Source organism: Zalophus californianus, chromosome 7, assembly GCF_009762305.2.
Source record: "Zalophus californianus isolate mZalCal1 chromosome 7, mZalCal1.pri.v2, whole genome shotgun sequence".
NCBI lineage: Eukaryota > Metazoa > Chordata > Mammalia > Carnivora > Otariidae > Zalophus > Zalophus californianus.
Genome location: NC_045601.1, coordinates 136,481,163 through 136,769,520, shown reverse-complemented (window position 1 = coordinate 136,769,520; position 288,358 = coordinate 136,481,163). Strand labels below are relative to the sequence as shown.

Sequence of the window (288,358 nt, the reverse complement as noted above, 5' to 3'; positions counted from 1 at the left end):
TTAAAGATTTTATTTATTTATTTGACAGAGAAAGAGAGACAGCGAGAGAGGGAACACAAGTAGGGGGAGTGGGAGAGGGAGAAGCAGGCTTCCCGCGGAGCAGGGAGCCCGATGGGGGGCTCGATCCCAGGACCCTGGGATCATGACCTGAGCCGAAGGCAGACACTTAACAACTGAGCCACCCAGGCGCCTCCAAGGTGCCCTTGAAGGCTGTGCTAAAGAGCTTGGGCCTGATCGGCATGGGGAGCTGTAAGACTCTACCATCATAGGACTTGGGCAGTAGCCATAAAGTTAATCTGGGCAGCGAGGTTTCACTGAGCCTTCTTCTTTTTTAAAAAAATCTGAAAACAATTTTTAAAAATTTTTAATTGCCTAAAAAAATTTTTTAAATGGCCAGTTCCGTAGTGTTAAGTGTACTCACACCATGACACAACCAATCTCTCCAGCTTTTTTTATCTTACAGAACTAACATTCTGTGCCCGTGAGACAGCCCCCGTGGCATTCTCTCTCCAGCTCCTGGCACCCACCATCCTACTTTCTGTCTCTGTGAATTCGAACACTCTCGGTAGCTCGTACAAATGGAATCATACAGTATTTGTCTTTTCTGTGACTTATTTCACTTAGCATGCCCTCAAGGTTCATCTACGTAGTAGCGCGGGTCAGAATTTCCTTCCTTTTTAAGGCTGAGTAATATCCATCATATGCTTATATCCTATATGAGCATGCATTTTGTCTATCCATTCATCCACAGATGGATACTTGGGTCGCTTCCATCTCCTGGCTATTGTGAATAACGCTGTTATGAACATGGCAGTGCAAATATCTCTTTGGGATCCTGGTTTCAATTCTTTTGGATATATGCCCAGAAGTGGCATTACTGGGTCCTATGGAAATCCCACTCTTCGTTATTTTAGAAACCACCATACTGGTTGTTTTTTATATTTCTCACCCAAAATGCACAAGGGTTCCAGTTTCTCGACATCCTTACCAATATTTGTCATTTTCTGGCTTTTTTGATAGTAGCCATCCTAACTGGTGTGAGATTTTCTTCTTTTCTTTTTTTTAAGATGTTATTTATTTGACAGAGATACACAGCACGAGGGGAACACAAGCAGGGGGAGTGGGAGAGGGAGAAGCAGGCTTCCCGCTGAGGGGCTCCATCCCAGGACCCTGGGATCAGGACCTGAGCCGAAGGCAGCCGCCCAACGACGGAGCCACCCGGGCGCCCCTCTTCTTTGTTTTTTAATCAAAGTAGTTAATATGCTCTAATTCCTTTGGCCCCTTCTCATTTCAACCATCCCAATCTCTTACACCAAGCTGACTTCCGCTAACCCCTCCTGTTTCTACTTGGCTAGAACACACAGGAGTCCCAACTGGAAAAATTAGGAGCGTCCGAGGTCCTTCCTTCCCCTCACCCCCTCACTGCGTTCCCTTTTACTTGCCAATTCGTATCAGGGGAACCAAGCATAAGCTTTGCTTCTTTGCTAGGTCCTGTGAACATAACGAATTTTTCAGCACCAGATTTAACCACAAAAACACTTTCAGAAATTTTTACCAGATTTAACCACAAAAACACTTTCAGAAATTCAGGAGAGAAAGGCATTTTATCCGTAGTTCCCTTAAAAGTGAAAGTGACCTCTAGTGCCCTTTGCGCGCCCCCCCCCCCCCCCCCCCCAGCAGCCTGGCTGGGAATGTGCTTTTGGCCTCTGTAGTGATCCTCACTTAAACTGCATCCCATTTTTATTGTTTGGCTGTTAAGGTGTGTGTCCAGTTGATTAGATAAGGAATTCTAAGCAAGGGTGGAGGAGGAAGATGATAGCATTAAAAAAGGTTTTTCTCCTTCAGTTCCTGCTTCTGAAGCTCGCCTTCATCCTCTGAACTTCCCTCAAGGAGATCCACTTAGTAACCATGTCCTTGGCAAGTACTGACTCTTGTTTGAAAGTTTTCTGCTTTGAATAAAACGGCTTTGATTTTTTTTCCTTCTGCCCTTTAAAAAAAAAAAAACAAAACTGCTGTAGTCCAATGCCCTGGGCCAAATTCTGCCCTTAGTTACTATCTCTATGGCAATCATATTATACACATAAGCAAACCCAGAGGTTGATTCCATTACAAATTTTAATAACAATTTACGACTGTGGATCATCTTATATTGTGGGAAATGATTGCACATTCATTTGCTTATTTAATACGCACACACGCATACACACACACACACACACACACACACACTGTGCAATAGATAAGGCAGAAATATTTAGTCTTATTTTTACAGGCAAAATAACTGAGATGCAGAGAGGGTAGGGGGCTGGTCCAAGGCCACACAGGCATGGATGGGACTCAGACCCAGATTTTCTGATTCTTAAATCTGTGCTACAGAGCGTTTTGTTTTGCTTTGCTGATGATTATGGAATTATAAATATGCATGCAAAGATAGATTATTATATTATTCCCATACCATGTGTAGGGTTTCCAAAAGATAGGAAGAGTGAAGAAGAAACCATGATGAAGTGAATGTAACCAAATTTGGGAAATACAAGACGTAGGTAAGAACTTGCAGGAACTAAATAGAGAGAAGATGGTAGATTGTAAAAACTGCAAGAGGGAACTGTCTGAGGTTTATTTTTGCCTTTTGGATAACCCTCAACACAGCATCTTGCACTTAGTGAGCACAAAACAAGTGAAGGAATGAGTGAATACAATTTCCCAGAGTCCTAGAGGAAGCTCGCCAAGGGTTTGATGTGGGCTGGGAGAACTTCGTGAACTTTAAATGAAAAAATGAATTTAATAAAATTCATTTGGGCAAAAACAAAACAAAACAAAACAAAAACCTGTGCTAAGAATGTTCTTTTTTTTCTAATCTGTCATCATTTTTTTTTTAAGATTTTTATTTATTTACTTGACAGAGCGCAGGAGCGAGCACAAGCTGGGGGAGCGGCAGAGAGAGAGGGAGAAGCAGGCTCCCCACTGAGCAAGGAGCCCAATGCAGGGCTTGGTCCCAGGACCCTGAGATCATGACCTGAGCAGAAGGCTCAGACGCTTAAAGGCTCAGAGGCTTAATGGACTGAGCCACCCAGGTGCCCCTGTCATCATTGTTTTGATGTATATAGTGGTGTTAATGACCCACCAATGGATCTGAATATCCGTAGTCATTGGGGGCAGTGCCTGGCCCACAGCAGGTGCTCAGTAAAAGCTACTGGAAGAATGGGTAAATGTCCCCGAGCTAACAAGTGGCAGACAAAAGCCTTCTGGCCAACGAGGAGGGCCTGGAGAAGGAGCCACCCTATGTCCTACATACCCTCCCTGCTAACTGCCACTAAAAAGTGGGACCTTTGGTTTGGAGAAGCGGTACTTTTTAGACCATTCACATATAAAGCGATTATTGAAATAGGTGGATTAATTTGTCCCATGATTGTAACTGTTTTCTGTTTGGTGCACCTGTTCTTTGTTTCTTAGCCTCTTTTTCTGCCTTCTCTGGTTTTAATCAAGCATTTTATGTGATTCCATGTTCTCTCTTCTCTTAGCATAGCAATTATACTTCTTTTCCAAAAAAACATTCTTTAGTGGATATCCTAGAATTTGCAATACATATTTGCACCTAACCTAAATCCATTTGCACCTAAATCCACTTTCAAATAACACTCTACAGCTCGTGGATGGTGTAGGTAGCTTTTCATAGAGTATTCCTTTTTTTTTTTTTTAAGATTTTATTTATTTGAGAGAGAGAGAATGAGAGACAGAGAGCACGAGAGGGAAGAGGGTCAGAGGGAGAAGCAGACCCCCCGCTAAACGGGGAGCCCGATGCGGGACTCGATCCCGGGACTCCAGGATCATGACCTGAGCCGAAGGCAGTTGCCCAACCAACTGAGCCACCCAGGCGCCCCTTCATGGAGTATTCCTGATTCTGTCCTCCCATCCTGTATAACACTGCCATCATTGATTTCACTTAGCTGTATGCTATACTCATCTAATAGTTATCTATTAGATAAATTAAAAATCAGAAAAATAAAAGATCTTATTTTACCTTCATTTATTCCTTTTCAACATTCTTCCTTTCCTTATGTAGATCTGGCTTTCTGACCTCTATCCTCTCCTTCTCTCTGAAGAACTACCTCTCCTACAGGCAGCTCTCCTGGTGAGGAATGCCTTCATTTATTTTGTTTGCCTGAGTGAGTCTTTCTTTCTCCTTCACGTTCTTTTTTTTTTTTTTAAGATTTTATTTATTTATTTGAGAGAGAGAGAATGAGAGATAGAGAGCACGAGAGGGAAGAGGGTCAGAGGGAGAAGCAGACTCCCTGCTGAGCAGGGAGCCCGATGCAGGACTCGATCCCGCGACTCCAGGATCATGACCTGAGCCGAAAGCAATCGCTTAACCAACTGAGCCACCCAGGCACCCTCTCCTTCACTTTCGAAAGATCATTTCACTGGATAGGGAATTATAGGTTGGGGGGGGGGTTTCTTCCAACAATTTGAATATTTCATTTCACTCTTCGCGCTTGCATGATTTCTGATGAAAAGTCGGATGTTATTCCTATTTTTGCTCTGCTATAGGTAAGGTGTTTCCCCTCCTCTGGCTTTTCTCAAGATTCTCTTTGTCTTTGGTTTTCTGCAGTCTGAATATCATATAGGTAGGTATAGATTTTTTTGGTATTCAACCTCAGTTCCCTGAGTCTGTGGTTTCACATCTGTCATTAATTTTGCAAAATTCTCAGGGACTATTACTTGAAATACTTCTGCCCCTTCCTCTCCGCTTCTCCTTCTGATATTCATCACACCCATGTTATACCTTTTACAATTTACTCACAATTCTTACATTTTCTGTTCTGTTTTTGTTATTGTCGTTCTTTTTTTCTTTACATTTCAGTTTGGTACATTTTTATTGACATATCTTCATGTTCACTGGTTCTATCCTTGGCCATGGCTAGTTTACTGATGAACCCATCGAAGTCTTTATTTCATTGGTGCTTTTGATTTCTAGCATTTCCTTCCTGTTCTTCTGAAGGTTTCCATCTCTGTGCTTCCATTACCCATCTATTCTTGCATGCTGACTACTCTTTTCATTAAGGCCATTAACATATTAATCAGAGTTGTTTCAAATTTCCTCTCTGATAATTCCAACATCCGTATTCTGATCCTTCGTTTGTCTCTTTAGACTGTGTTTTCTTTGTCTTTTTGCACGGCTTGTCTTTTTTTTTTTTTTTTTTTTGAAAGAGGGACATGATGTTTTGGACAATAGGAGCTGCAGTAAACAAACCCGATGATGAGGTCTTATGTTAATCTGGCTAGGAACTAGACTGTTTTCAGTAGGTGTAGGTGCCAGATATTTCAATTTCCTTTGGTGTCCTTTGGTTTTTTTCTCTCCTATGTTCTTCGGGCTTCCCTAAGAACTTAAACAGAGTCTGTCTTGTCTTTAGTTCTAACCTACTGATATTATGCTGGAGGCCTGTTGGCTTGATGGTAAGGGATCGGGGAGGGGAAGTGCTCCATAATCTTCTAATTGAAGATTAGATCTTTTAGTGGGCTTGGGTCCCTGAGCTGTGACCTTCAGAAATGTTTCTTATCCTTCCTTTCTTCCCCTTAGAGAAAACAGGGATAGAGGAGCTGGAGTTGGCTAATTGCCCTTTCCCAGGTAGATAAGGTTCTGGCAAAGTTGATAAAGTTGTTACCCATAGGGAGTGCTCTAGGTGAATTTCAAAATGGTTACTTTCCTTTCCCTGCCAGAAAGTATGACCGCACTTTTCTCAGATCTTCATCTTGAGAACGTGGTGGGATTCCTGGAGGTAAAACCCATGCGGGGTGGGGAGGTTCCCCTAGACTGTGTCCCCTTGAATTTCTTACTCTCAAACGAGTCCACACTCAGCCTTTAGCAACTCATCCCAACTGCTTTTTTTTTAAATATCCCTGCTAGTTGATGGTTCTAGAAGCTGCTGCTCCAGGTGAGCTGATCTGTAATTCTCTGTATTCACCTGTGTCTCCAGATTTCAGGATGGTAGTGTGCTCTGTGACTTCGTTTCTCTGATAGGTCTCACAAAGATCACTGATTCTCAATATATTCAGCCTTTTCTTTTGTAAGGGCAGGAATGATGAATACTAGGCCTTTGACGTGTCAGAGCTAAAACCACACAACGTGTTTTGCAAGATCTCTACTAAGCTATTCTGCCTTCCTCTGGGTAGAGTGCCGAGAACACCAAGAAAGAAAGTTACCAAGGAGGGTAGGCAAGTGAAGGAATCCAAGCTACATTTTTCTTCCTTCCAAACTCTTGATGCTGTAAACTGTGTGCTTGTCAGAACATTCCTCCCTCCCCTTGACTGGGTTAAGATATAAGAAAATATTACCGGGAAAAGAGATTTGAACAAGTTTTTCTGCTCTGCCAAAGGTTTCATTTAAGCATGAACAAACACGTCGCATAAATCAAGGGCTTCAAAGTCGATGGCAGGGGGGTGCAGTTACCTTGTGGAAAGAGCCATTCACAGAATATATGTAAGTGGAGACAAGGGAGGAGTGGTCACTGGACTAGATCACAAGATCTGACTAAGTTCGCTTTAGATGATGAGGTTCATCTGTTTTCAGACAGAAAAAGTTGCATCCGGCAATTGCCCTAGGAGTCAGCCTTGAGCCCAAGGGCACAGGGTTTGAAAGAGGAACAATGGGAGGAGCTAGAGGGGTTTATCTTTGGCACCCTCACACTTTTCTATTGTTCAGGCTACCTTTCTGGACTCCTATGGTGCTACCCTCTCTTCTGTTTCCCCAAAATATTCAGTACCCATTTTCTGCAAGTCTAGCTCTCAGCGTTGATGGTCAGCCACAGCAATCTTGACTTTCTTGTTACAGTCCCTGACATATCTCAGAACATGCAACATGGATGACCTTTCCAAGGAGTATTTAAATTTTGATAAGGGGTACTTCCTTTTGAATGGAGAAGCTTCCAAGACAGTAACCTAGGATATAGAGAGTCTATTTTTCAGGCGGTCATCCTACCTTAGGGACGTACCTGTACGTCCCATCCTCTCTTTCTTAAGAATGATTTACCCTTTACCCCTTTTATTAGAGGGCAGGGAGAATGATCAATATTAATCTCCTTAGAAGAGAATAGCAATTTGGGGAACACAGGTAAAGTGCTGAAGGAGCACGCTTCTTGAAGAGAAAACAGTCCAGGGGCGCCTGGGTGGCTCCGTTGGATAAGCATCTGCCTTTAGCGCAGGTCATGATCCCAGGGTCCTGGGACTGAGCCCCACATCCGGCTCCCTGCTCAGTGGGGAGCCTGCTTCTCCTTCTGCCTGCTGCCCCCCCTGCATGTGCTCTCTCTCTGACAAATAAATAAAATCTTTTAAAAAGACACAGAAAAAGAAAGAGAGAACAGTCCACAGGTCCCACACTTGTTGAAAAGACTGCCAGATACAATCATTTGGAGCACAAAATTCGGAGGAGAAAAGGGAAACTTGTAAGAGCACTATTTAAAAACCAGCGCAGACCAACTTCCTGGTTTTCACCCTTTTTTCCTTCCTATTTCATTTTTCAAAGCAAAGCTCTTCTGCATGTGGGGCAAAAATTAGAATCCAGCTTACTTTTGTCTATCCTGACTTTATTCTTATCCACTTCCAACATGACTTTGAAGTGAAGCTTCCGAATGTGAATCCTAGACAGAAGCTCATATTGTAGAGGAGAAAAAGAAATCCTTATTTTTTTTCCTTTTTCTAAGTTGGTTTCTTTTTTATTGTTATGTTAATCACCATACATTACATCATTAGTTTTGGATGTAGTGTTCCATGTTTCATTGTTTGTGCACAACACCCAGTGCTCCATGCAGAACGTGCCCTCTTTAATACCCATCACCAGGCTAACCCATCCCCCCACCCCCCAAGAAATCCTTTTTTTTTTTAAGATTTTATTTATTTATTTGAGAGAGAGAGAGAATGAGAGATAGAGAGCATGAGAGGGAAGAGGCTCAGAGGGAGAAGCAGACTCCCTGCTGAGCAGGGAGCCCCATGTGGGACTCGATCCCGGGACTCCAGGATCATGACCTGAGCCGAAGGCAGTCGCTCAACCAACTGAGCCACCCAGGCGCCCGAAATCCTTATTTTTATTGAGAGAATAAATTCCAAGAATTTTTCGTCATTGAGTGGGGAAGACACTGAGATACTTGCCACCCATCTACCTAAGAGCCCAAACCTATAATGCTGTATTTAATCCCAGGCTTTTTTTTTTTTTTTTTCCTAGAAAGATAGCTAGAAAACAAAGGGTAATTCACAGAGGACGATCAATCTAATAAGATTTTAAAGTTAGAGTTAAAGGAATATATTAAAAGACATTTTGGATACCTGGGACTTATTGTTATTTGTTTAGTTGTGTTGTTCAGATGTATCCAGTCGATAATGGCACTGTGGTTAAATTTTTATATGTCCATAGATTCCGAGATGCATATTGAAGTATACAGCGTTGAAACTACATGGTATTGGAATTTTTTTGTAAGGCTTCAGAGGAGAGCAAGAAAACTGATAAAGGAAATGGGACAGAATTGTGATTTTTCAAACTCTGGTATGGGTATGGTGGAATACATTCATTGCCTATAGCTGCCATAGCAAAGGACTCCAAATTTAGCGGCTTAACACAAGAGAAACATTCCCTCACAGTTCTGGAGAGCGAAGTCTGAAATCAAGGTTATCAGCAGGGCCATGCTCTCTCTGGAGGCTCTAGGGGAGGATGCTTCCTCACCTCCTCTAGCTTCTGGCGCTCCAGGTTTTCCTTGGCTTGTGGTAGCCCCACCACAGTCTCTCCCTCCATGGCCACGTGGCCTCTTTCCCTGTGTCCCTGTTTTCTGCTCTTCTGTATCTTACAAGAACACTTGTCATTTGATTTCCAGCCTGCTAGATAACCCAGGATGATCTTATCTCAAGATCCTTCACTTAATTACATCTGCAACTCTGTTGTGTCCCATAAAGCCTGCAGCTTGAAATCAGCCGTCGTGGTGGAGATACTTACACCACAAAAACCAGCCAACACTGCAAATCAGGGCTTTCTCCCAACCTGCTTTGGAACAAGAGAGGGAAGGGTCAAGGCTCACTATCAGGAGTCTGTGTAATTTTGGCTTACCACAGTTGTTCTTACTCCTGTTAATATCCCTAATGCTTAGATATATGTAAGAATGGGGGGCGCCCGGGGTGGCTCAGTCGTTAGGCATCTGCCTTCGGCTCAGGTTGGTCCTGGGATCAAGCCCCGCATCGGGCTCCCCGCTCCGCGGGAAGCCTGCTTCTCCCTCTCCCACTCCCCCTGCTTGTGTTCCCTCTCTCGCTGTGTCTCTCTCTGTCAAATAAATAAATAAATAATCTTAAAAAAAAAAAAAAGAATGGATTAGCTGCCATTCCTTCACTTTTATGAGGCTATTATTAGTCAACACTGAAAACAGTCCCTGCTCAGCGGGGAGTCTGCTTCTCCTTCTGACCCTCCCCCCTCTCCCCCCCCCCCCCGTCTCGTGCTCTCTATCTCATTCTCTCTCAAATAAATAAATAAATAAAATCTTAAAAAAAAAAATCACTTAAATGTTAAAAAAAGAGAGAGAAAACCTAAAGATGTACTCCTATTTGAAGAAAGTAAAATATTTTCATGTAAGTTTCAGAAACTGCTCACTTCTTCCTTTAAAAATATCAAATTATAAGCACGGTGTTCTTTTATTTGGTTATACTTGAATTCAGGATTAAAGATAGCAAAATGTGGGGCACCTGGGTGGCTCAGTTGGTTGGGCATCTGCCTTCAGCTCAGGTCATGATCCCAGGGTCCTGGGATCGAGCCAGAGTCAGGCTCCTTGCTCAGCAGGGAGCCTGCTTCTCCCTCCCCTCTACCCCTCCCCACTGCTTATGTTCTTGCTCTCTCACTCTCTCTCTCTCTCTTTTGCTCAAAGAAATAAAATCTTAAAATAAAATATATTTTTAGATAAAAAAGTCATCTGATAACATGGTGGTGAAAAATGAGAGGAACTTCTTTTATTATAGGAAATCAAGTGTCATTTTCACAGTTCACTATTTTTTTTAATATTTTCTTTTTTTTTTATTTTATTTATTTATTTGAGAGACAGTGAGAGAGAGAGAAAGCACATGAAAGGGGGGAGGGTCAGAGGGAGAAGCAGACTCCCTGCTGAGCAGGGTGCCTGATGCGGGACTCGATTCCGGGACTCCAGGATCATGACCTGAGCCGAAGGCAGTCGCTTAACCGACTGAGCCACCCAGGCGCCCCACAGTTCACTATTGATGGTTATCAGCGGTCTGATGATGAGACGTTTCTCTTGTTAAAATCAAACCCCCAAACATGGGAATGAGCTCACAGAATTGTAAGTGTGGTACTGTTTAGAGCTCCCTTTTTAATAGTACTTTTTCAAATTCACTTTGCACTTGATATGAGTTTATAATCATACTTTCAGAGCTAGGAACCACCTTGGAGATTACTGCGTCCGGGGAAAGCAGGTAGATTTCAGCTCTTCAGAATCCCCTGGTCTGCTGTGGCTGCCTGGAGTCCCACTCCACTCAAGAGGGAAAAGGACCCTGTCCAGTCCCTTTGTATACAGGAGGGAAAAGAGATGTCATGAGTTCAACAGAGTCCTGATCTGGTCCAATCTCTTCATTTTACAGGTTAGAGATTGAACATCTGAGAGATTAAGAGACTTGTGGAAGCCACACAATGAGTCACTAGCATAGCTGGGGTTCCTAGGAACACAGTAAACTCAGTAGGAAATTGTTCTTAAATAAAATTCTCCCCTTGATCCCCAGTACCCTATTGTTCTAAAAGTTTGTTCCCAAATGCCTCCCAAAAACATTTCCTCCACCCCAATTCTATTAATCCTGCCTATTTGTCAAGAGTCCCTAATTTATCTACTATCCTTAATATCTGTCTCCATTTCCACTTTGAATCCAGCCTCTTAGACCTAGAACTTTGCCCAAGAACAATTCTAAAGCACCCATATGTTGGTTTTACTTTAATGCTTAAAAACCCCTCCATGACCCCAGCTCCGAAGGATATTGTCTTTTTATGTCTTTGCTCATTCCTTATACTAAAATTCTACTCATCCAGCAAGCCAGTTAAAACATCACTTCTTCTGTCAAGCTTTCCTGAATTCTCCCGTATTCCCTGAACCATCAGTTCATAAGAGCAGAGACTGTGCCATCCCCATCTGGGTCTGTCTTCCATCTTTCCCAAAGTTTGGCACAGAGTAGACTCTCCTCTGAATATCAGTAACATCTGGTGATGCGCTCATCCAAGTCAGTGCAGTGCCAGGGTGCCACACCACTGGGTAGAAGTTCTAGATGGAGGTTTTTGTTGTTACCTCTTATACTCTTTTAAAAAAAAGAACTCTTTTAAACTCTTTAAAAAAAAAAAAGCTAATACATGTCTGGGAATGTTACCTAAGTAAATAATCTAAAATGCAGGCAATAAAACTTTAGGTACACAGTTGTTGTTGTTGTTGTTTTATCTAAGCATGATTTGTAGCAGTGAAAAGCAAAAACAGAAAATCCAACCGTTAAAGGGATGGTTGGGAAATTCACTGTACATGATAGAGTATGAGATAGCCATTTATAATCATGTTCATGAGAAGTTTTTAATGTCATGGGGAAGTGCTTATAATGTAATGATAAGGGGAGAAAGCAAAGTAAAATATGTGTAAGCAATAATATTTTTTAAAGATTTTATTTATTTATTTGAGAGAGAGAAAGAGCATGAGCAGGGAGGGGCAGAGGGAGAGGGAAAAAAAAAAAAGGAGGGGCACCTGGGTGGCTCAGTCAGTTAAGGGTCCTGGGATCAATCTCAGGGTCCTGGGATCAATCCCCACCTCCAGGCCCTGAATTGGGCTCCCTGCTCAGTGGGGAGTCTGCTTCTCCCTCCGCTTCTGCCCCACTCATACTCTCTCTAATAAATAAATAAAATCTTTAAAAAATATATATTTGCCTACCCAAAAGTATGGAAACATTTCTTGATGGTTTCTCCTGGAAGCTTTAGAGTTTTATTTAGGTCTATGGTTATTTGCTTATTTTTTTAATCATAAGGGGGAAAAGAATTTAAGCTTAATCAAAGAAGTATAAATGGTGGGCTCTTAGTGAGTTTATCCATCATCTACATTGGGGAATGTTGAAATTTTGGCAGTAACACAGTATGACCACCTGGGTGGAAGACTAAGCACTGTGAGTTTATAGAACATTCTGATTCTAACTCTGGCCCCATAGACAAGCTATACCTGGAGTTTCTTATAGTTGAAGTCTGGAAGAAGAATATAAGGAATTTGGGGGGATTGGGAATAAATAGAATTGTAAATAAATAGGCTTGAAATGACTCCCTCTCCAAGGCTAAGACCCATATCATCCCTGCAATTTTTCTGCGCCAATGGAGACTCTGCTAAAAGCCCAGCTGGGCTGACACCCTCTGACACGGACACATCCAGAGCCAGGAGGCACGAAGGAGAGGCAGGGTGGGGTAAGCAAAGGGGAATCCTATCATTATTTATGATGAGTTGGCATGAAAGAGATGTTAGTCATGTCTCCAGCGTAGAAAGATATTGAGAAAGATGGCCAGAATTCGGGGCCGCAAATTCCTAAATCCTCTCCCGTTGCTAAAGAAGAAGGTACCCCCCCATGTGAGTTTCCCAAGGAAAGTATATGCACAGCAGACATGACCAGGTGCAGGAACACTTTATGACCAATGACTCTGGGTCCCAGACCTCATAGACTCAACCTTGTATGTTGCATGATCTTAATCTTGCTCCTCTGGCCTGGAGCTCACACTTTTAAGCACCAGAGTGACTTCGTTGGCCTTCTTCCCTAGCCAGAATGACAAATCTCTCACGTATGCATGGCCACTCCCACTTCTGGGGCTATCGGGAATGTTTTGGTATGCCACGCGGATCCCCTTTCAGGACCCATGCATGCATTCCCTCAGCTGCCACGAGTGTTGGCCACTGGAGGCTCATAATTGCATCTTCCTTGAGAATGGTTTTGGTCAAAGGGAGTTGACTTCCCCAAGGTCACAGCCCTCCAGGGTCAATGGTGGGGAGAGCGTGGGGCGGGGAGGATTAATGCTAAGGCCTGGCACTTTCAGAGCTAGGAATCACCTTGGAGATTTATGCTAAGGCCTGGCACTTTGTCTTATTTGAGACAACCGGGCTCCAGAGATCACCCACGAGGTTGGCTGAGGCCTTCATTGCAACTGCAATGTCTCATCTTGCTTCCCTCACTTCTTACAAGTGTAGTTCTCAAGTATACTCCCCAATAAACCTCCTGCAAGCAATTTTCTGAGTCTCATTCTGTTTCTGCGGAATCCAAAACAGTGGCAATGTCACAATACAGGACCAGTTAATTGTCTCTCTTGCTTTTTCTTGCTGAGCCTGGAGAAATCTTAAAGGTCCCACTCAAAACAGCGCTCTAAGTATCTACAAGAAATTAACTAGACTGATGAACAAGCTGAAACCCATTTATCATCCCGGCTCCAAGCCCTCATTTTATTATCAGTCTTCTAGATCTCAGTGTTCTGATGGCAAGAGGAGACAAGAAGAGGCATGCTTAAGGGAAATGCACCAAGAAAAGAAGAAAGCTCTTGTAATGCAAAGCCTTGAGCAAAGCCAATCTAAAATGTTGCCCCCAATATTCCCCCCAATTCCTCCCTCAGGTGGGAGACGACCCTGGCATGGTCAGCTACGTAGGGGAAACCAATCCAAAAGGGTCCATCTGAGAAGAGGACCCACCACTTACTCTCAACAGTTTTACTGTCTGATTGTCACACCAAATTCCACTCCTTCACACCAAAGTCACAAAATACCCTTGGCCTCAACCATTCATATCAGGATTCTCCAACTTTCCCTTGAGGCCAACGTGGGCGGAAAATCTGGTGACCTGTAGTCTACTCACACTTCCCCAAGAAGCTGCCTATCTTTTGGATAAGACCCCAGGCACTAGCTTGCTCGTCTATAAAATGAAGGAAATGCACCCATAAGATTTCTAAGACTCGCTCTTGGACTAGTATGTGATTCTGCACATGGGAGTCAGGCTGAGTACGGACAAATTTGCTAGTTGAGGCAGCAGCATGTTTATAATAGCAGAGTGGCCTTTGCCTTGTCTCTGTGATCCAATCAGATGCAGAGAAAAACATAACAGAGCCAAAGATGAGAAGGGAAAATTATGGCCAAGTGACAGATGCAAAGATAGTGGGCAGGACAGTCAAGCTGTCTCACAGTTTTCCCGTGCCAGACATTTCTGGCTCTTGGCTCGCCCATAGCAACCTAACTACTTGTCTTGTTATAGAATTTGGTCAAACCCTTCAGGATCCCTGAATATTGTTTCTGAATCTGTCCAACAGAAATAGATTTGCCAGATTCTTTGGTTGTGATGTCAGAAACACAACAGAAGATAATTTACGCAGGCACTCCAAGCTCATAATCTCCTAGTTGAACAACCCCAGGGGGAAACATGCATCTGTCTCTGGGGGAGCCTCTGAGGAGCGAAGCTGGGATCACATGCCCATCCCTAGGATAATCGCTGTGGCTGGGTTGGAGTCCATATACCCTTATAGCCAGGGAGGAGGGGACACCGCTGACATCCCCGTTGGCACTACATAGAACGCAACGGTGGTTTTCTTCAAGGAAAGATACTGGTAAATAAAAACATGTTTACTCTGTAGGTATGATCTAGTTCCTGTACTTCTGAAGCCCCACTGTATTGATTGTCTATTTCTACACAACAAATTGCCACAAACTTCATGGCATAAAAAAGGCAAACTTATTACCTCACAGTTTCTGTATGTCAGGGGTCTGGGTACAGACTGAATTCTCTGCTCAGGGTGTCACCAGGTTAAAATCAAAGTGACATTATCTGAGGCTTAGGGGTCTCTTCTAAGCTCCTGCGGGTTGTTGGCAGAATTCAGTTCCTTGCAGTTATGGGGCTGAGGCCACTAGCGGGGAACCACTCTCAGCATTAGAAGCACCTAACATCCTGACCATGTGGATCCTTCCATATGCAGTTCACAACATGCCAGTTTGCTTTCTTCCAGACCAACAGGAGTGTCTCTCTGATGCCTCGCCTGATTAGGCCAGGCTCACCCAGGATAATCTCCCTTTTGATTAACTAAAAGTCAACTAATTAGCAGCCTAATCATAGCAGTGATATCCTATCATTTTCACTGGCCCCACCCACACTCAGGGAAAGGAAATTACACAAAGTATATATACAGGGGGTGGGAATCTTTTTTTTTTTAAGATTTTATTTATTTATTCATGAGAGACAGAGGAGGAGAGAGAGAGAGGGAGAGAGAGAGAGAGAGAGAGAAGCAGAGGGAGAAGCAGGCTCCCGCGGAGCAGGGAGCCCGATGCGGGACTCGATCCCAGGACCCCGGGATCATGACCTGAGCCGAAGGCAGACGCTTAACCATCTGAGCCACCCAGGCGCCCCAGGGGGTGGGAATCTTGAGTGTCATCTTAGAATTCTGTCATCTGGGGTGCATGGGTGGCTCAGTTAAGAGGCTGCCTTCAGCTCAGATCATGATCTTGGAATCCTGGGATCAAGCCCTGCATCAGGCTCCCTGCTCAGCGGAGAGTCGGCTTCTACCTCTCCCTCTGCCCCTCCCCCACTAATGCACGAGCAGTCTCTCTCTCTCTCTCTCAAATAAATAAAATCTTTAAAAAAAAAGACTTCTGTTATCTACAACCACTCAATGAAAGCTACCAAAAAAAAAAAAAAAAAGACAAATTTTCAAATAGAAAGGCAACAGCGACAACTGGGGATGAGCTATTTCAACCAATTTGTGTGCCTGCAAAGGATGAGCAGTAGGTCCCGTGCTCTAAGGAACTCAGAAAATCTCAGGGGTTAGGAGTGACCTCAGCAAGATGGCCTAACAAGACATTCCTTGCTAGTATTCCTCCTCAACAACAATAACCTGGCATCTATCCATGAACAAAAGGGCTTTTCTGGGAGCTTTGTGATCCAGGTGGGAGACTCTGAAACCCCAGTACATCCAAGAGCAGGAAGAGCTGTTTTGAGAAAGCAGGCTCATGCCAAGACACCTGACCGGCTGACCGTGGTCCTGGCTACAGACCTGGAAACAGCTCCATAATGCTGAGAAGCTCAGCAGCTACTCCATTTGACTGGTTCTGTCAGACAAAGACAAATACTGTATCATCTCACTTACATATGGAATCTAAAAAAGCCGAAGTCATAGAAACAGAGTAGAACTGTGACTGCCAGGCACTGGGGCATGCAGGTAATGGGGAGGCGGTCAAAGGGTACAAAGTTATAAGAAAAATAAATTCTGCGGATCCAATATTCAGCGCATGATGGCTGTAACAGTACTGAGAGTTGCTCAAAGAGTAGATTTTTTAAATGTTCTCATGACACGCAAAAGGTAATTAGGTGACATGATGAATATGTTTACTAGCCTTATTGTGGAAACCATTTCCCAATATACATATACGTGTATCAAATCATCACATTGTGCACCTTAAACTCACACAATGCTGTATGTCACTTATATCTCATAATCCTGGGGTGAAATTATAAAAGAAAAAGAAAAACTTAGGCTTTATTTTTTTTAAGATTTTATTTATTTATTAGAGAAAGAGAGCACAAGTGGGGAGAGGGGCAGAGTGAGAGGGAGAAGCAGACTCCCTGCTGAGCAGGGAGCCCGACATGGGGCTCAATCCCAGGACCCTGGGATTGTGACTTGAGCGGAAGGCAGCCACTTAACCGACTGAGCCACCCAGGTGCCCTGAAAACCTCAGGTGTTAGAAGTGCAAGATACTGTTGAAAGCAGAACTAAAAATACGTGTTGAAAGTCTGTATAAGAAACAGTGAGACCCCCTAACTCCTGGCAGATGGGGAAGTTATGCTCTCCCCATTGTCCCTAGAAATTTATTTTCTGGAGACATGGAACCAGAAAGTCTCTAGACAAGAGTATCTGGCACAAGGGAGCCGTTGGAGGAACAGTAAGAGAATATCTATGTGTTGCCTAGTGGGGCTCTTTGCAAATCTCTTTGTTTGCTTTGTTTCCATAAAGCTTGCGTTCAAGCTCATATTCCTTAGGAGGAAGAGAGGAGGAATCTTCTCTATAGAAAAGGATCCCAGAAAAAGACTTCCAGAAACTGGCATTCCCAATGCTCAGTGTTCCAACGGTTTTCAATGTCCCAATGCAAAAGCTAGTTTGGCCCATGAGCACTGTGTTCTGAGGCCCACTGTTTGACAATCACCACACACACACACACACACACACACACACACACACACACACACACACACACCATTTCCAATCAGCTTCCCCCCTACTATCAAATGGGAATGGTATAGACAAGACTGGCCTTGAGCAGGTCATAAAGCATGGCATCCACACCCCCTACTGCTGTTGTGTTGCTCCCTTCCCTCACTCCATACCTCAGCCTCACCAGAGTTCCTATTAAGTAGCAGATTGAGGGGGAAAAAAATTCAAGGACGGTTTATAGATTGTTTCCCACCATATGCTGGCACTGGCTGAACAGGAGTGGCCGTGGGGAAGGGAAATCCTCTTGCCGGGCAGGGCATCTCAGGATCTCCGGTTGTTCATTTCGTGTGGAAAGAGAGATTTCCAGACAGAAATCTGTATCTCGCCATGGGTAATGGCTACTGATGTGGCTGTGAGGAAGTCCGAAACAGACAAAACAATCCAGAAAAAACAAACACAACAGAAAGGGGACAGAACAAAAACTTTAAGAAACAAAACTAGAGGAGTGCCGGGGTGGCTCAGTTGGTTAAGCGTCTGATTCTTGATTTCGGCTAAGGTCATGAGATCAGGGTTGTGGGACTGAGCCCCACTTAGGGCTCTGTGTTCACTGGGGAGTCTGCTTGAGATCCTCTCTCTCCTTCTCCCTCCCTCTCTGCCCTTCCCCCCAAATTAAAAAAAAACTAGAATTAATACCTTCAAGAACAATTAAGATTTTACTTATTTTTACTTTTGAGAGGGAGAGAGAGCATGAGTGGGGACGAGGGGCAGAGGGAGAGGAAGAAGCAGTCTCCCCAATGAGCAGGGAGCCTGATGCTTCACCAGCTGAGCCACTCAGGCATCGTTGAAGAACAATTTTATTTATTTTTTTAAAGATTTTATTTATTTATTTGACAGAGAGAGAGAGACAGCGAGACAGGGAACACAAGCAAGGGGAGCGGGAGAGGGAGAAGCCGGCCTCCAGCCGAGCAGGGAGCCGGATGCGGGGCTCGATCCCGGGACCCTGGGATCACGACCTGAGCCGAAGGCAGACGCTTGACGACTGAGCCGCCCAGGCGCCCCGCTGTTGAAGAACAATTTTAAAAAACGAGAGCAGGATGCTAAAACGTAAGAGAATAATAAGAGAAACAAGAACAGGATTCTAAGAAAAAAAGAACGAAATTTAAGAAATTGCTCTTGGAAATAAAAAATAAACAGGTTAATGAAAGGAAAAAACGAATCTATGGAGATGATGTATAGCAATGTGAACAGAAATCAACCAGGATGTAGAACAAGACGGAAAATAGAAGTAAAAAAAAAAAAAAAGAAAAAGAAAATTTGAGAATCATTCCAAAAAGCCCAAAACCCAGTTAACAGGTTTTACAGAAAGACACAATGGAGAAAATTATCAATGAAATACTAAAGAAATGTTTCAGAACCTCAAGATAGAGAGTTCCAGATTTAAAGAGACTACAAAAGTCCAACAGAATAATGAAGATGATGGTGATAATGATGAAGCACTAAAGCACATCATCATAAATATTCTGAAAACTGTCACTTAAGGGCAGGGTAATTTTAGACAATCATCTTTAAAGATGTTCCTTGCTAAGGATTAAGATGACGGCATACAGGTTTTAAACATGCAAATAAAACATGCAAATGCTCCTTTCTCTTATCTAAAGCCGTTAGTTTTTTTTCCTTTTGACCTTTGAATTCTGCTCCCCATAAATAATAAGCACCCCCCCCCCTTTTCTTTTGGTGGCAAGAAATTGCCAAAGATTCAGAGGATTCATTCACAGAGCAGAATTCTCAAAGCAAAGCTCTGGAGTCCTGCTGCCCTTTAGGGTTGACTAAAGCAGAAATGAACCTCAAGCCCAGCGATGCTTTTTAAATTCAGAACTCACTCGAAACAGGAAGGTGTCTTTCTTTCGAAAGGCTATTTTTCAAACCCTCTCATGAAAAGGCGAGGGACTATCGCTATCAATTCTTCCTTTCCTCCCCAAGCAAATAGCATTCCTCGGCCTTGAACAGATGGCGCTCTGTGTGATAAAGAGCCCAGTGTTTCGGTCCAGCCGGGGACGGCACTGACATCTTGTCCCCAGTGTTTATAAGCTGGGCTGTCCCTCCGCTTTCATTTCCTTCGACTAGACTGGAGCAGTGTTTAAGACTCGGGCAACCAAACGGCGGTGGGGGGAGGGGGAGTTCCCTTCCAACCACCCTCACATTCCAGCCATTCTTCATGATAACGATGAGAAGGGTGAGCGCCTTCTAGGAAGGGTTCTGGAGAAGGTGGGAGGTATGGAGGAGGGAGGGAGAGCGGAGCCCCTCCCGCCTGGCCCTGCTGCCTTAGTGCTCTCAGATACCGACTGCTCCGGTTAATTACTATTCCCAGAGGATTCAGCTGGGTTTCCGTTTACAGAGGCAGCTATAACAAAAGTGCGCGCGCGCGCACACACGCGCACGCACGCACACACACGCACGCACGCACGCACACACACACGCGCGCACACACACACACACACGCCACTCTACCTACTCCTCCAACCGCCTTCCGACTGGCTCCCTTGGAAGCCCTCGCCCTCCCCATCATTACTATTAAGAATGTCAATCATCCCTGAATCAGAAAATCACCCATCTCTTAAGGAACATCAGACACAGTGTTTGCTGTTCTAATGACTTCATCTCTACTGTATGGAGCTTAGAATGTGATTAACTTTGCATCAAAGTCCCCTTTGTCACGCTTCTGCAGATAAGGGCAGGCTGCCACAGCTGCCTTCCAAACCAGGAGGGATACACTATGCCACAGCAAACGTTCCGAAAGAGCAAATTCATTTTGGAGCAAAGGGACAAGTTTACGTTCCTAAAGCTGCATTTCCTTCCTGTGGTGTTGAATATTCTTCAAGAGTATTGTGGGTTGGTTCAAAATCCATGACATTTGCATATTTCTGAGTAGAAACACCTTCGGGTGCACTTTCCCTTTCTGCTTCTGACTGCTCATTCATTAAAAACTCTGTGTAATGAGGACTAGTTGCCAAGTGTTTCATACACATGGTCTCTAAACAGTCAATCTTCAGAGCACCTGTGTGACTCAGTCATTAAGCATCTGCCTTCGGCTCAGGTCATGATCTCAGGGTCCTGGGATCGAGCCCCACATCGGGCTCCCTGCTCGGCGGGAAGCCCGCTTCTCCCTCTCCCACTCCCCCTGCTTGTGTTCCCTCTCTCACTGTGTCTCTCTGTCAAATAAATAAATTAAAAAAATAAATAAATAGTCAATCTTCAACAGATCTTTGAGCTCCTACTAACTGTCGGATAGGCTCTGAATGTGGGGTGTTGGGGATACTTGCCTTCAGGGAACTTTCAGTCTGGTCACATAACAGACTTCATGAGTGTGGGATCTGAGGTGCATGGGGTCCAAAGTGCATACATTTAGGGGCGTAGGGCTCTTTAAGGAAAGGAATACATATTTACTATGCCAAACATTTATTTTTAATGAATATAGAAATCGCAAAAAATTGCATAGTTGCCTCCAAGAAGGAAATAGGTGACGCAGCTTTTCCCAAACTCATTCCATGTATTTAACAGTTATTTATTGAGTGCCTATTATGTGCCAGGCACCGTTCCAGATGCTGGGGACACAGCAGTGAATGAATGACTTGCCTGCAGAGCCCCTTTCCTCCCAGAATACCATACAAGCCCAGTGTTTCGTGACTCCACCTTGGGACAGACCCAGCCGAATATTTCCAAGTGCCTTCCATCTCTAGCATTCTGCGAACGACAAGCAGCCATGGTCATCCTAACCTTGCATGAGTGTCTTTGCCTACAGTCTCAGCCCTGCCCAGTTCTTGAGCCTTCATGCACGAGGCGCCTATTTCTACAAAATAAAGTCCCCATGTCCTGTGAGTTTTTGGTCTCCGCCCACATTTCCAGTCTCACCTCCTGCCACTCCCTGGGGTGTTCCAGCCACACTAAAGTACTGCATGTTTCCAAATGAACCGTGTTTGTGCCTCTGGACCTTGGCATAGCATGTGAACTCTGTAGAATGTCTCCCTTCACCTTGTGCACCTGCCAACTCTTTATTCATTCTCTATGGAAGTAAAATTCACATGGCACAACTGTTTAAAATTATGCAATTAGGGGCACCTGGGTGGCTCAGTGGGTCAAGCATCTGCCTTCGGCTCAGGTCATGATCTCAAGGTCGTGGGATTGAGCCCCGTGTCAGGCTCTCTGCTCAGCAGGGAGTCTGCTTCTCCCCCTCTCTCTCTCTCAAATAAATAAATAAAATCTTAAAAAAAAAATAAAATAATACCATCAACTGTTTAAATTTATACAATTCGGTGGCATTTAATACATTCACAATGTTGTGCAACCATTATCAGTCTCTCTCCTTCCCGCACTCTTCAGTCCCTCAGAACCAGTCATCTGTTTTCTGTCTTTCCTGGATATTTCATATAAATGGAATCATATAACATGTGACATTTTGTGACTGGCTTCTTTCACTTAGCATAATTGTAAGTCATCCATGCTGTAGCATGCGTTAGTACTTGATTCCTTTTTGTGGCTGAATAATATTCCATTGTATTGATATGCCACATTTTGCTTAGCCATTCATTAGTTTACAGACGTTTCGGTTGACTATGATGAATAATGTTGCTATGTACATGCACGTACAGGTTTTTGTATGACATCTATTTTCAATTCTGTTGGTTGTATACCGAGGAGTTGAATGGCTAGATCATATGATAATTCTGTTGAACTTTCTGAGGAGTTGCCAAACTGTTTTCCAGAGTGGCTGCACCATTTTGCATTCCCACCAGCAGCATATGAGGGTTCCAGTTTCCCTCTTTCCATTGTTTAACACTTAGCTCCAACCTCACCTGCACTGTAAAACTCACCAAAGCATCTTTTGATGCCTTGCACTGATCGCTCTGTACTTATATATCTGTCTCCCACACCAGAGATCTCCTTAAGTTAAGACAATGACTTCCTCACCTTTATATTCCTAGGACCAAGCAAGGAGTCTGGCCTTCAATCAAAAGTTGTATAAGAAATGAATGCATTGGGAGGGGGCGCCTGGGTGGCTCAGTTGGTTAAGTGTCTGCCTTCGGCTCAGGTCGTGAACTCAGGGTCCAGGGATCTGCCCAGAGTGGGGGTCCCTGCTGAGCAGGGAGCCTGCTTCTCCCTCACCCTCTGTCCCTCATGCTCGCTTTCTCTCTCTCTCTCTCTCATAAATAAATAAATAGATAGATAGATAAATAAATAATAAAATCTTTTAAAAATATATTACTTAAAAAAAAAAATGAATGCATGAGGCACCTGGCTGGCTCAGTCAGTAGAGCATGTGACTCTTAATCTTGGGGTCATGAGTTTGAGCCCCACACTGAGGGCTGAATGTACCTAAAAAAATTAAATAAGGGGTGCCTGGGTGGCTCAGATGGTTAAGTGTCTGCCTTCGGGTCATGATCTCAGGGTCCTGGGATCGATTCCCGCGTCAGGCTCCCTGCTCGGCAGGAAGCCTGCTTCTCCCTCTCCCACTCCCCCTGCTTGTGTTCCCTCTCTCGCTGTGTCTCTCTCTGTCAAATAAATAAATAAAATCTTGAAAAAAAAATTAAAATCTCTTCCTTTATGGTAGTATCTTTTATTTCTTTCTTTCTTTAAAGATTTTATTTGTTTGACAGAGAGGGACACAGGGAGAGAGCGAACACAAGCAGGGGGAGTGGGAGAGGGAGCAGCAGGCTTCCCGCCGAGCAGGGAGCCCGACGCGGGGCTCGATCCTAGGACCCCGGGATCATGACCTGAGCCGAAGGCAGACGCTTAACGACTGAGCCACCCAGGCGCCCCTGGTATTATCTTTTAAAAAAATAAAAGAAATGAATGAATGAACTGACAGATGATGCCTAAAATTAGTTTTTCAATGTTTGACCATTGTCTTGTATTAGGCGATGCCTAGGGATCCTCTTACTTGGGACCTAATCGCTCTCCCTGATCCCTGCCTTTGTTATCCAGTCTGAAAACCCAAGGGTTTTTTTTTTTTTTCCCTAGCCTCCTAATTAATTCTTCAGTTTCCTTTTGAGACTGAAGCCTCGCTGAATTCCAGTCCCCCTGTCTGATTCCCGAAACCGTCACAAATGTATCCAGTCACCACCATCTACTCTGGAGGGTGAGCCCTACTTCCAAGCTTCCTGTCCGTGATCCCACTCCAAACCACTTGGGCCACCGGAAAGCAGACCTGTCACTTATAAAAAATCCCCATCACAGCGGCCATACCGGCTCAAGCTTATTCTCCCAACAGCAGATTTACATATCACACTGCATTGAGCTCAAATGTCCACAACTTTTAGAATACCCTCTGCGAGACCGCTAGTGCAGGACTGTCACAAGGAGCAAACCTTGGAAACTGCTTAGCTGCCTCGTCCTCCATCCCATCCCATATCATCATCCTTCTTTCTTCCTTCTCTTCCTCCTCTTCACCTCCTCAGCCTCTGCAACAATTTGGATATCTTATGACCTTGTTACAGAAGTTGGAACAATCTCTAGATTGTGTCATCTTCTGCCGCTAATACAGTCAAGTCTTAATGATGATGAGAGCTATCATCCGTTTCCTCTCTGCCCGAACCATCTCTAATCCCGACGGCCGCTCTCCAAGAGGCTGGGAAAGGATGGGCAACCTGCCAAAGGCCACGTGGTTAAAGCAGTGGATCTGGGATTTCCACTCATCTCTGTCTGGATCCAAAATCCAACCTCCTTACACTCAACTGCCCTGATTCCCCTGATAGGGGTTCTTTTGCTGTTAATACCATAACCTTCTCCCAATCCCAAAGTAAAGCCAATCTTTCTCAAAGAGAATCTGCTAACAAGACTAATACCTCCCACGTGACTTTCTCACTCTCAGAGCCTCCTGAGTTAAGACAGAGCAGCCCTCTTTAAGCCTTTCGCCTGTCCTGTGTGTCTTTCCTTCTTAAGTCTTGCAAACGTGAACTTAAGTCCTGCTAATTTGCTCATTGGCATTTTATTATAATCTTCTTTATATGTGATAGCAACACATCATGAGTTTTTTTAGTATATGTCTTATATATTATTTATACTAGTACTCTTGTAAATCTGTATTGTATTTTGGGGCTGGATTATTTGGCTACCTATCAGGAGTCATTAAGGTATTTATATTTCTTGCTTCATTAGTACCATTCCTGGAAATTGATCACAAAGGGAAAAGCTACATATGGTGATGTTTATAGTGGCATTAACGGGACATTTAAAAATCACGGACCCAGATGAGCCTGGCTGGCTCAGTTGGTTAAGCATCTGCCTTCAGCTCAGGTCGTGATCTCAGGGTCCTGGGATTGAGCCCCACATCGGGCTTCCCTGCTCAGCAGGAGTCTGCTTCTCCCTCTCCCTCTGCTCCTCTCCTCTGCTTGTGCTCTCTCTCTTTCTCAAATAAACAAATAAAATCTTTAAAAAAAAAATCAAAGACCCAAAGAAACCTAGGAGTTCAACAGTTGGGGATGGTCGAGTAGATTACATATGAATGATGGGATATTTTGTAGCTATTAAAAATAATAAATATGATGGTTATGTCATAAAATTGAAACAAATGAAAAAACTAGAACACAGTTCTATATCCGACTATGTGAAAGCTACATGTGTGGACCAATACAGATTGGAATGGATTTCACACTATAGATGCACAAAGCGTTGTGAGGATGGGTGGAGATATCCTATTTTTTTAAAGATTTTATTTATTTATTTGAGAGAGAATGAGAGATAGAGAGCACGAGAGGGAAGAGGGTCAGAGGGAGAAGCAGACTCCCCGCCGAGCAGGGAGCCCGATGTGGGACTCGATCCCGGGACTCCAGGATCATGACCTGAGCCGAAGGCAGTCGCTCAACCAACTGAGCCACCCAGGCGCCCGGGTGGAGATATCTTATTTTTTAAATTAGAATTTCCTTACAACATTTAAAAATTGATGAAATGGTGGATCATCGAAGTTCTGAGGCAGTGTGAAGAGGACTGATCTCTTCATTAATACTCAAGTTCATCTATAGGTGGCAATGGCTCTTCACAGTCTACTCCAGTGAGGAATGCCAGCCTCAGGCATCAAGCCTTGAGTGCTGGCTTGCTCAACAAACCTTATGTCAAGAGTAACCTGCTAGACAACTTAGTTTGGGATGAGTACATCCCATTGACATTGGACCATGAAGGCCAGGTAAAAAGGAAATGGGGTTGAGTTGCACATCATTTCAGCTGGAGTACCAAACTGGGATGGTCTCTAAACAGATAGGAACTTTTGAGGCAAGCCTGGTATGAGTTCAGTCTCTCCCTAAACAAAGTGGATATTGTATAATATTCTCCTCCCTAAATTCTTTCTTAAGATCAACTCCACCCATGTGTTGCTCATATATATCCTTCTCTGCACAGTGAACAAGGTAGGAATTTTTAACGACGAGAGATTTAATGTCTATAACCGACACTAGGATCCAAATATTAAATGTTAATCAGAGCTGTTAAGTAGACCATTTGAAAATTCTCTTTCACACAAATACCTTGTCAGCAATGAAATGGACATGACTGATCTAGCCCGAAAGACATTCAAAGGGAAGACTCACCTGCAGAAGTCATCTAACAGACTTTCCTCAATGATTGTGCATCCTACACGCCACGACATGAAAGGATTTGGTCAGGCTGGAGGTCCACAGCTCTCTGGTGAAAGCACTTCATGCTTGAAAACTAGTAACATTATGCTGGAACTCTGAAAAGGATTAATCATTGAGCTTTAACCTTCAGATAACACTTAGTTTCTCCAGAATATCAAAATCTCTGAAGATGGAAAGAGGAAGGTTTGCAGTTATATCATAGCATTAGAAATAGTGAAATTTAGGAAAGGCTAATTGACTAACCTGAGTGTGTGTCTATTTGTCATTGGGTGGATCAAGATGATGCATCAGTACTACTTCACCTACAGACAAAAGTGTGATCTCAGCCCCCAGGAGCAGCTCTGTACCTGGGTACACCCCTCATGAAGCTCAAGTTGAAATTATGCCTTTGCTTTATTAGTCAGGCACCAGTTATTCTTTTTTTTTTTGTAAGTAGGCTCCACACCCAACATGGGGCTCGAACTTATGACCCCGAGATTAAGAGTCACACACTCTACTGACTGAGCCAGTCAGGCACCCCTAGTCAGGTACCAGTGATTCTTAAGACGAATATTCCATTCATCTTTGCCTTGTGAGCTCTAAAGTTTGAAAGTCCCTACTCACTGACTTAGAGATTAATGACCTTGGACTGCATCTCTGAGGTTAAGAGGCAGGATGCTGTGCTCAACTGAGAAAAAGCTATTGCTAACTCACAGAGAGTGAAGCAGGTGGCCAAGAGCTGAGGACCCAGCATACAAGTACGGTTACGTGGTGTATGTAGGGAAAGCACCAATGAATACGTTGAATGGCTGTGAGGACAAGAAGCCTGTGTCAGTGCAGGTCTTCCAATGAGATGTCAAGTTGGGATTCAGTGGCAAGGATTTGGGTAAGGGAAATGCCTGTGTGAGAGGAAATCAGGAGGAAACTGGGTAAGGCTGGGAGAACCGTCAGACCACCAACCACATGGAAGGTGAGGAGATGTGTCCTTGACTGCCATGCAGTTGAAGGAAGGTTCTACAAGGCTACCAGGTGGTCTAAAAGCTTCAGTCCAGCCTTAAGAGTCTTCCCTGTGCACCAGAACAGCCTGTCTAGCATCCTTGCTTCCTTCGCAGCAGACCTTGGGAGCAGCCCTTGGGAGGCATCTTTCGGCACACACACTTCATTAGACTTCAGAGCATAGCAGCGGGGTCCTTGGTCATTACACTCCCTAAAGTTGGAGGTCTATGAAGCATAGAGTCAGGGCTGTCTCAAAGCTGCCTGCAAACCAAAACCCCACTAGTACTGAGAAAAGAGTGATTTGTGGTAGAGATATAAATTAAGTGTATATGGGCCACCGATGAAGCAAAACAAAATAAAAACCAGATCCACGTTTTGGGAGAAAGAAGATGAGCAGAGAAATGGTAGGACCGATTTCTTACCTAACCATGAGCAGAGTCCACTAACATGCCAACTTGACCCACAAAAACAAACAAAACTGACACTATTTTGCCAGAGAAATGTCAAGATTCATTAACCAACATGGACCGTAGTTATGGTTTGGACTTTAGCCTCAACAGATGAAGAAGATTGGATTTTAGCAGATGTAGGGTTTTAGAATATTTTCCCCAAAGAGCAATTCATCTGTTGAATATATTGCTCTGGATGGAGTTTGAATAAATTTATGCTACAGTCTTGGATATCTGCCTGTTTATGTTTTATAATACTAGACTAATATAATACAGGCCAAAGCATCTCTCAAAGGCAGATTAGTAGAATCCAATGAAACACAGAAAAAGACCCAAGTGCAAATAGAAGTTTACTACATGATAAAGGTGGCATCTCTAATTAGCAGAAAAAGATTGTTTGATAAATTGTGTTGGAACAACTGGAAGCCATCTGGAAAAAAAATAAATTTGGATTCTTACCTCATATGTCATCCGGTAAGAAATTCAGGAAGGATTAAAGACTTAAATGTTAAAAATTTTAAAAAAGTAGGGGCGCCTGGCTGGCTTAGCAGGTAGAGTGTGTGACTCTTGATCTTGGGGTCCTCAGGGGGAGCCCCAAGTTGGGGGTAGATATTACTTAAAAATAAAATCTTAAAAAAAAATAAAGTGAAATAAAAGTACTATTAAGAGAAATTGTAAATCCTCTCTGAGTGACAAAAAACTTTCAAACTGTGAAACAAAACCCAGATGTCATGAAAGAATAGAAAAATAAATTTGACAACAAATAAGTAGTTTTTGCATGGGGGAAGATACCTTAAATGGGTGCAGAAGACATGAACTATAAAAATTATTTTTGCAATTCATATTACAAAAGTCCAGTTTCCCTGAAACATAAGGAGGTTCTAGAAGTCGATGGGAAAGACCATTAACCCCATAGAAAAATGGGCAAAGGAGATGAAGAGATAGCTCATGAAAAAATGTATAAATGGTTTTTAAATATATAAACACGACTGCCTTCACTCATAATCAGAAAAACGTAAGTTAAAATTATACTAAAAAGTAAAAAAACAGAATCTTCTGAGATGCTAGTTTTTGTTTTTGTTTTTACCTATCCTACTATTAAAGAGGGAACCACATGCTATGTCGTTAGCTCAGGGTCTCTGAGGAGCAGGCACCAAGATGGGATAAGTATGCAAGAGATGAATTGGGGGAGGGCGCCTGGGTGGCTCAGTTGGTTAAGCGACTGCCTTCGGCTCGGGTCATGATCCTGGAGTCCCGGGATCGAGTCCCACATCGGGCTCCCTGCTCGGCAGGGAGTCTGCTTCTCCCTCTGACCCTCTTCCCTCTCATGTGCTCTCTCTCTCTCTCATTCTTTCTCTCAAATAAATAAATAAAATCTTTAAAAAAAAAAGAGAGAGATGAATTGGGGGACATTCCCAGGAGGGAAAAGGGGGAGGAAAGCCAGAGGAGGTGAAGAGAGCCTTAGGACCAGGCTGCTGGCCTGTACCCTGTGAAGGGGAGAGGGAAGGAAGCAGGGAGGACGGAAGAGAGGGAGCCTCAGCCTGCAGCACGGTGGTAAGGGGGTTTGGCCGGGCAATGGAGAGTCCCTGAGCCGAGGAACCCTACATCCTGCAGGAACTGGGCCTTCCTTTTGTGTCCGGGGCCTGGGAGCAGCCTGTGGGACGTCTGGCCTGAATGCTCTCACAAGGGGAGATTCTGAGCACATGAGCAACTACGTTTTCTGCAGCAAGAAGTCTGAGCGGTGCGTTTGCAAGGCCATGTCCCAGCCTTTGTTAGCAAAGGTAGAGGGAAACATGCATTCGCCTACGTGGCTGATGGGAGTGTAACTTGGGATAACCTCAATGGAAGGTAGCACCTCTCAACATTTTCAATGGATAAGCTATTTGAGCCAGCAATCCCATTTCCACAAATTTTTCCTAGAGACATATGTATATCCAAGAGTAGTTACTTTGACATTGTTTGTCATAGTAAAAGATTGGTAACCACCTAAATGCACATTCAATAAGGAACTAGTAAAATAAATGATAAGTATCATACTGTGATAAACAAAGAAGGAGGAAGGTCTTTGTACTGACGTGGAACAATCTGTAAGATGCCGTATTAAGTGACAGAGGCAAGGTGAAGAGCAGAGCGAGTGAGATGCTATAAATGAGGTTAAAAATCTTAAAGGAGGGGGGACACCGGGGCGGTGCAGTTGGTGGAGCGTCAGACTCTTGGTTGCAGCTCAGGTTGTGATCTCAGGGTCATGGGATTGAGCCCTGCCTCAGGCTTAAGACTCTCTCTCCCTCTGGCCCTCCTCCCCTCACTAAAATACATAAAAATCGATCTGAGAAAAAAGTTTTAAGGGGAGATTGCACATGTACAAATTTGTTTGTCTATGCAGAGGATGTCTCTGGAAGAGAACATGAGAAACAGGCAACATTGCTCATCCTGAAGACAGGACCTAAGCTCTCGGGAGACAAAAACGGGAGGATTCCAAAAAATCAATACAAATTTCAAAAGAATTGGAGTCTTTCTGACTTGATGCATGTTCTTGCTATCCTAAATAAGTAAAAAGTGGACAGTGTGCATGGAAGGGATATTTACTCAACAGTAATTACCCGGGATTAGCCTCCCAGCTACTGACACGGATACTCTCCCCTCACAAAAAGTATTTAAAAATGTATAAATCAACATAAAAAAAACGAACATAAGCACGTTTGATCATCAGCCTTGACAAATATGCCTTCACAAAGGTCTGCGATGTTGAAATTCAGGATTCTTGCTTTCTCCCAGATTTCAGTCAGGAATGTAATAATGAGGGAAGGGCTGACCCACGGCCTTCCCTCGCCACTTCCCACTCGGTCCTGAATCGTGAGTGGCCTCCACACACACACGGGTGGACCAGCCTGCCTGTTCAAACTCCATTTACACCTCCACGAATGATCATCCCTTGGTCACGCCTCAGGGCTGTGACCACACGGTGACCCAAAGAAAGATGGAACCAGGAAAGAGGTCCCTTCAGATTATGAAGTAGCGCTGAGGTCATCTGGGAATTTGGGGGCATGAGACGCCCTAGAGCAGTCAAGAACAAGGATGATATAACAAGTTGGCCAGGCCGAATTCTGTTTCCCAGAATCCCTTTCCCGTGTTTCTTGAGGGAGATTTGGCGGGGAGTAAGGAAGCCATAGCCAAGTTGTAAGTCCTTCGTATGGTGGGTTCGTCTTCTGGTTCATCTCACGCCCTCAGGGCTGTAGCCTGCAACTGCTCCCCCTGTCGCCGCCCCACCCCCAGGTCCTCCTTCAGCTTCTCTGAATTTTAGGCCAGGGGAGTATGTTTAGCTCTGTGACAAGACAGCCTGGCTCCTGCAAGACACCCGCACCCAGAAGGTCAAAAGTGACACGGGTTTCCATCTGCCCTCATGGGCTCCATCTCATGCTGTGGGTTCTGGCTGGCTCTTAATCTTCCCTCTTTAAGCCCATCCTTTCTTCCCATTCAAGCTCCAACAGAAGACAGAGGCTGATTAGTCCCTCCCACAACTATGCAAGGTCAAATCCCCATAAAAAATCTCTCTCCTCTACGGCCTCTTTATATGGATGCCTCTGTGTGTGTGTGTGTGTGTGTGTGTGTGTAGGTATGGATGCCTGTGTGTGTGTGTGTGTGTGTGTGTGTGTGTGTAGGTACATACATCCCCTAGTGATTCTGCTTCCCAGACTGAACCCTAATTCAAAGATGTGGGCTCTTGGTAGGTAGACCCTTTGGCCTTGTGACCTTCTTGCCCTTTGGAAAGGGCATGGCTGGAGCAGGGCAATCCTTTAAAGCATAGCACCCAGGCCGGGGCCTCAGGTGCCCAGGAGTCGGGAAGCCCTGAACCCAGGGCAAAAGGAGAGAAGGTACCTGGAAGAAAGTAGGGTGGTCGGGGAAGGCCTTTTCAAGGTGGCCTTTAGCTGTGATATGAACGATACAGAGAATTTTCCTATTCCAGAGTTCAGGATAAAAGCTCTGAGTCGAGAAAGCCTGGTGTGTCCTGGCACAGCAAGAAGGCCAGTGTGGTTGATCTGAGGGGCAAGGGGAGGATGCTCAGAGGTTCGGCTAGAGGGCAGGCAGTGTCCAGGCAGTGATGGCCCCATGGGCTCTGCTAAGGAGTTTAGATTAATTCCAGGTGTGAGGAGAAGCTACTGGGAGGTTCTGAACATAGGAATGACACAACCTAAGAAAGATTTCAAAAACACTGCTCTGCGGGCGCCTGGGTGGCTCAGTCGGTGAAGCGTCTGCCTTTGGCTCAGGTCATGAACCCAGGGTCCTGGGATCGAGCCCCGTGTCAGGTTCCCTGCTCAGCGGAGAGTCCATTTCTCCTTCTGCCCCGCCCCTTCTTCCGCGCACGCACGCGCTCTCTCTGTCTCTCTCGGATAAATAAAATCTTAAAAAACAAAACAAAACAAAGCACTGCTTTGACTGCTCCGTGGATGTTGGACAGGTCTCTTCGGTATGTCCCCACACCCACCCTCCACAAGTCCCCTCCTGCTGTCTCAGCTGGGCTCTCCTCCCTCCTGACACCAGCTGCACCAACCTGTGGGGAGCTGTCTGTCCCTCAGGGAGGGAGTATTTACTCCCATGTCCTTCCCTGGGGAGGGCACCATGGACTGCTTGTGTCCCTGCACTAAAGGTCACTGCTCCTCTCAAGGTGGCCTTCTCTTCACAAGTCCTTCCCTCTGCTGACAGTAACCTCTCCTTCCCCTCACACTTCTGTGTGGCAAGACCTCCACTGGTTTTAATCCAGGTTACTAGACTGTTCCTAGAGTCCCTTCACCCTCTAAAAGGTCCCCAAACTCTCCTCAAGTTGTCCTAATTTAAGGGGGGGCTGTCTGTTTCACCTTTGGGATGGCCTGACCCTACCCTGACTTACCGCACAACCCTCTCTAGTTTATTCAGAACCCTCCCCATCATTCAACGACTAAGGCTTTATGCCTCGTTTCTTCTTCTCTCCTTAGAATGAGTTCTGCCCTAGAAGGCTCTTTGGCACTACCTTCAAATCCACACCCTTTGGGCTGGTCCTGGTCGGCTTTCAGAAAACAGTCTGGATGTGCCTGCACCCCAATAAGATGGTGACTTACGCTAAAATCCCACTACTGATAAGTCTACTTGAAGTCCTGTTGAAAACGTGAAGTTGGTCATGGGGAAGCCTTCTCCATTCGCAGCCACCTCAGGGACGACGTGTCCCAACACGCATGGGAATCCACATGGAAATCCTCCTGTCACTGTGTCAGACACAACGGAACAAACTTGCTTTCAATTGGTGGGGCTTAGGACATTTGCTTTTACTTTTCCACTAAGGTAAAGAATCTCTAAATTTGACTCACATATTATAAAAAAAAAATCAACCAATACTAAAGATATTAGCATTACAGTTCACTTACATGGATAGGCACAAGTTTTGTTACGAATTATCAAAGATATACTAAAAAACAAAAACAAAAACCTTCCGGCTTTTTTTAATTAAAAAGTGCATTTTGAGACTAATGTAAATAAAGCATATTTTATGTTATTTTAACCTTCTGATTTCTTGATCCTGGTCAGGCTCCTGTGTTCAATACCATCATTGTGTCTGATTGTGAATTATTGACAAAGTTCATTGAAAAACCAAATTTGCTTTGCACTGTGACAAATGACCTATTTCAGGTTTATTATTATTTCCATTTACAAAATGCCTCTATTTCTTTTGTAAGAAATGAACCGCTTATAGTATTAGAGTCTTTCTTTAGAATTTGTATTTGCATCTATTTTTATTTTCAAACATCATAAGAGAATATTATAATAAATGAAAACATAACAATCACCTGCTTAATAACTGACATTTAGCCACTTTCGCACCATCGGTTATACATATCCCAGACATCATGATATTTGCCTTCCACTACTTCAGTATGCATCTCCTTAAAAGTGACACCTTAAGGGCGCCTGGGTGGCTCAGTCGGTTGAGTGACCAACTCTTGATTTCGGCTCAGGTTGTGATCTCAGGGTCCTGGGCTCCAGCCCCGTGTCAGGCTCTGAGCTCAGCACAGAGTCCGCTTGGGATTCTCTCTCTCTCCCTTTCCCTCTGCCCCTCCCCCTGCTCTCTCTCTCTCTCTCTCAAAATAAATAAAGCAATCATTTTTTTAAGTGACATTTAATTACATAACCAGAATCCTGTTATTGCTTCACAAAAGTAACAAAAATTCTTTAATTATCATCAAATACCCAATCCCTATTGAAATTTTTCGGATTGGCCCCCAATATCTGCCTAAAATAGTCAGTTTGCTTGAATCGAGATCTGGGGCTCCACATGCTACATTTGGTTAAGTTTTGTATTAAAAGCTCTTCAAGGGAAAATTTATTGTCACTCCTCTCTTTGTCCAGAATGTGAGGATATTTGACCTTTTATAATAATGATTTCATAGAGTGTGGAGGCAATACATATATATGTAGCTAAAGCCTTTTTAAGGTCAATGGATGCTTGCACTTAGCTTATCTCATTTGGAGAAAGCATTCACGTAGCCAAAGGGGTTCTCAGTGGCCTAAACAAGTGTTGCCTTATAATCTATTTTTGGAAACACATCTGTCCGCTGCCACTACAGTGCATTACTTCCTCCACAAAAATGTGGCATTTTCTTGTTCAAAAAGGAACATTTTCAGAGCCATATTTCTTCCACTTGTCTTGGTATTTTGGCAAAGTCTTTAGGAAACCCTTTCTAAATTTACCAAGCTGTACCTGCATCACTACCTGGAAAGCAAGCGCGTGAGCAGGAAACCATTGCTCAATAGTGCTTCCTATGGAAACCTAAACTCCCCTAGCTCCCACGAAGGCTTTCCCTGGAGAAAGATTTTGCACATTACTGTTTTCCTTCCATATTACAGACTTTCTGGGAGACCACTACAATCAGCGCAGGCAAAGATCTATATACGTTTTAACGAGGCCCCAGGAGGCTAGGAGTCATGGTTCGAAGGAGTGGATGGGTATCCTGAACCTTCTAGCGAAGCAAAAGGGTCTTTTCACTTCCATGAAGAGGGAAATATTATTTAATTTACAGCTGCCTTTAAGTGACTCCAAACAAAGTAAATTTGTGATTTTCCAATGGAATTTTCACTAGTTGTCTGTCTTGATATTAAAGTGACTAAAAGAAAACTTAAAAAAAAAAAACATATATCGGGGCGCCTGGGTGGCTCAGTCCATTAAGCATCTGACTTTTGATTTTGGCTCAGGTCATGATCTCAGTGTCATGAGATCGAGCCCCGCCTCGGGCTCTATGCTGGGCATGGAGCCTGCTTAAGATTCTCTCTCTCTCCCTCTCCCTCTGCCTCACCCCCGCGCCCCCGTTCGCACACACAGAAAGAAATGAACAACTCCCAAAAAGAGATAAACAACAACAAAAAGCCTTTAAAAAACATATCACTGTTTGTTTATTGACAAGAGCATTGTTTCAAATGAACATCCAAATAAGGCCGGGGATATCAGCGTTGGGACTACAGAATGGACTTGTGTCTTTGATGGCATGAAGCAAAGATGGATCAAGAATTACAGAGACGCTCAACAGAGAATTAAGCCCCAAGGCCCCAAGGCATTCACTGTGTGCACTGAATTAACTTCTCTGCTAGGCATCTAGAGATGGGCTAGTTAGGTACCGACTTTGGGAGAAATGAGAAAACAATCGAATTATTTTTTGTGCTCTGTGGTTTAGAGGAGGAATCTGGCTTGATGAAAGTCTCCAAAGCATCAAGTTAGAAGGGGTAGGCAGAGCACTGGGCAGAGGCCCTGAACAACATCTGGAATTGAGGTCAGGGAAGACATTTAGGCTCTCCAGGTCTGCAACTTCACAGGAAGGGAGTGTTTAATGACAAACCTGTGACCTAGCCAGGGGCTAACATCCAGGGAGCTGCCAGGGGTGGAGCTGTTCACACGCTCCCCTTCAAAGCCAGCTAAGACATGCCAGTGATGACATCTTGGCGCTTTGGGGACGCTTCTCTTGGAATTGCCTTCACTCCCATGAGAGCAAGGCAGCCAACCCTAGTTTATGTTCACTCAGACCTCAATTTGGAAACCAACCAGTATTTCCCAGCTGATTCATCCATTTTATCTCCAGACTTAACTACAAGTGACTTTAAGCTGTTTATGAAAATCAAGCCCATCTTGCTGGCTTTGTTAGTGCCCGACTGTGTGACATTAGTCTCATGTCTAAGGTGCCAATTTATCCGTCTAAGGCAAAGTGATTGGATTAAATGATCCCTAAGATCCCTTTCAGCTTGAAAATCCCAGGACTAGGTGATGAATGAGTGATGACCTGCCAATGTCGAAAATGCTCACAAGAATGCGCCACAGGCTCTGAAGGGAAAAAAATTTAGAAACATCACAATAATCAGTGCATTTCCTTCCATGCTGATTATTGTGAAAAGAACAGAGACCTGGGGCATCTGCCTTCAGCTCAGGTCATGATCTCAGGGTCCTGGGATCGAGCCCCCTGTCAAGTTCCCTGCTCAGCAGAGAGTCTGCTTCTCTGTCTCCCTCTGTCCCTCCCCCTGCTCGTGCTCACTCTCTCTCTCAAATAAATAAATAAAATAAGATAAGATAAAAAAGAAAGAGAAAGAAAGAACAGAGACCCAACTATTCAATTCATTCATCCAAGGGATCTCCAACTGAAAAGATACTAGGTGTTGGGTTCTGTGCCACAGGCCCGCCGATACTCAGATGAGCAAGGCAAGTTTTCTACCATCTTTGACAACAACAACAACAATAAAAATAACTTCCTTTTACTGAGTTCCTTTGATGTGCCCATCACGTTACAGACTCTAATTCCTGCAGGAGTTCATAGTCCGGGAGGGAGACAATCAAACCAATGGATTACGATGCCCCATGATAATGAGAGCTAACACTTACCGAATTCTTACTATGTGAAGGCATAATGCCAGTCACTTTACGTGAATTACCTCATTTAATTCTGACAATAACCCTATGAAGTAGTGTTATTATTGGCAACACTTTGGAGATGAAGACATAGGGAAGTTAGGTAATTTGCCCAAGGTCACAGCTAGTATGTAAAGTTAAACGTGGCTGCTTCTGAGGAATAGGAAAAGGGAGAAAAAGGCTGAAGATTTTATACATTCTCTACACTATCTCATATGTGAAACATGTGAGGGTGTCATAACCTATTGAGGCCACAAGCCAAGAAACAGACAAGTGTCTCTGCAGAAGGAAGCAGGCTAGGGCAGTGGGTTAGCCAAAGTGGCCTGGAGAAAGTAGAAATATGCACAGCACTTAAGACAGGTATTCCGGACCCAGACTTCCCCTTGAGGCATTCATCCGTTCCTTCCATCTCCTTCTAGGACCTTCTACCACCTCTGGGACGGAACATTTTGCTTATGACCCACAGGTGACAAGACAGTTCAAGAGGATCTCCACCCACCATTCCAGGTTTTCCAGACCATTTCTTTATGTGACATAGACTCTGCTTCCATCACACACCCCCTTCCTGGAACCGCCCCCCCAACCCTGACAACCAACACTTGCAGAGTGTGCAGAAGTATGCAACAGCCTCGACTTGATCCCCTCCACATTTGTTCCAGAAGCTCCTCCTTCCTCCTTAGGCTGCTTTCAGTGGTTGATTAGATGTGGGTCACATCTAGAAGAGAAACGGCAGGCAGGATCACAGGTACAGGAATGTGACTGAACGATTTCACACTTAAACACGATGTAGAGGGGGTGCCTGCCTGGCTCCGTTGGAAGAGCATGCTGCTCTTGATGTGGGTCAGGGCTGTGAGTTTGAGCTGCCCATCGGGTATAGGGATTACTTAAATAAATAAATAAACTTAAACGTGGTAGAAAGATAAAATCAGTGTCTATTTTTCTGCCAAATGAAAGAAAAAAACCCCTTCTGGTGGAACCACAGCAGCAGAGAAATCATGGTGGGAATGGGGAAGTTAACTACCAATCCCACCACACACGGGACCAGAAAACTTGAAGTTCCATCCTTAGCGTCCCTCTCCGCTCAGTGCCATGGACCCCCAACCCCCTACTTCACGATTCCGTCCTCTCCCTCCTCCACTCTGCTGGCCACCCATTCCCACCTTGCACACCCAGTTGAACTTCTGCCCAGTTAAGCCTTTCCATCAGTCCATCAACACTTGTGTTTCCTCTGTCTCTATCGGTAGCCCCTCCCCCAACACACACACACACACACACACACACACACACACACACACACACACACACACACTCTGACTTGAACTGGACCCAAATTTACTTAGAAGACAAGCTATTACTTGCAGTTCGGTGTGGTTAGCTGTCATTGGGAAGTAGAAAAGAAGGCCATACACAAAGTGTCGAAGCTGGTCATTTTTCATTATGTGCACAAAGCTCGTCTAGAAAGAGAGAAGACTGAATTAAACAGAGAGAGATGAAAGACCACAGGGCTAAAGGGAACTGAGGCAGTAATTTGAATTCTTGACTTTCCAGACTCTGGCTACAGCCCTTCCTGAGACCTGTGGTACTTACATCCCCAAAGAGACCTGTTCTTCCAACACGCTTCTCTTTTTGCTGCCGTTTGATTTTCTTGCAGCCCAATGACTTCTGATTAAGATATTCTCTTCCCGGCTGGGCTTACTACCCCTGAGCCATTAGGACCCAGCTCAAATGTCCTCTTGAGTGCGAAGCCTCCCTCAGGATAGAAATTGCTGTCTCCCACCCAACCGGTTCACACAGCCATGAGAGAGCGTGGCCCACTTTAGAAGACTTCTGGCTATTCTTCCACCCTTGCCTGGAGCTCCTTGTGTCTGAGTCCCCGGCAGAGATGATATCTGTTTCCGAATCCCCAGCAATTCCCACAAGGACTTCCTGTACCAGCTGGTCAGTAAGCATTTCATAAATGAGTGGATTCATTAGTGAGTGGGGCAGCGGTGGGGGAGCTTCTCCATTTTCTATCAGTGATCTCTATAGGATTAAAACCAAAGTGCTCTGGTTCCCCTATACTTACCCACACGACTTCCAACCTGAAGTCTTTGCAGAGGGTTAGATTCCTTGGGGAAGGCTGATGTTTTGTTTTGGGCTTCTCACCTCGTTTTGTTTGTTTTGGGTTTGGCTAGTTCCAAGTCATTCCTGAGCCCACGTTGGGGAACTAAGGCTCTACAACAGCCGGGATAATCCCTTTACCCTCACACTGTGGGCTGCAGCCTGTGGGACTTGCCAAGCTATGGCCAAGCCATTCCTAAATGCCAGTCCAGGCATGTGCTCTTCCAGAATCAGCCCAGCCCTGACCTCCTGAATCTCTGTGTGAGAGAAGACTCAGGAATCCCTGTTTCCAAGAATGTTCAGCCAGGTTTGGGACCCTTGGCTAGGTCACTGTGCTTATGTGGTGAGTTATGGGTCTGTGCATCAAGAGAGACCTCAGGGGCCCCCCTGGGTGGCTCAATCAGTTGAGTGTCTGACTCTTGATTTTGGCCCAGGTCATGATCTCAGGGTCATGAGATCAAGCCCCACGTGGGGCTCTGCACTCAGCGGGGAGTCTGCTTGAAGTTCTCTCTCTCCCTCTCTCTCTGCCCCTCACCCAGCTTGCATTTTCTCTTTCTTTCTCTCAAATAAATAAGTAAATCTTTAAAGAGAGAGAGAGAGAGAGCCCTCAGATTCTATTCTGATCAGCTATGGGTCCTGCTCAGAAGAGGGCAAGGCAAGAGGGTTCCCCCAATCTGACCTGAAGTATATACATAAAGACTTCCAACTGCTATGTCTCCCAACCCCTCTCTTCCTCACTATTGTTCCTGCTCATCTATTTCAAGTAAAAATGTAGAGTTTGCACAGTCCATTCCCAGGTCATTTTCACCAGCTGATTTCTCCCAGGGCGGACTCTCTAGCACACATTGCCCCAGTAGCTTCCACCGCTCTCCTGCCCCCGTGTTCCTGCTGTCCTGCGCTCCACCTAGACTGCACGTTCCCAAATACTCACATCACACCCCTAGCCTTCCCTCGATAACAGCAGCAGCAGGTGTAGTAACAATCACAGTTACCATTGGCTGAATGCTCTGGAGATTGTATTTATTTATCTTGGGGGGGGGCAGACGGAGAGGGAGAGAGAGAATCCTCAAGCAGACTCCCTGATGAGCACGGAACTCGATCTCATGACCCCGAGACCATGACCTGAGCCAAAATCAAGAGTTGGACACTTAACCGACTGTGCCACCCCGGCGCCCCTGAACGTTTCTTTTGTATATGCCGGTCACTAAGCCAGGCATACTACACACATTATCTCATTTCAGCCTCACAACAACCCCGCGAAACCGATATTATGTAGCCACTTTACATGCAAGCTTTCCTGCTTGAATATACAACGTAAACACAGCAAGTAAGTTCCAGAAGTGGAAAACAGACCACACTCAGTCTGACACCAAAGTCTGTTTTTCCTACTCTGCACAGTGAGCCCAACATTCTCCGCAGATTCTACCCCCTGCATCCTAGACCACTGCCACGAAAAAAAAAATGATTTTCTCTTTTATCTACTATAGGATTCTGTGACTCTTCTGTGGAAGCTACTTTATTCTTTAAACTGTGAGGCATAATTCCAACACTGTTATTTATACTACTTCTCTTTTATGTCAAAAAAATATAGATGAATCAGGGCAAACCCATTATCACCTTTAGAAAAACCATTCACATGCGTGTTCTAATTTGTATGTGCTTTCAAATCCCAAGGCGTGTGACCTTGAACAGTTACCTAAACTTTATTTTTTATTGATCAGTATAGTGAAGGGTAATAGTAATAGTGTAAAAATTATTATTTTTAATAATATAATAGGGTTATTGTGAGGATTAAATAATAGAATTGTGCCTGGTAAGTAGTGTTTAATAAATGTGTGCTGCTATTAACTCTGGCAAAATATCAATGTTATTGTGGCAGATGGCTTAGAGCCCTTCACTAGAGGAAAAAATTCACTGTGTTTTCTGTCTACTGACTATTCACTGAATACTTTTGTACTCCAAATATGTGGAGGGCTTTCTCCTCACCAAGTAATTCTTCACTTTCCACGGCACACCAATTGGATATCTTACAATTCAACTCAATTTTGACACTATCCATCTGGAGTTCATGTCAGATGGCACAGGTAAGGGCTCAGTCCTACAAGACTGCCCTCCAGGGGCGCCTGGGTGGCTCAGTCAGTTAAGCATCTGCCTTTGGCTCAGGTCAGGATCCTGGGGTCCTGGGATCAGCCCTATATTGGGCTCCCTGCTCAGTAGGGGAGTCTGCTTCTCCCTCTCTCTCTGCCCCTGCTCATGCTCACTCACTCTATCTCAAATGAATAAATAAAATCTTAAAAAAAAAAAGACTGCCCTCCACCACCTCAGACACCAGTCACAAGTCCAGTGTTCCCGTGACTCGCTCCTTCATTCCATCATTTGCTTGAGCAGCTCATAGAACTCGGGAAAGCAGTTTACACTTGAAGTTTTTTTTTTTTTTTTAGATTTTATTTATTTGGGAGAGAGAGAGAAAGCACCACGGGGGGGGAGGGGCAGAGGGAGAGGGAGAAGCAGGCTCCCTGCTCAGCAGGAAGCCAACGACGCGGGGCTCAATCCCAGGATCCCAGGGTCATGACCTGAGCCGAAGGCAGATGCTTAACCCACTGAGCCACCCAGGCGCCCCTACATTTGACCCTTGAACAACACAGTTGTGAATTGCATGGGTCCACTTATATGTGGATTTTTTTCAATAAATACAGTACAAGACTGTAAATGTGTTTTCTCTTCCTTATGATTTTCTCAATAACATTTTCTTTTCTCTAGCTTACTTTATTGTAAGAATACAATATATAATACATATACAAAATATGTATTAATCACTATATGTGTTATCAGTAAGGCTCTGGTCAGCAGTGGCTATTAATAATTAAGTTTTTTGGGGAGTCAAAAGTTATATGTGAATATTTGACTAGGCAGGGGGTCTAGCACCCCTACTTGACCCATTGTTCAAGGGTCAACTGGGCTTACTAGATTGCTGATTGATTATACAACTTAGGAACGGTCAGATGGAAGAGATGCATAGGGCAAGGTATGTGGGAAAACGTGTGGAGCATCCATGCTCTCTCTGGTGTACGAACCTCCTGGGACCTCCACGTGTTCACCAATCCAGAAGCTTCCTAAACCCCGTCCTTTTAATTTTTTTAAATGGAGGCTTCACTGTGTAGGCATGATTGAATAAATCATTGGCCATTGGTGATTGATTCAACCTCCAGCCCCTCTCTCCTCCCCCCAAGTTAGCAGTGAGAGGAAGTGGAGCTGAAAGTTCCAATCCAATCACATGGTTGGTTCCCCTGGCAACCAGTCACATCCTGTGGCTTTTCAAAAATCACCTCAACTCACTGTTAATGCTCTGGAGCTATTTCAGGAACGAAGGACAAAAACCCCTATATTGTAAAGAAAGATGCTCCTATGCTCTAATCACTTAGGTAATTATGAGCTGTGAGCCAGGAACCATGGATGGACATCAAAATACATATTTATCATATGACAACACAACACCTTTCCTGGGGGAGAATTACGCCTTCCTGTGGCACTGATGTGAGGCTAGACCATGTGACTTGCTTTGTCCGATGAGAATTGAGAAGTGTTATATGCCGTTTCTGAACCAAAGTTTGAAGAGCCTTTGTGCGGTTTGCCACCTTTTCCTTTCCTTCTTCTTCTTTTTTTTTTTTTAAGATTTTATTTATTTGACAGAGAGAGACACAGCAAGAGAGGGAACACAAGCAAGGGGAGTGGGAGAGGGAGAGCAGGCTTCCTGCAGAGCAGGGAGTCTGTTGTGGGGCTCGATCCCAGGACCCTGGGATCATGACCTGAGCCGAAGGCAGACGCTTAATGGCTGAGCCACCCAGGCGCCCCTTTTCCTTTCCTTCTGTCACAGATCTGGCATTGTCCTGGCTAGGGACTCTTTCATCAGCCTAGAACGCAGAATGCAAATGATAGCTGCAGAATCACCACCAGACTGTGATGGACAGGTCACATAAGTGGGACATAAAGCCCTGTTCTTATAAGCCACTAAGATTTGAAGTTTGTTGGTCACCATGATGCCACTTAGCCTAGGCTGACAGATACAGTTGTTAAACAAGATTTATATAAAGCTTCTTATTTAAGTATTTGCTCCATCATTACTCTTTGACCCTCTGTAGACCTGAGCCATGAGCAGTTTTCCCATCAGCCCAGTAGCCCACTTCCAACTGGAATACATCAGATGTTTCCAGAGTCCCTGGTATATTTGTTATCGGGTGTCTGCCAGTTCTTCAGAACCCATGGCATTTCCAGTTTCTAAAGTAAAGCGCTATCAACAAGCTCCTCCTAACAAAGAGTATATGCATACAGGGGCACCTGGGTGGATCAGTCAATGAAGCATCTGCCTTTGGCTCAGGTCATGATCCCAGGGTCCGGGGATCAAGTCCCACATCAGGCTCCCTGCTCAGTGGCAAGTCTGCTTCTCCCTCTCCCTCTCCCTCTGACGCTGCCCCGACTCATGCTCTAAAATATGCACCCAGTGCATATACTGGGGCACACAACAGCTGTATTAGTTAGCTAAGCTAGTCTTTGGGGATTGTAGAGATGGTCGAAAAGAACATCTGGGCCAGGTTGTGCTGTCAGGGAAGCTCCACCCTTTCCATAGCTCAGCCCCAATCCAGGGTTCTTCTCCGGCTAAGCCAGCTCTCCAATGAGCCTTTACTTCTCCGCAGCAGGGTCATGACCTCAGCAAACTGCCTTCTGAGCCCTAAGCTGTTTTTTCCTGACTTCCAAGTGGGACATTGTCTGTAAGGCTTTCAGAACTTTTTTTGACGTTGCCGAAGAAAAGCACCTGCATGCTTTTATTATCCTTTTTTGTTGCTTTCTTCAACTACATAGGCAGGAATAAGAAAAACACCAAGCATAGGTGCCTTAGAAAGTTCCAGATTCTTTTAAGAAGTCCAACCAGTTGAAATCCCTGGTGTAGTTTATGACTCTTGTTAGATGGATAACCACTTGGGTTTCTTCCTGCCAAATATCTAAGTTTGGGGTTCCCACAATCTCCCTTACAGACCTTTGGGAACTTCTTCCTGTGGAAGAATCCTGCGAAAGCTCTCACCCCATCATTTTCTAGCCTGAAGAACCAATTGTGGCAGGAAAACAGGTTCCCTCTGTGGCCTCGAGTGGGTAATTGGTACTTTTGAGGGACTCCCAGGAGGGCTGATGGGCACTGATGTTGAGGGCTTACCCTGTTGGGAACTGTTCTAAGGACCGCTTTTCATTTCATACTGTGAAACCCCAGACACTTAGGGAATGTGGTAGGGTCACATCTACTGAGTAATATTGAGTAACCTAGGCTGGGGGAGTCCTGATCTATAAATAATAGTGATGGTAATGGTAACAACAAGACCTGATGCTTATTTTACCCTTACCCTGTTCAGACCCTGCCCTAAGGGTGCCCTGCACAATAGGTAAGCGCCATCATCATCACCATTTAGAGGTGAGGCAATGGAAGCAGAGACAGGAGAAATGACTGGAATAAGATCACACAGCTTGCAAGCGGCAGAGCTGGGATTTGAACCTGGGTTGCTTGACCCAGAAGTGCATGGTTTCACTCCTCGCGCTAAGCTGCCTTTCTTTCTTTCACGTGCTTATCATCTGTGTATCCAACTGTAAATATTCCCCTAATGAAGGGACTTATGGATGGGAGGGGGATGTCTGCAATATTTTATGTAATTTATTGACATTCTCCATGCTGACAGAATGGATTAGCTAGTGTTCATTGAGCATCTTCTTGTCTTCTCAGTCACATGGGTGCTTTTCCCAGGTTAATTCTACCCTCACTGTAGGATCTAGGAGCAGGAATGTAGCTCAGCCTGGATAGAGCCTAGAAGGTTTTAGAAACCCCAAGGGTCTCTGTTCCCTAAGTGTCCTGCACAATGGCTTCATGATTATTCTTCTTCAGAGCAGCGTTCTGGTCCTCTTGTAACTATGAAAAATACAGCACTCTGCAGCCCTCAGGTTGACTGCTGGGAGGTGCCAACCTCCATTCACAATGCTGTGATGAGAACGTCACAGGTATTAACTCATTTTATCTTCATAACGACCCTATGAAGTAGGTACTTTTCCTATCATCAATCACCATCATCCTATTTTACAAATAAGGAAACTGAGGCCCAAAAAAGTTAGTACAGATTTTCTTGCTCAGAAAGGGAAGGTTCGGAATTCAAACCAGACAGTCTGATTCCAAAGGTCACACCCTCAGTCACAACCCTTGGAACTCAAAGCCCAGATTTGCAGGGGGAAGAACCTGATAGACTCAGTTTGTGGCAGGAATAGCCAGGAATACCGGTCCAATGAACTCTACCAGGCAGGTGGGGTTATATAGTACAAACATGGAAGCTGAAGCCTAGGAGCCAAAGGTGAAGCATAGGGGGAGAAGGAACTGGAAATGTAGAACATTGCATGCCAGGCATTTACTCAAAAAGGCATCTACTACATCCTGTGTGGTAGAAGTTCAGATTCCCCATTATGCAACCCATTGAAGATTAGTGGGGGTTAAACAACTTGTTCCAGGGGCGCCTGGGTGGCCCAGTTGGTTAAGCGACTGCCTTCGGCTCAGGTCATGATCCTGGAGTCCCGGGATCGAGTCCCGCATCGGGCTCCCTGCTCAGTAGGGAGTCTGCTTCTCCCTCTGACCCTCCCCCCCTCATGTCCTCTCTCTCTCTCATTCTCTCTCTCAAATAAATAAATAAAATCTTTAAAAAAAAAGAACTTGTTCCAAGCTACATGTAAATGAGAGAAGATTCAAACACAGCCCGTCTTAATCCTAAACCTTACTTTATTCCAACACACTTTCAGAGGAGGAAGGCCAGGAAGACAGTTGAGAGAAGGTGTTACTAGGCAGATTGCATTCTCCATAAAGGGCTGCAAATATCACCCACCTTACATGACCTTCTTAAAATATTAACTTTGACATTTCCCCCATTGAGATAAGGGAACGACAGTCCTCACCTTGGATTTGGGAGGGCTGTGTGACTCTGGCAGAAGTGACACCAGGGGACTTCTAAGGTAAGGTCATATAAGAGCTGATAGAGCATGTGCTGGAACTCTTGAAATGCTCACTCTTGGAACCTAGCCACCATGCTGTGAGCAAGCTCAAGCCTACCCATGCAGAAAGACCATATGGAGACAGAGCCTTGAGACTACTTAGAGTCAGAGAAAAGCCTGGCCTGTTCCAGCTGTTCCAACCCCCTCATGGTTCCCGCTCTAGCTACCATCTGACTGCAATCTTGTGATAGAACCAGAGCCAGAACTGCCCAGGTAAGCCCTTCTCAAATTGTTTCAAGTTGCTAGATGGCGGGGGGGGGGGGGGGGTGTTATACAAAAGCAATAACCACAACAGCACTTTCCGAGGACCAGAAGTCTTGACACAGACGTGAGAGCTGCCTTCAAGTATCTGAAGGGCTGTCATGTACGAGAGGAGTTTGACTTCGAGAGTGAAGCTCTAGGAGACAGCACTCATGTCAACAGTTGGGATTTACAGAGAGGCAAATTTGATTCTTCATGGAGATCTTCTCTAACGATATAACGTTGGAATAGAGTCACCCAGCAATTAGCACTCTGCCACCAAACATACTCAAGCAGAGGGATGGCCACTTTGGGGGATGTTGTAGAAGGGTCTAGAAGACTCCAAAAAGGCACTTTCTCACTTTAAAAAGATATGATTCCAAGCGAATTAAGGCTAGACTGTTTTGAAGAATAAATGTTTAGTAAACCCTTCTTAGAAGAGGCAAGGACTAAAATGGACGTTTAAAGTTGGAGAAGGTTGGGAAAGGAAAGCAGAAGGAAGGACCACTCAGCAAAGAGCCACTGAGAGCTGTTTAAGTAGCAGCACCTTGTTAATCATTCCCCCTCTTGCCTCAAGACTTCTTCTCATCCATTTGTGGTGGGTTGTGGGCCATCATTTTTCTAGACCTAGTCACCAACTAGCCTTCTGCCTCCCCCAGTCCTCACATCCCACTGATTGCTAAGTCATTCATTCCACTCTCGACAATACGCCCTGCATCTGTTCCTCCTGTTCTAGCCATCACCACTTGTCATCGAGATGACTGCATCAGCCCTCTGAGTCATTCCTCAGGATGCTCTGAACCTGTCAGTCCCCAGCTTCCAAACCAAAAACCTTCAGTCAATTCCCACTGCCTTTAGAATAGAGTTGAGGGGCACCTGGGTGCCTCAGTCATCAAGCATCTGCCTTCGGCTCAGGTCATGATCCCAGGGTACCAGGATTGAGCCCCACAGTGGGCTCCCTGCTCAGCGGGAAGCCTGCTTCTCCCTCTCCCACTCCCCCTGCTCGTGTTCCCTCTCTTGCTGTGTCTCTGTCAAATAAATAAATAAATAAATAAATAAATAAATAAATAAATAAATAAAATCTTAAAAAAATAGAGTTGAAACTTTTTTTAATCAAGATTTTATTTGAGAGAGAGAGCAGGAGTGGGGGGGGGCAGAGAGAGAAGCAGACTCCCCGCTGAGCAGGGAGCCCAAATGGGGCTCGATCCTGGGACTCTGGGATCATGACCTGAACCAAAGGCAGACGCTTAACTGACTAAGCCACCCAGGCACCCCTGGAGTTGAAACTTCTTAGTCAGGCATTCAAGGCTTTCATGATATGGCAGAGAATTAAGATGAGAGGAGGAAGCACATAAAATGAGAGGGTTGGTGGGGGAGAGGGAAAGAAACACTAATCCCTCTATTAGTTTCTTAGGGCTGCTGTAACAAATTACCACAAACTGTGTGGTTTAATACAACAGAAATTTGTTCTGTCATAGTTTTGGAGGCTACAAGTCCAAAATCAAGGTGTTGGAAGAGCTATGCTCCCTCTGAAGGCTCTAGAAAAGAATCCTTCCTTGCCTCTTTCTACCTTCTCAGAGCTACTGGAAATTCATGGCATTTCTTGGCTTCTGGATCCCATCACTCTGATCTCTGCCTCCATCTTCACATGGTCATCTTCTCTGTGTGTGGGGTTCCAAATCTCCTGGTTCTTTCTCTTATAAAGATATCAGCCATTGGATTTAAGGCTTATCCCAGTATGACCTCATTTTAACTTGATTATGCCTGCAAAGCCCTGTTTCCAAATAAGGTCATATTCACAGATACTAGAGGTTAGGGCTTGAACGTATCTTTGGGAGGCACAATTCAACCCTCTATAATGCACACTGATGAAAACTACAGAACAATGGCTTAGCATGGGGATGGAATCTTGCTTGTGAAAAGGTTCTGGATGATGTGAAGCACTTCAGGAACAGGGAAGGTAATATTAAATAGGGTACTAGATTATCAGAAGGGTTTTTGTTTTTTTTTAAAGCAATGGAATAGCATGCATGATCAAAGGATGCAATTTTTTTTTTAAAGATTTTAGTTATTTATTTGACAGAGAGAGACACAGTGAGAGAGGGAACACAAGCAGGGGGAGTGGGAGAGGAAGAAGCAGGTTTCCCACTGTGCAGGGAGCCCGATGTGGGGCTCGATCCCAGGACCCTGGGATCATGACCTGAGCCAAAGGCAGACGCTTAATGACTGAGCCACCCAGGCACCCGCAAAGGATACAATTTTAAACAAGAAAAAAATCAGTCTGGAAGCTGAATATAGGGGAGATTACAGAAGGTAAAACCAGGAAGTTAAGAGAATGCCTGAGTAGCCTGAAGGTGAGGAGAAAGGCACAGAACTAGCCGGTTAGCCCCGGGAGGTTGTTAATCTTGCTTCTTTTGTTCAGCATTGTATTCCAAGAGCCTAGAACAGTGTCTGTCACATAGTAGATCCTTGGGACACATTTGTTGGATAGATGAATGGGTGAATAAAGTAGGTTTTCGCTAGTAGGAATGGAAAAGAAAGATGCTACAAGCCTTTCAGAGGTGAGCTGAATTAGTGGACCCTGGAACAAGACAGGAGTTAAGGAGGAGCATTATTCAAAGGCAAGCCCACAACGTGGCACCTGTTGGGAGACAGAATTGAACCTCTCTCTCACCACCTGCCCACACAGTAGCATTATACCTGACTCCCGTGCTATCCCCCCCCCCCAAGAATGAGAGTCTGGGGTACAGGATGCCTAACTTTATTCATGTCTGCATGTACCCTTTACAGCACCCTGCACACAGTAGGCCCCCAATTCAACTTTCAGTGAACTTTAGGAATGATTGAATTTCCACATTTAAGCAACATCGAAATATGTCCCCCAGATTTAAACTCTGAATTTTATACTTTTGTATCCTTCAAAATGCCTGGCACACAGTAAGCTCCCGATAAGCACTTGTTGAACCGTTGAACCAAACGGAATAAATCAGATTCACCCAGTTCCGCCCTGGCAGCGAGGTCTGCGTTTGGCAGGACGACGGAACCCATTGCTTTTAAATTCTTACGTAAGAGTGAATGACCCTCCCAGCCTACTTGACGTCTCTCACACAGGAGACGTGGAAGGCCAAGGGAAGGGAAGGCCAGGGGAGCGAGAGCGGTGTTGAGAAACACACACTCTTTTCGGTGGTAGATGCACAGATTCATTTCTAGCCTCGGTCCCCCACATCGATCTGAAAAGACCGCTGCACGCTGGTGTGGGGCGGGCGGAGGGGGCGGCGTGCTGGCATTTCGGTCGAGGCGTGTTTCATTCCGTGGGTAAGGCCTGCCCACCCGGCACGCCCCGGGGCTCCGGGTCTGCGGGTGACAGCGGCCCCACTGCGGGGACTCAGTTCCAGGCTGTGCCCCCGGGGTCCCCGCGGGCGCGGGCACGCCGCAGACTTAGCCCGGCCCCCGCCCCCCACCCCCGAGGCGTCCGGCCCCCGCGGCCCCAGGCCCCGCGCGGCTCGCCGTTCCCGCCCGGGCCCCCGCCGCGCTCCGGGAGGCGCCGCGCGCCCGCCCCGGGTCCGGCCTTCCCCGCGCCCAGGGGCCCCGGCGGGCGGGGCGCGGAAGATGGCGGCGCGGCCGGGCCCGGGGCGGGCGCGAGGGGCCGCGGCGCGGCGCGCTCGCCTGGGCCGGCGCGGCTAGAGCGGCGCCTGGGCCCGGCGGCGCGGCCTCCTCCCGCCCGCGGCGCCGCCGCCGCCGCCGCCGCCGCCGCCGCCGCCGCCGCCGCGCCCCGCCCCGCGCGCCCGCCCGCCCCTCCCCGGGCCCGGCCGTGCCCCGCGTCGCGCTCCCCCGGGATGGCCCGCGCGCCTCGGCGCTGCCTCGCGGAGCACACGGCGGAGCGGCGGCGGCCGCGCTCGGGGGGCGCGCGGCGGCGGCGGCGGCGGCGGCGGCGGCGCGGCGCGTGAGGGGCCGCCTCGGACCGAGCGGGCGCCGCCAACATGTCGGATACCAAGGTAAAAGTTGCCGTCCGGGTCCGGCCCATGAACCGGCGAGGTGAGGAGCTTTCCGCTCGTTTTTATCTGTGGTCGGGCCGAGGGCGGGGGCAACTTTGCAAAGTGCGGGGCCGCGGGGCCGGGGCGGCGAGAACGCGGCGGGGCCGCGGGGCCCGGGCGGAGGCGGCGCCGCACTAGCTGCGGAGCCCCCGGCGCGCGGCTCCCGGCTCGGCCGCCGCCCCCCCCCCCCCCCGGGTGAGCCCCGCGCCCAAGGGGCTGGGGGCGCGGATGCTCGGCTCGGCAACGGCCCTCTTCCCTTCTGCTTTCAGAACTGGAACTGAACACCAAGTGCGTGGTGGAGATGGAAGGGAATCAAACGGTCCTGCACCCTCCTCCTTCTAACACCAAACAGGGAGAAAGGTAAAGCGGGCGCCGAGAGGGCGGGCAGGAGGAGCCCACCCCGCAGTCCCCGGCAAGTTTGAGCCCGGAAAATGGGAGTGCTCTTCCCTATTGTTAGGAGGACGGCTTCAAGTTTGTCGCACGCTCCTCTCTGAAGCTGTGGCAAGTCCAAGTTCCTCTCCTCCCGCTGCCCCCCCTCCTTGTCCCCTCCCATCTAGAGCGGCATCAGCCCGGGCACTGGGGCCACAGCCGGCACCAGTCCGCCGCGTAAAACCTGGCCGGCTTCGGGGCACCCGGAGAGAGGGGGCCGGATGGGACCCCAGAGACGAGCAGTCCCACATTTTACAGATAAGAAAACTGAGGCCTGAGGCGGGCAAGGGACCATGCCAAGGCCTTGTTTTCGTGGAACTCAGTGCCCCTCTTTTTTTCCTACCACTGCACAGTTTGCTTTATTTGGCGGAATTGTTTAGGGACTTTGTAAAATGGGGGGGGAACCCTCATAATAAAGCAGAACAGTATTGTATGATGCAGGCTCAGGCGTGGACCATTTAAAATCTATTATTTTGTTGGTGCTGGGTCGAGATAATGCCTGAATGTAATGCGCGAATTTTGATTTTCAGGGAAACAAAAGTGGTGCCCTGAGCTGTGTAGACACTGGGGGGATGTTTAAAAAGGGTCTGCATTTACTAGATGGCAACATATTTGCATTTGAAAAGTGGTAACTCTTGGATCCTTATTAATTCTGCTCTCTTCCACGCAGCAGTATGGGAAAATGCCTTAAAATAATTTGAATATTTGGCATTTTTCTGGTAAGCCCCTGAGAAGAAAATGGTTGGAATTCATTCAGTATAGCAATGCAGTAGCTTGTAAAAATAGAAAAGAAAAAAAAAAAAAAACCCGGCAGATTTGACAGAATTAATTCCTCTGGGACATGAGTATGAGTGTGTTTCTAAAAGTCACCTGTTGATTGATGCACTACAATTTAGTGATTTTTTGCTCTTGGGAGATTTTTTTCACTGAATAGAGACTGAAGTAGTGTTATTTTATTGCTAAAGGACGCAGCTGCCTCTATTCTATAATCATGTGGTGTTCAGGCACAATTTTGCTAAATTTGGGGGAAGAAGTTGTCAGGAGGTAAGATTGGGAGTTATTTGCTTTTTGTGCAGAGGGTGGAAATTTTTATTTAGTTTGCAAACATTCTGCTACCTATAGCAGATAGGGTGATAGTAAATAGCTAAAGTTATATTTAAAATGTTGTGTGTTAAATGCTTCTCAGTAATAGATGTATCCTTGGATAATATTTTTAGATACATTTTAAAGAGTTACAGTATTTTAGATAGATTCCTAGTGGTGTAGTTGTATATTTCATGGTGCTAGTGAGCTGAGTAAATTTCAGTATTTACAGATTAAATTAGAGGTCCACATCATCAACAGTTTTTCTGAAACTGGTTTTTTTTTATTGTTTCCTCTGCAAATTCTGCTGGGCCAGATTCTTCAAAGCAGCCTGGGAAACAGGTAGAATATGAGCTCCTGTTAATGTAGCCACTGCTTCTGTTTTTCCTTGCTGGTTTGGCACCTGCTCCTTGTCACTCTTAACCATAGGGAGTGCTGCAGTTAGCTTACTGTTTAATGAAGTGAAGCTTTCCGATTTGTGGAGAGAAACATTTAATTTTGTGGAACCTGGATAGAAATGGTAACTATAGATAGGTGGTTAGAAATGCTACATAATTAGTTGACATTTTTAGGGCCACCACTGCAGTTACGAATCAGGATCTTTTAAGTAAAGACTTGTAGGGTGACTTGGGGATTTATCCATCTGCTGGCTTATTGGAATAGCCCCTTATCTGAAACTAAGAATAGCATTGAAGCATGGGAGTTCTCTTGTTTTGTCCCCCTGACAGATAGGATTCTTTCGTGGAGGGACCCTTTCTGTGGGCTTCTACCTGGGTACTGGTCACTCAGTTTACAGAAAACTTGAGTGGAGTCTATCCAGCAGTGCTGCTTGTAGGTTAGGATTACTGTCTTTGCAAGGATGGAGACACCAAATGCCTTTTGAGTTTCATTATGTAGCCTGGTTTCATATTTCTCCACCAGGTTTTTCCCTTAAAGCAGCAGTGTATTTAAAAATAGAAATGATTCCTCCCTTGGGCTCTGGGTTGATTAATTACAACAATGCTTCATGTTATGTTGGCAATTCATTTCTATCATTTATTTTGGGATAGAGCTCAGGGAAAGGTGAGAATATTTTTTTTCTTACCTAGAAGTTCAAGGCTTGAACTCTAAGAAGTCTTTAAATAATATTGGCAAACCTGTGTCAAAGTGAGAATTATTATTTTCCTGAAAATTGCAAGAAATTACTAATGTATTAACTATGAATAGAAATTTTAAATTAGTGGGTGAAAGTTTTCAGTCTTACCAGTAAAAACAAGCAAGGATACTTTGATTTCCAGGGGAAGAAACAGGTAGGCTTAGCTTTCATGATTTCCCCCCTTTATGGAATAAAAGCCAAGACTACATGTTAAGGACTGAAAGATCATAGGGCTTCTGAGGTTAAAGATATTTGTTTTGAAATTCTAAGATTATAATACACCACAGGGGTCCAGGTTAATAGTTGGCATATATATCAATCACCATTTTGAAACATTAAGACATATGAACATGTTTCTTAAAATACTGTTGATTTACTATTCAGGAGATATTTATGAAGTTTACATCATATGGGATCCTTTCTCAGCACAGGATCCAAAGATCACTGTGGGCCTAGCGCCTATGTCAGAGGTTTGCACCTTTGAGAGATGTGGGAAGAGAGAGGGGAAAAATAGTTGAAATACAATGCAGTAGGTTATGTTAGATTATACTTCTGCCATTATATGTACCATATTATTTGGAAATGACCTGTTTCCTCTTCTGTTTTCCTCTGAGGTTGCAAGCTCCCTGAAGGCAGGTACCTTATCCTACCTACTTTTGTGTCCCATGCCCGGAATAGCAGCTCGTCTGTATATAGCAGGCGCTCAGCAAATGTCTGCACTCAGTAGGTTCCGTAGTGTGATGAGGGTACCAAGTAGGGGTTGTGGAAGTGCATGGGATGGGATGCAGAAGCAAGGCAATTCAGGCGGGGGGACGAGAATGAGAACCCCTGATTTGCCCAAATAGGTAACAGTTCAAAAACCACAGTATGAACAGATATATAAAGTCCTCTTTTGCCCTCTTGTCTCTCCCTATTCTTCCCATTCCCTCATCTTTCCAAAAACAACGTATATTTTCAGAAACACACAAACACACATACATGCACATGAATATAGTGTTTATGTGTATTTCAGCAAATACCTTTTCTGTCTTTAAATACCCATATATTAATATTCATTCTTTTTTTACATCTACTTTGGATGGTAGTGGTGGTTTTAAAAATATAGATGGATGGCTTATGAATTTGATTTTTATAACTTTTAGGAAGTGAAGCTTTATCATGAAGAGAATATAATGGAACTTGTTTCTATAGAAGTTCTTGTTATTTTATGTAAAATGAATTGTTGGGTAAGCATTTAAAGCAATGTGCATATGTACCTTAGCTAGGTTAAAAGAAAAATGGGCTTAATTTAGGCTCTTAGTAAAAGAGCATCAAAATTTTAGCTTCTTGCCCAATTTTTCCACACTGCAGTGTAGCTTGTAAAGTGTATCCTCGAAGGTCAGTGGAAGAAAGCTACCTCTCCAGGTCCACTATGTATATATTTTCTTGTTTACGTATTTTATGTTGCAACTTTTTTTCCATGTTGGCTTCACCTGCTATTCCAAAGGTGCCTGGGACGGCTCCTTCTGTTCAGATATCTTTGTAGACCAGAAATTTAGAAATTAGCGGAAGTTATGTGAAATTTAAAAAATAGATCACCTAAGAATCAGTAATATTCCACATTATAAAATTATTTGGGTGACTTTGAATTCTCTTCTGTTTTCCGGTTTGTTATATTTCTCTCTAGCCCAAATATTATAGTCGGTTGTAAGAAAGCAGAGCATTTAGATTTCATTAATATAAGAGTGATCATTCTTCATGCATGATAATAGTGGTATTTTAAAGAGTATTTTAATGGAATACTTTCATTAGCTGTCAGCGTTTGCCATGCCTTTGTTTTAAAATAAAGGTGGATTGGAATCTCTTACTTTTTTTAAAACCAAAACTAAAAGTAATTATAATGCAGTGTAGATTAGCGATTTAAAAATTATTTTGTTCCCATTCCACAGTTAAAAATACACATCATGGACGCTGTGTGTGTGTGTGTGCATGAATGGAGGAGGTTCATGAAAAATTTTACTATGTGCAGTGCATCTATTACTTCCTATCCCTCTCTGTTCTACTTTATTTTATTTTATTTATTTTTTAAAGATTTTATATATTTATTTGACAGAGACACAGAGAGAAGGAACACAAGCAGGGGGAGTGTGAGAGGGAGAAGCAGGCTTCCCGCTGAGCAGGGAGCCTGATGTGGGGCTTGATCCCAGGACCCTGGGATCATGACCTGAGCCGAAGGCAGACGCTTAACGACTGAGCCACCCAGGCGCCCCTGTTTTAATTCATTTTAGAAGTCATGGTTGACTTACTGAAATTAATTTCACAACCCACTAATGGGTTATAAATTTATAATTTGAAAAACACAAGTTTAGTGGGTAAGAGGTTGGGTTCTGAATATGTGTGTGTGTGCGCACGTGCATGTATATATATATGTGTGTGTGTATGTAAAATCAGTGTACTCTATTTATTAAAATTTTAAAATTTTAAGTAATCTCTTCCGATTAAGTAATCAGAAGAGATTACTTAAAATAAGGGGGTTTGAAGTCATGACCCCAGGATCTTCTGACTGAGCCAGCCGTACATAATTTAGTGTACATAATTTAAGGTGTGAAGTAGTTTTATAATTTATAAAATCTATGATAAAAAAGAAGGAATCCTTGGGCACCTGGGTGGCTCAGATGGTTAAGCGTCTGCCTTCGGCTCAGGTCATGATCCCAGGGTCTTGGGATCGAGTCCTGTATCGGGCTCCCTGCTCCTTGGGAGCCTGCTTCTCCCTCTGCCTCTCTCTCTCTCTCTCTCTCTCTGTCCCTCATGAATAAATAAATAAAATCTTAAAAAAAAAAAAAAGGAATCCTCTTTTTCATTTCTTTCCACAGAGACAGCCACATATAGCAGTTTTAGCTCATTCTTTTGGAATTTCCCTCCATATTTCTGAATAACTTGCTGGTAGTGCTAGGTTTTATTTGTTCTGTGTTCTCTTTCTATACCCTGTCCCCACCCCACCCCCAAATTCTTCCCATCCCCCATTTCCCCAATATACTTTTGATTTTATCAGTATTTAGTGTTTATGTGATTATGTAATATAGTCAACTACAGTTGAGCCATGTGCTCTTCTATGATTTCTTTTCCCGTCATACAAAATTTTTTGTTTTTCCTGGAGTTAACAGTTGTTTTTATTTTTTCCTTTTTCTTTAATTTGCTTCTTTTTCTATGTACTTATCCTTAATTCAACATTTAAATTTTCTGCCTCTTGCCTAAATCTCCTTTCAAGACATTTAAACATATTAGGGACTTTCTTGATTTCATCTTCTTAAAGACATTTCTCCTTAAGCCTTCCAACATGCTCCTTTATGAACTCGTTGTCTTCTTTGCCTGACAAAGTTGTCATCCTGGGGTTGCCTGTCACATCATTCTGAGGATTCCCTTTACCTCTCTTCTGTGTGGATCTCTTGTTTTTCTGTTTCCTTTTTCTTTCTTGGTTTACTGCCTTAATTTTGTGTAGAGCATATACTTAGTAGCTTCCTTAGAAAGGGTGTTTGGAAGGTAAAGTTTTTTGAAACCATCAAGATATTTGAAACCACTCACCTTATTGATAGTTTAGGTGGGTATCAAATTTCATTTTAAAGACATTTGGTTGTCCTGTTGTCTTTTACTTTCCTGTGTTTCTGTTGAAAAGTCCGAAGCTATTTGGGTTTCTTTTTTGTTTTTTCTTAATTTTGTAAATTAAAAAAAATTTTTAAAAAAGATTTTATATATTTATTTGACACACACACACAGAGAGAGAGAGAGAGCACAAGAAGGGGGTAGTGGCAGAGGGAGAGGGAGAAACAGGCTCCCTGCTGAGCATGGAGCCTGACAACAGGGCTAAATCCCAGGACCCTAGGATCATGATCTGAGCTCAAGCAGACGTTTAACCACCTAAGCCACCCAGGCGCCCCACTATTTGGGTTTCTAATCCTTTAGATGTGACATAGATTTTCATTCTCTAGAATCTTGTAGAATATTCTTTTCTTCCCCACTTTGGAGATAATCACAACAGGCCTTTTTGACCTGGAAATGTGTGTCCTTCTTGTCTTTTTGTTGTGCCTTCTGGAAGGTTTCCTCCAGTTTATCTTATAGCCCTTAATGTTCAATTTTTCTTTTACCCTATCATATTTTTAATTTCCAAGAGCTCATTTTTTGGCCTCTGACTTTTTTTTTAAATAATATCCTATTTTTGTATTTTCTGTCTCTTTTTGAGGACATTAATGATGGTTTTCTATATATGGTCTACTTTTTACTTTTAAGTGTGTTGTTTGTTAAAATGTAAGGTAGTTTTATAAGAGCTGGTTTAAAATGAAGGCAGCCTGATCTCTGTCTTCTGTGTTAAGGACCTTGCTCGGATGTAGCTGAATGCAGCTAGACTCTCATTTCTCCAGGGCAAGGATGATATATGATTCATCTTTGTAATCTCGTGCGTAGATTCAAGAATGCCCAACACACAGGAAGCATTTTGTAAGTTCTCTTCACTGCTAAAGAAGAAAAAAAAGTTTATTAAAACCTCCTGTCCAATCTCTTTTATATTTAACTTCCAACAATGGAAATAAAAATAATGATTTCCTTTTCCATAAGAGCATATGTAAATGCTATAATTGAAGGTAGTAGCTGCCCTAGACAATGCTTAATTACCAGCATTCATGAAGATAATTAGCTACAGTCAGTACAAAAAAGCTGTAAAAAGTAGAAAGATCCTATTTTTTGCATCACTAAAATTTTAGTTGAGAGTTTTTTTTGGAATTACTTTTAATTTAAAAATATGGATGCTTGTTGGGGTGGGAAAATTTTTCTACATGATACCAAACTGGCCAGTTTATCACCCCACCAGTTAACTTGGCTGCTTCTGGCAAAGTCTAGTTAGAGATAAGTGGATAACTTGGATTGTTTCTGATTTTTAACAAAAATTACACACGCCATGCACTCATATTTTTAAGGAATTTTCAGGAATGAGTTTCCCCAAATAGGAGGCTTCTTGAAGACTTCAAGGTTTCTCAGAGTTATTCAGCCACACTTACCCTTTCTCAAATCTTCCCTGTAGCTAGGGTAGAGAAGGTGTTTATGCATTTAGAATTTAAAGGAGTTTGGAGAACATTACCAGCATAGGAAACAGAATAGCAGAGAAACCAACACAGAAACACCCAGAAAGATTACATTGTGCCTTGATAATGTAAGAAATTGTTTACTAACAACAGAGCTGTCAGTAAAGGAAGTAAGGCTAAAATTTATCTGAAAACATATATTAAAACAACCAACAGTTGATTTATGTGGGATTCAGGAGCTACCTTTTTTTTTTTAAGATTTATTTATTTGAGAGAGAGAGAGAGAGAGACAGAGGGTGCACGCACCTGTGTGAGCAGGGGGAGAGGCAGAAGGAGAGGGAGAGAGAGCTTCAAGCAGACTCCCTGCTGAGCACGGAGCCTGTCAAGGGCTTGAAATCAGGACCCTGAGATCATGACCTGAGCCAAAATCAAGAGGTGGCCACCCATCAGTTGGTTAAGCGACTGCCTTCGGCTCAGGTCATGATCCTGGAGTCCCGGGATCGAGTCCCACATCGGGCTCCCTGCTCAGCAGGGAGTCTGCTTCTCCCTCGACCCTCTTCCCTCTCGTGCTCTCTATCTCTCATTCTCTCTCTCTCAAATAAATAAATAAAAAATCTTAAAAAAAAAAAAAGAGTCGGCCACCCAACTGTTTGAGCCACCCAGGCACCCCAGGAGCTATCTTTACAAAGAGAGTCACTCTACAAAATATTTCTGGGACTTTAGACTTGGAAATGTAAGAAGAAAATGTGAAAAGTTCCTCCTTGGAAATTAGTTTATTGGACATTTTATCACCCAACAGTTATGTGGAAACTAAATAAACAAAGAAGTCAAGTTTTCACATCTTTAAAATTTTATTTATAAAAATCCGTAATTCCGATATTTGATTGTTGGACCTAAGGTTAAACAGAAAAGAAGAGAGAAGAAGTTCTTGTAGACTCAGGAATAGGACAACCCATCTAAGCCTCATTATTTGCTTGAGTCCTGTCTGGATTTCCTGTTTCTCTGAGATGAACAATTCACTGAATCACTGACAAAGTGACAGAACTGTTTTACCAGATTGTTCTTGCAATGGACTTTTCACATCAAAGCACAATTGTATCTTTTTTAAAAAATTGCTTCCTTAGATAATTCTAAAATGTTTTTTCATAGGTATCTATAAGATATAAGGCAGAAAGAAAAAGGGGTAGGATCACTGTCTGGCCAAGCCTAAGCAGGTCTTTTTCCTCTACCTTCATTTTGTCCTTGTCCAAGTAATAGACAAATTTGCAGTTACAATTTTGTGTTTTGCTTTTCTCCCATTTATATTTTGTTATGCTATATCATTTTCACAATTATAATTTTAATAATTGAATAGTCTGTTGAGTTTCATAATTTTTAACCATTTAAATATTTATGGGGGATGCCTGGGTGGCTCAGATGGTTAAGCGTCTGGCTTTGGCTCAGGTCATGATGCCAGGGTCCTGGGATCGAGTCCCGCATCGGGCTCCTTGCTCAGCGAGAAGTCTGCTTCTCCCTCTGCCTGCTCTGTCTGCTTGTGCTCTCTCTCTGACAAATAAATAAATACAGTCTTTAAAAAATAAAAATAAAAAAATATTTTTGGACCTTAAGATTGTTTCTTAATGATTATACATAGCTGAGAGCATCTTCATGAAACTTTTTAGAATCCTTTGCTAACTGAAAGGCATTTCTTCTCAAACATGCTTGCCAACACAAAAATACACCTTTGAAATTGTATGCCAACATGAACTATTTTCTTAATTATAATGGAATTAAAAGTTGATAATTTGCAGATTTAAGTATGAGATAGGTGATGGGGAAAATGATTTGGTTTGGGCAGTAACAAGACCAGGAGTTCTCACCCTTAAGTGTGCATCAGAGTTTTAGAGAGCCCCACCCCAAAAAGTTCTGATCCAGTAGGTCTGTGATGTGGCTTGAGAATTTGCATTTCTAACAGATTCCCAGGTGATGCTGATGCTGTTGGCTCAGGACCAAACTTTGACAACTACTGGTTTAGACTAGTACTGTCCAATAGAATTTTCTGGGATGATGGAAATGTTCTCTATATCTACATCCAATATGGTAGCCACCAGCCGTATATGAATACTGAGCTCTTGATAAATGGGTAGTGCAACAAAAATGAATTTTAAATTTTACTTAATTTTCATTAATTTAAATTTAAACAGCTACATATGGCAAGTGGCTACTGTCTTGGACAGCAGAGGTCTAGACACGATTGAACATTAGAATCACCTGGATGCTTTAAACATCGATGCCTGGGTCCTACCTTCAGAGCTTCTGGCTGAATTCGGCTGTAGTACACCTTAGGCACTGGGATTTTTGAATGCTCTTCAGATGTCCTAGTTACAATTCAACAAAATGCCCCCAAATTTAGTGGTCTAAAACAACCATTTTCTTAGGCTCATGGATTCTTTGGGCCAGGAATTCAGACGGAGCAAAGTAGGTATGACTTGTCCCACAAAGTCTGGAACCTCCTCTTTGAAGACTAGAAGTCTGAGGATGTAGACATCTGAAGGCTTGACCAGGTTGAATGTCCAAGGTGGTTAACTCACATGGTTGGCAGTTGATTCTCATGTGTAGTCAAGGCTGAGAATCTTGGGTCCAGTTTAATAAACCAGGTTTTAAAGCCCAGTGTCACACCTTGTCCTTTGGTCTATTTTGCCATTTTGATTGTGATCATGTACTCATAACCATTAACTTTCTTCAAATTAATGTAGGAAAGCCTCATAAAATCAGCCTAAATTTTTACCTTATTAAGGTAATTTATGGAACTTTCATAGGGCCTTCCCGCGCCAAGGGTATGTATTACTGCGAACATAGAGCCTCACAAAGCTAAATAAATTCTCTCCCATTAAGGAAGAAAGAAAAAGGGGCGCCTGGGTGGCTCAGATGGTTAAGCGTCTGGCTTCGGCTCAGGTCATGATGCCAGGGTCCTGGGATCGAGTCCCGCATCGGGCTCCCTGCTCCTTGGGAGCCTGCTTCTCCCTCTGCCTCTCTCTCTCTCTCTCTTTCATGAATAAATAAGTAAAATCTTTAAAAAAAAGAAAAAGGCCTCCTACTCCCTAGTCAGGTGTGTTTAATAAAAATGCCTCTCCTGATTTGTTTTTACTTGAATTGCGGCAGCAGGGGAAGGAAATACCTAAAATTATCTAGATGCAGAGTACTTGCCTCTTGCCTGTCCTTTGCCTGGATACTGACCTCTTGGGAAGCACAGGTCCCTCAGCTTTAGAGTGGCCTGTGGGCCACCGTTCTCTGCTGCGGGCTCTGTAAGGATGCAGCCCTCCCAGCTTCAGCTTCTGTATGGCCACAGAGCCTGGGGACCCCGTGTATGTGGAGGGTCAGCATGGCGGGATGAACTGGAGGGTGGGGTGCTGCCTGCTTCTGCCACTCACTTGCTCTATGTCCTTGAGCTAGCCGTCAGCCCTTTTCCATCTGACTTTCTACATCTATAAAATTGAGGGCTAGACTAGGTAATCTGTAAAGTTTTTTAAGGCCTAAATTTCAGATTTATCCCACGTGTACTTAACATGTAGCGTGGAGTCCAGCAGAGTAAGTAGGTAACGTTAATAGGAGCCAAAACGGGTAGCATTGTAACTTGCTTCCCAGAGTGTTAGGTAAACGCCGGAGGACAGGGCCACTGTTCTTGACAGGCTCTGTTTGCCTGCACTAGCTGAGGCAAGAATTGAAGGTGTCTGGTGAAGTAAGACAGCCGCGAACTCCAGCTATCTGAAGGCTACAGCTAGCGGAGGAGCCTGGGTCCCTTACAGACCGTCTACGCGCCTCCTGCCTCGGCTAGGGCCGCAGCTTCTGTATGCACCTACAGGGGATTGTAAATCATCTGACTGGGACCTGACGGTTAGTTTTCATCTTGCACGGTTGTGCTTTTTTGGGGGAAGCGGTGATTTTAAGCTCTTCCTGCAGTCAGGCCGCTGTTTGATGCAATAAGTGTGTGTGGATGGCAGTGGAGAAATGACATTTCCAGAGCTGTTTGCTTCAAGAGTCCTTGGGCAGCTTATTTTGTTTCTGAGGGTTCGGTTACAACCCTCCCAAAGTGTGGTATTTCCTATCTTCCATTGTGGGGCCAGCTCTGGTTAGAGTGTGTGTGTGTGTGTGTGTGTGTGTGTGTGTGTGTGTGTGCGCGTGTGTGTGCGTGTGCGCGCGCGCGCACGTATTTCCCTTCTGGTTTGTGCTCTCTCGGTCTTTCTTTTGAAAGCAGAGTGGAGTTACTTGATTCTGGGCAGCCCTGCAGTGTCTGGTCTGGAGGTGTGATGAGCTTTGCTACTGTGAGAAGGAGTGTGAGGAAAGCATCTGTGTGTCATTCCCTTGGGGGAAGAAGTTGGGAGTCTTGGGGTTTTTTTTAGAAGACAGGGAACAGGAAGGAAGCCTTTGAGGAAAGGGAAGCTTTACTTTTTGCCGTTAGCTCTTTGTGTTGTCTTGAGGAGACCCTCCCTAGATTGATCCACCACCAAGGACCACAAATATTCCTGTATCTCCAGCTGGGAGCCTCAGAGGAAAACCAGCAGGGGCAAACAATGGTGACAGACACAGACATTGCATTACCAGTACCAAGTCGTTTTATCCCACATTTTGGAAGGCCACAGTCAACCCACATATAGTTTGTTGAACAGATTAATAAACCTTTTAATTAGACTTAAGTTCTGTGGCTTAATAAAGCACGCCTTCAGAATTGATAGTTTGGGGCGCCTGGGTGGCTCAGTTGGTTAAGCGACTGCCTTCGGCTCAGGTCATGATCCTGGAGTCCTGGGATCGAGCCCCACATCGGGCTCTCTGCTCAGCAGGGAGTCTGCTTCTCCCTCTGACCCTCTTCCCTCTCGTGCTCTCTATCTCTCATTCTCTCTCTCTCAAATAAATAAATAAAAAGTCTTTAAAAAAAAAAAGAATTGATAGTTTGTGTGCCCACCTATCTATTATCCCAGCTAAACAGAGAATGTGTAAAGATTTTTAGGCTGAACCTGCAGTTGTAATTGCCCTTTTTAAAAAATTGAATAACACACTCTTAGGGTTTTTTGTTTTGTTTTGTCCTTTTGTTCTCTAACTACTTCTCTTTATATAGTTAATTAAAGTTTAGAATCCACTATACAAATTGTAACAGGGAATAGTTACATTATTACATTGAGATCCTTAAAATTACTTGTTTCAAGGGTAATGTTTTGAGTAAGTAGGGAGTAGTGTGGTTGGGAAAGCTTATCAAGATAATGGTGTTAAATTTGAGCAACCCTATCCAGTTTGAAACATCTGCTTTTTTGATCTAGAGTTACAGTACAAATAGGTAACATTAGCATGGCAACATAACTAAGTATTTTTGAAGCCTTGAAGTATTGCTGGCTTTGATAGAATGATATTCCTCTCTTGAGGATGACAGCTTAGTCTGAGCTTTTATGATGAATTATGCAGTGGAAATAATTTTCCAAAATTGCTGGTCTACTGTATTCCTAAGGGACTCTTTTTTTTTTTTTTTTTTTAAAGTTCTCTAGCCAGGTTCTTATTTAACTAGCTTTTTCCAAGAGTGACTTCTAGCTGTCCTTGCTCATTGGTTCCCAGACTTGAGAACCAGTTTTAAAAAAACAACAGAAATAGGGGCGCCTGGCTGGCTTAGTCGGTAGATCATAGGACTCTTGATATTGGGGTCATGAGTTCAAGCCCCACGTTGGGCATAGAGCTTACTTAAAAAACAACAACAAAAACCAACCCAATAGAAATAAAAATTTGGATAAACAGAGTTTCTAACTTCTTTTAAATGTGCCAAGCAAGCACTCTAAAACAAAAACACCACTGTATCTTGATACTTCATTTAATAAAATAAACCTCTTAACAACAGAAGGAAGGACATAATTAGAATTTAAACATTGGGTAAATTTAGTTTTGTAAAGTACTCACCACATTGTTAACTTTCACCATTCCTGGGAATTGCTGGAAATGTCACCACAGGTCACCCGTAGACTCTGACATGCAGTTAGTTGACTGTCCCTGGTGTCTGTGATGTCTAGTGGTACATCACCTATGACCTTTGTGAGCAGCTTCAGCACTTTTGGTCCTTCAGGCCAAAGCACATACTATAAATGTTAAAGGATTTTTTTCTTTTAAAATTTGAACAAAATGGGGCGCCTGGGTGGCTCAGTTGGTTAAGCCTCTGACTCTTGGTTTCGGCTCAGGTCAGGATCTCAGGGTCCTTGGATCCAGCCCGAGTCGGGTTCTGCACTCTGCAGGGAGTCTGCTTGAGATTCTCTCTCTCCCTCTCAGTCTGACCCTCCCCCTGCTTGCTTGCTCTCTCTCTCTAATAAATAAATCTTTAAAAAAAATGAACAAAGCATCCTCTTTATTTGTATATATTGTTGAATTTTTGGAATGGTACAGGATACGTCTTTGCTTTTGGAGTTTGATGTGTTGAAATAAACTCACCAATCTAGGTAAAAACCTAAACAGAGTTTAAAATTTCATAAGTATAGTAAATTACCTCATATCTGAGCCAAAGATTTTACTCTCAAGGAAGGGAAATCTTTTTTTTTTGCCTTCTGCAGTGTTTCTGTGGCTATTAGTTGGGTATAAATAATTAAGCTTTGTGACAGAACAGTATAGTGGCCAAGAGCCACTGTGAACTTTGGGAACCAACTGCTTATGTGTGAATCACTTATTGGCTGTGAAATGTTGGGCAAGTCCCTTAACCCTTAGTGCCTTGGTTTCCTCATTTATAAAATGGAAATAGAGTTACAGACATTGTAGGGCTTGTGGGAATTAGCATGGTGCTTGGCACATTGCACGCACTAAGTGTTGATAATTTTATTATTTTTATTATCATGGGACACTTAATGCTCATTGCTCTGGGTTTTGTTTTTTTTTTTTAAGATTTATTTATTTATTTATTTATTTTAGGGTGGGAAGGGCAGAGGGAGAGAATCTCAAGCGAGCTCTGCGCTCAGTAGAGCACAGTCTCACCACCCTGAGATCATGACCTGAGCTGAAACCAAGAGTCAGATGCTTAACCGACTGAGCCACCCAGGTGCCCCCAATCTGGGTTTTGTTTTTAATATTGTTTCTTATTCATTTCAAGTTTAATAAATGAAGTTCTTTTTAACATTCAAAAAGAGCAATTAAAGTAGGAAGCCTTACAATTCCTTTTTTTTTTCAAGACTTTATTTTTTTATTTAGAGAGCTGCAGGGAGGGACAGAGGGAGAGGGAGAGAATCATCAGCAGGCTCCATGCCCAGCTTGGAGCTTGACATGGGGCTCGATCTCATGACCCTGAGATCATGACCTGGGCCGAAATCAAGTGTTGGATGCTTAACCAGCTGAGCCACCCAGGTGCCCCGGAGACCTTACAGTTCTTTTAAGTAATATGGAGTTTCTGATTACTTTTGATGAAAGTGTCCACATTTGGGAGACTTTTTTGTCTTTGCAGTGACTGGACTTTCAGGTCTGCATTCTACTTATTGGGTACTGGTCCTTGTTACCTTAGACACAGTACGTTCTCGGAAAGTGTGTGTTGTACTCAACTGTGTTCTGTTCATTGGATGTAATTAATGGTTAGTAGGCTTTATTTAGTGTAGGGGATTCATAGACAGTTAGTACTCCCTAGCCATAAACTGATTTCTGAGGAAATCACCGTCTGAAGGTGCTGAGACATCGTGTTCAGTAATACTGGGTTTCTGTGCTTCTGTTTTTCTTCCTGAGGCAACTGACTTCATTGCCCTAGTCCCCAGGGCGGTGACTCTTGTTCCGATGGTTTATACTGGAGACAGGGACTCAAGACCTTGCTGTTAAAAATTCAAAATAAGGAAGTGTTTTTACTTATATATCTGGTTCTCTGGCACCTGTTAAGTGAGTATATTTTATTCTTGGACTTATTTATTTATCATAATCTTTTTGGTTTGGCATTTTTTTATTGACACTCTAAAATTGGGAAAATATATTTGGGTTATTTCCTAGAACCACCTGTACAGTAGTTTCCTTTGAATTCACCAGTTGTTTTCTTAAAATATGTTTTTTAAAGACTTATTTATTTTAGAGAGAGAGAGCGAGTGCACGAGCAGGAGGGGCAGAGGAAGAGGGAGAAAGAGAATCTCAAGCGGACTCCACACTGAGCCCAGAGCCCCACCTTGGTCTTAATCTCAGGACCCTGAGATCACGACCTGAGCTGAAACCAGGAGTCGGACTCTTAACCGACTGTGCCACCCAGGCACCCCGTTTCTTAAAATACTTTTTCAAAAAAATGTATCATGCAGGCGTATATGCATGCATATTTGTGGCCCTTTTCTTTTTAATAAGGGAGTGATGCGTGCCCTCAGAAATTTTGATTAGGTTATCCAGTTGTTGTGTGCAGAAATACCCAAAAACTAAAGAGGAGCATAACGAAAAGTTTTGATGTTCTAAGTACTTTGTACATTTACATGAATGAACATGAAGTGTGTGCTTGCTTTTCTCTTTGTTCCCAGTGTGGGTAAAACATCTGAGCCATCATTCTGGGCTTGGGAAGTGGGGAGGAGTGCAAGCAATGTTTCTTTCTCTAGCCTCTCCCTACCCTCAGGGTGCTCCCTTTGCTCCACCCCTGGAAGCAAAGAACAGGATGGGGTGGGGAAGCAAGGGGAACAGAGAAGGCACTAGGCGTGGCCCCGAGTGCCAACTTCTGGATGGCCTTGACTTTTCAGCCTCTCCCCCAAAGCCATCTCAATGATCTGGAGACTGCAATAGGCCATGTTGGGGAGCAGAGAGCCAGCCACGTGTGTCTCATTCTGTTGCTGGAATGTTTAAAAGTGTCTGAGGGACTTATTAGATAAGCTGCAATTTTTAAATTGGAAAGACAAAGCCTTTTACTTGATTAGTCAGCCCTGGTGATTAAACAGCTATTAAGCAGCATGTATCAGATGCTGTCAGAAAGTATTCCTGGTGTGACGCTGAGTGCAGAGGAACTGTTCTTATTTCAGGATTCGGAGAGAGGAGATCTAATGACAGTGTAAAAGTAAATAGATTTCAGATCGGTTACATGCTTGCAGATCTTTGCCTGCTTCCATTACCAGGTTGTTTATTTGTTTTAATTAACTTAAACGCAGTCTTTGACTTAAATGTCTGGATCCTGGATAGACTTGGCTGTAGGTGGTAGTGACAGGAATCTCCTCCCTAAGCCTTTCTCTTATTTAGTGAGTTCTTTCTAGGGATGTTGGTGACCCTGGTATGATTGCTGAGCAGAAAAATAAAAGCAAAAAGCATTGAATCCATTCTCGGGATCATTCTGGTGTCCTTCCTTCATCCATGTGGCCACAGCCTGTTGCCCTGAATAATGGGGAAAAGAAATGTTGCAGAGGGCCAGCTTGTTCACATGTGTTTGCCGAAGAGGGGCTGCTGTGGAAACGCAAGCGGACTGGTTCTTGATCTGCTGGAGAATTGGAGAGGCAGGCGCATGGGAAGGGGAGGGGAGACTGAAAACTCTTGTTGGAATCTGACCAAGTAGAAACTTAAATCAAACCAAAGCTACCTGCTCCTGGCATCTCCTGCATTGCACCAAGCCCCTGGGTAGAATGAGGCTATTGGAGAGTACTTTTGTTTCCCTCGCGTGCTTGTAGTGCAGGGTGCTTGCTGGCTGGAGCCTTGCGGTGCTGAGCACGAAGCCCCCCTCACTGCTCGTCCCACCGGTGCTCCTGTGTCCTCAGGACCACGCCAGCTGCCCTTCCGGGAGTGAAGAGGAATCGAGAAAGGCTGTACTCTAGGAAGTGATGTGCATTTCGCAGCCTGTAAATTGGGGAAAAATAATGACACTGCCCTTCCGGGAGTGAAGTGGAATCGAGAAAGGCTGTACTCTAGGAAGTGATGTGCATTTCACGGCCTGTAAATTGGGGGAAAATAATGCTACATCTCTGATTTTCTAAAAAGCTGTTTTTCATGAAAGCTCTTCAGTTGCTTGTGGGTTCTCGCTTGCAGAATATGGCCCTTTAATAAAGACTTCTAATTTTGCAGCGGGGTATTACGTCAGCGCCCACGGCCACATGGCACTAGGGTCATAACTCTGAACGTCCTTGTGTGAGCACTGTTAGTGAGGGCAGAGGCCATGGCCAGTGTCTGGTGCTGCCTATGCTGGGGGCTGTTGCGTGGAGGCCAGTCCTCAAGTGGAAACTGCCTGGCATCTCATACGCTTGGACTAGGTTGGCAGACAAATGCAAACAGGGCTCCATGCCACTTGCACCATCTTAGCAAATGATCATCGGGGTATCTCCTCTTCAGAACTTGGAGCACCCGTTTCTCACTGTGGCCAGGCGTCAGCCATAGCACTGCTCTGGAGTTTTGGGAGGGAGCTTGGCATTTTATTTTTTCATTAACTGTCCAACCTTCTTTTTCCCCATTGGTAGTTGAGGAGCTCTGTGGAAGGTGGAGAGGAGATAGAGCACAAATAGGAATCCTATGGTTACCTTTGTCCAAGTACACCTCGCACTTGCCACCTCTACCCCAGAGGTCGGCTGGATCCCCTTGGGAGGTGAGCACAGCTGGACAGGCGTGCTTTGAAGAGGGTGCCTAGGGACTTCTGGTCACACAGCTCGGGAACCATGGGTCTGTGAAGAGCTGTTCCCAAGCTTCTGGTCCTTCTACACTAGTTTCTAGAGTATTTTACAGGTTTGAGGCACAGCTTACTGGTTTTGTTAGTGTGTGCATGCATGCTTATGTGCTTGCTTGCTTATTTACTTATTGATGTTACTAACAAGTAAAATGATAGTTGCAAAGTGCCCTGTGTTCATTTACTGTCAGTTCATTATAGCTCTGTGAGTTCAGTCATGGAGTGCTGAGTCAATTTTCTGAACACTTGAGTGGAGGATAATAACCAGCTCCATGTTCCTGAAGAATTTGTGCAAATGGCTTATTGTCCCTTCTAGACTGTAAACTTGAGGGCAGAGCCCCTTGTCTTACTCTCTGTTTCTTCCCTCTTTCTTTGCCCCAGTAGCAAGCGTATGCCTTGTACAAAGTCGGTGTCCTCTAGGTGTTTTATGCCTGGATGCCATGAAAAATGTGGATATGCATTTTACGGGAAGAGCTGTGCTTTGGTACATGAATGAATCTGTGGGTGGAATGGTTTTAGTTCATCCTCAGGCTATGTCTGTCACATCACTTGTGGTTCTCCTGCTTCTAGTCTGGGCCCTACGAGACCTTTAATTTCTGCATTGGATTATTACATAATGATAGGCTCTGCACTGTTGCGTGGCTTTTTGGGATGATGGCAGTACAAATGTGATACCAGACCCTTACAACTTTGACTCTTACTGCCTTGGGCTGACAAGCAGAGGCCATAGCTGTTAGTACTACTTAAGCAAAGGTTGATCCAGCCAAGGAGTCATGCAGACTTTGACCAAGTTCATCTGTTTAATGTCCTCTGCCCCACCTGTGTAGTGGCCTCAGCAGCAAGTTCTACGTAGGTAACTAATGGAAGAGAGTGCTGTCCTAGGCAAAGTGATGACTTCCTAGAGTGCCAGAGCCACTGTCTGCTCCCCGGGGTGGACCCCTGTAGCATCCTGATTTAGCGAGTCAGATTATTGAGAAGTTTTTCCTGCACTTGTCATGGAGAGAGAAGGGGAAGATATTGGAAGGGTGGCCACACACCTTCCTCCAGCCTCACCTGGGGTCTGGTACCCTCGAGAGGCAGGTGGGTTAAGGGCACCTCTCATTCTCTGGTTGCTGAGTGGCCCTTGGATTGATCCTGCATCTTCTGCTTGCCCACATGGCTGTTGGCATGTTGTTGTAGTTGTTGCTGTTTTTAAATTTGGAAGCGCTCATGTCCAATGAATGCTTCGAGGTAAGTCAGAACCCCAGGGGTTGCAAGGGTTGTGGGCAGCTCGTGGCATGCACACGGTGTCCAAAACTGCACGTTGGAACGGAAGTCACACGAGAATGGCATTCTACGGGGACAGCTTTGAATCTGTTTATATTTTTAAGTAAGCTATTACAGACTTTATTAATAAGCCTTTATTCAGACTATACAGACTTTATGAAATAAGCCATTACAGACTTTATTTAATGAGCACCTCATTAACAAGTTTCTTTTGATATATCTTCCAACAATTATGAAACATTAATGAGTCATAGCTCCATGGCTGGGCCTCGTTGGTTCCGAAATCAGAGCAGGAAGGCAGAAGCCCAGCAGCTGGTCCCCTGAGACGAGGAGAAAACCCCCTGCACTCTCACCTGCTGGGAGTGAAGGGGGCGGGGCTGCTCCCCGGAAGTTGTTATCTGTAGCAGCCGCGGGCTGCGGGGGTAGTTCCTGACTGGGATTACCGGGCACCTTGGCTCCACAACTGGCAGGCTTCCAGAAAGGCTGCGGGTAGTTTTCTCTGCCTCAGACAAGTTTGGCTTTCCAGTCTTTGCGCAGTTGAGTGTTAAGATGGCTCCTGCTAGCTTTCCTTCTTCAAAGCACTTGTACATTGACAAAATAACCAACAAAACGGTTCTACTTTTATTATGATTATTTATAATCCAAGCGTCTGTGTGGCTGACTTTTTAGGGACTCCCAGCTGACTTTTGCATGGCTCAGGCTTTCTTCCTGCAAGGCAAGTGAGAGGCATATAGCCTTCCTTTTCTTTGGGAGATCTCGAGTAACCTTTTAATGTAGATTTTTAATTAGAAAAGCGGTGCTCATTCACTGTTAGACAACTTAGAAAATACAGGATATTAGAGATAAAGTAAAATTTTGCTCATCGTTCTGTGACCATCTTGATGCATTTCCCTTTTTCTGTGGGTGATATTTCATACCACTGAGGTGAAGAACTTATTTCTTAAGATTATGAAAACCCAGCAATTGCATGCTGACTTTTGGCTGTACCACTGTCTAAAAGCAGAGAATACTGGGGCACCTGGGTGGGTCAGTCGGTTAAGCATCTGCCTTTGGCTCAGGTCATGATCTGGGGGTCCTGGGATCAAGTCCCACATCAGGCTCCCTGCTCAGCGGGGAGCCTGCTTCTCCCTCTCCCTCTGCCTGCCCCTCCTCCTGCTTGTGCACGCGCTCTCTCTCTCTCTCTCTCTCTCCAATAAATAAAATCTTAAAAAAATTCAAAAAAAATTGAGAATACCTAAGCACAGCTATGCATCACCCCAAGTCAGAGTTCTGGCTCATTGAGAGTTTTATCTTATGTTTAGTATCTCCCTTCATCGATGTTTTTCCTTCCTAAGACTACTTTTCCCTTGAGAAAGTGTGCTCAGTACCAAAAAGGAACAGAATGCCAAGCCAAGTTAGATGCCAGTGGAATATTTGGAATTTTCCTTCCCTAATTGATGAAGCAGCATCAGAAGAACTAGTTCTGCAGTCTGGGGTCCCCTGGGCGTGAATCTTGGCACCTGCACTTCGTAGCGTGGTGATCCTGAGCAAGCTGCTTAACCTCGCTGTGCCTTAATTTCCAGCTTTGTGTAAAATCGATAAAGCCATTTAGAATTATTTCTGGTGCTTGGTAAATAATAAATGTTAGCTATTTTAATTAGTGCATTATTTTTATTATTATTATTAAAGCAGTAGTAAGAACCACAAGGCAGAGGGAGAATGCTCAGGTAGCGTGCTGCATAATGGTGATGTGAACAACCATACGGATGATTTCTCAAAATGCTCTGATGGGAAGGGTGCATGCAGTCAAGTGCATCCATGCCTGATCTGTGTTGAAACAATCAAGCTTTGTGTTGTATTTGAATTAGCTCTAGTAGATACTTTTTATCCACACTCCTTTTTCCTACATGCTCAAATTGTCAGGTCTTGGCCAGGTGTGCATCTTCTTAATTGTGGTCTTTCAGCTACTCTTCAGAACTTTTGAAGTGTACTTGTTCACTGGCAAAAATATGTTCCAGAATAATGAGTACTTACTGTTTCAGGATATAACTCTGTTTAGTGGAAAAGAACGTTAGAGACAAATGCTAATGGGTGCACTGAGGCATTTCTGATGAGTACTAAAGTTAAGCCACTTTGGAGGTAGAATTAAAGATACAGACACAGTTTTTTTGTGTTGACATTGATCATTTTCATTTTAACCTGATCTTTATCCTATTTGAAAAATTTTAGCCCCAGTATTGTACTTCGTTTAAATTTTGATGAGCCATGTGGTTATTCCTTAATCTAAAATTATGACTAAAGCTAGTATGTTATCTATCACCACAAAGATAAATCTAAAGGCAGGCAACAAGGGTAATACCAACCATGGTAATAAAGGTGCTGGATTAAGTCACAAGATTTAACATCACAGATGTCTTCAGTGGCTGTGCTCTGAAAACTTCTCACTAATGAAGCACAGTCACATTACTTTGTTTTGAGTCACTTGTAATCATTTTGTTTTCCTTCCTGCTTCTAAAAAGAGAATGGAACTTTTGACTCAGTGAAATCAGTGTGAAATTTTGTAAGGACCAGAGAACCAGCTTCTATGTCTGAACTCCGAGTTTCTCTCCGTAATTGTTGGAATAGGGTCTTAAGGAGATTTGGATCAAATAGAACAAAAGTCTTACTCTTCCCCATCTAAGATGTTAAATATTTGAATTCTCTTCTCAGAGCTGCAAGGTTTGGATGGTTTGTATGGCTAGGCTTCCTGGAAACATTTATCACCTAATTAAATTTGCAGACACACCATATCTAGAGGTGTGACCGAAACTAAGAACTATTAGAGGGAATTGGTCAGTGGAGACATGTGAACTACCTTTGATTTTTTTCATACCTTTCAGAATTCTGAAAACTTTTACCTGGGATAAAATCAAGCCAACTTTGAAGCCTCATAGATGCCAGTAACCTAAGTCCATGAAGAAAAACTTGCCAGACTAGTATAATTTTTGTCCAGTTTTACATGTTATTAAAAAAGAAAAACCCATAAACCTCTGGGTTTCTTTTCAAGAAAACAGCATTGGTAGGTAATTTGACAGCATTCCACTTACATTTTCACTCCTTGGTATAACTGAAATTTTCCGCTGTTTTTTATGAATTTGATTTGTTTGTCTTTTATCTAACGATTGCATTCAGTACTTTTTCTTTTCTTTGCTTTTTCTACGTTTGAGGTAATAGGGAATAAGGTTTCCTGATGTCAACTTTTAAGAACCAAAGACAAGATTTATTAAAACATCTTTTTAGGCCAGTGGATGATCATAGCTTCTAAACAGGAGACACATTGATTTATGTGGATATCATTTGCATTTTGTCTACCATTCTGCACGTGTGGTTTTGAGATTTAAGTGCAGTGGCTTTAATATGAATATGCAGTGGTTACAATAAAGAGAAGGAAGAGAGTTAAGGGAGCTGATTTTACCCCAAACTGATTGGTTCCTAGGTGATATTCTTCACAATCAGCCTTATTGAGATATAATATACCTACAACAAAATGCACCCAAGGCAGTGCTAGTCAAAGTTGTTCATTTTGGAATGAATGTAGAGGTTTAATAAATGTGATTGAAAATGATCCATCCTGCCTAAAGTTGCTATGTTATGTCTTCTCTGTTTCAGGCAGGATAGATCTCTACTTGCTGGGGAGAAAGCAATCAATACAGAAGGTGTTGAGATCCATGTTATTTTGGGGTTGTTTGCAGTGACTGTTTATAGCCAGTTCATTTTTCTTAAGAGTTTCTTTCCTGCGGGCGCCTGGGTGGCTTAGTCAGTTAAGCATTCGACTCTTGGTTTTGGCTCAGGTCATGGTCTCAAGGTCCTGAGGTCGGGCTCTGCGCTCAGTGGAGAGTCTGCTTGGGATTCTCTCTCTTCCTCTCCTACTCCCCACCATGCGCTCGTACTCTCTCTCTCTCAAGTAAATAATAAATCTTTAAGAAAAAAAGCTTCTTTCCTGCTTTCCAACTTTTAACTCATATGTGTTCATTCAGAGAAACATCTGGTATTCCAAGACTTTTATTTTTGGTGGCAACTGGGTATTTTATGAACTCTTTTTGCATTGCAGCCCCCAAACATGATGTAGCTCAATTAATAAAGAGCCATTTGCAAATATACACAAAATACATGTTTTTTTTATGGGTACGGCTGAGTTTTCCATGCAGGCTCTATAAACATAAATTAGAATGTCTCTTGAAGATATAGAAGTTCTCATGAAGCTTCAGACATCATGTCAGTTTTGCTTGTCATTGTATACCTAGCATGAAGGCTTACAGTAAACACTGAAAGTCTGATCAGATATATGTCACTCCTTAAACTGTGACTTGTATATAACTTACCAATATAGCAATTTTTTATTTAGAAATAAATGAGGGAGACAAACCATAAGAGACTCTTTTTTTTTTTTTTAAGATTTTATTTATTTGTCAGAGACACAGCGAGAGAGGGAACACAAGCAGGGGGAGCGGCAGAGGGAGAAACAGGCTTCCCGCCGAGCAGGGAGCCTGATGTGGGGCTCGATCCCTGGATTCTGGAACCATGACCTGAGCTGAAGGCAGACGCTTAACGGCTGAGCCACCCAGGCGCCCTGCTGGGGTCTTTTGAATTCAGACTTTATGAAGAGACTCTTAATCATAGGAAACAAACTGAGGGTTGCTGGAGGAGAGGTGGTTGGGGGGTGGGGTAACTGGATGATGGACATTAAGGAGGGCATGTAATGTAACGAGCGCTGGGTGTTATATGCAAATGATGAATCACTGAACTCTACGTCTGAAACTAATGATACACTATATGTTAGCTAATTGAATTTAAATAAAATAAGTTAAAAAAAAGAAACGACAAATGTTAGCATTGCCCAAATAATTTTATGATTTGTTTTTTGTACATTCATGAAAATAGTGGATGAAAGTAAATTTCGTGTTCAGATGAATAAAAGAGTGGATTAGACAGAATAAATGAAATTAAAGTACAAGAATAAATTATATACCAGGCTTGGGGTGCCTGGGTGGCTCAGTTGGTTGGGCGTCCAACTCTTGATTTTGGCTTAGGTCATGATCTCAGGGTCCTGGGATTGAGCTCTGCGTCAGGCTCTGTGCTCAGTGTGGAGTCTCTTGCCCCCTCCCTTACTCCTCCCCCCATCCTTTGCTCTCTCTCTCTCTCTCTGTGTCTCAAATAAATAAATAAAATTAAAAAAAACCCAAGTTATATACTAGGCTTAATTAAGAGTATCACATTATACATTCAAGGTGAAAAAGAAGAAATTGAGCAAAATTTTCCAATTTGAAATCTAAGGATAGTTGGTGGGAAAAAGTAAATTGCTGTTTGAATTACCCAATTGTAGTCTTTGCCTCTTAAAATTCAAATAACAGCTGTACTACATTTATAGAGAATAGTCTTTACTATTTATAGCTTGAGAACCAATGTTATAAGCAACAAACTATGTATTGGGATATTTATAGACATTTTATTTCACAATTTCAGATACTCAGAAGTCTGATGCATCTGGTTTTCACCAGATACAGAGTTAGATATGGGCTATGCAGGACACCTCATGCAAATGTAGGTATTCTTCAAGAGCAATTGCAAGAAACATTTCTGCTAAGAGGAACGGTGGGCCAGAGATAAAAGTTTTCAGGGAAGAGTTTTTGCAAGCTGCTTCAGTATCTTTTGAGGAATTTTTAAGTTAATTTGATGATCATCTGGAGATAGTAGGTGAAATTAATGTCACTAAAGACAATTACAATTAATTAGGAGGGCTAGTGATTTTTCTTTAGTAAAATCCCTCGTTATGCATAAGATATGATTGCAACAAGATTAACAGCTTGTAGAGGCTGGTGTCTATTCCTGTGTCAGGTTATCGGACAGAAGGCTGCTTCAGTAGGGCGGTTGGTGACAGTTGTTAGAGACAGTTCACTGTTAAAAATGTTCTCTGTGGATGGTTCTTAGAGGAAGACTGGCCCGAGACCCCAGAATGTTCTTTGAAAGCTTTTTGAAAAAGTGTCTGAAGCCATCGAGATGCCGAGCTTCAAGACAGTGTGAACAGGAAGAACTCATCTAGCTGTCAGATACTCCACACACGTCATGTCTGCCGATGCTGTGATAGCCCCTAACGCTACCCTCACTATTTCATTTAGGTGTAACTTGCCTCCCTAATTAGATAGTAAATTTTTTGCATATAGTATGAGATCCTGTCTTAAATTTCATGTTTCCAACTTGGCTGTTCTTATAGCGCTAGGCACAAAGTAGGTAATGGATAAGACTTTGCTAATTAATTTGGAAAGGGAGGACCCCGAACCGGTGACATGGACAGCTGTGTGGGTGATAGTCTCTGAAAGAGTGTGCATGTGCTCGGTTTTCTGGGCTTTATTCGCAGTGGACCCATCTTGAAGGGGAGCATAGAGCAGTGGATAAAGGCACAGACTCTGAGCTCAAATCCCAACTTTCTCACATCTTGCTGTGTGACCCTGCACAAGTTACCCGTCATCTTCATGCCCAGTTTTCTCATTCTTAAACGAGGGTACTAGTAGCTATTTCAGGTGGATGTAAGCATGGGTTCATGTGTGAAGAGTGCTTAGGACAGTGCCTGGCACCGAACCTAAGACAGCTTGCCTTGCTTGCCATTCCTCCTCAAACTGCTAGACCATAAGATTTAAAGCAATGCCTGCTTTTTAAAAAAAATGTGTTTATGATCTGGAAAATACGGCAGTCTTTTCAGGCAAACCTGTATATAGGTATGGTAATCATGATCATTGGCATCATCTTTAAATATAAAAGGGGTTGGTGTGATGAATAAATTTCCATGTGCTTAAGCAATAATGTAGATATGTGAACACCAAGTTGGCATAAATTAGCTTCTACAGGTTATGGTATAGAAAGAACCTGCATTGAATTGGTATAACTCAATCCTGAGACTTCGCAAGGAGTCATAAAAAATAGGGAATTGCTAGCTTATACACCTAACACACATCTTTTTTTTTTTTTTTTTTTTAATTTGAGTAGGCTCCATGCCCAGTGTGGAGCCCAATGCAGGATTCAAACTCATGACCCTGGGATCAAGACATGGACTGATACCAAGAGTTGGACACTTAACCAGCTGAGCCACCCAGGTGCCCCTAACACACGTCTTCTTTGACTTAATAGACCATGACTTGTTTTTAGCTCTTATCACATCCAAATAGCAAATCATTAAGATAGTCGCATTGGCACATACAGGAGTAGGGTAAATTTCAACCTAGAAATGGCTACTTCTTGTGTTACAAGCAAGGTAGTGAATGCATATTGTTATGGAGTGCCCAAGAAAAGCACTTGTTCACGTATATTTGTGGCAATTACAGGGCAGATTTTACTTACAGATACCCAGATTGGTGGGAGGGGGAGAAAATCCCCATGACACTTTGCCCCATCAGTTACTCAGCTGAGTGCTTCAGAAATGAAAGAAAGCAGAGTGGCCATTCAGTGAATTGGTAGAATAGATTCGTTGTTGTCATGTTTAAGGACTCACAGGTGGCACCCTGGTTCTGGGTTCCAGTCCTGGCTCTGCCACTAATTGAAGGATCCTGGGCAAGTAACTCAACATCTGCAGAAACAGCCCCCATTTGTAAATTGAGGAGGTTGGACTAGATCCTCTCTAAGAGGGCTTGTAGCTCTCATGTTCAGTGAGTCAATTTAAAGAACTGTACACAGGTCCTTGTAAAAATGTACGCAGTAGGCAAGCGAGCTTTGATCATAGAGTCAATATAATTCTACCTGTTGTAAAAATGTCTTAAGTATAATATAGAGGAAGATACAATAATGAAAAGAATGCAAAATCAGGTAATTAGTGTATCCAGGGAGAGAATATGGGTGTATATTCAGGCACCTGTCTATATATGTATATGCATGTAATTGTACAGACATAAAACCATCTATGTGAACTGTTCTTTAGGCTGTCTTTTTTTTAGAGAGTGAGAAGGGAGGCGAGGGAGAGGGAGAGAGAGAATTTCAAGCAGACTCTGCTGAGCGCAGAGCCCAACTCAGGGCTCGATCTCATAACCTGAGCCAAACCAAGAGTTGGTCGCTTAACTGACTGAGCCACCCAGGAGCCCCTAGGCTGCTTTTTCATTTAGGATAATGCCTTCCTTTCCCTGCGAATGTGGCTACCTCATTCTTTCTAAGTGTATTTCATTATATAGATTAATGATTATTCACTCAGTCCCCTATTGATGGATATACATGGGTAATTTTTCGCTATTAACATTACTTCAGTGAGCATCATTATATATTCATCTTTGCCTTATAACTGTTTCTTTAATATAGATTTTTTTGAAGTGGAAGCCTAGGTAAAAGGACAGGGACATTTAAATTTCTATTTTTAAGTAATCTCTACGCTTAACATGGGACTTGAGCTCACAATCCCGAGATCAAGAGTTGCATGCTCTATCCACTGAGCCAGCTAGGTACCCCTAAACTTTTATTTTTTTTATTTTATTATTTTTTTATTAACATATATTATTTGTTTCAGGGGTACAGATCTGTGATTCAGCAGTCTTGCACAATTCACAGTGCTCACCATAGCACATACCCTCCCCAGTGTCCATCACCCAGCCACCCCATCCCTCCCACCCCTCTCTGCTCCAGCAACCCTCAGTTTGTTTCCTGAGATTAAGAGTCTCTTAAGGTTTGTCTCCGTCTCTGGTTTCTTCTTGTTTCATTTTTTCCTCTCTTCCCCTATGAACTTCTGCCTTGTTTCTCAAATTCCACGTATCAGTGAGATCGTATGATACTTGTCTTTTTCTGATTGACTTATTTTGCTTAGCATAATACCTTCTAGTTACATCCACATTGTTGCAAATGGCAAGATTTCATTTTTGATGGCTGAGTAATATTCCAGTGTGTGTGTGTGTGTGTACACACACACACACACACACACACATATATATTTTCTTTATCCATTCATCTGTCGATGGACATCTTGGCTCTCTCCATAGTTTGGCTATTGTGGACATTGGTGCTATAAACATTGGGGTGCACATGCCCCTTCAGATCCCTACATTTGTATCTTTGGGGTAAATACCCAGTAGTGCAATTGCTGGGTTGTAGGGTAGCTGGTACCCCTAAACTTTTAAATACAAACTGCCAGATTGCTTCTAGAAAAGTTGTACATAAAATATTTTTGGAAGTCAAAAAATTTTTCTGAGAGAAGATTTGATGAAAATGAGGCCCCAGATATTTAAACAACCACTGATGAATGGATAAATAAGATGTGGCATATCTGCACAATGGAATGTCATTTGGCAATGAAAAGGAATGAAGTACTGATGCAGGCTACCACATGGATGGACCTTGAAAACATGGTGTGAAGTGAGAGAAGCCAGTCGTCAGAGACCACTTCTGCGTGATTCCATCATATGGAATGTACAGAACAGACACAGCCACAGAGAAAGAAGGCAGGTGGTTGCCTAGGCTCAGGGGGTGGGGCGGGAGAATGGACAGCGACTATAAATGGGGTTGGGGTTTCCTTTTGGCGTGTCGAGAATGTTCTGCAGTTAATCGGGGTGATAACGGTACAACTCTGTGAATATACCAAAAACCATTGAATCGTACCCTTTAAATGGGGGGGCATTATCTGGTATATGGGTTATATAACATTTCCATAAAACCATTCTAAGAAATAAAATGAAGGAGGGTAAATCGCATCAGAGCAGACTTGGGAATGGTTGCCCAAGTGCAGCTCCTCAAGAGTGGGTTCGTGATATGCCACATGTTTTATTCACAGCCAACAGTATCTTTTAAGGAATTCTTGTAAGAAGTTTAAAATTAAACTTTTTTTCTGTATATTTTTTAAAGATTTTATTATTTGAGAGAGAGAATGAGTGGGAGAGAGAGAGAAAGAGTATGAGCCAGAGGAAGGGCAGAGAAGCAGACTGCCTGCTGAGCAGGGAGCCCGACACAGGACTCCATCCCAGGACCCTGGAATCATGACCTGAGCCTAAGGCAGATGCTTAACCAACTGAGCCACTCCAGGCGCCCTAAAATTAAGAAACTTTTAAAAGTCCTTCAGGAATTAGAGGTTTTTCTCGTGAGTTGGTTAAGGGGTGTTTCTAATCTTTTAATTATTTTTTAAAAGTTTCATTTAAATTTGTTTAGGCATGATTGAAAGTATATTTGAGGATTATTAGAGAAATAAAGGTAAATTCCTAAGCTTGAGAGATAGTTGTTGCTTTGTAATTTTGTCAGATGCTCAGCTGATGAATAAATAATGCTTTTGTTAAAATTCCCTGGGGCGCTCATCCAGAAAATAGTGTAGAAGAAAGGAATGTATGTTTGTGTACTTATGTTCCATTATCTGTTGGTCCTGAAGAGGGTAAGAAGGTAAATTTGACCAGGGAAATCCATAATTACAGTGCTTTATTGGGTAATCCATTAATAAGTTATTTTATAATAGCACATGTATTTGGGTAATTATATTTTAATCTTCTGTATCAGAAATAGAATTTGCGCTCAGATTTCTTCAAATCCCCTCTGGTTTGTTAGAATTGAATCAGATTGCTCTCAGCTCTTCTCCTTATATGTTGGGAAGCAGGGATTTGTAATTTTGTATTTACAGAGATTAACGGAAAAAAATCAGATGCCCCCACACTTTGAGACTCTGCCAGATGTAATTTACATTTAAACAAGGATTTGCAAAAGAACAAAGATTAAGTTAAACAATTAGAGCAGTATGCCACAGACTATACCCTAGGAAAACTATTTGGGTCAATAGTTTTTGTTTTCAGCAGACTCTTGCATTGTGACTGCCCAGCAAATTGGTTGTAATTAATAATTGTCCAAGTGCAAGTCTTTGTTTAGGAAGAAAGAAGCTACTAACGTAAGTTTGTGACTGCATTTTGTAGGAATGTATGATGTTAGGTAATCAGTGAATTTTATTAATATAAAACCCATTTAATTATTATTTTTAAAGTAGTATGTCATCTCTTGACTGTGTTTTGGACTCTTAGTTTGTCATTCTTTAGACATAAAAGCTTGTGACACTTTTTTCCTCCTAATACGAAGTATTATGACCATCTGTGTGTGCAGAGCATTTTAAACTGGGGTCAGTGAACCCCCTGAAATTAAATCTAAAATGATGTGTTTGTGGATGCATGTGCAGTTTCCAAGGGCGAGAGTTCGTATCTTTGATCAAAATTTCAAAGGTCTCCACAACTCTAGAAAATTAAGAACACTGGTGTCAGGTATATTTTATGGTTGTATTTAGAAGCATTTTTTTTTTTTTTTCTAACTGCTTTCCCCTTTTTAGGAGACCTGCATTAACAACTAAGTACATTTAGGGACCTGCATATAGCCAAGGTCTCCAGACTGTCACCGTTGTTTATACTGAAGTGCGGAAATACATCAGCAGCTGCCCATTATTTCTCTACTCACTCAGTCGACAGAATTAAAATGTTGTGGGTGGTTTTAATTCATAGTGGGAAGGCTTTTGTGGTTACTATAATAAATATTAAGCAGAACCTTCCCCAAAGCCATTGGTCACATGTTTTGTCTCACCAGTAATTAACTTATCAACTGTGGTGACTTTTTTGTAAAAGACTTATACAGTGGCAAACCAGGGCACGAAAGACTTTTCTACACAAAGTGCCATTTTGACCCAGAGGAGGCTAATGTAAATTTCTAACGAGCTATGCTGTATGGTGGTAGGTGAGTTTCAGCATCTCCTTTGAGATGGCATATACGCTCATGTCATCTGCTCTTGTGTTTTTCCTGGATCATGCTGTATATTGTACATTTGACTTGTGTGTTCATATTGAATATAATATCATAAAGCAAGAGGCTGTTCATCATTAAAGGATCTATTAGAGTGTGGATTTTGCTTTATTTTTTTAAAGGTTTATTTGTTTTGGGGGGAGGCTAGGGTAGGGGCAAAGGGAGAGGGAGAGAGAGAGCAGATTCCATGCTGAGCATGGAGCCCGATGTGGGGCTCGATCTCACAACCCTGAGATCATGACCTGAGCCAAAAACCAAGAGTCGGATGCTTAACCAACTGAGCCACCCGGGCATCCCATGGATTTTGCTTTCAAAGAGTTGGATATTCGCCCTCTCTTGGGCAGCCCCTCCGTAAAATATATTATTAAATATGTGTCAAGTTTGGGAACAAAACATTTCCCTTCAGTGTTTGTGCAGCATAACTTACTTGCTTTTAGAAAACCCACAATGTTGAGGGAATGAATCAATTTCTGTCGTTGTTTTCTGAAGTTGGGAGACGTTTGGCTCTTTGTAATTCTTTCCCAACGAAAACAATATTCTGTTTAGACAGAAATGTGTGACTCTACAGTGTCCTGTCTCAAAGTGCCACCACTTTTGGGGCTGTAGGAAACCACCACTCAGGGACAATTCATTTTAGTAATGAAGTCAAGCATGCTCTGGGGCCTTCACTGTGGTTATTCCCATGCCTCTTGGTCTGAGGCCAGTGGTGGGGAGCGGGTAACTCCGCTATGTGATGCATTATAATTAAGAAAAATGATCAGAATAGGATAAAGGCATGAAAAGTGTGTTCTCCATATCAAATAGTGTTTCCTATGCTGCATTTTTAATTTCTCCCTGGGCAACCGTTTTAATTTCTTTTTAATTTTGAAAAAATGTGAAATTGTAAGAATAGCAGACTTCCACATTTTAAATCTTTGCTACATTTGCTTTATCATTATTATGATATACGTACAGACACACAACAATTTATTTTTTGAATTGCTTGAGAGTAGGTTGCATACATCACAGCCCTTTAGCCCTTTATACTTAAGGGCATATTTTCCATGAATATGTAACAAAATTTAGTAAACTTAACAAAATTTTGAAGTTAGGGAAGAACCTAAAAGCAAAACAAAATAGCTAGCCTTATTATTTGTTTAAAATTTTGCTAAAATAGGGTGCCTGGGTGGCTCAGTTGGTTAAGTGACTGCCTTCGGCTCAGGTCATGATCCTGGAGTCCCAGGATCGAGTCCCGCATCGGGCTCCGTGCTCAGCAGGGAGTCTGCTTCTCCCTCTGACCTTCTTCCCTCTCATGCTCTCTCTACCATTCTCTCTCTCTCTCTCTCTCTCAAATAATCTTTAAAAAAAAATAAAAATAAAATTTTGCTAAAATAAATTTGTTCTCTTTCAGTTGATCTCTCTAAAATAGAACTATTTGAGAGAGAGCGAGAGAGAGAGAGAGAGAGAGAGAGAGAGAGAGAGCACACGCCGGGGGAGGGGCAGGCAGAGGGAGAAGCAGACTCCCTGCTGAGCAGGGAGCCCAGTGCAGGACTCTATCCAAGGACCCTGGGTTCATGACCTGAGCTGAAGGCAGATCCTTAACCAACTGAGCCACCCAGGCATCCCTAAAATAGAACAATTTAATTTTAAATAGAACTATTTAAATTTCCTTTATTTAAATTTTTTTTAAACTGTTTATGTAATAAAGGAGTTTGTTAGGTTTTAGTAGTTACGAACAAGTTAGGTACCCTATATCACCGCCCAGTTTGTACTTTTGAAGCTCCTTGTATGACTTTTTTTTTTTAAGATTTTATTTATTTGAGAGAGAGAATGTGTGCATGAGAAGGGGGAGGAGAGGGAGAGGGACAAGGAGATTCTGTGCTGAGCGTGGAGCCAGACATGGGGCTCAATCCCATGACCCTGAGATCACAGACCATGTTGAAATCATGAAGCGAAAGCTCAACCAACTGAGTCCCCCAGGCGGCTCTCCTCGTATGACTTTCTTAATTCCATTCCTTTTCATTGCCCTGAAAAGAAGTTACAATTCTGTATTTGTATATTTCTTTCCCTTAATTTTTTTCATAATTTAACTGCATTTAATTTTATGTTTGCCTGGTTTTGATCTTTTTTGTAAACGGAATGATCCTCTTTACACATTTTCCCCCACTTTATTTGCCCAACTTTTGGGCAGATAGCTTTATTAAAGTGCAATTTACATATAATACAGTTGACGCATTTTAAGTGTACGGTTTGATGGGATTTGGTAAATGTGCCACCAGCGCCACAGTTAACTTTGTTTTTTTTTAGTTGTGGAAATTATTTTATTTTTTGCTTTAGACATTGTTAAAAAACAAGGATAAATTCAATAAACCCACAGTTCTCCTTTCTCAGGTATGTTTTCTTAGGCTTTATGATGCAGTAAGAAAACATCAATACGTTCCAGGGTATTAACTTTGTTTTTGAGACTCATTCGTCCATGTTGATCCCCGGAGCTGTGAGTTTATTCACTTTTGCTGTTGTATGGCATTCCACTGTTTGACTCTACTACAGTTTATCCTTCCGTTGTTGATGGACATTTGGGTAGTTTCCAGGTTTGGGCTTTCATGAGCAATGCTACCGTGCACTCTGGGATTGCGGGATGTAGGGTAGTTGCATGTTAAACTTTACTATGTATCTGTAAAATTGTTTCGCAAGATGGTTCCATCACCACCAAGTATATGATAATGGTACTACTTATGGTAATGATACTACTAATCATTATCAGACTTTAAAATTTTTATCAATTTGGAGCTTGTGAAATGCTATCTCAGTTGTGATTTTAATTTGCATCTCACTCATAACTAATAAGAATTGAACATATTTTCATATATTTATTGGTCATTAATTTGCTTTCTTTTTAAAAGTACCTGCTCATTTTCCCCCATATTGCTCATTTTTTGCGTTTTTCTAATTGATTCCTAGGAGTTATTTACATACTGTAGACATTACTCTTTTGTCATATGCAGGTATCTTTTCTCAGCTGTGGTTTCTCTTCTCGCTTGATTTTTATTTCTTTTGATTATCACAAGTTATAGGTTATAAAAATACTCAAATCTAGGGGTGCCTCGCTGGCTTAGTTAGAAGAGTATGCAACTCTTGATCTCAAGGTCATGAGTTCGAGCCCCATGTTGGGTTTAGAGATTACTAAAAGAATGAACTTTAAGAAAATACTATAATCTACCCCTTACCTTTATAGAAGGTTAATGTTTGGAGTCTTGTTTTAAACAGTTTTTTTACTACCCAAAGATCCTAAAAGTACTCTTCTCATGTTTTCTTCTATACATTTTAAAGTTTCACATTTTGCATTTAAGTCCTTGAAATTGATTTTTAAAAATATGGTATGAGGTAGGAATTCATTCTCCCTCTATGCAGATAATCTATTGCCCGAGCACTGTTTATTGATAGCACAGCCTTTCCTGCTGATCTGCGATACGAGGTCTGTCATATCCGTTTTCCAGGTAACTGAGGATCATTTTCTGAGCTCTTGACTCTCTGTCAGTGTTCGGTTTTTCTGTCCCTGACGCAGTACCATTTCCTCCACATTACTGGTAACTGTAGGACCAGCTTCTCCACTTGGTTCTGCTTCTTGGATAGCTGCGTCCTTCTTGCAGATTTCCGTTTAGGACCTATCTTATTACTTTGGATGTATAGCTCAATGTGGAAAGAACTGACTTCATAGTACTGAATTTTCTAATCCAAGAATATGGTATATCCTTCATTTTTTTTTTCTTTAGTAGTAGAAATTTTAAATTTAGAAAGTCTTCGTAAAGTTTTTACACAGCTTTGGTTAGATTTGTAGTTAGGTACTTACTGTTTTTCTCATTATCGTAAGTGGTGTCTTAAAAAAAACTTTTTATTGAAGTATATAGTATGATATGTGTATTTTTAGGTATAAATGTACAGTTTGCTGTATTTTGAAACTAAACACCAGAACCCGGATCAAAAACCAGAACATTAGCAGCTTCCTAGAAGCCCTCTTCATGTTCCCTCGCATTACTGCCTTTCCCCAGGGGCTGGCACTGTCCTAACTTCCGAAAGCGGGGGTGAGTGAGCTGTAGCAAATGTTTTCTTCTGTATCTGGCTTCCTCTGCTCAGTGTTGCTTTTTGCAGTGTCTAATTTGTTGTAGAATGTTCATTCTCATTGCCGTGTAGTAGTCAGTCGTGTGAATACACACAGGGAATCATTTTAAGTTGCATTTTCTGAGTCTTTTTTGTGGTAGCTTAGAAATGCTGTTGACTTTGGTATATCCTGATTTTTATTGGCAGTTAACTTTGCTAAATTCTCATTAATTCTAGTATCTCTTTGTAGATTGTTTTGGACTTTCTTTGTGGTTGGTCTTATTGTTTGTTGATATTCTGGTTTTATTTTTTCCTGGTCCTTATTGCTTTCATATCTTTTGATTGAGATAAGAAACAAGCATAAAGCAAGTCAGATGCAAAAATCATGGGATATGTATTTTATGAACAAGTTAGACAGGTTTTCTTTAGTTTTTGGAAGTGAAGTTGAGCTGGAATTTCTAGTGTACTTTTTATAGCTCTGGGGTTCTGCTGCCTTCCAGTGCCTATGGGGTTTGAAAAGAGTTAGACCAGGTGTACTGGCTACTTTGTCCTTGACCTTCAGTTCATGAGTGAGAATCTCTTTCATATGGTCTTGACAGGCTGTCACGATTGGTTAATCTCTGTTTGGTCTATCTGTGCACTTGGATATCCAAAGGAGGTAGGGTGGTAATTTGTGTACTAGCATATATGTTTGTTGCTTAATTGAATGAAATTAAGTTTGAGGTGTACTGAACCCAGAAAGGCAAAAGTCAGTCCCACTCTTTTGGATCTACATCTGAAGGACTCTAGTGTATATGCATCAATTTGAAACTCCTAGAAAACAGGGTGAGATTTTAAGAGAAAGTTGAAGTCACAGAAAGTCTTGAATCACAAATCACTATGTGATTTCTCAGAAGATGACAGTGATAAAGGCAGTAAAGCTCATCATTTTTTTTATACCTACAAATTAAAGCACAATCAATCACCCTGTATACTAATGTAGTTATAGCCTGGGATGCCAAGTAGTGAGAAAAATCTTTAATAAGTATGTGATGATTCAAAAAGCATATATTTCCAGTTCATGATTCTTTTGTCCTCTGTGTTGAAGGTGGATGCAGGAAAGTGATAAACATCAACTTAGTATAGTTGAAGTTTTCTGAACTGGTGTCCATTTTACCAAACTCACTGTGTTAACTGGTGGTCTCTGCCTTTCTGTAACACGGTGGCCACAGTGGGTCGAGTGTCCAAGACATCGCAGTTGGATGCTCAAGCACTTCTACCCCTCCCTGTGGGGTAGTAAGCCACCAGGCATCAGCAATATTTGTTTTTAAAGTATGGGATTCAGTGAAATATTATGTAAATTGATGAAATATAATGCAGAAAGATGCACTTCCTATGAAAGAATCCATGAAGGTGAGTTCTCAAAGTATGGTTTCCAGATCCGCAACATCAGTACCCTCTGAGACCTTGTTAAAAATGCAGAGTCCTGGGCCCCACCTGCTGAATCAGAAACTCTGGGGGGATGCGCCAGAAATCTGTGTTTCCAGGTGATTGCAAAACGTGTACGTTTGAGAACCACTGTGCTAACAAATTCTGCGGCGGAATTAAGTACAGGAAGGAGGGGATTATAAAAGTAGAGGAGGCTTCTGCACCTGGTTTGTCAAAGATCTTTTAGTTCTTGATGCTCTTTAAAGAAACAGAAACCAAAAACTGATGCTGCACCACGGTGTGGTTTACACAGAACTCCATTCAGCAGATCGTTCTCAAAGCAATGGTCTTTGCCTCACATCTACAGATTGGAGAATGAGTGAACTTTTGTATGATTGATTGACTTTTAAAGGTTTGTTTTTTATTTATTTTATTTATTTTATTTATTTGTCTGAGAGAGAGAGAGAGCACAAGCAGGGGGAGCGGCAGGCAGAGGGCTGAGCAAGGAGCCCGATGTGGGACTCGATCCCAGGACCCTGGGATCATGACCTGAGTCGAAGGCAGGTGTCTAACGGACTGAGCCACCCAGGCTCCCCCTTTTATACGATTTAAAGGAACATCAACATGTTTAAAAATACAAGTGTCCATTTTTATGATTCCCTGCCTTACTCTGCTTCGTTCATGTACTGTTCAGCTGCTGGAGCCAGTCCATAACAGAGAAGGGCTTTGATTGTGTTTGATTCATCTCAGAACTGGGACTGTGAGGCGTCCAGTATGTGCTGGAGGAACTGGTCAGCCAGTGTCTGGTCTGAAATATCTCATTTAATCCTGACAACAATTTTTATGAGATGAGTACCCATTTTAGAGATGGGGTGGGGCTCAAATTTGAAGATTGTACAGATAATTAAACAGCACCAAAATGTATGTTGGTAGAGAATATTGTTGAGTATGAAGAGAACAAGTAATTTGGTATTTGTGGGGAGGCCTTCTAGTTCTGACCATTGGCGTCCCCATGCCCCAGTGTTTCCAATAATAATGTACATAATGAATAGCATGTACAGCCCTTTTTCTGAATCATATGTAGAGCGAGTTTCTGCTGTATTTCACTCTTTATTGAGAATCAAAGCAAAAAGCTCAAGTATTTGTTTGCTAGGACTGCCGTAATAAAATATCATAGACATGGGGTTTAAATAACAGAACTTTTTTTCTTACAGTCCTAGAAGTCTGAACTTCAGGCGTGGGTAGGGTCATTCCTCTGTGCATGTCTGTGTCCTAATCTCTTTGTTATAAGGATACCAGCATGTTGGATTAGGGTCCATCCTAATGACTTCATTTTCATGTCATTACCTCTTTAAAGACCCCTGTCTCCAAATCTAGTCATGTTCTGAGGCACAGGGGTTTGGGATGTCAGCATATGAATTTAGTAGTGCTGGTGAGGCACAGTTAAGCCTTTAATAAACAGCTGAGATGTTGTTAGGTAATTAATTTCACCAGAAGGTCAAGATGTTTGATTTGAGATATGAATGTCCTTGACTTCTCTTTCATTAATATAATGAGACCAGAGTTCATGGAACCAAGGCTATTCCAAATCTAAATGAGAGCAAACCAACTTCTTAATGGGTTTTAGGAGAGTAATATATTTGGGTAGCATAATGCATTCCATCCTTCACAGACCAATTAAAGCTTCTTTGATGATTTAGAATCACATATGTTAATCCTAACCAATTAAAAAAGTTTGTCATAAAAAACTGCTAACTTCAGGAATTCTTGTTATAGGGAAAAAACTTACAGGACTTGAAATGCAAATACTCCTGTTTTTACATCAAGTTAATTACGCAGCCATCACTCCCAAGTCCTGCCTTCAGCTGTAGTTTCCATACGCCCCTCTGGTGAGAGCTGCTCCTGAAAACCCATCAGTTGTGTCTGGTAAGGGGCTTTGGAAGTTCTTGCTTAATTCTGCTGGTGCATCTTGGAAGAGGAGAGAAACAGTGATTGCAGACAAAGCATGCTTTTCTTGGGATGGATTTTTGACCCCTCGTTAGGTTGAATCTGTAGGTTCACTCACAGTATTTTCCTCCCATATGTAAAGTCAGTGAAACAGTAACTCTTTATCCTTAATGAATAATTTGCATGCTAATTCCCTGTTACTCAGTGTGGTTTGTGGACCACCAGCAGAAGCATTCCCTCGGAGCTTGTTAGAAATGCAGAATCCCAGTCCCCTCCCAAGATTTAGTGGATTGAAATCTGTATTTTAAGAAGATTCCCAGGTAATCTGCATAAATATTCATGTGTCAGGAGCACTGCTCCAGATGGTGCTAGTAACAGGACTTTGAACTTTTTACTAAAAAATACTCAACAGCGCATTTCCTCTCTGTTTTTTGTTCCAGTGTTCACTCCAGTTGGTCTAGGCAAAATGCTGAAGACCTCTCCCTGGTTCATCACGTACCAACTACATAACCTCTTCAATTTCCTCATTTACGAATGAGAATATAAGACCTTAGAGCTGAAAGATGAAAGGAGTAAACCATGTAGTGTTCTTAGAACAGTGCTGGGCACACTGAGTTCAGTCATGTGGATTTTTGTTATTATTGTCCTTATTAATTATTACCACTGCTGTTACTGCTACTGTACCACAGCCAAGCCAAACAGCAGTTACTCAGTCTAGGAGAATGCCTACTACGGAAGCGAATAATAAATGTCGCTATTACTTTATGATGAGCGGTTCTCACCATGAATACATATGTCACACCAACCCACCAGATAATTCACCTGAACTTAAAAAAAAAAAATTTTTTTTTTAACTTTTAAGTAAGTTCTATGGCCAACGTGGGCCTGTACTTAGGACCTGGAGATCAAGAGTTGTGCTCTCTACTGAGTGAGGTGCCCCAATTTTTAACCCCTTTTATTTTTTTATTTTTATTTTATTCATTTTTCTTAGGGGTGGGTGGGAGAGGGAGAAGGAGACAGAGAATCTTAAGCAGGCTCCACACCCAGTGTGGAGCCTGATGTGGGGCTTGATCTCACGTCCCTGAGATCATAACCTGAGCCAAAACCAAGAGTCGGATGCTTAACCAACAAGCTACCCAGACGCCCCTCTTAAACCCCTATTTGAAATAAACACAAAACTGTAACAAAATATTTGAAAGCATAGAGGAACAACTGTGACCATGAGCCATGTATTTTTTTTTTCCTTGCCTGTCCTCCATGAAGAAACTAAAAAAACTCAAGCTCTGTGTTTTAGTCAGGAGTTCTTTGTTGAACAGAAATCACTGTGGGGGGCGCCTGGGTGGCTCAGTCAGTTAGGTGTCTGCCTTCGGCTCAGGTCATGATCTCAGGGTCCTGGGATCGAGCCCCTCATTGGGCTCTCCACTCAACAGTGAGTCTGCTTCTCCCTCTCCCTCTCCCTCTCCCTCTGTGATCTCTTTCGCTCTCTCTCTCAAATAAATAAATAAAATCTTAAAGAAAGAAAGAAATCACTGTGTCCCCTGCAGGAAAGCTCTGGTTGGGAATAGTCATTGTATGCGTGTGTATGTGTTACAGTTGGAAAGCCCGTTTGCTATTGACTAGCCATTATGACCTGGACGAGTTACATACATGAGAAGTGAGATTGGACTGGATCATTGCAGTACTCTGTGATCCTGTGAGTGTATATAGCCTTCCAGTACAGCCTTTGTGAGACTTCATTTCCATTTCAAATGGTTAGACTCTTAGCCTCTAAAGAAGATTGTGTTCAGTGACAGTAAGAGGGCTGAAAAGTAAGCTTGAGCTGGAATGGCCTTGAGGAGCTATTATAAATAAAAACAAATCAGATATAACTTAATGTTTCTTTGTTATATTACAATGAAGTATATCATTGCTTTGCTGGATATTGGATTTCAGATATACTAAAACATCTGTTACTAAGATATGCACCAGAATGTCTTCTGTCTTCCTTGCAGGAAATATTGTTTATAGATGTGTTCTGTTGTTTTAGTGTTGTTAATATGTAGCAGATGCTCGGGAAGGGGGGGAAGGGAGATCCCGGAGCACCTTAGAGTTTTTCCAAGATTTAAATTGGCTTCTCTTTGAATTTTTATTCTATTGGCACAAATAAAGAAGAAGGAATTTGCGCCAACTTGCTTGCATAGCAGTTGCATATATAATAGAGTTAAATGACTCTTATTTTTATCATCATGGGGTTTTTGACATGCAGGGCTATAAAAATTTCATGAGAGTGATTGACTACACTGAACTGTTTTTTATTTGTTTTCTTTTTAACAGAATGGGCAAATAAAAATTAACCGAGTATATCCCATGTATAAAAACACTACCCTTTCTTTGCTGGGTAAGGTTAGCCTCCAAGGGAGTTAAGTTCTAAGGACTTTTAAGTTTCAAGATAATGACTCAAGGAAAACCTACATATGGTAAAAGGTTGGAGGAAAGAGATTTTTTTCCTTAAAGAACCATACTGAATCCATTATAGCTCAGAAAACTGAGATACTAGTTTGGGACATTTCATTGAGATTTAGTTGCCAAATTTCCAGGGGGAAAGGATACTTAAAAGTTAATGTTTCTTTATTCTTTGCATGAAGTTTGTTTTAGATCAAGTCACAAGCATGTGTTTCAAGGCTGCCATAATATAATAAACTATTTTTCATTAGGTGAAAGGGTAGACTGACAAATTTCCTCATCTTTCAGGACCAGCATATATAGACCCTCTTCTTGAAGACTTGTGTGATTTCTTACTACTCTGGGAGCAGTGACTGCACCCTCCAGAATCCAGGAGCACTTCCTGCCGTATTGCATCGATCGCATTTTGTGTTACTTTTCCATGTTTGTATGCTTGCTTCATTATCATTCCTTCCTTCCCTCCTTCATTCAACAGGTCTTTGTTGAACACCTACTATGTGTCAGGCACTGTGCTTTCTAATTTTTAATTGGATTGTAGTCTGTGTAAAAGCAGATTGTCCGTTCTCACATTGCACAACTAATGGATGAATATTGACACTTGAGGTGCCGATGTCCATCTCTTGAATTCTACGATTTCACTTTATCAGAAGCCTGACCAAGTCACTCCAGTTCTTTCTCCATTAAAAGGCACCTTTGGGGGGGGGCGCCTGGGTGGCTCAGTCGTTTAGCATCTGCCTTTGGCTCAGGTCATGATCCCAGGGTCCTGGGATCGAGGCCCACATCGGGCTCCCTGCTTGGCCGGGAGCCTGCTTCTCTCTCTCTCCTTCTCCTGCTCCCCCTGCTTGTGCTCTCTCACTTTCTCTGTCAAATAAATAAATAAAATCTTTTTAAAAAAATTTATTTGAGAGAGAGGGAGAGCATGGGGGGGCGGGGGGGCAGAGGGAGAGGAAGAAGCAGACTCCCCGCTGAGCAGGGGACCCAGTGTGGGATCGATCCCGGGACTCCGGGATCATGACCTGAGCTGAAGGCAGACGCTTAACCGACTGAGCCACCCAGGCGCCCTTGAAGATATCTTTTGTCACTTTTTCCAAACAACACAATTAGACATACTGTGTCTTCAGGGCTATGGCATAACCTCTTGTAAGTAATGCTCAACAGTTACAAAGAAAAATATCTATAGGGGATAAAGGAGTGAAATAGAGGTCACTGCTCACGTCCCTAAGGTCACAATGTAATCCGTATTGATAGTATGCTTTCTCTTGGATTTAGGACCAGCCAGTAATAATAGCTCTTGGAATTACCAGAGCCTTCCAGTTCCTGTTCTCCACTATCGGTTGTTGGTAGCCAAGGCTGAATTCAGACTCCCTTTTCCTTTCCTCTAGAAAGTTGGAATTTTCTGGTTGCCACTGCCCATTTTTTTTCTGAGGGGATGCAAACACATAAACACACACGTAACTCTGTTTCCTAGAAATCCCATTATGCTGGTCAAAATGAATGATAGACTTTTGCAAATAATGTGTTAACATTATAATTTTACTTGTGATACAGACAGTTCAGATTGTTGATTGCTGACTTTGGGGATGTTTGTTCACTTCCCTGAGCCTCATCTATGAACTAGGGTAATAGTAGCTACATTATAGGATTACTGTGAGTAAATGAAACAATCTGTGTCAAGTATTCAGCACTAGGCATGGCAAATAGTGCCTGCAACTCCTTGTACTTCCTTTTTCTTCTTACAACACTGCTTGGGACTAAGGCGCATAGGATGTTGCATACGTTATCTCAAAGATAGGAGGCTTGTGGGGCGTGGGGGAGGGGGAGTTGAGGGCAGAGAGAGACACCTCAACTGCCTTACTGCAAGTTTAGGGCAATGTTGGAAATAAGTAATTTATCTTGGGGTGCCTGAGTGGCTCAGTCGGTTAAGCGTCCGACTCTTGGTTTTGGCGCAGGTCATGATCTCAGGGTCCTGGGATCAAGCCCCGAGTGGGGCTCCAGGGCTCCGTGCTCAGCAGGGAGTCTGCTGGAGATTCTCTCTCTCCCTTTCCTCCTCCCCTGCTGGGACTGTCTCTCTCTGCCTAAAAATAAATAAATAAATAAATAAATAAATAAATGTTAAAAAAATGAGTAATTTACCTTTTTTAAAGCCTCATGTATACTAATCAGCGTTGTAATCAGCGTCGTTTAAATCGGCTTTTGAATTTTTGCAGTGAACCTGCTTTTTTATACACACCTGTATAAATCTAAGAAGATACAAATTTTTGTTTACAAGATACAGTCTTCTAAAACTGTCAAGGGTGGTCTTCTGCCTCTCCTCCCTTCCCCTCCATGACATTTACAGATGAGGGGGAGAGCCTCTAATTTTGAGAGAGTTGAAATTCCCTTTCCTTTGGGCAATTGGTGAGTAGAGGTTCATGGACCTGCTAGGGTAGTAATTCTCAACACCAGCTACATGTTGAAAATCACATGGGTGCTTTAAAAGAAATACTGTACACAGGCCTGACCCCCGAATTCTGAGCTTCTGATCGCTTGGTGAGGACAGAATACTAGATGCATTTCTTTCTTTCCTCAGGGCTGCAGAGAGGACCCAGCTCAGCAGCCTGCAGGATGGTCTGCTCAGGTTTTTCTGCACCCCCTTCCCCGCCTACAGAGTTGGAGCTGAGCCGGGGTCAGTGGCACTGAATTCCCCTCACCAAGCCCCTGGGGGCTTGAGGCTTTTCTGCATCCTACTGCCTTGGGCCTCAAGCTGGCTATCCTTAGCAGGAATTTTATCTGCCAAGGACAGAAGGAGGTTATGCAGGGACCATTTATTTTCTCAAAAGAATAAATGTTTCTTTAGAATCTGTGATGTGCTTTCAGGAGAGGGACCAATTTAAAAGAAAAGATTACTAAGGCATTAAAATGGGGTTCATTGTAGAAAATTTGAGAACCATAGAAAAGCACAGACAAAAAAATTACAAATGTTTCTTTTTTTTTAATTTTTTTAAAATATTTTATTTATTTATTTGAGAGAAAGAATGAGCTAGAGCATGAGAGGGGGGAGGGTCAGAGGGAGAAGCAGACTCCCTGCTGAGCAGGGAGCCCGATGCGGGACTCAATCCCGGGACTCCAGGATCATGACCTGAGCCGAAGGCAGTCGCTTAACCAACTGAGCCACCCAGGCGCCCCAAATGTTTTTTTTTTTTTAAGATTATTTAGGAGAGAGAGAGAAGGAGAGAGAGTGAGCAGGGGGAGGGGCAGAGGGAGAGGGAGAAGCAGGCCTCCACTCTGAGCAGGGAGCCTGAGGATGTGGGGCTGGATCCCAGGACCCCGGGATCATGACCTGAGCTGAAGACAGACACCCAACTGACTGAGCCACCCAGGCGCCCCTATATATATTTCAATAATATGCAGAAAAGAGAAGATAGCCGCAGCCCCGCCTCCCAGAGAGAGAACCACCTTGTTGGTCTCTTAACGCCCTCTGTCTCCCACCAGGTAAATGGTAAAGGTGACAGTCAAGTCGCTGGTACCCTTAGAGTATTAAGAAGCCTGAAGGTCCAGGTGTAAAGAAACTTGCTTCCCATGTTGCAGCTAATAAGCCAATATGGGATCTACCTGCCTGCAAGGTGAGGGATCCTAATCCTCATCCTAATCCATATTGAGACCACTGTTTAAATTTGTGTTTTGCTTAAAAAAAAAAGTCAGTCACATTCTCCATTGGACAGCAGCCATATTTGTGACCTGCAGTTAGCGCAGGAGTATTATTTTTAGGGGCGCCTGGCTGGCTCAGTTGGTAGAGCATGTGGTTCTTGATCTTGGGGTTGTAAGTTCGAACCCTACCTTGGGGGTAGAGTTAACTTAAAGAGAGTATCATTTTTATTTTATTTTTTTTAAGATTTTATTTATATATTTGACAGAGAGAGACACAGCGAGAGAGGGAACGCAAGCAGGGGGAGTGGGAGAGGGAGCAGCAGGCTTCCCGCCGAGCAGGGAGCCCGATGCGGGGCTCGATCCCAGGACCCTGGGACCATGACCTGAGCCGAAGGCAGACGCTTAACGACTGAGCCACCCAGGCGTGCCAAGAGAGTATTATTTTTAGACGTTGTCTTTTTATTATGACCTTACTGGGGAGCCTGTGTTTATGATATTAGAATACACCTGCCAGAAGATTTCGTTTGGCTTTCTAGCTGTGGAAGTGTGTGGTTCAGGGAGAGTTCAAAGTTCCCAACTAAGGAGTGTTGGGCCTTTTTAGTCTCCGATGAGCAGCTAGTGTAGGTTTCTCCCAGGCCCACCGGCAAGCCAGCGGGCGCTGTAAGCCTGGGCCCTCGGCTCTGGACCTGACCCCACTAGGGGTGCTTCAGGATTTGGGTAAGTCCAGTGCCCTCTGGCCATCAGGCAGCGGTGACCGAAATATGGCCTCCTTTGTAATTGCAAAGAAAATCTGCCCTGGATTTTATAGAAATGTTTCTGCTCTTTTTATTCTTTTCCTTTTAAATGCTAAAAAAATAAAATAAAATCGACCCTAAATGACACAATTTACATGGACTTGAGTTATAAAAAGCAGCTCTCTTTGTTTATAAGAGAAAGTGTAACTCTAAATCTTATGTTTCCATAGTTACATTGCATTGTAATAAGATAAAAGTCCAACTAAAGCATAGATCTGAAAGGCACCCCAGGAGCTGACTGAGATAAATGGTTATAAAGCCGCTGCGCTGGGTTTTTAGTCAGGAGCTGGGCAGGTTGAACTGGTTGAAAATTCCCGTTGGATTGAAGAAAGGCGTTTTTAATGCTTTGTGTTGAAGGTAAAAATGGATCAAGGAAACTCTGTTGCTTCTGTGTTGGGAGTTTATATTTCACCAGTACCTACAAACACAATTTTCTAAAGTCATTCCCTCTGGAAATGTGCACAGTATTCCCCCCCACCCCCATGCAAGAAAACAGTAAACTTTAAAATATAAATCGCTGGTTTGGTCATTCTGATTTCTGCTCCATTTTTGCTCCCATTTATTTCATTATTTTCTTTATTCCAAGAATCCTGGAGAATTTAGGCTGAGTGTGTATTTTGCTTGGCCCCAACTTTTTATTTCTTTTATTTTGCTTATTTAAACTATATTAATAAAAAAAAAATGAACAGTTACTTAAGGTGCTTTCGTGGTTAGATTACTTGCCGGGCACTAGAGTGGGGGAGGGGCGCAGAACAGGTACGTGGTAACCAGAAAGCCAACAATAATGCTGTTTATTTGAAGGGTTCATTGTGGTTTTCATCAGTGAAACCAGGCAGCGTGAAGCTGCCCAGATGGTTTTATTTTTGTTTTGTTTTCTAAATTTGATGTGGTCTGAAGAAAAGGTAGAATGAAGATTTGGCATAAAAATTTCAAGTAGTGATTCATCGTGTCCACGTAGAGTTGTTACGGATTGGGTATCAACCTCTTGTCTTACTTTTAACTTGCTCCTCCTTGGTGAATCAGTGTAAATACACCAACCACTCTTTAGTATAGTCATTGATGCACGTTTGCACGGCTCTCAATAAAGCTAATATAGATTAGCTAATGCTCCTTTCTGGGGATGGACCTAAAGTTTCATAGACTCTCTCCTGTTTGACCGTATCATAGCGCACATCCTGCTGTGTTCTCCTGTGTGAGGTATGAGAACATAAATACCACTGAAGATGTTTTTGGAACTTGAAGCAGAATTTTAAGCAGGTCGTTGGTGAGGTTTTACCATTTGTGAAGCTGTTGATTTCATTGATTGTCATTTCCTTAGAAGTCTGCTTTGTAGGAGAAGAGTTAGCTAGATTGCAAGAAACCTGAAGGTATTTCCTGTGGGGTTAAAAAAACTACCCATTTCCCCCTAACCAGGGGGAAGATACAATTCATTATCCACATCATCAAGTTAAAAGGGCATATTAAAAAATAAAATAAAATCGGGGCACCCGGGTCGCTCATTCAGTTCAGTGTCTGTCTCTGGCTCAGGTCATGATCCCAGGGTCCTGGGATCGAGTCCCACATCAGGCTCCCTGCTCAGCGGGAAGCCTGCTCTCTTCTCCTCCCTGCTTGTGCTTGCTCTCTCTCTCTCAAATGGAAAAAAACCCAAATCTTTAAAAAATAAAATAAAATATCCAGGGGTAAGACACCAGGTTGGAAAACCTGACTGAATTACTGTCTTAAGAAGAAGAGTCTAAATTTCTTCTCTTCCTTTTTTTTTCCTGTGATTAGTTCCAGGAAGTATCTGCTCTGAGTCGAAAGCAGAACTCTTCATCGTTTTCACATAAAACGGATTATAAACATGGTTTTACTTTCAGAGCAAGGGCCCAGGATGACGGTTCCATCCCTTCCTTCAGCTTTGTGTCATTCTTTTGAAGCAGTCCTCCCTGTGGCCCGTCATCATTCTTCCACCCAAGTGTTGCACTTGCATTACGAGGGGTTGCTACTGGAGACTGCAGACGACGTTCATCTAGGGCAGTAACAGCAGCCACGGAAAAATAAGCTTTTATTGAAGAGTCAGATAACAGAGCTTCCTGTGAATGAAACTCATCATTGTGTTGCAACCCCTCATGGTAGGAAGAACAGCCAAATTATGGATGGGGAAAACGTTCATGAGGAAAGGTGTATGTCCTGTGGTATTTTCCTAGCGACTTGTTAGGGGAGGTGATGCTGTCATTAATTTGGGCCCGGCACACAGATTCTCATATTATTAAATTGTTGTTACTATTAATACGGGTGAGATGGTTGCTTTCTAAGGAAACAGAGTCTGCAATTAAGACAAAAACTTTAAGAGAAGAAACAAAGCCGTTTTCATAACCCACCCACACACAATACTTTGTGGCACAGTGTTTGTTTGTTTAAAGATTTTTTTTTTTTTTAAATTTATTTGACAGAGACACAGCGAGAGGGGGAACACAAGCAGGGGGCGTGGGAGAGGGAGAAGCAGGCTTCCCGCGGAGCAAGGAGCCCGATGTGGGGCTCGATCCCAGGACCCTGGGACCATGACCTGAGCCGAAGGCAGACACTTAATGACTGAGCCACCCAGGCGCCCCTATAGTGTTTGTTTTCAAGGAGGATAGCTTCTGAGCAAAGCTGTGAGTTCTGTGGTTTGGCCTGGGTCTGGTGAGCACCTCTGTCCATCCCCTGGGTCATCTCTCCATTTCCAGGCTGCTTTCCCCCTCCTGGTACACACTCCCCACTTCCTGCATCAAAGTAGAAAAATGTTGGAGGATCTGATTGTTTGTCTTCCTTCAGCCGACATCATGCCTTAACTGGAGCTTTTATTTGAAGTATTTAAATGCTTTTTAAGACTTAACCATTATTACTGACTTCTGTTGATCACTTGTTATGTGGCTCTTTCTTGTGCTAGGTTTATAGCAGTCTTGTAGGGTAGATAAAGCACATCATTTCATGACAAGAGGGCCGTAAATCTCAGCCTAAGTAATTTGTTGGAAGCTATATAGCTCAGAAGTGGAGGTATTCCAGCTTGAACCCAGATCCTCTCCTGACCCATAGCCTTGAGTCTTTCCTCAGAGCTACTTTGCCTTTGACTTCTAGTTGTGGGTTCAAAAGTTGCCCCTTGAAAGGTAACTGCCGCCGTCAGAAGTATGGCAGGTAGTCTCTGCTAGGATTTAGGACTAGCATGCCCACTTGACGGACTCAATCTGTTGTCTGCCTCTTGGCGACCCCCAGGTCAGGCAGGTGTCTCCAGACCATAGCCACCTCTTATGCTCCTGCCTCTTTAGTAGAGCATTCCATATTACTATTCGTATTATTATTAATAGCTACAACGTATAGACAAAACTTGTTCTCTGTGCTTTACTTAATCATCATAAAGCCCTGTGAATCGCATTTTCTAGATGGGATTGAGGCTCAGCGGAGTTAGGTAGTTTGCTTGAGTCCCCTAGCTGGGAAGTGGCGAGATCAGCGGCGCTCGGGCCGGCCGCGCAGGCTCCCATCTGCACCCGAACTCTTTCCCCCATGGTGCCTTTCATCCTGTGCCTGCTCTGCGGTGTCTAGCTCTGCTTGTGAAGTTTCTAACAAAGAAGAATGCAGCTGGAATGTACTCTTGTCTTTGTTGTTGAGAGGAGAGATCGCTAGTCAATAAATCCTTTACAGATGCTGTAAAATCTTATTGTACCTGTACTTTCTGGGGTTTCCTTGGCTGTCACGTAAAGCCATCTTCTGCAGTCATGTCACTCATAGAAGACCCAGAAAAGTTCACCAGCGTGCCCAAGGTCACAAAGCTTTTCTCTTGTATAAAGGAACAATGGTATATTTGAGATATTGTTATTTTACCATGAATTGATTTTTTCCCCCAGTTAAGCTTTTTGGATAACCTTGAGCAAATAAAAAGCCCGACTTTTTCCTCTGATTTATGCTGTTGTGGTTTCCCTGGGGCTGGCAAGGATTTTCAAAAGGTATGTATTCCAGAGCTGGAGAAATAATTGGTCAACGTTAAGCGCCCTCTCCATGGGATGTCGGTGCTGCTATTCACGCTAGTTTTCTTCTCTTTCTGTCCTCATGGACTTCCTCCTTGCTTGGACTCCGTTATCAGAGTCAAGGCCCCTGGCCTGTATGCAGGCTTCCAGGCAGAGCTTGCGTTGCTTGTCTGAGATGTGTGCAGAAGTGGTCTGCTGTGGTGGGGCGGGGGTGGCACGTGCAGGAGCGTTTGGGTGAGTGCCCCAGTGTGTGCAGTTCGGTCAGGAAGCCGTTTGCTGGCACCGGCATGTTGGATAGCAAAAGCAAGCGTCTAAGTAACCCCCCAAATAGATTCATGGACAAGATAGAGAAGCTAAGGTGGATGGTCCCTGTTTTTTTTTTTTTCGAAGAAGATCTAAAAACCTTATGTAACCACTCAGGGATTTCTAGATACGGATTTTGTTAGGTCCCCACATTGCTAAATGACTTATTTATTCAGCCATCAATGTTTTAATCTGGCTGACTCTGGTGTTTAATTGCCTTTGTTATATGGAGCATTTTGTGATACTCTTCTCCCTGGCGAAGGTATTCAGGCATATTGTATTCATGCAATATTTAGGTAATTTCCAAAATGTAAGCTTGGTGCCCAATATGAATTTATAATTTTATACAGTATGTACACCGTGACCCCATTTTTGGAAGGGGGGAAGGTATGTAGTGTGTATAGAATATGTTAGTGGTTCTCAAACTTTGCACACATGAGAATCATCTGGAAGGCTTGTTAAAATGCAGATTGCCAGTCCCACCCATAGAATTTCTTTTTCAGTAGGTCTGGGTTGGGGTCTGAGAATTTGCTTTTCTAACAGGTTACCAGAGACTGATGATATTAGTCTGGGGACCACATTTTGAGAAACATTCTGGGGAAGAGAAGCATAGGAAAAAGTCTGTGAGAATAATTCAACATAATGGTAATAGCAGTTATCTCATACCTGGGTAATGGGATTATAGGGGCTCTCTATTTTTTCTTTATACTTTCCTGTTTTTGCTTTTTTTTTTAACAAGTGAGTATTACTTTTATTATCAGAAGAAACAGCATTTAAAATTGTTTTTAGTTTCTAGTACTTCTGTTCTCATGAACACATGTAGTTTCTTTCTTTTTTTTTCTTTTTTAAAGTAGGGTCTATACCCAATGTGGGGCTTGAATTCACGACCCCAAGATCAAGAGCTGCATGTTCTACCGACTGAGCCAGCCAGGCGCCCCCACATATAGTTTCTATTGTCTCACCTTATACTACTGCCATTATAGGAACAGATCTTCAATAAATCAGTGTTTTGTGTTCCTTGTTTTTATTTTGTCTTCCCATGATGTTGAGCTTTTAGAAGGGCATATTTGTCACATAGAGTTACTTCCATCATGAACACATGGTGGGTGTTCAGTGGGTTCTCAACAGTGCAATTAGTTAAAATATCAGATTCTTTTATGCCACATCACTTAAGGCCCCAAGAGATCTTATTTCGTTAATACTAGTTGTATTTGATATCCCTTTGGAAGAGGAAGGTCTCCTCAGAATCTCAAAGAAGAGTAAAGAATTTAAGACAACAAAATAAGTCAGGAACTAAATGAGAGTCCAGCTCTCCTGGCCTTAGAATTAATCAGCCAGCCAACCACGAACCAGAAAAACCCCAAAAAACAAAAAAAGACCTGGCACTGAACTAGCACTTTATCACGTAATAGGCTCTCCATAGTTTGGCCCTTCTAGTTTTAGGGATAATCTGTGCGTAACACCAGACACGAAAAACGAAGCCTCAAGAATGCAGGGTTTTCCTCTGAAAGAATGCTAAGAGTATTGTGCATATATGCAGTTTCATTGATATTTTAGGAAGGTCCCCTCTTCATTGGAAGTGAATTCAGATGTTGGCTAGTTGAGAAAACATAGGACATAGAATCCAGAGAACTGGTTTCTAGGTCTAATTCTGTCCAAGTTTAGGCAAGTTACTTAGACCCTTGGATTAAGCTCTGGTGTGCAAATGGGAGCATCGGCCCCATGGAGGCCTTGAGTGTCACAGTGATCAAGTGAGCCAACCCTCCGTAAAGCAGGTTGGAAACATATTAAAATAAACCCTATTAAAACTCTAAGGCAGGAGCGCTGGGTGGCTCAGTCGGTTAAGCCATGATCTCAGAGTCGTGAGATTGAGCCCTGTGCCAGGCACCATGCTCAGGATGGAGTCTGCTTCACATTCTTTCCCTCTTCTCCTCTGCCCTAACCCTCAAATAAATAAATCTTTAAAAAAATAAAATAAAAGCCTCTAAGACAGTGTTGTGATGTGAACAGTGGGATTACTGCTGTCTCTTTCTTTTTCCGAGCCTTCTGGGGTGTGTGGACGTTTAGGGAACTCCTGGTCCTTCTGCATTAGTGAAGGTCATGGCAAAGTTTGGTAGAGCCAGACTCGCGTTGGCCTTTCCTCCTGCCCACACAGTTTGGTAGTAATGCCTCTGTATGAACTCTGAAGTCAGACAACTTCAGGAAAAGCAAGATAGTTTCTGAACAGTGTTTTTCCTGATGACACCAACATTCCTTTCCAAGTACGGTGTCTCCAGGAAATTAAAGATGTTATGGTCTCTATGGAAGTGCATGAATCTGTTGGATAAAAGAATGATCTCTCACCTTAGGAATTTGTCACTTCATTGTTCCCTGCCTCTGTTAGGAAGCGCAGGAATTAGGCCTTTGTGACTTCTCCCTTGTAAGTTCTTAAGAACCTCACAGTTCCAGCTAAACTGACACTTTGTTCACCAACTTCCTAAGTCCGTACTCCATAATGGTTTGATTGATGTATATTGATGAATGTTTCGAAGTAAAGTCTGACTTTTTCCAGGGAAGGGATAACTTTGCTCTGCTTTCTAGATAACTTTCCCCATAGCACCTGTCCAAGGTTTGGCCCCCCGTTAATTCATTTTATCCGTCATGGAGCCAAAGATAAATACGTTTCACAAATGGTATCATCTTTTTAAGTATTACAGGGAGATGGTAACCCCATTTTTAGTTCCTTTCCTTTGACTGAATGTTTTGTGAGTCTCATGTAACAGTCCCTCTACTTGTCAGCTGTCCTTCAGCTGAGAGCTGTCTTGAACCTTGGCTGAGGTTCACACGCTTCCTTCCTGCTGGAGAAGAAGCTCAGAAAGGTACAACCAGCCAGCCAGAATTCAGTTTTTAGCCTAAAATGTACTTTATTGTAATCTTTGCAAAGCAGTTAATGATTCAGAAAATTAATCATGAGAGTCTTGTACCTTTTTCTTGAAGGGCTGCTTTGTTTGTTGGAGAAATTCTTTTCTTTTGAGTTACTGCTTGTGCCATGAGCTTGTTCTGGAATGCTCACACGATCAGATTGTTTGTAATCTTGTGTTTAGCTTTTATGTTATTTATAGTGTCTGTGATTTTTACATTAAATTCTTCCCAACATTTTCATTATAATCCGGTCTTTCTAAATTCACCTTTGAAATATTAGTGTGACCCAAATTATTCTGAAGTTGAACTTTAGGGTTTGATGTGACCTCTATTGATGTGTTTCTGATAATGTCATTTTTAACATAATACCTTTTTGGATGGGTATCTCATGATAATATATAGCATTGTGAGGGAGGAAAAATAATTTTCTCTCCTTTTGAGTTCTTGCCTGAGACCCCTGTAATAAAAGACAGGTTAACAAGAGAAAAACCAAGTTCATTAACATGTATACATGGAAAATATACATGGAGAATGAGGAGCTCCTTGAGGTGGCCTAAGCTGCCACCATAAATGCTATCTTCAGCTAAAAAGAAAAGAAAGGGGGGGGGTGGCGCCTGGGTAGCTCAGTTGGTTAAGCATCCGACTCTTGATTTCAGCTTGGGTCATGATCTCAGGGTTGTAGGATTGACCCCCATGTCCCCATGTTGGGCTCCAGGCTCAGCGGGGAGTCTGCTTGAGATTCTTTCCCTCTACCCCATGCCCCCCCCCATGTGTGTGCTTGCTCTCAGTCTCTCCCTCTCCAAAATAAATCTTAAAAAAAAGAAAAGAAGGGGTGTGTGCGCCTGTGTGTGTTTGTGCATGTTTGTGAGTGTGTATCCACTGCGCCGTTAAGGGAAGTTACCAGGAAAAGCACCCATATAAACAGGAGTCAGTTTGTTATGCAGACTTAAGTCCCTGCCCTCTCCATTAAGAGTTTCTCGTGATTTTAGAATCCTCCTTCTCTTCCTGGGGCATAGACAGGATACTCTTAAAAATGGATATTTCCTTTATAAATGTAAATGTCCTTTAAAAGGAGGTAACATTCCCTGTTTATGAGCTTCTCTTGCATCTGCTGTTTCTCAAAGTAACCCTAATGCCAAAGGGGCATATTTTGGGTGGGCCCTTGAACACTCAGGAGCTTGCTCCAAGCAGGGAAAAATAATTTCTTGTTTTGTGCTGTTCTAATAGTAAGATGTCTTGGATGGCATGATACAGAGTGGCAAAGAGAAGGTATTTATAGTGAGGCTTTTCACTGCTTTATAGTCTACTTGTAGCATAACAGATATAGCAGAATAAAATGAGCTCTGAATTTCCTTTTCCCTTGCTCCCTAAGTACCACTTTGGTCCGTGAAGTAGAACCAATTTGTGGCTTCTGTTTCCTAAAGTGCCCCTTTGGTCGGGTCCTCTGATGTGGTGAGCAAACCGGTCTTTCCAGGCAATGCTCTTTTTACCAAATCCCCAGGTTTTTAGTGGCCTGGACCTGCCTTCAGCCTGCACTGCAGTCCTCCTGACAGTGTCCCGATTCCCTACGGTTATCTGCTCTGACTGGCATGAAGACATTTCTTCAAACTTCATCCGAGACTGCTTTGAACTACTTCAAACATTTTGGGGAAGAAGAAACTCCAAGAATATGTTCACACAAAGAACTGTAGAGAAGCACATACATACATGAGTCTTCCCTTTGGTCCATCAAACCAGACTATCCACAGCCTGCTAGAGCTGAGCTGATCTGGCCAGCTTATTAGCTCACTGACCTTGGCTTCAACCAGCCTGGGAAGTACAGACCTGAACTTCTGCAGGCGATTTACAGCTTTCAATCAGTGCATTTCCTCACTGTCCGTACTTCTGCACATTATCCTTGGGAGGCTGGTTCTCGGCTGCCTTGCTCCCGAGTCTGTCTGTCACGAATCACCTGGCTGATGATGACGCTTAATCAAAATGTTGTCGCTGCTTGCCGGCGTCTGCCTCTGGGGTGCTTGGAGCTGGGGCTCCGGGGCTGCAGGGGCTCCCACTGCATGTTTATACCGTGACTCTTCTCGCCTGGGCCAGCCTCCCCTGTGTCCTCACCGTCCTGCTCCCTCTTGGAGAGAGGAGAAATCCTGCTCCCATCCATACTTGGTGTCATTGCCCAGCGATTATGGAAACGAGGGCTTGTCTGTACTCTGATCAGATGGTTTATCATGGTGAAATATACATAACATTAAGTTGACCATTTTAGCCATTTTTAAATGTACAGTTCGATGGTTTTACATCCACAGCATTGTGTACTCTCAGTGTTTTCCATGCTCAGAACATTTTCATCATCCCAAGCAGAAGCTCCGTACCCATTAAATAACTTCCCTTCACCCCCTCTCCTCAGCCCTGTATTCTATTCTAGCTTCTCCTCTACTTTCTGTTTCTGTGAATTTTTAAAAAAGATTATTTATTTGAGAGAGAGAGCAAGCGGGGGAGGGGCAGAGGGCAAGTCTTCAGTAGACTTCATGCTGAGCACAGAGCCCGACCCGGGGCTTGATCTCAGGACCCTGAAATCATGACCTGAGCCAAAACCAAGAGTCGGATGCTTAACCGACTGAGCCACCCAGGCACCCCTGTCACTATGAATTTGATATCTCTATCTGATATACTTGGAATCACACAATATTTGTCCTTTTTTGTCTGGCTTATTTCACCTAGCATGATGTCTTCAAGGTTCATCCATGTCGGAGCACGTGTCAGGTTTTTCTCTTTAAGGCTGAATCATGTTCTGTTGCGTGGATAGACCACATTTTCTTTACCCACTCATCTACCGATAGACATTTGGGTTACCTCCACATTTTGGCTATTATCAGTAACGTACATAGGTGTACAAATATTTCTCTGAGTCCCTGCTGTCAATTCTTTTGTGTTTACCTAGAAGTGGAATTGCTGGAGTCTGATTACATTTTAAGCACCCCTTTCAGATCTGGCTGTAAGGTAGGTTCTCCACCTGAATATATCCTGGTTTACTTAACCCTTCTCCCAATTATTACACATTTCAATTATAAGTAATTTTTGCATAAAAGGAAGCTCGTCGTCTTACTGGTCCTCTGCTTTCCCAGCAAGTGTATAACTGGTGGTAATGCCTTCTAGCCAAGAGGCAGCTAGCGAAACTTTGTTTTGAGTACCAAAAAGACCATCTAAATATGTCAAAGAAATGCATCAGGAAATAGGTGAACATTGGAACTCATGGAACTTTACAAGAACCGAATTTCTTGGCAACCTTATATTTTATCAAAAACTAAAGAATGTATTTCTTTTCAGAATTAATAGGAACTTGGACATAATGACAACTTCAATTACACGTTTGATTGTGACATCTTCACTGTAAGATGAACAGTTTACACAGGGATACCATAGGTATGGCTACCTCGCCTGGTGCTGTGGGCAGAGCAGATTGTTGTAAGAGTGGGGTTAGGGGAAAGGTAGAAATAACTGACATCTTTAACAAATGTCACTATTTGTGCTACTAAATGGATTTTCCTTCTGATTTGCCTCTCTCCTTTCTCTTAGCCAGGTATCCTCTTCATTAGTAAGTAATTTCCAGAGCCATGTGACATCTGAGTGTCTTTTACTCATGTATTGAACCCTTCAAAGAGATGACACTGTTGGCCTTTGTCGTTATTCTGGCGCCTGGCCTCCTCTCAGTGACTGCAGTTAATCTAACATATTCCTTAATTAAGCATTGAGGTGACGACCTTTGTTTAAATGCTCCGCACACATGTGCACACACCGTGGATCATCTGCCCCTACCCATAGGAATGTGTTGTTTATGCTGTCTCCTAAGTGCACAGGGAATATTCTGCTTTCTTTTGTGAAACTCCCAAGAGACTGTGTCTTCAAAGCGATGGAGAAATGGGTTATTTACTTCACGCAGTCTAAGAGATGGGTCTGCTCTGCACAAGACACCATATAATCTCATCCAGGCACATAGCTTTAAGCATCATCTTTATTCTGGCCTCCTGTGTTTCTAGACTGCCCGCTTGCTTTCTCCAAGTAGGTGTCTAGTTGGCATCTCAAAGTTAGCATGTAAAAAAACAAACTCCTGATTTCCCCCCCACCACCAACCTTGCTCTTCCCGCGGTCTCCCCATTTTTGCAAAAGACAGCCCCAGTCTTCCTTTTGCTCAGGTGTAAAATGTCGGTTTTCTCACTGATGGCTCTCTTATCCCCACACCTCACATCAGTTCATCAGCACATCCTTCAGCTCTGACTGCAGACTATGTGCTGAGTAAGACTGCTTGTTCACCTCTCTGTCCCTAAGCATGCACTTTGCCTTGGGGTGCAGGTCCTCCTACCTTGAATATCCTTCTCTCAGATATCTGCTGGATGGATTTGAAGCATTTGTGGGTTTTGTTTTTTTTTTTTCCTTTTTGGAAAGTATGTTTGGAGGGAGGGGTGGACTTAATTTGATTCTAATATGGAGACCATGTGTGAAGAAAATACATCAGAAGGTATGGGGGAAATCATGTAACCAGGTCTTGTAGGAACTTGCTGCTATCACTTCTGATCCAGCTAAGTGTTCACTTCATACCCAACTACAACTAGCAATAAGAGAAAAAATTGTGCATGGAATATAATAATAATTATGCTGCTTCCATCCACTTCCATCCACATATGGGAGACTTTGCTTCTTAACAGACTTTTTATAAGTTTCTTTTTTGTCTTGTCTTGCCCTTTCAGAACCCGCTTCTTCTCACATCAGAATGCTGTCCTTCCTATAACTGTTTGCTCTAGTTCTCTTGTGTTTGTAAGAGAGACAAATTTTTTCTTTGGGCAAGGAAAGGTATTTAGTCCAGTGTAAACACAAACTTTATTTAAGAGGGGCTGCCCTTGGTAGAAGTTTTGTTTATTGCTTATAGACTTTTCATTTTACCTGCTAAGTCCTATTACTTGAGTGACTATAAAATCTGTAGAGTTTATTTATAAAAGAACTTTTATTGATTAATCCAAGGAGAAACCTAAACTTTTATATCAGACAAAAGGAGAACAAAGCACACTGATACATTGAACTTTAAATTAACAGCATTGAGCGCACCCAGTGGGCCCGTAGCATAACTTATTTCACATCTAAGCCCAGAAGTTGTACAGAAAATCCAAAAAATGTCTGTTGTAAGCAGCAGTCACAAGTATTGTAATTAGTGGCAGGAAACCATTCCAAGTCAAGGATGGGTCTTGCTGGAACCTGTGTATGGGACTTTTCTAAGCATGTTAATAAATGGCATCTCAAATATGTAATTAAAAATATAGTCTCTGCTCATGATGGTCTCTTTCATTTATTCAATGATCCTGAGGTTTTTTTTCAAAAGTTTTAAATAAAAATAATTTTTAAACTGTAGAATCATGTATTTTTTATTTTTAAAGATATCTATTAGAGCGCAAGCACGAGAGAGAACACAAGCGGGGGGCAGGGGAAGGGAAGAGGGAGAAGCGGGGAGTCCCAAGTGGGGTGCAGTTCCAGATCATGGCGTAGTCAAAGGCGCTAGGTCGCTAGACCCTTCACTGACTTACTTATTTTAAAGTAAAAGATTTTTGAGTACCTCTATGTGTTCGTTATTGAGTCCTGGTGCAGAAGATACTACGGGATTGAGACATGGCTGAACCCAAAAGAGCTTACCGTGTGAATACTGGTTGTTACCCTGCAGGGGCCCCCACTGCTTGTTTACACCAAGACTCTTGGTCTTAAGGCTGAGGCTCCTGCGCTGGATGAATTTTAGGCACAGAGTTTTGGGAGTTGTGCCCGCCTTGACATCTGAGATCAGAACTGAAGACTGCTCACACAGTCCCAGCTCAGACATTGGTCAGATGATGATTGGAGACTGGGAGGGAGTTGGGACAGGGGTCAAGGCCTTTTATATGACTCTCCAGGTGCAGCTTGCAAAGGATTTGGCATGCTGTCTTTTCTCTGTCCCTTGTCATTTGTCTGAGTGGTTCACTGAAACTTGGGCTCCTTCACTCAGCAATTGTCAGGAAGGGTCACTCTGAAGTCCTGTACATTGGCTCTTCACAAACATGAAAAACTCTAGACTACCAACCGCCAAAAAAACCCACCAGGGACTTGCTTCTGGCAACCTCCAGGTCTCTGGAACAGGGAAGATGTCACAAATTTCCTGCTTTAATTGCAAAGATGTATTGAATTCCAAGGACATTCTTGACCATGGTTGAGGATTCTCTTCTGACTCATCTGGTCTATTTTCTAAATTTGGTTTTTTAAGGACTTGAGGAGAATGACTGGTTATTGTTTTATAGCCAGTATATAAAACATATGTGTAACATGTGTAATTAAAGATGAGTAATAATAAAAATGGACCCTTACATACCCTCCATGCAGCTGAAGAAACAGATTACCTGTATTTAAGAAGAACAGACAGAAAAAGGAGCATTGCCCTAAAAATAATCTCACTTTCCTGATTTCTGTGGTCATTATCCCTTGGCTTTCTTTTTTTTTTTTTTAAAGGTTTATATTTAGGTACGTACCCCCAAACAGTATGTTGTTTAGTTTTGCCCTTATTGGGGGAACTTTATATAAATGGACTCATACTGAATATATTATTCAGGGCTTCTTTCTTTTAACGTGTTTTCTGAGATTCAGCTACATTGCTGTGTGTAACTGTAGGTTCACCTTCTTGCACTGCTGTGAAGAGTATTGGATTGTGTGGATCTCCACACTCTTTTTCTGTCCTCCAGCACCGGCATTTGGAAAACAGGGTGAACCCCAAGTTCAGCAAATCCGCTTTTTTTAACGCTTCAAGGATTGACCCCTTTCTGGGCAAATCCCCTGAGTCGGGGTTGGGAATTTCCAAGTGGTTTGCTTTCATTAGTGGGAATACTGGATGTCCTCACTTCTGGAGTCCTTCAGGAGAATGGGCTGGTTTTAACTTCTCTGGGGGTCGTTAGCTCTTGACCCCCGATTCTCCTACATCTGGAATCAAAGAATTGTTTCTGCAGGATCTTGTGGATGAGCCCTTACCTGTGATCACCTTGCTCCTTTTAGGGCTAATCTGGTTTTTGGTTTTGTTTGTTTGTTTGTTTTCTTGCTGTTGTTGTTGTTTTGAGCTCTAGGTAGATTGGGGCTCGTTAGGAACCCAAGTGCTTTAACTGGAACCAGGCTAGTCTTCAGAACACAGGAAGACACTAAGAACTTTTCTCCTTTCTGCACTTGGCCGTCCAGAGGCATTCTTCTCCCTTCCTCTCCCTCCCCACCTTGTTTCTCCTCCGTTACTGGCAGATGTCCTGTTCCATTGTGCCTCCCACCAAGGGAGTCACAGAAGGGGCATTCCCATTGTTTAGTTTGTAAATACCCCTGTGGAAATGACCAGAGCTCTAATAAAAAGCTCAGCTGGTTGCATTTATTTTCAAATTTAGAAAAATTTTCTGGAAAGTTTGTTCGAAGGGCTTACTGGTATCACTGTTGTAGTCCTGTGACGCTTTGGAAAGTAGGTCTCTGAGTATGTTTTTCCTCCTCCATAAAGTGAAGAGCATGACTGTGTTTTTCTATATTAGCTAGTTATTGTTTCTTGAGATTGGTTTCAGCTTTCCTTGAAGTGTGTTCCCTTGAGCTGACGTTAACTGATGTAGTTTTGGAATGTAGGTGAGATTTGGTGGGGTGACGACCAAGAAGAAATTCTTTGGTGCAAAATGGTGGTTTTTTGTTTTTGTTTTTTAAAGATTTTACTTATTTATTTGACAGAGACACAGTGAGAGAGGGAACACAAGCAGGGGGAGTGGGAGAGGGAGAAGCAGGCCTCCCACAGAGCAGGGAGCCGGATGTGGGGCTCGATCCCAGGACCCTGGGATCATGACCTGAGCAGAAGGCAGATGCTTAACGACTGAGTCACCCAGGTGCCCCAGAATAGTGGTTTTATTAAAGCTCCAGGTCAGGACCCGTGGGCAGAAAGCTGCTGCCCCACGTTGTGCGGGGTGACTAATTACATACTTCGGAGCTGGGGAGGTGAGGAAAAGGGAGGTTTCAAAAGGACTTTCATATGTTAAAGACTCACAGGATACTGGAGACCTTGCCATTGTCACGTTAAGGTAGTTTTTCCCCTCTAGCAAAGCATTAACATTAAGACAGTTGGGAGCTTCCTGGAGGAATGTCATGCATATCCCACCCGGGAGTGGGGATGGGGAGGGGTTTGTGGGGTGTCAGCTGGTGCTTTGTCCTCAGCTAACCTTCTGCTCCCTCACCGTTAATGGTTGCCACATAGGGAAGAATGATTCTGCCATAAAATAAAGTTAAATCAGTTTCTTTGCTGCACGACTCCTTAGAACCTCTGACACATTGTCCTGCTTCGTGAATATTTAAATGGGGAGCTAGGAGTTCAAAAACACATTTGATTATAGAATTCTCCCCTTCCCCTAGTGGATCTTGCAGTAATAATCCTTCTCTGAATACTCTTTGGGAAAGGCATCTTTTATATTCTGTGCTGTTTACATTGGTTCCGTCTACTTAGATCTTAGGATTGCTGTGGAATTTTCTGGTAGCTTAAGATACGTCCATTAACCTGAGTGAGGATGTGACCTTTTAAGGGCAAACTTATTTTCATTTAACTTTAGATTTAGAATATATAGGCCAAATAGTTTTGTGTTTGTGTGTGAATGAGAGTAGGGTGAAGGAGTTTTGTAAATTGACAGGGAGAATAAGGTCTCAGGTTTTAAAGGATATTCATTGCCCTTGGTACTATATTCCACAAAAGTAGGAGAGTAACAAAAAGGGCCCAGACCAGGATAATCTTTTTGTGAATGCCTCCAGGCAGAGAAAGACTGTGTATAAAAATAGCAATGAAAATGATTTTTCTCGGGTGCCTAGGTGGCTCAGTTGGGTAAGCATCTGCCTTCGGCTCAGGTCATGATCTCAGGGTCCTGGGATAGAGTTCCCTCATCAGGTCCTGTGCTCGGTGGGGGAGCCTGCTTCTCCCTCTCCCTCTGCCCCTCCCCCCACCAGGCTCTCTGTCTCTCTCTCCAATAAATAAATAAAATCTTAAAAAAAAATTGCTCATCCCAGTGATTGCAGAACAAACAAGTAACCCTCCTTCTTTCTCCATCCCTCGCTTCCTTTTTTGTTAAGTGGAGAGAAGTAAAGAGGAAGGTGTGAAGGACACTGATTTATCTTTTTTTTTTTTAAGAAGATGTGTTTTATGACAGGCGTAAGGCCTGCTGATGTGAGCATGTTAGATAGTTTGCAGGTTGTGCCCTGCAGGGAGTATGTTTTCTGTTGGTCACTGGTCTGTGATGTCTGAGCCTTGAATATTTAATACAGACAGAGACTGAATGAAACTACATGTAATTACACCTTTTCTACCAAAATACTGAAACAAAACCTGGGGAAACTCAATCCCAAACAACTGAAAATTGGCTAGAATCTGAACCCAACGATTTTTTTCAGTTCTCTCTGCTGGTGGTGTTTTCCCATGAGTTTTAATTTTAATGTAAGTTAATTTTTCAGATAGTTGGAGCTTATTCTTTCAGACACCAGAGCTTAACTACTTTGCCCCATTCCACCCCCCCGTGGCTCCCCCCCAGCCCCGCGTTTCTCAAGCAGAGCCTGGAGGCTGCTGGGCGTGACCATGAACATCCATTGTCTTCCATGTGGTGAAAGGAGCTTGGGCTGCTCCCAGCTTCCTGTCTCTTGTCACGGTGTTGGGCTGTCAGGAGGCCCTGTCCTGCTGCTACCCTCTCTTCACAGCCTGGCATGTTGGCTGTCCTGTCTGCCGTTTGCTGGAAACTCGCTAATGGAGGTGACATCGGAGTGAGTAAAGCAGCCACAGGACGATGCATCAGGAGTGGAGGTGTGGCCGACCCCTTGGGACTGTGGAACATCTATTTCTGGTGCTCATAGGATTTCTTCTGGATACAGGAGGGTGAAGGCCCTTGGATAAGGGAGAGCCTCCTATTCTCAGTACCGTGTAAAATGTAGTGAGCCCTTTGGACATTTGTAATCTACTGATTGCTTTTCCAGACTGAGTATGAATCTACCTTGGCTTGGACGTTAATATGACTTTCGAAATTCTCTAATAGCCGTATCTCAGGACTGGCCACATACTGATAATTGTTGACGATGGGCACGGTGTGTTACGTTGTTACATGACGAGACGAGGTGTGATGTTATGTGATGTTGTATTATTCCGTTCCCTCTCCCTTTGTGTGTGTTTGAAATTTTCCCCAGGAAAGCACTTGTGAAGACACAGCACTGTGTCCAGATCTGGTTGGTACTTAAACACCAATGAGTAGAGTCATTCAGGGAAACATCACCATTGTCCAAGATGTTTCTAGTAATGTGATGTGAGCAAGGACCTCATATATTCATCACTTATTCCCTTACTAGATATATATTAACTGGTTTCGTGCCTCACACTGGTCTGGGCACTGGGAGCATAACAGGGAACGAGATAGACAAAGCCACTATTTCCATAGATCTTAGAACCAACAGATGCAGGGAAAGCGGATGTGTAGATGAGTAAGCAAGTAGATTCATGAGATGGTTTCAAATGGTCAGTGGTGCTGGGAAGGCATAGAGCAGATACTCCAGACAGAGTGAGAGGCCGAGTGAGTGGAGGTGGTGCAGGACGGTAGCCACACTCATGTGGAGGGTTAGGAAGACTCCCTGAGTGGGGAGGGAGCTTCTGGTGCAGTGTCCTGGGATGTGAATGCTTTCTTCTCTGAGTGATGCCTCTCCCGTTTAGGAAAGCAGCCCCTGAGAACAGCAGTCCAGCCAGTACATCTGACACTTGTGCCCACTGAGGCCCAGAGTTGGGAATTCGCTTTTCTACTCAGTACCTGCTATTGTTGGAGCTATCGAGTAACCCAATAAATAAGCCAGTAAACACATCCTTATTAAGAGGACTTTCAAATTGGTGGTTAGCCAAATAAAACAATCGCTTTTCTTCAGTAGTAAAATAAAAGTACCCAGTTACTCCTATAAAACTAAGCCATGCTCTAAGTGTAGCTGTCATAAATGGCCTTATGGGCATCTACATTCTTTCTTGGTAGAGAGTCCATTTTTTTCTGCCTGTGTTTGTTTCTTCGGTAAACCTTTATGCTCTCCTGCTTATCAAGCACGAGGCCGACCAGGCAGGAAAGAACCAGGAGAGTGTGACCCAGCCTTTGCCTGGGGGCACTCGGAGTGGGCAGGAGATGGTGTCTCTAACCAGACCCAACAACGCCCAGCCCGTGGCAGGCATGGGGTGGATGGTGGTGAGGCTCAGGTGCAGCCCCGTCATAGCTTACCTTGAAGTGGATGGGTGCCCTGAGGAGGACCGATCGTGAGTACCAGGGGAGTTTGAGATGGGCAGGTCAGGGACAGCCTCTCTGGGGAGGGGACATTTGTGTCACATGTGAACAAGAACATCCCTGGCACAGAGAGTGACAGCTCTGAGGCAGGAGGGAGTTTTATGAGTTCTCAGTGGGCAGAAAGAGGGAAGTTGAAGCTGTGCAAAGTGAACGGAGGCTGTATCCTACAGATGACAGTAAGGAATTTGGTATTTCTTCCAAGTACAATAGGAGTATTTGTAGGATGTTAAACCAGAAGAATGGTAGGGAATCTATTCTGTTCTGTTCTATTCTATTCTATTCTATTCTATTCTATTCTGTTTTCAAGATTTATTTATTTGAGAGCAGGAGTTGGAGCGGCAGAGGGAGAGAGAGAATCTGAAGCAGACTCTGCGCTGAGCTCAGAGCCTCACATGGGGCTCAATCCCATGACCGTGAGGTCATGACCTAAGCTGAAAACAGGAGTTGGTATCCGACTGAGCCACCCTGGCACCCCAGGAAATTTATTTCCTAAAGATCATTCTGGTTGAAGGTTAGATGTAGGGTTAAAGGAATCTACCAAAAAAGATCCAGAACTAGGTCTTAATCCTAGCTTTGCCATTTACTTAGTCTTGTGGACAGTTTACTCCTGTGAGTATGGGGCTAATCAGTTCAACCTCACGTTGTGGTGAGGATTGAGCGAATCCAATAAGGTGTTGAGAACCGTGTGTAATGGACAGATGCACAGTAACATTAGTTCCTTTCTCCACATAAAAATACGTGAGTAAAGTATTCTGGAATCCGTCTCTGGTGGCCTTGAGGACATCCTTACCAAGCCCAGTGGCAGCCCCACGAAGTGGTGGGTATAGTGTCCAGCTGTAGAAAATTGTGTGTTTCTATTTGAGATTGGTCTGGCCCATTCAAGGGTTGGATTAATAATGGTGGCTTTATTAAAAACTCGTTAAGACTGAGATTATGAGTTTAGTCTATGTAACAGATGAACAGATTTCCCCCTTTTTTCTTGATGCCTTTTGAAGGCGAGAACTAAGTTGCTAATGCAGTACTGTTGTTGCTCATTTACTCATCATTCTCAGCATTATATTAGGGGGAGAATCTGCTAAACTTAATGCCTCTTGTTCATATCTTGGAATCTCATTTAGACTAAAGACATTTTCTGCACCTGTCAGACTTACTCAGACTTACCGACTGTTTCATATCTGTGCTGCCGAAGCGAGCACTTTCCTGTTGTTTTGAATCCCTCAGCATCTTCCACAAATAATCCGATTTCCTTTTTAATTTTGAGGAGAGCATTTAATTCTCAATAATTCCACTGTAATGTTGTTCATGAGGTCCATGATGTGACTTTGCCTAACGGGTAAAAGATTTGTTTTCAACCATGTAAATAGTACGTGCAAAGAATATGCTGTTTAGTAGTAGGGAGGTAATAAAAATGATTCACACGGGGCAGCTCTCCTCAGGGACTTTGTAGCATGATTGCAACCTTATTTTAGCAATCTGAAACCGTGCATCAGTCTCAGACTTTGCCTGTAGCCACATCTGCCCTGGGATGGTGACAGGCATTTTATACAGGGAGGTTACACGTGCAGTGTGGTTAGGTGTTTGTTTTGGCTTAGGTAAAAAAAAAAAAAAAAAATTTTTAATCAGAAAAATTTTAAGAGCTATTTTTAGGTTCACAGCAAAATTGAGAGGAAGGCAGAGATTTCCCATATACCCCTTGCCTCCCCTCATGCACAGCCCCCACCCCCGCATCAACATCCTGCCCCAGAGCGGTACATTTGTTACAACTGATGAACCTATACATCGTAATCACCCGGAGTGTGTAGTTAATATTAGGTAAGGTTCACTCTTGGTGTTGTACACTATGGGTTTGGACTGATGTATAATGACATATATCCATCATCCTATCATTCGGAATATTGTCACTGCCCTAGAAATCTTGTGCTCTATTTGCCCCCTCTCCCCCACCCAGCAACCCGTGACAACCAGTGATCTTTTCACTGTCTCCATAGCTTTGCCTTTTCCAGAATGTCATTGAGTTGAAATCATTTAGTATGTAGCCTTTTGAGATTGGATTCTTTCTCCTAGTAATGTGCATCTGAGTTTCCTCCATGTATTTTTGTGGCTTGATAGCTTATTTCTTTGTAGTGCCGAGGTTGAATATAATTTAAAATCAGTCCATGGATCCTGCCTGAAATGATATTAGATACATACGGGCTTTAGTTTACTGTCCATGATGAAGGGTGAAAAAAACCCCTCATGCTTCCTAATAGAATCACATTGCCCTGAATGTTTGCCACTGGTATGGCTTTTGTCACAAACACATTATTGCCAGGGGCTCATAAGCAGCTCCCATGTCTATATTGTAGATAGGGATGAGGGATGCCATCCTGCCTCCTAAAACCTCTTCCGTATCAGAGATGGGAGTTACTGGAATTGTAATTTTCCTGCCTTCATGCTTTGACCCAGTGTGACTTTGAAATTCAGTGGTCCTGCACAGACGTCTGACAGTGTATGTGGGCTACTGAGTCACCGGTGTCTTGGCCCCACAGCCCTGAAGGCGGTGGGTCCTTTAGGCTCTCGAAGTCCACCAGCATCTGTTGTCAGCAGCAGCAGCTATTTCTATGGCAAGTGGAGAGAAGGAGATTATAGGTACAACCAACGGCTGAAGGTGGGAGATTTGTGAATCACCTGTGTAACCCTCATATCTCTAAGGGCTTCACGTATATTAATTCATTTAACCCCCACATCCAAGGTCCCATCAGGAGAAAGTGGTGAGGACAAAGCATGGGAGCCCTGCTTCTGGATCCCTGCTGTGCACGACTCATAACATGCCGTTGTCTGTCCTACTAGGATTATTCAGCTGATATCCCTGCTTTTGTGAAGCTGTCGCGTATAGCATGATGTTTGGCTCTGACCCCCTAATGTAGAAAATTTTGGTGATCATAAGCAAACTATCATAAGTGTATGCGCTCACGGTACAAACTCACATGCATGGAGACTTAATCTTGGAAATAAAAGTAAAACCAGATAGTTAAATGGATGTTTCTTTCAAGCCGCGTCTTGAAAGATCAAGTCTATTAGTAGCAGATAGACTGAGAATTAGCCCGAGAATGGCCTCACAGAGGTGCTTAATTCTTGATTTTAAATTAAGAATTGGTGCTTTGTGCTGCTTTTTTTTTTTTTTTTAAAGCCTCACTGCATGATACTTTTGAAGACACAGTGAGAAAATTGCCCAAGAGCCATGTTTTCTCTGCTTGGTTTTGTTTTGGTTAACCCAGTGTGCCAGGTTTTGCCCGGCTGGGAATTGCAGCTGTGGTGATGAGGGTGGGGCATGAGCTCGGTGAAGTTTTCCACAGAGGCGCCCCTGCCCAGGGGTTTCTTGGAGACCTTAGCCCCCACAGCTGTAGTTGGGCCACATTTTGTTAGGAGGAACAACTCAGGTGGCCTCTCCTTGACAATATTAGAAAAAAAGGCAGGGAAGCTGTTATTGATGATAGTGATGACCTGCGATCATGTATCACTTATACAACTTTCCATTGCTTTGTGCACCCGTTTTCATTTTGGAGATATATATAGACCATAGGAGCATCATTGTATTGGGTTAATAACTACTGTCAATATACTTGTGTATTCACCTCAAGGTTTGCACTTTATTGTAGTCTTTTTTTTATTAACCAGTTGATTATTTAGAAATGATACTTTCCTCTGAAATTTCTACTTGGCTTCTGGGCAGCAATTAAAAAAAAAAAAAAAAGAACTTCCAAAGGAACCATTTCTTTTTGCTTTTTAACTCCAATCCATCAGAGACAAATACCTTTGTAAGTGTTGGAGGAGCGACGGCATCGTGGCATTTTACTTCTAAAGGAGGTGGAGAACGGCCAGGACCTTGGAGGAGATTCTTAACTCCTCCAGGACTGGTAAGAGTTCATGGACTGCCACCCACCCTCTGACTGCACTGTGAGGAGCACGGGGCTGGGAGATATTTCCAGATTGGCCCAGGTAGTAACCACAAGAAAGGGAACAACTGTGTTTTGCTACTCCATTCTCAATACTTCTGGCCACCAAATGTGGCGGTGTTTCCCCACGCCAACCAGTTGTCTGTTCTCTGTTGGCACTAGCTCGGTGTCCTACAGTCCCGTTCAGTTCTGACACCTGTCTACCTGGAGTCATTGTCAGATCCCACAGGCTAGGGGCTCCATCCTACAAGACTGCCCCCCTCCTCCTCCGTCCGCACTGCAGATACCAGTGTGAGTCCTAGGTTGTCACCTGCGCATTTGACTGATGGAGCGTCCCACAGCCCCCTCCTCAGGTGTGATAATTCGCTACAGAAGCTCACAGAACTCAGGAAAACAATCTGTTTACTAGGTTATCAGTTTATTATGTTTATTATTATTATCCTGATACAGCTCAAACAGCCAAATGGAAGAGATTCATGGGGCAAAGTGCATGGGAAGGGGCGCACGGCTTCTGTGTCCTCTCTGGATATGCCACCCTCCCAGCACCTCCAGCTGTTGAGCAACCTGGACGCTCTCTGAACCCCACCTGTTAGGATGTTATGAAGGCTCATTATGATTGATGAGGGCAGGATTAATTAATCCCTGGCCATTGGTGATTGGTTCAACCTCTAGCCCTCTCCCCTCCTCTGAGGTTGGGTTTTGTAGATTGTAGACTCAACTTGAATGCCTTTAATTTTGTTTGTTAAAAAAATAATCTTAACCAGCCAAATTTTTATTAGAAGCATATTTACAGTTACTAGTGTTATAGCAGAGATGAACCTAGTATTAGGAGAGGTTGGTAACCCATTGGCTGGTCGATTGGGTCCTTTGACCAGACTGCACGGAATACAAATTGTTTGCCAGCCATTTGATGCACACCAATGGGCTTTAGTCAGTTCCAAGTAGAGAGTCCCCACTGCATGTCTTCCTGCTGAGTGGAAATGGTATGGCCCTATATCGTTAAAAGTCGTATCTTGCTAGGTGGCAGACAGAAGATTATACACAATCGTGCAGAAAGAAAACAATGATTTAAAAATTTAGCATTTTATTATATCATATCTGCACACTCTTATAACCCTAAAACATTTTTTGGAATCATCAGAATTTTAAAATACTACCACTAATTTTATAAGACCTGAATTGATAGGAAAGCTCCTGTGGTAGTTGTAAGGTTTTGCTATTACCCTCTTTCAGAAGTTTATTGCTTCTGTTATTAAGTTGATCATCTTTATTGCAGAAGATGTTTTTGACAATGACTAACAGAATGGCAGTTTTTGTTTTGTTTTGTTTTGCTTTAAAATCCCCCTTCTCATTATTTCAGTGGATGCCATAGTGAACCATAAATATTCATCCTGGCCTCCAGGGCGCATCTCACTGGTACTCACTTGAAAATTCAAACTGCCACTTTAGGACAGGGAGCCAAATCTGTTTGCCCCCCTGGGTTCCCGTTCTCCTGCTGACCTCTGCCCTTTTACTGCCAATTTCCTAGTCCTTCAACAGTACTTCCAGGATCTTGGGCAAGTGGCATGGTGAAGAGCCATTACTTAACAGACTGAGAAAATAAATGACAAGTTTTTAAATACGAGGTCATTTTTTAATAAAGACTCTCTTAAAAATTTACCTCATTATTCCGGTGACCACTTTGCCATCTGTCATGGGAGTTTTACTCACCCTGTAGTTGAGGGCAGCAGAACCGGGACAGGCGTCGGGGTGATCAGCTTGATGAAGTGGGCTCCAGGGTTGACGCTCATGCACCTGCTCTTGATTCTTTTCTAGAAAATTAATATAGTTTAGTTCTTAGGAAAGTGTCCAACTTTATACATGTTTATCTAATTATTTCCAAGGGGTTTTCTTTCTATTCTTTCCCTTCCTTTATTATACATGTTTAAGAAAAAAAAACAACACTTTTTTTTTTCCTTAAGGGATAAAATCCTGTTTTAGAAGTGTTATCATAGGCACAAATCACTGTGGCATTGGTGGTATGCCTCCCTTGGGGTCCACCATCACTGAAGTAAACAGAGCGGCAGGGCACCTTGGAGAGTCTGGGGTCCCCTCCCACCTGGCCTTGATGGTGCTGGTCCTCATTGCTGCCGACCCTCCCAGGCATTCTTCTCTCACCAGCAAAGATGTCTAGGACTCAGTACATGTTGTATTCAATTTAATGCTTAAGGATTCTTTTTTCTCTAAAACTAATTTCTGAACACTGAAAACCTTTTGAACTTTTTTAAGAGAGTATAATGACATCCATATATCTGTCAGTTGTGTTCTAACAGTTACCAGCATTCTGCTCTCCCTGTTTGAAGAACATTATTTTTAACATGAATTTTCTCTATCACCAAAAAAAAAAAAGTGCGCTCATTCTTCAGCTCTCAGTAACTTTTTCCTAGATGAAACGGAGTTTGAGCTATGTTGGCATTTTGCGTGTATCATCCCAGAGGGCTGCTTGTTGTAACAACAGCACTAGCATCTAACATTTATTGAGTGATGACGGTGCGCTAATGGGTAATGTTAGCCTTTGGCCTGCATGTCATCCTTCGTCCTGAAGGAGTGCTCTTCCATCCGCTTTTTATAGACACAGAAACTGAGGCTCAGAGGGGTTGAATAAACTTGCCCAACGTCAGCATAGACAGATGGTGGCAGAGCTAGAGTTGTCTGGCTCCCAAGCCTGACCCTTCACCGCTATCCTATTTTACTTACAGAAATTCCAGGGGCGCCTGGCTGGCTTAGTCAGTGAGCGTGTGACTCTTGATCTCAGGGTTGTAAGTTCGAGCCCTGCATTGGTTGTAGAGATTACTTAAAAAAAAAAAATTTAAAAAAGAAAGAAATTCCACGTAGTCATGCCATAAGGATGTAGTGCAAATATAGCAAAAAGGAAAAAAAAATCAAACCACAAGTCTTTCCATTCCAGTGTAAAACGAATTGGTTTTGTTTCTTTTTTTTTTTTTTTGAGTTTTATGGCAAATGAAAGCAGGTTAAGTGGACCAATACTTTTTTAAAAGGTGTTTTCTGTAAAGGAATATTCAGATTATTGGGATTTTATTACACATGTGTTTGGAATTAGAATTTTAAACTCACAACATATTAAACTTTAAGATAATTAGAGCCGTTTTAGCCTCCATCCTTCTCCTGAGGTTAGCCTTAAGGTCTGGATGAAGTACTGTGTGTGATCACCCTACAGCACCCAGCAGTGGCTCCATCCTTGCAGTCATGGCGGGGAGGCTGGGCGGGTGGGGCATGCCAGTCAGCGGGTCTTACCAAGTCCTCCTTCAAAACTTCTTTTGCTATCTCTTTTCCCTTCTACTGTTTCTCTTGCCTTTGCAGTGGTGCCAACTTATGCTATGGTTGGTGCCCCTTAAGGAGTCATCAGTACGTACCTCTCTGCTGACCTCTCTGATGGGGTCTCCCTCACCCCCTCCTAAAACACATCTAGCCGTGTTATTCTCATTGCACAAACCATCCATCGCAGTTGCTTCTGGAAAAAGTCAACGTCAGCATGGCCCCCAGTGCTCTGTGCACTTGGGTTGCTGTGTGTTATTTCTCCTTTATTGCTCTCCATTACCTTGGTCTCCCTGCTACTCCCTGAACTTATCCTGTGCTCTCCAACTTTGTTTCAGCTGTTCCCTGCCTAAGATTTGCTCCCAGTGCATCTAGGTGCTCAGTTTCCTGCCTTCCCGAGGGAAGTGGTAGTTTGCAGCTTCCTCATGCCACACTGCCACGCCATCCCTTTCCTGCCCATAACAGTCATTTCTCCTTTGAGATTCTCCTCTATGTTTATGAAAGACCTTGGCACAGACATGGCTCTGATTGATACCATTAACCATATGGCTTGAACTCACAATCCCAAGATCAAGAGCATGCTCTATGGACTGAGCCAGCCAGGCGCCCCAATAAGGGCCATTCCGTCTCACAGGTGTACTGCTATGACCAGGTCAGAGTTTCACACCCTGAAACACACTCTACCCCCCATACTACATCTCGCTCATTGACTGTCGCATCTTCTCTTCCCACCCTCCAGCATCTTTGCTCTTTACCTTTATCCAGACCACACGTTTCTCACTGCTCTGTTTTCTCCCAGTCTGTCATTCTCCTCCCGACTTTACGTCCTTCCCTACTCAACCTGGGCCCTGTTGGGTCATTTCAAGGAACCATAGCAGCCTCTCACCAACTGCCAGGATTTGTGTTCCTGAAAAGCACCACATTTAGCAAAATCCATAGGTGGCAAGATCAAAGTCTTATAGGAATAGGGGATTAAGAGAAACACAACTGAAAAATGATATTAAACATATATCTTAAACCCAAGAGATTCTAGAAGACGTGCTCTTCCAAAGCAAACCAGATACATTGTTGTTAAAAGTCTGCTGTGATTGGTAACATGTCCCTTGAATGGGTCGGCTTCTTTGCATGTTCCGAAAATTTTGCTGTAGCTTCCTGTGACCTTATTTTTTTTTATTTTTTTTAAAGATTTCATTTATTTATTTTGACAGAGAGAGAGAGAGACAGTGAGAGAGGGAACACAAGCAGGGGGAGTGGGAGAGGGAGAAGCAGGCTTCCCGCCGAGCAGGGAGCCCGATGCAGGGCTTGATCCCAGGACCCTGGGATTATGACCTGTGCCGAAGGCAGACGCTTAACTATTGAGCCACCCAGGCGCCCCTCCTGTGAGCTTTTTAATCTGCTAACTCGTTTTTAAAGCTTTCAAACCGGCCTTTGTCATGGAATTTAATGTTTTTGACATTCGCATTCTTCTTGTGATAGGTTTCAAAGGCTCTTCACGATGGGTATGTAGCCCCTTCTGCTTTTATAATTCATAGACTTGCTTCTTATATGTTTTAAATGTATGGATATATTAACTTGTTGGTACACAGGCATATAAACTTTTCTTCAAGCTGTAGGCAATAAATCCTGGTTGAAGAGGAACCTTTATACCCACCTGTTTGACAAGACCCCAGTCCCGTAGCACCCTGTGTCCCAGCATCTCAGTTTGTGTGGCCAAACCACTCAGCTTGGCAACAGAACAAGCCTACAATTCTCTGGTCTTCAAGTGGGCTGTGTTCTCTGATGCTTTTTGCACAGAGAGTTCCCCCATTGGGATGCCATTGCTTTGCCTTGTCAGGTTGGTGACTCTCTTTAGCCTTCTCAATTATCCTTCAGAGCTTTCTCTTCTGAGAACCTTCCCCTGTTTTTCAACTGATCTTGCTGTGCACGTCACATTGTATTATGGTATGTGTATATAAGTTCCATTTATTATTTGAAAGACAACATATCTAACTGATTTTTGTACTATAACAAAGTAGTACACAGTGGGTGTTAAATATTTGTTGACTGAATAGAGCTTTGTTCCTATCGGTGCAGGGACACTTAATTAGAGTCCACTTAGAGTCAGTTATACATGTATGTATCTGTCTCTCTCACAAGATGTTAACCCTCTTGAGATCAGAGAGCATGCCTCCTTACCCTGAATATCCCTCAAAGCACCTATACTTTGCAGCATAGGAATCAATACTCAATAAATACTTGCTGGTGAACAGAGTACTTGGACAATTGAGGCGACTCAGTGTTTTGTTCTCTGTGAGAGTGGAAGGGGTAATCAGGGACTTCGTGAAATACATGTCCTTGGACTCATTTTCAGGAGTCAGGTATCATCTAGCTGTGTATCTTTCAGATATAGGTTGTGGCAATTTCCGACATTCAATCAGTAAAGTAGTTAACACATGGAAGAGAAATTCCTCTTTCAGAAGAAGACCCTGATCTGTCATGTCTCCTGAAGCGCTGACTCATGTTAGGGCTCATGCACATTGGGGTCTTTGGCCATCTAACTTCTGAGTAGCTAACTTAGTTGATAGGGTGCGAATAATGGACAAAAGGCGCCTTGTCCCTTAAATCTTCCAACTTGAGGTATAAGGAAAGAACTATAGCTATATAGGGTTATTGTGGTAATACGCGACTTACACTGCTTTATTTCACTTGTTTGTTAAACTTCCCATGTCTGGACTACCTACTAAATTAAGGACCAGCTCCTCATTTCAAGACCTGGCCCAGTATAGATCCACCTCATCTTTACAGTCCTGTTTCCTTGTGTGTATCTCCTTTAGTCTTATCAAACTGCCTTTCTGAACTTAGTTGACATCCAAAGCTTTTGAGGGTTTGACCCTTGTTAACATCCGATTGAACTTCTCTATATGAAATGCTGGTCTAGAGAAATAGCTATTTTTAAATAAGTCACTGGAAACAGGTGACATTTTCTAACAATCTCTGAAGTCCTCACTACTATTAAATGCAAGCAGTCTTGCCCCCAAATTTTGGGATTGTGGTGGTACTCTGAAGAAAATCTTCACATCTGGATTATGTTTAACTCAATAATGTAAAAAATTAGTTCAGAGTTGTAATGCCTTCAGTTCTGCATGAGTATGTGGGATTGGGAGCAGAGGTCATGGAAGTAGCATGTGGCATGACCTCTGCTTTGAGGGAGTTAAAATTTTAAGGATACATGAGATTAAAAGATAGAATTCCTGAGAGCTACAGAACTTGATGTGTGCCAGGAAGTGCTAAGCTGTTTTGTTGACCATAGAGATCCTGGGGTATCCTATCAGTGGTAGTGAAGGCCAAAGTGGTCTCAAACAATGCTTGAGGAATTGAGATAGTTGAATTGAGCTTTGAGCCGTGTCTTGGAGAGTGGGGAAATTTGTTTGGGCAAACCGGGGAGACAGAAATGGCATCAAGGCATGGAAATGACAGGGACTGTGTGGTAAATGTACCTGGTGTGAGTGATCTTGAAGGGATCCATTGACTTGCTTATCCTGAGAAAGGCAGCTTTGGTGTTTTGCAGAATAGAGCTACTATCCATGTACAACTGCACCTCCTTTCTTTCTTTCTTTCTTCTTCTTTTTTTTTTTTTTTGGAAGTGGAGAGAAGTCAAAATTTATTTTCACATATAATAAATGTTAGAGAAGTTTGTGAAAGGATACACTTATTGAAAATAGTACATTTGATTTAAAAATCACTTCCTTCTTCATGGACCATACAAAATTATGAAATGGCTCAAATAATTCCCACCAGGGTTTCTAACATTATATATTACTGTGAAACAGTTCCTGAGCAGGAAGAGATTGGGGACATTCTAGTCCAACCCCCTCATTCTATTTTATTTCATTCTGTAAGTTTTGCATCTGATCCTCAGGTGACTTGGCACACAGAGACCATATACAGAATGGCAAACATTTATTGAGGGTGAATTGAGTGCCAGCCCAGCATGCACCTCCTTCTTTTCTCTCCAAATCCTGGGATCTAGAAACACAACCTTGTTGGCTTCTGAAATGTCAAATTGTGTTCAGTTTATTTCTTTGGAATACACACTCAAAAAAATCTCATGATAACTTACAGAGGATCACATGATTAGAAACAAGGACTTCTTTTGAAGATGAATGAGAAGGTGGGCAATGGAGAGTTGTGGTTGGTACACAGACCTTCTCTGAGTGTCCATGGACTGTTCCACTTTCTGATGAGTTAGCAGCCAAGCCTGTGCCTGGGGGTCAGTGAGGTCTGTCTGAAGGGGTGTTCTTTGTGGTTGGTTGAATGTTTGCTTGGCCCAGGGTATTGCCTCTCTCCGAGCCGGTGTCTGCGATAAGCTGGACCTTACTAAGGGTCAGAGGAAACTCTTTGATAAAGTCAACAAAGGCGTTAATTTTTTAAAAATATTAATATTGATTATGTTTCTGATAGATGGTTTATATTATTCATCCTCTTTCATATATATGTATGAAAAGTTTTATCTCTACACTGTAGTATCGTATTAGTTTTTTTCAAGGGATAGCAAACTATATTTAGTTATAGTATAAGTATTACTTACATTGGAAAATTTTTTCTTCACAACTACCAGAGAATGTCATGTAGCCCCTGGGGATTGGGGTAGTAAATCATGGTTCTGAATTAGGATGACTTAGTTCCTGGACTCTTAATTCACATCTCAGGAAAGGTTTACCAATTAACAAAGTATAGTTGTAGTACACTAAGTGACTTGCTTTTCCTTCTGTAGTAAGGATCTTTGTTCTAAACTAAATGATGAGTAAATTTGGATAGCATCAGGTCCATTTAGTGACTTCCCTTTTCCCCATTCTCCCCAGTCTCCATTCTTTTTTCCTTTTTATTTTTTTTTTTTTAAGAGAGGGAGAAGAGGGGAGGAGGGAGCAGAGGGAGAGGGAGAGAATCTTAGGCAGGTTCCACACCCAGCGCAGGGCCCGACACAGGGCTCCATCTCACGACCCTGAGATCAAGACCTGAGCTGAAAACAAGAGTCGGATGCTTAACTGACTGAGCCATCCAGGCGCCTCTCCATTTATTCTTAAACAATCCTGAGAAACACAGAAAAAGGTAGCAGAACCATATTGCCATTCCCATATGTGCTGTCTTTCTAAGTGAAAGGGATATATTTTTAAAAATATTTATAATGCTGAAATAAGATCGGTTTCCTAAGAAGAATAGGGAAAACCACATTGGAATGCCAGTGAAGATAGGACAGCTTTATTGTTAGCTCGGGAGGTAAATACACTACCAGTTACAGACCAGCACCTGTTCTTTGCTGCTGCTGCTGATTATTATACGGTTGTGGCCTAAAGGAGGCACACGAAAACCCCGGAGAGATCCCTAGGATTCCTGTTAGCACATTCTACCCCCATTAGGTTGCATGGCTCATCGTACCCTTAATGTGGGATGTTTATTTTATTAACTTGGTCCATGCTGTTTCGTATAATTGCCTTATTATAACCCCAGTGACTTGTCTGTCCGTTGTTAAAGCAGTGATTTAAATGGCTTTTAAAAAGTAAAGCAAATAAAATACGAGAAGGTTTAGTCAAAAGTACTGTGCATGATGTTTTCGTTATGGTTCTACCTGCTCAGAACAGATGCCTTCCAGAGCAGTGTTCCATTTAAGAAAGATTTCTTGGCAGAAGCCTCAAAAGTTTAAGCACTGAGCAAAGATCCCATTGCTTTCTTAGATTAAAAGCACTCGTGCATTTTTCTTATAACATTCATAAATGTTTATCCTGTTTGAAAGGGTAGACAGAATGCTGAGACTTACTTGATGGCAGAGATACCAGTTTTTCTAGATAGGGTTCCCCTCTAAAACCTGAAGACCAAAAACCACATTCCCATTGTGCCTGACTGTCTGAGGTGAGGGTCTAAGGGATCCTTTCAGCTCAGTCTTGGAATTCCAAGATGATTTTCCAGCTTCATCATTATAGGAATGTCATGATTTTCTTTCCCTAGATTTAGAACTGTAGAGTTGTCTACCTGATTTTGGAATCCATGGACATTCTTCTCTTGGAGCTCCGGGTTTTATCTAGGGCCCTCAGAGCTCTGTGCGGAGCGGTGGGCCCAATGCTGGAGAAAGGTCACTGTGCTATTTTTGCCTGTACCTTTTGATTTCCATGCCCTCTGCGCTTGAAAATCCGTTTTGTTATCCTCCAGATTTTATTCTTTGTGAAGAAGGAATAAAGCCACGGGAAAAATTCCCTTATTTCTACTTCACAATAATTTCACAGTTTATGAATGGATGATATTGGAGGTTGATTAAAAACGACTACATCAGGAAAGCTACAAACTGTCAAAGGATCGCATTGCATAATCATAGTTCAGCTTTTTAATTTTGTATACATGGAAAACATTCGCAGAGCAAGTCAGTCTACTGGTTTGTTACTTTAAAAACTGTTTGCTTTTCAGAGTTTTCTCCAGGTGGTAATTTCAGTCATTTTTGAGAAATGGAAAAATTAAAGATTAAAAAAGTGCATCTGTGGCTGGTAGTGGGAAAAGGCTATAACTTGCTCTGAAATTTCTCTTCGGTGTTGAAATATGTGAAAATTGTTGAGAACCGTGGCTTTTATTTATTTATTTTAAAGACTTATTTATTCATTTGGGCGGGGGGAGCAGGGGTAGAGGGAGAGAGAGAATCTCAAGCAGACTCCCCTCCAAGCCCAGAGCCCATTGTGGGGCTTGATCCCATGACCCTGAAATCATGACCTGAGCCGAAACCAACAGTCGGACGCCTAACCGACTGAGCCACCCAGGTACCCCATTAAACAAATAAAATAGTCTATCACTGCAGGCCATAAAGTGAATTTGTCTTCTCACCTTTGTAAAATAGAGTACCTTTCAGATCATGTTATCAAGATGCTGAGTTTCTCTTATGTTTTTTTCTCTTTCATTGCTTCCCTCTGATGTGGCTGCTGTGTTGACAACCCTTTCTACCTGCTGCTGAATTTTTGTTTCCATCATTAAGGAAACCTCCCAAGGTAAGCAGTGATGCGGAATTTGGCATGCATACTAAGTGTGCAAATATCCAAGACTTCATCCATCACAGTAACCCATGTGGAACACCTCTCCCATTGAGAAAAAAATTGGCATTCTAATTAAAACTTAAACCATGAAAAGAACACTTATGTCAGTAATGACATAAAATTAGAATGCTCCTCTACATTTGCAAAGCACTTTCATACATTATTTCATTCTTGGAATTAATGCTCTGGTCCTCAGAGCAAAGCTGTCAGCTTCCTGTTTCTGTTTGATTGATGATGAAATGAGGCTCAGAGAGTGAAATGGTGTGTCTTATTTTACACATTGGGTAAGTGGAGAAGCTGGGTCAGTAGAGTATCACCACCTAGAAAATGGAAAGACAAAACTGGTAACATCATGGAATGATTGTTGACTGGAGAGATGAACTACCAAGAATAGTTGATGATATCAGGGAAATTCTCCAGACGTTCAGATAGTGTTTTAGCTGCCCACCAGCTCCTTGTGTTCTGTTACAGTTTCTAGCGCCTCACAAAGTCCACTGACTGGAGTTGTTCTCCTTGCTCTGGCCAGCCTTCAATGGCATGTTTACCAGGGGAGTAACCCATAAGTTAGAGAGTAGGTGGGGAAAAAGAATATGAGAAGGAGGGGATCTGGATGATCAACTCCTGAATAATTGAAGGCTGATTTTGTTACCGGTGAGTATTTTATTGGGTATCAAAGGGACACTTAGTGCCAAAAGGAAGGAAAAATTCAACCAGTCCCTGACTAATAATGCTGGTCATAACTTTGGTCTCTGAGATGGAATCAAGACAGGCTAATCACCCCCACCCCCCATTACATGGTCAGAATCTAAGACATGCTGGTGAGGGTGTAAGGCATCTAGAGTAGATTTGGCTTACTTGCCTCTCAGGCAATAAAGGAAAATCTAGCTTAGCTCTTAGAAGTGGAAACCCACCAAAATGTTAAATGTTAGCCTTTATGTTTACTGAAGGCAATATAGGAATTGTCCTTGGCACTAAAAGTTTCAACTCCAGCAAGGAAGGTACATATTGAATAAATAGTATGAGATCTTTTAAGAAAGAGGAAATATATGATGTTATAGAAATGTAAGCACTGGCATCTGGCCAACCCTGAGGAATTAGAAGGTTCTCCCTGAGCACTTACTGATGTGGACATAGTCCCAAAAAGCTGCAACCAGAAAAGTGTCTGTGCTACTCAGAAAGATGTGAGTTCCCCTAAGTAGCTTTTCCTTCCCTTGCTTTTGGTCCTGAAAGTTTCAGAACAGACTGTCAACCTTGTGATGCATTTAATTCTTTCCCCACAGAAAAAGGCAATGAAATCCTAGGCAATTTGATATATGGCTCCTTAGTGAAGGAAAAGCACTGAAATAGGGGCACAAAAATACATTTAAAAAAAATCACTAATTTCTTTATACATATAGATTTTCTGGGTTATTTTCTATTCAGTATATAGAGTTTGGTGGTTTCCTTAAGTGTTCTGTTGATAGTTCCTAAGAAGTAGCATGAAATTTTCAAAATAAAATCAATGTGAAGTCACCACATTTAAATATATGTATCTATGCATGTCATACGGCACATCTGAGAAGTATAAAGATGGTCTTGAAATAAGTGATACGATAGAGTGTTATTTTGAAAAAAAGACTTTAAAATAAATAAGGTCTTTTCTTGCAGAAACTAAACATTGACAGCAGACAGGAAAGGGAAAAGTGTTTTTAATGATGATTACATAAACGAAATTTCATTGATTTTAAACAATGTGATTTTTTTTGCAAATTACATATCTGATAAAGGGTTAATATCCAAAATCTATAAAAAAACTTATCAAACTCAACACCCAGAAAACAAATAATCTAGTTTAAAAAAGGGCAGAAGACATGACCAGACATTTTTCCAAAGAAGACATCCAGATGGCTAACAGACACATGAAAAGATGCTCAACATCACTCACCATCAGGGAAATACAAATCAAAACCATGATGAGATACCACCTCACACCTGTCAGAATGGCTAAATTAACAACACAGGAAACAACAGATGTTGATGAGGATGCGGAGAAAGGGGAATCCTCCTACACTGTTGGTGGGAATGCAAGCTGGTGCAGCCACTCTGGAGAACAGTATGGAGGTTCCTCAGAAAGTTAGAAATAGAACTGCCCTGCAACCCAGCAGTTGCACTACTAGGTATTTACCCAGAGGATACAAAAATAGATTTGAAGGGGTATATGCACCCTGATGTTTATAACAGCATTAGCAACTTCAGCCAAACTATGGAAAGACTCCAAGTGTCCATTGACAGGTGAATGGATAAAGAAGATGTGGGGATATATACAATAGAATATTACTCAGCCGTCAAAAGGAATGAAATCTGACCATTTGCAACGACTTGGATGGAGCTAGAGAGTATTATGCTAAGTGAAATAAGTCCAAGAAAGACAAGTACCATGTGATGTCACTCATATGTGGAATTTAGGAAACAAAACAGATGAACATATGGGAAGGGGGAAAAAAAGAGAGAGGGAAGCAAACCGTAAGACACTGAATAATAGAGAATAAGCCTGAGGGTTGATGGAGGGAGGTGAGTGGGGGAGGGGATAATTGGGTGACGGACGTTAAGGAGGGCACTTTTTATGATGAGCACTGGGTGTTATATGTAAGTGATGAATCACTAAATTCTCCTGAAAACAGGAGAATTCTCCTGGGGTAGAGAACATAGGCACAATTTAGTATAAAATCAGTTGTGTTAAAAGCCACAAGAGGCAAAATATTTGTGGAAATCATAGGATGAAGGGTCTCATTCTGACTTCTGCAGATCTGAGGACAGCTAGGACTGAAACTAGTATTAAAAACCTGTGCTTGAAGGCACTGGAGAAATTCCAGGTTAGTAAAGAATTACCAAATCAGGATCCAAGAAATGGTGGAAATTTAGAGAGGTGAGCCCGGTTTTTGAGTGTATGCCATTCAGATAGAGCAGCTTAAAGGCAGAGCAGTGTTTCTGACAGCCTCATGGGATCTGGGGAGCCTAGGAGGACAAAAATGTTGGAGTTCAGAATTTACCGGAGGTGGAATCCTTGGTAAACTTTTTATACTTTGGGTTGGCAGGGTAGATTGAGATGCAGCCTTGGGTGAGGTATAAAGATGGAAACAGAAGTAAACCTACCCTCACATGGATTACCGTGTGGTTATAAGTTCTTTGTGTGATCCAGGAAGTCTCAAGCACCAAAACTGGATCAAAGTGATCCTAGAATGGAGGTTCCCATAGGCACCTGGCAGAAGCAAATGTAATCCCAAGCCTCTAAAGATTCCACAGACCATTTTAAAAATACAGTGTCTGGCACACAATCAAAGATAAAGAGGTGTATTACAAGATAAGGCAACATGGACAGGAAATAGCAAAAATAATAAAAAGTAGAAATAGACCCATAGATACTTCAGATGTTCAAATTGTTAAGCATGAACTTTAAAGTATATTTAAAGTGATAAAAGATAAAACCTTAAAATGTTGGGGAGGACAGAAATTATAAAAAATGACAAAACAGATTTGGAAAATAAACCAGTAGAAATTCTTACCCTGACAATCTCAAAACTAAAATTAAGTTCAGTGTTAGGGTTTAGCAGAAGACTAGATCCAGCCGAAGAGAGAATTAAATAACTAGAAGATAGGTTAGCAGAAATAACAAAATGAAATACAGAGACAAATTGTGCTGAGACAACTGGACATTAGCATGCACAGAAATGAATTTAGATACAGACTTTATATCCTTCATAAGAATTAACTCAGTGTGGATCATAGACCTAAATATGAGATGCAAAACTGTAAAACTTCTAGAAGATAGTGTGGGAAAAATCTAAGAGATCTTGGTGTTGCTGATGACCTTTTAGATGCAACATCAAAAGTGTGACCTGTAAAAATAAAATTGATTAGTAGAATTCATTAAAAGTACAAACTTCTGCAAAGGCACTGTGAAGAGAATGGAAAGAAAGCCACAGACTGGGAGAAAATATTTGCAAAATACATCTGATAAAGGACTCTTACCCAACATATTAAAAAAAAAATCTTAAAATTCAACAGTATGAAAATGAACTACCCAATTAAAAGATGGGCAGAAGACCTGAACAGACACCTCACCAAAGAAGGTATACACATGGCAAACACACACACATGAAAAATGGTTAATTTCACATTAAAACAACAAGATGCCACTGCACCCCTGTTAGAACAACTAAAATCCGGACACATCTGACAACACCTAAAGCTGGTAAGGATGTGGAGCACCAGGAACTGTCATTCATTGCTGGTGAGAATGAAAAGTGGCCACTTTGGAAGGCAGCTTGGAAGTTTCTTACAATGCTAGACATATTCTTATCATATAGCTATGTAATAATGCTTCTAGGTTTTTACCCAAATGAGTTGAAAATTTTTGTCCGTACAAAACCTATGTGTGAATGTTTTCAGCAGCTCCATTTATAATTGCCAAAAACTGGAAGCAACCAAGATGTTCTTCAGTAAGTAAATGGATAAACAAACTGTGGTATATCCATACAATGGAATACTGTATGAATTATCAAACCATGGAAAAAACATGAAGGAACTTTAAACGCATATTGCATAGTGACAGAAGCCAATCTGAAAAGGCTGCATACTGTATGATTCCAACTATATGACATTCTGGAAAAAGCAAAACTACAGACATTACAAAAATTATCATGTACCTGGGATAGTACCCATAGCATGTGGAAGCTACAGAATGACTGTTGGATGCGTGAGGAAAGGAAAGAAAGAAAGAGAGATCTGCTGGAGCGGGAGGACACTCACCAGTTTAGCACAAAAAAAGGTTGGAGTCCAGCTAAATTTTTACTTCCCTTCACTGATGGTCAGAGCCACTTTGCTAGAGATTAAGCCAGAGAACACTGTCTGCCCTGGTTCCATTCTCAAGAAAGATCCAAATATCTGGCTAGTCCATTATCCAGATACTTGTTTCTGGCCTGAACCCAGAGTTCCCATGAGATCTTACAAACTGCACGAGAGACATGGATTCTCTTGTCATTGATTTGTGTTTTAAGGAATATTTTTTTGTGTAGTTTGTCTGGGCAGTTGTTGAAATTTTGTCTAATTATGTGATGATGGTAAATAATGATAGTCACCTACCTACAAGACACTGTTTCTACTATGTATAAGGATTTTGAATATTTGGTTGAGTTAGCACTGTTCCTACCCAACTGTTGTGCAGGAAAGTCTCATATTCTTTATATTCATCCCTGCTACTATACTCTGAGAATCCCATTTCCAATGTTACTATTAATAGTATCTATCTTTAACTCAGTACTTACAATATGCCACATTCACTTTAAATCTAAATTAAATTCAGTGAAAACTTGGTTGCCTTCAAAGAGGAAAAAAAAAATCAGTGGTTGCCGGGGGAGTGGGAGGAGAGAAGGGAGGAACAGGGGAAGCATAATTTGTTAGGGCATTGAAACCATTTTGTATAATACTATAATAGGGGATATATGACATTATGCATTTATCAAAACTCATAGAACTGTATAGCTGAAAAGAGTGAACCCTAATGTAAATTGTGGGGGTTAGTAATTATCAGTATTGGTTCATCAATTATAACAAATATTACACACTAATCAAGTTATTAATAGATGAAACTGATGGGGGGTACCCAAAAAAGAGGGGGTATATGGGACCTTTGCACCATCTGCTCAGTTTTTCTGTACACCTAAAACTGCTTTAAAAATAGTCTATTAATTATAAAAAAATAAATGTAAATTTATCATACCAACAAAATAAAAAAGGAAAACCATGTGATCATCTCAGTAGATGCAGGAAAAGAACATTTGACAAAATTCAACACTTATTTATGATACAGACTTGAAGCAAGCTAGAGAGACACAGAAACTTAATGTGGTAAATGGCATCCATTCAAAATCTACAGCTGTAATCATACTTAATGGTGAAGGACTGACCACTTTACACCTAAGATAGGGAATAAGGCAAGGATACTATTTTAGCCACTTCCATTTAGCATTGCCTGCATGTCCTGGCCAGTGCAATAAAGCAAGAAAAAGAAATTAAAGATATTCAGATCAGAAAGGAGGAAGCAAAAGCGTCTTTATTTATAGGCAATATAGTCACATACTTGGAAACATTAAGAAATCTCCAAACAGGGGCGCCTGGGTGGCTCAGTTGGTTAATCGACTGCCTTCGGCTCAGGTCATGATCCTGGAGTCCCGGGATCGAGTCCCACATCGGGCTTCCTGCTGAGCAGGGAGTCTGCTTCTCCCTCTGAACCTCTTGCCTCTCATGCTCTCTATCTCTCATTCTCTCTCTCTCTCAAATAAATAAATAAAATCTTTAAAAAAAAAAAAAAAAGAAATCTCCAAACAAGTTCCTAGAACTTAAAAATGGCAAGGTGGCAAGAAAAAGGTCAAAATACAAATTGTATTTTTCTATACTCAACGATAAACAATTAGAAAATAAAATTTAACAGAAGCCCAATAATTTACAGTAGCTTCAGAAACATTCTGTACTTAGGGATATACTTAATGAAAAGTACACAAAACCTTTTTATTAAAGCCTCACATATATTTGGTCATTTGATTGTAGATGGATCTGCCAAGAGAAGAGTGTCAACTGTGTTCATGGAATGATAAGGCACAAAGTTCGACATGAAGGGGAGTCTTGGGTGGCTCATCTAGAAAGAGGTTGAATGCAAATCCAGCTCTGGAAGGCCTTGATGCCAGGGATGGCCCTTGATACCTTCAGTGTCTCTCTGCCACCTATTTTGACCAAAGCAGTGGGCTAGTTGAGGCTCTGTTTCAGTAGGTTTATGTGAAAGCAGAGCGTAAAATAAATTGGTTTTGGTTGGAGGAGGCGGGCAGCTGGAGATGGCATTCCATAAAATGTGCCAGAAAAGAGGTAATAAGGGCCGGGGCTGATGCAGTGCCAGGGGACTGGAGAAGAGGAAGGGTCACATTATCAAAATTTTCAGAAATAGAGTATCCAGGACTTGGATCCTGAGAGCATATAGGAGACAATATAACAAAGAGAGTCGGAGTGGACTTTGGAGTTTGAAACAGAGTGACTGACAATCCAGCAGGAACTCGAGAAGAAAGAGCTGGTTTGGTGCAGGGAGAAGTTGGTGGGTTGGGTTTTAGAGTGGGTTGAATTGGGAAGGATTGGCAAAGCATCTGATATTGATGCCTAGCGATTATGCAAGGTTTGCAGTCTCTGCCCTAGGAAGGTCGGGGAAAATCTGGTAGGGAGGAGAGAAGAGGTGGAAGGAAGGGATATCTATTAGGTTGTCAAGGAAGAGAGGATTAAGAAGAACAGAGGACATGAGAGAATAGAAACTGGGCCTTGGGACTCATCCTGCTCTGGAGAATGGGGAGAGGAGGAAGAACCAATAAAAATAAAGGGAAACCAGACACTCACTGTGGCCCGGCTGGTGGGGGTGGCATCTGGGAGGATACTTAGACACTGGTTCTTTTCAAATTAGGTTTCTTTTGTTCTAAAAGTTATTTTTTCTAGTGTTAAGGCAAGGAAAAGATGAAGCTATTTCTCTGGTTGACTTTTAAAAGTTAGATGGAATTTTTTTTTTTTTTATAGCGTGTGTATGTTGCATGTTAGAATGGAAAGGGAAATTTATATTTGTATAAATTGTCTTGTGCTATGTATTTGGACTTTTCTCTTTGGCAAGTGTTAAATTTTGTAAGTGTGTACTCCTGAACAGAGAGACATTAATTTTAGCATAGTCCAAGCACATACCTTTAATCCTCTTGCCAGTAGCTCTTATGCAATGTTTATAGGAGTGTGTCCTATTTCCCTTAAAAAGAAAAGCTTTTAGACAAACATTGAGACACCTGCTTTATGCCTCCTTGTTAAAACAAAACAAAATGAAAAACAAAGAGGCTTTGCCTCCTAATTTTCAGTGTGGAGGTAGGTGTGTTTTTCCTTATCAGTGTGACTAGTTTTGTGTCCAAACTTTTGTCTTAGATGTATCAATTGCTAGTTGGTTCAGCCACCTTCTCATAAACTTTGGATTTTGGCAGGAGGTGGTACAGAGGGGGAAGACACCTGTGTGTGGAGAATCACTATCTAATTATGCCAGTATGCATGCTCTGTCGCTGAAGAACAGGGAAATGTCCTCAGTCCCAGTAGCTTTGCCTTTAGAAAGGAGCCAGTTCCAGTTCTCCCTGTTGGCCCTCAGAATGTCTGGCACGTTCTAGGAACCTTCACTTCTCCTGCTTTGTCATGTCTGGCACAAGTGTCTTACTTTCCTGAGGAGCTACATTGAAACACACAGAAAAACAAGTGAATTCTTCCTCCTTTTCCTGTTTTCTGCTCTCTCAGTGTTTATTGAACACCTTCCGTGCGCCAAGTGAGCACTGCAGGGCTAGAGTAAGTTTCTGACCTCAGACCATTCAGACCCTCTTATTCATAGAGGAGATTGATGGGAAGGAGTGAATTTGGCCAGAACCATCCAGTGACAGAGCTTGGCTCCAATCCAAGGCCTTCTGATCGCCTGTACTTTCTGTTACACCACGTGGGTGTAAAGCAGGTTTTCTGTTTGTTGGGTTTTAGGGAGCAAAGATAGGAGGAAGCAGTAAGAAGGAAGAGTTTGGGGAAGATGTAAATGTCTGCAAGATCACTTCCTTTTTTACTCAGTTTCCTTTTTTTTTTCTTTAACTCTTCATCATTGTGTTTAATACCTCAGAAATTGGTGTATGATTTATTTGAACAATTTGATGTTAATTAAACTCACTTCACATGTTTTTTTATTTTATTTATAAGTGTGGTTAGGAACTACTGAACTTCAAGGTGTTCGATCCCTCCTATATTTCCATAATTTTGTTGGCAAAATCGTGAGCAGGAGAAAATGACATTACAGTGCAAGTGTAGTAGAATCCTTGGAAGAGTCACACCAGTGTACCAAAAATCTGACTTTGTAGAAATTGCTCAGAATAAAGGAGGGGACAGTCTTATGATGCACAGCTTATGCCATCTCATTCACTTTTTACAGTTTATGACTACGGTCATTTTCTGTTGCCTCTCCCACTTCACTTGGTGAATTTCTGAAAACCAAGGGTTGGCCTCAGCTGAGAGGAGTTCTAGAATGAGAGAGAGAGAGAGAGCGAGCACAAGCAGGGGGATTGGCTGTCCAAGATAGCCACCGTGCAGCCCATGTGGCTTTTGAGCATGCGCTGTGTGGCTGCTCAGGACTGAGATGTGTTACACATGCAGAAGGTACATCAGACATCGGAGACTTAGTATGAGAAAAAATACATAAGGTAAATATTTTGGATAGACCAGGTCAAATAAAAAATATTAAAATTTGATTTTATCTCTTTTTTTAATGTGTGTCTGAAAACATTTTTAAATTACGTATGTGGCTCACATTATATTTCTATTGGACAGCACGGTTTGCGGCCAAACACATGGCTGAGGATGGAACATCTTTTCAGCATCCGTCCTGAGCCTTGTGCTAGCTGCGTCAGGTCAGATGGCTCTGTAACCACCCCTTACATTTCTGCCTTTATAGCTGTGTCTCAGAGTGGTGTACTGCACAGACTCCGTGTTAGCATCACCTTCCTGCTGTGTGTTCTTCCTAGGAATCTTTTTTTTTTCTTACGCATTCAAAAGTCATTTAGTAGACAACTATTAATTGAGAATATTGGTGAAAAGTCTTGTATGAGGAGGTTGTAGGGTTCACGAGGTGATTAAACCCATGGTCCCTGCCCTCTACAAATCCAAATGTAGAAAGGAGGATTAAACCTTCAGCCCCAGGATGCCTGGGTGACTCAGTTGGTTAAGCATCTGCTTCGGCTCAGGTCATGATCCCAGGGTCCTGGGATCGAGTCCTGTGTTGGGCTCCCTGTTCAGCGAGGAGCCTGCTTCTCCCTCTGCCTGCTACTCCCCCTGCTTGTGCTCGCTCCCTCTCTCTCTCTCTCATTCTGAGAAATAAATACAATTTTTAAAAACAAATAAATAAACCTTCAGCCCTGTAGGTAACAGAAAATAGATTATGATAAACATCATTCACTGGTTCAGTATTTTATGAGTTCCGAGGAAGAAAGGCTTCATAACTACAAGTGGGGCTCGAGGAGGACCTTCACGTATGGGTATGATTTCAAAAGGCAGAGATACGGGATAGCAATCAAGATGTATTTGAGGAACAGAAACAAAGTAATTGATGTTAAAGGAAAATTGTTTCTCTAGTCACAACACTGATCCACACTTGTGGCATTTCCACAATAAATGATTCTCTAATTCTCTTTGGATAACAAGTGGATATCCAATAAGGCAGTTCAGCTTTGACACTAGCCGTCCAAGTTAGCCCAGATGGCACAGGTTAAGGGCTCAGTCCCAGAAGACTGCCCTCACTTCAGGCACAATAATCACAAGTAGTGTGTCCCCAGATTACCCGTACTTCCCTCTGACTTTGCTACAAATCAGGGCTTCCCAGGGCATCCTCCTCAGGTTCAGTAATTTGCTAGAATGGCTTATTACAAGATTCAGGGAAACATTTACTTAGGTTTACTGGTTTTATTATAAAGGGTACAGTTGAGCACCCAGATGAAGAGGTATGTAGGGCTAGGTCTGGAAGGGTCCCAAGCACAGGAACTTCTGTTCCTCTGGAGTTGGGGTGTGTCACCCTTCTGGCACATGGATGCATTCACCAAAGCTGGAAGCTCTCTGAATCTTGCTATTTAGCAGTTTTAATGGAGGTTTAATAATGCAGGTATGATCAATTATTAACTAATCCCCAACGCTCTCCTTTATCCAGAGAATTGAGGGCTGTGGGGGCTGAAAGTTCCAAGCTTCTGATCAAGGCTTGGTCTTTCTGGCAGGCATCCCCCCTTGTGAAGCTACCTAGGAGCCTACCAGGAGTTGCCTCATTTAGAACAACAGAGGCTTCTATCACTAGGGAAATTCCAAGGGATTTAGGAGTTCTGTGTCAGGAATAAAGGCCCTTGTGTCACTCACAAAATTCCAAGGGACTTAGGAGCTCTGTATCAAGAACCAGAGAGGAGGGGCACCTGGGTGGCTCAGTCTTTAAGCGTCTGCCTTAGGCTCAGGTCATGATCCCGGGGTCCTGGGTTTGAGCCCCGCATCAGGCTCCCTGCTCCACGGGGGGCCTGCTTCTCCCTCTCCCACTCCCCCTGCTTGTGTTCCCTCTCTCGCTGTGTCTCTCACTGTCGGATAAATAAAAATCTTTAAAAAAAAAAAAAAAAGAGAGGAAAACCAGGAATATATTTACCACCATATCACAGCTGCCTTGAGAAGTGCAAACTCTGGTTAGATTGTGGAAAGAAGTTGCACATTAAAATACTGGGAAAGGAGACACCTGGGTGGCTCAGTTGGTCAAGCATCTAACTCTTGATTTTGGCTCAGGTCATGATCTCAGGGTCGTGAGATCAAGCCCCATGTCGGGCTGCGAGCTCAGCGTGGAGTCTGCTTGAGATTCTCTCCCTGTCCCGGTGGCTCCCCCCCCCATGCGTATGCTTGAGTACGTGCGCACACCCACACACACACACACGCGCGCTCTCTCTCTCAAAAAATAAAGTAAAAAAACTTGGAAATTAGGTAGCTTATAGAGGGTTTGGGAGTCTGGTGTCAGTCTGGTAGCCTCTGAAGAATCATTTAGGACTTTTGAATAAAAAAGTTACGTGGTCACACTATCATCAGGGAAATGCAAATGAAAAGCACAATGAGATACCACCTCACACCCGTCAAGATGGCTAAAATCTTTTGATAACACAAGAAACAACAAGTGTTGGTGAGGATGTAGAGAAAAAGGAACCTTTTTGCACTGTTGGTGGGAAAGCAAATGGATGCAGCCACTGTGGAAAACAGTATGGAGGGTCCTCAAAGAATGAAGAATAGAACTACCCTATGATCCAGTGATTCCACTACTGGGTATTTACCTAAAGAGTATGAAAACACTAACTCAAAGGGGTATGGGCACCTTATGTTTATAGCAGCAGTATCTACAATAGCCAAATTATGGAAGTAGCCCAAGTGCTCATCGATAGATGAATGGATAAAGAAGATGTGGTCTGTATACACAATGGAATATTACTCAGCTGTAAAAAAGAATGAAATCTTGCCATTTGCACCAACATGGGTGGATCTAGAGAATTTTTTTTTCGGGAGACAATTCTGTTTATTGTCAACGGAGAAACAGAGGGTGGAGGGGCTCTATACAAGTGGTGGTGAGATACAAAAGAGGGGTGGGGTTGAGAGGAGACACAATAATACACAGCATTATTCTGAACCAGCTCCAGCTCTTCACTCTGACACTTGAATCAAGGAGAGCCAGCCACCCTTTTTCACTAAGGCTACAGAAGAATGGAAACCGGACTCAGTTTATCAGCTCCTACAAGGCAGGCTGAGCAAGAGGCTATTCTAAGCTGATGGAAGAGGCCACTTGTGGTCTGGGGGGAGCCCCCACCCCAAGCGCAGAATGGATGCTGAAGCTGGTGGTGGCTGGTCCCGGCCCCCTAGGTCCTAGGCTTCTCTTGATTCTCAATGATAAGCTTGTCAGTCGAATACATTTGGCCGATGTGCACTTGTCGATGAATTATTCCAAGGTCTCTTCTGGCTTTATTCACTAGGGCTTGAATTTCTACAGGATGCTTTACATTCTTATTTTCTCTGAAGGCATCTCTTATCCTCCTGACAGCGTAAGTTCTGTAATTGTAGGCGCTGAAATACTTGCTCTCTCTCAGCATCGCCCGGTACAGATCTAACACTTGTGCACGGCTGGAGGCTGCCATTTTGGAAAGAAAAAAAAATAAATGGGTCCTCTTCGAGAAGGTCCCGAGCTTAACCTAACCCACGAAACCTCAGTCTATGCAAAACCACGAACGAAATAAAATAAAATGCGGTGGGGCTCGGTCTTGCCAGCGGCCTGGGCCTAGGCCTGGGTGAGCACCGGCCCGTGCCTGGGGTCGCTGGGCGTCGCACGCCACTTCGGATCTAGAGAATATTATGCTAAGTGAAGTATGTCAGAGAAAGAAAAACACCATATGATTTCACTCACATATGACAGACAAAACAATGGAAAAAGAGACAAACCAAAAACAGACATTTAATTGTAGAGAACAAACTGGTGGTTGCCAGAAGGGAGGTGGGTGGATGGGGGGCGGGGTATGAAACAGGTGGAGAGGATTAAGGAATGCACTTACCACGATGAGCAGAGTCCTGTACAGAATTGTTGAATCACTATATTGTACACCTGAAACTAATATAACCCTGTTTGTTAACTACACTGGAATTTTAAAAACTTTTTAAAAGTTACGTGATCAGAACATGAAAGAAATTAATTTGGCTGCAGGAGGGAGGATATATTGTGAGTGGAGAGTACCGGATGGTAGCAGTCTTGGTTCACTTCATAATGACGTCTTCGTGTGTGGGTCAGCTTATGCCGCGTGAGGCAGCGGCAGCGGCCTCGAAAGTTCGGTGGCTTGAAACAACCAAGGTTTCGTTCTCAGATTCTCAGTGTCCGCGGACGTCCGCGGCGGCTCTGCACCACGTGACTCCAGCCTGGCCCCCGGGCTGAAGGAACAACCCCTGGCTGGGATGTGCTCTTCCTGTGGCGGAGGAGAGCGGAAGAGAGCCCTGCGGTGGTCTCCTCCCTGGCTCGGGACCCGCAGCATCTCCTCGTCCACGGTTCAAAGCGAGTCTCGGGGCCGAGCCCGCCGGCCGAAGGTCGGGAGTCCGGTTCCTCGTACCAGAGGCGCTGCGGTCACGTGGCAGTCGGCGGGGCTGTGGAATCTTTTTACCAGGAGGATAGCAATAACCTGGGAGAGTAGGACAGTCCACTACACTGTGTCGTTCCAGGTCACATTTGCAAAAAAAAAAAAAAAAAATCCCAGGAAACAAAAAATCCTCAGAAACACGGTGCTATGTGTTTCTGTATTGAAATTTTTTTTTTTTAAGATTTTATTCATTTATTTGAGAGAGAGCACAAGCAGGGGGAGAGGGAGAAGCAGACTCCCCGCTGAGCAGGGAGCGCGGTGCGGGGCTCGATCGCGGGACCCCGGGATCATGACCTGAGCTGAAGGCAGACGCTTAACGACTGAGCCACCCAGGCGCCCCTGTACTGAAATTTCTATAGGCTCTGCCTCTCCCCTCTTTCCTTCTCCCTGGCTTTGTTCAGAGCTAGATGTGCACACTGTAGTTGTGTGCTTCTCCAGATGCCCAAAGATACAGCTGACCAGGTACCAGATGCACAGACTACAGGTGCCAGGATAAAGAGATCCATCTCCCTTGCTTCTTGGCACTGATCCATCTCCAAATCCAGAACAGTCAAAACCTACTGGACCAGGCAGACTCTCAGGCATCTCTCCCACCTCCGGGCCTGGGTCATCCCCGACAGAGTGAACTCTGCCAAGCTTCCCAGTTTGATCTGACTGCACAATAAATGTTTACAATCCCTGGAGTACCTTGGGTCTTCCATCTCTGGAAGGGGCCTTGGAGTCCACCCCGCCGCCTCCTCTGTGTGCTGGACAGAGCAGGGGTGATAGACAAAGGAGATGAGCTACTGGCAGTTTTAAGCCAGACCCAGAGATTGCTCATGGTAGGCGATGTCTGGGTGACTCAAATTCAATCTGGGTTTTATTACTTCTTTTCCTTTCTAATGAGCAACGACCATCATTTATTAGAGACGGCGGGTAGGATCATGCATTTATTTAGTTTATCTTTTGGGCTGTTTTTGTGGTTGAAGAAATACTCTTGTGTTAAAAACACCTGAATCACCCTGTGAATGTGCTGTTGGTGAAGTTATCCGCGTGGCTAGTTTATTTGAGGTGGAGCAATCAGAGCATGAAAGAACCAGAAAGAAAGTAGCCCAGATTGTACATCTGTGACACCTCCCCCTCCATCCCTCAGCCTCTTGTGAAGCAGATTTTTAGAACTGAATGCTAAAGGGATTAAACACGAGAATGGAGTATCGCAATGAGTTGGAATTCAATTAGTACTGCATTGCTTATGCACCCCTGGTTTGTACGTTTACGGTGTAAAATGGGAAGCTCTGTGCTCTGTTATGATATTGGTGTGAGATTGGGAAAACTCACTCCTACTTTCAAATTTATTGAAACTCTGGATGGTTTTCGCTCTTGGTACCTTTTCCCACAGGCTCTTAATATTCACACCCTTCCTTCAGTCCTGTATTCAAGGGTGACCCAGCCTAGTTACTTCTTCCTTTACCATCTCGCACGTTTTTTTCTTCTGCTAGTAGTTTGGAGTCCATCAGCTGGAAGTGACCGGAACTCAAGCTAGATGGATAGTAAGATTAGAATGAGTCTGAGATGTCTGGACTCAAGGACAGGAAGTGGCTGGAGTTCACATGCAGTCACTTCTCCCTGCCTCCCCATCTCCTGTCTCCATTCCCACGTGGGCCCCTTCATTTCTCCCTCTCACTGCTGTCCAGCCTCTGGTTCATGTGGTTAGAAACATGGCCTCAACATGTCCCAGATTTTACAACTCCAGTCATGTCAGAGAGACTGGTTTGGCTTCCTTTGTCCCAAATCCAAAAATCCCAAGCAAGACACTCACTGTAGGACCAGTTAACTATGGCCAAGAGATTAGGGTGGTCCACTTTGAGCCCCTGTGTGCTTCATCCTGCCTCCTCCCCCGAGCAAACATATATTGAATATATGATCATATATGCCCCATAAGAACATGGCAGTACCTCCTGGCAACCAAGTGGCTGGAGTGGTAGTTGTACAGTTCTCCAAAGAAAAGGTGCTATTCCTCAAATAAATAAGGTACAGGGTTCTGCCCCAGCCCCAAAAGGTAACTTTCACTACAGTTTCTTTCCATCTCCGTTGAGGCTGAGAATTAAAACTTTTTACCTTCATCATAATGATTTGCTAAGTGGCCTCTTGACCCCTTGTTTTCTACCCATTCATTCCATCATCCACATTGCTGCCACAGTGGTCCTTCCAGAGTGAGAATGTGGCCCCTTCATGGGCCAGCACGCTAAAGCCCAGGCTTCTCTGTGAGGCGCACAGAGTCTCCCACGGCTGGCTCGCCCGTGTTCTTCAGTTTTGCTCCTCTGCCCACTGCTCTTGCAAACTACTCCAGTCACGCTCACCTTTTCTCCATTGCTTGCCGGCTTCCCCTTTACCTAGAATGCCTTTCCTACTTGTCTTTTTAATGATGATCTGTCAAAGTTCAGCCCCAGCTTTGCCTTCTCTAGAAACCTGAGCCTTGCCCCAATTCCTCCACCCCCACCCCACAGTGTGTTCATCCTTGTAGGTGGGCACTGCCTTCTGCATACCATACTCTTCCCTTTTCTTGGTGACTTCCCTCTATTCGAGTGTGAGGGCTTGACAAGTGGGAGGCTCCATAGATGCTTATGACAAAGACAAACCAGGTCTTTGAAGAGTCACCTCCCCAGGCACTCTTAGAAATTCCGACTGCTGTGCAGAGTGGGACTTGCCTACAGCAGATCACGAATTCCCTGAGATTGGGAGCATTGGCTCGTTGGCCTGTTGGTGTGCAGCAGATGCTATTGTCTTGCGCTGAGCCTTTAGGATGCTTGACCTCTTCACAGTCGGGCCGTACTGACTGTAACTTAAGACGTTGTTTGCCGTGCTCCTCCAGGCATAAGTAAAGAAGAGGATTCATCACACTGCAGAAAGACAGCGGTTCGGTGGGAAAGGGGGTGTCTTTTGGTAGAACTCACCAGGAGTCAGGGCGACCGTGATGGTGCTTCTCCCTTGGTGAGCAGGAGGAGATATGCTCAAGTACAGCGCTGGCAAAGCTGCTCTTGCAATCGCAGTGGTTGGAGAAGGTTCGGGGGATCAGACAGGCTTCAGTGACCCGCTCTCCTTTCCATTTCAGCCCAGCTTCTTCAAGGTGCATGACAGACAACCCTTCTTCTTCTTTTTTTTTTTAATGACTCTTCACATCTCTGACTTAGGAGAAAGAGATGAAAGGGAAAAGTGTTGAAGCTTGGCACTAAAAGGAAAATTTCAACATGCCATGAAATACAGTAATTTTTTTTTTTTTTTGGTCTGATTCAATTCAAGTCAGTGTGGTGAAATGTGAACCAATTTCGCCCTTGTCTTTCATATTAATTGTGGTCTTCCAACTTCACAGAATTGAACATTTGCAAGGCAGCATTTATAAAACTGGAGAAATGGGGGTTTGCAAAGAGATCTCGGGCTTAGTTTCAAACTAGATAGTTGCCAGCACAGGCTGTTGATAGCAGCTGGGTCTGCAGATGTGAACAGTGGATGAATTGTGCAAAGAGAGGAGGGTGGCCGTATAGAAAGAGGGGAGAGGAACACACTCCTTCATGCAAAGCAAAGCACATCCATGCAGGGTGGGAAGCCCTTCCCATTCTGGATTTGGGAGGTAGGGGTGGTGTGCTTTGCATTGATACTTTTGCTACAGAGCGCAGGAACTATAGGATCTCTTCCACTCATGGCCATGTGCACTTTCGCTGCCTTTTTACTTTTCTCTCTTTACTTGATTAAGCAAATCAAGCCATCTACTGCATCTCTACTTGTAGGAAGGAAAGAAATGAATCAGCACAGTCCCTGGCTTGGGACTCAGCTGGATGAGACTCTAAAACACTGAGAATGGTACCTGGTACATAATATACAATCCACAAGTAGTAACTCTGCTGCTATCTGGGGAGAGGAGTCCACTAGTAGATGCTGTTAATGCTGATCATAGTAGCTGCCAACACTGAGTTACTATTATACACCAAGCATCGTATTGGCAGGTATTTTGTTTAAATTCCCACAATCCCAACTGAATGTAAAATGGGTAGTTATTTTGGTAGAGGTTGTATCAGAGAGCTAACGCTTTTGACTAAGACAGCCCAGAGGAGGGAAGTTGAGGAAACATTAGAGGACGCAACCTTTGGGCAGGACTTGAAGAATGAGCTGTAGGCCCCTGGGCAGGGAGGTGAGGAGAGGGAGATAGTTACAGGAAGGAGGGATTCCTTCATAGGTCTGCATTCTCTTTTCTTCCCTTTGCCCCCCAGACTTCCCACTGTCTTTAATACGCCCAGAGGATTTCTTGGTCATTGGTGGAAACTCTCAGAGCTGAAGATCTGGCTGACTCTGGACATAATAGATGAATAGGAGAGCATGCCCCTGTCTTCTCAGGACAGGGGTGGGAATCCAGTAAACACACCTCATGTCTCTAAGGTGACACTAGTCCTGTCACTTCCACAGTTGAATGAAAACAGAGACTTTGACAAGGTACCATTGTGGTGTGTTATATGGTACAGTACAGCTGAAGGATCCCACCAACCAGTGTGCGCTGTTTTCAGCAGCCATCATACGTGAAAACACAGATTTACAAGATCATTTAATTAAAAGGAAATTTGCCAAGAAGTTGCTTTACAGAGTAAATTCTCAGATTTTTTTTTTTTTTTTTTTTTGGTTTGGTGGAATTACGGACAATAAAACATTAGGAAAACCAAAATCTTGGCCTCTGAGAATTAATAATGTAGCAGAACAAAGGGAATGAATCTCTGTTTCTCTCTCACACACACGCCCCCACCACACATACACGAATTCTGGTTAGACAAATAAATTCAGAGTAGTAAGTATCCTTAAGAGAGTTTTCATAAAGAAGTGACATCTTAGGGGGGGCCTGGGTGGCTCAGTCTCTAAGCATCTGCCTTTGGCTCAGGTCTTGATCCCACAGTCCTGGGATCGAGCCCCACATCGGGCTCCCTGCTCCTCGAGAAGCCTGCTTCTCCCTCTCTCACTCCCCCTGCTTGTGTTCCCTTTCTCACTGTGTCTCTCTCTGTCAAATAAATAAATAAAATCTTTAAAAAAATAAAAAAGTGGCATATGAGATGTCATTGAAAGATTTTAATTTGGAGAAATTGAAAGGGAGTGGGCTTTTACTCACTGTGCCAAAAATCTGATGTATATGTGGAGAAATATTTCTTTTTTTGAGATATTTTATTTATTTGAGAGAGAGAGAGACCATGAGTGGTAGGGAGGGGCAGAGGGAGAAGCAGACCTCCTCGCTGAGCAAGGAGCCCGATGCGGGGCTCAAACCCAGGACCTTGAGATCATGATCTGAGCCGAAGGCAGATGCCTAACTGACTGAGCCACCCAGGCACGCCTAGAAATATTTCTTTACATAAAATTAAATTATCTTGGTATAATTTGGGGTTAATCACTTTCTGCCTGGAAAAGGGGGTATGAGACATATTAAAATAATTGTTTTATGTTATTTTTAGCTAGACTATAAACAACTAGAGTACAAACAGCATGCCTAATACATATTTGAGTTCCCTATAGTACCTAAAATTGAGAGGGGTGGCAAACAGGTATTTGTTGATTGCTTTGTGGATTAGCCATTGTACGACTGAGAACTTCCTGGCGAATGCACACAACTAGGAAGGATGAATGGAAGGTGGTTGGAATTGCAAGTTCCTGCATGTTTGGCTTTTATGGGTCAGAAAATGATTACAGATCACGTTTCTTAGAACGTGGATGCCTTCTGGTTCTTCAGGGAAACAAAGAAAATTCTTTCTTGCATTTAAAAAATTGTATTTTGTTGAAATGCCACCAGACATAGGACATTTAGATGGGAGCAGAGTTTGACTATGTTGCATCCTACTTCCAAGTCCTGGGACTCCTTTGCTTCAGAATATGTATCACTCACCACATCTACCTTATTAAGAACAGCTTGTTGTAACTACTAGATGTTCAGTTCACAAAGATGCAAAGCTAACATTTTTAAGAGAGCGTTGAAGGTGAGCAGACGTGAGCAGCAAGCTGCAGGGAATTAAATGCTGGTAGGAGTTTTACAAGTTGCAAACTAAGAGGAAGGAGTAGGAGTTTGAGAAGGTAGAGTAAAATTTTCTTGGAAACAATGAAGATAATGGCTTTCAGATTTTAAAAACAAAGGGAGAGTATCTGTCCTTTTGACTCTATCTAATTGAAGGCTCTTGGAAGGTATGTGTGCCTTTACAAAAAATGTTCACAATGTGGATTGGCATTGACAAAATAGGAAATTAATTTTTGGTTTCCAAATTTGATTTACTTTTTTAGTCAGTTTTATGCATTTAAGAAGTCCCCCATTCCCATGCTCCGGTTGGGATGCTAGTAACTTCATAATGAATAGATGAAATATGCATTTAGGAATTTTAATGAAATGAGCTTGAAGTCTTAAATAACATACTTCTTTAATATAATGTGATGGCTTTGAAAAAAATGATTTTTTTTTAATTTGAGGTAGTCATTTTCTAAGGAATAGCTCTCAAGAAAATGGTTTTATTATCTCTTGACATGTCAGTGGATTTTGTATTGGAAGAGCAAAACTTCCCTAAGACCAAAGAAAATCATGTCCCCTTTTGTTACAAACCTTTTGTGATTAAACTATAATTAAATTTGGCCATGAAAAGAAGGATAATAGTTTGTGAATAATGTATAGGGCTAACAAGATTGCAAGAGAAATGATTGGACTCCATAAGACAAATTATTTTGAACACCCTTGAAACTGTTTTAATAACAATCATAAGAACTGATTGTTCTAACAGCAAATAAGTGTTCTAATCTTTGTGCAAGCTACAAATTACACATGATGTGGCCATACTTGTTATCCACCTGAGCCATGGAATAACGGTGCCAAAGTGGACCCTAGTGCTCATCTCATGACCAGATTTGTACTTGACCATTGAAGGAACCAAGTTCTCTCAAAAACATGCATATGAGGGCTGCCTGGGTGGCTCAGTTGGTTAAGCTTCCAACTCTCGATTTCAACTCAGGTCATGATCTCAGGGTCGTGGGATCAACGTTGGGCTCTGCACTCAGTGGGCAGTCTGCTGGAGATTTTCTCTCTCCCTCTCCCTCTGCCCCTCCCCCCCCACTTGTGCACTAAAAAAGAAAAAAGAAACATGCATATGAAAGTAATGAAACATCTAAAAATATATCTTACAGTTGAACTTCTGCTTTTTTAAAAAATAATTTTATTTGTTTAAGAGAGAGAGAGAGAGCACAAGCAGGGTGAGGGGCAGAGAGAGAAGCAGACACCCCGCTGAGCAGGGAGCCCAATGTGGGGCTCGATCCTGGAACTCCGGAATCAGGACCTGAGCCAAAGGCAAGACGCTCAACCGACTGAGCCACCCAGGGGCCCCGAACTTCTGCTTCTTCATACCAGTTTTTACATCTGTTCTGTGCTCGTGTCTGTGTTCCAACTCCTTCTGCTGGTATGATGTTTGTTTATTGAGAAAATGCTACTTACAGTGGTTGCTCTGTATGAGATCCTGACCCAGGCATGATGAGGTTCATGAAACATAGTCCCTGTGTGCAAGGAGCTCACCGTTGCAGTGGAGGGAAGACCCACGCACAAGAACTGAGGCATCCAAAAGAACCACATGTGAACTCATGCCACAGGAGCTCCGAAGTCAGTAGAATTTCATGGAAGGGAGGATCACTTGTAGCCTGCATTAAAGGAAAAATAACAATTTTTCTGTTCACTTGCCTTGAGTTTTAGGGAAATCCCTCAGACGTCTGGGCTTTAGCCTTCTGCATGGCAAATATGTAATAAAATAATAACCTATACTCCATGGTTTGAGGAATGGCCATTCTAAAATGCCTGTGATCAAAGGTGGTGAAATTCGAGACATAATTCAGGTCAAGGAGAGTTCAGTAGCAAGCCAAAACCAGTCATATTCACCAGTACTATCATGGGCCTTTTCTCCTCTGTGGAATTTTTGTTTTGTTTTGTTTTTGTTTGTTTGTTTGTTTCTTTTTAAAACTCTGCAGGGTTTTAACATTTGTCTGAATTTTAGGAGGCACATGCTTAAAATGAAAATTTTGTTTTCTCCCTTTTTATGAGCAAAACCGACTTTATTAGCTGCTAGAAATGGACGTTAGCACAGAATAGGGAATGATTGTTACTGAGAGGTAGACCCCCAAAATTTGGGGAGGATTCCATTTTATTTCAAGTAGCATAACTGTGACTGTACCTCCCTAGGTTTCTCGCCCTGTATGCAGAGTAGCAAATGGTTCAAAGAAAGTTTTAGGTATGAAACATCAACATATGGGGAATAAATGATATTTCACTGTATATAGCAACTACTCAGAGGAATTCATTGAGACTCTAGAGGAAAACAAGATAATAGAAAAATGGAAAATAGCCTCTTTTGGCCATTTAAAGTAAGGAGAGTTGACTTAGGTCAAAAGGAAGGGAAAAATGTCCTGAGAATGGAACTTAAGTGTTGTAAGATGCCATTAAAGCTAGGTTGTGGAATCTCCTTATCTGGAAACGTTTGAAAACAAGTCAAATCATCATGTCTCAGGAGAAGTTCAGTGCTGCCTAGCGGCAGGAAGATTAACTGGATTTCGCCTGTGTGGTCTCTCGAGTCACCAGAAAAGCCCTGAAGTGCAGTAAATATCCCACACTCTTGTTGGCTGAAACTACTGTTCGTTGTAACCTTGGTTACTATAAGACCAGAGTGAATAAATGTGTATAAGTAGCAAAATTGTTTGGATTTGAGATTGATGATACAAGCCGTGTACGTTGTATATACCTGCATGGGTTGTTAACAGTGTGCATGCAGGGCTGAAACTCTTCAGAACATAACTTAGTCTTTTTAGGATTTAGAAAGTACCTGCTTTCTTGCAGGGTCTCAAGTACCATTAATCATTCAATAAGTAACTAAACTACTGTGAACACTGTAGGATATAAATAGGAATTGGGTATGGTTCCTGCCTTCAAGGAACTTCGTCTACCAGTGGAGGTAAAACGTATGCATGGATCACCTACCTGATAAATCACTGGTATAGAGTGTCAAGAAAAAGGATTAAATAGCATTGTAAGATTTCAGGGAAGAGAGATGATTCCTTTGATTTAACTGAGAAGTGTTTCCTGGGGGAAAATTGCGTCCAACCAGGCCTTAAGAAATAGGAAACATTTTGAAGGGTGTAAATGAAGAGGAGGACAGGGAGGGGGTGGAATCGTTCCTCCCATTTCCAAGGTACAGACAAGTTCAGTGGAAGCATAAGGAAGCTGGGGGACAGGGGCTGGAATTGCCTCGTTGTGGCCAGTCTCAAATGCCAGGTCAAAGAGTTTGGGTTCTGTTTGCTCAGTGCTTATAGTCCCTAGGAAATGATTAAGCATTAGAGGGTTCCTGTCTGTGGGAGGTCTGTAATTTGCTGTTTGGACTGCCAGGGGAAAAGGCTGTAACAGGGAGCCCAGGAAAGTGGCTGCTGAGTCCTCTGAGCCAGAGTTTGCCAGGGGGGTACACCGAGAAACAGTAGTTTCAAGGCATGTTAATAGGTGTTACTCAGGAAAGGGTCTCTTCACTAAAATGAACTGCAGAAATAAAAAATTAAGCATTTAAATGAGTTTCTTTGCTGGATAAATTTTCAGAACCTTTCATATTGAGAATTGCATTGAGGATCTCAAACGGTAAAATGTACACCATTGGCAACACAGTTTAATCGTTTTTCATGGAATATCTCCTGAAACTACTGTTTCTTGGAGCACACTTTGGGGAGCATTGCCCTGCACATCTGCAAATGATGGCTGGAACATGAGTGGTGGTCATATGCGTGGAAGCAGTGATTGGATGAGAATCCCAATGCAGGAGACATCAGCGTTTCCCAATATGTAGTGGTCATTCCGTAACCACAGAAAACGAATGCACCCAAGAGTGAGTTATTGGTTTGTTAACAAGACTTGGCCTAAGATGGTATGCTGAAACAACGAGAGGATGGAGTCCAAGGTGGGAATGTGGGGAGTTTGGAACTTTGGCTATAAATGGTAGCTCACAGAAAGCTAGAAGGAGGTGATTAAAATGCAAGTTGATCACTTTCATGTTACTAGCAAAGCCGTGGGAATCCAGCCAAGGGCTTCAGCAGATGTGGGAACTGTGGATTTGGGTGAGAAGTCATTGTTTGGTTGGTTTTTTTCTTCCTAAATGTAGCATTAAATATTTTTTTGGTTAAGATGTCTCGTTGTTCACATTCTGGATAAATAGCAATTTTCGTATGCAACTCACTCTAATATAGTAAGATAACCAACAGTTTAGTCCAAAAGAAGCTTTAGGATTAATAAAGCATTAAATCTATAGTGGTTTTTTTTTCTAATCAGGCAGTAGCAAGAACCCTCGTGTTTATCAGCAAATCTTTTTTTTTATAGTCTGATTTACTCATAGAAGTTAATTAATCTTTAATAATTTGTTCTTTCATTCAGGTGTTTGCCTTTGATTATTGCTTTTGGTCCATGGATGAATCTAATACTACAAAATATGCTGGTAAGTTGGCTCTCTCTCTTCACTTGATTTTTGGGCCTCAGTTCTCTTCATCTGTTTTGTTTATTCGGCAGTTCTGTTTTTCCCCATAAAATTCACATTCATTCTTTCCAATTCTAGCATGTGGGCTTTGAAGTCAACAAGATTTGATTTCAGGATCTGGCTGTGCCACTAATTTGCTAAGAAGTCATGGACGGGTTTTTTTATTTTTAAGCACCAGGCTCTTTCCCTGTAAAAGGGGGTATTAGTATCTTCAGAGGTGTTCCAACAATTAGAAATACTGGGGCACCATCTCCAGCCAGAAATGGTAGCTGTTGTGATTATCACATGAAGAAGAGGTTTAATGTGCCATGTCTTCCTTGTCGCTGTTTTGGAAATTCACTGTCCATTGATATAAGCAAAGCACAGATGCTGTTGGTTTCCACAACCCACTCACATCCTGAATATTCTAATAGTCACTGGTGATACAAACTACACATTCACAGGGAATGTGCCCTGAGCTAGCCCCACGTTTTGCTAGTGTTCCTTCCTTGAGGCATTGCATCCCTATTCCATTGAACACAGATAACTACTGATTTATTATTTGGTGGGTCTTGGTCCTTCCAAGGAGTTTATCACAATTGCTTTAGCTCAGGAGGGAAGCATTTGTGGTCGTGGAGGAAGTTTGATTACTACTCTTTTGATTGTGTCCCCATTTCCTTAGGTGTTTAGTCTTTTTTTTTTTTTAAGATTTTATTTATTTATTTGACAGAGACACAGCGAGAGAGGGAACACAAATGCGGAGTGGGAGAGGGAGAAGCAGGCTTCCCTTGGAGCCAGGAGCCTGATGCAGGACTTGATCCCAGGACCCTAGGATCATGACCTGAGTCGAAGGCAGATGCTTAATGACTGAGCCACTCAGGTGCCCCATTAGGTATTTAGTCTTTTTTTTTTTTTAAAGATTTTATTTATTTATTCATAAGAGCCAGAGAGAGAGAGAGGCAGAGGGAGAAACGGGCTCCCCACTGAGCAGGGAGCCCAATGGGGGACTTGATCCCAGGACCCTGGTATGATTACCTGAGCCGAAGGCAGACGCTTAACCATCTGAGCCACCTAGGCACCCTAGGTATTTAGTCTTAATGAATGTTTTCTCCTCATTTCTACTTAGAAGAACATCAGCTGAATGACTTTCTCATTTGCTTTTTAAAAAGAATAGTGAGGGATGGATGGAGAGGATGCAGGTCTTACAACACTAGAAAGCAAAAGGAGATCACTTGCTTGTAGGGAATTTTGTTTCCTGACAACGCTTTCCTTGCCACATAAAGCAAACTTGTTGAGAAATTATTTCATATATAATTTTTTCAAAAGTTAATCTGAAACTAGGAAAATTTCTTCCATTGCTCACAGTGAGTAAATGAGCCTTTCTTTCCAAACATCATTCCTACACCTTTAGCAAGTGTATTTCATTGAAGTGAATAAGTACTTCTTAATGTTGGTTGTAGTTAATTTGTCTTTTTATTGGCCCATTAGCACTTTAGACAATAAATTCTACAGAGTCTAGAACAGTCTGCTTTGAATGTTAGCCCACTGTGTATTTTGGTGTTGGGTTGGGTGTGTGCTTTTGGATTTAAATAAACTACAAAAGTAAACGATTTCCTATTGTAACAGAAACAAGTGCTGTGGCTGGTACAAAGCTCACTCTTTGTTCAGCTGATGTTATTCAAGATATAACCAGAGAGATGTTCCTGAAGTAGAACTCTCCTCATGCAATTCTCAAATACTCTGAAGGACTCCTCACCACTTAGAGAGAAAATCTATTCTCCTTGGACTACATGTAGGGTCCTTTATTATATATCCTCAGTCTACCTTCCTCACCCTCTACTCCGTGACTCCCACCTGGCCCAGGGCTGTTCCTCTTCTATAACCCAGGGAACCAGCGGGTCTCAGAATAGTTCCTGAAGGATCCATGAAACCCCTGCTGTGTGTGCAGCCTCAGAAAGCCCTTGAGAAATGAAAAAGTTGGGTGGAAAGCGAAAGTGTGCATAACAAACAACAGTAAACATTTTGAGATAATATTGAGTTAAACTGTTTTATAGATTTTGAGTGCTATAGAAAACCCAAGGAAAGGCAAAATCTGGAAGGGCTGAACAGAATTCTGCAGTCTAAACTGAGCTTAGTGTAAACATTATTGGTTGACTAATACGGTACAGAACAGGGGCTACTGCAGTGATGTGGTTAAATAGTGCTTCAGGGGGTTTGTTTTTCTTTGTCGTGTCTTCTAGAATCACATTCTCCCTTATTGCCCACAGAGACCATTCTGGTCTTCTGCACTGTATCAACACATATCCCCGAATATAGGACAAACTTTTTTTTTTTAAGATTTTATTTATTTATTTGAGAGAGAGAGCACAGAGGGAGAGGGAGAAGCAGACTTCCCGTTGAGCAGGGATCCCAGTGCAGGACTCATCCCAGGACTTCAAGATCATGACTTGAGCCAAGGGCAGACACTTAGCCAACTGAGCTACCCAGGTGCTCCAGAACAAACTTTTTTTTTTTTAATGGGAAGTAACTATTAAGTACAGATGATAAAATTGACATGTGAAACTAAAGATTTCTGGAGCTCTGCATTACAAATTAGTATGTTCAGAAATATTTAAAAAGATAAAAATGATTTTTAAAGTTATTGAGAGCCTAATAAATTTACTACTTTTAATTTGCATGATCACATCAAATAGCATGTTCCATTCAGCCCTGAAATACAGCACTCTCGGCTCATAGAGCAATGTCTGTTTCTGAAACGTGGGGAGAAATTCTTATTCTTTAGACAGCCCTATTATTGTGCAAATCCAGTGACCACCTTAGCAAAAAGTAAAATTCTTGCTAGCTATTCTCAGGTTTGTTTGTATCCATTGTAAATAATCTGCCTACGAAGTATATTACTGGTAGATTTGTTGATTGGTTTCATACTAACTTGATTTCCTTTCTCTTCATTAAAAAAGAAGTAGCAATTCCTTCTTAATGGTGAATAGAAACATTAAGATAGAAGCCTTCATTCTCTGATGGGACATAGAGGAAATGGAAAAGGGGGAACATGGATTTCCTGAAGCCGACCTATTTGTCAGGCTCAATGAATAATGGCATCATTGATAGTGACGAAGAGCTCTCGAGGCGGCTCTCAAAACTTGGGGGGCAGAGAGAAGGAGGGGTAGCGGAGGGAGAAAGACTTGGAAGCACAGGGATTGAGGGAGCCACGAGAGGCAGGGCACTGAGTTTCACGCAGTGTGTCAGAATGTTTTGTTTGACTATTTGTTAAGAGTGACCGCAGCACCCTTCACTCTCAGGCTGTCCCGCGTAGAAATACCCAAGTCTCTAGCGTGTTGGATGGCGTGGCAGCGGGCTGTTGGAGTGCTGGGAGGGAGAATGTGGGCTCCTACGTCAGACCGCCCGGGGAGCCACTGAGTCTCACTGCCCCTCTGTTTCCTCACATGTTAAATGAGGATGGTAATCATTCTCATCTCCTAGGGTTGATTTGAGGACCAAATGACCTGTCCACGGAAAGTACGTAAGCCACTTAGAATTTACCGTCTTTGTCGTGGTCACGTTGTCAAGTCCTGAGGGTAATAGCGTCAGCTCTGTGGAAAGAGAATGCACTGGAATTGACGAGACTTGGTTTTGCCACCAGCTGCTCACCTTTGGGGATCTGTTTCGTCATCTGTGGGAGGAGGAGACGTGGCCCAGGGTGATCTCAGACCCCCCTCTCGCTCTCTGATAAAGCATGAATCAGACATTTTATGTTGGCCACACAGCTGTTGTAATGGACTTTTCAGAGGCAAGTCAAAGACTTGTTTGTTAAGCGGTTTGAATTGCCCTGAATCAGGCTCTGAGACATTTTACATTTTAACTGTATTTATTTCTTATTATAACCTTTGGGTTAGGTAGGCATAATAATGCTTGTCTGGCAGGTAATTCTGAGTCTTTAAAGCAAAAACGCTTGTGCCAGGATGAAGAAAACAAACAAAACAAGTAACCTGCAAAAATGAGGCACTCAAAGCTTGGCATATTTCTACATAAACTCTTTATCTTCCCTGTATGGATCTTCGTACATACAGACATAGATCCACGTTTAGGACTATAAAGCTATTGTAGTGAATACTGACAACACTTGAAAGTGTCATGCAGATAATAGGCCTTTGTAAATGGTTAAATCACTACCGATTGTAATTGAGGCCTTCTTGATAATGAATCAGTCCGTGATTCATCACTGCCTAAAATGTGCCATGTTGGTAAATAACAGTGACTTCCAGTCCCCTTGGTTTCAGTTTTCTTCCTAGTGGGGGAATATTTTTCACAAACCTATTTTTCTACAGATCTTCATGCCAAAAATTAAAACCAATCTGGTGAGGGGCGCCTGGCTGGCTCTGTCAGTAGAACACGTGAATCTTGATCTTGGGGTTGTAAGTTCGAACCCCATGTTGGGCATAGAGATTACTAAAAAAAAATCTGTAACCGACTGAGCCACCCAGGCACCCCAAAAATAAAATCTTAAAAAAAAAAAACAAACCTGTCTGGGGGTGGCATATCTTGGGATCAATGTGGACCTGAACATTTCCAGGCCCAGAGCTTCTAAACTATTGACTTAGAAATTATATAACAATTGTCACCATATGGCATGTTGCTCAAACTTGCTGAAGCCGTGTGTTTTGGGGCATTGTTAATGCCCTGCAGTTCAGGAGAAAGGTTATATATATGTCTGATTCTTACTCTGCTAGCATAGCTTTGTGCTGTGTGCATCCGAGCCGTGAGCTGTTGCCCTGTTTGATTCTGTTCCCATGATGGGACATTTTATGTGCCCAGAGGTAGAAATAATTTCTCTTTCACGCTGTTTAATGGAAGCAAGATTAGGAACAAGATAAGACATTTGTGTGATTATTGCTAATTGAAAATTTATATTCTAAAAGCCAGCACTAGCCAAAATAGAACGAATATTTTATCAAAGTTCCAAAATACTTGTTTTAGCAAAGTTGGTTCATTCTTTCATTATTCAAGTATATAAGAAACACTCAGCAAGTGCTTTGCACAGAATAATTGTTAGCTGTTAGGTTTATCAAAACCATAGATGTTTTCCCTATAGTTACGAGAAGCAGTAGCAGTTGATTCTTTGAAAAGTTCGATGAAATGGAGATTCCTTATAAATGATGCATGCCATCTTAAAAGACACAAAACAGTCTAAATGCAGAGTTCTTCTAGATTTTTCTTTCTCTTTTATAGTCTTTTGCAAATTGTTGTACCCATCCCAAATTTAACAATTCTTTTAGTGACTAAGCCTTATCAGGTTGTTCCCTAAGCATCCAACTTCGTTTTCTTAGAACCAGCAACTGTCTTTTTACATTTATTAATGAAATTATGTAATTACAGAGAAGTACAATTGACATAAACCAGTTTAGGAGCAAACACAGCTGACCCTTTGTGAGAGCAAAGCTCAGCTGGTGGGAGTCCAGAGCACAGCCTCCCAGCTGGGGTGATGTAGGGTTCAGTGGGCGCACCTCCATGTACTATTTTATAGATGGAAGAGAATGTTGGCGAATTCAGAAATTTGGGTAAAAGTAGAGGTCAGTGAAGAAAAACTTTTCTTCTTTTTTTCTGTTTTTGTATCACAAGAATCTTTGATGTTTACTTTCAAGTTTACTCATGGTGGGATTGTATTTGTGTTGGGTAAAATGTGCCAAGTGCCCACACTGAGACCGTTTGAGTTCACATCCCTGCACTCCTCATGGACATTTCCTTGCCCAGTGAGGTCATGGGCGGGGGGGGGGCTTGACTTTTCTCTGGGTTAGGCCAGCTTTACTAGTGAGAAAAACTTTCCTGAAATAAATAAGCTTAGCTAATATTGTTAGATTTTTTTGAGAAGAGAGTGCGTGCGTGTGTGCGTATGTGTGTGTAAATGTGAGTGTGTATATAAGTATGCATGTGTGTGTATGTATGTATGTTGTGAGCATGTATATTTGACTATAAGTGTGTGTGTGTGTGTGGTGAGTATGGGTGTGTGTAAATGTGAGTTAGTGCATGTGTATATGTTTATGTGTGAGTGTGTGTGTGCTTCTCTTTTCTCTTACTTCTCCTGATTTTTTTAAAAGTAGGCTTCATGCCCAACGTGGGGCTTGAACTCATGACCCTGAGATCAAGAGCCCCATGCTCTACCAGTGGAGCCATCCAGGCGCTCCTCTACTCCTATTTTTTTAATCCCACACAGCCCCACCTTCTTACAGGGTTTCCTTTCTTCATCCCCATCTATTCCTTATTTATTGGCACCCAGAGACATCATGTAACTTACTGAAGGGTATGTAGAGAGGTGGGTAAGAATCACAGTAGACAATAGACTTGGGAGCACTAGGTTCTCAGCACTGTGCTCATCCCTTCACCTGCAGTGGGTCATTTAATTGTCAGAACACCCTATCACGTAGAAACAATTATTGTCCCCATTTTACAGATGAGGAAACTGCTCTGTGGGAGAGAGCTGAAAAGCAGTCGTAAATGTGAGTTTTAGACAGTGACAAGTATGTATGAAAATGTTATGGATTCTCCTGTAGTCCCAGGCTGTCCTCTCTTCTCTGCCACCCCAAAAGAGCGGCTGTGTTCGGCAATCACGTTGCAGTGCTCTGGCTTGGAAGCCAGCCAGGAATCGTTCTGGTAGCATTCTCCCTCCTGTCAGATGTTTTCTGGAGTCCCCAGTGCCTATATTTGGTTTGGGCTTTGTTTTAATCTCCCCTCGAGTGCTGTGAATACTGTGCTCCCCGAAGTCCAGAAGGAATGTTGGGGCTGGCGTGTTCCTGTACCACCGAGAACATATTAGACAGAAATGAAGAACACTTACTTTCCCAGCAGATGCTTTATGTGAAAACACCCTACGGAATAGCTCAAAAGACATTCTCTATCAGAGTCATCACAGGCCAGGTGGCTTCTTTGCTTCTTCCATTCTGGGCACCAATATCTGATCCTCTCCTCAGTGAGTCAGCCACCTGACTTGCCAACAAAAAAGGAGCCAAGGTTCACTGCCAGTTCATGACTCGTCCCAGCGCTGTTGCTGGGGTGGAAACGTCCATCTGGGTGAGTCACCCTGTGCCATGCTGCAAGCAAGACTCCTAAACACCGCGATGCTGATCGCCCTTAGACACCACTGTGGAAAGTGGCCCCGCGCTCTCCCTTTACCCGCATGGCCCAGTTTCTCAGGATTCTTTTTTTTTTTTTTTAAGATTTTTATTTATTTATTGAGAGAGAGAGAGAATGGTAGAGAGAGAGCATGAGAGGGAAGAGGGTCAGAGGGAGAAGCAGACTCCCTGCTGAGCAGGGAGCCCAATGCGGGACTCAATCCTGGGACTCCAGGATCATGACCTGAGCCGAAGGCAGTCGCTTAACCAACTGAGCTACCCAGGTGCCCACTCTCAGGATTCTTTTACCAAGCCCCTTAGTGGCAAACTTCTGTAGTTGATTAAAACGTAAATCTAGTGTCACCAGGTCCATCCTGAAAGGCTTCATTTTTGTATCCAAACTCAGTAGTTTTTGGTCATTTAGTTTAACCGAGGTTTAACTTCCCTACATGGGACAGTTTCTGAGTTGCCCTATTTGGGAGAGGGATTTGCTGAAGCCTGGTCCACATTAGGCATTTCTCCTCACTGCATGTGTATGTGGAGAACCTGTCTGGTCTTGCACTGTCCAGGTGCTCTGATTTGGACCTGGGCCACCTGCCAAGCCCAGACTCATCAAAATCACTGAGGCTGTCAGCCCTGCTTAGAGGTGGAAAAACATCCTCACCCAACAAGCAGACCCAGGAATCCCACATCACAAATACTGAGTTCAGACATTTTTTTCCCCACTCTAACTCCAAAGAGAAAAGACAGGAAAACAGGAGATTGTATTTACAGTGATAAAAAGTATTGATCGTGTTGAAATCTTGAATGCTTTTCCATGTTCCTGCTTTAGAAAAATGAGAAATATTCCACGCATATGTCCTGTCTGACCTTGTATTGCCATGCTTACTGTTTTATTCAGCCATGATCTCTATGTGACTGCCTTGTTTAATGCAGATTTTAAATAAGACAAGGGTTATGCCTTCCCATTTTGTTCTCCCGTTTCTTAGAACACAGCCCCCTGTAACTGACCCTGTGCCTCTTCAGTAGTCGGTGTTAGGCATATGAATGGTACGTGCATTTTCTCTTCCATCCCTGGTTGGTCTTCTGCTCGGGGCCCTGCTATAGAGAGAGAATTACCTTGGTTACTCAGTTGTCAATGCACACACGTAACAGCTCTGAAACAGCTTTGAATACGTTGCTGCGGTCCCCAACAGGGACAAGTGATGCACGAGTGTAGAGACTCAGATCTGTATTATATATGTGACTTAGGGTTGGGTGGGTCAGGTGTATAACCTTGGTTGCAGAAATTCCATGCAGGGGTCCTCTCTGCTGTTGTGATACGGTATTCCAGATTGCTTTGGACATGCCTATGTGTTAAGACTTATGCATATAGTTATATATATATAACTGTATATTTACAGTTATATACGTATTGTATACATATATATGTATACATATAACATATATAACTATATATTTTATAGTTTTAAGCATAAACCCCACAGGGGAAATTGGCATCTTCTTGGTCATGGTTATTAACAAGTGAGGTCAGGTTTGCCCTGTGGATTCCCTGCACCAGACACATGGAGCTGCCATGTGTAGAAGGATCACCTGCTGAAAAGCCACAAGCCTCTTGGGCGTGACAGTGCTGTGGCTTTGCTTGGTTTTTCTGGGATAGAAGCAAATACTCGTAGATCCTCCTGCTTCCCACGCGACTTTTGAACTTTCCCTCTCGGGCTCGTGTGCATGCCCCTAGACAGACAGCTTCTTTCTCTTTGAGGGGAGGTATGGGCAGGAAACATGTAGGTGAAAATATTGCATCTTTTATGGGCTCCCTGATTCCCACCATCCAACATAAACAGCCCCATTGTTTTGCATAGTGAGCTTCGAAAAGCAGTTGGCAAGTCGTTTTTTTTTCCTATGCTGAGAAAGGAGACCTCTGTGTTTAAAAAATAGAAACAAGCAGGAAACCTTCAGTCTTTTGGATCAACCAGACTCTCCTTAACAGACCATGAAAGGGTCTTTGATATTTAATGTCTTCTCTCTATCACAGAGTGAAGTGTACCCCATTTGTGTGTCATGGAGAGCCTGTTGTGTTGGGGAAGACAGGAGGCTGTATAGAGTCCACAGGGCATTTTTGGGCTTTGGTTGACAGTCTGACCCTTTTACAGTGGTTTCCTACCATCCCAGTGATGCCCTTGAAAGTTCCCAAACCGAAGCATTGATTAACTATAACCCCAGCCAAGGAGTTCTACAGCTCAAAGGGCACCAGTTAGAAAAATCAGGGGAAATGTATAGAGGGTGTTTCTATTCACAGTTTTATTGATAGGATTTATTATGTTGGTTTTTGCCCCCTATACCCTTCCAAGATAATGTTATGAAAGAAAAGTAAATATTTTTCCTCCACTGGACAGTATAGGTTGGCATATCTTGTCCCAAATAATACTGTTCTTTTTTCCTCTCCTCACAAGCCCCAACATAACACACATACACATATGTAGACATACATGTACCCCCAACACACATACATACCCCACACAACCCAGCACACATGCACCACACATACACCCCCAACACACACACATATGCACGTATGCCCAGCACATATATAACCCCATATACACTCAACACCCATACACACACGTACACACACACACACACACCAATACATACAAAACATAACACCCATCACCATATTATACCATTATATTTGGCCAGTAGAATTTTAGAAGTGGGAACTAGAGAAACAGCAGTAAGTGATTCCTTTAAAATCTTTTTCCTAAGAATAGATGTCTTTTATCTTTGAAATTGGATTACCTGACAGAATTGTTGCAAAGGTAAAGAAACTACATTAAGGAAAAATAATTAGATGTTGATCTCCTTCTCTATACCAAAATTAATTATAGTTGATTAAAGATTTGAGGGATGATGTTGATAATGGATATTAACTAAAATATACTATAGACTTATACTGGCCAGGCACTGTGGTAAGTGCTTTACCTGTCTTGCCTTGTTAAATCATACCAGCGACCCAGTAAGGTAACAACTATTATTCCTGATTTACTAATGAAGAAACCCAGAACTTGCCCAAGATCACACAGCTGGTAAGGAGCAGAGTTCAGGTTGGAAAATAAAACTGTAAAAAAATAAAAACAACAGAACTAGAAGAAAATACAGGTGAATCCCTATATAATTTGGGGTAATAATAATACAAAAGGATTTTGGAAGCATAAACATATACCGTAGGGAAAAATCACAAAGGAAAAGATGAAAGATTTGAATATGGACAACCAAAAGCTTTTGTATGACAAAAACCAACATGAGACTAAAAAGTAAATGACAGACTAGGAAACAATATTTACAATGTATAATAGACCAAAGGTTAATATCCTTAATATATGATGAGCATTTTGGGGGCACCTGGCTGGCTCAGTCGGAAGAGCATGTGACTCTTGATCTCGGGAGTATGAGTTCGAGCCCCATGTTGGGTGTAGAGATTACTTAAATAAGTAAATAAACATATAAATGTATGTATGATGAGCATTTTTAAGTAAAAAAAAAATCAATGATTAAAGCAATCAATTTGTAAAAAGAAACATAGGACCCAAATAATCAGTTTACTAAGGAATAAATACAAAGTGGGCAATCAACAAAGGAAAGGAAAATTGTAGTTTAGACAAAACCGGGAAGAATGATAATAGCCGTGTTGTTGAGGGTGCATTGCTACAGGACACAGTAATTTGAGTTTTTGGAGTTTTGCCTGAAACTAGAAAACAGAAAAGTGCTCAGAGATAAATATGTAAGGATAAATATTACAGAAAAAAGAAAAAGGAAATAATCTACATATCCATAATAGGGAACTGATTGCATCAGGTAAGCATACAGTGGAAAGCTGAGCAGCTATAAAAAATATTAATGTTGGTATAACTTTGTAGAGGTGGCAAAGTGTTCATTATTTCTTATCTTGAAAGAGAATGAATTTCCCTTGAGACATTAAGCCATAGTGATAAAATGTATTGCATTCTCTCTAGAATCCAGTCTTGCTTAGAATTGTAAAGATACATGAACTTAACAATAGTTCTTTGTGTTTATCCTTTTATAAATTGTGCTTCGAGGTAGTTATTTAAGGATGGAAAGGAGATGAATTCTTTCCAGAAACACAGTATAATTGTTTGCTACTTTTTCATATTCTATTTTGTATTTCTCAGAATTTTTTCCTTTCCTACTTATAACTAAAATTTGATTAAATATGATAAATCTGAAGTATATTCTGTCAAGCATAACTGTAAATGTCTAAGAGAACTTGACTTTTTGAAAAGCATATGCATATATTTAATGGAAATCAGAGAGACTAGTTTGGTTTTTTTCTGTCACATATATTTCGTTTTAATGTCTGGGCGGTTACTGTGGGTGCTGGGAAAAGTATAATCTGTCATTTTTATCAAAATTATTCAATTAGTAGATACATATTTCATTAACAAATCTATTCACGTCTATCCCCAGACCTTATGTAACCAAGGGTACTCTAGTCTTTAGGGGCTCATTAAAATTTCAAAAACAGTCATACTTTGTGTTTTTTTTTTTAAACATTTGATTTTTATTTATTTGACAGAGAGAGAGACAGCGAGAAAGGGAACACAAGCAGGGGGAGTGGGAGAGGGAGAAGCAGGCTTCCCGCTGAGCAGGGATCCCAGTGTGGGGCTCGATCCCAAGACTCTGGGATCATGACCTGAGCCGAAGGCAGACGTTTAACGACTGAGCCACCCAGGCGCCCCAAAACAGTCATACTTTGACCAAAGTATAAACTCTAATGCAATTAAACCTTTTTTTTTTTAATTTTTATTTTGAAGTGATCTCCACGCGCAATGTGGGGCTCAAACTCAAAACCCTAAGATCAAGAGTTGCATGCTCTACCAGCTGAGCCAGCCAGATACCCCAAATGTTTCTTTTTAAGTTCAACAAACAATATTTTGATGCCTCAGTCCTCACCAATGAGGAAAGGGGCCCCCAGTTAAATCCACTTTAGTCTGAGGACAGCTATGTCAACATACAGGAATAACTCAGGAAGTAAAAGTGCCTACTGTTTGCCAGGTAGTCTGCTAAGATTCAGCAACATTTTTAAAGCTCACAGGACATCGGGGAGTCTCAGTCAGTTGGGCATCTGACTCTTGATTTCAGCTTAGGTCATGATCTCAGAGTCGTGAGATCGAGCCCCGCATCAGGCTCCGTGCTAAGTATAGAGTCTGCTTGAGATTCTCTCTCTCCCTCTCCTGTTGCCCCTCCCCCCTCAAATGAATAAATAAATAAAATCTTTCAAAAAAAGAAACTCGCAATCCAGTGGTAGAGAAAAAAATGGAAAAAAATAGTGAAGCATAATAAGACCTAGAGTTTGTAAAAACAAACAAACGCACAAAACCACGAAGACCAGAGGTGGGAGTAACTGACTCCTGGTGTCGTGCACTCTGAGTCACCGATGATGGGTGAGCATCTCCTTTAACATTTAAGAGGCAGTACAGACAGACCCAGGCCCTGCCACTCACTGTCTGTGTGATCTTGGACAAATGACTCCCCTTTAGAACCCCAGCCCCCTTACAGATCCTACTGGCCCTGGGGTCTGCAAGGATTCAATGATACAAAATATGTAAAGTGCATTGCTATTGGGGCAGTTGATAAAAATTAATTCTCTTCTTCCTAGTTGCACAAATAATAAAAGTATACAAGTTTAAAAGGTTAATTTATCAGGGTACCTGGGTGGCTTAGTCAGTTAAGCGTCTGACTTCCACTCAGGTCATGATTACAGGGTTCTGAGATCGAGCCCCGTATCAGGCTCCCTGCTCAGAGGGGAGCCTGCTTCTCCCTCTCCCTCTGCCCCTCTGCACCCCACCCCCACTTGTACTCACTCTCTTGCTCACTCTCTCAAATAAATAAAATCTTAAAAAAAATAAAATAAATTCATATCCTCTTTAGTATTTGTAGTAATTTAGACATAGGCAAAACCAATTTATTCATGTGTTTTTATATGCTGGAGAATTCTTTAATCATTTGGTTTATTTTTTTGTGCAATTTTAGTGTATATATCCTATCCTGGAAGGTTTTGTGTTTTTTTTTCGCTTGACATGTCATAAACCTATTTCATGTAGCTCTGTAGCATTCATTCTTGGTTTTTTTGACTAATGCTCTTTAGTTTAAAAAACCATTCGTACCAAGGGAAAAAAAAACATTGCAATTTTCCTTTAAGAGAACATGGAGAGGTTCCTGGGTGGCTCAGTCAGTTGAGCATCTGACTCTTGGTTTCGGCTCAGGTCGTGATCTCTGAGGGTCGTGAGATCAAGCCTCGCTTTGGGCTCCACGCTCAGCAGGGAGTCTGCTTAGAGATTCTCTCCCTCTGTCCCTCCCCCCACTCACTTTCTCTCTCTAAAATAAATCTTTAAAAAAAATAAAAATAAAAGAATATAGAGAAAATAATTCCTCATACTTCCATGCTACTCAACCTCAGGAGGAAAAGCTAGAAGTATTGCATCTCACCCCCTAACATAGGAAGAGAGAGGTTCCTGACTAAGTGACCACAGGCCCTTGCATGGCGTCGTCGAGCTCTGACCACAGGCTTCCTGCAGTCGAGTCCTTCAGTCAACTCAAGTTCTTGCTTTTTTTCAAGTTACTAAATATGAGTTGAAATCAAGAGTTACGGGCAGGATGTTTGACCTGGCCAGGTCTTAAAGCATGTTGTCCCCACCCCCTTCCTGAGGGGGACTGGTTAACCAGGGTGGAAGATGCCACGAGATGGCTCCGTTTGTCTCCTTGCACCAAGAAAGCAGTGCCTTCAGAGCCTGCGGGTGGCACCTGGGTCTGGCTAAGGACCACGGTCGGTTCTCACAAGCCTGAGTGCAGGCCGGGTTTAATCCCTAAATTCTACACTGCAGGGCTTTGCTCCAGATTTAAGGCCTGCCTTTTGGCATGGGCCTTGGGGGGAGTACATGTGGAATAAGGAAGATCCTTTGAGAAAACATACAGGAAAAAGGTATTGATGTAGTAGATAAAAATTTTAACATTGCCTTATTCTTTTCAGTGTGTGTGCACACATCTATAGCTAGTCTTCACAACAAACCTGTGCATTTAGGAGTAGTTACACCCTTTTTAAAAATCCACATATTACGCCAACATGTTTTGAATACCCCTTAGGTACCAGGCTCTGTGCTAGATGTTAGAAGTCAGAATTAGAGAAATAAGGTTATGTAAATCTGTTATTTTTCTTCCACTTCATTTTTTTCAACTTTAGTGCCCATCAATTGATGTTTCACACTATTTGACATAAGTTTTTTACATTATATGTATACGTTAAAGGTATTGGAACATGACTTTTGTTAAACTCAGCAATGTTTTTGAATTTTAGCATTGTTTACACCCACAGATGTGTTCTATTTGTTTTTTTTTTTACATGGTTTGTAATATTCTAACATACAAAATAGTCTCATTTTCCTTCTCTACTCCCTTACTAATGGGCATTTAACTTGTGATTCCAACTTAGAAAGTCTAAATAATGCTGCTGTGAGCATTCTGTTACAGGAGTCCCTTGTGGAATGTCTCGAGGGTGGTTGCCTCACATTGGCTCCGAGTAGAGGCATATTCTCTCTCTTCTAGGTGCTGTCAGGTTTTCTTCAAGTGGCTGCATTATTTATTCTCTTCCCAGTGGATTATGAAAATGCCTGTATTTCCTCAGTCCAGCTGTATTGTTGCCACGGTTTTATGTTTTGCCAACCTAATGGTTGGAAACATTACTTGTTTCGCACTTACACATCTCTGAGAGTCCCACTGTGCAGCCGCATGTCCCAGTGTAACAAGAGACTGCCAGAATTAGGTCCAGCTTTGCATAAAGGAAACAGTACACCTGAAAGCTTATGTTATGTTGCGTTATTTCCAAATGTAAAAGGAATTGTCGTGTAAGATTAAAAAATAAAAAGTTCATTGGACTCATTTTTTCAACATTTATTAAGCATTTTGTGCCAGGCCCAAGGATTACAAGATAAACAGATTATAGTCTCTGACATCAATCAGGGTCTTCTCATTCCAGTGGCGGGAAGAGGTACTTAAACCAGTAGGTTTGGCAAATACCGTAATTGTGAAAGTTGGGGGCTATGAGAACACAGAGGAAGGAGAATACCATTTTAATTCTCTTAATGATGGGGAATGAATGTTAGAAAGTCAGAAATTTCAAAGGGTAGTAAATGCCACCTTAACTGTTTAAAAAGATTTTTATACCTGGGGCGCCTGCGTGGCTCCGTTGTTTGGCTGTCCAACTCTTGATCTCCGTTCAGGTCTTGATCTCAGGATTGTGGGTTCGGGCCCCATATTGGGTGTGGAACCTACTTAAAAAAAAAAAAAATTTTCACAGCTTTACTCTTTAGCCAGAAGCTACTGGCTATATAGTACATGACCGAAGACCCCCACAAGCTGCCGTGAGCTGTAGACAGGCTCACAGAAGAGAACTTGTCCTTGAACCCAGCATGGGAACCAGGGTAAAGGTGCCTATGCTCCACACATCACCTCCTCCAGCAGTGAACAGTTTCTCAGCATTTGGCATGCACTTAGCGTTGTGCTAGGTGCTTACATGTACCAAGATGTGTCTGACAACGTTCCTGCTCATTGCAAACTCAGAATCCAGATGGGGAGATAAGACCATTTATGTTTAATGGTATTTTAATACCAGCTCATGAGAAGAAGCTAAACAGAATTTAAACGATCCTTTTGTATGGCCCACTGACTATGGAAAGGAAAACTTTTATGAAAAGGAAACTTTTATGCCTAGAGAAGTGTCTGAGAGGGAAAGAATGAGTAGAATCATGACCTGATCCAGGAACTGAGCTCTTAACACATAGCCCTACACATAGTAGGCACACAGTACACTTTTAACATCTTTGGATTGAGAGAATGTTGTTACTAACTGGGACTCAGTTATTAATCCAAACATAATCAAGAAAAATCATTCTTTTCTTTTGTAATTTTTTATTTTTTGTTTTGGTTTTTAGGTCAAGAAGTGGTTTTCAAGTGCCTTGGGGAAGGAATTCTTGAAAAAGCCTTTCAGGGGTATAATGCTTGTATTTTTGCGTATGGACAGACAGGTAAGTAGCTGCTTTTATTTATAGCCAATGACGTTAAATATGCATTTCTTAAAGTCTAGAAATAGAAAACACTCTGGGAAGTGTCGGAAACATGCTTCTGACTTTGTGGGGTTTGCTGAATTAGATGATCAAAAGTAACCCTCTTTTTGAAGATTCAACAGTTTTGATAATTGAGTAATTGAGCAAAGCTAGTTTCAAACTATTAAATGTCATTTTCCTAAATTATAGTTTTAACCTGTATTTGAACTAGAAAAATAATTACCAGTTTCTCAGTATAAAGGTTATAGTAAAAAGCTGTAGAACAACTCTTGGTATCATCCTATGCGGAGGACCTTCCCTGGGACACAGGAGTGCTAATGGATTATTAAACCGAGACTGTGGGGCAGGTGCTTGGAACATGCAGAGCAGAAGTTCGCTAGGGGCTCAGCCGTTAACACTGCTTCAGCAAGAAAGTTAGAATCTAAGTCCCACTAATACTGCCTGAGGCCCCATCACAGGACAGCTACGAGACTCAGACAAGAGAACACGTATCAAAGCATTTTCACAAACATAAAATATTTTGGGGGTAAAGTACTGTCTGTGTTACTCAATAATGTATTTAGTTGACATTCACTATACATACTTTTCAAGATTACATATTCATAGTGGTTCTATTTGTAGGCGTCCCTCCATCAAGCTGGAGGTTGTGAGCGTTACAGAAAGAATAGTAGTCTTGCTGTCCAGGGGCATGGGCGTGAGGCTGCGTTTGCCGCTTCTGCTCTGTGACCCTGGCAGATAAATGTAGAAACCTCATCATGCGGAAGCATTATGTTTCACTCCCTCTGTGGTCCTCCTTCCTTTCTGCTTTCTCTTCTTCAGGTTCGGGAAAATCTTTCTCCATGATGGGCAGTGCTGAGCAGCTGGGCCTTATTCCAAGGCTCTGCTGTGCTTTATTTAAAAGGATCTCTCTAGAGCAAAATGAGTCACAGACCTTTAAAGTCGAAGTATCCTATATGGAAATTTATAATGAGAAAGTTCGGGATCTTTTAGACCCCAAAGGGTAAGTTAGTGGTTGAAATTAAGCTTGTCATGGGAATAATAATTGTAAATGATCCTTAAGTTAAAACTGCAAGTGAATATATTTATTTGGTCACTACTGTGGTTTCAGTTCATTCACTGAGAAATCATCTGCTTCTCAAAGCCTACTGGTATACCCAGTATACATGGTTCATCCTGTATTCATGTGTGAAGTTGCTTACATATGCCATTTAAAAAGATGTTTTTACTGTTGGTATTATTTTTGCTACCATGGCTTGTTCATAAAAATTGAGTTAAGAATGACTCAGTGGTCCTCCAATTCATGTTGGAAGGCAGCAGCTCTACATTGGAGGTAAGTGCTGGAACCAGCCTGGACAAGCATTCTCTTCCTGGGCTGTGCTCTGGAATCATGTTGGGGGGCTTTTGAAGCATACGCTGGCCTGAGCCCCACCCATTGAGACCATGATTCAGTGGCCCCAAGGGGAATCCCAAGCATGGGTATTTTTTAAAAACTAGGTGATAAAAACCAGATGAGTTTGATTCATAAAAAAATTTTTTTGCTGATTTAAAAATACATACTCATAGAAAATTTAGAAAATAGGCAAAGTGTAAGAAGAAATAAAAATGACCTATAATCCCACCACTCAAAAATAACCATTGTTAATACTTTGGTGTATTTTGATCCTGTGTTTGATCCAAGTCTCCAGCAGGCGGGGGGAGTATTGAGCTCATTCTCTAAATTCAATTCAGTTATCCTGAATTATTTTTAAATGCTTTTAGCAGCTGTGTAATCAAGGGTATCATCATAAGATCAGACTTGTAGGTGATAAGGAAGTGAACCAATCATAGGAAATGTTTATATTGACTTTAAAGTTATTAACTATTTGCATATGAAAGAACATTTATAATACATGTAAGATATAAAGAATAATAAAATTGACCATCCTACTTACCATTTGGCTTAATCATGACCAATATTTTTGAACCCCTTTATGATTCTCTTGGATTCCATTCCATTCCCTACCCTTCTCCAAGGTAACCACAATGATGAATTTTACATTTCTCATTATCTTCATCCTCCTTAGAGTTTACACAGAATTTTGCACAATTTTAAACTTTGTGTAAGGGACATCATAGCATATATGTCCCTTGTTGACTTGCTGTTTTCTTCTTAATGATTCATTCATTCTGATACATGAAGTAATAATGCGTTCACTTTTACTGCTCCTTGGTGTTTCATTATATGATTATACCATAGTCTGTCTCATCTACTATCACTTGTGTGGTTTCCACTTTTTACTGCTTCAGTGCTACTCTGAGCATTCTTGCACAGTTTTCTGGGTGTGCAAATGTAAGAGTTCCTAGGGAATACATCTGGGGTGGACTTGTGGGCAACAGGACACTGAATCTTTGGCGTTAGGAGGTCCTGCCTAATTGTCTTTCAAAGGACTCGTACCAGTTCACAGCCCACCAGCAGTGTACAAGAATGCCCTGTGTTAGACACCATCACAAGCACTTGATACGGTGCTAGGTTACTTTTTCTGGCTCCAGAATAGCATTCAAGAATCTCTGGTTGCGCAAGGCAAGTGAGTAGAGTCTCAGAGCCGTGTGCATCCCGCTAGCTCTCTTGAAGATGTGCATTTGATCTGCCCCCATTTAGAGTACACAGAATTGCTCGTTGTCACATTGAATTCTTCATCAGTAAAGGCAGTAAAACCTACTTTGTAGGTTACTGTAAGATTAAATGGGATAACTAAAAAGTTCTTAGGGAACAGTGCCATGACTTTGGGAAGCACTCAGTGATTCTTAGTTCCGTTTTTCTGCACTTAAGTGATGCCAAACATCGACACTTGATTTGAAAGGGGATCAGTATCTGATGCAATGGAAAAGGTGACAAATGCAATATACTCATAATATATATAGATTTGCTTTTAATCTCAATTATGTGTTGATAAGCTTTAAATGGGTCCCAAACCAGGTTGGTCATTTAAAATTTTTAAAAAGTCTTAAAGTCTTCACCAGCAGAGCCAATTCTAAATATAGCATAAATATCAGTAACTGCAAACAACTGCTTTCCTGCTCTATCACTTTCTGTATAAAATTGTTAGCATAGAAGCAGCATAAATCAGTTCAGCCTTAAAGAAGCAAATTAAAATACTTTAATATTGTTCACTACTTGATCAAAACTTTTAGACGTGATTTACTGAAACTGGGAGTGTGCTTGTGTATGAAATAATCTTAAGGTTAAATTTAATTCTGCATGTTCTTTCCTTTGTTTTCTTTCCTTTTTTTTTTCCTCCTGTGTAGAACTGAAGTTCATCGACTAAAGCAAGCAAGTTAGCTTACCCTCAAATTCTGTGTGCTGGCTATTTAGTTTAGGAGTAGAGATAGAATTTTTTAAATAGTAAGTTACTTAAAATAGAAATCAGTATAAAAGACATTCCTCAAAAGGAATGCTGTTTTCCTAATCCAAATAAAGTAGCTTTTAGAATATTTCTTGATCATTAAAAAAATTGCAACCTTAGTTTTTGAGTAGCTAAAAAGAAAGAAAAGCTTCCCAGTTTGGTCTGATTCATTCATTCCTATTTCCTTCCTCCCAAAGGAATAGACAGTCTCTTAAAGTTCGAGAGCATAAAGTTTTGGGACCATATGTAGACGGTTTATCCCAGCTGGCTGTCACTAGTTTTGAGGTAAGTGTCATTAAAAAAAAAAAATCAGTAAATTGAAATGTGTAGGTAATGTTGAGTGTATTTTTATGTGAGTGCTTTGTAGCATATTGGTACCATGCGTGGTCTCAGAAACCCGGTAGCAACACACCCTACACGGAAAGAAAGGGCTTCAACATGCTTTGTTGTGAAGGCGTGACAGTGCGGCCAAGAGGCTCACCAGTGTGAAGTGCTGAGTATTTTCTTTCATGCCGCCTTGTTGAAACTCTTCTCCCCAAGGTTGTCAGTGATGTCCTTCTAGAGAAACCTGGACGCATGTAAGCAGCGTTGGGTAATCCGTTCATTCCCTTCCTGCTGACAGGATCTTCTGTGCTCATTTCCATTACTTTTCAGTCTTCTGATTCTATTTTTCTGAATCGCTCCTCTCTCCATTGACGGACCTGTCTCCTTTTTCTGCTCCTTGACTTGTATGCCTTTTTACATCCCGACTTGATGTTTTAGCCTTACTTCTATTGTCACTGCTTCAGAAACCCCCCAAAACAGCCCGCTCTGTGTTGCTGGAGAATGCCGACCCACGGGTGCGTGAAGGTGTCCTCTGCCTAGTCATGCTCTGCCTAGACGGCTTGTGGCTGTCCCACCGTCCGCTTGACTCAGTATGACGAAAATTAATCTGTGAGCTAACTCCCCCCAGCCAATTAGATGAAGACATTTTTAGTATCGCTCAAATGAGAAACAGTACAGCCATCACTTTAAAAGCACCTAGATTCTGAAATGAAGGGAAACCTCTCTGGCGTCAAGGTGCTAAAAGTCAGCACCTTTGCTCAGGTGCGTGGTTCACAGCTCAGTGTGGTCAGGGTCCGTGTTCATCTCACCCTGTCACTTATTAGTAAGAGCTTGTGATTTGCATCCCCGCTCTGCCTCTTACTAGATGTGGGAAAAGTTACTTGAGCTCTGTGAACGTCGGTGTTCTGTGGGTAACATCAGGGGAATACTTGTTTATTATAAAGTTCATGCATCTAATGTGTAAGAGCCCGTGGGTTCTAGGTGTTCAAAGATGAATAAGGAGCATTCCCTGCTGAGGCGGCGACATAAACAAGCCGTGGGTAGCTCTGTAGAGTCGTTAAGCACAAGAGAGTTACCGTCACATAAGGTCACTACCTTATAGTGAGTATCTGGAGTGTTCCATAAACATTAGCTCCTTTCTCCCCCAGGAACTTGCAAAGGGAAAAAAGAGGCGCCAGACAGAGAAAGGGGACAATTGCGGGATGGCCAAAATGGGGGGAACATTTCATATTCCAGAAGGCGGTGAGAGAGGCGGAGGCTCAGCCCCTTCGCCGCGGAAGGCAGACGGGGAGGGTCCTTACGGAAGGGCGGGGCCAAGCACGTCCCCGGGCTTGTAATTAATCCGTGCACCTGGTGGGCAGGACTGCATTCCTGTGTTTGCGCTTATCCTGTGTTCCTTCTGCTTTGCCTCTAGGATATTGAGTCATTGATGTCTGAGGGAAATAAGTCTCGGACGGTAGCTGCGACTAACATGAATGAGGAAAGCAGCCGCTCCCATGCTGTGTTCAACATCGTAATCACACAGACGCTTTATGACCTGCAGTCTGGGGTGAGGGCCTGGGGAGAGCCTTCAGTGCAGGAAAAGAACGCAAATATCCTGCAGGGGTGAAGGGTTTCATGGGTGGATTCGGTTGCTGAGAATTTTATGCTGGCTTTGGTGCTTACTAAATAAGCTACTTTACTTAAATCATTCAATTTATCAGGTCTTCCTTTATATATAACTTTTTTTAAAAATTGGGTTTCTTGTGTAAACTCCCTGAACGGCATGATGATGTCACCATACAGCTTTTAATATGTATCCTTTCACCCGAAATTCCCCTAAAAACAATGGGAGTCTACCTCACAGCCATTAAGGGCTATTAAGGAGGAAACCACAACATTTAGCCTAAAGAACACTTTTTCAAAAGAAGAGGAATTTGACCTGAATATGCAGGAATCCTCATGTGTTTCCTCAAAGGCACAGAAAATCTCCGGCTCTCTGACCGCATCCTGGAAAGCTGAGTGGGCTTGCTCCCCAGCTACAAAGCAAGCGCGCACCAGTTCAAATTTGACTGTGATGGGGCGCCTGGCTGACCCAGGTAGATGAGCATGTGACTCTTAATCTCGGGGTCGTGAGTTTGAGCCCCACGTTGGGTGTAGAGATGACTTGAATGAATAAAACTTTTAAAAAAGTAAAAATTAAAAAAATAAATTTGACCATGAAATCGCGAGTCCACATAGCTCCTCCCCTGCCCTGTTGTGGGGGCAGGGGTACTCCAGCTGCCCTCAGTTACCGTGCAGACATCGGCATGGACGTGTGCATTTGCACTCACGTGTGTTGTTTCTCTCTTGTTCCCTGCACCCAGAACTCAGGAGAGAAGGTCAGTAAGGTCAGCCTGGTGGACCTGGCGGGTAGTGAAAGAGTGTCCAAGACAGGAGCTGCAGGAGAGCGACTCAAAGAAGGCAGCAACATTAACAAGTAAGGTGTCTGGTGGAATTCAGGTGTCACACTGCAGCCTCACACCCAGCTTCCCCTGTGTCCGGGGGTGGGGAGTGGGGCTTGTGGCACTAGAAGAGAGTGGATGGTTCTGGTGGCAGGTGCTTCTGAGTCCGTGTAGCTTTAGTAAATGGAGTTGAAGAAAACCAACAGCCCTACCTCTCCTGAAATGCATGGGTTTATTTGTGTGAAGCTACGCGTTGCAGCCCTGTGCATGTCATCATCATGTCTAATGTAATCTCAGGTAAATGCCAGTCACAGCTTTGTCACTCAAGTCATATCTTAAATTAACCTGAGAAGCTTACTCTGAAAAGAAAACCTGCTTTGAATCCCTTTGTTAGCTGATACTGTTTAAACATCAGTGCTTAACAGAATTTAACAGTTGCTGAATAGCTGCCACACTGAAATCTCACTTTTTGCTTGGGAGCCTACGGTGTGCCCAGTGCTATCCTGGGGGCTGGAAGAGAGCAGGGTGGTACGGGATGTGTAGGAGTTTGCCAGGCAGACAAAGGACATGCCGGCATTGGGCACAGAGGGCACAGCAAACGCACAGCCCAGTGGAGGGCTTGTTCTTTTCAGTAATGCAGTATCCCAGGATGGCTCCTGCCGTGCAAGAGGGGTGTTTGCTTTCCTGCTCAAGAGGGAGCAGAGTTTGCGTTTAAGAGTATGAAGTGTCAAGTGAGACTGCCGGAGTTTCGTCCTTCCCTTCGCCTCTCTGTGCTTTCTTTTTCTCATCTGTAAATGGGGATCATAACAGTCCCTACTTCATAGACTTGTTGGAGCTTACATGCCCAGGATGCGCTTCGAACAATGCCTGGCACATACTGTGCACTGAATCAATATTAATTGCTGTAGCTAATATTTTTATAATCTGTACAAATAGTGTAATCATTATCATTATTCCAAGCTCAGCAGAAAGCAGTTGAGTTTGTACTTGTAACATCTCTCTGTTGAGACATAATAACTTGGGTTTCGTTTAGGACAGAAGGTGACAAGAGGCAATCTATGCAGGAACATGTTTGTGCAGCTTGCATTTAAAATGACGTGAGCACATTATAATTTTAGTGTGCTGAAGTTTAAAATTAGAAGGGAAATATCACCCCCTCTATCAGCTGGACACAGCAGCACTCACTGCAGAGACTGCTGCTTTAGGGAGTTAATCTTCCAGTCATCCTGTCTCCTGCTCTAATAACAAAGGGCTTGGCTATATTTCATGACCAAGCACTGTAGGAGTGCAGGCCGGCACCGCAGCTCGGCCTTCCACAGTGAGCTCAAGGGCAGGGATGGGAAAGCAGAAATGGGGGTCTGAGGGAGCAGGTATCAACGAAAAGATTGTCACCTGTCCGGGAGATGTGTTTACTGGTGCTAAGCCATGCCAGCCCTTTGCCTTCTGGCTGGGCTTGTGGGAAAACAGTAGGCGTTCTGTGCCGAGGATTTGTGAGAATGTAGAGTATGGCTGGCTTTGCTGTATAATGATCGCTAACTTCTACTGACCTCCTAGTGTGTTCTGGGTGCTCTACTGAATGCTCCATATGCAATCACTCATCTGATCCTCACACCAGCACTGGCAGGGCGGGGGGGTCTGTTATCCCTCTTTTACAGAAGAGGAAACCAAGACAGAGAGGGGTTAAATAATGTGCCCCAGGTCTCAAAGCTCTAAGCGTGGATCTGGATTTGGCTGCAGGCAATCTGGCGCCCGAGCCCCGTGTAGTATGTGGGGTGACCATGTGTTTTGTTTGCCTGCAAGAGTCCTAGCTGATACTTTCATCCCAGAGTAAACATTAATAGTGCCCTCTTAAATTTGGGCACTGAATTACGTACTGTCCCAAACCGGACTATCTCGAAGCCACATAATAACATGATTTAGATCCCCCGGCGACTGACTCTCTTCCATAATGCCTTACTGAATTTCATCAAATGCTCTTAGCATCCTGCTGTCTTTCCTTATTAATATACTAGCTCTTTCACAAATGGATGTGTGGATTTCCTACTAGTAGTCAGTGAGATCTGATCTTCATTTTGGGGGTTCTTTATAGTTATCAGAGCACTTTCATATGCATTATTTCATGTGAGGCTCCTATTAGGTATTTTTATTTCTGTTTATAGATGAGGGAACTAATGCTTGGAGACATTTAAGTAATATGAATAAAAGCTGAGCCGACATTTATTAAGTCTCTGCTATGTGCCTGGCGCTGCATTAGATGCTGGCGATGCAAAAGAAATTTAGATATTCTTGTAGACACTACTGCCTCCCCACCCACCCCCCAAATATGCCCTGATCCTAATTCCCAAAACTTGTGCATATGTGACAGTGCAAGGCAGCGAACTTGCCAGATGTGATTAACTTAAGATTTTGAGATGAGGAGATTATCCAGGTGAGCCTGCTATAAAAACAAAGCTCCTGAAAAGTGAAAGAGGGAGGTAGGAGGGCCAGAGCCGGTCAGAGTGATGTGGGGTGAGAAAATCTTCACCTTCCATTTCCCGTTTGACGGTGAAGGAAGGGACCACGAGCCAAGGAACACAGGCGGCCTGTGGGAGCTGGAGCAGGCAGGGCAACAGTCTGTCCCAACGGCTTCCAGAAGGAGCGCAGCCCTGCTGACACCTTCTTAGCCCAGTGAGACACATTTTGGACTTCTGGCCTTCCAGAACTATAAGATAATAGCTGTAATAGCTTCGTGTTCTGTTAAGCCACCGTGTTTATGGTTATTTGTCACAGCATGATGGCTGCCCTTGAGGAGCACACAGTTGAGGACAACAGGAGGTCACTTCATTTGAAAAAATGAAAGGAGGGAGGATTTTTTTTTTCTTTTTTTTTGGACCAGACAACGCTGCAAAATCCTACATAAGCCAACACTGAAGCATGGAACTATTTTTTTTTTTTTTTTTACACCTTTACCAGCCTGTGGATGTTTGCCAAGTTGGTCTTGTGCTTTTCCCAAAATAACTGGCTCGGAGGGACTAGAGTTGCCTCTGAATCTTTTCTCCTATGCCTTAGTCCAGGGCTGTTTTCTTAACCCCACACACCTCTCTGGTCTCCCCGAGTAGGTGCATATGCCCCAAGAGCCCACTCCAGACCCAGGTCTCCAGTAGGTGTCCTCCAGGTTCTCATTGTGGTCATGGGGACGTAGCATGGACGGGACATCTTGACGTTACACGGTGCCCTGACGTCTGCAGAGCTGTCTGGGAGACCTTCATGGAAATGGGCCCTCCATCCTTACCTGCCATTCAAAATCCGTAATGCTCTGAACACCAAGCGCTTTTCTTTTTTTCTTCACAGCTTACCTGATGGCAGAGCCTCACCGGAAGTCTTGTGAGGCTGTCTCTGGTTGTTACCTGCGTTTATAGTGTTTGTTTACTCATTTAGCATGGCCATTTGTAAGTTTAGCCATAGAAATGCCAATGGGTTTTATTACGGCCTGCTGTCCCAGATCTGTCCGTGGTGGTCATGTATAATGCACGCACTGAACTTCCTAAAATTCAAAATATTCTGCATTTCCATACCCAGGTGGCCCCAAGGATTTCAAACGAGAGGTGCTCACCTGCCCCTTTTTGATCCATGGAGCCAGTATGTGTTGGGCACTAGTGGTGCGTGAGGCACGGGGAGGAGTAGCTGGGGCTCTGGCCTCGGGAAGGTCAGGATCCGACGGGAAAGGACTGAGGGCTAGTATGACCACATTCAGTGCCATGGGTGCAGTGGGAACCAGGGACAACCCAGCTGGAAGGTTCAGGGAGGGTGGAATTTCTAGCCAAGTGACCCCTGTGTGCCTCAGTTTTGTCAGCTGTAAAACATGGCTGAGGAAACAGCCCTGTGAGCAGGGCTATTACGGGGATTAAATTAGTTACTATTAGTAAGTGCTTCTTAGAACAGAGCCCAGCATGTAGTAAGTTCTGTGTCAGTAGAGACACAAGTAAAATAAATAATAAATTGAAAGGGCTGCCTGATAGCTCCACAGATGGCTTTTTAAGCCTTAAGACCAGTGCCCCGTTGAGTGCTAAAATTAAAGAAATCTCTGACATGTTTCCTAAGCTTTCTCTGGGCCTCCTGTTTGGGCTTCTTTTGATGGAACATTAGTAATCCTCTTAAGCAGACCTGTCAGGGACTTCACAGAGACATTAGTGTCCTTAATGGGCTATGGATTTAGGAGCTTCATCTCTCCTTAAGCTCTTAAGAGCTTTAAAGCACACATTATTCCTTCATTTGCAGAGCTAAGGCACGGTGTGGCTGCACCGCCATGGTCTGTGCAGGGTGTGGGAGGAATAGGTCTGTAGACCATCCTCACAGGGGAATACATCTGAAAACTCAAGTCTGTTGCTCCACCTGTCTGTTGAGGGTAGAGTGAGGAAGTCTGTCCCTGCTACCCGAGTGGCAGGCTAGCTTCTTGGAGCGCTCATTCAGATCATGGGGCGCTCGCTAAAACCCCTGGGAATGTCATTGAAAATGGTTCCATATTAATCTCAGTGATGGCCAGTCTTTAAGTTCAAGCAATGTTCATCAAATGAGTATCATTCCCGGTCTCAGTTCGTTTCAGTCACTGTGGTTGATAATAAAGTATGTATGAAACATTTCCCTAAATGGGTTCTACTCAACATTTGTTCTAGGGATACAAATATATGTTATTCTTAAGATTCTGTCAAATAATTTGTTACAATGTAATAAATTATAAGCACAGTATTTCTAATGTGTCATGTGACTCAATCCTCTTTTTTTCTTGAGTACTTTGCATGACTCTTAATCATTTCTTCTCGGAAGTCTCACTTAAGTGGGTATTGCCTGCATAACCGAACATGAACTCGTACCTGGGGAGAGTAAAAAATGGCCTGGTTCTGTCCATTATTCAAGGGCTGGTGGGGTTCCTCATCAATTTACGACTTATGCATTGCAGGGTCCAATCTGAGTAAACATCTTTGCATTTAATATGAGAGACCCACAAAGGACAGATCAAAAATCTCCTTGAGAGGCAGTAGCCACATGTTTTGGGGCACGTGACATTGTGACTTCAGTGTTTCTCAAAGCATTTTTGGGAAATACTAGTTCCTCGAGTGGCTCTGGGAAGAAAAGGATCCTTGGACAAATAATTTTGAGAAAGGCTGCTTAAAAAAATCTCCCTTCAGAGATTCACGAATCCCATATAGCTGTAACTTAGTCGCTGAACTTTTTTGATGACAGAATTCTAGGTATTACATCTATTAAAATCTCCAGAACAAATAATCAAAAGAACTCATTTTTGGAGATGTTCGTGGGTACTTGATTTCACCACGGCACTTGAAACGGAGATGAGACTGGGCATGGTTCTTGTTAGACGCACTTTGCTCGATTTGAATGACTCGAATCGGCCACTGGAAACCAGTGGGGGGTGGAACGAGGCCTGTTCTGCATGATCACGGCTTTCCTTCCTCTCCTGCCATGAGATGGGATTTTCCTTGCCCCTGTTTTGCCAAACGTACTCTTTGCATTTTGCCTTTACTGTTAAGAGTGGAGACTTAACTGGGGAAAAGTACTAACTCAAGTCCACTAACTTCATCCTCTTTCAACTGATTCTTTAAAAGGCAAGGATTGCATTCTGCTGTAAGCAGCAGCTATGGTGATGATCAAATGATGGATTCCTTTTCCTCACTTTTAATTAGAAGTCCAGAGGCTGGTATAGCACCTCAAAAATGCTGTCAGGCACCCAGCTCGACAAACCTTAGTGTGTGTTCACGTTGTCCTCATGACCTCAAGATGACTCTGTCATTCCAGGCATTGTAGCCTTATCTGTGTTCCACACAAGAAGGGGAAAGGAAGGGCAAAGGACCACTGGCTTCTGGCTTATGTCTACGGAATATGTACCTTTTCTACCAGAACAATAGCTTTCTTGGAAGCCCCACCCAGTAATGTCACCCTGCATCTCATTGGCCAGAGCTGTGTTTCATGGCTTTCCAGAGGTGCAGAGGACTCTGAAAAGTGGAGTTTTTAGCCCAGCATTCGCTTCCCAGCAAATTCAGGGCTCTGTTAGCAAGTAAGAAAGGCAGAAGGGATATTGGGCCAATATCCACAGAGAGTACCAAAGCCAGCATTGAATCAGTCCTTTTTAGAAAGAGGTCCATGTTCTGTTCTTCAGTGTATGTAGACTGTTTTACTCAGCAGAGTTATTGACTGATTTTTGTAAGCCAGGCGCAGTAATGGTATGATGTAGAATGGTCTCTGCTCTCAAAGCAGTCACAGCCTTAAGTAGAAAGAGAGAGAGAAATACATATGCGGGTAACTGTAGCAAAGTTTAATAACTACTGCACTTATGACCTTAGAAAAAGATCATTAGAAAAATAGGTAAAATAATATATTTGAAATCCATCCTGGAGAGTATAGATAACTCACATCATATCTACTCCTAAGGGAAGGAATCTGGTGGTTAGGGTTTCAAGAAACTATGGGGGTTGGAGGAAGGTGCAGAAAAGGAAAAAAAAAACAAAAGCTGAATTATGACCACGTTCTTCTCACTGATTTTATTTATTGGAGCTTTTATTTTGTTTTTGATCCTCCTAGTTTTATTTACTTTATTCTTAATCTCAGATTCTCCATTGTTATAGTAGATAGGTAGATTTTTAAAATTTCTATCTCGAAAACATGGCTACCCGTTCACAAATCGTTATCCCGTAGCCTAATCCTTCTGCCCTCCTCACTCAGCCTCTCCTCATTTACTGTGCCCACTGCCGCAGCCCAAGAACGTGTGGAAAGGTTAGGAATTTCCTTACTATCTCCATCTCCCTTGGGTTCAGGGAAGGAGCTGTACTTTGGTAGAATTAGAAAGATTCCTGGAGCAATTTTTTCAGCCCCTCAAATTGGCAAACAGCTCCACCCTGTCTTGGAAACCTGTGAGCTGCCCATTTGCCTCCAGAATAAGACAGTGCTAGCAGGGTCCATAATTTGTGATTTCATTATATTCTTAAACTCCCTAGGAATAAAGTTACTGTTAGAATACGTAAACCCACTGTTCACTTTTTACACATAGTTTTTGAGGTTCCACAAGCCCCTGCATCATTGCTCCCAGGTGGAAGGTAGCAAGGAGGGGTGGCGTGGCCCCCTGGTCGCCGGGCGACCTGGTTACCTCTTATCCAGGGAGTCCTCTCACCCTGCAGTTTTTTTCTTTTTGCGCCAAAGGGACAGTAGGTTGAGATGGAGTTCTTGTTTTGAATGTGTGCACGCTATCAGGTAAAAGCCTTCTACTAGTGATAAGCCTCCCTTACTGGATAAGTTATAGAGCTAAGTACACACGAAAGGGAGTCGGGAGACCATTAGCCGTCCCGCCCCAGAGTCACGTGATCGTGTCTGCCCCGCCCCTCCCCTCCGCTGAGGCCGCTCACGTGCTGTACGTGCTGACGGGACGTACTGACGCAGCGTGCACGTGGTGCCGTGGGCGGTGCTGACGCTGTGCCACCGGTTCCCCTTTTCTCTCAAAGCGCTCGTTTGATTTTTGTGTCCTTGTTTAGGAGTGCCAGGAACTTCCCTTTTTACTCCTGACACTATCAAATTAGAAAATAGGACCAGTTGCCACCAGACCGCATCACATCTCTCAGTGAGGAAAAACACATGACAACCCCAGAACGCGTTTGCATATGAAGGGCACTGTTCACGTAATACTGACCTTGGAGTCGCCGAGCTCTTTATAGTCTGTATGAATTAAAGTACTTTCTAATGTATTTAAGTATTAAAAACTGATATAGTTCAAAGAATTGTTTTCAACTGAAACTTTTATTCCAGTAGTTGCAAAATGTGAAAGATGCCCTATATTCTTTATTAAAGCAGAAATGTGGTTTTGCCTTATATTGAATTCCTGTTTTCTTCTATGTCATATATATCACATGCCATTTTCTTTCTTTTTAAATTTAATTTTATTTCATCATGATAAGTATAATCTTTCATTCCCATTCCCCCTTCTCTCTGGTGGGGACCATCAGTTTGTTCTCTAGAGTTAAGAGTTTGTTAATTGGTTTGTCTGTCTCTCTTTTCCTTTGCTCCTCATGTTTCTTAAATTCTACATATGAGTGAAATCATATGGTATTCATCTTTCTTGAACTGACTTATGTCGCTTAGCATTCTAGCTCTATCCACACTGTTGGAAGTGGCAGAATTTCATTCCTTTTTATGACTGAGTAATATTCCATTGTGTATATATTCTCTTTATCCATTCATCTGTTGATGGACACTTGGGCTGCTTCCAAAATTTGGCTATTGTAAATAACACTGCAGTAAACCTAGGGGTGCATGTATCCCTTTGAATTAATATTTTTGGGATAAATAACCATTAGTGTGATTACTGGATAGTAGGGTAGTTCTATTTTTAATTTTTTGAGGAACCTCCATACTGTTTTCCACAGTGGTTGCACGAGTTTGCATTCCCACCAGCTATGCAAGAAGGTTCCTTTTTCTCCATATCCTCACCAACACTTGTTTCTTGATTTTTAGCCATTCTGACAGGTGTGAGGTGGTACCTCATTGTATTTTGATTTGCATTACCTTGATGATGACTGATGGTTGAGCATCTTTTCATGTGTCTGTTGGCCATCTGGATGTCTTTGGAGAAATGTCTTTCAATGTCTTCTGCCCATTTTTAAATTGGATTATTTGTCTTTGGGTGTTGAGTTCAATTCCTTATTGGATGTGTCATTTGCAACTATCTTCTCATATTCAGTAGGTTGCCTTTTAGTTTTGTTGATTCTTTCCTTTGTGCAGAAACTTTTTATTTTGATGTAGTCTGAATAATTTATTTTTGCCATTTTCTTTCTTAAATTTGTTACCTTTGGGAGGAGTGATGGAGTGTTTGAACTTGAATTTTTTTTTTAAGTTTTTATTTATTTGACAGAGAGAGGGAACACAAGCAGGGGGAATGTGAGAGAGAGAAGCAGGCTTCCTGCTGAGCAGGGAGCCCGATGTGGGGCTCGATCCCAGGACCCCGGAATCATGACCTGAGCCGAAGGCAGACACTTAACGGCTGAGCCACCCAGGCGCCCCTGAACTTGAATTTTTTTTAAACAACTGTGTTGGGAAATAGTTCACATACGCATGCTTTACCATTTTTTGAAAATTTTATTATGTTAATCACCATACATTACATCATTAGTTTTTGATGTAGTGTTCCATGATTCATTGTTTGCGTAGAACACCCAGTGCTCCATGCAGAACGTGCCCTCCTTAAAACCCATCACCGGACTAGCCCCTACCCCCACCCCCCTCCCCTCTAGAACCCTCATTTTGTTTCTCAGAGTCCATCGTCTCTCATGGTTCCTCTCCCATTTAAAATACACAATTTAGCAGCTTTATTATTTTCAGAATGTATAACCATCATCACAATCTAATTTGAAAACATTTTCATCATTCCCAAAGTAACCTTGTGTCCAAGTCATTCCCCATTTATACCACCTCCAGCCCTGGACAATCACTACCTTCATCTCTTTTCTGGGTATTCACCTATTCTGGGTATTTCGTATAAATGGAATCGATATGTGGCTGTATTAGTTTCCCAGTGTTATAACAGGTTACCACAGACTGGGTGACTTACAACAATAGAAATTTATTTCCTTATAGTTCTGGAAGCCAGAAATCCAGATCATGGGATTGGCAGGGTTTGTTCCTTCTTGGGGCTCAGAGGGAAAATCTGTTTCTTGCCTCTCTCCTACCTTCTCGTGGTCACTGAAGCTCCTTGACCTTCCTTGGCTTGTAGATGCATTGCTCCCATCTGTGCCTCTGTTTTCACACGGCCCCTCCCCTGTTCCCTGGGTGTCTTCACGTGGCCTTCTTATAAGGCACCAGTCACTGGATTACAGCCCTCTGTAAGCCAATATGATCTCGTCTTAACTAATTACATCTTCAGGGACCCTATTTCCAAATAAGAATCCATCTGAGGTTCTGGTGAACATGAATTTTGGGTAGACACTGTTCAACCCAGGACGTTGGCCTTTGGTGTTTGGCTTCTTCCACTTATCATAATTTTTCAGGGTTTATCCATGTTGTAGGTTATATCAGAATCCTCTCTTGTGGCTGAATAATATTCCATTGTGAGGACACCACATTTTATCCATCCCTTCATCATTTGACGGACAGACACTTGGGTGGTTTCTACATTCTGGCTGTTGTGAATAATGCTGCTATGAAAATTCATGGACGCGTTTTTGTGTGGGCATATGTTTTCATTTCTTTTGGGGTGGATTTAACTGAATCTTTCAATTATACTGTACATATTTATGTAACTTTGCAGGAATGGCTGTTATTAAATTCTGGCTCATTTTCTGCCTCTTGAATTTGCCTTTGTATTTCAGTGACTTTTCAAATGACTCACCTTTGAGCGATTATGTTTTGCAAGAAACATGCTTTCAACTCATTTCATGGAAGTCTGTTGTTAACATTAGAAAGAAAGCTATCTAGTCTTTCATGCTAAACTCTGGTTATATGCTGATATGTGCTCTTTTTTGTTTTTATAGATAAGTAATAACATTTAATTTTTTAACCATTCACAGAGTATTTTCTCTTTATGTTGTCCTGTAAGCTTCCTTGTACTCCTGAGAGATCTCCTGAGGCTGCTCTTTTCTGGCTGCTAAACTTGGGATCCAGTTGATTTCCTTTTAAAAGCGCACTGGGTACTAACTGTGACACAGGACGATGTCCTTCAGTTTCACAAATCTGTTGCTTCTATGGTGCTCTTTTCTCCAGGTGCAGGGAACATGTATTAACTACCAGGGAACATTCATGAGCTTAGACCAGTGGTTCTCGAACTCCAGCCTGCACCAGAATCACGTGGAGGGCTGGTTAAAGCAGAGTGGTGGGTCCCACTACAAGTGTCTGAGTCTGTAGGTCTGGGGTGTAGTGTGGCCTGAGAGTGTGCATTTGTAACAAGGTCCCAAGTCTTGCTGGTGCTGCTGGTCCCAGCACCACGTTTTGAGAATCTTTTTGTCAAGAAGCTCAGAAAAAGGGTGCCTGGGTGGCTCAGTTGGTTGGGCGACTGCCTTCGGCTCAGGTCATGATCCTGGAGTCTTAAAATTTAATGTGCCTATGAATTACCTGGAAGTATCTTTAACCTGTTCTGACTCAGTAGGCCTGGGGAGGCTTCCAAGAGTCTGTGTTTCTAAGCAGCTCTCAGGAGACCCCAGTGCTGCTTTGTGTAGCAGGTGTTGAAAGAGTAGCCGTATGCTGTCCTCTGCTTGGGTAGGTCTTTGTTCTGTACAACTGTACAAATTCCACACTGAGTTGTGAAATCAGCTTGCTCGCTTTAACAGATGAACAGAATATACCTTGTAACGTGCAGGGAAAGCTTCTCTTCAAGTTACGTGGTTATGGTGGAACACAGAATGAGAGGCCTAGATGGTCCAGATTAGCCCCAAAGAGTAAATGGTTCAGACTTTCAACGTAATATTTGGAGTCAATTAAAATTCTCTGGAGTGATCTTTTAAACGTATGTTTCCAGGTTCTGAAATGTCTGTCTCACAGTCACAGGTCCTGTGACTGAACAGAATAGATGCTTACAGGGATTCTAAATTCATTCTTTTAAATGAATGAAGTTACTTTTTTTGTTTTTCTTTTTCTGAGCTTTTTTTTTTTAAAGATTTCATTTATTTATTTGAGAGAGAGAGAATGAGAGACAGAGAGCACGAGAGGGAAGAGGGTCAGAGGGAGAAGTAGACCCCCTGCTGAGCAGGGAGCCCGATGCGGGACTCGATCCCGGGACTCCAGGATCGTGACCTGAGCCGAAGGCAGTCGCCCAACCAACTGAGCCACCCAGGCACCCTTTTTCTGAGCTTCTTGACAAATTAATGTACACTTGATTGTATCAATGTTAGGGCCTTGTTGTTCTGCATATTTTGTACTTATTCCCTGGAATGATTATTATTTTATAGAAACAATATAAATATTCTCTAAAGCTAATTAAAAAAAATTTTTTTTTGTCTCGGCAGATCACTTACAACCTTGGGGTTGGTGATATCATCGCTGGCTGACCAGGCAGCTGGCAAGGGTAAAAACAAATTTGTGCCTTACCGAGATTCAGTCCTCACTTGGCTTCTTAAGGTAATTCATTGTTCATGGTGTTCCTTTCCAACTAGAACTTGCCAGTTTCAGAGCTGGTAGCTGAGAGGTGTGTGCAGAGCTAACCAAATACACAGCAATCCCCGACAGTACTGTCATCCTGATTCCCAGGAACGTAGAATGAAAACTCTCTTCTGTTGCCCTTCTTACCCTATGGTAGTGCTGTTTCACAGGCATCATTGTTGTGACTAGAGAGAAACCACATCTCGGCATAAAATTATTTGTGAGGTGCAGACCCATTTCCACCACACGTTTCTTTCTTCACAGAGAATGTCACACGTGCACATTCTCAGCTTTCATCCTACGTGTTGTGCACAGAATGGGGCTCATTTCCTAAGATGCTACTGGAAATATTTTGCAGGACAATTTGGGAGGCAACAGCCAGACCTCTATGATAGCCACCATTAGCCCAGCAGCAGACAACTACGAAGAGACCCTCTCCACCTTGCGATATGCAGATCGAGCCAAAAGGATCGTTAACCACGCCATCGTGAATGAGGACCCCAACGCCAAAGTCATCCGGGAACTGCGTGAGGAAGTAGAGAAACTGAAGGAGCAGCTCTCGCAGGCTGAGGTAAGATCAGCCCGGAGCTCCCTGTTCCTGAAGGTCCCTGGCTGGTGGTATCAGAGTAGGGAAGGGTGTCCTTGCCTGCAGTTTTAGGTCATCTCCCTAATGCCATTCAGCATTTCTATGTTGATTGGCATTTTCTGCGTGCTAAGCATGGTGAAGACAGCATGAGTGGTACCAGACTTCTGTCCCAGGAACTCAACCTCCAGCTGAGGACGCAGACAAGTAAGAGTCAGTGGTTGCTACTGCCTCATTGTTTGCTTCAGTCAGTTGGCCCTTGACCGCAAATCTCTTCCAGTATGAAACTTGAAGAACCAAATGTGGTTTTTTAAATTTAATTTAATTTTTTTATTTTTTTAAAGATTTGTTTATTCATTTTAGAGAGAGAGAGAGAAAGGGGAGGAGCAGAGGCAGAGGGAGAGAGAGAATCTCAAGCGGACTCCCTGTTGAGCACTGTACCTGACACAGGGACCCTGAGGTCATGACCTGAGCCAAAATCTAGAGTCGGATGCTTAACCAACTGAGCCATCCAGGCGCCCCAAATGTGTTGTTTTTATTAACATTGTAAACTATGTGCCCATAAGGCCTTGCAGTTTTCAGATTAGTTGGTTATATATCATCTCTTCCTCAAGTCAGGGCAGACAGATAAACGTTAGGAACAATTCAGAAATCTCATTTTATTTTTTTAATGTATATCAGCTCCTGGCAGGAAACAAAATTGGTCATTTCTCATTGTTACCATCTTTCCTTGGCTTTACCCAGCTTGAATAAACACACCCTCTTCTAAGTAACTTGCTTGTTGCAAGCTACTGGGTGAGGCCCTGTCTCATTTGAAATAGGTAATAGGACTGAAATGAAGGCCAAGTGCCTGAGCTTTAGTCACATGCTTGGCCATGCCTCACTTGGGTGTGGACCTAGGGCTGCTAAGGTCACATTCCTTCATACCACTCGCTGCTGAACCCTCTTTAGTGGGGAGAATATTAAGCTGTAGGGGGGAAAAGCGTAATAGATACTGTTTTTTGAGCACTTTTGTACCAGCCTATGTATCTATCAGTGTATCTAGTCAAAAAAGTAATCAGTAAGAGATTGAGATAAACAGGCAGAAAGGAGTCAAACCAGGGATCTGAACTGCCTCTTCATTGGTGATGGTGGAGTTGCACTGTAACAATGTGTTTACAAGTCTTTCTCTTCTTCTAGCTATGGGCTTCTCAAGCAGGAAGCCTTGTTTTATTAATTATCTTCATCCCTAACCCCTAGGGCAACATTGATACTGGAAGGCACTTAGCATAATGCCTGGCAACATTGTGAGTACTCAATAAATGTTGCTATTTTTTTGTTATTATCATGATCATAATCATTCAGTGCATCGAGCATCATTTTTTATTGATGCCAAGAAGGGTAGCGAAACACCTGAAAAGTCAAAATACTGATAAACTTTGAAGAGAGTCATTCATGATCCTAGGAGGAAAGTATAGCTGTTCTGAAATTCGTGTAGAGGTGGATGAGCTACTTCTCTCCTCTTGTCTCTGAATCTGCTTTTCCACCTTGACCATGTAATCTAGGCCAGATGGTTAGAACCATGCCCGGCCGAAGGGAACAGAAGAGGGGCCCCGGAAGGTTCTCCGAGATAGAGTTTTCCTGGGTGTCTCCTTATCCCCAGCACTGAATGTCACTCTCAGCTTCTGTTACCACTGTGAGACTCTGAAACCTCAGTGACCGTATACATCATCACCACTTGGATTTCTTGTCTGAGTCTGCCATCTTTCCTGTTCATGGACTTATTCTTTGTAGAGGCTCCTGTTGCTATAGGGCGTCAAAGCATGTTGTTGTGCCAAGTAAAGGCCCCCGGAGTGTTTAAGCTGCATGTATGTATCTGTACTTAGATCCCTTAGTTACTCTTACTGAGCTAACTCACAGGGAACTTGCTGCCTGTTTACCCAGATGGTCCTGTTTCCAAGGGAATGATGAATATGTAAAGTTTATTACCACCAATAAGAAAAGTAGTTTTAAATGATTGAGAGTCAAATTTTAAAATGAATGAGAAGAATCTTCACCTTTCCTGGTAGGTTATCCCTGGGATGTGTTTATTGGTGATGTGTGTTGATCTCTGTCTTACTGAATAAGAAATCTGCTTAAGTTACCTTTTTACCTAAGTTTCTACAAACTTTAGCATCTTTGAGGTCTTCAAATGTGAAGTGCGCCTGGCTGGCTCAGTTGGTAGAGCATGTGACTCTTAATCTCAGAATTATGAGTTCAAGCCCCATGTTGGGCGTGGAGCCTACTTAAAAAAAAAAAAAAGGCTTTAAATGTGAAATTTAAGTAGGAGGGATAAAATTATTCTGTAATGATTTGTATCAGTTTAATTCAGGACACTGGTTTCATTTTCTCCTTTAAAGAGTAGCAGTCATTTATTCTTATATTTCTTTTGATTAATAAAGATCTAAACCCCACCTTGACAGTGTATGACTTAATTGCTTCCAACAGACTGCTGATAGCCACTTACGAAGGACAGTAAGGGATTGTTTTATAAATAATGGTGGGAAAAATTAGAAAATCAGCTATCTCTGGTTTCCTCTTCAAGGCTATGAAGGCCCCTGAACTGAAAGAGAAGCTCGAGGAGTCTGAAAAGCTGATCAAAGAGCTAACAGTGACTTGGGAAGAGAAGCTGAGGAAAACAGAAGAAATCGCACAGGTAGCTTGATAATTCAGGCCTAAAATCTTGTGATTCTTTTTCATTTGCTGTCTTTTCTGTGTAGCCACTCATCATCCTCAAAAAGTCATGTAAGGACCTCTTTCTGGTAAACGAGACCACAAAGATCAGGGTTAGAGGCTGACTTTGTCGTCTTTCATCAACTATCATTTGCTCCACGTGTTTGCTAGAAGTGCTGGAGAGCACGGAGTTGGAGCAGGCATGCTCTAAGACCACACTGTGCATGTTTCCTGCTTTTCCATTTTGTGATTTTGGATCACCTGGCAAAGCATGCTACCTGACTGGCAGAGAATTTATAACCGACAGCACATCATGGTTTTTTTCATTGTAATTGCTTCTTTGGGCTTGTGAGAAAATGCTACATGAACTTTACTTGAGATCTAATATAAGGCAAGGACTAATGCTGCACTTGTGTGTGAGTGTGTGCGTTTTATGAATCTACACTATGCATTTTGTGAATATTTTAATCTCACTGACCACTTGGAAATACTGGACTGTCCCAGTGAGGTATCTTGAAAGCAGTAACTGGGACCTAGTCGAGCCTTCTCTTAGATATTATTCACACACGCGCAGATGCACACTCACGCCCCCCCCCCACACCCCTAACTCCCTATGTCTTGTACCTTGCTTTGTGTTTCTTCACAGCACTTATCACCATTGGCAATTCTTTATTTTACATGTCTGTTTTTTCATGGTCTGTTTCTTTCCACTAGAATATAAGTTTTCACAAATGAAGGGACTTTGCTGTTGTATTCCTAGCCCTAGATCAGTACCTAACACTTAAATATCTCATGAATGAATGAATGAATGAGTGAATTCAAAGCCCTCTGCAGTAAGGAACCAACTGGCTCTTCCAGCCCCATCTCTCCCATGACTTTCCCACATTGACTAGGGTTCTTGCCCCCTGGCATCATGCAGTATGCCCAGAACCTCTACTGTGCCTTCTGGTGCCTTCCGTTAGGACACCCTGCTCCTACCTTACCACTGCCCCATTTCTTGGAAATTCTTCTTATACTTCAAGAAACGTCTTAAGTGTACCCTTTTCCCGAAGTCTTTCTTGGTCTCTGAACCCATCACAATCTCCCTCCTTGGAAGCCCCGCAGTACACTGTTCCTCTCCAGTGATCCAGGGCTCTCCTCTTCAGATTTAGGTATGTTGTCTTATCCCCTCTCCTAGACCGCAGACCCCTTCAAGGGAAGATGGTGTCTGGTTCACCCGAAGCACCCTGATAACATTGACTCAAGATGTCACACATTTTAGACACTCTGTAAACTTGGTTGTAATGTGTCATTTCGTTGGCATTGTCCCCAGAAATAGTGACTGAAACTTTCCATGGATACCTCTTGTGTCTAGAGCAACAAATAGAGTTCCCTGTTTTTGTGCCCAGGAGAGACAACGACAACTCGAAAGTATGGGGATTTCCCTGGAGACGTCGGGTATCAAGGTCGGGGACGACAAGTGCTACTTAGTCAACCTGAACGCAGACCCTGCTCTCAATGAACTTCTGGTTTATTATTTAAAGGTAAGAAAGCATATAAAGAGACAGTTGCAATCCCGATTCATTTATGTACAACTCCTGTTGGAATCTGGATGTCTGTACCCATGATTTGGTTTTTGTATCCAGCTTAGTGCTCATTAAAAGTAAGTGACACCCCCCCCACAAAATAAAATAAATAAATAAATTGCTTTTGCACCATTTAAAAAAAAAAAAGTAAGAGGATGGATGGTGTGATGTGGTTACCATTGAGAGTGAAACCTCCCCTCTGGCGACCATCAGTTTGTTCTCTATATTTATGGGTCTGTTTCTACTTTTTCTTTGTTTGCTGGTTTGTCTTTTTTAGATCCCACATAAAGCAAAATCATATGGTATTTACCTTTCTCTGTCAGACCACACTTTTGGAAATCCTGGCTTATTTTGTTAGGTGAGAAATAAGACATCTGTTTGAAGTGAGGCACCTGATAGACACTGATATGGGGCACCCCAAAAGACATAGGGTTCCTCAGTTACGGTAGTATAGAAATATATGTGGCAGTATTTAAATAACTCTCAAGGATTGGAGACCTGGGGACTTGAAGGCAGCTTATCTAACTGTCCACACACCTAAATCTCTAAATGCCAGAGATGTTACCCACTTGCCAGAAGTTAAACAGGTGCCTAGTTAAGGATTCTCATCTGCCTTGATTTAATATAAAACTGCAATGGAAAATAAGCTAGAATTGAAGAAAGGAGGCTCAGTTTTCCAATACCCTTTTTATTCTCCTTTTTCCAGAGACATAAATCTGGTGCAAATAGCTTCTGATTTACTGAGAGTTCACCAGTAGACTTAACTGTTCATTTGGGACATAATTAAGGCATAGGAATTGTGTGCAAAATCCTAATTTTGAAAGACCAAGCCTTTCTGTCAAACAGGGAAATATTACTGTCATGGTGACTCAATAATTTTTAGAGCAATAGAAAACACAAAGTGATGAACTGTGGACCGCATCACGGGAGTGACAGTCCTCATATGTCTGAAATCATGCTCATCTGTACATTCTGTAACCCAAAGGCTACAGTACTCTGTAATATTGGTATTCGAAACTCAACTACTTTATTTTTATTTTTTTAAGATTCTATTTATTTGAGAGCAAGAGAGAGAATATGAGAAGGGGAGGAGCAGAGGGAGAGGGAGAAGCAGGGAGCCCGACGCGGGTCTTTTTTTTTTGGCATAGCACAAACAAATTTATTTACTAACCAAAGGGATGATCCTAATTAAATCAACACTTTGAAATAGATGCATGTAAAATGTTTGTGATAAAGATAATTGAACACAGTAATGAAAAAAAAGCAGTATGGAGATTTGCTCATTGAACTGAGCTTGTTTATTCTCACAGCTACTTCCTGTCCACAATGATGATGGAATTTTTACTCTACTTTTCCATAGACCCGAGTACAGGTGACATTATTCATGACGCATTCCACCACTAATTTCCCATTTTCCAATTTTCTTTTGATTGTGCTTTCCTTCCCATCCCATTCCTGATGTTTAACCAACGCGCCGTCTGTGAAGTTGCATACAGTCTGTTTTTTGCCATCAGCTGTAGTTTCTTCAAACTTCTCTCCCAGGTTACATGAAAACTGTGTTGTTTTCAGTGTGCTCTCAGTTTTTTTGGTGAGGTTTTTGCCATCAGAAGAGATGATACAACCTGGTTTGGCCATTGCACCCACTTTCCGCACAGCCATTCCCACTCCTACTTCCTTCACGTATTCGTCAAAGCCTTTGCTTTCCACTAAGCGCCATCCTCCTACCAGCTGCTGAATGGTGGCTATGGTGGGCGCGGGCCGGCAGGCCCAGCGAGCAGAGCAGAGTGGGGCATTGGGAGCATGGCTTCCCTTTTTTTTTTTTTTTTTTTTTGGTAAAGATTTTATTTATTTATTTGACAGAGACACAGGGAGAGAAGGAACACAGCAGGGGGACTGGGAGAGGGAGAAGCAGGCTTCCCGCTGAGCAGGGAGCCCGATGCGGGGCTCAATCCCAGGACCCTGGGATCATGACCTGAGCCCAAGGCAGATGCTTAATGACTGAGCCACCCAGGCACCCTGCTTTTATTTTAAAATTTATATATTTGAAAATACCATTTTCCATGAAATTCCTGTTAGTGATTCTTGAATTTATATAGTTATTGTCAAAGCATTTTCATTGCCAACTCAGGTGATCCTTGAAAGAATCCTACTAAGTAGTTCAAATTGATGATATTGTCCTAGTTTTGCAAAAAAAAAAAAAAAGAAAAGAAAAAAGAAACCAAGGCTCAGACTGTGAAGTAGCTTGCCCATGGTCACATAAATGGTAAGGTGTCAAGTTAACATGGGAACTCAAGATAGTCTCCTGTCAAGTCTGATTTCCTTATATTGTTGTTTTATTTTTTTTTTAAGGTTTTATTTATTCATTTGACAGAGATGGATACAGCAAGAGAGGGAACACAAGCAGGGGGAGTGGGAGAGGGAGAAGCAGGCTTCCCGCCGAGCAGGGAGCCTGATGTAGGGCTCGATCACAGGATTCCGGGGTCATGACCTGAGCCAAAGGCAGATGCTTAACAACTGAGCCACCCAGGCGCTCCCCCCGCCATTTCCTTATATTGTAAAACAATATCTAATCACTGTTGGTTGGTGTTGTTTTCTTCATGGTGTTTAAATATTTTTAAAATGTAGTGTATTAAGGTAAGCTTTGGACCTATAATGTTCCAGATACCTTGCATCTCCCATCTGATTGTTCAATATTGTCATGCAGATGCCGTTGGGTTATTCAAGTTGATGGTGATAAATTTGTGTTGAGTTACTTGTAAGAGTAGGTTTTTTCCTTTCTTTCACAATCTGTTACTAGGACCATACCAGGGTGGGTGCAGATACATCACAGGACATCCAGCTCTTTGGGATAGGAATTCAGCCGGAGCACTGTGAGATAGATATTGCATCTGATGGCGATGTTACTCTGACTCCGAAAGAAAATGCAAGGTAAGAGAAATAAATGTCCACTTCACGTATCTGTGAGCCTGATTTTCAGGAATAGACTGCCCCTTTCTGTCTGTTGGCTCAGTTCTAGCAAAGTTAAGACTTCACTGGGTTCTTGGGATACTTCCGATTGTAGGGAGCTGTATAGCAACATTTAGAGCACTGGCTTTGGGGTGGCTGATTCTGCCTGGACTGGCCGGGTTATCTTAGATAACACACTTTTGTCTAAACTTCTACTTCCTCATGTGAAACATAGGGCTAAAAGTAGGCAAAACAGAAATCACTTGGCTCAGTGCCTGATATATACAAATATTTTATTTTTATTTTTTTAAAGATTTTATTTATTTATTTGACAGAGAGACAGTGAGAGATGGAACACAAGCAGGGGGAGTGGGAGAGGGAGAAGCAGGCTTCCGCCTGGCAGGGAGCCCAATGTGGGGTTCGATCCCTGGACCCTGGGATCGTGACCTGAGCTGAAGGCAGATGCTTAACAACTGAGCCACCCAGGCGCCCCACAGATATTTTATTTTTAAGATTTTATTTATTTATTTGAGAGAGAGAGAGAGATAGCACAAGCAGGGAGAGGGGCAGAGGGAGAAGCAGGCTCCACACTGAGGGGGAGCCCAATGCAGGGCTCGATCCCAGGACCCAGAGATCATGACCTGAGCCGAAGCCAGACACTTACCTGACTGAGCCACCCAGGCGCCCCTGACACATACACATAATGAATAAAATTAGTTGTTACTCAGTGTAATACATTGCATAAAAAGCAGTTAATCAGATAACTCCATTGTATGAAAAATTCCTAAACTAGGCTATAATATATAAGAATTTGAGAATTGACATGATAGTGTATTAACTTTGGGATTTCTACTAAATACTGTCTTGAACTACTTTACAATCAAGTACAAAGTTTATATGAAGTCCTATCACAATATTCACTAACACACAAACATTGTGATCAGAATGCTCATTTTTAGGGAAAGGAAAACCTTACACTCATTTCAAATTATTCGATTAATATTGGCCATATCAATTTCTAAGTGATGACAAACTGAGACTAACAAGGATGGCATAGATGATTCATGAAAGTTTGTAGGTCTTGTGTTACAGTGATACAATTGTTAAAGATATCTAATGGTGAAATGATGCTGTTCCTTAATTTTTACTTATTCCAAGTTCAAGTAGCCCTCTGCCTTATGCTGTATTATGCCATATTAGAAACTCTGGATTTTTTTAATACTCTGGTTTTTAATTGACAAAATTGCATATATTTAAAGTGTACAATATGATTAGACCATACTCTCTTTTAACACTGTATCTAAAAATAATTTTAATCAGCAAATTTCCTCATACCCAATTCCAGTGCCATGTTTTTGTTCCTGCTCTTTGCCCCCCCTCACCCTGCCCAGTCTCCTCCTTTCCTACCCTGGGGTAGCAGTGCATTCATTCAGGAGTCTTTGCTACAGGCTCTGTGCAGGGAATGCCCAAGTAAAGGGACTCAAAACCTGGTGGAAGAGAACGTATAGAGGCAACAGTGATTATACAGGATGATAAGTACTTCTTCCTGCAGGTCTGATCACTATGGAAATGTGGGGTTGTAGGACCGGAGGTGGGGAGATCTGTTAGGATATTATTATGATATTGTCATGGGAACACAGCAAGTGGCAGAAGAAGTGAAGAACAAAATGTATTTGAGAATAATTTGAGAGTCAGCCAGCTTTTGTGATGTGCTTGGGGACAGGATGGAGAGTCAGTAAAAGAAGGTGAAGTCAGCAATGGTTACAGGGTTCTGTCTTGGGAGACTAGACAAACAGTGGAGATCCTGAGCCGAAATAAGCACTACAAAAGGTAGGACAGGCTTGGAGGATGATGGGTAGTGAGTGGTAATGGATTCAGGTTGGGATCCTGTGAATTTGAGGTGTCCTTGGGACATCCGTGTGGATGTATCCAGTTGGACATTGGATTTAAACATGTAGAGTTATACTCAGGATATACAGTCAGCCATTAATGGTGTCATCTGTCTTCAAAGTGGATCCCAAGTGTGTAGTGGAAGGAGTAAACCAATGTTTTAGGGATGGTCTGAGAGCCCAGAGATAAGGGAGTCAGAGAGGCAAAGATACAGTGATGGAAGCCAAGGGAAGAGAACATTGTAAGGAAGTAGAGGTCAAAATAGAGGTTAACAAGCTCCTTTTTTTTTTTTTTTAAGATTTTATTTATTTATTTGACAGAGACACAGTGAGAGAGGGAACACAAGCAGGGGGAGTGGGAGAGGGAGAAGCAGGCTTCCCGCGGAGCAGGGAGCCCGATGCGGGGCTCCATTTCAGGACCCCGAGATCGTGACCTGAGCTGAAGGCAGACGCTCAACGACTGAGTCCCCCAGGCGCCCCGAGGTTAACAAGCTTCTGTTGGATGTAGCAGTTAGGAGGACACTAGCAACCTTGGGACGTTTAGGAACCATGTAGTTGTGGGTATAGAAGGAACCAATACAAGGAGGAGAGAATGGGGGGTGAGGAGGTGGGCTGAGAGTCATGGTTGTGAAGATGGACATGGGATTAGAGACAGAGCCAGGGAGGGACGTTGGGTTAGTGGGGAGTCACTGTGTCTTCAAATCTGTCTTCAAGTCACGCATTCTCTCTCTAGTCACATCTTACCTGCTGCTTAACCATTGTATTGAGTTTGTAATTACAGGGTCTCTGTTTTTCATTTATAGAAGTCTAGAAAGTCCTTTTTTTGGTAAGCCTGGTCTATATTTCTAGAGTCGTATTTGTACTCCACTGTATGCCTTTTTTTTTTTAAGATTCACTGTATGCCTTTAATAATTAGATTTTTACTTCTTTTATGGTCTTTGTTTGAAAATTCTATTTCTGACATTATTGGGGCTTCAGCCCGCCTGTTGGTCGTATCTGCTGATAACTGCTTCCTAGAGCAGCGTGTGATTCCTCAGATGGGCTCACCTTCAGCAGGAGGTTCTCTGTAGAAGTCTCATGGCCTGCGAGGGGACATAAATTGTTGCAAACACATTTTGTATTGGCTTCTTCTTTTTTTTTCTTTTATTTGAGAGAGAGAGCAAGCGAGCACATGAAGGGGGGAAGAGGGACGAGCAGGCTCCCCACTGAGCAGGGAGCCTGATGCGGGGCTCTATCCCAGGACCCTGAGATCATGACCCGAGCCAAAGGTAGACACCCAACCGACTGAGCCACCCAGGCGCCCCTTGTATTTGCTTCTTAACAAGAACCCCAGGCATATGTCCCCTTAGAAATCACTTTTTATGTTATTAATTTCTTGGCTTGGGTACAGTACCAAAGCAGGCAATTTCCATAACTATTTCTGTATATTATTGTAATAAGAGCATACTATAAATGGCAGCGATGTTTTATGTATGTGTTCAGAAGTTGTGTGTGTGCCCATGTGTGTATGCATGCACACACATACCTATAGAGGGGTCCCTTAAAGATACAGATGATCACAAAAGTTAGCAATAAATAAAAAGGCAAAGCTTATTATATTTCTCTGTCATTTTCTTTGGAACTGTTTTTAGTTTTATTCTAGAATAACACTATCCAATAGAAGTTTCTGAGATAATGGGAAGGTTCTATACCTGCAAAGACCATTTCGGTAGCCACTAGTGAGATGGTGCTCTTGAGTATCGACATATGGCTAATGAAAGTGAGGAACTGAATTTTTTAATTATAATTCATTGTTTAAAGTAATAAAGGACATTGACACATCTCTTCCTCATACTGCTATTCTTAGATATAAAATCTAATTTAGATATGTCTAGATACCCATCTATCTATATACCTAGATACGTTATTTAGATACCTTAATAAACTGGGCAAATATTTTCCTTGAAAACTGACTAATGAATGTTTGTTTTTTAGGTAGAAGAGGTGAGTACTCTATTAAAAAATTTCCCCCAAAAAAACAACTTTTCATCATTCTTTTGGCTAAAATATGTATATTTGTACAGATATACATATACATATATATTCTGATCTCATTTTCCACTTTTTGCAGATGGATAAATTAGTCCATCATTCCGAATAGATGGACACAGACCTCTGAAGCTTGAGTTAGCGTTGAGAGTCATTTTCATTGGCAAGAATAAAGGGAGCATGTTAGTGTAAAAGATACACAGCAAAGTTTTATCATGTTTATGTATGATAGATGAAAAACATTTGAGATGGTATTGCCACGGTATTTTTATCAATAAAAACTTAGTCCCTAAGCTTGAAATATTACTACCAAGGAAGGCTTATTTTCATGTGTGAGTTCTCCTTACTCCGTAACTCTGAGCTGGAGAGTCCTGTAAAGATAAGGAGCCAGGAAATGAGATTCTGTGAGAAAAGTAACTTATTGAAAAACTAAAACTCAAAAGAATAATCATTATTTTTCTCCATCATACTTCACCTGACAGTTTTTAGCAAGTTAAACTTTAATTAGTTAATTATCCTCCTGATTGTTTTAATACCAGCAAAATCTTTTTTTTAATGAAGGAAACATTTGTAAGAAGACTAGTTATCAGCGCTAAAAATGGGGGGGGGGGGACTTTTCCTCTCCCCCTAAGAAAAGTCACAGTGGCAAGGCTTTAACTTTGTTAAAGAATCTGTTGATGAGATCTAGATTGGCAGGAAGTCCTATGAGATCTGTTATCGTGAGTTATTCACAGCCCCTGGATTCATAGACCCTTGTAGCCGGTAAGCTGTAACAAAGCTGCAATGCAAGGAAGACTTGGGGCTTCAGGATTTGCTTGAGACAAATCGCAGATGCATAGGTCAGCACAAACCTGGAGACATGGTGCACACCATCTACTGCACGCTAGGTGCAGGGTAGCAGAGACTCAGAGTTGTTTCCCCCATCTCCGATTGTTTGTCTTGTTTTTACAGTTTGTTTGGTAGCTATTTAGGATTTAAACCTGGTTGCTCTTTTTGAGTTTTCCCCAAGTTTTTATTATGGAAAATTTCGAGTGTACGAAATAGAAAGAAGTGTATAATGAACCCCCAAATTTCCATCATCCAGCTTCAAAAATGAACACTTACGGTTTTGTTTTTATTTATTCGCCCTCCACATCTCCTCCTCCCTCCCCTCTGCGTTATTTTAAAGCAAGTTCCAGATATAACTTTGTATCTAAATATATCAGCTTGTATCTCTAAAAGACAAGTATTCTTGAACATAGCTTCAATACCATCACACCTAAAGTAATTACAAATAATTCCTTACTAATCTTCATATATTGAGCCAGTGTTCAGATTTCCCCAGTGGTATCATAAATGTTCTTTTTCAGCTGTTTCTTGAAATCAGGATCAAATAAGATTCAACCATTGTCATTGGCTGTTATGTCTCTCTTAACAGGTCCCTCCTCCCTCTGTTCCATCCCCCTTTCCCCGCCTTTTCCTTGCATTTTATTTATTGAAGACACCTGGTTGTTTCCCAGAGTCAGCATTTTGCTCATTGCATCCCATGACATCATGTAGCATCTTCCACCACTTTGTGCATTTCCTAAATCGGTATTTAGCTAATAAAGGCTTGATCAGGTTCAGCCCATATTTGGACAAGATATTCCATAGGCATTCTTGTGTCTATCTCCATTAGGAGCACGTCATGCCTGGTTGTCTGTCTTTGAGGGATATTGGCAGCCCTAGATCATCATTACTTAGATCACGTGTTTTGATAGTGGTTATAATTCTATTGTTCCTTCTTTAGGAATTAGTAGAATACCTCTGTTAAGAGAAACTTCCCCATTTATCTCTTTGGCTACTGGGGCTGGGTTTTGTGCTCTTTCCCATAGAGCTGACATATTCCCTGGTGTTCCTTCAGGTCCTGTGTAAATGGCACCCTTGTGTGCAACACCACCCAGCTGTGGCACGGTGATCGAATCCTGTGGGGAAATAACCACTTTTTTAGGTAACATCTTTGTGTTCCCTAATATTTTCATAAACTTCTTTTTCTGTTATTGGAATATAAAACAAGTCAATTTTCTCTAATGATGGAAAACTCCACAGAATTAATTTACCTAAGAGGAAACGGCGAGATTGGTTGAAAGACTTTGAAAAGGAGGCAGGCCCGCCAGAGCATGACCTGGATGCAGCCAGTGAAGCTTCCTCAGAACCAGACTATAACTATGAATTTGCACAGATGGAAGTTATCATGAAAACCCTGAATAGTAATGGTAAGACCTTACCTCCGGATTCCTCCGTTTTTGGCAGTTCCTGTCTCAGCAGTTCAGTAAGGGATGATGCACTTAAGTAAAGTGGAGGTGTCATTCGGAAATTAAGACACACAAACTTGTTAATTTCTTTTTTTTTTTAAGATTTTATTTATTTGTGTGAGAGAGAGCATGAGCGGGGTGGGGGGTGGCGCAGAAGGAGAAGCAGGCTCCCTGCTGAGTAGGGACACGGGGCTCCATCCCAGGACCCCAGGATCACGACCTGAGCCAAAGGCAGATGCTTAACAGACTGAGCCACCCAGGTGCCCCCAAATTGCTAATTTCTTATAGAGGCCCGGGGGGAGGGACTAATGAAACTATTCCAGGGCCTGGTCTACTCCCTCAAGTATAACTAAGAAGTCCCTGTTTTGAGACCCCTTGTTCCCAAGTCAGTTATGGTAACATTTCCACAGTCCTAGAGTACAGAATGGTAGTGGTGGAATTCCTTTTCAAATTTCCCGTTACTGAGTTCGTCATTTCTGAATCCTTCAGAGCACAAAAATCCCAGCAGAGGATGAACCCAGGAATTTCAAATGGAATCTAATGGAGAGATAAAGGTCACAATATTTTGCTAAAAACTCAGTTGGAAATTATAACCAAAGAGGCTTATTTAGTAAGCCCAGGTGGCTTTTACAAAAATGATCCTACAATGAGGGGCTTTTATAGGCTCTTTGCTTGACTTACACGCCAGCCTGTTTCAGATTTTTAAGGAAGATTTTCCTTAAAACCTTGTTTCTAGATCCCTCTTTTCAGAAAGTTTTCAGTGTTTGTATTAAAATTCTTCCCCTCTATATCTAAAAGGTAAGCCTTTATCTCTTCATACACACTTCCGTGCATTCAATAAAATCCACACCACATTCTTTCCTTGATGGCTGTTTTATAAATCTGCGGCTTCTCTTCCATCTCTCAGTCTCTTGTCATCAGGCTTTTGCCTGGGGACTAGAAGCAGGACAGGAAAGTTCCTCTCCTACCAAGCACGAGGCAGCATTTCCGTGACCAGAACTATTTGACAGGGAAATATAAGGAGCACCTGAGAAAGTTTGTTTTTGGACTTTGTCTCCTTTCACTTTCCCAATCAGGAGTTCTTTGAATACCTAAGGATCCCTACCTCGAACCAAGGAGGACCTCCGGGAGCCTCTGCCTGACATGGTACAGGGAGAGCATCACAGTTTCCCGGTGGGGCTCTCCCCTGAAACCCTGACTTTTGCACTCTATCTGTGAGTCGACCTGAGAAGAATGTGAGCGTGGCTGGAGAATGTCAGTCGGAACTCTGGCATATCAAATTGGGGATTCTGCGCGCCCTCCCCCCCCTCCCCGCTCATGCTCTCTCTCACACACGAATTGGGAATAAAGACGTTGACGTTTTTAATCTCTCCGGATTTTTAGCCCCAAGGACCCCCCTCTTTTCCATTATAAAAATGAAGTATGAAGAAAAGGCTAGATGGAAAAACAAGTATGGTGTATTTAATATGAAGAATAGAGACCACCACCAAAAAAGAACATCAGTGAGATTAGGGATGCAGATTAGCTGCTGGAGTTTTGGACGCTTCACCACAGACTGGACCATAGCTAGAAATCAGGCTGCAGTCCACTCTGCTACTTGCTCACCCAGTTGGGAGGAATCACAAAAGACATTCCAAAGTGATGTTCAGACATCAGAATCACATTAATGGGCCATTTTCCGACATGCCCGAGCAACAAGTCTCCTCTGAGTAATTTTTGGGAGCCCGAATAGATACAGGGTGTGACAGGAGGGTGCGGGCCCCAAACCCCAGGTGCAGAACGCCTGTTGGGAGAACCTTCTTTCTTTACATGATATTACAGAATTCTGGATGTCTCTGTTGTCTAACAGCAACGTATCCAGGTGCTACCAATTTAATCATTTATGTCCCACATCACACATTTCTAATTTTATTCAGTCACTACATTCTTATCATATTTATATTAAAGCCCTGAATAACTGATGAGTATTTGGTGAGTGTTTGTTAATTCCTCCAATCCTCTTAGCCAAACCAATTAGTCACCGGTGGCCTGGCTTATGGTATTAACATGAGTTACCCTTTTGTCTTCCAGAACAAGCCTTGTTCCCCAGTGTTGATTTTGTCTGTTTCAGAGTAGTGTTTCCCCAATTCCCCGCATAAGTGGGGCTTCCCTCTGGTGTGCTCTGACTCAGTGACGAAACGTGGGGGGCCCGCTAGTGTTCATGGAATTCACCTCTACCACTAGGTGGCTTCCCGATCCTAAGCCTGTCTGCCTGGTGGTCGTCCCCCTGGTGGTCCTATTTGAAGATTCTCTTCCCTCTCATGTGGTTTCAGACGAAGCTCCTCCACAAACACTGGGATAAAGGTTTTAACTGATTGGCATTAGCATGGGGGAGCTTGACTGGTTGTTAGCAGGGCTGCTGACTGATGCTTGTGCTTCTGCTTCGGCAAAATCGAACTAACATGATTGGGAAGAAGTGGAAGTTTTCTGCCTGACAGAAGCACTCTGTATTCCTGATTGAGGCGTGTGCCCTTCTAAGTCGTGACCCCTACCTCCCCGTGTCCCAGCTCCATTGCCTTCCCCTTGGTTAAACTCTGGTAGCTGTCCTTTCCCTGTACTTCCACCAGCACAGACATTGTTACTGCACTATTGCTCCTGTTACTAAAGGCTGGATGACCGTTGGGAGCTCAGCAGTTCAGGCCTCTGTTCTTGCAGATATCGATTGACCTGCATCATCCCAGTAAGAGACGAGGATGATGTATTTTCAAGTCTCTAAATCATGATCGAAAACCCCATTCATTGGAATTAAGAGTAGAAGCAAACCCAGTGTCTGTGGACGATAATGTGTTCGTCCCGAAGGTTCAGAATAAGAATGAGGCACTCATCTGTTTTCCTAGAGTCAGTGGTAGCTCTGAAGTAAAGAGCAATGAAGGGGCTGGTGAAGAGTCATTGAGTTTATTCCATCTGGGATTAAGAGTTGTTTTTTCGTTTTTTCCCAAAGGATTTACTTCCCTTCAGTTTAGCGCATTGGGCACCTGGGTGTGAGTGAATACTGTTGGTTATCACATCAGTGTCCCCCAGCCTAGCCTCTACTGGTAGCACCCTCTCTTCTCCATTCTCGGGACCTATAAATAAGTCTGAGCACATTGCACAGTTACATACCGAGATAAAGAATAAACTAACGAAGAGAGAACATTCTATACCATAATAAATGTGGTCCTTTCTCTCTTCCTAGAACACTTCCCTCTTTGGTATCTTGGCTTTAGGCTCCAGGCTCACTGAGTTTTGAAACCCTTCATTCAAGAGGAAGAAAATGATAGGGAGAAAAAAAAAACTGGACAATTTTTTGATGACTGGTTGGTTGAGAATAGGCTATAAATAGTCTTTGGCTTCTGTCCTAAGCCATATCATAGAGTCAGATTGACCTGCTGAGTAGGATGATCTATTTATAAATATGCTGTATAATGATAAAGGCTTGAAACTGGCTCATTGAAAAGACAATATCATCAAATATGTCTAAGAGAAAGACTTGTGTTGAGATAGGAGGTTCAAAAAGGGAAAGATGGACAGACATACAGAGGGAAATCTTAGCCTCTGTATCTCTACCCAGGCTCTGTGTAGTGAGGTCTGTCCCAGGGCCCCGGGGCAGGGCTTACCGGGCTACGGTGGCAGGCTCAGGGGAGGGATGCTTTGAGTTGTTGCCTCTTCTATAACTGCTTCTTGGGTTTGTGGCCACTGATGAAGCCTGGTGAATAGTTATGTCAGGGTGTTAGGTCATGGCATCTGCCAAAGCAGTTTAAAGCAACTTTGGTCACGTTGCCTCTGCATTATCATGGAACCTCGGGGTGAAATCCTCTCAGCCATTTGGGATCATGTGTGTTTCCACACACCATGGACCAACAAGCAGAAATAAGGATTAAATGTCTTACCTGGTGTCTTTTAGCAAAAATCTTAGAATATTAATTTTTATCAAACGGTGTATCCTCCAGTTTTCTCTCTCTGGAAAAGATTTACGAACACTAAGGTAGGGCTCTTGAAAACCAGGCTCCCTGGAAGGATAAATGGACGGAGAAGACCCTAACCCTTCCTTTTTTAAACCTAGAGCCTAAAAGGGAAAAGGTACGTATTGTTTGAGAAATGCACTTTTAAAGTAATTCTGAGACAACTTTTCTTCTCTAGCCCTTACATTTAAAATTTCTTCAGACTCCTTCATCATATTATTCATATATTTTTTCATAAATTTACAGGGCAAGATCAGAAGTTCTAATTCTTTAGAGTATATAGATGTCTTATGTACGAAAAGCTCTTCCCTCTCCATGGTCTGTCTTTGTTTAAGAGCTTGGTAACTTTTAGTTCATTTTCCATCAGATTTTCAGGTGGTATATTTTAGGGACTCCCTGTCAGGACTCTGTGAAGAAAACTATTTCTGCTTTGGAAAAATGCTGAGTTTTAGAATTTTATATCTGCAAAGAACAGTATTTTTTTCAAATATCTACTCTTTAACAGAGTACTAATTCTGAGCAAAACATTGGAGATAAGAATACTGTATCAGTTTATTAGTGAATTGATGTCCAACCTCAGATGGTTAGCTCTGATCTGAGTTCAGAACCCGGCTCTGTTGCTTACTAGCTCTGTGATCTTAGGTCAGCATCCTTAAAATGGGAATATATCCACCCTCAGGTATGGTGCAAGGCTTTCATGAGATGATGCATGGAAAGGGTGCAGTGCTTCTACCTGAGTGGTGGTCAGTAGCTAGTAGAATTCTTATTGCCATGTGGTTGTCATTTTTTATTAAAACAACTCACCTGTACTCTGTGTAGATCTCTGGTGATTTCTTAAATTGCTTTCTACTTTTTGTTTTGTATAATTTAACCTTATTTTTTAAGCTAACATACTGTCTCTTTCTCTTATTGCTTACATAGAAGATAAGTATAATTTACATGGTTAATCCACAAATTGATCAGTAGGGTCTTCTGGAAAGGTCAGTCAGGAACCATCATTGGATGATAGAAAAATTCGTCTTGTCTTCATTTCCCACTCTGTCCTGGAAATTAAACTGAGAGTCAGTCTGTGGGAACAACACAGATAGCACTATTTGAATCACAGGCAAAGGTGTGAGTTGCAGGCCAGTCTGAGAATATGAATGCATGTCCTCCCCATCTCATGTGCTTCCAGGAGGAAATACTGGGATGGTGGTTTTCTTATTTGCCATCCAGATAGTCTGACATATTGTTTCCCTGCAGTCTACTCACTTAGAGATGCCGGTAACTTTCTCCTTTGGACATATAGTCAGTACCTCCTTTCTCCACAGCATCCAGATCAGTGGTCATTGCCAAGCTAATGTCCAGCCTCAGCCAGTGACCGCTACCTACACCACAACCACTGCTGGCCATGGCCATGGCCCCTTCGAACAACGTATTTCTATACTTGTTCACCACATGTATGTTGCTGATCTCTTGGTCTGCAAAAGCATTAAGTCAAAAACAGCCTTTTGTTTTTACAAGTGAATTCCTCCTTCCTCCTTTTTTCTGCTTTTCTTTTCTTTTTGCATGTGAATTGCCCTCCTGGATATCAGCACCTGAGAAATTGCCAGACCATACACTCAATATTTTCAAGCATATGCTGTGATCTAGAAGTTTCCTCCCCATGATAGAAATTCAGGAGTAATGAGATAGGTGGTTGAAATCAGAAATATAAACCCTTCACCATATACTAAAACTGATGCTAAATGGGCATAGAAATTGACTACCATAAAAATGAAATCTGTGTGGCTCTGTCTTTGAAGCTGTCTTCGATTTCATGAAGTTTTTTCTCAATGGGTAGAAGCACATCCCCTCTAGCGTCTTCTTGTAGTGAATTACTGATCCATCTAAACAGGAGGATGAGCTCATCAAATTGAAGCACAGTAGATGTGGGGAATGTTTACATGTAAGGCAGTTATCTGAAATGTTAGCAAAAAGGCCGTTGGGAGGATCTCATCTGGAGGGGCCCCTCGGCCGCTCAGAGAAGGCATCTGGAAAGGCTAGATTCTGAGCAGGGAGATGATTCTTGCTGGAAGAAGCACCGGCTGGCTGCCCTGTCGTGCCCAGCACCGAAGTCACCTTGCCTTGTCTCTTGGCTCCCCAGACCCAGTGCAAAACGTGGTTCAGGTGCTGGAGAAACAGTACCTGGAGGAGAAGAGGAGTGCCCTCGAGGAGCAGCGGCTCATGTATGAGCGGGAGCTGGAGCAGCTCCGTCAGCAGCTGTCCCCGGAGCGGCGGCCCCCGAGCAGCGGCCCCGACCGCCTGGCCTACAGCGGCCAGACAGCTCAGCAGAAGGTGACCCAGTGGGCAGAGGAGAGGTAAGAACGGGGCCTGGGGAACCCAGGGTCACCAGGGGCATCAGCCTAGCAAGGAAGGAAATCTTCGTCCCAGATCTGGGTCGTTAGCAGTTGCCTCTTCCTTTGAGAGATACTGTCCACCCGCAGGATGTTTACTGCAATGTTAGTTGTTAAAGACCACCCCTCGCCCCCTTACCCTTCAGTAAAAATGGCACCATGTGACAGCACCACCGGGAGGTACTGAAAGAAAGTTGGAATGCTCCTGTAGCATCAAAGCATTCCTCATCTTTAAATTTCTCTTACTTTGGATTCTCTCTAAATACAACTGTAACATTAAGAGATCTACTAAATGTGAATTTTCCGAATTTATGGCTTTTAAATATTTATCTCAACTGAGGTGCCGGTGGGAGAAGCATCGGCCGTGAGGAGAGTACGTCACTTGTGGATTCTGTCGTGTTCTTACTGCAGTCTAGGCGCGGTGCTGACCTAACAGTCCCGCAGACTGTGCCAGAGGGGCGGTTCTGTCCGTCCCGTAGATAGCGTGCTCACTTTACGTGTCCTCAGTCACCCGCCTGGCCGGTGAGAAGGCCAGCGTGTGAACCCAGATCTGCCTGTAGTCCCTTTACTAAGAGCAGTCACAAAAGTAGCATTTGGTGTTTACAGAGCATGGTCCAGGCACCAAGTGCTTTACATATATTCATCTCATCTTCACAACTGCCGCTCTGTTTGGTCATTTGTACCCCATTTCACACATGAGCAAACAGGCTGCGAGGGGTTGAATGATTCCCCTAAAATCATTTTTTTTAGTATAAACATTCACACATATATTTTGCAATATTCTTTTTGCACTTAACACTTATTTGTGAACATTTTCATTGTTTTAAACAACCAATACTATATTATATTAGAGGCCGAATTCCTTTGTATGACACAGAATAATTTTTGAATTAGTTTCACATTGTTGGATATTTAGTTCTTACTAAAATTTTTGCTTTCGTAAATAATGCTGCAAAGAACAACCATGTGCACAAATTACTGTGAACATCATTATTTATCTTCTTTTTTTTAAAGAGTTTATTTATTTATTTGAGAGAGACAGAGACAGCGAGAGAGATCATGGGCAGGAAGGAGAGGGAGAAGCAGGCTCCCCACTGAGCAAGGAGCCCGATGGGGGACTCGATCCCACGACCCCAGGATCATGACCTGAGCACAAGGCAGACGCTTAATGACTGAGGCACCCAGAGGCACCCAGGCACCCCATTATTTAGCTTCTTATTACAGAGTCCTAGAAGTAGAATTGCCAGGTCAAAGTGTAGGGAAAATATTAAGACTTTGGATGCAAACTGACAAGCTGCCTCCTAGAGTCCCTTAGCTGGCATGTTGGGGCAGTGAGATCAAAGCCATGGCCGTCTGACGCCAGGATCAGTCTCTGATTCTTGCAGCCACACTGCATCTCTCATGAGCAGTGAGACACTTAAACTAGAGCCACATCCAGGGAAAATGACCCCTAAGAGGAGCAGAGGGAGAAAAGGAGCCCAGCCCTGCACACCAGGCTTGCCACGATAATGCACTTGATTGTTCTAAGTTCAGAGAAAAGAGTCAGTGGCATTTTCCCCAGGAGTTGCCCACTCATCTGTCTGGATACTGAAGTGTGAAGATTTATCCTACTTGTAACACATTCTCTTTTAATGTGCCTGGGTAAAAGAGGCAAAGGTTACCAGATGGTGCTTTTTCTGAAGAGCTGCCTTCTCTGCCTTTACTGCGAGCTGGTGGCTTCCTTCTCAGCGACAGCGGGCTTGAAAGTAATTGTGATTGGACCCACTGATGCCTTTCTGTTCAGTCTCCCTAATTACTTCTCTGTGTCCTGAAGATGGTAAAAGACAAAAAAGATGCAACAGAAAAAGTGGATTGTTTTTAATGATAGTGTTTTTCAGTCAGGTGTTAAAATTTTTTTTCCCCACTTGAGTCCAAATTGATTTTCTTTGAGGCTCAAGTTCTTAAAAATAAGGAGAGTAGCAAGGATGATACTTTGGGGACGTCATCCAAGGAGAGGAGAATGGTTACAGTATCGATTTCACCAGAGTCACTGGATAAAATTAAGATGTCATTAACGATGGATTGTTATATTAGAAGCTGGGACTCTGACCTAAATAAATGTGGATGGCTTGTGAAATACTGAGGGACTCATACCTACGTAAATGTTGAGGGGCTGAAAATCAAGTATATTTAAGAGCTAGTGAGAATTACAAAGAAAACCAGAGATGCTGATTCTTCTTTCTGGACACTTATAATGGAGTGTAGAGCAAGATACAAATATGTGAAAAGTACATCCTAATAGTAAATTAAAAAAACAGTTTCATCCAACAATAGGAAGTGTTGCAATTGCATAATTATCCCTTTGTCATTGATCCCTGAGCTGAAGAATAACTTCCAGGGGCAGGGGATCTGTGATAAACAGGTGGGTGCCTGGGCAGGGAGTGCCGGAGGAGCTGTGGTGGTTACCGCAGGGTGGGACCCCGTTCTCTGGAGCTTTCTGCAGCAAGTTCATGGAGAAGGAAGGATTTCAAGCGAGTTTGAAGGGTGGCGACTGGACGGGCGGACAGGACGTGGGAGGCATTTTGAACGGGCAGGTTGGCACAAACAAATGGGAAGCCATGGAGAAGAGGAAGGTGTGTTTAGGGGATTACATGAGAGCTGTTTTGTTTGGTCTAAAAGGTGACTTACAGAGGAGGATGGAAAGCTAAGTCCAAAGCTGTTCTGTAGGGCGCAGAGGAGGCTTTGAACTGAGGACTGACCTGAGACAGGCAGGGGTTTATGTGACTGGGAGGGAAGGGGAAGAGTGGGGGGGGGCTGTGAGGTTATGGGGGGCAGGGATGGGAGCCAGGAACCAGGGGCTATGAAAACAATAGAGAGAGAGGAGATTTAGGAGATATTTCAAAGGGAGAATCAAGAAGGCTTTTTTTCTGGATGTTGTGGAAAAGAGAAAAGACGGAGCTGGCCAGGAGAAGTCAAGTTTGGGTAACTGAAAAAAAGATGGTAATACCACTTAGAAAACCCAGGCAGATGGGATGCATGTGTCATATGGTTTAGGTTAACTTTATATTAACATCTTGCAGTCGGCCTCCTGTATCACTTCTAAGGTGATGAGAAAGGAGTAGAGATTGGGTGTTCCAAGCTCCTCATTGTCCCACGAAGTAAGGGCAGGTGTGTAAATGGTAGAAGAGAGAAGCTACATGAGGCTAGATAAGCAGTCTGTTAGTCTGGGTTACCTCTGAGTCCAGACTCACAGGTAGAACCCAAAAGTACCATTCCTTTCACTCACTGGGTAGTTTGGGGGTATCCCACGCACTTGTCCAGGAACTAGCTGTAATGACAGACCAAAAAAGACCTGGTTCTTGCCCCAGTGTGCCTGAAGCTCAGATAATTATACAAATAAATGAGAGTCTAACTAGGACAAATGCTACTGAGACAGAGCACGTGGGGCTGGGAGAGCAGGTAAGGGTTTTGACCTGTATTCAGCATCAGAACATTAGGGAAGGTCTCACCACAAAGCGCTATTGTGTGGAGTTGAAAAGTTGAATTCCTGCTGCCACAGAAAACCCCCGCTTCTCGCCTTTTACCAGCTGAAGAAATCGTGTGAAACGCTTTCTCCTTATGGACCCCAGATTCCTCTCCCCTTCCCCCCAGCCCCAGAAGCACACAAATCATAATCAGTTCTTTTCCCTCCGGAATTCCTTGATTGGTTTTTTGGCAGCAACATATCAAAATCTAGCAGTTTTCAAATGTTAGAGGATTTAAAATACGGTTTTTAGTTAAGTCTCTTCACCTATTTTGCTCCTCATCAGTGGTGACCAATAGGGAGCCCACAGTACCCTTGTGGGAGGAAGGAAACATTAAAAAAACAAAACAAAACAAAAAACAAAAAAACACTTTTTTTTTTTTTTGGACAAAAACAGTTGAAAATTATCTCCTGAAAGGAGTTTTCTACCACTTTCTAATACTATGACTCACTTAGAACCAGGATTACAGTTTCCTTTTCTTTCAGATGTTCTCATTTCCTTTTTTGCTACCCCGCAGGGATGAGCTCTTCCGTCAAAGCCTGGCAAAGCTGCGCGAGCAGCTCGTGAAAGCTAACACCTTGGTAAGGGAGGCGAACTTCTTAGCTGAGGAAATGAGCAAGCTCACTGACTACCAAGTGACTCTGCAGATCCCTGCCGCAAACCTCAGCGCCAATAGGAAGGTAAGAGTGTTTTTAAAGAAAATGAGAGCAAAATGCACAACTTAATGTACTGTAAGATAGAATACACACCTGACGTCCAAAAGAACATCCATGAGGAGATCTTGATGTGAGCCAGTGTATTTATTCTTTTTAAGACTTCCTCTATATTGGGGCACCTGGGTGGCTCAGTCGGTTAAACGTCTGCCTTCGGCTCAGGTCATAATCCTGGGGTCCTGGGATCGAGCCCCTCATCCGGCTCCCTGCTCAGGGGGGAGTCTGCTTCTCCGTCTCCCTCTCCTGCTCCCCCTGCTTATGCTCTCTGTCAAATAAATAAATAAAATCTTTAAAAAAAAGAGGGGCGCCTCGGTGGCTCAGTCATTAAGCATCTGCCTTCGGCTCAGGTCATGATCCCAGGGTCCTGGGATCGAGCCCCACATCGGGCTCCCTGCTCCGCGGGAAGCCTGCTTCTCCCTCTCCCACTCCCCCTGCTTGTGTTCCCTCTCTCGCTGTGTCCCTCTCTGTCAAATAAATAAATAAAAATCTTTTTTTTTTTTTTTTTTTTTTTTTTTAAAGATTTTATTTATTTATTCATGAGAGACAGAGAGAGAGAGAGAGAGAGGCAGAGGGAGAAGCAGGCTCCCAAGGAGCAGGGAGCCCGATGCGGGACTCGATCCCAGGACCCTGGGATCATGACCTGAGCCGAAGGCAGACGCTCAACCATCTGAGCCACCCAGGCGCCCATAAATAAAAATCTTTAAAAAAAAAAAAAAAGACTTCCTCCATATTAATATAACATTGTTTGCCAACTAGGCTTCAACAGTAAAAATTAAAAATAAAAAAAAAGATTTCCTCTGTAGACCCCCCCCCAGAGTATATGTGCCCTCAGATATGTTAAAATTAGAAATATATATAAGTAATTCCTCTTGCTTTTCTCTTTCCTATGAATGATCCTTTCTGGAATGAGAAGTATATGTTTTGTTATAGTACCATTTTTAAGAGTGGATTCTACAGGAAAGGAAGACTTGTATAAGACTTTTTTTGTACACAGAACAACTTTTTGCAGTCACTGGGAAGTTTACCATCATTTCAACTTGAAGGATTTTTTTTTTTCCTTTAAGAAGAAGCCTCAAAAGAAAATAATTTTTCATCCGTTTGTTTGCCTCCAGCAAGCAAACTAGAAATGAGTCAGGGAGTATTTCATTAATCTTTCTGTATTTTAGTTCTTTGACCAAGCAGTTCTTTGAGAAATTTATCTTAAGTCCACGGTCATAGAAGTGTTCATAAAGATCACGTGCTTTTTGTAGAAGGATGCTTATCATAATGGCCTTTATAGTAGCAAAAATTTGAAATAGCCGTGATGTTGAACAATATAATAATTTGTCAGATGAGTGGTATATACAAATAATAGATTTCTCTGTTGCCATTAAAAATCACATCTATGAGGGGCGCCTGGGTGGCTCAGTCGTTAAGCGTCTGCCTTTGGCTCAGGTCATGATCCCAGGGTCCTGGGATCGAGCCTCTGCGTCCGGCTGCCTGCTCCTCCCTCTGCCCCCTGCTCATGCTCTCTTTCTTTCCCTCTTTCTCTCAAATAAATAAATAAAATCTTTTTTAAAAGAAAAAAATCATGTCTGTGAGGAATATTTAACAACACAAGAAGATGACCGTAATATAAAAACTGTGGAGAGAGGATCAGGATAGGAGATTCACAGTTTTGTTTGGTTCTGCTTATGATAAAAGTAAAAAGCATGTGCATGGGTGTACACAGAAGATTTCATTAATCTTTTTGCATCTTAGTTGAAAATAAGCCAGAATGTTCCTTAGGTGGTAGAATTTCATCTTCTGTCTGTATACATTACTGAGTCTTTTTCAAACTTGCTACTTGACAATAACATATTTATTTAACCATCCAAAAAGCCATAACAAGGCTCATTTGGTTTGTTGTGTGTTTTTGTTTTCCTTCACTCTGCAGAGAGGAGCCATCGTGAGTGAGCCAGCTATTCAAGTGAGGAGGAAAGGAAAGGGCACCCAAGTTTGGACCATTGAGAAGCTGGAGAATAAATTAATTGATATGAGAGACCTTTATCAAGAATGGAAGGAAAAAATTCCTGAGGTAAAAGAGATAAATGTCAAGGAGATTTGACCATGTTGAAAGCGCAGAATGTAAGTGATCATCACCGTCAGAACACACACACGCGTGGTGGTGACTATCTGCGGTCGTACTTTGGACATTGATATTAGAAAAGTAACGTAGAAGTGACCTTGGAAGGGGTGCTAAGTTGAATCAGTCATAGAACATGCGATCCCCACATGGACAGGAACTGAATGAAGAGAACACGTGACATATTCTTAGTTGGCAGGAGTTTTTGCTACATTTCAAGTGAAATGAAATAGAACAAAGCGAATCTGTGCTGTTTGGTCAGTGTTGTGACAAATCCACATGGATGGAGCCAGCATGGATTTCGTATTCGTTAGCATGTGTTCATGCTCCCCCAGCTGTGATCGTGGCTGGGGAGATTACAAATAATTTTAGAAAGCACAATCCATCTTTTTGGATACTAGTAATGGAAAAGAAACCTCGGTGAAAGAAATGAGGCAAAGCACAGGGAATGCAGTGAAAAGGGCTGCATGGGGGGTGTGATAGGGAAGAGAGGCAGTAACTAAGGAAGAGCTCTCCCCGCAGACATCATGTAGTCCCCCAGCTGTCGAGTCCCTCCCATGTGCTACTTTTGTTTTATTTTTGCGACATGATTGTACTACTACTTTTTAAATTTCTTTGGATAAATGCTTTCTTTTTCAAGAAACATTTTTTAAGTGCTAGTTTTAAATAATATTATCCAAGTTGGTGTTTTGTTTCCTACTCGCCTCCCCCACGCCCCCCTCATTAGGCAAAGCGTCTCTGTGGAAAACGAGGTGACCCTTTCTATGAAGCCCAAGAGAATCACAACCTAATTGGCGTCGCTAATGTGTTCTTGGAGTGTCTCTTCTATGACGTGAAACTTCAGTATGCAGTTCCTATCATCAGCCAGCAGGGGGAGGTAAGGACAAGCTATCCTTGAAGGAAACAGTTAAAGGGTGTTTATCTGTCTGTGTGAATCCAATGTAAGTTATTCTCTTGAGGTATATCAGGAAACTAGGGTGAATAGTCAGGATCACTTTCTTCGCTCGTATCAATAGAAACTATCAAAATTAAATCAGGGTTTTTTAAGATTATAAGATTAAAACCATATAAGATTATTATAACATGTTTATTTATGGTTCATGAGTTTTTTTCTTTGTTTTAATCAAATTAGAAATCTTTTGGAAACCAGATTCAGCTCTATCCGCCTATTTATCTCCCTTTAATCTCTTATGTTTGTAATATACTCAAAATTCCTTCCCGGCCCCTGTGCGGTCTTCACAAGATACAACTTGGTAGCATTATTTTGAAATCTAAAGTATTCAAGGAAAACAAGCTTAACCCCTTTTAAAAAACAAAAGAAAACAAAATACTTCACATTTCAGTTACTTATAAGTATTGACCTTATTATGTAGGCCTAAGACATTTTAGAAAATACTCAAGTTCAAACTGTTTGATTTTTATCCATTTCATCAACTGATGTTTTTATTTTAAATTTAGTAACATCGTTATTCTGTAGCTTGCCCTTCCATAACGTGCAGACTTGAAATACTTAGTTATCTCTTGTGATCCTTGAGGCAGGCTGTGAGCAGGATGCCATTCTGCCCAGAGTGAACCAGGAAGCAGAGCCCAGGTTCCCAGCTGTGGCGTGTACGTGCACAGCTCACATTCTGCGTGTGGCAGCCCCCCTGGGGACATTCTGCTCTAGAAGCCCAGTGGGCTGGAATTGCTTTTTCCCATGTGAAAAATGGGCACAGCTCCTGTGGCAAAGGAATCCAGTGACTCAGTTCTTAAGCCAGGGTCTGGGCTGGGCTTTAAGTGTTCCATTCATCCCTCTGAAATTATATTAAAAATGTATTAATTCTCAAAGACCATTGAAAAAAACCTTGAGAACTATTGTCTTCAAACTGATTTCTGTCATTCCCCCTCCTCTGATTCCTCCATATCGGTCTCACTCGTCCAAGACCATTGACGAATTTCTCAAGTCTCTGCTGCCAATGGCAGTTGGGTCTGACTCCCTTTAAAAATGGGCCTTACTATTTAAGACAACAGCAACACTGCCAGGACGTGTCACCTTCACAGCTCCAGCCACTGCAACCTTAACCCATGTTATGAAAGATAACTTGGCCAGTTATAGCGCTCTGAGGGTGCCAAGTGCGGGATAATTCTTGTCCTTCAGTTCAGTTCTGGGCACCCAGCTGGAAGAGGGGCACTGCTAACCTAACTCCTGTCCAGAGGACCACCAGGATGTTGACATGTTAAGCCTTTTGTGGAGGGGGGAACAGCTTTAAAGGAACTGTTTCCTTATAACTTTGTCCTTGTGTTTGCCGTTCCTCCTGGGATGGGTCTCCTTCCGCCGTGGAGCCTGCCTCCACCCTGCTCCCAGCCCGAGTGTGAGTCACATACCCATTCTCTGCTCCCAAGAGAGTAGACTCTCCAGGAGCCTGGTGACCGTGTCTTTTGGTTTACTGTTGTAAATGCAATGTTTCGTGCAGTTCCTGGCACTGGGCTGATTCCTGGATCAGTTTAACCCATCACAACCTGCACGTAGCTCTACTATTTGTCTCGGTAGTCCCATGAGGCAGGTGTTTGGTCAGCAGACTAAATGAAGGAATACATATGAAGTGGAAAATAAACCACTCCAGGTAGAATACGAGAGCTGCCTTTACTCTGTTCATGGGCTGCCGGTAAAGAAGGATGAGAAGGAAGATGACTCCAGAAGGCAAGTGGCAGAGAGGCAGGTTTGGCTCCAAGTCAGGCAGGGTGATTGCAGGGGCAGGTGATGGAAGGACTGACTGTGGAAGACGTGAGTTTCCCATCGCCGGAGCATACCCAGTAGCAGCCCGGGGCCCTGGCGGCGTGCTCTCCATCTCAGGTCAGGCTTGTGCACACGATGCCTGTAACCCACAGGCCTTTGGTCCCTGCCGCAGGTTGCTGGGCGTCTCCACGTGGAAGTGATGCGAGTGACAGGGGCTGTCCCGGAGCGCGTGGTGGAGGATGACTCCTCGGAGAACTCCAGCGAAGGCGGGAGCCTTGAAGTCGTGGACAACAGCGGGGAGGTCGTTCACCGGGTCAGGAAACTGACATGCCGGGTGAGAGGACAGGGTGGGCGGGCGCCGATAAACCACCGTGTTCAGCCAGAGCAGTTCGACAGAAGATCTTGGGAGTTTTTTGTAGAGCGTAGTAAACGATAAGCTTTCTGACCACAAATACCATGGCGGGCAGTACTTTTTCCAGAAGTAGAGCACACTTTCTGATGCCAGTTGATGAAATTTTAAAAAGCCCACGTGCTTTTGGCGGCAGGAAGTATACATTGTTCAAGGAATCGTGCTTTTCTAGTAAAGGTTGCTTCTGTGTCGGAAGCTCAGCCACTAGGAAAATTTGAGAGGATGTGTATGTTTGTTGCCAGGCTCGCGTGCTGCAGTGGTGGTCCTGGTACAGACTGATTATAAGTGGAACCCTTCATGTGCCAGATGTTTTCACATGTCAAACGGATAACTGATTTACGTATTTCAACGCTGACTCTTAAAATAGAAGTTTTGGAAGTAAGCATGCGTAGGTTAATGTTTTTTCTATCAGAATTACATTGCATTTTTTTTCTTTTAATCTCTTTAGGTAAAAATTAAAGAGGCAACTGGGCTGCCCTTAAACCTCTCAAATTTTGTCTTCTGTCAATACACATTCTGGGACCAGTGTGAATCTACGGTGGCGGCCCCGGTGGTGGACCCCGAGGTGCCTTCGCCTCAGTCCAGGGACGCCCAATACACCGTCACCTTCTCTCATTGTAAGGTATGGGCACCATTACAAGATGAGTTACACGGGAGGCAATGGACCTGGGTGCCATTCAAAACTCTCCTTGTAACTTACAAGTTCCCCCCATAAGAATGTTTAATAAAGGTAATATGTGTGTTGCACTTTTTAACCTCAAAATGTACTTCAGTACAAATTCAGTTGTTTTGTTTTTTAAAGATTTTATTTATTTATTTGACAGAGAGACACAGCGAGAGAGGGAACACAAGCAGGGGGAGTGGGAGAGGGAGAAGCAGGCCTCCTGCCGAGCAGGGAGCCCGATGCGGGGCTCGATCCCAGGACCCCGGGATCATGACCTGAACCGAAGGCAGATGGTTAACAACTGAGCCACCCAAGCGCCCCTCAGATGGGAAGTTTTAAAATAAAATCTGGGGGTGCCTGGGTGGCTCGGTCATTAAGGATCTGCCTTCGGCTCAGGTCGTGATCCCAGGGTCCTGGGATCGAGCCCCACATCCAGACTCCCTGCTCAGCGGGAAGCCTTGTTTCTCCCTCTCCCACTCCCCCTGCTTGTGTTCCCTCTCTTGCTGGGTCTCTCTGTCAAATAAATAAATAAAATCTTTAAAAATAAATAAATAAAATAAAATAAAATCTGAAAGCCCTTTCCCTGAAGTCTTAGGCCCTAGAGGTGTAATGGCTAGTGACATTTGTATACATTTTCATAAACTATTTTCTGTGCCCTCCAACTTTTATCTGTGTGTGGTCAATATATGTTCACACAGCAATGGGCATAGATACAGTCTCTTACCATCATGCATGGCATAACGTCTTTAGAAATTTTTTGTTTTATAAAAAATGTGGTCACGTTATGTATATTGCAGAATTAGACCCTTTAATATAGGTGAACCTCTTTCCAATCTTTGGAATATGGTATAACACTCCAAGCATCGTATTCTAATGTGCCAAATGAGTTTTTAAAGAAAATGTCAGTGGACAAGGTGAATTTTTGGTGACTGTTGCTTGGCCTTGTCGTGTGACCATCAGCCACCCTTCCTGGTTTTCACGTCAGACTGCCCACAGGTTGTTTCTGACTGACAGACAGACACTACGTTCTGTTGTAATTTTGTTTTTCCTTGCACAATTCTTAACAGATACTCCAAATCCTTTCCTTTGGAAATTGTGCTTTTTCTCTCTGGCTCTACACCTATCAAATTTCACATAGGTAAAAGACTGTCAAGTCTTTCTTTTTCTGAAAACAAATAGTCCACTCTTTTTTTTCTTTCACCTATATTCACCAAGTCTGTTTCTCAAAATCCTTGTGAGTTACTTTTTGGTTATTGTTGTCTGAATACTCTCTTAACTAGTCCCTGTCTTTCTTTGGATCCACAAAGCTGTTCCTGTAGAAGGATGAAGCCTAAATTTTAAGTACATTCTGGTTAGCAACTATTTTCATAAACGCTAGTCACAGAGACCTTGGATTCACTGTGTGACCTTGGATTCACTGTGTGAACTTGGGGTTTTTTTCATCAATAAGATGTATAGATTGTACTAATTGATCATTAGTTTGTTTTCCTTCTAAAATTCTGGCTCTGTCTCCAAATACAATAAGTAAGAAGGTAAGTAGTAGAATGTTAAATCAACACAGCACAGGTCTTTCCAGAATTGAGAGCTGTGGAGTTGTCTTCACCAGAGACTTCACTAAGATGCTGCTGGGAAGATGCTCGGCTTGGCCCCTTGCCTGCCACTTTGTTCAGGGTGATTTCCATACTCCGCGGTCCACTGGGCGTTCATTTCCTCACACTCCTCTGTCTGCGTTTCATGATGAGGAGCTGGAGCAGGGGAGTTTCAGAGCAAGAGCACAGAATCATGAAGATAATCATAGGAAATTTAATTCTGTTCACAGTCTCCCAAGCCGTAGCAAGGAGCAATCAGATGTTCTTTTTTTGTGATGTGCTGATTAGCCTATGGTGGCGGGAGTTCTGAGTGGTCCTGCAGAACCACGAAGGAAGCAGGTGTGAGGTGCGGATTCACTCACAAGCACCGTGATGCAGGACAGGACGCTTCCTTCAGTGTCCGCCCTGATTAAAGAAGGGAGTTGCACTCAATCCCTCCTTCCTTGCTAGTATAAGAGCTAGTATTCCGGGTTTTTAAAACAGCACAGGTGGTTTTCAGGTTGGGATCAGACTAACCCACCTCCAAAGTGGATCTCTACACGATGGAAAGGTAAAAACGGAAATTGCACAGATTGCTCGGTGCGTGATTCTCGTTGCTCTTCCCTTGCTCCCACTTGCCCCAGGACTACGTGGTGACAGTGACAGAGGAGCTCCTGGAGTTCCTGTCCGATGGAGCCCTGGCCATTGAGGTGTGGGGCCACCGCTGTGCTGGGAACGGCAGCTCTGTCTGGGAAGTCGACTCCCTTCATGCGAAGACGAGAACGTTGCATGACAGGTGTGTACTTGGCTGAGCTGATGCAGGCTCAAGACTGGCACTAGGCCAGAGGGTGAGAGTAGGGGTCCCCGGTCCTGCCTCCTCCTTGGTGAAATGGGAACAATAAAAGGAACTAGCAGGCATCAAGGACATCAGATGGGGGAAGGAAAGCCTTTTCAACAAACAGTACTGAAACAACCGCGTATCTGCTGGGTCAAACCCAACCTGGATCTTGGCTTCACATGATACACAAAACTTATTTTGAGATGGATCAGAACGTTTCATGGGAAAGATAAAACTGTAAAGCTTGTAGAAAAAATAAAAACAAAAACCAGGAGGATATTTTCCTTTTTTTTTTTTTCTCTTTTTGGAAGCTTTTATAAAAGTCTGTATAGAGCAATATTTAGACTCCAGATTCGGCTGCCAAGGAGCACCTGTTGTGCTGTGGGAACTGGCCGGGGTGTGGCAGGCTGCTCCAGCTTCCCATGTTCCACAATGGAGGTGCTAGGCAGTATCTCACCTTTGGGGTCCCCAGTGCTCACATGGTGAGGCACAGACCTCTTAGGGCCTGTCTCATCACAAGGGTCCCAGGGAAGCACAATCTTCACTTTGTTGCCCAGCACATCCTGTCTGAGCAGCAGTTGACAGGGTCCCCACTGGTAAGCATCAGGCCAGCCACAAACTTGCTGGATTTGGCCCTCTGTCCTCAGAGTTTCCTGGACACCAGGACCTCATTGTTCTTTGACCCCACTCTCCACGATGAACCACTGCACGCCATGGCAGACCCGCCACACAGCAAGGCGTCCTAGGAGCTGGTCACGCAGAGACTTGGCCTGGGTGATAGCACACGGACCTCCCATGGCCACCTTTTTAGCATAAAGCTCTCCACTGCCCTCGGGGAAGCCAAACCTCTACTGAACCGCTGCGGTCAGTTCTCAGGTCCACCAGCCCTTTTCCCCAAAAACTGCGCATCCTGGTAGCCGAGATCATGATTTCTGTCCCGGTTCCTGTTACTCGTACCTCAGCTCCAGAGTAGCCATCCTCAGCCACCTCCTCAGTGAGAAGCTCATTCACTTGAGCTTTGAAGATGCCATCGGCCACGAGCTTCCCCTTTTGGAAATTTGCCCCGTCATCTTGCACAGGAGGATATCTTCTTGGAAATTTGATCCTTTGCCTTTTCTGTGACCTAGCAATCTACTCCTGGGTATTTCCCCAAGAAAAATGAGAATGTAAGTCTGTAAACAGACTTGTTCACAAATGTTCATGGCAGTTCTTCTTATCCCCCAAACGCCAACAACCCAAATGTGTGAGAACGTTTGATAAACAAATTATACTACTAGTCATGTAACGAGTATTATCCAGCTCTGTTAACAAGGAGAAGGACAATGGATACCCATCTGAATGAATCGCAAAAACGTTACGCTAAACCAAGAAAGCCAGACCTAAAAGGGTACGCATAAATGATTCCCTTTTTATGAAATTCTAGAACAAGCAGAACTAATTTATAGTTACATGGCCGCTGCGGGATGCTGTGGGTATTGAACACGAAGGGGCGTGAGCAAACTTGCAGAGGCACACGATGGGGTAGTGACAGAGGTGTCTGCATTTTCTTTTTCTTTTTTTTTTTTTTTTAAGATTTTATTTATTTGAGAGAGAGAGAGAGCCTGAGAGGGGGGAGGGTCAGAGGGAGAAGCAGACTCCCCGCTGAGCAGGGAGCCCGATGCGGGACTCGATCCCGGGACTCCAGGATCATGACCTGAGCCGAAGGCAGACGCTTAACCAATGGACAGCACGATGTCCAGCCCATAGTAAGAGCTCGGGGTGGTGGCTCCTTCCTGTTGCTCGTGATGTCCCTGGGCATTGACGTTGCTGTCCACGGGCACGTGTTTGCACAGGTGGAATGAGGTAACACGGAGAATAGAGATGTGGCTCTCCATACTGGAACTGAACGAGCTAGGAGAATACACCGCAGTGGAACTTCACCAGGCAAAAGATGTCAACACGGGAGGCATCTTCCAACTCAGACAGGTACTAGGCTTGGTTTTCTTTGTTTTTGTTTTCTCTTTGTCCCACTCTTACACACCGTTTCTGGGAATTTTCTAATTGTGGGCTTCTGTATTCCCTGATTCTCTTCTCTTCCTTTGTCCTGTTCCCCCATTCCTTGCCCTTCCCACTCCTGGCACCCTCTGCCCCCACCCCCCGCCCTCTGCAGGGTCACTCCCGGAGGGTGCAAGTCACGGTGAAACCCGTGCAGCATTCCGGGACGCTGCCACTCATGGTCGAAGCCATCCTGTCTGTCTCCATTGGTTGCGTCACTGCCAGGTCCACCAAGCTGCAGAGAGGGCTGGACAGTTACCAGGTAAGACCAGCACATTGGAAGTAGTCTGCAGCGAGGACCAGCGAATGCATAGAAAGGTAGTCAGTGATCTGGGCTCGAGACCTTTGGGGAATATGACCGAACTCCTTGTCCTGACCTTATGTGTAGCCCTCCCTTCACATTTCCATCCATTGCCTTTTTTACGAGATTTGTGAAATACTATACCAGCTTAGTGTTGATTAGTAATAATTTTATTTGTAAACACACATATGAATGATATGTTACTCATTTACTTCAGGCAGATTTCATTTTCTGTCTGGCTCCAGTTAGGTTATGTTGGATATTTGGCATGGCTGCCTGGCCCAGTCCACTTTTATTAATATAAAATTGCCCCCGTACACTGGCATAATTTTTTTTTTAAAGATTTTATTTATTTATTTGACAGAGACACAGCGAGAGAGGGAACACCAGCAGGGGGCAGGGGGAGTGGGAGAGGGAGAAGCAGGCTTCCCGCTGAGCAGGGAGCCCGATGCGGGGCTCGATCCCAGGACCCTGGGATCATGACGTGAGCTGAAGGCAGACGCTTAACGACTGAGCCACCCAGGCGCCCTGCGCTGGCATAATTAAGCAGTTCTTTGAAAGCTTTCCTTTTTTTTTTTTTTTCCCAATTAAAAGTTGTCTTCATGATCATTTTTGTCCATTAAATCCTCCTTTACTAAATCTTCTGTTCTCATTTTAAAATTAAAAGATTGGGGGGCACCTGGATGGCTCAGTTGGAAGAACATGCGAATCTTGATCTTGGGGTCGTGAGTTCCATATTGGGTGCAGACTTTATTTTTTAAATAAATAAGTAAATATTGGGCGCCTGGGTGGCTCAGATGGTTAAGCGTCTGCCTTCGGCTCAGGTCATGATCCCAGGGTCCTGGGATCGAGTCCCGCGTCGGGCTCCCTGCTCCTTGGGAGCCTGTTTCTCCCTCTGCCTCTCTCTCTTTCTCTCTCTCTGTCTCTCATGAATGAATAAATAAAATCTTAAAAATAAATAAATAAATAAATAAATAAATAAGTAAGTAAATATTTATAAAAAGTGAAAGATGAAAACATCAAAGAATGAATCTTCATGTTACCAACCCCATCTCTTCATCACTCCGTGAGAATGAACTTTGAGATTAGGAACTTGCCCTCAGTGGCCTGAAAGAAGGCATGTGCTTTCGCTCAGTCCCCAGTTTACTGTCAGGTATGAATTAGGGGAGGAATCAGCCCGTTGAACTCTGGCTGCCTCACTACCACAGGAGAGAGGGAGCACGCCCTGTTGTGACGTTTCTCTGTGGCGTCTGGGCAGAGGCCCAGCCTGTCTTGAAAATGATTCATCTTCAGTCTCAGTTTCCTTGCACTCCCTGGCATTCAGGCAAAGACTTTCTGAAAGCCAGAAGGAACACTGGCTTGGCCTATGAGGCCTTAGGAAGGCATAGTTTTGTCAAACGCTGCCTTCCCTGTCCCAGGCCAAAATTGCCCCTGGTTCTCAGAGCCGGAGAGAGTATGAAGGAAGGCCTGAGGACAGTCTTGTCTTCTAGGGTAGGCTTCTCCCCCAGACTTTTCCTCATGTCTGGAGTAGGAGACTGGGTTATATGGATTCTCATCCCAGCTCAGTCCCTCACTCAGCCATCAACTTTGGGGGGTGCTGCCGGGCCTGGTAGAGAGGTCGCCAGCCTGGAGCCAGGGGACCTGGATTCTTCAGTCTAGCACGGCCTTCCTGGTTACCTTGTTGGGATAATGCAAACCTCTCGTTCCCCTTCTCTCTTCTCCAGAATGATGAAGGAGACTTAATAATTCCCTGAGATCCCAGTCTATACTAAGATTTTGTGGCTTAGTAAATCTCTCACCTTAGATAGAACTCTGAATTTACATCCTAAATCAAGACCTATAAAACAGGGATCACCAACTGGCTCATGTTCCCATTTGAAGAACCTTATAAAGATTGATTATTTGCACTTCTAAAACTGCTCTACCTCCTAAGTTAAAACTCGTTTTTGTCAAAATTCGAGCTTTCCCCAGTGCTAAATGCTCTTTAAAGAACTTAGTGCCAGTCATGCAGATTTAAACTGTGACGATTTCGGGGCGCCTGAGTGGCTCAGTCATTGAGCGGCCAACTCTTCATCTCAGCTCAGGTCTCGATCTCAGGGTTGTGAGTTCTCAAGCCCCCTGTTGGGCTCCACGCTGGGCATGGAGCCTGCTTAAAAAATCAATCAATAAACTGTGGCTAATTTTTTTATAAAGATTTTTTAAATTTTATTTATTTTGGAGAGAGAGGACAGAGGGAGAGGGAGAAAGAAGTAGACTCCCCGCTGAGCACAGAGCCCGGTGTGGGGCTCGATCCCATGACCCTGAGATCATGACCTGAGCCGAAATTAAAGAGTCGGATGCTTAACTGACTGAGCCACCCAGGCGCCCCTAGACTGTGACTATTTTAAAGCTCTTATTTTTCTTTGCAGCCATGCTCAAAGTCACATCCAGAACTTATTTTGTTGACGTAGTACTTTAGAAATATTCTGATGCAGTAGCTCAAGCCAGTCCAGAATATGCTGATTTCACAAGTTATACATCATGAAAGCTCAGGCTAGTTCTCAGTTAATAGAAGAATCTCCCTAGTCTAGAAAATAGTAATGATAAACTCAAGCTACTTGTACTTTATTCAGTAATATGGGGAATTAAGTCAAGAAAAATTACTTCAGTGGGTATCTGGCTGGCTCAGTTAGTAGAGCATGGGACCCTTGACCTCAGGGTTTTGAGTTTGAGCCCCACATTGGATATAGATATTACTTAAAAAATAAAATCTTGAAGAAAAAAGAAAAAGTACTTCAGTATTAGGCATGCATTTAGTAAGTTAGTTACTCAAATGATAACGGTGGGTTCCAAACTTAAAAAAAAAAAGTGGATTTTGAAATCTATGCAGAGAATGTTTAACTGTATTTTTAAAGCACTTTTAAAAAGCAGTATATATTGAAGCATACTTACATATGAGAGTAATGTAATTATATTTTTAAAGCACTTAAAAAAAAAAAGTTTGTCTTTTTATGACTAGACCACTTCACTGCCTGTTTGAATATTAACCCTCCAGTAACTAGAAAAAAGCCAAAGATGATCATTACATGGGCCAGGGTTCATATTGAGTAGAACCTGCCTCCCTGTAGATGGTTATTTTCCTACAAATGGGAGTTTCCTTATTCTTCTGTCTAAGGAAACCTGTCTCAACTAAATCCTTTTATTCTCAACATGGTGGTTTTGTTTTGTCAAATGTTTTTGCCAGAATCGTTACTTTATACAATTATTGTAAACTCTTGCCGTGGGTTTAGGACAGTTCTGATTTTTCTCAACTGATTGGTATGATGCTAACATAACCAGTAATGGACAACAGTGGATCCAGTATTCAGCATGGCGGGCTGTGTTCTTGAGACCGTTGTACGCTGAGGAAGCCTGTCTGTGAATAGCCTGAGGCTCCCGGTGGGCTTTCACCTGTGAGGATTTCCTCAGTGCATGTGGTGTGGTGCAGGGGGAAAGGACACTGAGTGGGGTGACTAGCAGCCTGGCACCCCATCCTGACCCTGCCACCATTTGTGTGATCCTTGGGTTAAAACATTTCATCCTCCGGGGCCCCTTCTGCCTCACAGCTAAACTAAGAGATTGAGCAGGAGAGTCTAGTTCTACCATTTTGTCCTTCTGAGTCCGTTCCAAATCTCAGATAGCCCACCCAGAAATGCATATGCGCCATTCGCATAATGACAGGGTAAGGCCTGGCCCAGTGAGGGTGATTCCTAGTCCCATCGAAGAGAGTTCTTGTTTTTTTTTTTTCTTAAATGGTTGCTTTCTTTATTAAAAACATAACAAAACAAAACTCAAATTCTTAGAGGCGAGTGAATTAAATCCACTAAACCTTGCAATTCATTTAAATGTTTTATTATGCTGGGTGTTCCGTGTGCTGTCCATTGTAATGTGTGTGTTACGCTTAAAGAATTACCTGTGTGCTGTTTGAGAAACAAAAATGCATGTCCTTTGTGTTTGTTTTTTTCCTCCCAGAGAGATGATGAGGATGGTGATGATATGGATAGTTATCAGGTATCATCGTTGCTCTCGTTCTGTGGCATGGGGCACAGCTACTGCTAATGGCTAGCATCTGCAAAGCACAGGGCAGGGAGGAGGAAGGAGGATCATGGAGCAAGAATATGTAGACGCTCACTCGCTTTGGATTTGCTTTAAACATAATCAGGGATACAATACTAGTGCCATAGATTTCTCCGTTCAGACTGTACGATCGGATACTGCATTGCTGCTCTGCTATCTTGAATTAGCTTGTAAAGACTTTCGAAGCAAGACCATTATCACTGTATTAAGTTAATGATTTTAAAAACCGTGGAATCGTCCATCCACAATCTTTCAGTTGAACCTTGTGTTTTCTATGCAAAACTGCACTTCGTGCCTCACGTCCAAGAGAGTAGGACTGTTCTAATACGCAGTTTTAGTTTAAAAGTCTCTTGCTGGATAGGAAATTGAAAACATGTCATGCACATAGTTTAGTTTGGGTTAGCCAGCTTCTTTCTGTCATTAGGACCCAGCTTAATTATACATAACTTGGAGAATTTAAATCTCAGCTTTTTCTTTTTGGAAATTCAGGAAAAAAAAAAAAAAAAGGCACCTGTGAACTCATCCCTAGTCGGCACTGGCCAGCCTCCTGTCACGGAATGTGGGGTGACAGGAATAGGCAAGGCAGCAAATCAAGGTGAAGTTTTCTGGGTTTGGTTCCCAGTCTTTATACTCATTCTCCACAGTTTTCCCGGGGTGCCTTCCTGTATGTGAACTGTGGGTACATTGCAGATAGAGCCTCAGAAGTCCCCTGCCGTCCGCTCTTAATGCCACGTCTTAAGGGTTAGACTGGAATGAGGCAAGTCAGAGAGCATTTTGAGTAGAATTGATGGGTTTCTTTCCCTCATAACTTTACTAAGAAAGAAAACAAGCAAACGAAAACCAGCTTCAAGGGTGAAATCCCAGTCTCCCCTTGGATCTCAGCAATGCTATTAACTAACGTCCTGCTGCTGTCTGTGCGCTTCCGGCCACGTTGTTCACGGCCAAGTCCCAGCGGCTGCTTCTGGGAGTTCTTAAAGCATGGCTGGCTGCATGTTGGCTGTTTGCATGGGAGATTTTTGGTGAGCCTTATGGTAGTGGTTGGAGGTAAAATCTTGGCAGCAAGTTTGAAAGGTTCTCTGCTGATCTGTTCTTTGCATTTCGGAAAATACATGTTTCGAAGCCATTGAACGATGAACTATGAAAATGCCTGTTTTCTCTTTTTCCGTTCCATTCGCTGTTCCATGATTTGGGCTCTGTTCATGGTGTCCTTCTGCTTGGAATCACACATCCTTTAAATGAATAGCTCTGATTTAAACACACACACACACACACACACACACACACACACACACACACACACAAGAATCATCCCCACAGCTGGTGTAGTTTGAGCTTCTCTTGCTTTTAAGTATAATTATCCTTTTGGCAATCCAGGGGCTCTGATTTCTGAGTAATGGGTTCCTTGATCAGCATGCTGTGTTTCTGAGGCCTCTTTGCTTTCTTGCATATTAATCACACAGCGGTGTTCAATGGCCTTTCCGAATGAAAACTTTCCTGATCCATGTAAACATCTTTGCTTAAAAAAAAAAAAAAGAGTCGTCTATGTATTCTACAGGAAAATGTTTTCCCTCCCCAACATCAGGAAGAAGACTTAAACTGTGTGAGAGAGAGGTGGTCTGACGCACTCATCAAACGACGAGAGTACTTAGATGAGCAGATTAAAAAAGTCAGCAATAAAAAAGGTATGTGAGATTAAACTCTTTCCCGGGAGTGGCCTTTTCCCTTCTAGACAGTGGTCGGAACAATATGTTCTTAGTGTTCTGACCTCATAACAATTATAGACAGTAGTGACTCCTTTGGCATGGTATCGGATTGGAAAGTAATAAACGTTCATAAGCCTCTGAGTGAACTGTGACGTTAAACGTTAAACTCGCATTTAGTTCTGAAGAATGCAAATGCCATCAGAACCCACGTGTCCTTATGAGGCGTTCCGGGCTCCAGACCTGGGACTTGACAGCAGCTCTCGGGTCACACGTGGCAGGTCAGCACCCAGCTCCTGTCGGGCGGCAGCGATGCGCTCAGCTGGTACAGGTGGGCCTCCTGGCCACTCAGCTCCAGGGACGCAGTTTGCTTTTGCTGGTGGCAGCCATGTGGGCTCCAGGGTAGAGCTATGTTCTTAAAACCCTCAGTTTCTCACCCCAACTTGATGGTCCATGCATTGTGGTGGGTTTTGCATCAAAGGACACATTATGAGTGTTCATCCATTTCAGGTAGAAGTTAGCAAAAGCTCCCCGCTCAGTAGAACATCTTGGCTCAGCGTTCTTGATGTCAGTTTGTAGCAGCTCACGCTGCTGATGGAAACTCGCTTTGACTCTACCCAGATAGCTCCAGGGTGGAATTATGAATCAGAGGGTTTCAAAATATGTTCTGTAAAGTCCCTTTAGTAAGGAACATAAAGGACAGTAAAGTTAGTCTTACAGAGTGTGGTGTGTTTTAATCCTCTGTACAGTAGTGTATAGTTTTATAATGCAGTGTCACATCCATTATGTCACTGGCTCTTCCCAACAAGAGTGTAAAGTAGACGTGACTTGTGTGAGCCCTATTTGATGGGTTAGGAAGCCCAGACTTGTCTGTCGAGTAACTTCCACAGAGTGCAGACCCAGGAAACATAACCCGTGTTCTCATCCTGATGCTCTCTCCATTTCCCTACCCGGAGGTCCATCAAGTGAGAATCCTAGCCTCTCTGAGCTTGTCTGGGTGCTCAGGCTGGAACTTCAAAGCCTCCCATCCTCTTTTGGAACATCATGGATGTTCCAGCCACTTGGGTATGTCACCAAGTGAAAACCTGTTTGTTTTAAGTCTGGAAATTGTCTTTTCCCCCGCCTTGGTGCTCATCCCCTCATTTTGTCCTGCAGAGAAGACGGAGGACGACGTGGAGCGGGAAGCCCGGCTTGTGGAGCAGTGGGTGGGCCTGACCGAGGAGAGAAACGCCGTGCTGGTGCCTGCCCCCGGCAGCGGGGTCCCTGGGGCGCCCGCCCACTGGTGAGTGGCCTGACAGGGTGGGGCAGACGGCCTGCACCAGAGTCGTGCGAGTGACTTTCCAGGACTGTCACGGTCCATGCTGAGTGCCATGAGCTGCTCAGGGAAGGACCACCCATGTCTCGTGCCGCCTTCCCTTTTTCCTTCCCCACGGCAGCCAGCTTCCTCTCCCAGGAAGCCGGGGAGTGTCTGTTGATTACCTGGCCAGGAAGCAAATACCACACTTCTCAGTTTCTCCACATGAGCAACTTGGACAGGGTTTCCTCATCCCCAGAAATTCTCTTATTTCGGCTTAAAAGAAGGGTGTATCCAGAGTCTGCTTGAAGAGGGGAGAAGATACATGTTCTTCCTGGCCTTCGTGCCTGCTCAGTTTGGTCCCTAGCAGAGAGTCAGGTCCTGAGCCCTAAGTAACCATGGTCAGTCAGTTGATTAATCAGTCCATCCCAGTGCTCATCAGAAACAGCATGTTATCCTAGGCTCTGGAGTCAGATAGATCTGGATTGAGTTTCCAGCTGCAATGTTAAATGTCGTTAACTTCTCTGAGGCCTTGTTCTTTTTTTTTCAAGATTTTATTTATTTGAGAGAAAGAGAGAGAGAGAGAGCAAGAGCAGTGGGGAGGAGCAGAGGCAGAGGGAGAAGCAGGCTCCCCGCTGAGCAAGGAACCCGATGTGGGACTCGATTCCAGGACCCCGAGATCATGACCTGAGCTGAAGGCAGACACGTTACCGACTGAGCCACCCAGGCGCCCCAAGGCTTTATTCTTAATCTATGAATGGAGCCCCGTTTTTGGTACTGTTGGAAGGATTAGAGATAATGTATTAAAAACACCTTGTTGGTGCCCATTTGTTAAGTGGTAACTACTCCTGCTGCTGCTTATTCTCATTCTTATTACAAGAGTATGTCCTAGGCATTTAGGAGAAATCAGACTCCTTTTGAACAGAGGGCGTGTATGCCCACATGGTCTCTTTAGGGTAGGCGCAGAAACATCAGTGGTGTTATTTGCGTCTATAATGATAAAGGGAAGTATAATGGAGTTGATAGTATTATGAAACCAGCAAACCTGAATTTTCTGGCACATAATTTGTGACCTGATGTTTCTCCCTGCAGTCCCAGAGTCCTGCGGGGCACACGCGCCGTCTGTCTGCCAGCCACGTGGCTGCAGACGGCCACCTCATCCCCAGTCTTGGTCCCCTCCCTGAGGCCCTGTCTAGACAGCCCTTCTCCTTAGCCCCGTGACTTTCGTTTGAGCCATTTCCAAACTTCAGGTCATCTTGACTGTAAAATGGGGAGTCCTGGGTCCTGTCTCTCGTTATTTTGATTTACAAGAGGAAGGATGGGCCCAGGACTTTTCATTTTCAGAGCCTTCCCCCCGCCCCGGGTGACTCAGATGCATACGGGCCAGTTTTTGATAAAACACTGCTTTGGTCTTTTTCGTAGACAACCCTTCCTCCCTTAATAGGTCTTTCATTCTCTCCTGCTTTACGCTTTTACAGTGTTGTCTTTTTTGTTTCCTTCCTCTGGGTTCTGATCCTGCCCCCTGTCTCTACTCTTAACAGCATCCCTTCCCTTTTTCCCATCACTAGGGCTATTTCTAGAAAGCCGTCAAATAATCTTTGTTTCAATTAATTACATCTGATTTATATAACTGGTGGTTCTTTATGGAAGTCACATAATTCTCATGATGTGTGTTCACAGGGACATCAAGAGATGTGCAAATAGGGCGCCTGGGTGGCTCAGTCGGTTGAGCGTCTGCCTTCGGCTCAGGTCATGGTCCCGGGGTCCTGGGATCAAGCCCCGCGTCGGGCTCCCTGCTCGGCGGGAAGCCTGCTTCTCCCTCTGCCTGCCATCCCCTCCTGCTTGTGCTTGCTCTCGCTCTCTCTCAAATAAAATCTTAAAAAAAAGAAAAAAGTGCAAATATTTCACGAATAGAATCTCTGTCCCCATAGTGGTTCTTTTCCGCTTCCATGCCTCTGTGGTGTTTGATTATCTAACACAATGTAAAACACGTATTTGTTGTGATTAAATTTTGTTGTTAAATTTAGGGTCCCACCACCTGGAATGGAAACTCACATACCAGTTCTCTTCCTTGATCTGAACGGTAAGCAGATCCGTGTTCGAGGGGCCCTCGCATTTCATTTAGGTTTGTAATCTCTTCAGACCCACCTGATTTTGATTCCCTAAATTAAATGACTTTTCTAATCACTCATATGCTGTATCTAGGTGACATTTTTAGTCCAACCAAATGTATAAACCTTGACGTGTAGCATCACTGGAAGAGAGACGTGGATATTTAGTCTTAAAAAGAGTTATGAGAGATAACTCTCTCCCATAGAGTTATGAGAGAGGTGTCATAACTCAAAAAATGTCACACAAAAAATGTCAAAACAGTGACAGTTGAGAGACATCAATGGACACAGGAATTACCTGAGAAAGTAATCACCCTCAGAGATTCTGAACCTTTAGGCTTTGCGGGGCCCTAGGAATCTGCATTTCTGATTAGTGCCATTTGCCCCCCACCCCCCATAGTGCCAATGCCAGAATATGATTATAGTGTAAACCCTGCATTAAGGGTTGTTCTTTACTGTAGCAATTGGATCGAACCTGCGTGAACCAAGAATGATGGTCCTCAATGTATTTTAGCAGGAAAATCCATTTTCAGAATGAAATCTTAAATGGAAGCCTGTATGTAGACTACAAAGGCAGAGTTGCCAAGTGGGGTGATAGGTAGGCTCAGGCAAGCTCTTCCGCACGTGGCCCCTGGAATCTCAAAACATAGCCTGGAAACCAGTCTTTTGGTGGAAGGGCCTGGGGAGGGTGACTTTGGCTCTTCCTAGGAAGAATTGTTTAAGATCCTGGAAGTAGGATGTGTGCCTCATGAAGTGGTGGGCTCCCTGTTATTGGAGGGATACGCACAATGGTTGGATGACCACGTATAGAAATTTATGAAGGGTGAATCCCACATGGCTTAGGGCATTGGAAGAAGATGATCTTTGTATTTCTCCCAAGTGCTTGGAACTTTGATTCCAGATTGATCATTTAGCTGTTCAAATCTCTAATCATGTGTAAGTTGTATAAGTAGGACGCAAGCGTGACACCAGGTTACACGAGGATTTGACCTCAGAAAGCAGCACAGTCTCAGCTGTGTTTTTGTAGAGAAAATCTCTGCTCCTAGGATTGCATATGGAATATATCTGTCCCTTTTGTTAGAGACTCATGGGGTACGTTTTTGGCTCTCATAGTTGTTTCTGGAAAGGATAAGACCTATTGTGAGGAATTAGCATCTCTATTTCCACTGTGGGATAAGGAAGGAAAGAAAAAAATGAAAGTGCAAAAAGTCATCTGTGGAAAGCATATTTAAAAATTTTCAGTGCTGGGGCGCCTGGGTGGCTCAGTCAGTGAAGCATCTGCCTTCGGCTCAGGTCACGATCCTGGAGTCCTGGAATCAAGCCCCGCATTGGGCTCCCTGTTCAGTGGGAAGCCTGCTTCTCCCTCTCCCACTCCCCCTGCTTGTGTTCCCTCTCTTGCTGTCTCTCTCTGTCAAACGAATAAATAAAATCTTTAAAAAGTAATAATAATAAAATTAAATTAAAAAAATAAAAATTTTCAGTGCTTGCTTAAAAAGTGACTTCCTTCCACTTCTGTTTCTGTGCCCTGGACGTGGTCAGCCGATGACCTCAGTGCCAACGAGCAGCTCGTGGGCCCCCACGCGTCGGGCGTGAACTCCATCCTGCCCAAGGAGCACGGCAGCCAGTTTTTCTACCTGCCCATCATAAAGCACAGTGATGAGGAGGTAATTGACCCCTACGGTTCTCTTCCTGGGCTTCAGATGAGTGCACCTGCCTACAGGCCTGTCTTCCCGTTAAACTGCTGTGGTCTGCTTTGGGGGAGAGGACTGGGGGCTTTAAAAAGTTGAATGTGTGTTGTCACTCAGAAGTGAGGAGAAACATGTATGATTCAGTGGGGTTGCGTTTCTCTTCTCGCTCTCACGTGTGATGTCGAACCTCAGCCCCTGAGCTGGGTCTTTTCCATGTCCCCAACCCTTCTCCTGTTCTTAGGTTTCAGCCACAGCCTCTTGGGACTCCTCAGTGCATGATTCCATTCACCTGAATAGGGTCACGCCCCAGAACGAAAGGATTTACCTGATAGTGAAAACCACGGTCCAGCTCAGCCACCCGGCTGCTATGGAGTTAGTATTACGGAAACGGATTGCAGCCAATATTTACAACAAACAGGTAGTAACAGGGCCTGATTCTGCTGTTGCCTACATGAGCTCAACGTTTCTTTCTTCCCTCTATCATAAAGTCGTGTTTTGTGGTGCTGATAAGTGGATGTGCAAATTGTCACCACACTAGCCAAGTTACAGCCTGATTCTTATTGACCCCAGATGACGGGGCATGAGGACAGCACAGGTGGATGTCACCCACCAAAGGACATTCCCCCTTGGCCCGTTTGAGACCCATAATCCTAAGAGGCAGTGGAGCTATGACATGTCACTGTTTGAAAAAGGCTAAGTGCCAAGGCCAAGCAGGTTAGTGACAAAACAGGACAAGGGGTAGGCCCAAAATAAATCCTTGCTGTTTCCCAGATCTCATCCCACAGGTATTGCCAACAAAATGGATCCTCTCCAGTTTTCTTCTATACGAGGATTGATTAAACCCTATCAAGATCATGGGGCGCCTGGGTGGTGCAGGCAATTGAGCGTCCAACTCTGCTTGAGATTCTCTCTCCTCCTGTCCCTCCTGCCTGTGCGCTCTCTCTAAAATAAATAGGTGGCTCAGTCATTAAGCATCTGCCTTTGGCTTAGGTCATGGTCCCGGGGTCCTGGGATTGAGTCCTGCATCAGGCTCCCTGCTCCTCGGACAGTCTGCTTCTCCCTCTCCTGCCCCTCCCCACCACTAGGGCTTTCTCTCTCTTCCTCTCTCAAATAAATAAGTAAAATCTTTTTTAATTTAATTTAATTTTATTATGTTAGTCACCATACAATACATCATTAGTTTTTGATGTAGTGATCCATGATTCATTTTTTTCGTGTAACACCCAGTGCTCCATGCACTACGTGCCCTCCTTAATACCCATCACCGGGCTAACCCATCCCCCCACCCCCCTCCCCTCTAGAACCCTCAGTTTGTTTCTTGGAGTCCATAGTCTCAACAAAACAAAGAGGCAACCCACAGAATGGGAGAAGATATTTGCAAATGACACTACAGACAAAGCGCTGATTTCCAAGGTCTATAAAGAACTTCTCAAACTCAACACCCAAAAAACAAATAATCAAGTCAGAAAATGGGCAGAAGACATGAACAGACACTTCTCCAAAGAAGACATACAAATGGCTAACAGACACATGAAAAAATGTTCATCATCATTAGCCGTCAGGGAAATTCAAATCAAAACCACATTCAGATACCACCTTACACCATTTAGAATGGCAAAAATTGACAAGGCAAGAAATAAAATCTTTTAAAAAAAATCTTTAAAATAAATAAATAACCCTATCAAGATCAAAAGGAAAGCTGCCAATGAGAAAGAAGCACAACCCCCAAAATCCCTGAATGGACTACAAATTCTATAAACCCCAAATGAAGGACACTGTTGTACTTCAGGGTCAGAGACAAGGGTTTTTCAGTTCCATTTTTCTGAGTTGTTGTAGGTGTATCAAAAACATAGTACTTGATAATGCTTCTACAGTTTGTAAAATGCCAAATAACTTACGTATTTCACATCGCTTAATTCAGCTTTCCTTTCCTAACAGAGCTTCACCCAGAGTCTGAAGAGGAGAATATCATTGAAGAATATATTTTATTCCTGTGGTGTAACCTATGAAATAGTATCCAATATACCAAAGGTAAATATACGTATTACTTTTTAAAAATATCAAAATTGAAGTGTTAGAGAATGTGTTGATTCTTAGAACTTCTAAATCATTTTCTCACCACAGTTTAGATAAAAATATTGTTCACATGAAAGTATTGTAATTAAAAGAAAAAAAGAAAGTTAATTGTCTTATTGTCCCTTCAGGCAACAGAGGAGATTGAGGACCGGGAAACACTGGCTCTCATGGCAGCAAGGAGTGAAAATGAAGGCACTTCAGATGGGGAGACCTACATAGAGAAATACACGCGTGGCGTGCTGCAGGTGGAGAACATTCTGAGCCTTGAACGGCTCCGGCAGGCAAGTAGAAGCAGTGTCCGGACCAGAGGGCAAGAGCACTAGCCTCCCCCCAACCAAGTGGACAAAGACGAATTTATTTACCAAACACCTTCCCTCTGCATCTATCAGAGAAGGAAAACTTGAGTAGCAATCTCTTCGGACAAAGTAGCAAAAATGAAAATAATGTCTGCATTCTATTCAGTACCTTCTACTTAAGCACTGTGCCCAAGTAATTTAGATACATTCTTTCATTTAATCTTCAAGATGGCCCTGCTAGGGAAATAGACACTGTCAGAATCCCCTTTTCTTTTCTTTTTTTTTTTTTTTCAAGATTTTATTTATTTATTTGAGAGAGAGAATGAGAGAGAGCACAAGAAAGGGGAGGGTCAGAGGGAGAAGCAGAGTCCCTCCCAAGCAGGGAGCCCGATGCGGGACTCGATCCCGGGACTCCAGGATCATGACCTGAGCCAAAGGCAGTTGCTTAACCAACTGAGCCACCCAGGTGCCCCAGAATCCCCTTTTCTAAGTGAGAAAATTGAGGCCCGCAGAAGTTAGCTAGCCTGCCCAAGGCTACACCGCTAAGTTGGTACAAAGTTGGTTGTAAACCAGGAGGGCTTGACTCCGGAGTCCATGTGCTTAGCCACATGCTGTTACTGTTTCCCTAATTTTGGGGGGGTCTAGGTTAACTTCTGCAGCAATAGCAGGACATTGACATGAAACTAACCCACTAGGCAGTGGAACTCTGAGACAGGAATTGTCATCCATAGAAGCAGCAGTTGAAGTTCATGGAAAGTGCATTGTGAGCAACAAGAGGACTAAGATTGGCATCTGTCAGAAAAATCTGCCTTTAGTGGAAATCCCCCCAAAACTGCTGCATGAATAAAACACAAACAGCATAAAAGTTGATGGTCGTTTTGCAAATGAGATCTGTCGTTAGGGGTATTTCTTCTCCGTTTTCTCTGTCTACCTCTGTAAAAAATCTACCACATAAATGTCCTCATTTCAGCAGTTGTCCTGGTTTTATGTATGGAAAGCATTTTTGGTAGATTAAGGAAAGAGAAATTAGGGGGGACCATAAGAGTCCAGCTTTTGCAACTATGGGAGGGAGTGTGGCATTGAAATGATGTGTCTTTCTATTATTTTCTAAACCTTCCACAACAAACATATATTATTTGTCATCAGAGGGGGAAAAACAAATGTTACCTTGACCTTTGCAGGCGGTCACGGTCAAAGAAGCTCTGTCCACCAAAGCTCGGCACCTGAGGAGGAGTCTCAGCACACCAAACGTTCATAATGTGAGCACCCCTGCAGAGGGTCTGTTGCTTCGGTGACGTGTCTCAGGGTTTGGGAAGGGCATGTGGGTCCTGGCGTGGGCATCCCGTACAGCCAAGCCTCTCCGCTCTCCCAGGGAAACACACCGGAGAGTGCAGTTAGAATCCCATGCCCGCGCCTTTAGTGGAATCTTTCGGATTTCTCTTCAGAAAGTTACGTCCTTGAAAGGCGTCTCTTGAGACCTAAATTGAATGTAGTTGGTTTAAGGGTGGTAGCTATAGCACCTGGAGGGTGCTGCTCTGTCCTCGTCGCCTGGGTGGATTTTCCTGTGCTGCCCATCAGTGTGGTAGGGCGCTGGGTACCTCCGTGTCCACACTCCCCTGGTCTGTGGTCTCTCCATTGACCATTCGATTCTCATTCTTAACCAGTTCATCTAGAAAATCCAATTGACAGGAACTGCTTAGTGGAGGGGACGCGGTCATGGGACAAACTAGTGCACGGACAATTTCAAAGCAGTCTCTTCTCCAGAAGCAGCAGAATAAAAGATCCTCCCAAGGAAGGGCACAATATCATTACCTTGCTCCTCTCCAGAATTGCCAGGAAATGATTAAAAACATGGTAAACATGTATAAAAGTTGTCTTAGAGCAGGCTACAGAGCTGATCCCAGCACATCCCTATAGTGGTGTACATACAGGTTACTTCTGACCACAGTGCGATTATTTAGAAACTGATAATAAGAGACTCATACAGTGTAAATTGAAAAATAGAAACTGGTACACACATCAGTACTTGTGGGATGCAGGTGAAGTACTTAGAGGGAAACTAGGCTCTGAGTTCCCTATTTTTCCGTTTCTACCACTGAATACTAGACAGTAGAGAAAAATGAAAGAACAAGAGCGACTCTTAGGGATGTATGGCTCTTGTATTAAAAAGAAGAGTAAAAAACATGGAGGGAAACATCTGTGCTAAAAGGTAAAGACAGATTCTAAAGGAGTATTCTCTCTCCACCCTTAGCCCCCTAGAAAATGAACCTACATCTGATCAAGACTCTGAATCTGACTGCTGATATTTATGGGGGACAAAAGAGAATGTTAAGTGACACCAAAGGGACTCCATTAGCAAAGGGAAACTTTATAGGAACAAATGATGTAGAAAAAGGAAACGTGTGAACTATTGTGATCCTGATTCAGAATTAACTGACAATGTGTCTGAGACATATGAACACTGGGCGATATCGGTTACTATCTAGGAATTATTTAATTTTTTACAATGTGATAATGATATTCTACTTTTGTTTTTGTTTTAAGATTTATTTTTGTAAGTAATCTCTACATCCAACATGGGGCTTGAACTCATGAGTCAAGAGTCGCCCGCTCCTCCAGCTGAGCCAGGCAGGACCCCTATGGTTATGGTTTTTTTAAAGGGAGGAGGAATAATGTATTTTTTAGAGATTCACAGAGAAGTGTTTATGGATAAAAGATTTTTAAATCAAAAAAACAAAATGAATAAAAAAATCTTAAAGGTAATAATACTAGAGCAGAATTATAATAAATTCAAAGAAGGTGTATGAAGATTAAAACAGAGATGTATGAAATAGAAGACCAACAAGAGAATCAACAAAGCTGAAAAGTGGGCTTTTTGAAAAGACTGGTCAAATAGAGTGACTTCTAGTTAAGATTAACTGGGGAAGGAGAGAAAATATTGGGATATTAATTCCAATATTATTGACAATAAAAAGGGACATATCACTACAGAGAGGACAAAGATTTAGACAGCGTAAGAGCAAACTATGAATAATGTTATAGCAGTAAATGTAAAACAAGCTTCAACAAAATGGAATTTTCTTACTACAGAAACCAAATCTGAATACGGCTATCACCATAAATAAAGCCTAAACTCACAGAAAGAGAGACTGTGCTCATTGATGGGAACACGCAGTATCCAAAAAATTGGCACATCTCCTTAAACTAATCTATAAATTCCCAACATAATTTCTTGTAGGATTTCATAAACTAACCCCAGAATTGCTATGGAAGAGCAGAGTTGAAGGTGCATATGCGTTAATCTACAGCCCAGAGATTCCAGGCCTTCACATACCCTCTAGAGCTCCTAATAGAAATGCAGGAGGAGGCTCCTGGCTGGCTGACTCAGTCAGTAGAGCATGCAATCCTCAGTCTTGGGGTGGTGAGTTCGAGCCCCATGTCGGATATAGAGATTACTTAAATTAATAAATAAATAAACTTAGAATAAAAAACATAGGATGGATTTAGAACTAAATAATGTTGAAATGGTATACAAGTCAATCATTGTGGGATACAGCTAGAGTGGTACTTAGGACAATAATAATAATTTATTTTATCAGAGTTTGTAATAGAGAAAAATTAGAAGCAGCTTAGATTCCATCTAGAATAGAACAAATAAATTCTGAAACTAATGAAAAAGACCATGTATGGTGAGATACCACTTACTTTAATTATAAAAATACACCAAATATATATTACATGTGCATATACATTATATATATTTATATATAGTATGTGCATGTATTTTTATATATAAACCAATTTTATGAATATAAGAACTATACAAAGCCTGTATGGAAATAATCAACCCCAAATTTAGTGTGGTTGTTATTCCTGAGGATTGTAGAAAGAAGAGGGAGTTGAGACTATCATACAGGCTTCAACTGTAAATGTGACATTACATTTCTGTATTTCTGTGTAATTTATGTTAAATACATAAGCCACATTGATAAAACCAGGGCTCTCTTACAGGTCTCCTCCAGTCGACCAGACCTTTCTGGCTTTGATGAAGATGATAAGGTGTGCACCTGTGGTGTGGGCATGGCTAGGTTACTAGCAGAGTCGAAGCGTGAAAAGTTAGGGTATCTTGGTGTTTTTAAAATCTCAGGACTTCCCATCTTAATCTTATGCTGATCATTGTCTCCACGAGTCCATTTCCAGGCTCAAATACTTGATGTGAAATTGCTATGCACTCAGTGTTAACATTGTACCTAGCATATTTTCCATACCAGCATAGTACTACACCGAATTGAACATCTGTGTGTTTATGGGTCTAACTCAATGATTTAATAACATATTGTATCAACTGCGGGTTGCCGGAGGGGAGGGGGATGGGGGATGGGGTAACTGAGTGATGGACATTAAGGAGGGTATGTGTTGTAATGAGCACTGAGTGTTATATAAGACTGATGAATCACAAACCTGTTCCTCTGAAACCAATAACACGGTATATGTGAATTTAATAAAAACAAACAAAAAAGGAAAAAAAGCATTATATTTACCATCGCAAAATCAAAATTAATTCAACTAGGCAAATTAGGTATTTAAAATTAAGGGTATTTTGCAACATGACCTTTCTCAGCAAATATTGCTTGGAGCATATATTATATTTATGTTATTATGTGAGGGACTGAGTGATTCAAAGAGTAGAAACATGGATTATGTCATCAAGAAGGTTAAAATCTAGTCTTTTAGGCAGCCAACTCCTGAGAAGTTGCTTGAGATTAAATAAGCTTATATGATACACAAATGGAGTTTTCTTTCCTTAGTGTACCAATATCTTATGCCAGTTTGATCCTTTTAAATCCCAGGTCTGGTTTGCCTGGGGCAGTCCTAGCGTATGCCTGCTACCCAGGCAAAATTATTAATGGAACCCGTTCACTCCAAAAAGCGTTTCACTGTGGTCTCTAAATTATGCAGTCACCCTAGATACATACCAGATTGATCAAGGTGGCTCCCTTTGCAGGGGAGGGAGGAAAATGGATGGGACCTTAGGGAGTCAGGGGATTTCACTCCATTTGTTATGATTTTATTAAATCTTGGACAAATATGATAGGATTATTAACATTAAAACTCTAGCTCTACCCTGGGTATGACAGTATTTGTCATATTATTCAGCCATTCATACTTTTCTGTATGTTTGAAATACTTTATAATAAAAATAAGAGCACATACTGCCATTAAAAAATAGGAAAAAACTCAAATCTGGGCTTCACTTCTCACTTTAAAGGGACTTAATTACAGCTAACCCGTATCTTTCCCTTGTAGGGTTGGCTAGAGAACCAATTAGACATGTCCGACTATTGCTCCAGTTACCAGGATATAGCCTGTTACGGAACGTTACCCAGGGATTCGCCTCGAAGGAGTAAAGAAAGTAGTGGTGAGATTGCTTTTCTGTGTTCTTTCTTTATAATTTCTTAGGAAAAGCATCGGGGGGGGGGGGGAGTTCTTTTGTAGGTGGCATTTAATAAGATAGGAACCTGAAATTCTAATGTGCTGGATGATTCTAAACTGTCTTCTTGAAGAGAACATGTCATTTCCACTTACTTGATTTATTTTTGCTTTTGGATCCGGTATATCATCCAGATAATAATAATAGGCTTTTTGTGTAGCACTTCAGAATTTTCAAATCATTTTTCCCACATCATTTCCTGAAATTGAAGTCCCTTTTGAGACACAAATCTTATTATGTTGTGGTTAGACTTCATTTTTTACCACAAGAATATCTACCTGTGTAATGCTTTTTTGTACTCAAAAGAGTTTTTATGAGAATTTTTCGATTCCTAAAGCAGTTTCAAAAATGGTACCAGAAATGAGTTTGATCAGCGACAGCATTATTACCTAACTGTATAATCTCCCAGTGCCCTGAGAGGAATAGCATTCTTTGAAAATGTGAATCAGTTCTGTTACCTTACACCGTATATTTTGCCTACTAAATGACATTGTAGCAGTGAATTGGGAAGAAAATGCAGAAGGAGGGAAAGAGACTCCCCAAAAGTAAGAAATGAGTCAGAGCAGGAAAGCAGAATTGTTCTTCCTTAGTCATATGGAGAAAGTGGCCTGAGGAAAAACAGGGCTTGCAAAAAAATGTATACAGTATCCATTCCTTGAATATTTATTGAGCCTCTACTTGCTATAGGCAGTGAAAGATACAGTAAGGTGCCATTCTAGATCCTGAAATCGAACTGTGGAATGAGATACATAGAAAATAAGATATTGCAATGAAAATGTGCCTAAATGCACAGAAGGCTAATAGACTCTGGAATTTCAGAGTAATGGAAAATCAGCATGAGTTGAAATCGGTCTAATAGGCAGCGCTTCAGGGGGATCTTGAAAAGAAGGTGGAAAATTCAGTTTCTGCTTTCTTCGATGCTGACTCTTTGGGACTTGGTAGCTACATCTCCACTCTTGCCCACACCGGTTTTAGTCTTTAGCCAAATATTAGCCTGGTAATTTCTTTGTCGAACCAGATACTCCCGTGGCTAGGTGATGACCGTGCTTCCAGTGTGCCCGTCAATCCGTGCCTGTTTGTCTTCCCCAGGTTGTCCATCAGAGAACCCCCACGCCTTAACAGTCAGTCCTTTTAAAGCATTCTCTCCCCAGCCACCAAAGTTTTTCAAACCCTTAATGCCTGTAAAGGAGGAACATCAGAAAAGGATAGCCCTGGAAGCGAGGCCGCTCCTCAGCCAGGAGGTAAGTGCTGCACGTCTCCACCGTGGAAAGTAGAGCAGAATCGTGTTGCGTGGGGGGCAGTAACCGTGCCTGTGGACGTGTGTGGGGCACACAGGGTCATGGCGGGATTTCTTGCGTGGTGCTCTTGATGTTCCTTTCTGTGCGTTTACGGCTCTTCCAAGTGAGAAGGAGCCGTTCCTTGGGTGTTTGGAAAACATGACAGGCTCTATTTATTTATTTGTTTACTTATTTTTATGTTGATAAAACCAAGGATGCGATTTGCCGTGGGGTGTGCGTAGTGTCGTCGGAGTCCATCGGTGGTTTAACTGCAGCCTGCCAGGTTGCACTCCTCAAACGGGATTAGAAGTGTCCGCGTTGCTTTTCTAACTGGCACGTACTTACTGTGTATTTCGGCTGTCGGCGTCTTCTGTATGTGATGCATCTGTGTGTCTTAACCTTTGCAGAGCATGCCTTCACCTCAGGCACATAACCCGGGCTGCACTGTGCCCTCCGGACGCGAGGGCGGCAGCGTGCCAGTAGAGCACAATAGCAAGCACGAGAAGAAGATTGTAAGTTCTGGAACTATTTCTGTCGTCTTGCCTGGTGGTGGGTTTAAGGCCCCTTCACAGACGATCATCCAAATCCTGTAGGAGACATGAAGAGAATGTACTGGGTCTTTTTGCTTTGCTTTGCTTTTTTTTTTTAATGTGATCACCGGTAATGAAATCTTGCATGAATGTGGCCATGACCTGTGGTTTTTCTCTAAGTGTTCATTCAGTTTTATTTATCTTTTTGCTCAGTAGCAACTTGCTTAGAAAAGGGGGAAAGGGCACTCTTAACAGGTTCTGGTCTTTAAAAAGTGTAACCATGAGATCACCGTCACTGATTGTGAATCTTTCTAATGTGCCGATGCATATTGCCCAGATTCTGAAGTTAATCTACCTAGAGGAGTTGCACTTACTTGGAGTGAGTAATCATGCACTTAGCCGTGGGTGTGTTTGAAAGCTCCTTCCGCGTTGCCTGATGCCCTTGCCCAGCTTATTCTGTAGCTTGTAGCCCCGCTACGAGCCCTCGGTGCCCCCGCTGCCCGCTCGGCATCTCAGGTAGCCCATTCTCATTTGCTGGCAAAATAGGTCCCAAGCCCGCTGGTGTCAGTGTTGCTTTGGGCACGACTTATCTGTACTTCATCCACAGGTAGGTGGAAACTTTGCCTGTAAAACAGTCAGTCCCCAGCGCTTGGTTTTCAAATTACAGATTTGAATGTAGTTTTTAAGACGCTGTATACCAGGCACTTTGGATTATCAGTGATACCTCAGTTAAAAAAAAACAAAAAAACAAAAAAACAAACTGTATTCTTGGGCCTGGAAAGAGTTGTCTTATTTTGTGTCTCAGCTTTCACTTTCCTGTGGCTTCCTGGGCTTTGAAACAGTGAAGCAGCTCCGAGCGAGTCGGAGCTGCTTGGTGTTCACGTCTGTGCGCAGTCTGATCTGTGGGCGGCGCACGGGACATTTCCTCTCCCGGTCGCAGCATGGCTGACCCAGTCCAAGGACTCATTGGTGTGAGGTCCTCTAACGGCTCTAAAACGTGCTGCTGATGCACACTTCGTGATCCTAACCAGAAGTTAACCTGGAGATGCAGTCGGCCACCCGTCTGCATGTGTGGAATGCTAGCGGATCTTCAGGAATGACCTTCTCATTACTCCTGTCCACTGAGGACAGAAGAAAAGACACCATTTCCCCTGCACCTCTGTCCCTCTCCCCACCATCGCCTCTGTGTTCTCCTGGCTGCTCTGTCCCAAGTCCCCATCGTCGTCCTACTGCAGAACATGGTGAACGTCAACAGCTGCCCCTGTATCTCTGGATCCTAATGAACTGCTCAGTCACTTACTTGACCTCCTCCCGCTTAGTTAATAAAGCTGCGGCATGGGCTAAAAAAGGCCAAGTGGCCAGTTCGTTATCCCTTCAAACTCTCTGGCTCTCTGGCTGATTGGATCTGTCTGTTGGTTGACGTGGAACTTGCCACCACGTTGCATGGCTACTAAATTTAAACCTCTGTTACTGATCATTTTGGTAGAACATCCTATTGAGAGACTGCTGGGTGGTCCTTCTGGGTCTCCCCAGCAGATGGCTTTACTGTTGACAGAGTTTGCCTCATCGTTTACTTTCCTTGTAATGTTTTTAGATAAAACCCATCTCAGGACTTTCAGCTAGCAGAGGGTAGGATGGAACCAGCTTCTCATAACTCAGCAACTCTTAAGCAGTGGTTAGGCTCTCTGTGATCAAACACACCTTGAAGTCTGCTGAGCAGGGTTTGATGGTATCTTCCTTGCTGGAATCTTGAGAGATCTGCCTCTACTCTCCTTAGAAATCTGGCTCAAAACAACAACAACAACAACAACAAAATTAAAAAAAAAAAAATGAGAAAGAAGGATGCTTGGCTGGCTCAGTCAGAGGAACATGTGACTCTTGATCTCTGGGTCGTTGAGTTCCAGCCCCAAGTTGGGTGTAGAAATTGCTTAAATAAATAAAACCTAAAAAAAAATTTTTTTTAAATAAGAGAAAGATACCTGTCTCAATACTCTTCATCTTTGAAACTGTTGAACTGTTTGATTTATTTCAGATAGCAGCTTTTCCAGGATGTTTTGGTAGATTTTAACAGTCTTAATTGCTTGCTCTGAGGTTCTGGTTCTCTTCGGGAAGCTTTCATTTTATTTCTCCTCTTACAAATGGACATAAACTGCTTTATTACTTTGTTCCCCATTCACTCTCCTTCCTTTTCCATTCTTGAAAAATCAAGAGTGTGAATAAGTGGTTTGGTCTGATCAAAGGAGGTTGAAATCATTTTTCAGAGTTTCACATAAAATAGAGTATTACGTAGCTACCCTTGATTCTTAAAGCAGGGTCTGCTGTCTCATCAGTTCGGGAAGACACACAAATGTACTGCATGTCCTGTTTGAATAAGATAAAGACAACAGTATGCCTTTGGAGTCCATCTTTTTTTAAGTCATGAAGCAGAAGAGTGTAAAGGAAATCACTTCTCCCTTGGGTCTTGCATAGACAGCATATGGTTTATTTCTCCATTTTGCAGAAGAAACAAAGGACTTGATGGGTGGCTTGCCTCAGGGTCTCACAGTTAATGAGAGCATAAGAACAAAGACCCTATCCCTCAGCAGAATTGGGCTGACCCCAGTGACTCCAGGTGCTCTCCAAAATAGTGCAGTTTCAATTGCCCTGGTACTGTTGTTTCTAGAAAGGGCTGCCAGCATCTTAGTACCACGGACAGAAGTTTGGGGGCCTTAGGTTGATACAGTCCTTCCAAAAAGAGACCATCTTCCTGCAGGGCAACACAGACCCCATCCCAGTGGAAGTGAAAATGACTTTAATTAAGTGAAACTCCTTGCAGGGAGTCACTGCTTTCGTGGGGGTTTTGATCCCTTTTTAAAATCAAGCTGTTTTGTCTGTAGGTAAATACCAGTTGCATAAACTTAATTGCAAAAACCAAATCATGAAGACTGTAGCTGTAGAGGGGCTTGAGAACTTGACTCCATGCTTCACTTTTTAGGTAGGGTTTTAATTCTTTGTGTCATTAAGACATAGTAGGAAGGTGCTAAGTTTAGTCTCCTTTCAGATACAATGATAAATATTTCTGGAGTAAAAGGTCTATCTAACCAGATTGCTTTAAGGTACAGTTTGAACCAATTAAGTGCTCTCTTTTTCCCCTTGAAGGCAATAACTTGATAAACCTTCAGTCTGTTTACCTGTTGGGAAACGTTTCATCTCTCCTCAGTTTTCTTTTTTCTGGAATTACTTGTCCCTACTCCGCTAGCCTCTCTCTTTGGGTCATTCACCTTCTCCCATTCCCATCCCAGGTGTACAGCTGTGTACTGATCCCTATTGGAACTTAATCTCTTGGGGGTTTTGTAGACTCTTCAGTTTTTCCTAAGCTCATTCTAATCCTTTGGGAATAATTTTTATTATCTTCATGAGTGTGACAAATGTGCATGCACCTGTTTCTGCACAATAATTTCATGGTTGAATATTTCATTCAGCAAAGTTGTATTTTAGGATGACAGGCCTTTCCTCAGTCTTCAGAAGAAATAACTCCAGGCGTAAAAGGAGCCCCAGATTACTAAGTCTCACATTCAGATTTGGTTTTTCTTGTACCAACTAACTTTTCAGTAATTAACTGCATCAAAGACTCCTAGGCTTAGGGAATTATATTTCTTTGCCAGCTTAAATCAGAAGGAAATATGGGGGCGGGGGGGCACCTGGCTGGCTCAGTCGGGAGAGCCTGACTCTTGATCTCAGGTGGTGAGTTTGAGCCCCATGTTGGGCATGGAGCCTACTTAAAAAGAAAAAAAAAAGGAAATATAAAGATGCAAACACTAGAAGTTCAATTTTGAGTCTAAACCCGTCAAGTAGAGAACGTAGAAAATACAGGCAAAAACTGATTGAATTCTGTCCAAACTTTGCTCCTTTCCAAACATTCTCCCCACCCCCTCTTTTGACAGTGCTACCTAATGTGGAATGTAGCTAAAAATAAGATGGCAAGATTAGAGTTGCCAAAATTTTGTTTTGCTAATTTCTGGAATTTTTTATCGCTGGTATTTGATAGTCACCTTTGATTAATAGCCATGGAATTAAGACACCGGATGCTTTTATGTAATGTATATTCGTTATTTTAAAAACTAAGGAGCACTGAAGAGCATTAAGGTATTGATTTAGGTAATTAGCATCTTATGCAAAAGAAATTACTATAGGGGTGCCTATAATATATTTATAATATTATAAATAATAAATTATTACTATAAAATGCAGCAGATGAAATTGATGTTCATTTGTGAACTGCCATCTGACATATCCTTCGCTCATGCTCTGTCTGCTTCCTCTTTCCCATCCTCTCTCCTCGACCTCTTGAAATTATCCTTTAATGAGTAAGGTTAATGTTTTGGTTGCAGGTTTCACAGTCTCCCTGTTATTATACTGAATGAAATTTCCATCCACCAAGGCGCTTAGGTGGCTCAGTCGTTAAGCGTCTGCCTTCGGCTCAGGTCATGATCCCAGGGTCCTGGGATCGAGCCCCACATTGGGCTCCCTGCTCAGCGGGGAGCCTGCTTCTCCTTCTTCCACTCCCCCTGCTTGTGTTCCCTCTCTTGCTGTGTCTCTCTCTGTCAAATAAATAAATAAAATCTTTGAAAAAAAAAAAAGAAATTTCCATCCACTGAATCAGGGTCCAGGATTGTTCTAAGAGCAAGGACCCAAAGCCATAACACCATGAGGGCAGGGACTGTGCCTGTCTTTGCTCAACACTGGTATTCCCAGTTCTTAGGACAATGGCTGGCATATAGTGGATGCCTGATGAATACTCGTTGAAAGTCTGTTGTAAGAGGAAAGGAATATCTACAATGTCTTCAGATGTTTATGAGAGTAATTAAAATGCTAGATAGTAATTTTTTTTTTCAAGTAAGCTCTACATCCAGTGTGGGGCTCGAACTCACAACCCCAAGATCAAAAGCCACATGCTCTACTGACTGAGCCAGCCAGGTGTCATTTATCATTTATTTTTATTTGAACATAAAACATCCACATGCTTTATACTGTTTTCCACCAAATACAGAAGAATCATCCATTCAGGGACAGACTGGGGTGTTGAGAATATCCACTTCAGCATATTTACTAGTCTTTACAAACAGAATTCTAAAGCTCTTTGACGAAGGAGATTTTCAGTGATGGCTCAGTACCTTCCTCACCTCTGGCCAAATTCTCTAACAATGCTTCTCCAAACCCCTAGAAAGTGTTAACTTTAAGACTGTTAGTATTTTACAGCCCTACGATGTTTAATACAACATTGGGAACGGGTGTTGAAATTGTGTTCTTTGCTCTTTTCACTGTTGAGGTCTTGATTTTACTGCCCTCTCCCCCCCATAAAATAGCTCAGAAACCTACAAAGTACCTTCCTCACCTGCGCTTGGTTTCCCAAAGTGAGGATTGTAAGGGCAAATGAAGCAACAGCTTTTCTCTGCCTCCAGCTGCCCCTCTCCTCATTTGATTCCAAAAGGGAAAACATCACAACTGAACACTAATCATTAATTAAAATTAATTAAAAGTCTACTGCCCTTAAACCAGTGAAGGAAGCATTTCCAATTAGCACTGAGTGAGCACAGAAGAAATAAATCTCCTCCATATTAGGTGATAATGGGTTTATGCTCACAGATCTCTGAGAATAACGTATGCACCACCGTAGGTGACAAGATTTAACCAAACTCAGAAGGAAAGAAAGAAAAACCCACTAAACATGTGAATGTGAAAGCCTTTAATATGAATATATTTGAAACCTGTCTCGACAATAAAGTCGCTGAAAGGAGCTAATGAGTGACTTTTCCTTCATTACTACAGGACTCTGAGGAGGAGGAAAATGATCTGGAAGCTCTTAACAGGAAGCTGATAAGTTCACAGCCTTACGTACCTGTGGAGTTTGCAGACTTCAGTGTTTACAACGCCAGCTTGGAGAACAGGGAGTGGTTTTCTTCTAAAGTCGATTTGATGAACTCAAGGGTCTTGGAGAAAGAAGTATCCCGTAGCCCCACCACCAGCAGTATTACCAGCGGCTACTTTTCCCACAGTGCCTCCAATGCCACGCTGTCTGACATGGCGGTCCCTTCCAGTGACAGCTCAGACCAGCTAGCCATGCAGACAAAGGATACAGACTCCAGTGAGCATTATGGACCGTCACTTGTGCACGATTTCAGACCGTCCTCAAACAAAGAGTTGACAGAACTAGAAAGAGGCATGGGGAAAGAGAAGATAATTTTGGTGCCCCTCAAGGAAAACAGTGCCTTAGCCAAAGGGAGCCCATCGCCCCAAAGCATCCCTGAGAAAAACCCCCAAATCCTCTGTAGGACTGGCTCCTGTTCCGAACAAGATGCCTGCTCCAGCAGAAATGGCCAGCCAACCAGAGAATTTTACCCCGGGGAAGTGACCGTAGAACACACCACAAATATCCTTGAGGACCATTCTTTCACAGAGTTTATGGGTGTATCCGATGGGAAAGATTTTGACGGTTTGACAGACTCTTCTGCTGGAGAGCTTTCGAGTAGAAGAAATCTGCCAAGTAAAACGGACCAGAAGAGTATCGCTGACGGGCCACAGGGCCCTGCGCAGCTGCATTCCTCGGTTGAGAGTGACCAGGTAATAAATTCCCGAGGCTGTCCTTTGTGTTCTGTCCTGTTGGTGAGCCTGCCTGGTTGTGCACCAACCCCCAGAGGCGCTTCACCTCGTGACTTAGTAGGAGAGATTCCCTCAGGTGCTGCTGACCGGGAGCATGGGCCCCCCGGGGAGCAGGCTCGCTCACACCGCTGCCCGGCTGGCTCCGTCAGAGTGGAACTACAGAATATATAGGGCCGGTGGCCTTTCTTACTGGCCTGTGGGTTGATGCCAAATAAGGATCATTCAATCCCATATGCATTCCTGGAGATGTTTCATTACTGGCTATCCCAAGGCGTTCAGACAGCATCCGTCATATTTTATCAAATCTGTAATTTCCATAATTATTAGAGAAACCATTGGTTTACGTATCATTACAAAAAAATACTTCCAGGGGGCGCCTGGCTGGCTCAGTTGGTTAAGCGACTGCCTTTGGCTCAGGTCATGAGTCCCGGGATCGAGTCCCGCATCGGGCTCCCTGCTCGGCGGGGAGTCTGCTTCTCCCTCTGACCCTCCCCCCTCTCATGTGCTCTCTCTCTCTCTCTCATTCTCTCTCTCAAATAAATAAAATCTTAAAAAAAAATACTTCCATTTAAACTGCCTCACATCAGTAATTGTCAGATGCATCCCAATTTCAGACACGTTTAAAAGGGGTATGGGTGAGGGGAGGGAGGCACGCATTGCAGAATGGATTAAAAAAACAAGTCATTTGGTGCCCAGAGCAGTTGAAGTTTGGGCTTTGGAAGTTAGCGGGTTGATTTATTAGACTGTTTCCTTTTATAGTTTCATAGTTTAATTTTTTAGTGTAATTCCTAAACTAATGGAACAAAATGGATGTTTGCTCACAGTACTGAGGAAAAGAGCAAATGATATAAATAAGAGATTGTCCGCTTCTGAGGGCTCTGCTCCGGAGTGCCCCCATTGCTTCCCATTTGGGGTCAGTGTTGTAGTCCCACACCCCCACTGCAGCTGTGCGAGGGAGGGGTATGGGAGCACCAGAATGGAGCAAAACAAAGCTCAGACAGAACTAGAAAGATAATCTAGAAAGATCATCGTGCTGCCATTCAGTCTCTGCTTTGTTGAGGAAGTTCTTCCAGTTTGGTGGCTTTTCCCCCACAAGCTTTACTTCCTTTCCATACTAACCCTTAAAATTTCAGTGTGTGGTCACTTATACAGTACACTCATCCATATACTGCAAAAACCCTAAAGTGATTCCTTACAATTTAAAAAAAAAAAAAGACTTTTTCCCCTTTTTTCTCCAACATAAGACTAAGAGTAAAGTGACTGGTTACTGTCCTTGGAAACAAAACATTAATTTGTTTCAAAGTCTTTGGCTTCCTCTACCCTGGTCTTCAGGCAGAACCTGCCCTGTTGGCCTGCATTGGCCTGTCAGGCCTTCTTCCGGGAAGTCCAAGGGCTGATTCTTCCCCCTCGAACAGTGCCTCTCTCTTTTTTTAAAAAAGATTTTATTCACTGCATCAAAAACTAATGATGTATTATATGGTGACTAACATAATAAAATTAAGGAAAGAAAGAAGATCCAAAAAATAAAAATTAAAAAAATATATTTTATTGATTTATTTGAGAGAGAGCATGAGAAGGGGGATGGGCAGAGGGAGAAGCAGACTCCCAGCTGAGCAGGGAACCTGACCTGGGGACTCGATCCCACGACCCCAGCATCATGACCTGAGCCGAAGGCAGTCGCTTCACCGACTGAGCCACCCAGGTGCCCCTCAGACAGTGCTCCTCCAGTCTAAATGTGCAGCAGACTCACTGAGCAGTATTGAGGGAGCCTCTTCAAAATTCAAGGCCCCAGGAGTCACTGACCCCTCACCTGACGTTCTGCTTCAGCACGGGGTGGAGCGGGGGGCTTGGGTTTTCAGCCTCTGCTGCAGTGATTGGCTGTCTAAAGGCTGCACTGGGAAAAGCAGGGGCTGCAGGAGAGGAAGAGGCAACAGTCCCTCCTCTCATACCATGGCTTGGATTATTTAGAACCAACCAACAGGAATAGTACCTGATTTTTGTTTTCAAAGGCTCCAGAATAGTATGTTCCTGCCAAAGATCCTGCTTTAGAAGTGGGATTTAACAAAAATATTTGTGGTTATCAGGTTATTTTTTTTTAATTGCTTTAGTATTTTTGTTATAATAGTCTTAGGTTTTAGTAAGTTGCAGTAACAATTTTTTACCTTAGCTTTGGGTCTTGCTGTCATTACTTTTCCTAGAAGCCTCACCTTGGGCTAGGTTTCTCCCTCATATAGTGTAAGCCCTAGAATGGATTCCATAAGAAATCAGATTCCATGGGTCCCTTCAGGAAGAGCCCCTTGTGTGGGGTGGGTGATGTCTGGCTGAGAGTGGTCCCTGTGTGTATGTGTGTGTGTATATGTGTGTCTGTGTGGCGTTGGGGGTGGGGGGGGCCTGTGTGTGTGTGCTGGAGTTGGGGAAGAGGGGACCTGTGTGTGTATGTGTGTGGAGTTGGGGGAGGGGGCCCCTGTGTGTGTGTGTGTGTGTGTGTGTGTGTGGAGTTGGGGGAGGGGGCCTGTGTGTGTGTGTGTGTGTGTGTGTATGTGTGTGTGGAGTTGGGGAGCGGGCCCCTGTGTGTGTATGTGTGTGTGTGTGTGTGTGTGTGTGTGGAGTTGGGGGAGGGGGCCCCTGTGGGGGGGGGACTTGGGGGAGGGGGCCCGTGTGTGTGTGTGTGTGTGTGTGTGTGTGTGTGTGTGTGTGTGTGTGTGGAGTTGGGGGTGGGGAGATCCGGAGCTTGAACTCACCAGCCTCTGCATTCTAGGGCAGCACGACCACTCGGTGAAAGGCAGCCCATGCTGCTCCGCAGGCCATGGCATCTTTGCTCCGGTTGCCTTGTGGAAGCACCAGCCGCATCTTTAAACCGTGCGGCGGCCCAGCCGGGGACCTCAGACCAGCGTGGAGAAGCCGTGTGCTTCATGGGCCACCTACTTTCTCCTCCCGAGCTGGGAGCAGTGGCACTTTGTCAGGCGGGTGAATCGGCAGCCTCTGCTTTTCCCAGAAAGCCAGAGAACCGAAAATCCTGGACTGAATTAAGTGGCAGTATTTTTGTTTTGCACTTAACTACTACACACACCCACTGTGTAGAAACCTCCACAGATTCAAACAAACTTTATTCTTGTACAACTAATTTTAATCAGTTCTTACTGTAAAATCTGGAGTCAATGCTTTTTTTTTTATAAATAATATATATGATGTATATGAAATGTATATCTATAGTATGTCTGTTCCGAGACAGACAAGACTGCACATGAAAATGCAGATAAAAGTGGTTTGTAGAAAATCATAAGGTACTGGACTTGGATACACAGCAACTTAGGTAATCATCTGATAGACGAGCAGATGAAAAAGATTTGATTGCCTAAGAACGAGGTCGCAAATCCCTCTTTGCAGAAAAGGTTCCAGAAGGCCGTTCTTTACAACCAAAGAACTTACGTAAGACTGCACGTGTTTGCTGTCCATTCCTGTTTCATGTGTACATATATGTCTGACTGCAAGTTTGGTGCCATATTCCTCTTGGCTACCAGGCCCCCTGTAGCTAGCTGTTCTCTGTCCTGTTGCATAAGCACACTGAAAAACCCCACAGCTATCCTCCATGGTCTTCCACCTGGCCCGGCACCTGCTGACGAGACATGGTACCGGAACTGTTGACACTGCCTGGGGCTCTGACTCCAGCCTTCCTCGTCCCTTGGTTTGGCCTGGCCAGGCAGGTGGGATGCGGAGAGCAGTATTACTGTAGGAAAACACGAGGACACGCCTGGAGTTGGGTTTGGGGAGGGAGGGGGATGTTGATTTTTGTCTTTTTGTGGTTTTTTTTTTTTTTTTTTTTGGATTGGTAGGTTCCGTTGTGTGGTTTTGCTGTTGTTACTTTACTTCCGTTGTTGGGATGAGCTCTACAGGTCACAGGTGCTCACTCTGCCATGTTTGCGGCAAACGACTGAGTACAGAGGACCCCGCTGTCCACGTCTTCGCTTGCAGAGTTCTGCTAACGGAGACGTCGAAGGGATGACGTGCATGCATTGTGACAGGAGTACTTTATGCACCTGCTCTGTAGAAGCCTGTGGGATGGGTGTGGATGTACAGCAGTAAATGCCTGTGGGAGAGAGAAAAGGCGTACAGCCTGCTGTACCTTTTTCTTTAAGTTCTTAGCACCAGTACATGAGTAAGATTTTGGAGACTAATGAAAAGCTGCTGTTCATGATTTTGTGTATAGTGAGCCGACTGTAGTATTTTACTATTGTCTGTTTAAAAAAAAAAGAAAAACTGTAATTTATATCCCCTTTCAACTTTATTGTATTTAATTGGTTCAGACTGTGTGTGTGTGTGTGTGTGTGTGTGTGTTTTAGAATACAGACTGCCTAATTCAGATTTTCAAACATCAGTGGTTTGTCTTTAATAACTCTGCCATTAGCTGCAGATCTAACTTCCCTTATTCGTATGTATATGCATGTCCCTGTGGCCTGAACAAAAATAGTAACAGCCAACATTCACTGAGGGTTTACTGTGTACTAGGCGCTATTCCCAGCATTTGATATTTATCATCTTGCTTAATTCTCACAGCAGTGGGTGCCATGGGTGCTGCTATTATTAAGTGTTTGATGCTGGAAGACCGAGGGAGGGGGTGGGTGAGCGGGACGGTGGCATGCTTGCCTCAGTCTCCTCCCCATGTCGTGTCTGGTGATGTGTCCTGAAAGAGCAGGCCCCTGAAGGGAGGATGGGGCACCTTCAGAGTGCAGAAGGGCTGGGCCAGTCTCACAGGTTCCAGACTGAGCAACCAACGTGACATTCGCAGCAGACAGGCCAAGGGGTGTCTGTCCCGTTCACAGCACTCAGACAAGTCTTCGAGAGAGCAAGTAGTAGTGCTCAGTCACCTGACAGCTAGTGGCTAACGACAGCTTCCTGTGAGAAGTTTATCTTAAAATGGTAGCTCACAATGTTTTCAGAAAAAAGTTGTTCGCGGTAGCCTTCTTTTTTTGTTTTTGTTTTTTTAAAGGTTTTATTTATTTGAGGGACGCCTGGGTGGCTCAGTCAGTTGGGCATCTGCCTTTGGCTCAGGTCATGATCCCGGCGTCCTGGGATCGAGTCCCGCATTCAGGCTCCCTGCTTGGCGGGGAGCCTGCTTCTCCCTCTGCCTCTGCCTGCTACTCTGCCTGCTTGTGCTTTCTCTCTCTCTCTCTGACAAATAAATCAAATCTTAAAAAAAAAAAGGTTTTATTTATTTGAGAAAGAGAGTGCGAGTTGGGGGGAAGAGGCAGAGGGAGAAGCGGACTGCCCGCTGAGCAGGCAGCCCGATGCGGGGCTGGATCCCAGGACCCCGGGATCATGACCTGACTGAGCTGAAGGTAGATGCTTAACCAACTGAGCCACCCACACGTCCCTGTGGTAGCCTTCCTGAAGAGGTCAAGAATTAGACCTAGCCTAGTCTGGACAGACAAGTGTCTTACGTAGACTTCCAGGAGAAAGTAGAGAGCAGGGAAAGTCCAAAGTTCCTTGAATTCCATAGCATAGGATTGAGGGAGGAGAACAGCTATTTAATATTTAAATAAATGATGAGTACAAATAGAATTCAAGACAAAATGAGCAAATTGTCATTCCTTCTGCTAGCATGGGATTGACGGTATTTGGTCATCAACTTTGTTGTTATGACTTGGGAAGAGCAAACTGGTTTTAGCATGTAGGACAGTTAAATACAGGCATGTGTTTAACAGCTAACTTCCAGTATGACTAGTGTCATAACATTTGTTTATAGTTATTTGGACATACATTTTTATGTACGTATTTATACATAAAATGTATGTCCAAATAACTTATTTAATAAGAATTTTGCCTTGTGTTTCTAGGGCACCAACTTACAGGAAGAATGACTTCATAAAAATACCTTTAGAGTTAAGTAAGAACAAGACAATAATTCTACTTATCCTGCTATAATCAATACTTATTTTTGAAAATTACAATATTGAGGTTTTTGAACGGTTTGAAAAAAAAAAAAGACAACTAATGACCCAATTGATCTTTATTTCTACAAAGTAAAGCTTTCTGGTCATGTCATTAAGAAGTCCTGAAAGAAGATGTAATTGAATAAGAGTTCTTGCTTGCTTTTCTGGAACAAAAGGAGCCCAAAACAGAAAGGATGCTACCAATACACAGTCATGTGGAGAATGTTTGTGTTCACCCTTGAACTTCTTACTAACATGAGTTTCTTTCCATGATATTGAGCCTACCTCCTACATTGTTTTAAAAGATTTTTATTTATTTATTTGACAGAGAGAGCACAAGGGGGAGCAAGAGACAGAGCAGGCAGAGGGAGAAGCATACTCCTCTCTGAACAGGGAGCTCAACGTGGGACTCAATCCCAGGACCCTGGGATCATGACCTGAGCCGAAGGCAGACGCCTAACTGACTGAGTCACCCAGGCACCCCTACCCTACATTTAAAAATAACAAGTCAGCCTGTGGTATTCAGGTGTTCTAACCCAGAGGGAAGGCAGTGTTCTAAAGCTCAACAGTCTCCCACCAGAGAGCTGGGCATTACTGCCCCATCCTACGAGTGGGGAACCCGGAATGCAGTGAACCCTGTAGGAATGCCAGGCCGGCAGGCGAGCTCTGCCCAGCAGAACATTATGAACTGGAATGAAAACAAAAGCCAAACTTCTAAAATTCAACCCTGCTAATCCTCTGAGATGAGGAGAAAGATCACTGTAGATTCCGGCCCCCCCCCCAATACAGTGAGTTAATTTCAGTTGAAATAAAACTTAGTCTTTATCTTTCAGATGTTCTGGGGCACACACTCACCTCTGTGTACTCTTGGAAAAACAAGTTATTTTTGCCCTCTGTGAGGCTCAGTATCATTGCACACAGTTCTTAGAAGATGGTAGCTCCAGAAGATGCTTTGGGTGCCCCCAGTCACCATAATGTGAGCCCAGTTGGCAACAACCACCATCTTGGAGCTTATCATAGGTTTTCTCTGCAGCAGAGTGTGACCGAGAAAGGAACTCTTAAATCCTTATGGGACCCTATTCACGAAGACATTGAGAGGCTAATAGAACAATGAATGTTTTACAAAGAAAAAGGTAAGTTTGAAATTGGAGTCTCTGGAAGAAAATCAACTTGGAGAGGGGGAAAAAAGATCCAGTTTGGTTTTAGAATAGTATAAACCAACTCAACCCTTTCACGATACCTAAAACACCTGTAACTACTTAGATTTTAAAACTGGAATACGTGGGTGTTTGTAACAACTTCAAACCATTATTTTGGCTCTTCAGTCTCCTAAATATCTGCCTGAACCAAACCATACACACATGTCCTTACTTTTCTTTGTTAGAGTTTGTCTTCTCTTAGTCTAGCATGGGCTTTTGGAAATAGCACAGTAGAGTAGATCTATTTTTCTTTGACTAAGTATCCAAGCCAAAAACCACACCTTCATGTAATTAATTAGTCACCCTTGTTGATCCAGGATAATCTGTACCTAGTGCACAGTCAACAACAAACAAGCCAAGCTGCTTAAAAACACCAGAGTTAAAATACTAGCCACAGCAACTGCCAAGAAAGCATTTCACCAAGAATGAGGCTGTAAGATCTAGCCACAGTACCACTTGCATTCAAGACTGTCCTGTTGACGCTATGAATGCCAGTTTCCCACATTTTCCTCTTGTCCTTTTATATGTAGAGGTATATATTTGTGAGAAAGCTAGAGTATTAGTTACCTATTGCTGCAAAATGAAGTACCCTTCAACTCGGCAGCTTAAAACAGCCATAACGATCTCACGCGATTTCCACGGGTCCAGAGTTCAGGAGTAGGCAGTTCTAGGTAGTTCTGGCTGCAGTTTGCTCGGAAGTGGTAGTCAGGATGTCAGAGCTGCAGTCATCATCTGAAGGCCTGCTTGGGACCGCTTCTTCACCGAGTAGACCCCTTCGTGCTGTTTGAGTGTCCTCGTGATGTGGCGGCTGGCTTCCTCAGGGAGTGGTCCCATAGGGCACACAGAAGCCACCTTGCCTTTTATGACCTGGACTCAGAAGTCCACTCTGTCACTTCCATCACATTCTACTCATTAAAGTGAGTCCCTAGAACAGACCCACTGAAAGGAAGGAAATTAGGCTCTTCCTTTTGAAAAGAGGAATGTCTAAGAATTTGCAGACATATTTTTAAATCTCCATAACTAATTAGGGGTTACATCGCTGAGGCCTTGGGATAAAGCAAAGCTAACTAGAACTTATGAGTGAATGTAGGAATTCACCTATTTATATAAGCAGTAGGGTCAAAAGGAAAGCCACATTTTCATGGAATAAAAAAGATGAATAAAAATGAAAATAGGATCATTTGAATGTGTGAGTTATAGCCAATAATTGAACTGAACCAATATTCCTGGCAGAGGCGAATGATCAGAAACTATTACGTTTCTATTTATAGCTATATTTTCACATTTGATTCTTTTCAGATTTGCTTCATTAGAGGCACAAGCACATGAATATGTTTGATGGTTTTCCTCAAAATAGGAAATGAATCTTAGGAAATTCAATCACATCTTATTAAGGCAAGTAATGTTAATGATTAGCTTTAGAAATAAAACTGCCAACAAAAAAAGTTAATAGGATTTTTTTCCCTGAAGATATTGACAGTGGTAGGATTATTTTATTATTAAAATGTGATACATACCCAAATGTTTGGATATAAGCAAAAGGGGTTCAAAGCTCTTGAAGCTTATAAAATCAAACTTTTTTTAAGATTGATTTCTTTTAGAGAGAGAGCATGAGGGGGAGAGGGAGAAGGAGAGAAAATCTCAAGCAGACTGCTCTGAGCACAGAGCCCAACTCAGGGCTCCATCTCACAACCCTGAGATCATGACCTGAGCTGAAACCACGAGTAAGATGCCTAATCAACTGTGCCCCCTATAAATGAAACTTTAAAACAGGATAAGTGGAAAAAGAAATTTAAGATGCAGGGGTTTGGGGGGAGGAGCTAAGATGGAGTAGTGGGAGGGTCCTAGTCTCGCCTCATGCCTCGAACAGAGCTAGAGAAGTCAAATCACTCTGAACACCCAAGAAATCGATCTGAGGACTGACAGAACAAACCGCATAACTAGAGGGAGAGAAGAGAGCACATCGTGGAAGGTAGGAAGTGGGGAGACATGGCTTGGGGGAGACATGGATTTCGGGTGCTACAGAGGGGACGGAGCCCTGGTCATGGAGAGAGGCGAGAGAGAGAGAAAGCACAGCACACCAGGAATAGCTCAAGGAAAACACTTCCCCCAAAGCCATTGAGTTTTTGCAACCAGGGCTCAAAGACTGGAGTTGTAGAGGTCAGTGGCGTGGCTGGTATAGAGCCCTGAGGGTGCTGCATTGCTCCTGGGGAGAAGGGGGAGCAGGTAATCCCGGGGCAGACTGTGCCATCTGCAGATTGAAGGAGAGACACCGGGAGAGACTGTTTGCTCTTCTTGGAGTGCATCTGAGAGAGGTGGCATTGCCTCTCTAGGGATGAAGGTGCCGGCAGGTGCCATTTCCCTCCCCCGCCCCTCAGCATGGGCACAGAGACACCTGGTGAGGGTGGCTAACCTGGACACTGGCTCTTTAGTGTACTTTGCTCCAAACCCCATGCTCCTGCTCACTGGTACTACCGCACTTCTGGGTCAAACCTGCATTCATCCCAGGGAGGGGAGACCCTCCCCACAAAGACCAGCACAGGTCCCCGCCACACTAGGTCCCTGCCACACTAGGTCCCTAAAGTTTGGAGTTTTAAAACTCAGCCAGCCTGGCTGGGATAGAGCCCAAAGTGCACTGTGCTGCTGCATGCAGGCAAGTAACCTAGACACAGTGTGAAAACAGCGATCTGAAAAAACACCTAGGATGCACAAGGGGAAATTATTTGCTCTTAAGGGAGAGCTTCCCAGACAGCAGCAAGCATGAACTCCCTTTTCCAGGGACAAAAGAGCTGGCTGGTGCCATTTCCCTCCCCCACCCCCAGCATAAACCAACCTCAGTGAACAGCACAGCACCAACGCTGGCTGCCTAACCTGCTTACACCAAGCCCCACCCCCCTGCATTCTGCTGGTACTGCTTCTCTCTGGGAAGTGAGCCTGAAAACCAGCATAGCAGGCCTCTCCCCCAGAAGACCAGGGCAAACCCCCACAGGCACCACATCTCCTGACCATAGAGTTCTGCAAAGCTTCAGCTCTAGTGGAAAGAGCATCAGGTCTCTTAACAAGCAGACCAGAGCACACCTAGTTAAAACTTGCCACACTCTGGCCAAGGTCCAAATACTCCTCGCTGCAGGCGAGGACAAACTCTGCAGAGGACTGACCCGAGGGATACAGCAGCCAAGACACAGCAGCAGAGTGCACTCAGCATACACCGGAGACACTTCCTGAAGCACCAGACCCTGGACATTATATGACCTCTTCATAAATTCATTACTCTCAGGAGCAGGAAACATAACAGGCTTTCCTAACACACAGAAGACAGAGATGTAGAGAAATTGCTAAGACAGGAATTCATCCCAAAAGAAAACAAAAGGAGGTCACAGCCAGGGATCTAATCAAAACAGATATAAGTAATATGCCTGAACCAGAATTTATTTTATTTTTCTGATCCAGAATTGAAAGCAACAATCGTAAGAATACTAGCTGGGCTTGAGAAAAGCAGAGAAGACATCAGGGATACCCTTACCACAGAGATAAAAAAGCATAAAACCAATCAGGCCAAAATGAAAAAGCAATAACAGATTCAAAACCAATTGGATGGTTTGTGGTGATGACCACAAAGATGGAAGAGGCAGAGGAATGAACAGGTATAGAAAATAGAATTATGGGAAATAAGCTGAGCAAAAGAGGGAAAGAAAAATCTCATATCACGGAAGTAGACTTAGGGAACTCAGTGACTCCATGAAACCCAGTAACATTTGTATCACAGGAGTCTCAGAAGAAGAAGAGAGAAAGGGGGGCAGAAGGTTTATTTGAGGAAATTATAGCTGAGAACTTCCCTAATCTGGGGAAGGAAACAGACCTCCAAAACCAGGAGGCACAGAGAACTCCTATCAAAATCAACAAAAGCAGGCCAACACCAAAACATACTGTAGTTACATTTGCAAAAATTTAGAGATAAAGAAAAAATCCTAAAAGCAGCAAGACAGAAGAAGTCCCTAACTTATGAGGGAAGACAAATAAGGTTAGCAGCAGACCTTTCCACAGAAACTTGGCAGGCCAGAGTGGAGTGGCATGATATAGTCAACGTTATGAATGGGAAAAATCTGTAGCCAAGAATACTCTATCCAGCAAAGCTATAATTCAGCATAGAAGGAGAGATAAAAATTTCCCAGACAAAAACTAAGTTTCTGGCCACTAAACCAGCTCTACAGGAAATATTAAAGGGGACTCTGGGGAAGAAAGACCAAAAGCAACAGACTAGAAAGAAACAGAGAAAATCTCCAGAAACAGTGACAAAACAGTAATAAAATGGCACTAAATTCATATCTATCAGTAATTACTCTGAATATAAATGGACTAAATGCTCCAATCAAAAGGGTGTTAGAATGGATTAAAAACTGACACATGTCAGGGCACCTGGGTGGCTCAGTCGTTAAGTGTCTGCCTTCGGGTCAGGTCATGATCCCAGGGTCCTGAGATTGAGCCCCACATCGGGCTCCTTGCTCAACGGAAGCCTGCTTCTCCCTCTTCCACTCCCCCTGCTTGTGTTCCTGCTCTCTCTGTGTCTGTCAAATAAATAAAATCTTTAAAAAAAATAAAAAACTGACACATGTCTAGGCTTCCTACAAGAGACTCATTTTAGACCTAAAGACATCAGCAGATTGAAACTGATGGGATGGAGAAACATTTACCATGCAAGTGGACATCAAAAGAAAGCTGGAGTAGCAATACTTATATCAGACAAGCTAGATTTTAAACCAAAGACTGTAACAAGAGATGAAGAAGGGCACTATATCATAATAAAGGGGTCTATCCAACAAGAAGATCTAACAATTGTAAATATTTATGCCCCCAACTTGGGAGCACCCAAATATATAAAACAATAACAAACAAAAAGGAAGTCATTGATAATAATACAATAATATTAAGGGACTTTAACACCCCACTTACATCAATGGACAGATGATCTAAGCAGAAAATCAACAAGTAAACAATGGCTTCGAATGACACACTGGACCAGATGGACTTAACAGATATATTCAGAACATTCCATCCTAAAGTAGCAGAATACACATTCTTTTCAAGTGCACATGGAACATTATCTAGAATCACGTACGAGGTCACAAATCAGGCCTCAACAAGTACAAAGAGATTGAGATCATACCATGCATATTTTCCAACCATATTTCCAACATATTTTCCAATGCATATTTCCAACACAATGAAACTTGAAGTCAACCACAAGAAAAAACTTGGAGGTTAAAAAACATCCTACTATAGAATGAATGGGTCAGCCAGAAAATTAAAGAAGAAATAAAAAAAATACATGGAAACAAAGGAAAATTAAAACACAACAGTCCAAAACCTTTGGGATGCAGCAAAAGTGGTCATGGTCACAAGAGGGAAGTATAGAGCAGTACAAACCTACCTCAAGAAGCAAGAAAAATTCCAAATACACAACCTAACCTTATACCTAAAGGAGTGAGAAAAAGAACAACAAACCCTAAAGCCAGCAGAAGAAAGGAAATAATAAAGATTAGGGCAGAAATAAATGATTTAGAAACAAACAAAAAACCCCAGTAGAACAGATCAATGAAACCAGGAGCTGGTTCTTTGAAAAAAATTAATAAAATTGATAAACCTTAGCCAGACATATCAAAAAGAAAAGACAAAGGACCCAAATAAATTCACAAATGAAAGAGAAGAAATTACAACCAACATCACAGAAATACAATTATTACAGAATATTATAAAAAATTATATGCCAACAAGTTGGGCAATCTGGAAGAAATGGATAAATTCCTAGGAAGATATAACCTACCAAAACTGAGGAAGAAATAGAAAATTTGAACAGACTGATAACCAGCAAAGAAACTGAATCAGTAATCAAAAATCTCCCAACAAACAAAAGTCCAGGGCCAGATGGCTTTGTAGGGGAATTCTACCAAACATTTAAAGAAGAGCTAATACAGGGGCGCCTGGGTGGCTCAGTTGTTGGGCATCTGCCTTCTGCTCGGGTCATGATCCCAGGGTCCTGGGATCGAGCCCCACATCGGGCTCCCTGCCCGGCGGGAAGCCTGCTTCTCCCTTTCCCACTCCCCCTGCTTGTGTTCCCTCTCTCACTGTGTCTCTCTCTGTCAAATAAATAAATAAAATCTTAAAAAAAAAAAGATCTAATACATGTTCTTCTCAAACTATTCCAGAAAATAGGAAAGGAAGGAACACTTCCAGTTTCCTTCTATACATCCAGCGTTACCCTGATACAAAAACCAGATAAAGACACCACTAAAAAGAGAACCACAGGTCAATAACCCTGATGAACATGGATGCAAAAATTCTCAACAAAATATTAGCAAATCGAATCCAACAGTCCATTAAAAGAATCATTCACCACAACCAAGTGGGATTTACTCCTGGGTTGCAAGGGTGGTTCATATTTGCAAATCAATCAACATGATACACCACATTAATAGAAGAAAGTACAAAAGCCATATGATCTTCTCACTAGATGCAGAAAAAGCTCTTGACAAAGTACATCACCCATTCTTGATAAAAACCCTCAACAAAATAGGCATAAAAGGAACATAACTCAACATCATAAAGGCCATATACAAGAAACTCACAGATAATATCCTCAATGGGGAAAAACTGAGAGCATTTCCTCTATGGTCAGGAACAAGAAAGGGATGTCCACTCTCACCACTGATATTTAACATAGTACTGAAAGTCCTACCCATAACAATCAGACAACAAAAAGAAATAAAAGGCATCCAAATCAGCAAGAAAGAACTCAAGCTTTCACTCCTTGCAGACAACATATTACTCTATGTAAAAAACCCGAAAGACTCCACCAAAAAATTGCTAAAACTGATACACAAATTCAGTAAAGTCACAGGATAAAAATCAATGTACAGAAATAGGCTGCATTTCTATTATCTACCAATAATGAAGCTGTAGAAAAAGAAATCAAGGAATCAGTCCCATTTACAATTGCACCAAACCCATAAGATTCCTAGGAATAAACCTAACCAAAGAGGTAAAAGATCTATACTCTGAAAACTATAAAATACTGATGGAAGAAATTGAAGATGACACAAAGAAATGGAAAAACACTCCATGCTCATGGATTGGAAGAACGAATATTGCTAAAAGTCCATATTACCCAAACCAATCTACACATTTAATGCAATCCCTATCAAAATATCACCAGCATCTCTCACAGAGCTAGAACAAGCAATCCTAAAATTTGTATGGAACCACAAAAGATCCTGAAGAGCCAAAGCAATCTTGAAAAAGAAAAGCAAATCTGGAGGCATCACAATTCCAGACTTCAAGTTATATTACAAAGCTGTAGTCATCAAGACAGGATGGTACTGGCACAAAAACAAACACCTAGATCAGCGGAACATAATAGAAAACCCAGAAATGGACCCACAACTATAAGGTCAACTAATCTTTGACAAAGTAGGAAAGAATATTCAATGGAAAAAAATCTCTTCAACAAGTGGTGTTGGGGAAACTGGACAGCAACATGCAAAAAAATGATACCGGACCACTTTCTTACACCATACACAGGAATAAACTCAAAAGGGATGAAAGACCTAAATATGAGACAGTAGGCCAACAAAGTCCTAGAGGAGAACACAGACGGTAACCCCTTTGCCATCGGCCATAGCAACTTCTAACTATAGGTCTATGGAGGCAAAGGTAACAAAAGCAAAAATGAACTATTGGGACTTAAGATAAAAAGCTTCTGCACAGCAAAGGAAACAACAAAACTAAAAGGCAACCTTTGGAATGGAGAAATTTGCAAATGACATATCTGATAAAGTGTTAGTTTCCAAAATATATAAAGAACATGTAAAACTCAACAGGCAAAAAACAAATTAATACAGTTTAAAAAATGGGCAGAAGACATGAACAGACATTTTTCCAAAGAAGACATACAGATGGCCAACAGACACATGAAAAGATGTTCAACATCAATGATCATCAGGGAAATACAAAACTACAATGAGATATCACCTCACATCTGTCAGAATGGCTAAAATTAACAACACAGGAAACAGCATGTTGGCAAAGATGTGGAGAAAGGGGAACCCTCCTGCACTGTTGGTGGGAATGCAAACTGGTGCAGCCACTCTGGAAAACAGTATGGAGGTTCCTCAAAAAGTTAAAAATAGAACTACCTTAAGATCAGCAATTGCAGTACTAGTTATTTACCCAGTGTTTATAGCAACATTATCAACAATAGCCAAATGATGGAAAGACCCCAGATGTCCATAGACTGAGGAACGGATAAAGATGTGGCATGTATACATAATGGAATATTACTCAGCCATCGAAAAGAATGAAATCTTGTTATTTGCAACGATGTTGATGGAACTAGAGAGTATTATGCTAAGAGAAATAAGTCAGTCAAAGAAAGACAAATACCATATGATTTTACTCACGTGTGGAATTTAAGAAACAAAACAGATGAACAAAGGGGAAAGAAAAAAAAGAGAGGCAAAATTAAAACAGACTCTTTATAGAGAACAAACTGAGGGTTGCAGGAGGGGGATGGGCTAAATGGGTGATGGGCATTAAGGAGAATTAATTACTTGCTGAGATGAGCACTGGGTGTTGTATGTAAGTGATGAATTACTAAATTCTACACATGAAACTAATGAAAAAATATAAAATGAATTTTTAAAAGAACATTTTAAAAAGGAAAACAGGTTAACAAAAATTAAAAATTAGCTAACAAAAAAATGGTACAGATATGTAGGAAAGGATTCCTGGATAGCTTCTTCCTGTTTAAAATTACTCTTCCATCAGCTCAAAGTCAGCACTGGGGCTCTTTCCACCTCCCTTTGGTCTGTCTCCCGAGCACCTTGGCTCCCAAGATGGGTCTCCCCGGGATGGGTCTCATCCTGTCAGCCAGAGTAGGGACCTGTAATTTGTTGTCTTCTGCTGTCTTGTGCTGACCCCTGGTTGAGGAGTACCTTCCCCCACCTAATTTTGGGGCACAGCCCTCTGTCCTGGCTTTATCCACCACTGATGTCAGTAATGGTCGGTCTCCCGAGAAACTTACTGCAGGACAGCTTCTCCCAGGAAATTGGCAAACTCCCTCTGCTGACCAGGTTTCCCTGCTGGCCTTGCACCGGTACTTTCGAGACCCAGCCTTTCCTACTCCCATATCTGGGCTGTCCACCACACAGCCCCTGTCCACCACACAGCACTGTGCCTTTGTATGGTGAAGCCTAGACAGTCACAGTGACTCTTAACTCCAAACTGTCTTCTGCATCACTCATAGGGTCTTTCAGAAAATCATCTATGCCACAAGAAGGACCAGCTGAATGCTTTCTGGAGACCATCTATCCATTCCCTCTGTCCTACCAAAGCAAGGCTGGGAGGGCACCAACAGGGAGCAGCAGAGCATCAGCCTAGGCAGTCTCAAATTCTCTCTCAAGTTATCTTAGCTTCTAATGGTTTTGCTCATGTCTTATCCCAAGACATGGGGGACTGGGTCTCCTCTTATGGACCAGGAAGCACCCAAATCACAGGCAACAAAACCAAAATTAAAGAAGTGGAACTACATCAAACTGAAAAGCTTCTGTAGAGCAAAAGAAATGATCAGCAAAATGAAATAGAATGGAAGAAAATATTTGCAAACCACATATCTGATAAGGAATTAATATCCAAAATGTATGAGGAATTCATACAATTCAGTAGCAAAAAAACAATCTAAATAAAAAATGGACCAAGGACCCGAAAAGACATTTTTCCAAAGAAGATATACACAAGGCCCACAGGTTCATGAAAAGGTGCTCAGCATCACTAATCATCAGGGAAATTCAAACCAAAACCACAATAAGATATCACCTCACATCTGTTAAAATGGCTATTATAAACAAAAACAAAAACAAAAAACAAGGAATAACAAATGCTGGCAAGGATGTAGAGAAAAGGGAACCCTGGTGTGCTGTTGGTGGGAATGTAAATTGGTACCACCAATATGGAAAACAGTATAGAATTTCCTCAAAAAATTAAAAGTAGAGCTGCCATATGATTCAGCAACCCCGTTTCTGGGTATATACCAGAAGGAAGTGAAATCACTATCTTGAAGGGATATCTTTACCCCCATGTTCATTGTAGCATTGTTTACAATAGCCAAGACACAGAAACAAGCTAAGTGCCCATCAATGGATGATTAGATAAAGAAAATGTGAAAAAAAGAAGGAAAGAAGAAAGGAAAGAAAAAGAAAGAAAATGCGTATATATACAATGGAATATTATTCAGCCATAAAAAAGGAAATCTTCCCATTTGCAACAACATGGATGAACCTTGAGGACATCACACTAAGTGAAGTAAGTCAGACAAAGAAAGGCAAATACCATATGATCTCACTTATATGAGGGATCTGAAAAATCCAAACACAAAGAAACAGAGAATAGATTGGTAATTGCCACAGGTGAAGGATAGCGGGTGGGGGAAATGAGTGAACATACTCAAAAGGTACAAACTTCCGGTTAGAAGATAAATAAGTTCTGGAGATGTAATATACAGTATGATGACTATGTTAACAATACTGTATTTTATATATGAAAATTGCTAAGAGAGCATATTTTAAAAGTTCTTATAAGAAAATGTATATGGGGCACCTGGGTGGCTCAGCCGTTGGGCGTCTGCCTTCTGCTCAGGTCATGATCCCAGGGTCCTGGGATCGAGCCCCGCATTGGGCTCCCTGTTCGGCGGGGAGTCTGCTTCTCCCTCTCCCACTCCCCTTATTTGTGTTCCCTATCTCGCTGTCTCTCTGTTGAAAAATAAATAAAATCTTAGAAAAAAAAAAAAAAGAAAATGTATATGATGTGATGGATGTGTTAAATTTTTGTGGTAACCATTTTGCAATATATACATATATCAAATCATTATGTTGTACACCTTACACTTATACACTGTTATATGTAAATTATATTTTAATGAAGCAGGAGAAAATAAAAAAAAATTTTTTTTAAAGATTTATTTATTTGACAGAGAGAGACACAGTGAGAGAGGGAACACAAGCAGAGGGAGTGGGAGAGGGAGAGGCAGGCTTCCCGCTGAGCAGGGAGCCCGATGTGGGACTCGATCCCAGGACCCTGGGATCATGACCTGAGCCGAAGGCAGACGCTTAACGACTGAGCCACCCAGGCGCCCAAAAATAAAAATTTTAAAAATACCAATTCTCCCTGCTTCTAACCTTGTACTTCTCCCATTCATCATATAGACAGCAGAGTTAGCACTTCTGCTCAAAGAATGTTAAATGCCCACTCTGTAGCATGTCTTTTATATGTATTATCCCATTTCTATCCTTGGAACAATCAGTATGATAAACATTATCAAGTCCATTTTACAGAAGAAAAGAGATTTGAGAAAACATCTCAAGATCAGAGTGAATGTGAATGGCAGCACCAGTCTGAAGTTTGACCCCCCAGCTAAGCTCCTCCAGTTGAACCATGGTAATCGGGCTTGATCTGACTTCAAACCACCTTTTTGGGTCTGCTTCTTACAATCATGCCCTTGCTCCAGGCTCACTGCACTATCATCTTTAATACCTGTTCAAACTATGCTTGTCTATAGCTCCAAGGCTTATGCTCTTTCATCAGTTTAAGTGTTCGCCCTCTTACACCAAGATTGTCCTCATTTTTTCAAGGACTAGTTCAAAATCAACTACTCAGAACAGCTTTCCCTGATCCCCTTCACCTTTCTGTCTTTGTGCTTTAAAAATTTTTTTTATTTTCTTTTAAAGATTTTATTTATTTTATTTGACAGAGACATAGCAAGAGAGGGAACACAAGCGGGGGAGTGGGAGAGGGAGAAGCAGGCTTCCTGCTGATCAGGGAGCCCGATGCGGGGCTCGATCCCAGGACCCTGGGACCACGACCTGAGTGAAAGGCAGACGCTTAACGACTGAGCCACTCAGGCACCCCTCTTTGTGCTTTTTTTAGTATTCAGATTTACTCTCAAAAGTTTTTAGTGTGGGACGCCTGGGTGGCTCAGTTGGTTAAATGGCTGCCTTCGGCCCAGGTCATGATCCCAGGGTCCTGGGATCAAGTCCCACGTGGGAGCCTGCTTCTCCCTCTCTCTCTCTCTGCTTGTGCTCTGTCAAATAAAATCTTAAAAAAAAAAGTTTTTAGTGTATTTTGCATCATAATCCTGTTTCCATGCTTAGCTTGCCAATTAAACTTTGTTCCTTTTCCATATTTACATACCACTACCCTTCCTGTGCCCCACATTTAGCACAGGGTTTTGTAAAGATGTTAGATGTATGTAAAATTTTGACATTTTTAATTTTAAGAAAATAGCTCGTTGGTGTAGATTTTATATTAATGCTACTGATTTGCTCTTTAATCAAGATTCATTGGAGGCAAGGGTCCTAAAAATGCAACAATAGAATGCATTTCCATTCAGCCAATCCATGAAAGAATCAGGATAAAAATGAGTAATGAAATCAATCATTGGGCCAAAACAGTTAATTTATCAGCTTTGCCAAAGGGTACATGAGACCATTCATTGGGATTTGGAAAGAAAAGATTTCTGTGTGTTTTGCTTCAGTGATTTATTTATATTTTCAACTGACACTATAATGTGTAATTATAGTAGATCTATAGCATATTTTAAAATTGGTTAGGGCAAGTTCTTTTTTTTTTTAGTGTCCTGGTAATTTTCATAGGATTACACTTTTAAATTTAGAATCCTTTTTCTGATGTAGTGGGTAGTGAAGAGGAATTTTTTTGTTTGTTTAAAAGATGTTTTATTGAGCTAGTTGAGATAGAAAGATGAGAATCAGTAGGCTTGACTGGAGTGAACCAGATTTTAGACATTAGAAGATGACTAAATGGCTGTGCATAAGAAATGAAGAGAATTATCAGTTTTTGCTAATGGTAAACAACATAATATTAAAACTCTCAGAAAATGCAGACATTTGGATTATAAACATCCTCTGAAATGAATATCTGCATTCCAAAACAGTAAGGGAAAGCCTGAGGTAGAGAGAAGAAAAACAATTAGGAACTGGAAACCAAAAACAAGTGGGTTAATGGGGACAGAGATAATCCATTCTTACCTCAAGACCTAAAAACTGAGTTTTAATGCCCATGAGACAAGGCATTGGCCCATTTGAGGTAAAGAATTGGAACTGAGATCCCTGAATAAAGGGGGGATGTTTGAAACGCTACATTGTCCAAAAAAAAAAAGGGGGGGATAAACTAAAAGAAAAAATCCATGCACTGGCATGAAGTGTTGTAAACTATTCATATATGTGTGTGTTGGCAGGTATGGCTATGGGGGACAAAGGAGGTTCCCTTAAGAATTTGTAACCGTGTACCTGCCAGGGTTTGAATTTTTACTTCCATCATGCACTAAGAATTCAAATGCTAAGAAATTAACATAAATAGTGGTCCTGGAGGGGCGCCTGGGTGGCTCAGTTGATTAAGCATACGACTCTTAATTTTGGCTCAGGTCATGATCTCAGGGTCATGAGACTGAGCCCTACATCAGGCTCCGCACTCAGGAAGGAGTCTGCTTGAGATTCTCCTTCAGCCCCTCTCCCTGCCCCCACACGCATGCTCTCTCTCTCTCTCTAAAATAAATAAAATCTTAAAAAAAAAAATAGTGGTCCTGGAGTGGTGAACCCCTGGAACACCTAGATAAAACAAATCTAAAATCTCTTTGGTGGGACAAACCCTCAACCCACGCCATGAGGACATTCACAAATAAAGCCCTGCTAAAGATGAGCTCACAATAAAAAACTAAAAACCACCAAAGTAAACAGCAGGATAGAGAGCTAGCAGATACAAGAGCAGTAGGATTGAATTCTCAAGAATTAAAGATATAGAATTCTTTTTTTAATGTTTCAAGTTTTTATTTCAATTCTAGTTAACATATATGCATAGTATTAACTTCAAGAGTAGAATTTAGGGCGCCTGGGTGGCTCAGTTGGTTAAGCGACTGCCTTCGGCTCAGGTCATGATCCCAGGGTCCTGGGATCAAGTCCCACATCGGGCTCCTGGCTCAGCGGGGAGCCTGCTTCTCCCTCTGACCCTCTCCCCTCTCATGCTGTTTCTCTCTCGCTTGCTCTCTAATAAATAAAATAAAACCTTTAAAAAAAAAAAGAGTAGAATTTAGTGATTCACCACTTACATATAACACCCAGTGCTCTTCACAGCAAGTGACCTCCCTTAATACCCATCACCCATTTAGCCCACCCCCCTATTCACCTCCCCTCCAGCAACCCTCAGTTTGTTCTCTACACTTAAGAGTCTCTTCTGGAGATACAGAATTCTTGAACTATAAAATAACTATGTCTTAAATAATTAAAAGAAATTAAAGAACACTTGAAATATAAAATAATATAAAAAAAGAATAGACATATTAGAAAGAACAAAGAACTTGAAGAAATGAAAATTTAAATTAAAAAGTGAATGGGTGTAGGCTGTGGACTCTAGGCTGCCGGGGTCGGTGAAGGATCTCAAGATGGCTGCGCGAAAACTTGCTCTAAAAACCATTGACTGGGTAGCTTTTGGGGAGATCATACCCTGAAACCAGAAGGCCATTGCTAACTCCCTGAAATCCTGGAATGAGACACTTACCTCCAGATTGGCTACTCTCCCTGAGAAACCACCTGCTATCGACTGGGCTTACTACAAGGCCAATGTGGCAAAGGCTGGTTTGGTAGATGACTTTGAGAAGAAGTTTAATGCCCTGAAGGTTCCTGTGCCAGAGGATAAATATACTGTTCAGGTGGATGCTGAAGAAAAAGAAGATGTGAAAAGTTGTGCCGAGTTTTTGTCTCTCTCAAAGGCCAGGATTGAGGAATATGAAAAAGAGCTGGAGAAGATGAGGAACATAATTCCATTTGATCAGATGACCACTGAGGACCTGAATGAAGTCTTCCCAGAAACCAGATTAGACAAGAAGAAGTATCCCTATTGGCCTCACAAGCCAATTGAGAATTTATAAACTTGAGTTGGGGAGAAAGCTCTGGCCCTCATGTTGTAAATGCTGGACATTAAAAATAATGATACGGTAAAAAAAAAAAAAAAAGTGAATGGGTGTATTCACAGCAAGACAGATACTGCGGAAGAAGGAAAGATAAATATGGAAGAGAAAATTACTTAAAACATTGCATGGAGATAAAGAGATGGAAAATGTGGAATAGAGGTTAAGGCAGATAAAGGATAAAAAGAGAAAGTCAGATGTACATCTGAGTCCCAAGGGAAAGAAGCACACAAAGATAAGGAAGAGGCAAAGGGAAAAGATATAATTGATGAAATTTTTCCAGAACTGATGACTGATGAATGACATGAATCCTCAGATTCAGGAAGTACAATAAGTCCCTACACAGATAACTAAAAGAAAAAGAGAAAGAAAGAAAGAAGAAAAGGAAGGAAGGAAGGAAGGAAGGAAGGAAGCAACAATTAGAATATTCTATGAAATTGCAGAACACCAGAGATATATAAAAGAACTTACCAACAACAAAAATAAAAAATAAAATACATTTTATAATTCTAAAAAAAAAGAACATTCAGAGAGAACAGATATTAACTACGAATTAATGACAATTAGATTTCTAGCAGACTTCTTAAACATACCAACAGAAGTCAGAGAACAGTGGAATAGCTCCAAAATTCTGAGACCAGTGAACTTATACTACAGTTTCCAGTTAGTTGGTAATTCAAGAATGAGGGCAAGTAATAACATTTTAGGCAAAGACAAAGAATTTATCACCTATAGACTATCCCACTTAAAAGACTATTAAAGGAGGGGTGCCTGGGTGGCTCAGTTGGTTAAGCATCCAACCCGATTTTGGCTCAGGTCATGATCTCAGTGATGTGAGACTGAGCCCCACAACAGGCTTCCTGCTCAGCAAGGAGTCTGCTTGAGATTCTTTCCCTCTGCCCCTACTCCCTACTCTTGCATGCACTCTCTCTCTCTCTCAAAATAAATTTTTACAAAAGACTATTAAAGGAAGTACTTCAAGAAGGGAATTAAACTCAGAAGGAAGAAATAAGAGCCAAGAAAGAGTGGTGAGCGACAAAATTGGTCCATATCTGGTTAAATCTAAGCAAGCATCAACAGAACACAACTTGTGTGGGAGTATAAAAATGACGTGCAACTAGAATGTGGTCAACAGAGAAGTCATCAGCGAGAAAGCATTCCATAGCACCTGCATGATTTTGGAGGAGGATAGAGATATTGATCAATTCAGAGAATTCATGTTAAAGTTTAACCACAGAAGGAATGAAGGGAGGGAGGGAGAGAGGGAGGAAAGAAAGAAGGAATTGGAAAGAGAGAGAGAGAATGTTGCAGCTGACAAACCAATAGAAGGGAAGGAAAGGCAAGAATAACAAAATCATCGATCCATTAGAAGGCAAGAATGAAGGGGAAAAGCAGCATAGAAAAAGGTGGGTAAATGGAATGAATAAAATAAGATAAAAACAAATCTAAATATGTAATTACAATACATGCAAATCGTCTAAACTCACCTTATTTTTTCCAAGATTTTTTTTTTCCAAAGAGGCTCTCCCAGTAGCATGTGAGCAGGCCAGCATAGGAAGTTGCAGTGTTTTAGGCATAAAGCAGGGAAGGGACCGGTTCCCATCCCATGTTCCATTAGAAGATGTTCACTTAGGGTCACCTGGACGGCCCAGTCGGTTAAGCATCTGCCTTTGGCTCCGGTTGTCCTGGGATCAAGCCCCGAGTTGGGCTCCCTGCTCAGCAGGGAGTCTGCTTCTCCCTCTCCTTCTGTCACTCCCTCTGCTTGTGTGCTCTCTCTCAAATAAATAAGATCTTTAAAAAAATCTGGTTAAATGATTACTTTCAAATCTAAGGGGTTAAATCAACAAATGATACATTAAAAAAAAAGTGTTCACTTATACCTGCACACTTATTCACTGCACAAAGTTGATGCCTCCTTGTTCAATTTCTCTAGACAATAAGCCTCTAGACTCCTGTGTAGGTGGGAGGCAACAGCATCCCCTGGTTGCCCAGGGTGGAATTGAAGAACTGGGGATCAGTTTGTGTACACCTGGACTCTGAACCGATCTCATTCTCAGCCATGGGCCTCTCTCCAGCTTTCCACAAGGCTGGGAGCCTCCAGGAAGTACTCTCCACATTGTGTCAGAAATTCTCTCTCCAGGTCCTTGGGTTATAGTTTTCTCTGACTTGCTAAGTGAGTTATCACTTTCCTATTTCCTTGCCTACTCCCAAAACTGTGATAAAATCTTTTGTCCACTGTTGTCTTCTTTGCCTTTCTTCTTTCTAGTGGGTTAATACCTTTATTAGTTCATTATTAGTTCATTGCTGTCACGTGTGTTGGGTTTGGGGTGGAAAGGACACGGAAGAGTATGAGTAATCTGCCTTGTTTAACCGGAAGTTGTTGACTCAGCTCTCTCTATACCACACTTCCAATGTAAACCCTAGGAAAACTTGAAAGCCACTGCCAATAATTTGAAGAACTGTCATAGAAAAGGAATTTGAATTGTACACAACTCTCAGTGTAGAAGCAAATGAATGAAAGCGCTCAGGGCAAATAATTTAACTTTCACAACATAAATTTTGAAACAATCAGAGCTGTCCCAGGAGGTCAGAGACCATAGGACTCTAGTCATCTCTTCCCCATCACTTGTGCCGGAAACACAATAACACCTTTGTTCAAGTAATTGCCTTCAGTTATTTTTGGATCAAGGTAATAATGCATGTGGATATTCTGAGTTACTTTAATGAGTAACTGTTTACATGGGAACATTAATGTCTTCTGGTCAATTAAACTCAGGATCAAGGGCCAATATAAAGGTTCTCCCTTAAAGTATGTGAAAAATCTGGGCAGAGCTGGGCGCCTGGGTGGCTCAGTTGGTTAAGCGACTGCCTTCGGCTCAGGTCATGATCCTGGAGTCCCGGGATCGAGTCCCGCATCGGGCTTCCTGCTCAGCAGGGAGTCTGCTTCTCCCTCTGACCCTCTTCCCTCTCGTGCTTTCTATCTCTCATTCTCTCTCTCTCTCAAATAAATAAATAAATAAAATCTTAAAAAAAAAAAAATCTGGGCAGAGCTAATTGGAGTTAAGCAGCCATTTAGACATCAAATTTGTTCTGCTTGAGGCATGGGAGGCAGTATAATTTAATGACTTTGGAGTCAGAAAGATTCAGAACAGTCTCAAATATTTGACAGCTCGTCAAGTGAACTTACACAAGACACCTGACCTCTCAATTTCCTTATCTGCAAAATTGGAGCAATGCCACATACTTCACAGGATGGTTGTGAAAAGCAATGCGATGCCACCAGTGAGCCTCGTGAGCCTGGTACATTGTAAAATTTCAATACACCTTTCTCTTTTGTCCTCTCCACACCTCCGTCTTCCTGGTGCTGCCAATCCTTTGTTGCCACTCATGAGAGAGAAATAAGAGATGAACATTAAGAAGGAATAATAAGATTTTTTAAAAATCATTCAATGGGAGCACCTGGGCGGCTCAGTCGGTTGGGCACCGACTCTTGGTTTGGGCTCAGGTCGTGGTCTCGCAGTTGTGCGATGGAGCCCTGCATTGGGCTCTGTGCTCAGTCGGCTCCAGATTCTCGCTCCCTGCCCTCTGCCCCTCCCTGCTCACTCATGGGGGCGCTCTGTCTCTCTCCCTCTCTCTCAAATGAATAAATAAAATCTTTTAAAAAATAATTCAATGAAGACGAAATAAAAACACACCGAGTAGTGCAAAACGCCCTAGACTTGGAAGTCAGGAAATTAATCTATCACTAAGTCGCAAAGCTGCGTATATAGCCTGTGCTCACCAGGCCTCGGTTTCCTGTAACGAAACCACAGTAACTCGAGAAAATGTACTAGATGAGTGAATTAATAACAATGGGATAAAAACGACTTGCCACTTTGTTCTAAAACAAAGTCTTTGTTTAGAAACACACAAAATGGGGCGCCTGGGTGGCTCAGTCAGTGAAGCGTCTGCCTTCGGCTCAGGTCATGATCCCGGGGTCCTGGGATCGAGCCCCGCATCGGGCTCCCTGCTCGGCGGGAAGCCTGCTTCTCCCTCTCCCACTCCCCCTGCTTGTGCTCCCTCTCTCGCTTTGTCTCTCTCTCTCAAATAAATCAATAAAATCTTAAAAAAAATAAAAGGAAAGAAACACACAAAATGGCACGCGTGTTGTGGGGAGATCACCTCTTCAGGCAAAAGAGCAATGTTGGCAGGACTTGCCGAGAAGTTTCCCTCAGGATCAGGTCCGTCCCGGCTCCGGAGCTCACCGAGGAGCAGCCAGCTGCCCAACTCCTCAGAGAGAACAGCTGTGGCCCGTGGGTCCACTCTCCACCGGAAGTGGAAGCCTCCGGAAGCACCGCCTCCATTTCCGGGGAGGAGAAAGCCCACCCAGTCCTGGGCGCTTGCAAGAATTGGAGAAAGAGCTGCTACCTTCGTTGTGGGGCTGGTCTGGCAGAACTCTGTGGTTCCTTTCAACCTGTGCCCTCTGGTATTTTTGGTCCCTATCTCCATCTCTGTATCATCCCTTCAGGGAAAAAGGACATCGTGTGGAGGAAAACTCATTTCCTTTATTTTTTAAAAGATTTTATTTTTAAGGAATCTCTACACCCGAGGTGGGCCTCAAACTCACGATCCCGAGATCGAAGAGCCGCGCGTTCCACCCACTGAGCCAGCCAAACCCCCCTGGTCCCCTTTATTTGCAGTATCTGGGTGAGTGCTCTGTGGACAGTTGGCATCTGTTATAACATTTCCTGATTGATCAACTTAGAAGAGATACTCCTGCTTAACCATCTTTAAAGGGAAACATGTATTTCTCAATACTGGAAATCTGGAGTGAGATATTAAGTGTAAATTTACTTTCCTAGCCGCCCCCCCCCCAACTATTGGGAGTTGCTTAGGCTACTCCCTTCTCTGCCTCCTGTTCATCCTGCCTCCCTCCCTCATTTTTCAGGTCCTTTACTCTGTTATTTGATGTGGAGTAGTATTCTGATGTCATAATAACACACATGACTTTTTGTTGAGACAAGTCAATAAACCTAGCTGACTTTTATAAATATCAACAACCATCCCAGGGGGTGAGTCTTTCCTACCATTACTTGTGATTTTCTCCTGGTGTGTCTGTTATCACTCCCTAGGACATCATCATTTAAAAGCTCCAATTTAGCTCAGCACTCCTAACCTCATTTTGGAGTATAATAGGCCAATGATATTGCCAGCCTAATGTCTCCTACCTACCTAGCCATATTCACTTTTTTTTCCTTAAAAAAAAAAAAAAGGTGAACTGTTCTCTCAAATTAATTAAGGTGTTCAAACAAACCGATGCAAGCAATTTTAAAAATCCTACTTCCTGGGTGTCTAGCTGGCATGCGACTCTTGGTCTCCGGGTTGTGAGTTTGAGCTCCACATTGGGCATAGAGATTACTTAATAAAAAAAAAAAAAAATCTTACTTCATAATTTGTCTACTTTGGGACTAGTATCTTACTCACTTAGGCCATTCTTCTGGAAGTAGAATTCTTCTTGGAAGTATCCCCAAGCCATGAAAAACTGAATTGCTTAGATGTACTGATGATACTTCATAAGAACCAAGCAGCATTTAGGTCTCCGGCAATCAGTTTTGCCTTTGACACAGGATGAAGATACACTTTTGGCGTGGTCCCATTTTAGACTCAGATTTTCTTGGAACCTGGACAGGACACCAATGTCTGAGAAAAGTGGGATAAAAGCTGGAGAAGAGATGACAGGACACATGAGCGTCCTCTTGGACCCCAGGTGACCTCCCCTTTGAAAGATGGATACAGAATTCCGCACTAGATTTTGGTTCCGTGCAAGGAATCTTTAACCAGCTATCGCATTCTAGGGGTAAGAATGAAAGGGAAAGAAAGAGGAAAGTGTAGGAAAGAAGAGGTCAGAGGACCAGCGCAACTGAGTATGTAAGAAAAATGATTAAGAGTTTGTTCAAATTCATGGGCGCCTGGGTGGCTCAGTCGTTAAGCGTCTGCCTTCGGCTCAGGTCATGATCCCAGGGTCCTGGGTTTGAGCCCCACATCGGGCTCCCTGCTCAGCAGGAAGCCTGCTTCTCCCTCTCCCACTCCCCCTGCTTGTGTTCCTGCTCTCGCTGTCTCTCTCTGTCCAATAAATAAATAAAATCTTTAAAAAAAAAAAAAAGAGTTTGTTCAAATTCATGTTCCTAGTTCCACCCCAGAGATTCTGTAGGTCTGGGGGTGGGGCCTGACAATCCATGTTTTAAATGTTTCCCATCTGATGCTGATGCCAGAATTTGTGGACTACTGTGGAAAGGCAAAGTTTACGCCTGAACAAATCAGGATCTAATTTGTTAGCCTAGCTTTGAAAAAAAAAAAGGACTGCCTTCAGCTCAGGTCATGATCCTGGAGTCCCTGGATTGAGTCCCACATCGGGCTCCCTGCTCAGCGGGGAGTCTGCTTCTCTCTCTGACCCTCCCCCCTCTCGTGTGCTCGCTCTCTCATTCTCTCTCTCTCAAATAAATAAAAATAAAATCTTGAAATATATACTTCTGTGTTAAAAAAAAAAAAAGGTCCAGGAATATTTAAAATTAATTGGTTAACTTACTCTACCATTCTCCTTACCCTCTCTCCTCCTCAAGCACCTAATTGCTTGTATTCATTGCCTCAGGGGAAGAATAAGCCAGGGTGAAAAGGAAGTAACCTTCCAGGATCTTCCAAAAACCTAACATCCTTAAGGGAATTAGATGCACAAGAGAAAGGTTGGAGAGCTGGAGGGTGGGGGTGTCGAGGAGGATGGAGCCATCCCTAGAAAAAGATTGAGAAAGACTGTCTAAGCAGAGAGGATATGGGGGGGTGGTGTGCCCAGAGACAAGAGGATACAGGTGTCTTTGCATCCTCTAGTGGGCGAGGGCCCTGGGGAGACAGCAAAGCCAGAGCTAGTCCATAAGATTCAATGGCAAAGCGCAAAGGCTTCACTTTTCAAAGGCAGAAGTCCAGCAGTGCTGAAGGACCCAAAGAGGAAAGGCTACACTGGGCATTGAGGCATGTGGGGCCTTCAAGGGCTTCGGAAGTGTTTGGAGTCTTAGGATGGTACAGTTGTTGCAGGATGATGCCTGCACCTGAGGAGAACAGGGAAAAAAAAAACACAACAGTTGAATCGAAGGGGCCAGAATTTGCATGGATAGACAACATCAAGAACTAGTCCCCCCTCCCTCCCCCTAGAACTACATGAGCCCTAGGAACAGTTCTGGGAAAAGAGGGGGGCCATGGTAAGACCTGACTTGACTGGGTTTGTTTTTGGGGTTTTGAAACAAATTCTGTTGAATTAAGTATAAATTTAAATTTCTCGTATCCCTGAGTTGTGAACACAAGATTCAAGTCGGCTGCACTAGATGTTACTAATCAAGTGAATTATGGTGGCATTCCATGATAAACCATTTAACAGCTTGGAGTAGGTGTGTGTGCTGGAGGGGGAGGGTGTGATGTGCTTACAGTTGAGTTTCTGAGATCCAATCAATAGCCAGGATATCTTCATTCCAACCTGAAGATCGTGTATAGAGCTGTAAGTCACTCCAGTATACACGCATTATCTCTGATCTAATTTAAGACATCTCAAAATAGGGCAAAGAAATAGGGTGGCCAGATTTAGCAAATAAGTTGTCCCATGCAATATTTGCAGTATTGGGGACATACTTATATTAAAAAATTATTGTTTATCTGAAATTCAAATTTAACTGGTGGTCTTATGTGTTCTCCAGCAACACTGCAAAGAAGGGAACTCACTTCTAGGAGTCTGGGACCCCCTAAGACATGTGCCAAAGTACCTTGATCTGGTTAGCAGAATCCCAATGTACGACAGAAATCCTGCCAAGGCCTTGCTGAGAAACAGCTGGGCATACCTCTGGGAGAAGAGGCAGGATGTCAGTGGGCTCAACAGCTTCCCTAAACAGCTCAGGCTCCAGTCCTTCCGTTTGCCTGCCTGTGGGAAGTTCTAGAACGCCTCTTGGTTTAATGAAAAAGGTACAGGTTTGGAAATCAGTTAGACCTGTGTTCAGAGCTCATTCCTGGTGCATGACTTTGTGTGAACTACATAACCCTTCTCTTTCAGATTACTCCCTTTAAGACTTGTAAGGATGAATGATAATGCATAGAAAGCACCCAGCGAGGTGTGTGGCATATAGTGGATACTCCAGAGTGCTATCATTTCACTTAGTTAGTAAATATGAGTGTAGGAGACTTTAAATCATATTCCTTGCTCTCTTCCTTGCTTCCGAAAGACCCTTCTTTGATACTGCGGTTATTTGGGGACAGTATTGGTCCTATAGCAACCTTCAGCCTATGTATCTCTGTCTAGAGTATACATTTTTTAAAAAATTTTATTTATTTATATTTTTTAAAGATTTTACCCAACTATTCTGAGAGAGAGAGAGAAGCAGGCTCCCCGCTGAGCAAGGAGCCTGATGTGGGACTAGATCCCAGGACTCTGGGATCATGACCTGAGTAAAGGCAGAAGCTTAACCAATTGAGCCACCCAGGCGTCCCTAGAGTATACATTTCTTAAAAAAGATTTTATTTTTAAGTAATCTCTACACCCAATGTGGGGCTTGTACTCACACCCCTAAGATCAAGAGTCACATGCTCAAGAGCCAGCCAGGTGCCCCTACAGTAACTTCTTTTAAAGTTTTTAGAATTTATGTACATCTAAAGAAAGCAATGGCACCCTCAAATTGTACCCAAGTCCCTTGGTTGAATGTCCTGATCACAATTCCAGTGAGCCAGGGTTGTGGGGACAATGCTGGTCAATGTGAAGCTTTTATCTGCCTGACAAGGTGTTTAAAATGGAGAACATAAACTTAAAACGATTTATGTAATACATATTTCCCAAAGGAAATTTATCTGCATAAGTACATATTCAAAATACTTAAGATTTTTTATTTATCAATTTGAGACAGAGTGAGAGCACAAGCAGGGGGAGAAGTAGAAAGAGGGAGAAGCAGGGGGCGCCTGGGTGGCTCAGTCGTTGAGCGTCTGCCTTTGGCTCAGGTCATGGTCCCGGGGTCCTGGGATCGAGCCCCGCGTCGGGCTCCCTGCTTGGTGGGAGGCTTGCTTCTCCCTCTCCCGCTCCCCCTGCGTGTGTTCCCTCTCTCGCTGTGTCTCTCTCTGTCAAATAAATAAATAAAATCTTTAAAAAAAAAAAAAAGAGGGAGAAGCAGACTCTCTGCTGAGCAGGGAGCCGGATGCGGGCTCTGTCCTAGGACCCTGAGATCATGACCTGAGGCAAAGGCAGATGCTTAACTGACTGAGCCACCCAGGCGCCCCTATATTCAAAATACTTAAAAATAAAGTAACAGTACAACCATTTCTACCTGTCCCTAAATGGTGGGACATAAATCATCATCGTGTTTCTACCTGCAGAACATGTGCTCCAGGATAAAATAAATATTTGTTGAATAGTATCCCAAAGTTTAAAGTATATATCTTTGTCTCTTTGATTCACACTTCCTCTTTTTGTATAATCCCTCAGGGGGAAGCACCATTTGCATCTGATTGTGGAAAAGCGATTTTTTTTTTTCTGTTTATCTCTGACACTGCAGTTAGTACATGGTCTGCAGTAAATTGTATTTAAAAGGAAAAGAGGGAGATTAAAGGTGGTTTAACAATAAAAGATTATTTTAACTAATTTCATTTTAAAGTATTTTTGAAACACACAGAAAAAAAATTCCATAACATAAAAGTTGTTGAGGGGAAAAAACGAATTGCAAATCCTCTGAATATGAACTCATCCAATCAATAAACACTTCTCCAATTTGTGCCTGGTACTCAGGATATGAAATGTTAGGAAACCCTGAAGTGGCCATAAGGAGGGTCTTTTCTTTCGAATGTATTATTCATTAGTCCTTCATTATTTAGGGCGCTAGTAAGTGATACTCTGCCGCTCTGCAGCATGATTCCTGCGAGGTATCCGTCATTTTCCCTTCCTTTATTTTATAGCTTTTGAAGTTGGGTCAGCAAGGAGCCAATCTGGACTCAGAAGACTGACCTATGGAGAGTGAACACACCAAAGGTGAGTTCGGGTCAGCTGTGGACCTGGCAGAAGTTTCAACGAGTTTTCAGAAATGGCTAGTTGTGACTATTTGTCAGAATTTAGCACTTGCTCTCCCCTTCTCTCAGTGCCCCCTCTTCCCTCTTATGGCACTCCTTAAACATCTCCCCTTTGCCTATATTGCTCACGTGGATAGGGAGTGTTCAGAGAAAGTTGCTGAAAAATCTAAACAAACGATCTGACCTGTCTTGTTTAGACGACATGGAACCGGCCACTGGACTTTTCTTTTCCTTAGCTTGAAATGAGGACAGATAGCTTCTAAGAACTATTGGATTCCTTTTTTCCATTTCAGTTTTTAATACTTTTCAAAGGATCCAGTTCTAAAGTTAGCGATGGACCAAATGAAGGGGAAAAGTCCACTCCCTTTTGTTTGTAAACCCAAACCAGACCTTAAGAGAAGGAAGATGCTGGTACCTGAGGAAGCCTGGCTGCAGAAGGGTCAGCCCATAGGGATAAGGAGTTAAAGGAGAGGCATATTCGCAATGGCCAACAGTGAAAACAGAAAAATGGCTTTTCCTTCCCAATCTTGGCAACTCCTAGTGCCCTTTTATAGATTGGTCTCCTTACCAGCCAGCTGCAGACCGTTACCTGTTTGCAGTCACTGCAGCGCTCTGACTGGCATTATCTAGTAGCAGAGAGCTGAGGAATGATACTTCCATGTTAGCAAGCATTAAGCTAAGATCACTCATCTCAGCACTTCGGTTGCAAGGGATGGGCCTAAAAACAGGTGCTTCTTGTAGGAAGTGCTTATGAGTCACTGCTGACTCACAGCGGGGGCAAGATTTTATGAGCAAGCAAGTGAAAAAGAGCTGGTTTAACTGTTACTAATTTAAAGCGTCTAAGTTATGGCTTGGATTTAATTGTGGCTGGCAGAAGCTGTTTGTTGCTTGGTTCGGGCCTCTACGGAGACTGATGGTCTGCTTTGATGTTTTAATTCGATGCATGAACTTAAACCTTCACGTGCGAGGTGGTTTTCCCTCACGGGGGGTGGTGTGTTTAAGTAGACTTTGCTCAATGTCTGTGGAGTTGCTTTTGTTTGCATGGCAATACTGCCTACTTAGTATTGAATGTAGAATAGTAAGTATAACTTCACTCGCATCTGCTTTGGAGAATATTTGAAAAGTTCTTTTTGGTTTTTGGATTTGAAGAACCGTATTTTTCATAGCCCACGATATTCTATTGTCTATATAATGGATCCAAACAAGGTGAGATATGTTGAGGTCATAGGCCACGGGTTATATACACACTGGCTTAAAAATCAGCTTATCAACTAACCATTAAATCAACTCTGCTACCTATGATAATGGAGAATAAGGATGTGTTAAATCCAGAACTTCATTTCAGGTAGCTATCTAGCTTCCTTTGGAAAAAGAAGCCAATGAAAATAAAAAGAAAAATATGTTTAATTTTGTTTCTGCTTGCTCTGGAGTAAGGTGAAACGTACCAAATGTTAAATAAGAGGAAAAAATCTACATGCTCTATAAGCTGCTGGTTCATCAACTCTTAAATTGTTGGTTGTTGTAGATTAATGAGGAAGGGGGAATTCCTAAGCCTGCTCTTTATAGAAACTTTGGATAACTCATTACCTTGATGCCTTCATCTGTAAGTGTTCAAATGAGCAAATGTATTTATGTTTGGCTTCCAGGAGGGACGGTGTAGGTGAGTTTTTTAAAAATGATTTATTTCTTGTATTTCATGTTTTATGCCTTCCTTACTGTAGGAGGAAAAAACTCTAGGTGTGTGTGGGAAGAATAGTTTTGATGAGCAGGTGCAGAAAATCTTTAGACTAAAGGGTCCATTATTATTAATTTTTTCCAGAAATAATTTTTGGAGAAAATACTGCATCAGAATATTGTATTGACTTCATAGCACTTATTTAAGAGCTCAAGCTATTAGAGGTAGGTAATCTTCTGAGTTGTTTTTATGATTTGTCAAGTTGAAAGCTGTTATTTCTGTTACAGTTTAGGAAAGGTGAAATCTATACATTTTACTCCAAGCTGCCTGGCTTCTTTGCTTGCATTTTAGATGTTGGATGCCAACCCAGTACTGTGAATATTTGCTCTTAGAGTTTGTTCCTGCTTGCTTTTCTACCTTGACAGTAATTTTGTGAGTGCTTTGGAAAGAGGAAAGTCATAGCACTTCTAAGGAGGTAGTCTGATATTTCTTTTCTCAGCTCCTAGCTTCTTGGATTATGAGATATTTTATTCTACATCCATGTCCTTTGTTTCTCACGAGTTAAGGCTAAAAAGAAAACTCGTACAAATAAGGATATTTGGGAATTAGCAAAATGTTCTTTAAATATCTATGCACAGGTATATTTCATAACTAATGTTTAGTTTCAGGCCCTTAACATTTCAGATGTGCTTTATAAATTCCGGTGGCATGGTTAATTCTCAAATGTCATGTGCATATGAGTCACCTGGATATCTTGTTAAAATGCAGATTCTGATTGAGAAGGCCTGGGATGGGCAGAGACCCTTTACAAGTTCCTGGGGGACTGGTGCTGCTAGTCCATGAGTAGCAAGAGGCCAAAAGACACATTTCAACTGGGTAGGTTGTGCCTTTCTTGTGGTGGTGAGATGATGTGTATGTTAGGGTTGTTAACATGTTAATTCACAGAATGCTCTTGAAAAGAAACATCATAATGAATTGAAGTCTGATAAATTCAAGCATTCTCTACAAATGCTTTAAGAAAAAAAGAAAGAAAAAATGAAAAAGCTTAGTGCAAGCAAATTGAGTTTTGCAAACATTATAGTTGTACATAGCTGGCAACCTTAATGATGAGTTCAGTTTTTTAATGTAACTGGTTAATTATATTTTTAAAAATGAAATCAAGCCAGTAGATTTATTGTATAGGATGAATCTAGTAGCATGTGTTTAGAATCTAGAATGTAGAATTTTGAGGGTGAGTTATTAGGGTCATGTTCTAGGGGCTAATAGACCATAATGCAGTAAACTTTAAGAGAACTCAAAATGATAAAGTGTAATGCCCCATGTGAACAGAGGTTGTTTTACTGTTTGGTACATTGACATATACTAGAAACCACCAGATAGTAGGTCCTCAGTAAATGTTTTTTAATATTTAGATTATGTTTATAAATGATTTATAACTATCCACATCTCCCTTTAGCCTTGGTCTCAATTGTTTATACTTATACTAGTGTATATTTGAATATTAGCCAAAAATGTTTAATCCTAGCTAATTCATTAACTATCTTGTTAGGATGGAACTGGTCTTCCTGAATTTGGTTATTATTGAATCCAATAGAACTGGATTTCTATTTAGAATTGTTAAGTTTAAAATATGCCTTAAACTATAATAGAATATATGTAAACACGTATATGCCAAAGGCTAGTATACATTGATGTAAGTAGGAAGAGGAAAAAATCTTATATGGCATGTTAGAATTAAGTGATATATGTAGTTAATCAAAATTTGATATTAGTTAGTTCATTTAGTCTTAAGTATTACTTTATTCCCCAAAGACAGAGAACACAGTAAGTTAATGAGAGCATAATGAGGTGCATCTTTAAATATCTTCCCAATGTTATGGCCCCTCTTCCTTCAAATACAAACAGACAAAAACCCAGTAACTTTCTAGAATCCCAACCCCACTTTGGATTTTCTCCAGTTGAGACTGAAGTGTATAATGAATTAAAAAAAAGAAATGAATTTCACTTTATTTTTCTATATAATGAAATGCTTGGTAATAATTAGCACATGAAAATGTGTGAAGATCATAGAGATCTACCCAAAACTACTCTCAAAAAAATAATAATTTGCTTCAATAGACATTACAGTGGATACTTCATTTTATGTTAAGATAAAATAAACATAATTTTCTAACTTCTTATAATTCTCATCTCTAAATACTCCCTTGGCCAGAACTGACTACCTTTTGAAGAATATATAAAGGCTGTTTTTCAATCCAGATTGGCCTTAGACTAAATTGTATTTCATTTGAAATGAGTGGATAGTTTTTATCTTGTAGAGCAGGGTGAGCAGCCTCTCCCTGTGCTCTTTCATAGTTGTCAGACAGTTACCATATTGTATGGGGGGAAGATAAAAAAGTTTTTTTGGGGGGCGAGGCAGGGGCCCTATTTATAACAGGCTTTTCATAGATTGAGATCTCTCCCAATTTAACCAACCATTTTGGTTGAAAAAACTGGGTCCAGGTTTAAGAAAAGTGAAGTTGGGCTAATCTTTGTTGAAAACTTGGTTATTGGGAAGGAATTCCTGTGTTTTGTCTGAGGTTCTGCTACTTGGTCTGAATATAAATAGCTGTTAGTTTTTCTCCTTATCCTTCACGTATTCTTTTTTTATGATATACTTTGAATTCTGTTGATCTTGCTAATGTGGCTTCTCTCTGAATTTGGAAGCCTAATGTAGGATGTCCCTTCCACCCAAATGGCCCAGCTGATCTATTCTTCACTCCCATCCTACTGCATATCCTCATGTCCCCACGCCACGAGAAGGGTCCTTGCATTCCCATGTGATCCTAAGCCAGATATTTGAGTCTGGTCTTTCCAGTGCTGTCGTACCATAAAGTTGGCAAATGTCCATTCTCACTATGCAGTAAGACAGAACGAGTATCTAAACATTTTAGTCAGTGTAGAGGCCATCGGAGAGAGAGAGAGGTTTCTAAGGTATGCTAGTCTCCATTAAAGTGGAAAATCATCTTTTCAAAGAAAAAAGTTTTAAGTGGTAGATAGGTTTCTAAACTGGCTAAAAAATGACAGAGTGAGCGCAAAAGCATGGGCTTTGGAGTTAGCAGGAGGAGAAATCATTCAAATATTGACTCTGCCATTATGTTAAAAATAATTAAAAAAATATTTTTTATTCCCTCAGTGCCCAGTTTCCTTATTTGTAAAAGTTCCTCTAAGGATTGTTAGGATTACACGAGAATCCCTCTATAACATTATCATAGGGATTTGTTCATGATGCTGTTGAATGCTTTATCATTGAATAAATAAATTAATTTGAGAAATAATTTGTTATGTAGTATAGAAAACAAATATGTACAAACTCAGAAGGATTATATAAAGCAGTTTAGCTGTATTCATCAGTATATAATTTATTACAATAAAATAGAAAGTCGACATTGGTAGTGATTAGCTGTAGTATTATACACAGTGACTGCTACGTATCAACACTGTTCTATGTGTTCAGGATATGGAAGTGAGAAAAAAAAAATCCTTGTCTTCATGGAGTTTAAAACCTAGTAGGGGAGAAATGAGTTTCTATTAAAATACACTCATTGAAACAACCCAAAACTTAAGATCACTTCTCAGAGGTCTAAAGATTGATGGGAATAGAAATTAATAATAAGGAAAAGAATGAATAAAAAAGATAGCTAGTTCATAACACAAAACTTATGAGTGATATCATCCAATTCTGTGAACTACAGAATCTTACTGGTTTTTTAGGGATTAAAATGATCATCTATAGGAATTGACTAATTATAAGTACTAAATAATAATTATTCCCTTCGTGTTAATTCCTACTATGGCTGGAATGATTTCAAGAATCCCTATTACTGTTCCATGTCATTTGATACTTTTTTCCAATTTATATATAGTATCTGTTAGAGAAATGTTCATTTGTATGTTCGAATGCGGGCAGATTGTTTAAATTTTATAATCAGAATAGCTTTATTAAAATCCATTCTATTACTAGTAATTCCTAACTGAAGAATGAGTCCTGTACCAAAAATGTATGAGGAACTCTTAAGTTTGGTGATTTATAACTCCAAACTGAATTTCAGCATAGAAACAATGTTATTTTTGAATCCCAAACTATGCACAAGAAGTTACTTCATCCCACAGTGAGGCTGATACTATTTCAGGGTAAAATTAGGCTGTAGGAAGTTTTGAATGTGAATTTCTTCTTGCCTTTTATTTCTTCTCTGCTGTTAAGCCTGGTAACATTTCCAATAACGCAGTAACATGAATGTGGAATGTGGGAATAATGTATTATTCTTCCCTTAAATACTGTTTTACTTCAAAGAAATAACTATAAAATGGGGTAAATAATTGAGATCAAGGCTAAAGGGGAGGTGGATTTTTCCATACTTCCTCAATTCCTACCAATTTTCTTTTAAGATTTTTTTAAAAGATTTTATTTATTTATTTGAGAGAGAGAATGAGATAGAGAGAGAGAGCATGAGGGGGGGAGGTTCAGAGGGAGAAGAAGACTCCCTGCTGAGCAGGGAGCCCGATGCGGGACTCAATCCCGGGACTCCAGGATCATGACCTGAGCCGAATGCAGTCACTTAACCAACTGAGCCACCCAGCTGCCCCAAGATTTTTTTTTTTTTTTTTTTTTGAGAGACAGAGTGAGAGAGTGGCAGCGGGAGAAGCAGACTCCTCGCTGAGCAGGGAGCCCAATGTGGGGCTCAGTCCCAGGACCCTGGGATCATGACCTGAGCTGAATGCAGATGCTTAACTGACTGAGCCACCCAGGCGCCCCAATTCCTACCAGTTTTCTATTCTGAAGTTTGTCTTAGTTTGGCCCAGCTCTTTTGCATGTCCTTTTCAAAGCTTGGATATGAAGGCTGTCCCACACACACATCAAATAACAAACCACCAAGAAAGGGATGATTTTTGAGTCCCAGCCAGTTCACTCTCCTGTGCTGGAAATTCTGAATCTGGTAGGGTGAAAAGGGAAAATGAGGTAGGGCTACAGTTTCATCTTCTATGTATGCAGCCGGATGAAAGATTCAGGTACAGGGGTGCCTGGGTGGCTCAGTCATTAAGCGTCTGCCTTTGGCTCAGGTCATGATCCCAGGGTTCTGGGGTGGAGCCCCGCATCGGGCTCCCTGCTCAGCGGGAAGCCTGCTTTTCCCTCTCCCACTCCCCCTGCTTGGGTTCCCTCTCTTGCTCTGTCTCTCTCTGTCAAATAAGTAAATAAATAAATAAAATCTTAAAAAAAAAAAGATTCAGATACAGATCTTCCCCATGAGTTAGCTTATTAGCAAATACCTAGCTAAGAACTGTGAAAGAGAAACAATTGTATTTAAAAAGGT

At 42.7% G+C, this 288,358-nt stretch overlaps 4 protein-coding genes and 2 pseudogenes across 10 annotated transcripts in view; 3 read left to right on the top strand and 3 right to left on the bottom strand.

Moving 5' to 3' along the window:
• Positions 1 to 49,479: 49,479 nt before the first annotated feature.
• On the top strand, positions 49,480 to 254,131 carry KIF13A (kinesin family member 13A). Of its 7 annotated transcripts, XM_027601406.2 has the most exons (40): positions 49,480 to 49,617; positions 49,886 to 49,976; positions 127,957 to 127,969; positions 152,186 to 152,246; positions 168,373 to 168,465; positions 169,324 to 169,504; positions 172,085 to 172,172; positions 173,626 to 173,760; positions 174,557 to 174,669; positions 186,607 to 186,718; positions 187,098 to 187,310; positions 189,886 to 189,996; positions 191,402 to 191,536; positions 194,376 to 194,506; positions 200,324 to 200,410; positions 200,509 to 200,675; positions 206,820 to 207,033; positions 211,090 to 211,252; positions 213,201 to 213,341; positions 214,117 to 214,266; positions 216,278 to 216,439; positions 216,963 to 217,136; positions 219,391 to 219,542; positions 221,417 to 221,549; positions 221,734 to 221,880; positions 225,910 to 225,948; positions 227,597 to 227,696; positions 228,870 to 228,996; positions 231,036 to 231,091; positions 232,659 to 232,783; positions 233,049 to 233,225; positions 234,746 to 234,838; positions 235,012 to 235,164; positions 236,361 to 236,438; positions 239,191 to 239,238; positions 240,487 to 240,598; positions 241,760 to 241,911; positions 242,355 to 242,459; positions 248,286 to 249,077; positions 251,875 to 254,130. In XM_027601406.2, exons 1-40 carry the CDS (start codon positions 49,563 to 49,565, stop codon positions 251,893 to 251,895), a joined length of 5,400 nt encoding a protein of 1,799 aa, XP_027457207.1. In that variant the 5' UTR covers positions 49,480 to 49,562; the 3' UTR covers positions 251,896 to 254,130. The 7 variants fall into 7 exon arrangements, with proteins under 7 accessions (XP_027457207.1, XP_027457209.1, XP_027457208.1 ...); XM_027601408.2 differs by lacking the exon at positions 239,191 to 239,238 and having other exon boundaries at positions 251,875 to 254,131; XM_027601407.2 differs by lacking the exon at positions 225,910 to 225,948.
• Positions 140,288 to 140,834, bottom strand: LOC113926472 (LYR motif-containing protein 4-like). Its single transcript, XM_035728475.1, has one exon. It carries the CDS (start codon positions 140,770 to 140,772, stop codon positions 140,497 to 140,499), a length of 276 nt encoding a protein of 91 aa, XP_035584368.1. The 5' UTR covers positions 140,773 to 140,834; the 3' UTR covers positions 140,288 to 140,496.
• Positions 192,738 to 194,250, bottom strand: LOC113926785 (fatty acid-binding protein 5-like). The gene is made up of 2 exons (XM_035728543.1): positions 194,244 to 194,250; positions 192,738 to 193,320 (listed from the first exon to the last, which is right to left on the bottom strand). Exons 1-2 carry the CDS (start codon positions 194,248 to 194,250, stop codon positions 192,920 to 192,922), a joined length of 408 nt encoding a protein of 135 aa, XP_035584436.1. The 3' UTR covers positions 192,738 to 192,919.
• On the bottom strand, positions 219,899 to 221,382 carry LOC113926784 (annotated as a pseudogene).
• A 16,614-nt stretch (positions 254,132 to 270,745) lies between the features above and the next one.
• LOC113926950 lies at positions 270,746 to 271,295 on the top strand (annotated as a pseudogene).
• A 16,397-nt stretch (positions 271,296 to 287,692) lies between these two features.
• The window catches only part of NUP153 (nucleoporin 153), a 77,308-nt gene continuing 76,642 nt past the window's right edge, over positions 287,693 to 288,358 (top strand). Inside the window, exon 1 of the mRNA XM_027601133.2 lies at positions 287,693 to 288,358. This exon is cut by the window's right edge and continues 2,278 nt beyond it. The gene's annotated coding sequence lies outside the window, so the exon portion shown is untranslated.

Coding starts and splice junctions, on each gene's coding strand:
- KIF13A (XM_027601406.2), top strand. CDS start 49,563: ATGTCGGATACCAAGGTAAAAGTTGCCGTCCGGGTCCGGCCCATGAAC. Junction 168,466..169,323: donor TTTTGCGTATGGACAGACAG/GTAAGTAGCTGC, acceptor TCTCTTCTTCAG/GTTCGGGAAAATCTTTCTCC. Junction 174,670..186,606: donor GAAGGCAGCAACATTAACAA/GTAAGGTGTCTG, acceptor TTGTCTCGGCAG/ATCACTTACAACCTTGGGGT.
- LOC113926472 (XM_035728475.1), bottom strand. CDS start 140,772: ATGGCAGCCTCCAGCCGTGCACAAGTGTTAGATCTGTACCGGGCGATG.